At 46.0% G+C, this 288358-nt stretch overlaps 8 protein-coding genes and 2 long non-coding RNA genes across 22 annotated transcripts in view; 5 read left to right on the top strand and 5 right to left on the bottom strand.

The window, feature by feature from the left end:
• Positions 1 to 11258: 11258 nt before the first annotated feature.
• LOC138785096 (extracellular calcium-sensing receptor-like) lies at positions 11259 to 16603 on the top strand. Its single transcript, XM_069960683.1, has 6 exons — positions 11259 to 11275; positions 11540 to 11837; positions 12886 to 13452; positions 14675 to 14902; positions 15075 to 15198; positions 15699 to 16603. Exons 1-6 carry the CDS (start codon positions 11259 to 11261, stop codon positions 16601 to 16603), a joined length of 2139 nt encoding a protein of 712 aa, XP_069816784.1.
• A 779-nt stretch (positions 16604 to 17382) lies between these two features.
• Positions 17383 to 38864, top strand: LOC138785108 (extracellular calcium-sensing receptor-like). The gene is made up of 7 exons (XM_069960687.1): positions 17383 to 17515; positions 35145 to 35382; positions 35656 to 35950; positions 36038 to 36895; positions 36978 to 37205; positions 37305 to 37428; positions 37507 to 38864. The coding sequence occupies exons 1-7, from the start codon at positions 17383 to 17385 to the stop codon at positions 38463 to 38465; spliced, it is 2835 nt and encodes a 944-aa protein (XP_069816788.1). The 3' UTR covers positions 38466 to 38864.
• A 4834-nt stretch (positions 38865 to 43698) lies between these two features.
• On the top strand, positions 43699 to 48185 carry LOC138803036 (1-phosphatidylinositol phosphodiesterase-like). The gene is made up of 3 exons (XM_069942598.1): positions 43699 to 43882; positions 44375 to 44425; positions 47291 to 48185. The coding sequence occupies exons 2-3, from the start codon at positions 44390 to 44392 to the stop codon at positions 48149 to 48151; spliced, it is 897 nt and encodes a 298-aa protein (XP_069798699.1). The 5' UTR covers positions 43699 to 43882; positions 44375 to 44389; the 3' UTR covers positions 48152 to 48185.
• Positions 48186 to 50741: 2556 nt separating this feature from the next.
• CHD3 (chromodomain helicase DNA binding protein 3) lies at positions 50742 to 120081 on the bottom strand. 3 transcript variants are annotated; one of them, XM_069948872.1, is made up of 40 exons: positions 119314 to 120081; positions 98749 to 98879; positions 98052 to 98213; positions 97815 to 97936; positions 92066 to 92298; positions 91774 to 91898; positions 86547 to 86679; positions 85818 to 86002; positions 85463 to 85693; positions 82451 to 82654; positions 81667 to 81872; positions 80809 to 80940; positions 80595 to 80694; positions 80319 to 80510; positions 77649 to 77849; positions 77419 to 77556; positions 77203 to 77324; positions 73748 to 73921; positions 73349 to 73490; positions 71012 to 71143; positions 70360 to 70477; positions 69817 to 69941; positions 69342 to 69573; positions 66258 to 66424; positions 65853 to 66030; positions 65017 to 65082; positions 64245 to 64330; positions 63986 to 64119; positions 62242 to 62386; positions 61416 to 61581; positions 60377 to 60513; positions 60126 to 60264; positions 59717 to 59806; positions 57883 to 58035; positions 57461 to 57569; positions 56546 to 56678; positions 55816 to 56011; positions 54914 to 55077; positions 53955 to 54078; positions 50742 to 51417 (listed from the first exon to the last, which is right to left on the bottom strand). In XM_069948872.1, the coding sequence occupies exons 1-40, from the start codon at positions 119588 to 119590 to the stop codon at positions 51317 to 51319; spliced, it is 6105 nt and encodes a 2034-aa protein (XP_069804973.1). In that variant the 5' UTR covers positions 119591 to 120081; the 3' UTR covers positions 50742 to 51316. The 3 variants fall into 3 exon arrangements, with proteins under 3 accessions (XP_069804973.1, XP_069804965.1, XP_069804983.1); XM_069948864.1 differs by having other exon boundaries at positions 86532 to 86679; XM_069948882.1 differs by lacking the exons at positions 92066 to 92298; positions 98052 to 98213; positions 98749 to 98879; positions 119314 to 120081 and having other exon boundaries at positions 86532 to 86679; positions 97815 to 97896.
• LOC138770050 (uncharacterized) lies at positions 105184 to 119110 on the bottom strand. Its single transcript, XR_011359384.1, has 3 exons — positions 118922 to 119110; positions 109906 to 109953; positions 105184 to 105256 (listed from the first exon to the last, which is right to left on the bottom strand). It is a non-coding gene; the product is annotated as an uncharacterized lncRNA (long non-coding RNA).
• On the top strand, positions 119385 to 148054 carry NAA38 (N-alpha-acetyltransferase 38, NatC auxiliary subunit). Of its 3 annotated transcripts, XM_069948914.1 has the most exons (4): positions 119595 to 119645; positions 129169 to 129279; positions 147637 to 147808; positions 147887 to 148054. In XM_069948914.1, exons 2-4 carry the CDS (start codon positions 129277 to 129279, stop codon positions 147997 to 147999), a joined length of 288 nt encoding a protein of 95 aa, XP_069805015.1. In that variant the 5' UTR covers positions 119595 to 119645; positions 129169 to 129276; the 3' UTR covers positions 148000 to 148054. The 3 variants fall into 3 exon arrangements, with proteins under 3 accessions (XP_069805024.1, XP_069805015.1, XP_069805005.1); XM_069948923.1 differs by lacking the exon at positions 129169 to 129279 and having other exon boundaries at positions 119385 to 119645; XM_069948904.1 differs by lacking the exons at positions 119595 to 119645; positions 129169 to 129279 and adding an exon at positions 146007 to 146142.
• Positions 142417 to 145981, bottom strand: CYB5D1 (cytochrome b5 domain containing 1). Its single transcript, XM_069948894.1, has 4 exons — positions 145715 to 145981; positions 143821 to 143897; positions 142885 to 143103; positions 142417 to 142808 (listed from the first exon to the last, which is right to left on the bottom strand). The coding sequence occupies exons 1-4, from the start codon at positions 145839 to 145841 to the stop codon at positions 142578 to 142580; spliced, it is 654 nt and encodes a 217-aa protein (XP_069804995.1). The 5' UTR covers positions 145842 to 145981; the 3' UTR covers positions 142417 to 142577.
• Positions 148055 to 151047: 2993 nt separating the features above from the next.
• Positions 151048 to 153872, bottom strand: TMEM88 (transmembrane protein 88). Its single transcript, XM_069942713.1, has 2 exons — positions 153644 to 153872; positions 151048 to 151394 (listed from the first exon to the last, which is right to left on the bottom strand). Exons 1-2 carry the CDS (start codon positions 153854 to 153856, stop codon positions 151146 to 151148), a joined length of 462 nt encoding a protein of 153 aa, XP_069798814.1. The 5' UTR covers positions 153857 to 153872; the 3' UTR covers positions 151048 to 151145.
• Positions 153873 to 184935: 31063 nt separating this feature from the next.
• Positions 184936 to 279735, bottom strand: KDM6B (lysine demethylase 6B). 9 transcript variants are annotated; one of them, XM_069948996.1, is made up of 25 exons: positions 279173 to 279735; positions 266780 to 266848; positions 217198 to 217471; positions 216074 to 216130; positions 201993 to 202071; positions 201791 to 201908; positions 201535 to 201633; positions 201158 to 201371; positions 200008 to 200100; positions 199768 to 199920; positions 198592 to 198729; positions 198261 to 198485; positions 195536 to 198144; positions 194119 to 194245; positions 193932 to 194037; positions 192925 to 193130; positions 192735 to 192802; positions 192323 to 192394; positions 192063 to 192211; positions 190470 to 190584; positions 190199 to 190386; positions 189377 to 189518; positions 188064 to 188190; positions 187790 to 187960; positions 184936 to 186145 (listed from the first exon to the last, which is right to left on the bottom strand). In XM_069948996.1, exons 6-25 carry the CDS (start codon positions 201901 to 201903, stop codon positions 186122 to 186124), a joined length of 5139 nt encoding a protein of 1712 aa, XP_069805097.1. In that variant the 5' UTR covers positions 201904 to 201908; positions 201993 to 202071; positions 216074 to 216130; positions 217198 to 217471; positions 266780 to 266848; positions 279173 to 279735; the 3' UTR covers positions 184936 to 186121. The 9 variants fall into 9 exon arrangements, with proteins under 9 accessions (XP_069805097.1, XP_069805105.1, XP_069805084.1 ...); XM_069949004.1 differs by lacking the exon at positions 217198 to 217471; XM_069948983.1 differs by lacking the exon at positions 266780 to 266848 and having other exon boundaries at positions 216074 to 217471.
• The window catches only part of LOC138770118 (uncharacterized), a 69978-nt gene continuing 3664 nt past the window's right edge, over positions 222045 to 288358 (top strand). Inside the window, exons 1-3 of the long non-coding RNA XR_011359399.1 lie at positions 222045 to 222206; positions 266809 to 266891; positions 274236 to 274351. This is a non-coding gene — a long non-coding RNA (uncharacterized lncRNA). The remainder of the gene's footprint in view (positions 222207 to 266808; positions 266892 to 274235; positions 274352 to 288358) is intronic.

Genomic DNA, 288358 nt, shown 5'->3' on the forward strand with positions numbered 1-288358 from the left:
GACATAACATCTCTATGTTCCCCGATTTTTCGGCAGAGGTGCAGAAGAGGAGAGCCAAATATATGGATATTAAGAAAAGATTGAGAGCCTTGGAGATACAGTACTCAATGTTGTATCCTGCCCGTTTGCGTGTGGCTGCGCTGGGAAGCACGCATATTTTTGAGGAGCCTGCAGCAGCCCTTGCTTGGCTGGATGAAAACGAAAATAGACTCCGCGGCCCTAACAGGCGCAGGCCGGACAGAGACTGACACCGTGGCACGATGACATCAGGACGGTGATATGTTTTGTAGCTAACCTGGCATTCCCATTTTGAGTATACTTGGAAAGACAGAGCAGATCACCATTATTATTGCAGTGTACCTATGCAATTGGTTAAAGTTGTTCTACAAGTTACATAGCAAGTCTATAAGTCATTGTGCAGGAGGAACTATATGTGGTGACGTTTACTGCCTCCTAGTGGAGGGAAAGGTTACCAACATTCTATCTTTCCCTTTTTATATGTATTCTTTCAGCTATCCCTGTCTCCCCGATTCCCCTTGTACTGTTGGTCATAAATACAAGCCAGCATGTCAGCAGATCAAAGTATGTTTCATGACAGATGACTGATCTCTATAGCTGCTACGCAGGAGGGCAGATGCGCAGTGAAGCTCACTGTCCCTCTCTTGGGAGGGTGGATCTCTGCTGTCCGGTTGGATCGCTGGCACAAAGGAAACGGAATAAGATGAGAATATGTGAATGTTATTCTTTATACTGATATGCTGCAGGGGATATGTGTGGAGATGCTTAGTATCCCAGGAGGGGGGACTGGACTGAAGAAACTCTATCTCTTCTTTATATTTTCCTGGCTATCCCTATCTCCCCATATCCCTTTGTGTTATGTGCAACTTTCCTTTCTATATGTTATGGCAGGGCCCATGGTTTTTTTTCTTTTGGGAGCTCGGCATATGTTTGAGCATATATATGGAGTGGTTACTGAAACTGGTTTACGTACTGCTCCATTGTTGGGTGACATACTTTGACCCCAATTCCCGCAAATTGCGGAAATATCTACAGTTTTTTGTTGTCTCTGGCAGGCGGGGAGTCTCATGTATGAATGTGAGGAGTGATTGTTTGGGTATGAATGTGTGGCACTTTCGTGTGGGTAGAGTGGTTTCCGAGGGGCTAAAATGCATCTTTCTCTATTTCTACAATGGCGGTTGAACTAAACGTAGTGGCATGGAATGTGAGGGGACTGGGAGCTCCTGCCAAACGGCTGGCGGTGTTTGACTCTCTCAAGCACCTTCAACCTGCTATTATCTGTCTCTCTGAAACACACCTTGTTGAAGAAACTAAGAATGTGTTGAATAAATGGTGGGTGGGTACAGCGTATCATGCAACATTCTCAACGCATGCACGGGGTGTAAGTGTGCTCGTACACAAGAGTATAATATATAAAGAACTCAAGTCACTGATAGACCCGGAGGGGAGATACATTTGCCTCCACTGTGAGGTTTACCATATCAGATGTATTATTGTGGCAATATATGTCCCCCCGCCATATACACGCTGTGTTGTATAAGATACTCTCCTTTCTCTCCTCTTGCCCAGATTTACCAACACTAATTGTAAGGGATTTTAATAATACTATGGATTTACACCTAGACAGATTTGTGCAGGGGGCTGCGGCCTCTCCTGCTGCCCCGACGGGAATGTGTAAATTGCTAAGTGAGGCTAACCTCTTCGATTTGTGGAGACTGCGCAACCCTGCACAACACCAGTTCTCCTGCTACTCGGCCTCCCATGGTACCCTGTCCCGAATAGACCTAGCAATAGGAAATAGCCTTATGCGTGCTTTGGTGGTAGAGGTTGAATACCTGCATAGACGACTATCTGATCATTCTCCGGTAAGGGTCAAACTGTGCTGCGGGAGCCGCCCAGGCTCATTGCAGGCGCCTTGGCGTCTCAACCCGTTCTGGCTCCAGCTGGTTCAGCCTGTCCCTCCCAACTCGGACGAAATTGCCTTCTTTCTGGAGGTCAATAATGGTACTGCTGCCAAAACGATAGTCTGGGACTCTCTTAAAGCACATGTGCGGGGTGTGCTGATTAAAGCGATAAGTAAACGTAAGTCCAAATCTAGAGAAATTCACAATATGCTACAGCTTAGATTAGAAAGCACCGAACGAGGGTATGTGGACCATCCGTCTGAGGAGTCTAAAAAACAATGGTTGGAAGCTCAGGATATGTATAATGGTCATTTAGAGCATACTGCGGATGATAAGAGGTTCTTCCAGCAGCTTAGGTATTTTGAGAGTGGGGAGAGTACTAGGAGGCTTTTGGCGAGAGTTGCTTCGGCTCAGAGGGGACCCTTATTTATAGCACAGCTACAGGCGGCTACTGGTCAGATAGTGACAACAGATGAGGACATCTTGGCAGAAATGGTTTCTTTTTATAAGGACACATATACGTCTAAACTCAATTGTGGGGAGGATGAGCTAATTACCTATGTTTCTTCTATTCCGCTTCGTAGGTTAACAGAGGCACAAAGGGAGGAATTGGATCGGCCCCTGGTAGTGGAGGAGTTGGAGGAGGCGCTAAAAGATTTCCCGAATGAAAAGTCTCCTGGTGTAGATGGGCTGCCAGCTGAGTTCTTTAAACAATATGGTGAGAGCTTCTTGCCGGCGCTTCTGTCCACATTCAGTGCGGCATGTGATGAGGGCAGATTACCGGGGTCCATGGCGGAGGCTGTAGTAGTTCTTATTCCCAAACCGGGGCAGGATAACACGCAACGGGGATCGTATAGGCCTATTTCTTTGCTATGCACTGATATTAAACTGATAGCTAAAGTGCTTGCAAATAGGCTCCTCACGGTCATCTCTGACCTAATTCACCCCAACCAAACTGGGTTCATGCCTGGAAAATCTACAGCCGATAACATTAGGAGGTTGTATCTCAACCTACAGGCTCCCAGGGAGGGGGGAGAGGGGGATAGGGCTATCCTCTCACTCGATGCTGCCAAGGCTTTTGACAGCGTCGAGTGGAGGTACCTGTGGTGTGTGCTTTCAAGAATGGGGTTTGGCCCGAAATATCTGGGGTGGATACGTCTCCTGTACACCATGTCCACGGCCCGACTTCGGGTAAATGGCCTGTTGTCGGAGGCTTTTCCGCTGGCCAGGGGGACCAGACAGGGTTGCCCCCTGTCGCCCTTTTTGTTTGCCCTGGCCATCGAGCCATTAGCAGTGATGGTTAGGGCATCTCCTGATATAGTAGGATTTACACATGGGGCTATAGAAGATCGTATTGCATTATATGCGGACGACATGCTACTATTTGTCGGGAACGTAGAGACATCCCTGCCTGCTATAATGGATATGCTGGGGGGCTTTGGGAAATATTCCGGGCTCCTTATTAACTGGAATAAATCAGTGCTCCTGCCATTGGACCCCCTTCCTGATCTGCCTCTGCTACAGACGCATTGTATACCGGTAGTTCAGCAATTCAAGTATCTGGGTGTTCAGATACATCCCAATCTCTCTAAGTATTTGGCACTGAATATGACTCCTCTACTGGCCAGGGCACAAGCAAAGGTAAAGGTATGGAGAAAACTGCCACTCTCCTTGGTTGGCAGGGCAAACCTTGCCAAGATGATCCTCATGCCACAATTTTTATATATTCTTCATAATGCACCTGTATGGGTCCCCAAAATATATTTTAAGCAAATTCAATCGCTCTTTAGAGAGCTAATTTGGGATGGTCAGAGTGCAAGGATCGGATTGGATACGCTGCAGAGGGGGAAGGAGGATGGAGGACTGGCAGTTCCAAACCCGTATCTATATTATTTGGCAGCACAGCTTCAACAGATGAGGGGGTTGGATTCGCTGGACCGCCTGGGGCCGAACGGAAGATTACTTCAATGTATGTCAAGGGGAATGTTGCCCATTCATCTCCTGGAGATAGCGGCGCAGACTAGACCACCGGATGTCCCGGTTATTATTCCAATGCTGTGTAAAGTATGGGAACAGATCAAACTGCTTCTTGGTTGTAGGGGCTGTACTGAATATACGCCTCTGTGGAATAACCCAGACCTGCGGCACTTAACTCTGTTGGAGGGGAGAGGTGAATGGGAGAACAGAGGTGTGTGCAGAGTGACGCAGCTGTATCAGGAAGGTATCTTTAAGTCCTTTGCTATGTTACAGGAGGAATTTCAGATACCGCGAACAATGTTCTATAGATATTTACAGCTGCGACTGAATCTCAGTTTGAGGCGGCGCCGCTGATTGCGACTTGTGCCCCTCTCCGCTCGGTGTTTGCTGCAGAGGACTCAAGGGGTCTCATATCCTTTATTTATAAACATCTCCTATCTGCGTTTCATACTAACAAACCTCTAACAATAAAAGCTAAGTGGGAGGCAGATGTGGGACCTCTTACAGAGGAACAGTGGTCTGACATCCTGGCGCTAACACCTAAGTTGGCTTTGTCTGAAACTCATAGGAAATCACAGCTGTTCCTTCTTCATAGAGTTTACCGCACTCCAAAATTTCTATATGATATAGGCCTAAGGACTGATTCTAGGTGTCCGCGATGCCAGATGGAGGGAGCCCACATAATCCATATTATGTGGAGCTGTACAGAACTAGAGAGGTATTGGAAAGGAGTCCTTGCTCTAATTAAAAAGGTATATCGTATCACGATACCCCTTGAGCCTCTGCAGGTTATACTGGGTTTAATAAATGAGTCAGCTGAACCTACTGGAGCAGAGTTGGCAATATGCAGGATACTATACCAGGCCCGAAAATTGATAGCCCAGCATTGGTTACAGACCGCACCCCCTACTGTGGCTGAATTGACTGTTAAGCTAAATAATGTAATACAACTGGAAAAAGGGATATACAAAAAAAGGAAAGCAATGAAGAAGTATGAAAGTATTTGGGGCCCGTGGATAGACACTCCTGGTTTGCCGTGTCACTTTCTGAAGTGTAACCCTATGGAAGCCTATCTATTGTTGGCTGATCAAAACACTGAAGCTATACGGAATAGGCCTTAATAGATTTGAAACCCTTAGTGAAGCTATATAAGCTGTATTGCAATTGGTAGACATGCTGGAATGAATGATGGTGTGAATGGGGTGTGTGAGTGGGACTCCCTGCCTGTTGGATGTGGTTCTTGAAACACTGATTCTATAAAGGAACACACTGTTATGTTTACGTATGATATATTTTTGTGATACCTGTGTTTTCCTGTTTGATAATTGGGATGTTTGAAGGACATGTTGTCCTATGGGATGGGGGCGGGAACAGTTGGGGGAGGGACATGAGGGAGGGGGGGGGGAGGGGGTTCTTTTTCTTGTAAAATTGAAAAATGTTTAATAAAAATTATCTGATTAAAAAAAAAAAGAGTTCTGTGATTTTCCTTAACATAAAACTAAAATCGAAGTTTGACAATTTAAGCAGCTTTTATGCCTACTAGTTTGGTGCCTTATACGGCTGCCTACTCCGCCAAGCCTTTGTACCCTCACCCCACCCAGGTTTTATTTGGCAACCAAAAAACTTGCAGGCGATACATCCACCATTGCTTGTAGGCTTTTGTTCTTCAGTTTGCAATGTATAAATGGCCATATGAATAATTCTTTCATTTAGAATCCTCAATCGATGTGCAGTCCAAGTTGTCCTTTAGGATTCCGAAAGGCCACAATTCCAGGAAAGCCCATATGTTGCTTTGAGTGTGTCCAGTGCCCACTGGGCGAGATTACGAATGAGACAGGTAAGATGAACACAATCAGAAGACATTATGTATCATAGATACAGAATTCACTAAAATTTGACTGCCATGTTCTTCTCTAGATGCTGTGGAATGCCAAACATGTTCATGGGACACTTGGCCCAATATCAAGCAGGACATGTGCTTACCAAGAACCATTGAATTTCTCTCCTATGATGAAGGCATTGGTATAAACTTGGCAACCCTATCTATTATGTCTTCTCTTGTTCCCATTGGGATTCTAGCAGTCTTTATTCGGTACAAGATAACACCGATAGTCCGTGCCAATAACTGGTCTCTCAGCTGTCTTCTCCTCATCTCCTTATTTCTATGCTTCCTCAGTTCATTAGCTTTCATTGGATACCCACAACTTGAGAAGTGCCTGCTGCGTCAGGTGGCATTTGGCTTGTCTTTTACTTTATGCATCTCCTGCGTCTTGGCCAAAACCATAACAGTTGTTATTGCTTTCAAAGCCACCAAGCCTGGGACTAGTTTAAGACAATGGACTGGGGTAAAGGTCTCTTACTCAGTCATTGGGATTTGTCTACTCATTCAGATATCGGTCTGTGTGACTTGGCTTTCTTGTTCTCCTCCATTTCCGGAATATGAAACAAAAAAACAATCTGGGATCATCACACTTAACTGTAATGAGGGGTCTTCTTTTGCATTTTGGGTAATGTTGGGGTATCTGGGTCTCCTGGCTGCTATTAGCTTTATTGTGGCCTTCTTGGCCAGGAGACTTCCCGACAGCTTCAATGAGGCCAAGTACATTACATTTAGTATGTTAGCCTTTCTTTGTGTCTGGATATCCTTCATACCAGCAACTCTCAGCTCACACGGGAAGTACACGGTGGCCATGGAGATCTTCGCCATCTTGTCGTCTAGTTGGGCTGTCATCGTTTGTATATTCTTACCCAAATGTTTCATTATACTGTTTCGACCTCAAATGAATGTTAGAGAAAATCTAATAAGGAAAGAACATGGTCATCAATAGGTCATAAAATCCAAGCCCCATCCATGATCTCAACCATATGTGATCACTTTATATTTACCGTCAAACCTTACTAGATGTTTCTCATTGTTACGAGTTTATGTAAACTCTTTAAATCCTAGGTCTTGCAGTTCAGTCTGGTCATTGAGATGTTGTGCAGATTCAAGTCACCATCATCATCAATGTAGACCTCATGTAGACCTCATCAGATAGGATGTGGACAGTGATTTGGATCCATACAATGAGAAGGTTGCATGGCAGAACTCAGTACAGGAAGTGTTGACATTGAGATTCTGCGTTATAATCCATTTTGCTGGCTCTGATACCAATTTTATAAAACACATTTGCACATATAAGACCCACAAAAATATCTTAGCTTATATAGTGGACTAATAAAACTGACTGTGATCAACCTGTATACGTCTTATTTTGTCCTGTGTTGATAATCGCCAGTTATTGGATGTACAGTAAAACACTATCAGCAGCCATTACAGTGCCCATAGCAAGGTCATAGGTAGCAGTCCCGCTTGGGACCTAATGTTTGTAAAGTATCCTACTGTGTGTGTTGTTCATGTTGCCGGATGTGGTACCTCCATGTTTAGCACTTTTGTGTTGTATACCTCATTGTGCTTCCACAATGTATTTATTTGTATTGACAATGTATGGTTAATGTCTTTATGTGCTGGGTGTTCCTGCCGCCTAGTGGTTATTTTGTATAAGTAATAAGACCAGGAGCAAACAGCAGCTATAAGCTTGTATTAGTAGAACCCTTAGATGGTAAAAGGTCCTACTTAGAGATGAGCGAATCTCGAGTCCATCCGAACCTGAACTTTCGGCATTTGATTTGAACTTTCGGCATTTGCTATGTGGAAATCATGGATATAGTCATTGGCTGTATCCATGTTTTCCAGACAACCTTAGAGCTTTATCCAAGTTCAGCAGCCCCCGCTAATCAAATACCAAGCGTTCGGGTTCGGATCGTCTCGAACCCGAACCCGGTTTGCTCATCTCTAGTCCTAATCCTATCAAGCCTGATAGGTAACAGTCAAGTGTGAGGAGCAGCCAGAGCCAAGATCTGTAGACTCCTGGACATGCTTGGAGCTACATCCCCTGTGAAGCATACAGAACTACTCAGCTGAACCAGTCTAGTATCGAAGGGAGATCAAGAGAAAGAAAAATTAAGTCTAGTGAGAAGCTGAGAGGACTACATTTTTCTCTAAGGAGTGCCAGTAGTTGACAGCTTCATCCCAAGCCATCTTAAGATGTTCAAATGCTTCATTGCATTTCAGGACTTGTGGGCTTCAGGCCGGGCCTAGTCATCCACATAGCTAAAAAAAACTATACCTTAGGCTACATTCACATGTTCCGTACCGTGTCCGTATTTGCTGACCCGCTATTAGAGACAGCACTAAGGAGCCATTCATTTTAAACAGCCCTGGTCACTCATTCTGTACATGTTACAGAGCTGTGATCTATGTCACAAAAGATACAGGCAGGTCCTAGTATGGACCCAGAACTGCGGCACAGATCACTATTCTGTATGGGATAGGTCAGTGCATTGTGGACACCCTATGGCTTCCTATGGATGCACCTTCCTTGGGCTGTTCGTAACTACAGGTCCATGGCTACAGACAGCCTACGGAACATGTGAAGAAGGTCGTAACCTGGCCACACCCAACAGCTCTGGGCATTGCAGAATGTCAGTCAGTGCTGCAAGTGTTGGAACCCACCAAGTGCCAACTGGTGTGACAAAAACCCATGGTAGTAAGAACTGTATAGACTGTGACTATTTAACCCTATCCTGGACAGATCAAAGGAGTTGAGAGACCCCCACTACAGAGCTCCCCTGCTTTGGTCAGCTGCTACCAGAATATTGACACTGTTGGTTGCTTTGTGACTATGAACTGTGCATTGTCTTTATTAAGTGGAACAAGTAAATAGAGAGACATTGTTCATTTCAATCTTTATGTCCAGTGTTTCCTTCTACACGTTAACATCAAGGGCAACAGACCTTCCATCATACCGTGCCACAGTATGGCCTCTCAAGCAACCACCGACCCTCAGGAACATCTTCAACTGCAGAGACCCCTTGAGCCCACCTGGCCATGGCACTGTAAAGACCCAGCCAAGCCAAGTTCCTCCTGGACTGTGGCAAGGCATCTCAGGGAGACGAGACTTCACTCAATGCCACATAGGATCATAAATGATACGGGATAGGTGGAGAACTGTGTTAGATTCTGCATAGTGGCCCGGGACCTTTACGTTACTGCTCTGTTTATTGGGTTGTCAGCCAGCTATCCACGATCCCCCAGTCAAGATCCAAGATCAATATCTTAAAAGGAGACTACCTAGAATGTATACGAGCCAGAACTAACCCACTAACTGGATAGTAAAAGTGGGGTGGGGACCATTGCGCGGGCATGGGAGGGGCGCGAGTGTAATTGTAGTCAAATAAATTTTCAGTCATTGATTTATATGATTCTTGGAAAAATATGCGAGACTCAGGTTAATCGATTGAAACATCTAGCTACTGGTGCTGGAGATTAACGGGGCGACAATCCTGTTTGGTCAGTTAAACAATGCATTTGTCAGGGGTTTCCTTAGAGACCTTTCTATAGGGTATTAAAAGCATTCAAAATCAGAGCCCTTATGTCTTATATGGATGTTCTCTACCTGTTTGCATGGGATTCCATGCACATCCTTAAAGGGGTACTCCCGTGAAAAATTCTTTTAAATCAGCTGGTGTCAGAAAGTTATATAGATTTCCAATTTACTTCTATTAAAAAATCTCCAGTCTTCCAGTACTTGTGAGCTGCTGTATGTCCTGCAGGAAGTTGTTGAATCTCTCTGGTCTGACAGAGGACTCTCTGCTTCCACCTGCCACCTTAAATTGAATGCACAAGCAGATACATGGCTTTAAGATTTTTAAGAGGCCGTGGTCCTTTATTTGAACCGCAGCCCGTCTGTTCCCGGTTACCTGTATGTCCCCAGTGTGATGAAACATCTCCCCTCTGTGACGTGGCTCCATTGATTCTAATATAGTCGCATCACAGAGGGGAGGGCAGATCGTCACACTTGGGGCAGGTTGGCCCGCCTCCAGAGCTTCAGGCCTGGGCGGTAACGGAACAGACCGGCGCCGTGCGTGGGGACCAGGCTGCGGTTCAAGAAAAGGACTGCGCACCGGCATCCGCGCTCCAGTGCGGGTCTATTGATGTAAAAATCTTAAAGCGATGTACCTGCTGGTACATTCGTTTTAACTGTCCAAAACAATACCTATAGAAAACCTCTAACCTCTGACGCAGAGAGTACTGTGTCAGAATGAAAAGAAAAGACCACTTCCTGCAGGACATACAGCAGCTGATAAGTACTGGAAAACTTGAGATTTTTAAATAAAACAATTTACAAATCTACATAATTTTCTGACACCAGTTGATTTGAAAGGAAATATTTTCTGCCAGATTACCCCTCTAAGGCCCTCAACTGGTCAATTATCGTCTGAAGGATACACTCATTGCCGATGTAAAAGGGACAGCGATAAGACAAGAAATGAAAAAATGCTCACTCGTCGGCTGATCGCATTACTTGTGCAGTCGGTTCAATCATCGCTATTTGGCAGCAAATTTACCCATGTAAACAGGAATGAGTGGCTGGCTTAAATGGGCCACACGAACTATCCAGCTATTGTTTGTGTGACCTGGCTGCACATTTGGTGGAGTCTTGTAAAGGCTCTAAAAAGGAGCCCCAATCGATCTGACTGACGCTTGGGCCCATAAAAACATTGATTCGATTCTAACACCACTTACCCCACATTCATTTTCTCAATTGTTAATGACTGAAGGAAATCCCATCTGACGGCCATGTGATGGCTATAGTCCCGAGACATCTCCCGTCCCTTTGGTACTTGTTAACTAAGGACTCATGTGTAATTCATGTAACATTTTATCCCCCTGGGCAGCTCTTCATATAAAAAGAGAGAACACAACCTAACAATCACTAGTGGGGGCTGAGAGAGTGGAACACCGTGCTTCTTGCATTCATACTCCTTGAACCCCTCTTGCTGTCTTCTTCACTTTTGTTGTCAGTTTCTAATTTTCCTACAATTTTCTTTGTCTTCACTAAAGCTATCTTAAAGCATTAACGTCCCCTATCTATTCCCAGCCTCGGAAGGCTATGCTGGTTACTTTCCTCTTGAAACCAGTTGTGTTATTATGTGGTGCCCTTTTCTTCCAGAGGTTGACTCGAGGCTTGTTACTCTTAGCTTGTCTCCTTATTCTAAGTGCTGGAGGAGTTGCCATAGACCACAGGTGCAAGGTCCAGGGGTCCAATATTTCTGGCCTGTATCGAGATGGAGACATTATCATTGGTGGCATATTCCCTGTCCATGTGTATAGGACCTACCATGAGTTGACTTTCAAAAACCCACCACCCCCTGTGACCTGCAACACGTGAGTAGAGAGTCCTGTACTGTATGCTCAGATCTTTATTCATGTTCTGAAAATGTATCTTCTGTATGACCAGGAGCCCTTGTGCCAATATGGTAAAAGGCAAATGGTGGGTAGATGCCCAGATTTTTCATGGGGGAACAGTAACTTCAAAATGTAAAAATTTACACAAGCTTATGATTCCGTTCTATTTGGTTCCAGTTTTTCTCTAAAGCCCCACTTAGTGGTTCAAAGATTTTTGTATCTTCTACAATACCCCGTCTTAATGGCTACTTTCGGAACATGGCTCCACACTGTGTATGAATAGGTTGAAGCAGGACTAAGGTCCTTATGCCTGGCTTATTAATATTGCTTGCATTTATTTTTCCTGCAGGTTTGTACCTCTCACATTCCAATGGCTCCAGTCCCTGCTCCTGGCGGTCACAGAGATCAATAGATCTGACCATCTTCTCCCCAACCTGACCTTAGGGGTCCATCTATCAGACTCTTGTGCATCACCAGGCAGAGCTCTAGAAGGAGCTAACTGGCTTCTTACTGGAAGTGGTCACAGCTCTGTACCAAACTTCCAATGTCACAGCAAATATACAGCATTAGGTGGAGTGATCGGGGACTCAAGCTCTGCCAGTTCACTACCATTGGCCAGACTTCTCGGACTTTACCGTTACCCACAGGTGAATGTTGGATATTGTTTTTTATTCTTCCAATTTGCAATTTCACGCTGTCATAAGAACCATCAAGTACTGTGGTCGCGGTGGGGGTGGGACAGGTTTGGGTAGCTATTAGATTCTTCATCCCTTTGCATCCCACCACCACCTAGAGTACTGAACTGTGTGTGGGCCCCAGACTAAGGGCCCTATTACACAGAACTATAATCAGCCGAATCTACTCGATTCAGCCGATTATCGCTCCATGTAATAGACACAACAATCCTGTGCTCTGTATCCGTCCAGGCACCGCACGCTGCCGCTCAGCCAATCACTGACTGAGAAGGACCGGGCCCAGTAAACCGTTTTCAATATTGATCGGGCCTTGTATTAGGACCCTAATAGTGAACTACTGTTTATTAACTCTTTCAGGGCCTGCTGGCTTGAGGAGTAAATTAGGGTTCCTGCACTTTTTGAAAAGTACCTGTGATGGACTTCTTTTTGTACCTTTTTGTAAAAAGCCTAATAAAAAGTAAGATGTCAGCTTTAAATGGTCTCTTTGAATAAACGTTTAAACGTTTCTAGGCTCTATAAGGGGTTAGTCATTGACTAACTGGGTGCAGGAGAGACCATTTAATCCCTTCTGGATGGGAGGTATTTTACATACTTTTTCCCAGGGATCATTGCTCTTAAGACTCCCTACTCTTTAGGGCTCCCCAAAGAGAATCACTAATACCCCAGGTTGCATTATGTATTTAGTCTTGGACCATTTGACAAACCATCATCAAAACTCAAAAAAAAAAAAAATTACAAATTATATCTGTGACCAATAAGAAGCCAGTTCAAGCCTTGGGTATGGTAACCTGCATTGGCTCCATTAGATTACTATGCACCAGGTTTGGAGTACTTTTTTACTGCTTGTTGCTGGGTGTTAATATGGGTAGGAGCAAACAATCTGAGGTAAGGGTAAAGGTTTGGTACCCAACTTGGAGGTCTTATGTATCAGATTGAAAAACACCAAACATGTAGTCACGTCATTAATATGCAAGAATATTATCTCTCTATTTCCTTGCAGATAAGTTATTTTTCCACAAGCTCCATCCTAAGTGATAAGACACAGTTCCCGTCCTTCTTCAGGACTGTTCCTAGTGATACCTTTCAGTCACATGGGCTTGCACAGCTTGTGGCCTTTTTTGGCTGGACTTGGGTTGGACTGATGGCAGAGGACTCTGACTATGGACTTGAAGGTATTAGGGCCACCAAGAAAGAAATTATGAGGTCTGGGGCCTGTGTTGCCTTCACAGAATACATCCTGACTAGCAGACCTGATCGAAATGCTCCACACCTTTCAAAAGTAATTGCAGACTCGAATGCTGTTGCTGTTGTTGTCTTCTCTAGTGGGTCTAATCTTCTACCGGTAGTGGAGGAACTGCTGAGACGTAACATCACAGGGAAGATTTGGATAGCTAGTGAGTCGTGGTCAACATCAGGCCTGGTCTCCAAAGGTAAGTATTGGGAAATACTCCAGGGGACTCTCGGATTTGCGTTACACAGTGGACAAATTCCAGGATTCAAAGAATTCCTAAGTGCTTCTAACCCCTTGAAGACCCCAGATGATATCTACTTATTGGAATTTTGGGAAGTAAACTTTGGCTGCAGATGGGAAACACCAGGAGTTGTTTTGCCAAACGGCACCAGAAGATGTACAGGTCAGGAATCTCTTGCAGACACCTCCAACACTATCAGTGTCCTAAGAGTCACTTACAGTGTCTACATTGCAGTATATACTTTGGCATGGGCACTAAATGATATCATCACTAATAGACGAAAAGACTGCATAGTTTCACTGGAAACATGCATGGAGCTCCTATCTTATCATCCTTGGGAGGTATTTTCATCTCTTACGTTGTTATTATTATACTTTTATACTTTTATTGGTGATGGTTTATTTTAGCAGGATTGTACATAGATAAGACAGGTCCTCAGAGTAAATATCCAACTGACTAACACCAGCTCAGCACACCTTTCCCTTCCCCAATCCCAGTGTACCATAAGACATCCCACAAGCCTGTTTTCTATTGAGAGAACATCCTGTACAGTTGTATAACACCAAAGTCAAAGGGAATGGGATCCATTTATGACAAATCCACATAGTCCAAGACCTTGTTTTAGGCACCAAGACAGCAAGTTTTCTAGTTCAAGAGATAACCAGCTGGTACGCATACTAGACGTGTCAATGTCCAGGGACTATCACTAAACATCTCAAAAAGAGTTGTCAGCTGACTAAATGTGCTTCAAGTGCCATGGCCCATTCAAGTCCGACTTCCACTAATTTTATAACCGATTTGATGGTCTATTTAAAGGATAGACTCATCAATTTTGCAGTTCCAAAGAACTCCTTAAGAATGCATCGTATACATTACAGTCACCCCTTTATGCTATTAAAAAACAGGGTATGACGTATTACAGAGACATGGAAATATGACTCTTCATACACATCCTATGACATTGCTGCCACCACACTAGTGCTGTCAAACCAGCCAATTTTGGTGGTATCAGCCAATAATCTTTACAGTATACCTAAGACATCAGATTACCAGTAGGTGGCACCAAGATGTCAGGGTCAATAAATAACAATCCTACGTCTCTTGGCCCTACTAGGGAGCTTGGATATCCACTGAGACCAAACATTGACACTGTGATGGCCCTTTCATCATAAAGGGAGCTCCCAATCACAAAGACCAAATGTGGTCCTATTAAATTGACCCGAGAAAGAATGTGTTAACTCTCCCGGGACCTTGCCTTGATTTGTTCTCTCTTAGCAAGATCCCATATGATATAAGAAATGCTATGGATTTTTTTAGATCATCCGTTCTATGAGATCTGTTTACTTCACTACTTCTGATGACCGAGAGATTTACTTTGATTCCAATGGAGACTTTCCAGCAGTCTACGATATTGTGAACTGGAAACTTGAACCCCAGGGAAATGTTCAGCAGGTGAAGGTGGGCAGCTATGATGGAAGTGCCATTCAAGGGAAGAAATTTGTGGTGAACACCAGCGCCATTCAATGGACAAGAAGGCAAAAACAGGTATTGCTCATATGGTACTGATAAATTGGCATAATTCCTATAACTTTGCAGATAGTTTTCCTTACGTATTTCATACTGACCTTGAGTTCTACTGTGTGTTGTACATGATGAATTATATAGAATTTATTATTATTTCATATATTCTTACTTTTGCTGCTTTTATCCTTTCCAGGTCCCAGTCTCTACCTGCAGTCACAGTTGTCCACCAGGCTTCCGAAAAGCTGCAATACCTGGAAAGCCTGTGTGCTGCTTCCAATGTATTCAGTGTTCTTCAGGAGATATTTCTAATCAGACAGGTACTTCAATGGACCACTAACCCTTAGACTGAAGTCTTAATATACTTATAACTTATAAAGATGAATATGTATTCCCAACATTGTATTTCTAATGCAATGGCTGCATTCACACATCCGTAGCCCTCTCTGCAGCCATGAACCTAAAGCTACAAACTGGACTATGGATGTACACTATAATAATTATAGTTGATTTGTGCCAAAAATATGGGCCGCACAATGGCTTGCCCATTTTTTTTCTTTTTTTTTTTGGTCATGGTTTGCAGCCCGAATGTGGAACCTGTCACCACAACAGACTCTTTTTAGATTGAAGGATCTGTATGGTGTCCTACCGAAACTAACTTGTGGCAGCAGGGCTATGGAATAGGCCCAAAAAGCTTCACTTGTGAAGATATAGGATTTCCATCTTAATGGACAATATGTCATTGTAGGTCAATGTGCATAGATATAAATTCAATACGTGGCTCAGAATTCTTATGAATTATTCATCTCCCCTATTCTAGATTCCAATGACTGTTTCCGATGTCCATTGGACCAGTGGCCAAATGTTCTACAGAACCAATGCCTCCCAAAAGCGGTGGAGTTCCTTTCCTTTGAAGAGCCTTTAGGAGGAACTTTGATGGCCACCAGTATTACATCCTCTACAATCCCCATTGCCTTATTGGGACTTTTTATCCGTTATAAGACTACTCCAATTGTTAGAGCCAATAACTATTCCATAAGTTGTCTTCTCCTGTTGTCCATCTCTCTCTGCTTTTTGTGCTCATTAACATTTATTGGTTATCCACAACATGAGAAATGTCTTCTCCGGCAGGTGGCATTTGGCATGGTCTTTTCCTTATGTATTTCCTGTGTCCTGGCTAAAACCGTCATCGTTGTTATAGCCTTCAAAGCCACCAAGCCAGATAGCAGCTTAAAAAAATGGACTGGTGCAAAAACATCCTACATTGTCATAGGGTTGGGTGTTCTTACTCAGCTTTGTGTTTGCGTGATGTGGTTGTCCCTTTCTCCACCGTTCCTAGAGCATGACATGTTCAGCCTACCTGGAGTGATCATAGCTAATTGTAATGAAGGGTCTCCTATTGCTTTTTGGTGTATGCTTGGATACTTGGGATTTCTTGCTACCATCAGCTTCGTCCTTGCTTTCCTAGCCCGAAGACTTCCTGATTCCTTCAATGAGGCCAAATTCATTACTTTCAGCATGTTGGCCTTTCTAAGCGTTTGGGTGTCCTTTATACCAGCGTACCTTAGCGCTCGAGGTAAGTATACCTCAGCCATGGAGATATTTGCCATACTGTCATCAAGTTGGGCATTGGTCATATGTATCTTCATGCCCAAGGGCTATATTATCCTTTTTAGACCAGAGCTTAACACCAAAGACAATTTGATGGGGAAGGGTAAAAAATAAGACAAGAAGAGTAAAAAAGGAGTAACATAGCTAACATCATTGTGGACATGGAACAAAATTAACTACCCCTATATGACTAATATTAAATCTTCAACTTAAATTAAAAAGAAAATAGAGATATCCCAAGTCTCTGCCAATGGCAGGTGTCAGAAGAAGGACGTATCAGGCATGTTGGATTTCAATATCTGATCCGATCCCTTGTTCTTGTTCGACATAAGTTGTAAATAGAGGTGTACTGTATATGTATGGGAGTTGGGAGGATACACACAGCTATTTAAGGTCTTAAGACTACAATAATTAAATTTTAACAGTCTAATAAATGAACATGTATCAGTAAATAAAGTTATTTTACTATCTCTCTGTGGTCCTTCATGCTTTTCTTTTACTTTTGATGAAACTGTCTCCTGTCCTGTTGTCTACATTACCCCACTTCCTGCCTAGTGTACATTCTATAATACACTTCCTGTTCCTATTGTACACTCTGGCTGGTAATTCAGCCATCTCTATCTCCCTTACACTACATGTTCTTGACTATAACACCACTCACAGGAGCTTCCTGCATAGCAGAGATTAGTAAGAGTTGGATAAATCCTGAGTCTGTATCTGACCAGGTGTATAATCTACATGAAGCATGGAAGATAATAAAATATGAAAGATAATGTAATTACAAATTACAAAAAAAATACTTGGATACATTGGCCGCAGTATGTATCTGGACTTGTGAAATTAATCTATGAGCCTCATTATAGTACCTCTATATAAAAAAAATTATTACAGCAATGAGTAATCTAATCCTATGGAGGTTTGTGGGCTCAACTGAAGATCATGCTATCCTAAGACATATCCTCAAGTACACCCGGGAGAAAACATTCATCAATGAGACCTTTTATCTCCGCAGGGAGAAGGTTGGGTGTAGGTGGGCCAAGATGAAGGCTCATACTGGCCACTAGCAGGCAGCTCCATGTTACCAGAGTAGTATAGCCCTCAGAAGGCCGGTGACTCTTGCCCCCTATGTCTTTGGACAGAGGGTCCTCGGTCTGGATGAAATTTGCCCCCTTATGGATAGAGACTCTAAGGGTTTAGAGTACTGTTGATTGCATTACTTTTACTGCCCATTCTGTCTTTGTCATGCACACATTTAGGTTAGGAACCCTACTCGCCTGTGTTGATTTTCTTGGCAAGATTCCGATGGCTGTCTGAGGAGCACAAGAAGGAGGAGGGAAGGCAAGGCTTACCCCTAGTGTAGGCTTTCATCTTAGATAGTGACTAGGAGGTGGCAGGAGGACATAATCCATTAGTCAGGGGTACCTCGGCTTGGCACACCATTTTTACACAAAACTTTTCTTTTCTTTAGTAATAGAGGTTGTTGGGGGGGGGGGGCTCTTCCATAAAGCTACAAGGAGTAATCAGCACTGCAGAGAGGATGATTACCATAATCTGAGCATCATATTGTCTATATTTTCTATCAAGCCTGGTGCATGGGGCCTAGCTCTAAGGTACACAAAAAAAATCTGGTAAAGCAAAGCGGCAAAACAGAAAAAACTTCTTTCAAACAAGGTTTTCTCTACATTTGCTATAGACTGGAAGAAATAACCCTAATAACCCAGTTTTTGAGGCCTTTGTATAACCCCTTCAATAAAACATTGAAGTCCTTTAGCCCATGGACATGAACAGCTTCAGTCACTAGGTCCACCAGAACAAATTATTTTAAGGGCCCAACCTCGACCTTTGCAGAATTTGCCATGTTCAGTTATAACTTCATCTACAGCTCAAATTAACTACAAGATTTATGATGTTTGTATTAGACTCTAGTCATTTATTGCTAAAGGGGCCCCAATATTGGGAGTTGGTGTTTGAGAGAATAAAATGGTAAAGTGAAATTTAAGAGGCTATAAAGATGGCTACAGTGTGGAAGTCTAGTTCCTGGTGTGTTTAACCATTATATTACATCATTCCAAAAGTGAGCGTTCATTTTGAGAGTCTTACAGAGGTTAAAATGTCTTTGTGTTCTTCAAGTGGAACCAAACTTAACCAAACACACTGATATACGTCATAACTTAGTCTACTGCCCTAAACCTTGGATGTAGCTATTGGAGGTGAAAAGGTAGCATTGCTAGCCAGGCACTGTGGTCTAAGAGGACCAAGAGGCCCCTCTGCCAAAAAAAAGAAGAAACTAGTAGTATACTGTAAATATATGCTATGTAAGGCCTTGGTCAGAAGATGGTCCAAAAATTGGGGCACCAACCATGGACATCCCTCATGTAGCCAATAGCTCAGAGATTTTCATGTTTTGTAGCTCTACTATGGACTACACCATTGAATTCTCCCATTACCTGCAGACCGTGTGCTGTTTTGGCCCTGAACCACCAGGTTAGGGCAGTGCATGGCTAGAATTCCCCTTACGGAGTTCTCCTTACACCCATACTCTCATAAGGTGGCAGTACATCTTCAGTAGCATACAGTACATAGAAGAAAGGGGACTTCATAACAAACATCAAAATGGACCAGTAGAAGAACCAGAAGAACAAACCAGAACCCAGTAGCAGCACATGATCTGTCTCTATGGTTTTCCCACTTAACATACTATAAAATTATGGTGATGGTGGAAGCAGACCATTACCTATAGATGGCAGGAGTAACAGCCGGGGGTCAGAGGTAACCCATTTGTGGCCATTTAACACTTAACATTGTGATAGAAATAGATAGTGACCATTGAATCTGTTATATCAACAAGATCACAGGGGAGGTCAGTTGTTATCGCAGCCATGAACCTTACAAAGGCCCCTGCATGTGCCATCTGTATTTGGTAGTTGTGTCTGTCCAGGAAAAAGTTGTGTCTTAAAGGCCAATAGGCCACATGGTTTCTTACGAGCTGAATGGGCAGCAGAGTATCCCCTATTCTTCCAATAGATGGGAGACCCCCCCCCCCCCATTTATTTTATAGTATATGCTGTCCATATGCCAAAAATATCTCCTCTTTAAGTTTTATTGCACTTTATTACACCTTCTTACATTTCCCTTACTATGTTCTTCTATGGTATTGCTATCGTGTTGCATTGGCTCAATACATTTGATTTCTGACTATTTCATCATGAATTATCAATGGTTAATAGTCAAATGACACTGTGGGCTCTGCTACCCCTGCCTCAGCTGGGATACTGTAATCACGGTATACACTGGGAGGTAATTGTGTGTGAGATATCAGTTTATAGACAAGTCTCAGTGTTTAGCTCCTCGCACTCCCAGGAGGAGCCATCAGAGGAAGCAGATGTCTGGCAGAGGCTGTAATGACGGATAATTACCCCTCCTCCCCAGCTGCTGCGCATCACCTCACCAGGGGGACCCTGGGTAATAGGCCTGGGATAGTGCGCGAAATGACTGACGTGTATCCACCCTGGAGAGGAGCTCCCCATACATAGGCTGCACTTACTACAACTCTCCATACGATGCTCATTGCCACCAAATACACCGTCATTATATTCAATGAAACCTGCGCCCCGAGGGGCCCCCACAGGGAAGATTATTATTTTTCACAGGAAGATTGCTATTTTCATGATTATTATGTGAATAAAGAGACATCGTATATAGAAACATATAATTATTACATTTCTATTTTATGTATTCATCATGTATTATAGGATTATAGGTGTATTGTTATGTATTATAGGGTTATATGTGTATAATTATGTATTATAGGGTTATAGATGTATTATTTATTACATGAATATACGTGTATTACAGAATTATAGATGTATGCATTGCATGATTATGCTCAATGTATTTTGTATTACTTTATTTTATATGTGTTATAATTTATTATATATATATATATATATATATATATATATATATATATATATATCTGTATTATAGTATTAGATGTGTGATTATGTATTATAGGATTATATATGTATATTGTATTTTTTATTTTATACTATATATATCATAGAAGTATAATCATGTATTATAGGATTATAGATGTAATTTTATTATTACATTAATATATATACAGTGGTGCCTTGGATTACGAGCATAATTCGTTCCGGGACGGTGCTTGTAATCCAAATCCACTCTTAAACCAAAGCAAATTTTCCCATAACAAATCACAGAAATGCAGACAATTGGTTCCACACTCCAAAAATAATGATTTATTATTCTGAATAACATGTAAAATTAATGAAACAAACATTCAGAAACAGCAGAATCTGTGATATTATAAGTTACTGTACAGTAATGGAGAGGATGGGAAACACAAGGGCGGACAGAGACTGCAGGGAGCATGTAGGAATGAGCAGGGCAGATGTGGGCACATACATACAGCGCTCTCTGTCCGGGAAGAGAGGGGTTACAGTTATGGAGAGATTACCCCCACAGTCCTGTCCTCTGATGTAAGCCCCAGCCTGAAGTGGATCTGGTATGATTTGGAAGGTGAGAAAGACCTTCTGGGTCTGAGTACAGGGCTGTAGACCCTGCTATGCAGACCATTCCCCTCCTCCATGCGCGCTCCCACAGTACAGGGAGCTCTTAAACCAAAGCAATGCTCTTAAACCAAGTCATAATTTTGAAAAACTGTGAGCTCTTATATCAAATTGCTCTTAAACCAAGTTACTCTTAAACCAAGGTACCACTGTATTTATATATATAAAACATATACAGTATATGTATGTGTACATAAAAACTGTATTACAGAATTATAGATTGATTATGTATTATAGGGAAATATTTTTATTAAACATATTATTATTATTATTATTATTATTATTATTATTATTATTATTATTATTATTATTATTATTATTATGTTTTATAGGATATTGCCTTCATTATTGTCAGATACTACTATGTATGTATAAATCCCAATACACACCAGTTTGTAACACAGGACATTGGTCATTATCTGTAAAGCTATGCAGAATTACAACAGAATTACATAGATCCTACATAAACTTTCAAAACAACAACCTATAAACATCATGGGGTTACTTAAAATTATTATTTTTATTTTTATTTTTTTTGCTATAACAATATCTAAAAAATTCATAGAGATTAAGAAGACAACACTTATAATAGATAGAGAGGTGACATAGGACAATAGTAATTCATAACTGTGGGCAGTATATAGCACTTTAAGTAGAGAACACAAAATCTCATCTACACCTGCACTAATAACAGCCAAGAAAAATGTGGCTTCCTGAACCAATGATGCAAAAACATCTCTTATGTGATTATCCTGATCACCTGGTTAGACCATGTATGTGTGGTACCTATATACCAGTGAGGCCTAGTACCTGTGGTTACCTATATACCAGTAAGGCCTAGTACCTTGGGTGACCTGGATACCTTTAAGGCCTAGTACCTTGGGTGACCTGGATACCTGTAAGGCCTAGTACCTGTGGTGACCTAGATACCAGTGAGGCCTAGTACCTTGGGTGACCTGGATACCTTTAAGGCCTAGTACCTTGGGTAACCTGGATATCAGCGAGGCCTAGTACCTGTGGTGACCTAGATACCAGTGAGGCCTAGTACCTTGGGTGACCTGGATACCTCTAAGGCCTAGTACCTTGGGTGACCTAGATACCAGTGAGGCCTAGTACCTGTGGTGACCTAGATACCAGTGAGGCTTAGTACCTTGGGTGACCTGGATACCTTTAAGGCCTAGTACCTTGGGTGACCTGGATACCAGTGAGGCCTAGTACCTGTTGTGACCTAGATACCAGTGAGGCCTAGTACCTGTGGTGACCTAGATACCAGTGAGGCCTAGTACCTGTGGTGACCTAGATACCAGTGAGGCCTAGTACCTGTGGTGACCTAGATACCGGTGAGGCCTGGTATCTGTGGTGACCTAGATACCAGTGAGGCCTAGTACCTGTGGTGACCTGGATACCAGTGAGGCCTAGTACCTGTGGTGACCTAGATACCAGTGTGGCCTAGTACTTGTGGTTATTTGGATATTCATAAGGACTAGTAGCTGTGGTTACCTGGATATTTATAAGGCCTTGTACCTGTAGTTACCTGGCTATTCATAAGGACTAGTATGTGTGGTTACCTGGATATCCATAATAACTAGTATGTGTGGTTACCTGGATATTCATAAGGCCTAGTACCTGTGGTTTCCTGGATATTTATAAGGACTAGTATGTGTGGTCACCTGGTTATCCATAAGGCCTTATATCTGTGGATACCTGGATACAAGTGAGGCCTAGTACTTGTCGTCACCTGAGCACCAGTGAAGTCTAGAACCCCTGGTTGCCTAAATACCAATAAGGCATAGTAATGCTTGGAAACCATTAAAGCTTATTACTTCTAGTTACCTGCATACTAGTGAGGCCTGTTACCTCTGGTTATGAGACATAGTATCTGCTATTACCAGGTTACCAAAGAGGCCTAGTACCTGTTATTATATGGATACCACTAAGGTGTAATACGTGTGGTTACCTGGATGCCAGTGAGACCTTATACCCGTGGCTACTCAGATATTCATAAGGCCTGGTAATTGTTGTTATTTGAATACAAGTGAGGCCTAGTACCTATAGTTACCTACATACCACTGAGGCCTTATACATCTAGTTACCTGGATATACACAAAGCCTAGTACATAAAGTTACCTGGACATCTATAAGGCCCAGTACCTGTGGTTACCTGGATATCCATAAAGCCTAGTACCTGTGGTCACCTGGATATCCATAAAGCCCAGTACCTGTAGTCACCTGGATATCAATGAGGCCTAGTACCTGTGGTTACCTGGATACCAGTGAGGCCTAGTGCCTGTGATTTCTTAGATACCAGTAAGGCCTAGTGCCTGTGATTTCTTAGATACTAGTAAGGCCTAGTACCTATAGTTACCTACATACCACTGAGGCCTAGTACATCTAGTTACCTGGATGCCAATAATGCATTTTATCTGCTATTACCAGGTTACAAGTGCATAGTTGCCAACAGTTCCGGTTTTGCCGGAGACAGCTGAGGAGACAGCCCCAGCAAAACAATGTCCCGGGTATGTCCCGGGAAGCTCTGCCCCTGTCGCAAGAAGCCCTGCCCACTTCCAGTGCAAATTATGTCACTCATGCAGAGCAGGGAGAGGAGTCTCTGGGGGACTAGAGGAACCATACTGGTGAGGTAAGTATAGCTTTTTGGTGTTTTAAATACAGATAAAGGGACAAAAGGATGCTGAACGGGGTACTGGTATGATGATGAAGGTGGAAGTAGTATGATGATGGAGGGGCAGGAGGATGAGAGGGGTAATACTATGATGATGGAAGGGCAGGAGGATGAAGGGGGTAGTAGTATGATGATGGAGGGGGAAGGAGGAGTAGAGGGGTAGTACTATGATGATGGAAGGGCAGGAGGATGAAGGAGGTAGTATGATGATGGAGGGGCAGGAGGATGATGAAGGGGTAGTAATATGATGATGGAAGGGCAGGAGGATGAAGGAGGTAGTAGTATGATGATGGAGTGGCAGGAGGATGATGAAGGGGTAGTAATGTGATGCTGGAGCGGCAGTAGGATGAAGGGGGTAGTAGTATGATGATGGAGCAGCAGTAGGATGAAGGGGGTAGTAGTATGATGATATGGTGTGCAGCTGCATCATATGGGTACAAACTACCAGTATGTACAGTCAGTCAGTAGAATGCTATCTCTGAGTCTCAGCCTGCTCTGAGTGGGGTTTGTAATATACTGGGGACCTGAAACTGGGGTGCGTAATATACTGGGGACCTAATACTGGAAAGTGTTATATACTGGGGACCTAATACTGGAGTGTGTAATATACTGGGGACCTAATACTGGGGTGTGTAAGATACTGGGGACCTGATACTGGGGTGTGTAATATACTGGGGACCTAATACTGGGATGTGTAATGCTCCCTTTGTATTGTTCGGACTGTAAATTCTAACTGGAAAATTCTGAACCCACACCCATGATAGGCCACACCCCACCAAGACCACACCCACAATAAGTAACACCCCTTTTAAACCCTAAAGTGTCCCTGGAAAAACATTTTAAATGTTGGCAACTATGCCATTGAGACCTAGTAACTGTTAATATATGGATACCACCTGACCTGAATATCAGGGAGGCCCAGTACCTGTGGTTACCTAGATAGCCATAAGCATCTAATCGTCCCGGATCCAGCAGGACAGTCAAGATTTTGGGGTGAGATCCCACCATCCTGGGACAACCACCATTTGTCCCGCTCCCCAGCGCCGAAGTCAGCACCAGGTGTTGCTGCCGCCAAGTGCTGACAGGGGGGCTTACTACCAGAGGGACAGTACTTATATGGGGGGGGGGGCGCTTACTACCAGAGGGACAGTGCTTACATGGGGGAGCTTACTACTAGAGGGACAGTGCTTACATGGGGGACCTTACTACTAGAGGGACAGTGCTTACATGGGGGAGCTTACTACTAGAGGGACAGTGCTTACATGGGGGACCTTACTACTAGAGGGACAGTGCTTACATGGGGGAGCTTACTACTAGAGGGACAGTGCTTACATGGGGGAGCTTACTACTAGAGGGACAGTGCTTACATGGGGGACCTTACTACTAGAGGGACAGTGCTTACATGGGGGAGCTTACTACTAGAGGGACAGTGCTTACATGGGGGACCTTACTACTAGAGGGACAGTGCTTACATGGGGGAGCTTACTACTAGAGGGACAGTGCTTACATGGGGGAGCTTACTACTAGAGGGACAGTGCTTATGTGGGGGGCTTACTACTAGTGGGACAGTGCTTACTGAGGGAGGGGGGCTTACTACCAGAGGACATTGCTTACATAGGGGGCTTACTACCAGAGGACATTGCTTACATAGGGAGCTTACTACCAGAGGACATTGCTTACATAGGGAGCTTACTACCAGAGGACATTGCTTACATAGGGAGCTTACTACCAGAGGACATTGCTTACATGGGGAGCTTACTACCACAAGGACAGTGATTATATAGGGGGGCTTACTACCAGAGGGGCAGTGCTTACATGGGGGGGGATTACTATCAGAGGAACAGTGCTTACATGGGGGGTACTTACTACCAGAGGGACAGTGATTATATAGGGGGGCTTACTACCAGAGGGACAGTGCTTACATGGGGGGGGGCTTACTACCAGAGGGACAGCGATTAGAAAGGGGGGCTTACTACTAGAGGGACAGTGCTTACATGGGGGGGGCTTACTACCAGAGGGACAGCGATTAGAAAGGGGGGCTTACTACCAGAGGGACAGCGATTAGAAAGGGGGGCTTACTACCAGAGGGACAGCGATTAGAAAGGGGGGCTTACTACCAGAGGGACAGCGATTAGAAAGGGGGGCTTACTACCAGAGGGACAGTGCTTATATGGGGGGGAGGTACTTACTACAAGAGGGACAGTGCTTATATGGGGGGGAGGTACTTACTACAAGAGGGACAGTGCTTAAATGGAGGTGAGGCTTACTATCGAAGGACATTGCTTACATGTGCGTGTGTGTGTGGGGGGGGGTTACTACCAAAGGACATTGCTTACATGGGGGTGGGGCTTACTACCAAAGGGACAGTGCACTACCAGAGGGACAGTGCTTACAGGGGGGGGGGCTTACTACCAGAGGAAAAGTGCTTACATGAGGGGGGGATACTAGGGGATACCACCAGGGTACAGTGCTTATATCAGGGGCTTAATACCAGAGGGACAGTGCTTACTGAGGGGGGCTTACTACCAGAGGGACAGTGCTTATATGTTGAAAGGGAGGGGGGGGCGATTTCTACCAGAGTTCATTGCTTACATGGGGGGGGTTACTACCTAAAAGGGACAGTGCTTACATGGGGGGGGGTTACTACCAAAGGGACAGTGCTTACATGGGGGGGTTCTTACTACCAAAGAGACAGTGCTTACAGGGGGGGGGGGCTTACTACCAGGGAACAGTGCTTATATGGCGGCTTACTACCAGAGGACAGTGCTTACAGGGGGGGGGGCTTACTACCAAAAAGGGACAGTACTTACATGGGGAAGGGTGGTTCTTACTACCAAAGGGACAGTGCTTACATGGGGGGGGCTTACTACCAGGGGACAGTGCTTACATGGGGGCTTACTATCAAGGGACACTGCTTACATGGGGGGGCTTACTACCAGGGGATTCAAAATTAGTCCTTTAATAAATCTCCAACAACCTCCACCAAAAGTGATTTACTATTGCATTTAATATTACTACTGCACATGTCAGAATCCTTCATAGAATACATGAATGCATCATCTAGTAATGCAGAAGCACTGACAGTCTATTTCACTGATTAGTGGAATGAACGTGAATCTCACTCAAATTTATCTGAACCTGAGCATGTGGCATTTGATTAGTGGTGGCTGTTAAAGGGTAAATTTAGCAGTTTTCATATCTTATTTTATATCATACGTCATGGTGCTTGTTCCAGTAGAAAGTGATCTTTTATCATCTGCGGATTGTGCTATATGGGCGGGGCTTAATAGCCCACCCACAATGCCACAGTTAGCCCCGCCCCTGGTGACAGCATCTGCACATAGGCCCCCCCCCCTTACGCGACCTAGAGGGGGTGGGGCCTACACCTTTAGGCTGGCCTGTTCCAATGGCCATCGAGGGGCGGGGCCTATGCACTGATGGCGTAACGTGGGGCGGGGCCAACATTGACGTTGTGGGCGGGGCTAAGTAGCACTTCAGCAGTGAAGCCCCATCCAGATAGCACAATCCGCAGATGATAAAAGATCACTTTTTACTTGAACAAGCACCATGACGTATGATATAAAATATGAATATAAAACTGCTAGGTTTACCCTTGGCCTTTGGCCTTTGCACTTAGCTTAACTAGTGACTAGTACAATACCTCCAGTAAACTTGTGTAGCAATCAGAGGTAGAAGATCGGCAGCCCAGCATGGATAGGATTAGTCCCAGTTTTCACCACAGCCCCCTCTCACAGTGCTCTAGCCCAGTGCTTCTCAAACTTTTTCTACTGGAGCCTCACCCAACAGACCAAGGCAATGCCTGGGCCTCACCGGACTGACCAAGAGGATGCCTGGGCCTCACGATCTGTGGTGAAAGTCCATTTAAAAGCTTAAAACAATGCTAGAGCAACCTTTCACTCATCTCTCAATCTCTATATACTAATAAAGCAAGTACAAAATAAATTAATAATGTTGCTAAAATGGAGATTTTGGAGGATTGTGCAGATCATAGTTACTTTTGTAAAAACTGGCTCCCCAGCTGGGCCTCACCAACAACTAGGGGGCGCCTCACTGGTGAGGCCCGCCTCACAGTTTGAGAAGCACTGCTCTAGCCAGACATGGCTAGAGTATCAGTTATCAGGAGAAATAAACAGGAATCCCACAAGTGGGTCCTGGCCACTTGGCCAGGCCCTGGTGGAGCCATCTCAGCAGACTATGGACACGCACCTTTGCTCATATAATCTCTGACTAGATCTAATTCTGAACTATCTCCTAACTAGCAGCACCCCACTATATATATATATATATATGGCTCTTCAGGGGGGAATTTAATTGGCAAGGGGACAGAATAATCCTTGGTGGTAATCCTCTGAGGTAGTTGGCTCAGGGATTGGTCAAGGTGAGGAATCAACAGACAATGGCATGAGTCATACAATCAATAAAGCAATCAGTTAACCCTTTAGGGTGCCTTCACACGTACCGTATCGCTGCGTTTTTATCGCTGCGTTTTTGCTGCATTTTTTACATGCGCTTTTTGATTTTCACATGATTTTCATGTGAAAATCAAAATTCGCACCAAAAACGCAGCGTTAAAAACGCAGCGATACGGTACGTGTGAAGCTACCCTAAGACAGTTCTGACCTTCAGCTGTGCAAACAGTACAGTGACATACAGTGGCAAAACAATTGCTTGCGGTCACAAGACTGCAGTGCCAGTGGCGGGCCAGGTCGCAGCGGCGACCGCTGGGACCGTGGTAGCTACGCCAATGTTTGATGATATTTGTTTCTTAGATAATGGCAATAGGTGATGTGGATATGGGGTGTGGTTCTGGGTGGGGCATGGCTATAGAGTGTAGTTATAGGTGTACCTATGGGGCATGGCTATGTCCCTCCTTTCTCAGCAAAAGTTGGGAGGTATGCCATAAGGCCTTATGTCTGTAGTTATCTAGACATCCTGCAGTTACCTATATACATGCGAGGCTTAGTACCTGTTATTAGCAAGCTATCAGTGGGGCCTAGTGCCTGTTGTTATGTGGATACCACTCAGGTTTAATATATGTAATTACCTGGATACCAGTAAGGCCTTGTACCTGTGGCTACTTGGATATCCATGGGCCTAGTACCTGTTGTTGCTTGGATACTAGTGAGGCCTAGTACCTTTGGCTACTTGGATATCCATAGGCCTAGTACCTGTGGTTACCTGGATACCAGTGGGGCCCAGTACCTGTTGTTACCTGGATATCTATAAGGCATAGTACCTCTGGTTACCTGGATACCAGTAAGGCCTAGTACCTGTGATGACCTGGATATTAGTGAGACCTAGTACCTGTACTTGCCTGGATACCAGTAAAGCCTAGGACCTATCATTGCCTGAATATCAGTTAGGTCTAGTACCTGTTTTTCCTGGATGTCATTGAGGCCTAGTACCTGTGGTTAGTTAGATCATACCTCCTGCCTCAGATCTGGCGGAACTGCACTGTAATCACTTGTATGGTGTGCAGAGCCTGTGTGCTATTGGTATCTACCTCTATATGGGTCAGTGTATGGGCAGGGCCTGCGTTAGGGGGGGGCAAAGTGGGCACTTACCCAGGGCCCCCACCTCCCTGGGGCCCCCTAGCTCCTTCCTTGTTAGTGGAGCAGGAAGCAGACCAGCACAAGCAGCTCCCCTGCTCCACTAATGAACGAAGGAGCTGAGCTGTGAGGACGGAGCGCCCCTCCTTCAGGCTGCCTGTGCCCTACAGAGGAGGAGGAACGGCAAGTCCTGGTAAAGAAAAGGAGGCTGGGGGGGGGTAGAGGGTCACGGAGGCTGGGGGTGGGGCTTACGGTTGTGGGTGGGCGGAGCCTCGGGGGTCTTTATAAAGCAGTAACCCCCTCCCCATATACCTAGCGAACAGTATACAGGAAGGGGGCAGGGGATCTTGTATGATGCAGTCCCCCCCTTCCACCATATACTGTTCAGGGCCCTCCTCCCTCTGTATCTATGGGCACCAGGCCCTGAGCAGCACACAGTACATGATGGAGGTGGGTGCTGAATCACACAGGATCCCCTCCCCCATTCAGGGCCTAGTGAGCAGTATATGGGGAGGGGATTGTGTATGATACAGTACCCTCACATCCCTCCCCTGCTCTACTACTATCCCCAATACTACTCCTAATACTGCTCTACTACTACCCCCAATACTGCCCTACTACTACCCCCATACTGCCCTACTACTACCCCCAATACTACTAATACTGCTCTACTACTACCCCCAATACTGCCCTACTACTACCCCCAATACTACTAATACTGCCCTACTACTACCCCCAATACTACTAATACTGCTCTACTACTACCCCAAATACTGCCCTACTACCACCCCAAATACTACTAATTCTGCTCTACTACTATCCCCAATACTATTCTTAATATTGCTCTACTACTACCCCCAATACTGCCCTACTACTACCCCCATACTGCCCTACTACTACCCCCAATACTACTAATACTGCTCTACTACTACGCCCAATACTGCTCTACTACTACCCCCAATACTACTACTAATACTGCCCTACTACTACCCCCAATACTACTAATACTGCTCTACTACCCCCAATACTTACAAAAAAGAAAAAAGAAACGGTAGATTGAGATTCAGCTCACCTAGGTGTGGTTCTTTCTTGCAGCAAGCGTGTGTGGAGGAGGGTGCACGGTAGTCCGGTGCTGGCCAGGCACTGATTACAAGACGTGGGTGGAGAAAGAAGGTAGTGGATTCCGGCACTCCTGACGATAAACTAAAACTTAACTTTTAATAAATGCATTAAAAATAGATGTCACATAGCGGACCAATACTGCCCTACTACTACCCCATACTGCCCTACTACTACCCCCAATACTATTAATACTGCCCTAATACTACCCCCATACTGCCCTACTACTACCCCCAATACTACTCCTAATACTGCTCTACTACTACCCCTAATACTGCTCTACTACTACCCCCAATACTGCTCTACTACTACCCCTAATACTGCTCTACTACTACCCCCAATACTGCCCTACTACTACCCCCATACTGCCCTACTACTACCCCCAATACTACTCCTAATACTGCTCTACTACTACCCCCAATACTGCTCTACTACTACCCCTAATACTGCTCTACTACTACCCCCAATACTGCTCTACTACTACCCCCAATACTGCCCTACTACTACCCCCAATACTACTCCTAATACTGCTCTACTACTACCCCCAATACTGCCCTACTACTACCCCCAATACTGCTCCTAATACTGCTCTACTACCCCCAATGCTACTCCTAATACTGCTCTACTACTACCCCCAATAGTGCCCTACTACTACCCCCAATACTACTCCTAATACTGCCCTACTACTACCCCCAATAGTGCCCTACTATAACCCCCAATACTACTCCTAATACTGCTCTACTACTATCCCCAATAGTGCCCTACTACTACCCCCAATACTACTCCTAATACTGCTCTACTACTATCCCCAATACTACTCCTAATACTGCTCTACTACTACCCCCAATACTGCTCTACTACTACCCCCAATACTGCTCTACTACTACCCCCAATACTGCTCTACTACTACCCCCAATACTGCTCTACTACTACCCCTAATACTGCTCTACTACTACCCCCAATACTACTCCTAATACTGCTCTACTACTACCCCAATACTGCTCTACTACTACTCCTAATACTGCTCTACTACTACCCCCAATACTGCTCTACTACTACCCCTAATACTGCTCTACTACTACCCCTAATACTGCTCTCACTACCATTGCTATTATTACCCCCACTCCTGATACTACTACTCCCAAAACTGCTACTTCCCTTATCTACTACTACACCCCTCATCTTCTATGCTTCTACTATTACTACACCCCTTATCCACTATGCCTATACTACTACACCCATCAAAAAATAAATAAAAAAATCGAGAAAAGAAAAAACAAGATTTTATTTTTTGCCCACATCGCCCCAGGCTATCTGCTGAGGGGGCAACTATCAGTGGAGATGCTATGTGCTGGGGGGGGGGTAACTATCAGGGGGCTAGCTAACAAGTGTATAATCTACAGTGAGATGCCTCCTATATTGGTGGATACTACATACTGGGTGGTGGAGGTAACTACCAGAAGAATTACCTACAGAGGGATACCGGCTATATGTACTATGGAGGCACAGAGGGAACTATCTACTATATTGGGCACAGAGGGGTCTTATTTAAGGTCACAGAAGATCACCCCACCTCGAGCAGCGCGCCAACCGCTGACAAAAAAGTAAAGAGTATGGGGACCTTAAATTGCAGCTACAATGTTTTAGCATTTGGGGCCCCACCTTCAACTTTGCCCAGGGCCACATTTTGTCTAAAACCGGCCCTGTGTATGGGGGGTTACTGATCTTTGTATAGTGGGTTTTAGTTAGTATTGATATGGTGGTATTAATCACTATGTGGTGGTAATAGCTATATGTGGTAATGTGTTTTTATATACTGGTATTATTGGTCTTGGTTTACCGGATGTTAGTAATGGTATTGTGGTATTAGTCATTATAGTGGTAATGGTAGTGGTAAAGGTGCGGTTATAATATTAGTCCTTGTTTACTGGATTTGATCAGTAACAATGTGACGGTATGCTATGAATCCACTTCTGGCTTTTGCCACATTTTCTGCTGCAAATAAGCAGTGCATGATGCTACCCTATGATTGTGTGATCAGCAGTAAGAGTAGTGGCAGTAGGGATGTGCTATAGGGTGTGGTCTCTCCACACAATATAATGCCTCCTTTACTGTTCCCTCACAGTATCAAGTACCCAAACACATACATAGTTATCTTATAACTTTGTTGCCAATAAAGATTACTTATTGCCTCCATACTGCTACTGAGCAACTGAAAGATATCACCAATGATACCACTACATAATACCGCCACAACATGTCCACTATCACTACAGACCCTATAACAAAATGCAGTTACATCCAGTGACTCACAGGGGGTGTCTTCTCTTTGTTCACTTTTCTCTTTTCCTTCCATCCAGTCCGGGCCAGCTTAAAGTCTTCACCCGGCCATGAATCTTCTCTCCAGAATCTGCCAGAAAAACAGTTTAGACTTCTTGCTCCTGTACATATTGTAGTAAGGTCCCCATGCCCTGTGCGCTGTCAATCAGGGCGCACTATTCAACAATAAGCATGGCATTAGCCATGCTTACAGTTAAAAGGATCAGGGTAGTGGGGAGCGGGTGCTGTGATAACAGCAGAGATGGGGAGGTGAGTGATGGGGATGGGGAGGTGAGTATGTCTTATGTCTCTTGGCAAGAAACAATATGCAAATTAACTTTCACACCTCCTGGGCAAAGAGAATGGCCTGTAAGTCTCCACACGTCTTTATGATGGACTCTCCTTAAGGGAAACTAGTATCCCTTAGGTTCCTACAAAGCGTTTTTTTAACGATTAATGATCACAAACGAGATTGTCATTAGTTACTGCATCTGATCCCAGCAAAAGAATGGACTATGAATGAATGATTAGTGAACAAATTAGCGAACGATTAACGATAATTTAATGGTCAGATCTAAATGAACGATCAATGACACGCGAGCGATGTTTCGATTGTTGCCTGCAATTACACAGGACAAGTATTCGAACGTAATAACGATTTTCCGCACAATAATCGTCCTGTGTAATAGGGCCCTCAGACCCATGTTGATAGGCCTCTCACTAGCCAGCCAATACCCTGATCTGCACTGAAGAGGGGCAACAACTCTGAAACAGCTGTCTGCAGATGGGAAATCTTTCCTTTTGGAGAGATTGTTTGGCTTGTCATAAAATCCAGAGTTAATGTTCTAAGACTCCTAGATGGCGGGAGACACTGACTTGAAGGGACGTCTTTTTGCCTAAGTGGTGTAAGAACACCAGTTAGAGCATTTTGCTTATTCTTTCTTCCCAGAATTCCTAGTGGAGCAGGAATGGCTTGTAAGTCTCCACCTGTCTTTATGACAGACTCTCCTTATATTTTGGGGAAAGTTACAAAAAATCATTCTGTCTGGAAATCCCCTTTAAGATTGAAAAAAATTCTCAAGAATGGATAACCCTTTTAAGGACCTGTATTATCAGTGATTGCCTAATGTACATAGGTGCCATGTATAGAGTCAGGGTATAAGGTTAGAGTCGTGAACACAGGGACAAATTCTCTGTGATTTCTAATAAAGGAGAAGTCTGGGTCAGGACCCCGCTACAGCTGATCACTGGTGATGACCCGGGTCCCAGCTCAGACCAGGAAGTGGCCAGAGGACTAGAAACCAAAGTGGAGGTCAGTGGACCACATCACTGAAGCCGAGGAGGTTGGTGCATGTTGTTATGTTCAGCCACCTCCTCCCTGACTCTTTTGGGGGGATAAAAGTCAGAGCCTGGACTTCTTCCTTAAAGGACAACTGCGGCGCTGATATAAAAAAAATGAACTGAAGCTCCAGTTGGTGTCTTAATTTTATTTTTCTTTCAATTCCTGGTTTGGAGTTTCCCATGATGCACTTTGTCTCCAGTGATGTCTAAATGACTCTGTAAAACTGTTAGATGGCTTACAGCTTGATCAGCCAATTAGAGCTGAGCAGCCTGATTCATCTAACAAAGAGAGGCTGTCTTAACAGGGCTTAGACCCACCTCCCTCTTGATGATGTCATTGTCACAAAATGGCTGCCACAGAGCAGCCTGGGGTCAACAGTCATTAGGTAAGAATGACTTTACTTCCCTTTCTGGTGGGGAGTTGAGGGGGGAAAAGATAGGGAAGGGGGCAGATAGGTGATTTAAGCATAGGTGATAGGTGATTGAAGCATATAACCTTGTAATGTGTTTCAATTACTGGGAAAAGCTTTTCACCAGAGTTGTCCTTTAAGAGAGTACAGGTGCCATACTTGCTCTGTATTTGATGGTTATTGTTCTCTGTCATGAGCTATTTTAGCCTGTACTGTTGCTTTAAGAAGTGCATTGTAAAATGATGACTACTTTGTATGTCCAGTTTTGAAAAATAGTTATATCCATACACGTTACGGTTCCTTTCAGAGAGTTGAGAGTAATGAGCTAATTGTATCTCTATCTCTGTCACTTTCCTAATTGACGTGAGGTCCCTCGTGTCTTGAGAGTCCTCCAGGGTGATAATCTGAGATCACACAATCTATAAACACTAAGACATATATATATATATATATATATATACAGGCTTTACGTAGGGCTGGATAATTGCTTCTCAGGAGCCTGGCTCACCAGATGCTACGGCTGGACCCAGACTACTTTGGGTGGACTTCAACGCTACAGAACTTTAATTTTGGGCAATAAGTTGGTGTAACTTCTCACCTATTACTGACTGCTTCCTCTCGCAGGCAGTGAATATCTCATATACATGTACCGAAGGACCATGAGGATTGCTGCTATAATTCTGTGCCTGGTTCTCTCTCGACCTATGTCCTCGAAATCAGGCTGTGTCCTACAACACCAGACAGTGACCGGGTATATTCAGGAGGGAGATGTTCTCCTAGGTGGAATATTTCCCCTCCATCTCAGTCCAGGGACACAAGCAGAGAACTTCACAAAGCCACCGAGCTCCTATTCCTGCCAACGGTGAGAACAACCAGGTCCTTATACTGGATCCATAACACCGACTATAGTCATCACATTGTATGGTTCTCATTACTAGCTTGTTTGTGTCACTCTCACCTGTCTCCATATATTGTCCTGTTCATTCTCCTGTGCTCCAAGTGTCGGTGTGCCATTGATTTGACACCCAATGTGATGACCTTGATCTGTTGTAATCTAATTGGGAATATTCATGTTTCTTTATGTGTATAATATGCATCTATACATTGAATTTTTCTTGTGTTTATTCTACACCAGGTTTAGCTTTCGCTCTTTCCGCTGGATTCTCGCCTTTCTCTTTGCAGTGGAGGAGGTCAACAGAAGACCTGGATTGTTGCCAAATTTGACATTGGGGGCAGCAGTAATGGACTCATGTAGTGAGGCAAATGGAGCAATAGGGGGAACATCATGGCTCCTTTCTGGAAGTCCTGGAGGACCTTTGAATTATCGATGCCTGGATTCACCATCAAGACTGGCTGCAGTGCTGGGAGATGCAGGTGGAGAAGCTGCCGTGAGTGTAGCAAATATTTTGGGTCTCTACAATTACCCACAGGTGAGGAGATAAAGATTAAGGACTAACTTCAGGAACATAGTTGTGGCCATGATCGTGATCTAATATGTTTCCTCTCTTTCCTTGCAGATCAATTATTTCACACCTCCAGCCCAACTTGGTAATAGGCTCTTCTTCCCTTCATCTCTCAGTGTTGCCCCTACATTGTCTTCACAGATGAAAGGTATGGCTAGACTGCTCCAAGTATTTGCCTGGTCTTGGGTGGGCGTCTTATTCCAAGCAACAAGTTCCTCTTCATTGGGTCAAACTTTTCTTGAACAGATGCAGGCTTCAGACGCTTGCCTAGCCTTCTGGGAAAATCTTTCTTCTGAACCCTCACCAGAAGATGTGAAACAGGTGGCTGAAGTTATCAGACAGTCGACAGCCAATGTGGTGGTTGTCTTCTCACTTGAAGCCTATTTGAACCCTGTTTTGTTGGAGCTTGCCCATAATGGAGATACTAGAGATAGAGTCTGGCTGACCATTGATGCATGGTCTACATCTCCAAGTCTTGTGACTTTCCAACTATCCAAATTCTTAAGGGGATCACTTGGACTTGTTCTTCGCAATGGGGCCGCCCCTGGATTCAGAGAATTTGTTTTTGGATTACATCCTAGTGACTATAATAATCATACGTTTTTTGAGCAATTTTGGGAGGAAGCATTTAGTTGTCATTGGGTCATCAGAATGAACAACGCATCATCATCTCATATGTTCTTTCCTCCATCACCATCACCACCTTCAACACAGTCTTTGTGTACAGGACTAGAAAATCCTGCCACTCTACAGATATTTTCAGATATAGGGGACCTCCGAGTTACCTACAATGTCTACAAGGCTGTACTTATGGTAGCAAGAACTCTTAAAGATATGGCTGCTTGTACAAATATTGAAAGAACTTTGGTTGGAAGCCATTGTGCTGAAATGAACAAGTTTACCCCTTGGCAGGTAAGTGTAAGAAGACCATACACATTAGTGGAAAAGATAGATAAATAGATATCTGTATATTAACCCTGTCATGTTCCTACAGCTTTTTTATTACCTTCGTAGAGTGAGACTGAAAGGAAACATTGGGGACGACTTATATTTTGACTCTCTTGGAAATGCTCCGGCTGTTTACGACATAATAAACTGGCAAGAAGAACTATCAGGAGGTGCCCAATGGGTGAGAGTAGGGAGCTATGAAAGTGGTGCCCAGTTAGGACATGATCTACTCATCAACCTAAGTGCAATTCAATGGGGAGGGCAGTTTCAACAGGTAAGACATGCCACTATTCTTCTGAGTAGTCCTGACTGACTGAAAAGGATTTATTTTCCAAAAAGTTATGGTGACAAAGATATACATTTGTACATTTAGATACCCATTTCCTTTTGTTCTAAAGAATGTCCTCCTGGGTTTTGGAAGGCCCCACGTCTTGGCCAACCACATTGCTGCTTTAATTGCATTCTGTGTGCCGCAGGAGAAATTTCCAACCAGACTAGTAAGTAAGATCTTACTGAAGGTTAGATGTCACAAATATTCTTGGTGACAGTTTTTGACTGTAATGTTTTGTTTGCAGATGCTGTAGATTGCTTCCTTTGTCCCGAAGAAGAGTGGCCAAATTCTGCACACAACCAATGTCTTCCCCGTGAGGTGGAATTGCTCTCCCTGTCTGATCCTCTAGGAATGTCTCTAGGAAGCACTTCTATCTTGGGTTCCCTCCTGCCCGCCATTGTTCTTTTTCTTTTCATCAAGAACAGAGAGACACCTTTAGTCCGTGCCAACAACTGCACTCTTAGTTTCATCCTCCTTGTTGCCCTCACGTTCTCTTTTCTTTGCCCTCTCCTTCTTCTTGCTCCACCAGGGAACCAGACCTGCATTTTTCGACAAGCAGCCTTTGGTGTCTTATTCACCCTTTGTATTTCATGTCTATTAGCCAAGACTATTATTGTTGTCCTAGCTTTCCGGTCTAATCAACCAGGTGGTTTTCTCAAAGTGCCTATGGGCCCGTTTTGGCCTATCTTCTTTGCCATGTTTTGTACTTTTATCCAGTTTGCCCTTTGTTGCTCTTGGTTTTCAGTGGATCCACCATTTCCAGTACATGATGCTAAGACTCAGTTAGGAAAAATTGTTGTTCAATGTAACTACGGTCTTGGTTTCTGGTTCATGCTAGGTTACCTTGCACTTCTGTCTACCATCTGTTTTGTGGCTGCATTCTTGACCAGGAAGCTACCCGGGACCTTTAATGAGGCTACTCATATAACTTTTAGTATGTTAGTGTTCCTCACTGTTTGGATAAGTTTTGTCCCAGCCTACCTTAGCACCAAGGGAAAAATGGCGGTGGCTACAGAAATTTTTGCAATCTTGTCCTCCAGTGCCAGTCTATTATTTTGCATCTTCACACCCAAGATCTACATCATCCTCTTGAAGCCCCAGCTTAACACTCGAGCAATGGTTTCTGGTCAGAAAAGATTACAAACCAATGTGAACCAAAACATTCAGCCATCGTACCAAAGAAGATATCATGGCGGACACTAGATTTAATTGAACAGTCAACTTAAAGGGAATCTGTAAGCACTTGGACCTCACCCGAGGTGCTGACAGTGTGATACAGATGACAGTGCCCTAGCAGACAATGACCTTTTGTATAAGTGCACATGTATATAGACGAGATTCAGCACAATCTTCATTCTTCCTCTATATTTAAATGTTTTTATAAAATTTTCACATACAAACAGTAACAACGACAGTCAGTCAATGAGTATGTATGGAGGTTGCAGGCATGAACCAGCGAACAGAGCATGTAATATTCCTTAAGGCAGAAAAAAGAGAATCCCTGCCACTACAGAAGAGAACAGGAAAAACAAAAAAACAAGGTAAGCGCTCACCACTCTTCCTCCTTCCATCATTGCAGCTTGGCTTCTAGCAGACGTGTCTTGCATCCTTAACCTGCAGAGGTGCTGTAGCCGGGAAGAGCGGTGCATGTGTGCTGTGGGAATAGGCTTCAGCCACTCAGCACACATACATCGCTCTTCCCGGCTATGGTACCTGCGCAGGTTCAGGATGCAGGATGCAAGCACCCCTAGACATCAGTGCCACAGCGAAGGCCTAGCTGAATGTTTATTCATTGAGAAGATGAAGGAGGAGGAATGGTGAGGTGTGCCACAAACTGTGAGCTACCACTACTCTTTGACTCTTCTTTACAATAAGAAAATAAAGATTGTGCCGAATATCCTCCCCTTAGTAATGTGGGCAGACAACAAAAGCCATCAACCTATGCAGAACAGGCAAACCGGGTCACTCACACCTGAACAATCAAGCTGGAAACCTATGGGCTTCTGTGAGTCTCCGAGAGGCCACCCTCTACCACCCAGAATGCAACTGCAATTTTCCGGTTGTCCAGAGTCTGCTCCCCAGCAGTGGTGGCAGCTACTACTTTGCACTCTGATGACACATCTAGCACAGTTTTTTGTGCACATGGACTTACAAGCGCAGTTATTGGCTCTCACTCAAGACCAGTCCCATAGTTTACACTCCTGGCCCTAGCAGAATACTTCTTTGTATATAGACCCTCACTCCACGGCACAAGGCTTCTCTTTCCTCTGTCCCTCTCCTGTCATAGTCACTATGCAGCTTTCAGGGCCGGCAGACACTTTGTGGGCTCCCACTTTTCCTTACACTCTATGTCTCCTCAGCATACTCCATCTGCTCGTTCTGTCTCCCATCTGGCCGACTCCTTGATTTCCAGCCTCCATCTTTCTCCTGCGGAGCGGAGTGTGCAGTTGCCGGCATCCTGACGGAGTTCTAATGTGTCCTGCACAAACCTATTACATTTTTTGGTTCAAATTTTTTTCAAGCACCCCTATAAGGGACAAAATATACAAAAAACGGAATACAAAAATTAAATATTAAGTTATTGAATGACCATCTTTATCCAAGCATCCTAGTACCACGAGGTGGAGCAATAAGCTTAATCGAGCACCTCGATGCTCAACCAAGCATGCTTGGTCAACACTACTCTAGACAGTTCCTGACATGGACAGAGGTGGCAGCAGAGAGCACTGTGTCAGCCTGGAAAGAAAACACCACTTCCTGCAGGACATACAGCAGCTGATAAGTACTAGAATACATTTACATATCTGTATAACGTTCTAACACCAGCTGAAGTAATACTATTTCTGAAGGTACCCCTTTAAGCATGAGATCATTGGTAGATACAATCAAAATAACAAGGATCTACTGGCTACCAACCAAGACTATGGCTAGATTCTTCACCTAGAGGCTATGTTCACACGCACTATTTCCCTCAGTCTTTTTTTAACCAAAATCAGGAGTGGAAATGACAGGGCAAAAATAATGAAAAGATTTGCCCAGTTTTGTTTTTTTCAACCTACTTCTGGTTTTGCTTGAAAAAAATACTGATGGAAATTCCATGTCTGAACATGGCCCTAAGGCCGTTCACAGTTTTGCTGCATTTCTTTGTTTTCATAATTCGAGCTTTATTGATTCTGTTGCAGATTTTGTTACAAATACAATAAATATTATTATTACTATTATTATTACTACTATTAGGACTCTTATAAGACACATTCACCTGAATGGACTGTGTGGTCTTTGTCAGGAGATGCGTATAGTCTCTGGGCAGTGCGACTGATAGGACCCAGCAGCCATCATCCTGGATGGGATTCCTGCCAGCTGCGCGGCCTCTGATTACGCTTCCACTTTTAGCCCTGTACACAGGACGCTTGTTTGTTTTTCCATTTCTTATGCTATTCTAATAAAGAATCAAAAACATTACATTTTATCACAATTTTCTCCAGATTTCCGGCTGATCTGCATCCACACTTTTTTTTTTTGGGGGGGGGGGCACAAAAATTTATATTTTCTCATGTTGCTTCTGATCTTTCCCCTCAATATCCTCAAGTGTCCCCTTATTCTTGGTTCAGTTACTTCCCTCCTGAACTCTACTTACCCTATAACATAAAGGTTTCCATCATGTCCTGTCTTTCCCTCCTTCCCCCTGTAACATACATAAAGGTTTCCATCATGTCCCCTTTTCCCTTCTTCCTCATGTAACATACATAAAGGTTTCCATCATGTCCCCTTTTCCCTTCTTCCTCCTGTAACATATATAAAGGTTTCCATCATGTCCGCCCTTTCCCTTCTTCCTCCTGTAACATATATAAAGGTTTCCATCATGTCCTGTCTTTCCCTTCTTCCCCCTGTAACATATATAAAGGTTTCCATCATGTCCCCTTTTCCCTTCTTCGTCATGTAACATATATAAAGGTTTCCATCATGTCCTCCCTTTCCCTTCTTCCTCCTGTAACATATATAAAGGTATCCATCATGTCTCCCTTTCCCTTCTTCCTCCTGTAACATATATAAAGGTTTCCATCATGTCCTCCCTTTCCCTTCTTCCTCCTGTAACATATATAAAGGTTTCCATCATGTCCCTCCTTTCCCTTCTTCCTCCTGTAACATATATAAAGGTTTCCATCATGACCTCCCTTTCCCTTCTTCCTCCTGTAACATATATAAAGGTTTCCATCCAGGGGCGTAACTAGAAATGACTGGGCCCCATAGCAAACTTTTGATTGGGGCCCCCCTCCTCTGACCGACCACTACGCCATCAACACACCCAGCTCTACACAGGCTCTGTACACCATACAAATTACAGTGCAGCTACAACAGGTGACTCACAGGGGACGTTTTCTCTGATCAGAGTTCTTCCTTTTCATCTTCTTCTCCTTCTGCCCTGGGCCATTATGAGAACTTCTCCGAGTCACGAATCCACAGAATCTGCCAGAGAAACATATTAGGCTGCTCACTCTGTCACAATCTTCATCTCTCAGCTAACTGCACATCTGTATTGGCCCCTTTAAGCCCTCATTTAGTGGTCAACCCTGACTCTTTGTAGTGTATGTGTGTGTGTGTGTATATATATATATATATATATATATATACTGTAGCCTCCACTGTTGTTGTCCTTCCCCCATATAGCCCCCACTGTTGTTGTCCTCCCCCATATAGCCCCCACTGTTGTTGTCCTCCCCCATATAGCCCCCACTGTTGTTGTTCCTCCCCATATAGCCCCCACTGTTGTTGTCCTCCCCCATATAGCCCCCACTGTTGTTGTTCCTCCCCATATAGCACCCACTGTTGTTGTCCTCCCCTATATAGCCCCCACTGTTGTTGTCTTCCCCCATATAGCCCCCACTGTTGTTGTCCTCCCCCATATAGCCCCCACTGTTGTTGTCTTCCCCCATATAGCCCCCACTGTTGTTGTCCTCCCCCATATAGCCCCCACTGTTGTTGTCTTCCCCCATATAGCCCCCACTGTTGTTGTCCTTCCCCCATATAGCCCCCAGTGTTGTTGTCCTCCCCCATATAGCCCCCACTGTTGTTGTCCTTCCCCATATAGCCCCCAGTTTTGTTGTCCTCCCCCATATAGCCCCCACTGTTGTTCTCCTTCCACCATATAGCCCCCACTGTTGTTGTCCTTCCCCATATAGCCCCCAGTGTTCTTCTCCTTCCCCCATATAGCCCCCACTGTTGTTGTCCTCCCCCCATATAGCCCCCACTGTTGTTGTCCTCCCCCATATAGCCCCCACTGTTGTTGTCCTCCCCCATATAGCCCCCACTGTTGTTGTCCTCCCCCATATAGCCCCCACTGTTGTTGTCCTCCCCCATATAGCCCCCACTGTTGTTGTCCTCCCCCATATAGCCCCCACTGTGGTTGTCCTCCACCATATAGCCCCCACTGTTGTTCTCCTTCCCCATATAGCCCCCACTGTTGTTCTCCTTCCCCCATATAGCCCCCACTGTTGTTGTCCTCCCCCATATAGCCCCCACTGTGGTTGTCCTCCACCATATAGCCCCCACTGTTGTTCTCCTTCCCCCATATAGCCCCCACTGTTGTTCTCCTTCCCCCATATAGCCCCCAGTGTTCCCCTCTGATAAAAAGAAAAAAACAAAACAGAACTCACCAAACCACTCACCAGAACTCACCAGACCAGTGACCCCGTCGGTCACTGGTCTCTTCTTCTCTCTTCCCCGCAGGATGAGCAGCTCCCTGGTCGAGTCCCACACAGCTCCATCACTAAGCTCAGTGTGCGCCGCGGCGGCTGGGACTTCTGGTATAGAGAGTGACACGCTCCCTGTACCCGGAAGTCCCAGCCGCGGTGGTGCACACTGAGCTTAGTGATGACGCTGTGTGGGACTTGACCAGGGAGCTGCTCATCCGGCGGGGGCCGACACTCTTGTGATCGCAAGCAAAACGCTGCTTGCGGTCACAAGAGTGATTGACAGGGCGGGAAGCCTATGGCTTCTCGCGCTGACAATTAGAACACTTAACACCCGGGAGGTCCGGGAGGCCACCGGGTGCTGCAGGCGGTCAGCTTCGGGGGCCAAGGCCTTGGGCCCCCGGATGCCAGGGGCCCCCGTAGCGGCCGCTACGGCTTCTACTGCGGTAGTTCCGCCAGTGTTTCCATCATCTCCTCCCTTTCCCTTCTTCCTCCTGTAACATATATAAAGGTTTCCATCATGTCCCTACTTTCCCTTCTTCCCTCCTGTAACATATATAAAGGTTTATAACAAACACATGGCAGACCTGCAATAAAATCCACATGTAAGGTGTAAATGTTGCAGCCAGGTATACCCTGTGGTTTATTGATCAGAGGCTTCTAAATTGTCCATGTGATGAACATTTTGTTTGTTTTATTGGTTTTGTCTTGTGATCTGACTTTCTGTCTGTAACTTTTATAGCTTTAGACCTGTTCTATACGAACAAAAACTCCTCTGTTCTAAAATACCTCCACCTGTCAATCACTTTCTACATGACCGCCCCCATCCCCCCGCTCACTAACAGAGGACATAATGCTGATAACAGCGGGTTTAACTATAAAGAAGAGAAATGCTGATGGGTCCACAAGAGAGAAGACACCGGGCAGCAGGTAGGGACCATGACATGTACACAGAGCCCTGATCCTGTATATACACTACTACACCATGCCCTGTATATACACTACTACACCGTGACCTGTATATACACTACTACACCGTGACCTGTATATACACTGCTACACCATGACCTGTATACACACTACTACACCATGCCGTTTATATACACTACTACACCATGTCCTTTATATACACTACTACACCATGACATGTACACAAGGCCCTGATCCTATATATACACTACTACACCATGCCCTGTATATACACTACTACACCATGCCCTGTATATACACTACTACACCATGCCCTGTAAATACACTGCTACACCATGACCTGTATACACACTACTACACCATGACCTGGATATACACACTACTACACCATGACCTGTATACACACTACTACACCATGACCTGGATATACACACTACTACACCATGACCTGTATATACACTTTTGTTACAATTTCTCCCTTGCTAATTGCAGATACATTTTGCAGTCATGAATCGCACTGTGATATTGCTGCTTTATGTCCTGGTGAGTCATATTAAATGAATTCTTAAAATGTTATCAATGTTTGAAATACTATAGTTATAAAACAGAATACTACATGCTTTCATGGGTAACATGATGTACAGGACCAAACTTTCCTAAATAATGCCTCCTATATACAGGAATATAACTACTATAATACTGCTCCTATATACAGGAATATAACTACTATAATACTGCTCCTATATACAGGAATATAACTACTATAATACTGCTCCTATATACAGGAATATAACTACTATAATACTGCTCCTATATACAGGGATATAACTACTATAATACTGCCCCCTATATAGAAGAATATAACTACTATAATACTGCTCCTATATACAGGGATATAACTACTATAATACTGCTCCTATATACAGGAATATAACTACTATAATACTGCTCCTATATACAGGAATATAACTACTATAATACTGCTCCTATATACAGGAATATAACTACTATAATACTGCTCCTATATACAGGAATATAACTACTATAATACTGCTCCTATATACAGGAATATAACTACTATAATACTGCTCCTATATACAGGAATATAACTACTATAATACTGCTCCTATATACAAGAATATAACTACTATAATGCGGTTCAGGGAAGAAACAGAGTGCTGCACCTCACACCTATGGCTGATACTAGTGCCTCTAGGCTAAATAAAAAACACATCAGAATTTTGTGTATGAATTGATCAAGCCATACTGCCCCATGTACCTCGTGCCGGTATCTGATACACATGGGTCCCTACACTAAGTCCACACCGTGCCAGTCAGTGGCCACCAACCCCGCAGGCGTGCACAGCCAGGGAACGGGGGCCATGGGACGGCCCTGCGACCCCCATGCCACAGGACCAGACCTGTATTGCACTCCTCCTGGTGAGACCCACATGACCGCAATTAGCAGGAGACACCTGAGTGCACATGGTTTTAATCCCTCCTGTTTTTTCCCATTCTGTTTGCTGCAGCTATGGTGAGCGCAATACCTTATCCAGACTTGTGCTGCTTGGGGGCAACCTTCTCCGCCGGCGGTGCTGGCCGGGTTCTGGTGTGGTGTTTTTGGGTCTGGTCCTGTGGCATGGGGGTCGCAGGGCCGTCCCATGGCCCCCGTTCCCTGGCTGTGCACGCCTGCGGGGTTGGTGGCCACTGACTGGCACGGTGTGGACTTAGTGTAGGGACCCATGTGTATCAGATACCGGCACGAGGTACATGGGGCAGTATGGCTTGATCAATTCATACACAAAATTCTGATGTGTTTTTTATTTAGCCAAGCGGCACTAGTATCAGCCATAGGTGTGAGGTGCAGCACTCTGTTTCTTCCCTGAACCGCATTTTGTTTCTCTCTTTTCTCCGTGTATTGCACTCCTCCTGGTGAGACCCACATGACCGCAATTAGCAGGAGACACCTGAGTGCACATGGTTTTAATCCCTCCTGTTTTTTCCCATTCTGTTTGCTGCAGCTATGGTGAGCGCAATACCTTATCCAGACTTGTGCTGCTTGGGGGCGACCTTCTCCGCCGGCGGTGCTGGCCGGGTTCTGGTGTGGTGTTTTTGGGTCTGGTCCTGTGGCATGGGGGTCGCAGGGCCGTCCCATGGCCCCCGTTCCCTGGCTGTGCACGCCTGCGGGGTTGGTGGCCACTGACTGGCACGGTGTGGACTTAGTGTAGGGACCCATGTGTATCAGATACCGGCACGAGGTACATGGGGCAGTATGGCTTGATCAATTCATACACAAAATTCTGATGTGTTTTTTATTTAGCCAAGCGGCACTAGTATCAGCCATAGGTGTGAGGTGCAGCACTCTGTTTCTTCCCTGAACCGCATAACTACTATAATACTGCTCCTATATACAGGAATATAACTACTATAATACTGCTCCTATATACAGGAATATAACTACTATAATACTGCTCCTATATACAGGAATATAACTACTATAATACTGCTCCTATATACAGGAATATAACTACTATAATACTGCTCCTATATACAGGAATATAACTACTATAATACTGCTCCTATATACAAGAATATAACTACTGTAATACTGCTCCTATATACAAGAATATAACTACTTTAATACTGCTCCTATATACAAGAATATAACTACTATAATACTGCTCCCTATATACAGGAATATATCTACTATAATACTGCTCCTATATACAGGAATATAACTACTATAATACTGCTCCCTATATACAAGAATATAACTACTATAATACTGCTCCTATATACAAGAATATAACTACTATAATACTGCCTCCTATATACAGGAATATAACTACTATAATACTGCTCCTATATACAGGAATATAACTACTATAATACTGTTCCTATATACAGGAATATAACTACTATAATACTGCTCCTATATACAAGAATATAACTACTATAATACTGCTCCTATATACAGGAATATAACTACTATAATACTGTTCCTATATACAGGAATATAACTACTATAATACTGCTCCTATATACAAGAATATAACTACTATAATACTGCTCCCTATATACAGGAATATGACTACTATAATACTGCTCCTATATACAGGAATATAACTACTATAATACTGCGCCCTATATACAGGAATATAACTACTATAATACTGCTCCTATATACAGCAATATAACTACTATAATACTGCTCCTATATACAGGGATATAACTACTATAATACTGCCCCCTATATACAAGAATATAACTACTATAATACTGCTCCTATATACAGGAATATAACTACTATAATACTGCTCCTATATACAAGAATATAACTACTATAATACTGCACCTATATACAGGAATATAACTACTATAATACTGCTCCTATATATATTTGTTTAGGTTATTGAGGCATCAGGAGAGCAGACTCCAGCCTTTGACCGTACAGAAGTACCATCAGTCACCTGGCCAGACTGGATGTCCTACCTCCCTGACTACCTGCCACTCTCAGCCTTAGCTATACCAGGAACCCATGACACAATGGCTTTTTTTGGAGGTCCACTTGCTGAATGCCAAAGCTGGAGCCTAACGAACCAATACAATTCCGGAGTTAGATTCTTGGATATCCGTTGTCGCCATTACCAGAATCGGCTGCCCATTTTCCACGGCGTGTCCTACCAGCGTACCGATTTCTTCCAGGTCCTCAACGATACGGTGACGTTTCTAACAGAGCACCCAAGTGAGACCATTCTGATGAGGGTGAAGGAAGAGTACAAGCCATATCAGAACACCAGAACCTTTTACCAGAGTGTGACCGAAGTTCTGAACCAGATTGGGGAGCACTGGTTCCTCCGGTCAGAGAGTCTACCAACTTTAGGAGAAGCCAGGGGGAAAGTGGTCATCTTACAAGAATTCTCATCAGAGGGTGAAGGCCCAGATTTTGGTCCTCCATACCCTGGACCCATGAGTATATCAGATGCTTATCAAGTCACCGATGACTCTGTGAAATGGGCTGACGTTGAGAGGCATCTAACAGTTGCTCAAAACGGAGATCCCGAAAGAGCTTACTTGACATTCTGCTCTGGAGTCCACTGGCTTCTCTACACACCAGAATCTCTAGCTCGTAGGATCAACCCAAGAGTCCATGACTATCTTATCAATAAAACACCATTAAGGGGCAGGAGAAGATCGGTCGGTGTGGTGATTATGGACTTTCCGGGGGCAGAACTTGTGAAACAAATTGTTTTGGATAACTGGGTGTGAAGTGAGTTATAGGTCTGGATCATGGTTAACTGAATGAAGCTTAATAAAGATCTGTAATCCACCAATGGTTGTCTATCGAGAGACCCTTTGTTGTCCGTGCAATGTGTGAGGATATTATTGAGCATCAGTAGGTGACTGCAACTGGTTTTGTTGGTGTTTCTATTAATCTACAGCATAAATAGTATTACGCATATACACTCACCGGCCACTTTATTAGGTACACCATGCTAGTAACGGGTGGTCTTCTGCTGCTGTAGCCCGTCTGCCTCAAAGTTGGACGTACTGTGCGTTCAGAGATGCTCTTCTGCCTACCTTGGTTGTAACGGTTGGCTATTTGAGTCACTGTTGCCTTTCTATCAGCTCGAACCAGTCTGCCCATTCTCCTCTGACCTCAACAAGGCATTTCCGCCCACAGAACTGCCGCTCACTGGATGTTTTTTCTTTTTCGGACCATTCTCTGTAAACCCTAGAGATGGTTGTGCGTGAAAATCCCAGTATATCAGCAGTTTCTGAAATACTCAGACCAGCCCTTCTGGCACCAACAACCATGCCACGTTCAAAGGCACTCAAATCACCTTTCTTCCCCATACTGATGCTCGGTTTGAACTGCAGGAGATTGTCTTGACCATGTCTACATGCCTAAATGCACTGAGTTGCCGCCATGTGATTGGCTGATTAGAAATTAAGTGGTAACGTGCAGTTGGACAGATGTACCTAATAAAGTGGCCGTGAGTGTATATGTATATATCTCCAATGTGCACGATGAATTGGTCAGGTTCATCCTGGTTTAAAGCGACTCTGTACCCACAATCTGACTCCTGCAAACCACTTGTACCTTCGGATAGCTGCTTTTAATCCAAAATCTGTCCTGGAGTCCGTTCGGCAGGTGATGCAGTTATCGTCCTAAAAAACAATTTTTAAACTTGCAGCCCTGTGTCCAACGGCTGGGGCTTAGAATGTCTATGCATTAGGCTGGCACAACCTCTCTGTCCCTCCTCCCCGCTCTCCTCATCATTAGGAATGCTCCAGGCAGATTGTCTCCTTTTCCTCAGCTGTGTGAGCCCGGCACATGGGCCGGATCGTTAAGGCATCTCTGCAATGTTCAGACAGGAGAAAATGTTCCAGTGGCATTCCTAATGATGAAGAGGGTGGGGAGGAGGGAAAGAGGGGTGGTGCAAAGTAAGGGCACAGATACTCTAAGCCCCGGCCGTTGGGCACGGGGCTGCAAGTTTAAAAGTTGTTTTTTAGGACAATAACTGCATCACCTGCCGAACGGGCCCCAGGACAGATCTTGGTTTATAAGCAGCTATCCGAAGGTACAAGTGGTTTGGGGGGGGGCAGATTGTGGGTACAGAGTCGCTTTAATGCTATCCCTTTCTATAGTGTTAGTTTACACAGTACACAATTTTATTAACCCTTCCCCACTCACAGAAAGAAAATCTGCAGCTGCATCCTCCTTAACATATACTGCCCTTACGTGCAAATCTAAAAATACTGTAATACTGCCCTTATGTGCAAATCTAAAAATACTGTAATACTGCCCCTGTATACAATAATAAAATTACTATAATACTGCCCCTTATATACAAGAATATAACTACTATAATGCTGCTCCTATATACAGGAATATAACTACTATAATACTACTCCTATATACAGGAATATAACTACTATAATACTGCTCCTATATACAGGAATATAACTACTATAATGCTGCTCCTATATACAGGAATATAACTACTATAATAAAGTTCAAGAAAAGAAACACGTAGTAGCACTCACCCTTTTCTTCAGCTTAGCGGCTTTATTACATTCACAAGTTGCGGGGAGGGAAAGGGTTCAGGTGTGTGCGCGCACACACCTGAACCCTTTCCCTCCCCGCAACTTGTGAATGTAATAAAGCCGCTAAGCTGAAGAAAAGGGTGAGTGCTACTACGTGTTTCTCTTCTTGAACTTTCGTATACCTTGTCTCTGTAGTTTGCACCCCCATCCAGCAGCCACATTCACATTTATTGTCCGGCTCGAGACCGATCCACAGATCCCATCCACGCAGTGCATATCTGGAGCGGTGCAGGCTTCTGAATCTCACTATCTACAAGTATAACTACTATAATACTGCTCCTATATACAGGAATATAACTACTATAATACTGCCCCCTATATACAGGAATATAACTACTATAATACTGCCCCCTATATACAAGAATATAACTACTATAATACTGCTCCCTATATACAGGAATATAACTACTATAATACTGCTCCTATATACAGGGATATAACTACTATAATACTGCTCCTATATACAGGAATATAACTACTATAATACTGCTCCTATATACAGGAATATAACTGCTATAATACTGCTCCTATATACAGGAATATAACTACTATAATACTGCTCCTATATACAGGAATATAACTGCTATAATACTGCTCCTATATACAGGAATATAACTACTATAATACTGCTCCTATATACTGCTCCTATATACAGGAATATAACTGCTATTACCCTTATTCCATACATTCTTATCAAACACATACATTACATTCCAGAGAAATAAACACTCGGTGTACGCCACCAGGCTGAAATAAAAAGTATAATTTATATGTACATCAGGAGACAAAAGCGGACCATGAAATAAAAACAACCACGTGTGGCGTTGCAAGGCCAGGCAGAGGTATACTGAAAGCAATGTGTGTATGTTTGTATATATACATGGTATACATCATTAGCAAGAACAGAGGACACCAGAGGGCGATTGGCAAGAGGACACAGGGACAGAGAGACTGACGAGAGACTTGAAGTGCTATCGGAGGCCGCTGCTCGTTTTTTGCTTGGGTGGCCTGGAGAGCGGAGGGGGCGAGCTCACCGCTGGCCGGGTCACTCTCGGTGGGGCAGGATGGGGGGAGGGGACGCACATCCCATTTCACCTTGACTGGCGCTCATTGAAGGAGACCCGTCGTCCTTGCCACCCTGCCGGGATGGAGAAGGATTCATTGTAGGCTTCATTCCATTCCAGGCCAATATGGACGACAACCCTGCAGGGGCGCGACGGACGGCAGCAGAGACGTCACTCCTGGTCACATCTGTCACTGCTTCCCCTCAAGAGTTGCACAAGGCTTTCCCATTCAATAGCAAACACCGGGCGGGGGAAGCGGTCAGTCGTCGATGCAGATCACCTCACCAGCTCTGCCGTCTTTCCTTTCCATTAGATCCATCTCTCTCTCTTTCTTTACTAGAATTGGAGGACCATTAGAAGCTGGGGGAAACAAGAAGAGAAGAGTAATCGAGACGGGCGTGTTAAGGTGGAGAACCTCCGGCGATCATCTGTGATCTGTGCAGAGACCGGGCAGTAAGTGTTCGATTTCCTTGCAGCACCACCTTGAGGGGAGTTCAGGCATTACACTGTGCCCCTTCACATCAATAATGATCCTGCAGCGCCACCTTGAGGGGAGTTCAGGCATTACACTAATCCCATTCACATCAATAGTGATCCTGCAGCACCACCCTGAGGTGAGTTCAGGCATTACACAGATCCCAATCACATCAATAGTAATCCTGCAGCACCACCCTGAGGTGAGTTCAGGCATTACACAGATCCCAATCACATCAATAGTGATCCTGCAGCACCACCCTGAGGTGAGTTCAGGCATTACACAGATCCCAATCACATCAATAGTAATCCTGCAGCACCACCCTGAGGTGAGTTCAGGCATTACACAGATCCCATTCACATCAATTGTGATCCTGCAGCGCCACCCTGAGGGGAGTTCAGGTATTACACTGTGCCCGTTCACATCAAGTGTGATCCTGCAGAGAGGGAGATACGCACTCGGTGTAATCCTCTCCACTGAGGACTAGAGGATTCTATACACAAGACCTCCATCTAATAATTTAGGATTTTATTATAGGGTGTATGACAAGAACCCTTAAAAGGGGTTATTCAGGATTACAAAACATGGCCGCTTTTAGAAACAGCACCACCCTTGTCTTAAGGTTGGGTGAGGTATTGCAGCTTGGTTCTATACAAGTAAAAGGAGCTGGCTGTAATACCACACACAACCTGAAGACAGGGGTGGCGCTGGGTTGAGACGAAAGTGGCCATGTTTTTCTAATTGTGGATAATCTTTGAAGCCGTCTCTGAGGTGAATACACAACTCTCCTACTATAACATAAACTGACCCAGGGATATCACCCACCCCTTCCTGCAGCACCCTGTGCTGTGAAGTACATTAAAGGGGTATTCCAATCATAAATAACTTTTCATGTTGCTGCCCATAGTGAGACTAACAATTCCTTCCATACTTGTTATAATTTATTCAGTCTCCTTCCCCCAGTTCTGAGCTGCTGCTTTCTGCTGAAGACACAAAAATCTGTGTGTGAGCTTTTCTCTGTCTCCCCCTCTTCCCCCCTCCCTTCTGAGACGGCTGATGTAAACAAGTCCCTGGCAGGCTTTATCTGCAACTTTGTAGCTTCCTTGTAATGCTGGGAGGGTTAATCTGAGGTCACGTTGCTATCGAACTCACTGTGATCATCCCTACCGGCATTACAAAGTTGATACAAGGTTGCCGATAAAGCTTGCCAGGGACTTGTTTACATCAGCCGTCTCAGAAGGGAGGGGGGAGGAGGGGGAGACAAAGAGAAAAGCTCAAACAGGTTTCTTAAAGCTTGGAGGGTTAATCTGAGGACACATTGCTGATTGACTCGAATTAGTTGATACAAAGTTGCAGACAGGGACTTATTTACATCAGCAGTCTCAAAAGGGAGGGGGGAGAAGGAGGAGACGGAAAGAAAAGCTCACACACAGATTTTCGTGTCTTCAGCAGAAAGCAGCAGCTGAGAACTGGGGGAAGGAAACTGAATAGATAATAAGTATGGAAGTAACTGGTAGTCTCACCATGGGCAGCAGAATATGAAAAGTTATGTTTAAGTGGAATACCCCTTTAAATCTCAGGAGTCTGCCCTATTTTAAGATTTTTACAACCCAACAAAATTTAGCAATTTTTAGAATTCTCCGATTTAACTTTTTACTTTGGTTAATTTTTTATCTTATCATTTACTCACGTTGACATTTTAACCCCATCCGTACCACATCTTTTATTAATTTTTCCCTGTGCAGGGAGGGAAAACATGAAGCCCTGAGGGGGACTGGTAGTAACAGAATGGCACTGGTGGGGGACTGGCAGCAGGTCAGTATGTGTATTTTTTTTTTTATACGTTATACCACTATTGTAGGCACTTTTATAAGTAAAATGTATTCTCCCTTTAAAGGGGTACTCCGGACAAACTTAAAAAAACTGGGAGGGTATCAAATGATACTTACCTGTCCTGTGCCCCCACAGTGCAACGCCACAACTTGCGGTCACCCGTTGGTCTCCTGATCCTGTGACATGACAGCCCGCTCAGCCAATCAGTGACTGGGATGGAATACCTCTGTAGTCACTGACTGGTACAGCAGGTCGCTCCTGTGAGGTCATTACACAGGAAAGGGAGATACAGCTAGTGACCATCAGCAAGTGAGGGGGCACCGGGACTGGTAAGTATCATCTGATGGTTATATACCCACCACCCCCTGCCATACTAGGTTTTTTAGTTTGCCCGGAGAACCCCTTTAAGTAACGTAGAGATTGGCTAAACGCTAAAGTTTACAATGTAACAGTAAAAACACCACATCTACTATACAGATGAATACCACAGAACATACACCGCAGGATGAGGTATAACAAAGAGTGAAGGAATGGAAAGAAAAGAACGAGAAAGACTGAAAGGAGAGAACGAAGATCACTGTCTTCTTACCTGACAAGAACGACCCCAGGGGCATTTGATTATAATTTGTCCCAGTATGTGGTGCTGTGGGTGGGTTGCTTGGAAAATGCCCCCCGAAGAGAGGAGGCGTGGTATAAGGACCAGGGGGGAAAACCTGGGGGGGCAGAGAGAATTCAGTCTGAGAGTTTTACAAACACCCATCACGTCCTGCCCCGAGAACTATCCTGTATCCCAGTATCAGGTTCCCGGTATATTACACACCCCAGTATTAGGTCCCCAGTATATTACACACCCCAGTATTAGCTCCCCAGTATATTACACACCCCAGTATATTACACACCCCAGTATTAGCTCCCCAGTATATTACACACCCCAGTATTAGATGCCCAGTATATTACACACCCCAGTATTAGGTGCCCAGTATATTACAAACCATAGTATTAGGTGCCCAGTATATTACTTACCCCAGTTTCAGGTCCCCAGTATATTACACACCCTACTTCACTGACTGTACATGAAGGGGGAGATTTATCAAACATGGTGTAAAGTGAAACTGGCTCAGTTGCCCCTAGCAACCAATCAGATTCCAACTTCATTTTCCATGGAGACAGTTTCACTTTACACCATGTTGGATAGATCTCCCCCTTTATAACCCTATTACACATACTGTCCACCTACTTTTGGACCACCCTGTAATTTATATATATTATATATAACATACACACACACACACACACACACACACACGTATTTTACCTGAGCGGAATACCCCTTTAATCATTGACATCTAGTTTGTTCCTATAGGGAGTATGAGGTTCTATTAGGCATATGACAACCTATGACTCCCATGCTCCGGCATGTTGGGTGCTGCAGTATTTACAACAGTCTCTGCCACAAACTAAAGACCATGGAGGCTGAGAGACAAGATCCTATAACATCCACTCCACACACACCTACGGACCCCCCCGACCCCCGGCCGGGTCTCTCACCGGAGGGGCTGTGCTCTCGCTCCCTTTGCTTGCGAGTCGGCTCAGGATACTGCGCTCGGACATCTGCAGTCTGGCCGCGATGGGCGGGATGCGCGCGAGGGAGGCCGGCAGGCGCGTTACATCGGCCTTCATATCGCTCAACAGCTCCTCCAGCTGGTTCAACACTGAATAGAGGGAGAGCTCAGACACGGTACCAGACTACTACCCCCCACATCCCCAAGGAACCTCCAACCATCTCCGGCCTGCCCTTATAGCTGTCGGGCATGCTGGGAAATGTAGTCACTAAGGCTACTGCAGACCAGGAAGTTGGAGGCCAATGGTCTATAACAGGGGGTAAGGAACCTTGGCCCTCCAGCTGTTGCAAAACTGCAACTCCCATCATGAATGGACAGCCAAAGCTTTAGCTTTGGCTGTCCATTCATGATGGGAGTTGTAGTTTTGCAACAGCTGCAGGGCCAAGGTTCCCTACTAGTCCATGGTCGCTATAGATGTCTATAAACTCAGCACTTCAAGAACATTACTATTCATATTCTATATGTAAAGGGCTGATCATGTATTCCTCTCCAATCACATCCAAAGCTGCGCCCACGATTCACAGCCGCCCCCATGACATCTATCTGTGACCCTATAATTATGTAATACACACGGGAGAGCAAAGACCACATCTCCCACAATACACTGCAGCGGCGTCAATGAGATACGAGGTTTAACAGAAAAGCAACAACATTGTGACACAGCTCCGGATGTGACTGGAGTACAGGACCGGGACATCTCCCTCTCAAGCTGCAGACACAGTCCAGGCCTAGAGGTAATGTGATGTGTCTATGGGTACAGGGACCCTATCCCCCCCCCCTCCTCTTCCTTCTCTCCTTTCCTCTTTCTTCCTCTTACGTCCCGTTTACCTTTATGGAGGACGGCGTTGGCCGGCTTGTTCCCCGCCAGAGATTCCTTAGACAGGTGTTGGTGACTCTCTGCCAGACATTCAACCTCTGAGAAGCGGGCATTAAGGGCCATGGCGGGATGGGACGGGTCCTGTGTCATGTTGAGGTAGGCGGCACGGCGCAGCTGCTCCTCAATCACAAGGGCCTGTTCCAGCAGCTGTGAGAGGGGGAAAGAGGAGCAGTGATTGGGGTTCTCCACCAGTGTAATGTATTATATAAACATTGGGAGGCTGCAGCACTAGTGACAGAGACAGCTCTCCCCAGTATAATGTATATTCTAATAGTAATATGTATTATATAGACATCAGGGGAGGCTGCAGCACTAGTGACACAGACAGCTCCCCCCAGTGTAATGTCTATTCTAATAGTAACATGTGATATATAGACATCAGGGGAGGCTGCAGCACTAGTGACACAGACAGCTCCCCCCAGTGTAATGTCTTGTCTAATGGTGACATGTATTTTATTGACATCAGGGGAGGCTCAGTGATATGTAACTGCGCTAGGCTGAATAGTGAGTGAGTAACTGTCGTGTGTGTGTGTGTGTATATATATATATATATATATATATATATATATATATATATATATATATATATATATATATATATATATATATATGTGTGTGTGTGTTCTAGAATTATCCTACATCTTGTAAGGTGCATCATGGGGGATGCCTGCAGGGTTGTACCTTAAATCGTCTGGCCAAGAACTTGTTTTTCATCTCCAGGAAGTTTCCTTTGTTGGTTTCGGACTTGAATGGCTCATTTATAATAGCGAAGGGAGGGTCGTTCTGCAGGTCCTGCCACCGCGCATATCCATGTCTGACCAGGAGTTAAGGAAGCTTTTCTATTGGTAAGTCCAGGCCTGTAACCTCAGCCGCTCTCACCCGGTGTCTGATGTCACAATCTCGGTATTGCTGTTCATTAATTCTCCCAAATGGTTTAGAATAAACTTCTGACAATCACACAACAACAAACAACAACAACAACAACAACAACAGAGGACGTGCTATGTTCCTATAAGATGCTGAGAGGTCAGCCTGTTGCTGCTGCCTATGTTTAGACTAAGAATTCCTTCCATACTTATTATCTATCCAGTCTCCTTCCCCCAGTTCTGAGCCTTTGCTTTCTGCTGAAGACACAAAAATCTGTGAGCGCTTTTCTCCGTCTCCCCCTCCCTTCTGAGACATCTGATGTAAACAAGTCCCTGGCAGGCTTTATCTGCAACATTGTAGTTTCTTTGTAATGCTGGGAGGATTAATCACTAAGTTCATCAGCACCTTGACCTCAGATTAACCCTCCCAGCATTACAAAGAAGCTACAATGTTGCAGATCCAGCCTGCCAGGGACTTGTTTACATCAGCTGTCTTAGAAGGGAGGAGGGGGAGACAGAGAGAAAAGTTCACACACAGATTTATGTGTCTTCAGCAAAAAGCAAAAGCTCAGAACTGGGGGAAGGAGACTGGATAGATAATAAATATGGAAGGAATGGTTAGTCTCACCATGGGCAGAAACATATCAAAAGTTATTTTTGAGTGGAATACCCCTTTAAAAAGTGTACGAGTAAATACAAACTACCAATACATGTAAGAAAACAAGGATACATCACAACTCCGGCCAGTAACCAGTAATCATGGCGGCGATGCCAGATCTCGTTCAGCCTGCCCGAGCAGATGGCTGCCCGCTCCTCATTCTGCCACAAGGTGTGAAGTTCTGGGAGGGATAAACAGAGAACAAATTGTATGTTATCTTCAGGTATGTTTTCTTTTCCAGTTCCAGTGCATCAAGAATAAAAGCCTTGATTAAAAATCTGCCAAGCAAAGACATGTGTCTCCATGGTTACAGACTACAAACAAGCCCAGTGTAGTCAGGTTCAGCAGTAACACTCTAATACAATTGTCCCTACAGACAGGGGAGGAAGCAATAATGAGATATATGGGTCTGCATAGAAGCTGTATACACAAAACGACAAGAGCATTTGCAGATGGAAGTGGGCAGATCAATTAAATGTCTTCCCTTCCATTACCTGTGAAGCCGCCATCTGCGATATTAAACATGAAGCGTGGCCTCTCGGGCCGGCTCTCCTCCTTTCTCCCGTTGTTGTTTCTCGTCTCATCGCGGTGATTGTTGGTCTTCAGATCTTTCAGCGTTTCCCTCTCAAACTTGAGGTCCTCGGGTCCTGAGAGATAGCAGAACATGGATGCTGGTGTAATAGTCCATTCTGCTATTAGACTACCCCAGCAGTCTGCAACCTGTTGATACTACAAGTCCCAGAAAGTCTTTGCAGTGGTGCTGATACAACTCCCAGCATGTCCCTGTGAGGGCATTGAAAGGGAACCATTCACCCCGTGGCCCCCGTTAGAAACAGACAAACAGTTACATAAAGGTCAATATACTTACCATATCGCTCCCGGTCCCGTCCCGGATCTCGTTGTTGACACAGAGAAATCGCCGATTCTTCTTCTCGCGCCCATTATGGTAATGAGCGCCGCCGGCCTGAAAGTCCAGCCTTCTCCCCGCCTCCGACACTTGATTGACGCCGGGTCTTCTTCCTCCTCGTCTTCTTTCTTCTCGCCGGATCCCGCGCAGGCGCCGTGACGGTCGTTTTCGGCGCATGCGCAGTTCACAATTGAAGCCGCTCCACAGCTTCAATGTTTACTGCGCGTGCGCCGATTGTCAGAGCTGAAGTGACGTGTTGGACTTCGCGCATGCGCGGTACACAGGAACGTCACGAGCACGTATCCTGTTTACCGCGCAGGCGCAGAAGAGATGACGAGACCTTCGCAACGGCGCCTGCACGGGAATTCGTGAGGAGACTGAAGACTGAAGACGTCAATCAAGTTCCAGGAGGCGTGGATGGGCGGCGACGAGAAGAGGACCTCATGAATAAGTTGGACTCGTCCGTCGTTTCCTATGGACGTTGGACTCATCTCAGCTCATTACCATAATGGGCGGGAGAAGAAGAATCGGCGATTTCTCCGTGTCAACAACGAGATCCGGGACGGGACCGGGAGCGATATGGTAAGTATATTGACCTTTATGTAACTGTTTGTCTGTTTCTAACGGGGGCCACGGGGTGAATGGTTCCCTTGAAGTCATGCTGGGAGTTGTAGTTTTCCTGTATTCTAGCGGTCGGCAACCTTTAGCAGCTATGTTGATATAACTCTCAGCATGTCTTAGTCATGCAAGGAGTTGTAGTATCACCGCCTGGAGAGCTACATATTACATGGCACTAGAGTGTGAAGAATCTACAGCTAGCTGCCTAGCTACATCAATGTACACACACACACACACACTCATTACTGCTATAGTAGTGTCCCGGTACGGGTGGTCCACTAAGTTTTATTCCACCTGGGTGAAGTCCCTCTGTCAGGTATCACAAAACAGGGATGAAGATGCTTATTTGTATTTCCCCACTAGGTGTCGCACTGCTTCTATGTGTTTGTCTGAGCACAGCTGAACGTTATGGGATAGCCTCAGAATACTATTCTCCTGCATATTAGGAAAACGGCTGAGCAAAATGATGTAAGTAATACACCGATCTGTTCAGTGTTTCCGGTCACTAGTCTTCATTAAAGGCAGCATAAAGCTAGTCACAGATTCCCTTAAAGTGTTGGTCCTATTTTTGTGACCACTCCTGGCCACTGTGACAAGTTGACCCCAGCCCACCTTGCTGTACCACCACCTCACAGCACCCTGGGCCATGGCACTATGTCACCCAGGGAGGATGTAGACATTGATGTGTATGGCGATTGTGGATTCACACATCTCCCAATACAGATAAGACTATGACAAAGCCCTCAGGACTGGTCAGCAGATCGGCCTCAGGCCTTGGGCCCATAGAGTCCTTTAAGGCTCACCCCTTGGCATCTCTCCCTGTCCAGCGTCCGGTCTTTCTGCTGTTAGTTCCTTCTCGGCGGCGCCATCTTGAGGTTTCTCAGGCTGAGAAGCTAAAAGAATTTAAAAATAACATGAAATAATAAAAATGCTCTGTACATTTATGTCCGTCATACTCACGACTGCTGCAGCCGCCACTGTCAGAGGGGACGCAGCCGCGTGGTGCTGACACTACGGCGGAGATTTATCAAACATGGTGTAAAGTGAGACTGGCTTCGTTGCCCCTAGCAACCAATCAGATTCCTCCTTTCTTTCCTCACAGACTCTTTGGAAAATGAAAGGGGAATCTGATTGGTTGCTAGGGGCAACTGGGCCAGTTTCACGTTACACCATGTCTGATAAATCTCCCCCTATGTATACATGTATACTCACCATTCCGGTCCTCTGGGGTCTGAGATCCCAGCTCTTGTCTTCCTTGTGACTGATCGGAAGTTTCCGGCACTTGTCTCTCCTCGCTTTTCTCTGCGGCAATGCTGGAGGATGGACTCACCGTATCCTGAGGGGTGGGGGTCTACAATACAGAGATGGCGGCGTAAGGACTACCGTGTACATACGTTACTGATCCTGACAGCCGGCAATTCTGTAATGGAGGCCGCAGGTGTGACCCCTGGGGTGGATCTTACCCGCACAGTCACCGTCGCATCGCCTTCCATCTTCTCTGCCCCCTTCACATCCTTCTCTTTCTGTTCTTTGTTTTCAGTATCAACACTATCGACCGGGGTGCCTCCATTCTCTGCCCGCTCGCTGGGTGCTGGAGTGGCTACAAAAGTGTAAGAACTGTTCAGTATCTGTAGAGGATCACAGTGCGCTTTGTAATCTCCAGCCTTATAGGACATGATGACACAGGGGGCATGCTCTGCAGCCTCGTATGACCGCTCTTTTCTGCAGGTCCCATAGTTCGCTTAAAGGGGAACTCCAGCTAATTTTATTTTTTTCCCCCCGCAAATCAACAGGTACCAAAAAATCTTCAGTCTTCCGGTACTTATCAGCTGCTGTATGTCCTGCAGGAAGTGATGTAGTCTCTCCAGTCTGACACAGTGCTCTCTGCTGCCACCTCTGTCCATGTCAGGAACTGTCTAGAGCAGGAGAGGTTTTCTATGGGGATTTACTGCTGCTCTGGACAGTTCCTGACATGGACAGAGGTGGCAGCAGAGAGCACTGTGTCAGACTGGAGAGAATACACCACTTCCCGCAGGACATACAGAAGCTTATAAGTACTAAAGATTTTTTAAATATAAGCAAATCACAAATCTGTATAACTTTCTGGTGTCTGTTGATTTATAATTAAAAAAAAAAAAAAAAAAAAAGTTGGAGTTCCCCTTTAAGATAAGCAATTCCTAGTCGATTGATGACGTAATATAAGGGTCCATTTACACAGAAAGATTATCTGCCAAAGATTTGAAGCCAAAGCCAGAAATGTATTTGAAAATAGGAGAAATCTCAGGCTTTCCTTTATGACCTGATCTTTGTTTATAGTCTGTTTCTGGCTTTGGCTTCAAATCTTTGGCAGATAATCTGTGTAAATGCACCCTAAGCCTTGACATCAGTGTTTCCCAAAGTTTGCTAAACTACCACTCCCATCATGACCTGAGATCTGTAGTGTGTGCAATAGCTGCAGCGCTGCAGTTTGGGTGACCCTATTACTGTTTGCCCCCCATATACCTGGCTTAGAAGTGCAGGGGGTGTTGGTGAGGCTGGGATCTGGGGTGGTGGTGCTGGTCTTTATAGTGGGTGAGGAGGCTCGTGACGACAGCTTGGAGTCTAGGCTGGGGTCGGGCATCAGTTCGGGCATGCTCCAGCGCCCATTAATGTGTTCAAACTCCTGCACCTGCAAAGGCAAAGATAAAAAACATACAGATTACTGTGGTGTTACTGACTGTATTTTAAAGGGGCACCCGGTGAAAATCTTTCTTTCAAATCAGTGCCAGAGATTTGTAATTTACTTCTTCCAGTATTTATCAGCTGCTGTGTGTCCTGCAGGAAGTGCTGTATTCTTTCCAGTCTGACACAGTGCTCTCTGCTGCCACCTCTGTCCATGTCAGGAACTGTCCAGAGCAGGAGAGGTTTTCTATGGGAATTTGCTGCTGCTCTGGACAGAGGTGGCAGCAGAGAGCACTGTGTCAGACTGGAAACAACACACCACTCCCTGCAGGACATTCAGTAGATGATAAGTACTAAAAGTTGATACAGTTGATCTGAAAGGAAAAAATATATTTGCCGGAGTACCCCTTTAATCCAGTCTTTCACACTTGGTTATCATACAGATTGGCCATCAGTATTAGGTGGGTGGGGATCTGACCACCAATCAGCTGTCTGATCAGCCTCTATCAGCCTCCTCAATGTTCACTTCTGCTTGTCCATAGCCTTGCCGAATACTGTGCGGGGTCACATAGTACAGAGACAGACCGCAGCGATATAGTAAAGCCACTCTGTACAGTCAGGTTACCCCTTAAACTTCTATGATTTTAATTCTGGAAGTTGTACTCACCTTTTTCTTGACCAGAGACATGACACCGATACGGGTCAACACCTGCTGGCGGGACAGCCCTTCTCGGGGGACGCCATCGGCAAAGGTCTCCGAGCCGTCCGCCCCCGGCTCACACAGATGTCTCATGAACAGGGATACGTAGGCTCTTGGATACAAGAGAGATATACATGAGGAGGTTAGCCTAAATCCATCTATAACCCACTACCAGGGGGATTGCCCGCTACAATTATACAGTGATATTCCTTCAATCCAGCACCAGCAAGCTGCAATAAATTCTGCATAACCCTAAAAGTATACATTATATATTATATACACACATTTATTATACACACACAGTACATATTATACACACACAGTACATATTATACACACACAGTACATATAAGAGTAATACGGCAGCAGGATGGAAACCTCCCTTTCTGTATAAGGATCTTACATATAAGTGATGCAACACTGCCACCTGCTGGACATTCATGGAATAACTCAAACTTCTATTCAGTGTTTTAATATATTTTAAATATTAGTAAGCGAGGAACTTTTACGCCCCCCTCTATTCGGCGCGGAACCCATACGTCCCCCTCTATTCGGCGAGGAAGCCCCGCGGCCCCCTCTATTGGGCGAGGCCGGCCTCTGTTCAGTGAGCGGGCCCCTGGCTGCCACCACACAGAGCTGACAGACGTTCCCCATCAGACTTGCCCCAGCATCCTGCCCGGCTCGGCCTCTATGACCTATCAGGGTACGGAGACCTGTGAGACTTGTCCTGCACCAGGCTGTGGGTATAGAGACACCGCTCTGCTCTCTCCCCGGGGTCACCTGGCTGCAGACTATTGCACTGTGCGTCTGTGTGAGGGAGGAGGGACGGATCTTACTCACCACCTCCAGGAAACAGACAAAGGGTGGACCGAGCGGCGTCAGATGAGTAAGGACATCATCACGCGGGAAATGGCTGCACACGTGTGGCGGTATATGTAGGTGTATGCAGAGGGGACAGTTATGTGGCGGTATATGTAGGTGTATGCAGGGGGGACAGCTATGTGGCTGTATATGAAGGTGTATGAGGAGGGGACAGCTATGTGGCGGTATATGAAGGTGTATGAGGAGGGGACAGTTATGTGGCGGTATATGTAGGTGTATGAGGAGGGGACAGCTATGTGGCGGTATATGTAGGTGTATGAGGAGGGGACAGTTATGTGGCGGTATATGAAGGTGTATGCAGGGAGGGGACAGTTATGTGGCGGTATATGAAGGTGTATGCAGGGAGGGGACAGCTATGTGGCGGTATATGAAGGTGTATGCAGGGAGGGGACAGCTATGTGGCAGTATATGAAGGTGTATGCAGGGAGGGGACAGTTATGTGGCGGTATATGAAGGTGTATGCAGGGGGGACAGTTATGTGGCAGTATATGAAGGTGTATGCAGGGAGGGGACAGCCATGTAGCTGTATATGAAGGTGTATGCGGGGGGGACAGTTATGTGGCGGTATATGAAGGTGTATGAGGAGGGGACAGCCATGTAGCTGTGTATGAAGGTGTATGCGGGGGGGACAATTATGTGGCGGTATATGAAGGTGTATATGGAGGGGACAGTTATGTGGCAGTATATTAAGGTGTATGCGGGGGGACAGTTATGTGGCGGTATATGTATAATGTGTATATACATAGAGAGAACACAGTATATAAGATTTGCATGAGGCCTGTATATAGTGATAGTACCGGGAGAGGGGGGGGGGGGGGGGGTCACTTACTTAAACTCCTTCTCCGATTTCCCCCGCAGGTCTCTCACCAGCCAGTGTGTGCTGAAGGCGTCCTGAGGCGGCATCCCCCAGCGCATTACCGCATTCAGGAAGGCCTTACGCTGCCGCGTGTTGAACCCCAGAACCTGTGAGAAGAAACAGAGGAGATGGCCTGTAAGTATCTGACACATAGACTTATTATAGGAGCAGGACAGGTATACATTATAGGACAGGTATACAGAGCGTTAAGTTTCATCATATGACAACGTACCTCTATATTCCCACCGACCCGGGCCAGCAGCGGCGGCAGTGGTTTGTCCTTTTCATTGCGCAGCTGTCGGCGGGACTGCCTGCGACCTGTAACAGCGAGGAAAGCATCAACATGGTCTGTACATGGTCTATGGCCTGTATGTGTTATATGGTCCGCGTATGGTATAAGGTTAGTATACGGTCTGTACATGGTCTATATGTGTTATATGGTCCGCATTTGGTACATGGTCTGTATGTGTTATATAGCCTGTATATGGACAGTACATGGTCTATGGCCTGTATATGGTCTATATGTGTTATATAGCCTGTATATGGTCAGTACATGGTCTATGGTCTGTATACGGTACATTGTCTGGATGTGTTATATAGTCTGTATATGGTCAGTATACGGTCTATGGCCTGTATATGGTATACGGTCTATGGCCTGTATACGGTACACGGTCTGTATGTGTTATATAGCCTGTATATGGTCAGTATACGGTCTATGGCCTGTATATGGTGTATGGTCTATGGTCTGTATACGGTACACGGTCTGTGTGTGTTATATAGCCTGTATATGGTCAGTATACGGTCTATGGCCTGTATATGGTATACGGTCTATGGCCTGTATATGGTATACGGTCTATGGCCTGTATATGGTATACGGTCTATGGCCTGTATATGGTATACGGTCTATGGCCTGTATACGGTACACAGTTTGTATGTGTTATATAGCCTGTATATGGTCAGTATACGGTCTATGGCCTGTATACGGTACAGGGTCTCATCCTCACCTTCTGCTCTCTCATCAAAGTCCTCATCCTCTTCTTCAGAGCCCACAGAGTACTCAGACTGGTTATCTGCAAAGAGGGAGCGGAGATGGTGCTAATACAGTCCCATGAAGGTATTACTGAGCGGCATCTGCCCTGGTAGAGCGTGTACAATGGTGCATCACTACAAGGATGGGGGAACCTTCAGCCCTCCAGCTAAATCCAACTAATGCAGCTGGAGTCTTCGGGTTCGGCCAACGTCACCAAACCCGAAGATTTTGACAGGTTCTCTTAGCACTAATCACTATGGCTGCTGCATGCAGATACTAAGCCTCTCCCCTGATATCTATATAATACATGCAGTTACCAACACAGCCACTGGTGGCAGCAGAGGGAACACACACAAAAAAAAATAGGAGGCGTTTAATAAGACTGGTGCACGCCTCTAAGTGAATTTGGTGGGACCAGCGCTTAACACAGGAATTGCATTAAAATGTACACCTACTCCGGAGCAGTGTAGGTTTGTGCCTGGTTTGGGCCTTGATAAATGAGCCTCCTCCCAGCCGTGCAGCCCCTGCCTGCCCAACAGGTGAGCGGAGAATACGGCTGGCGTATGCTACAGAGAAGGGACAAATCTGCCTCTTTTCCATGGCATACACCGGGGGGGGGGGGCGCACTATACTAAATGTCCCCCCATGTGCCTGTTGGTTCACAGGGGCCACATCCCTCCCACTACACCCTGCCTACATTTCCCACCACTGTCAAAGTGACAAGAAGGACAAAATGGCAAAAAAGTCACAATTGTGTATAAATCTGAGGCCATGGGGATATAAGCGAGGTTGGATAATGGTTCTCCTTACCCTGGTCCTCCTGTGCGGCGTCATTGTAGTTGACCTGCTTCCGCACCCTCTTGCCCTTGCCCAGGTTACGTGCCAGGTCCTCCTGCTGCTGCTCGTAGTGATGGCGGAGCAGCTTCTCCCAGTAATCGGGATCCACGTTCTCTTCCTGTTTGATCACTTCCCGCTCCAGCTCCTCCAACTAAAACGCAAAAGAAAAAGGATGAGCGGGCTGGTTGGCAGTAGTACACATGCAGGTACTTCCTCCCTTACTTGTCTGGCCAATCACAGAGCAGCAACAACTCCTTCCTGCTATGCAATGACACGGTGCTGGTGACAGTGCATGGACTGAGCGGGCGGGCACTGCGGTGGGTGGTGATTCCCTGTAAACTACTACTACTATGGCAGCGGACAGAGGCGGGCGCTCACCTTCTCCTCCTCCCGCACCACGTACTGAGCCACCTTGAAGGAGCTGAGATACTCGTTCATGTTCTGGACCTCGGTGTCCTCCGTCTCATCCTGGTTACGATCCAGGAGCCGCGCGATGGCCCCGTTGTCGTAGTGGATGACGCTGCTGTCCTCCTCTTTGTTATCGCCTGGAAGGAAGAAAATGGATTAAGGAACCTTCCCGGTTAAAGGTTTTTATTAACCCTTTAGAGTAGTGACATTTATTAACCCTTTAGAGCAGTGAATGTCCTTGCAGCCCTTGTTTCACGATTATCGTGGCCGTGGAATAGGCCCAGTAAACGAGCGCCGATCTAGCAGATCGCTGCTCGTTTACATCGTTGCTCGGCCCGTGGAATAGGGCCCTTAGGGTACTATTGCGTGAAGCGATTTTTAACGATTAACAATAAACGACTGCAAATTAGATTGTTTATCGTTAACCTGAAATCGTTCACCATATTGCCCAGAACAATAGTCGTTAGTTACAATCGTTATTGCGATCGTTACTATGATCGTTTATTCCATCTGATCCCAGCAAGACAATGGACAATGTGCAATTACACTGAACGATTAGTGAACAAATGTGGAATTACAGCGAACGATTAATGATAATTTTAGGTTCAGATCTAAATCAACGACACACAAACGATTTTCCGATCGTTGCCTGCAGTTACACAGAAAGATTATAGTTTAAATTTGAACGATATAACGATTTTTCGCACGATAATCGTCCGGTGTAATAGGTACTATTACATGAAGCAATTTTTCGACGATGAACAACAAACAAAACTCAAACGACCGCTATGGCGAACGACCTGAAATCCATCACCCAATTACAAGGAACGATGATCGTTACTTATGATCGTTATTGTGTTCGTCCTGTCGTCGCACTGCGTTCGTTGCTACTGCGAACGACGTCTTATCACATGCGAACGGTTTGCGAACGATCAACAATAAAAATAGGTCCAAATTCTATTAAACGGCCAACGATTTCTTGGTTGGTCGTTTAATCGTTGTCTGCTATTACACTAAACAGTTATCCGAACAATTTAACGATTTTCAAACGATAATCGTTCCGTGTAATACATCCTTTAGTTCTGAGTTCCCAGTATTATCATTCATGATTACGCAAGGATCTTTGAAAATGTCAGTACAGTAGCGCGAAGATTTAAACAGCTTTTGAGCTCCCGGAATCAGTCGTATTTACGTACCGCGCACAGAACATGTGAACGTCCAATGTATCATGTATACACCCATATCAGAGAACAATCAAAGTTAGCATAAAAAAAAAATAAAAAAAGAGGAATCTGCAACCAAACAGGTATCTGGGGCACATGAGATGGGGTCCGGTGTGGATTCGCTAACGTTCCTACACTATGCACTAATACTAATCTGACCCATGGTGGGATCCTACCTGCGTCTCAGTCTGTGATGAGTATCTGGTGTCCATATTTGAGAGATGATCAGAGAGAAACCATTGCCGGATGTTATATATAGATAGTCGGGCTCTATTACTGAGCTCACAACAGGAAGGACCATGGCAGGAGGACCAGGTGTGCTGGGGGGAGGGGGGTGTATGCGAGTCACCTGTAATGGGGGTGGGTCAGGGGTGCGGACACTGACCCCCACATCAGCATACTGCTGTACTATTGTGCCTTTCCTTTCTTTATAGCTTGGACGTCTATACATATCTATGCTTTAGGATCGTATTAGACAATGCAAGCCTTTGTCCCTGCTGAACTTTCTGTATTGTAAATAACATCCAGGTACATATAAGCCTGACACAGAGAAGCAGGAAGGGGTGGATCTTTAAAGGTATACTCCAGCGAATATTTTTTTTTCTTTTTAATTAACTGATGTGAGAAATTTACTTCTCTAAAAAAAAAAAAAATCCAGTCTTCCAGTACTTATCAGCTGCTGTATGTCCCGCAGAAAGTGGTGTATTCTCTCCAGTCTGACACAGTGCTCTCTGCTGCCACCTCTGTCCATGTCAGGAAGTGTCCAGAGCGGCAGCAAATCCCCATAGAAAACCTCTCCTGCTCTCCAGACTGGAAAGAATACACCACTTCCTGCAGGACATACAGCGGCTGATATGTACTGGAACACTGGAGATATTTTTAAGTAGAAGTAAATAACTTCCACTTTCTGGTACCAGTTGGTTTGAAAGAATTTCCTTTTTGCTGGAGTCCCCCTTTAATCCCTTAATGACACAGGGTGTACATGTACACCCTTGTGTTGCTAGGGGAGTTTAGAGGGGGGGCAGCGCGAAGGCTATCTGCAGCCCAGGACCACGGCAATTAGCGGGCAGTTCATTATTGCAAGTGGACTAACCCTAACCCCAGGGGGACTTCTAGTTAGTGTGTAACAAAAAAAATTATATAAAAATCCCCTCCCCTAATAAAAGTCAGAATAAATAAAAATAAACAAACAAACATGTTTACTATCGCCACGTGCGTAATCGCCCAATCTATTAAATTATCACATTCCTGATCTCGCGCGGTAAACGGCGTAAGCGCAAAAAAAATCCCAAAGTGCAAAATTGCGCATTTTTAGTCGCATCTAATCCAGAAAAAATGTAATTACAAAAAGGATCAAAAAGTTGTATATGCGCAATCAAGGTACCGATAGAAAGTACAGATCATGGCGCAAAAAATGACACCTGACACAGCCCCATAGACCAAAGGATAAAAGCGCTATAAGCCTGGGAATAGAGCGATTTTAAGGAACATTAAAAATAAATAAATTAAAAAAACAAGGTTTTAATTTTTTACAAGCCATCAAATGAAATAAAAGTTATACAAGTTACATATCGCTGTAATTGTAACGACTTGAGGAACATATCTAACAAGTCAGTTTTACCATAGGCGAACGGCGCAAACACAAAATAAAAAAAAAGCGTGTTATTTTAAATTTCACCACACCTATAATTTCTTTCTGGTTTTGCAGCATATTTTATGCAAAAATTAAGTACAATTAGTGGCGCAAAAAATAACGGCTCACCCCCCCCCCCCCCATGGTAAGAAGCTCACCAGCAATGACTGTGAACACCAACCAGCCTGAGCTTCTTACCTTCTATTTCATCCTTGAACAGCTCTTCTGTCCCAAACTTGAGGATATCGTCGAGCTCCTGCTTGGACATGGATCCGGCCTTGGAGCCGAGCCCCGGTCTCACCACTAGATGGGTCAGCATCATCTTCCTCTTGGCCACCTGTGTTATACGCTCCTCGACGGACGCCCGCGTCACAAATCTATAGATCATCACTTTGTTGGCCTGGCCGATGCGGTGAGCTCTGCTGAAGGCCTGGAAGAGACGGGTGAAAAGTCACCGCATGTGGTCAGGGGGTATACTCCATTAACTTAAAGGGGGATTCCCCTCTAACATAAGCAAATTGAAGGGAGGGAAGGATCAGCCATGTTGGATTTCCACTGTGCAATCCTTCTGATCTTGGGGAAATAAGCCGGACTCCTCTGAACGTTCATGTGGAGAGATCGAGAGAGAACGCCAATGCTACGATGTGATTTTACGTCCCTCAGCCCTTCCTACCTGGATGTCATTGTGGGGGTTCCAGTCGGAGTCGTAGATAATGACGGTGTCTGCAGTCGCCAGGTTGATCCCCAGGCCCCCGGCACGGGTGGAGAGTAAGAAGCAGAACTGCTGAGCTCCGGGAGCTACGAACAAAGGAAGGACTGGTTATAATAGTTATACAGCACGAGGAAAAATATGGCCGCTTTCTTACAAAAAAAAAAACAGCAACACCCCTGTCCTCAGGTCATGTACAGTACTACAACTATTCTTCTTTAAATTCAATGAAACAGAGCAGCAATACCTCACACAAACTGAGGACAAGAGTGGCGCTGTTTCCGCTATTATTTTTTCTAATCTTGGATAATACACCAGACCCGCAATCCATTAGGTGCCAAAAGCATGGGTATCCACGAAGACAACCATATGCGGTCGGTAATGCGTGAGACCCCAATTGGATCTTAATCTGGGGTGTGGTCGCCTCCATGGATACCCGGTCGGGTCCAGTCTACTCTGTAAGATTAAATCTGACTAAACCTAATAATGTCCGTGTAACGTCCGTACCATTAAATCGGTCAATGGCTTCCTGTCTCAGCGAGCCGGTGATCCCTCCGTCTATTCGCTCGTACTTATAACCCTCAAAGTCCAGGAAGTCTTCCAGCAGGTCCAGCATCTTGGTCATCTGGAAAAGAGGGCGACAACATTGTGAGCGGCTGGGGATGACGTCAGGGGAAGCCAACATGGCTGAGCCGCAATACCAGGCACAGCGCATAGGCAAAGGAGGAGACGCTCCACAAGAATCACCATAGGAAACCTCTACTGCTCTGGACAGTTCCTGACATGGACAGAGGTGGCAGCAAATAGCACTGTGTCAGACTGGAGAGAATACACCACTTCCTGCAGGACATACAGCAGCTGATAAGTAGTGAAAGACTGGAGTTTTTTTTAAATAGAAGTAAATTACAAATCTGTATAACTTTCTGATACCAGTTGAAAGGCTAGAGTACCCCTTTAAGAGGTCATTAGGGATCCCCTAGGCTCTACTGAAGCCTTCGTCACCGTTTTTTATCTATGTAGTAAACCACAACAAACAGCCGGCTCTATTACACGGACAGCACCGCTGCCGACGGGACCCAAGGGGTGTTATTGGGTTCTGTGATTGTGAGGAGAGACCATTTACGCAGACATAATGGATGGCACTACATGGAGACGAGACCTGGGAGAAGATGAGCACTCGGTGTCCCTGCTCGTGCAGCTTCCGCAGCATCTTCTGGAGGAGGAGCAGCTTCCCGGAGGATTTGATGAGAGCGCCGCCCTCGTAGGCACCGGTCGGAAGTTTGGGAGACTCCTGAAGAATAGAAGAGGATGGATTATTATACTATGCGGCTAAGGGACAAATCCTGTTACTGACATTAGGCTTATGGTATATACAGGTTATAATATATACAGGACACCGGGGCTGCGCAGACCTCAATCTGGAGGATTCTGCATCTATTAGGGTGCCTTTACAAAGAGAGATTTATCTGGATTTATCTGGCAAATCTGTCAGATAAATCTGTCTGTGTAAAGGCACCCTTAGGGCCCTATTCCACGGGCCGAGCAACTATGTAAACGAGCGCCGATCTGCTAGATCGGCGCTCGTTTACTGGGCCTATTCCACGGCCCCGATGATCGTGAAACAAGGGCTGCAGGGATATCGTTACAGATGTCCTTGCAGCCCTTGCTTCATACATTACCTGTCCGGGCTGCAGGTCTTCTTCTCCCGATCCCACGCGGCAGCATCGGCTTCAGAGCGGAGCTGTCTGAACTGACAGACCGCTCAGCCAATCACTGGCCTCTGCGTTTCCGGCCAGTGATTGGCTGAGCGGTCTGTAAGTTCAGACAGCTCCACTCCGAAGCCGATGCTGCCGCGCGGGATCGGGAGAAGAAGACCAGCAGCCCGGACAGGTAATGTATGGTTCTGCTGAAATCGTCAGTTGCCGCCGCGCACCGCTATTCAACCGTAGCGATGCACTGGTGGCGAACAACGATTTTAGGTCTGAACCTAAATGAACGATCAGCCGATGACACGATCATCGGCTGATAGTTCTCTCTATTCCACGGAACGATAATCGGCCGAATGGGGCAGATTCGGACGATTCTTGCTCCTGTGGAATAGGGCCCTTAGATATTTATGTCAGATCATAGATCAGGGAATAACCCCTGACGCTGCCCATACACATCAGAGACGTCGTACTGAATCTATTTCAGCGAGAATGGCTGACCAGACAACGTATGGGGGTGGAAAGAAGGATCAGATTCCACTACCTGTTCTCTGGAGGATAAGCCACCACCAAAAGGAGTCTGGCAGCAGCTTTGGGCCCTATTACACGGGACAATTATCGTGAGAATTATCGTTTTATTGTTCGAATTTAAATGATAATCATTATATATAAATGCAGACAACCATCAAACCACCAATGAGAAATCGTTCATCGTTCGTTTGGTGCTGACACCAAAATCATTGTTAATCGTTTTATTAAATCCTTTTTATTTTTTGCAATTAATTATTAATAAAATGGGCCTATTGTGACGCTTATAACAGTTTTATTTTTTCACCTACGCAGCTGTATGGGGTGTGTATCTAGTTTTTATTAATACCATATTTGTGTAGATCGGATGTTTTGATCACTTTTATTATATATATATATATATATATATATATATATAATGTAACAAAAAATCTGTAAACCTGGCACTTTTTTCCCTCTTGCCGTTAGTGATGCCGCTTGTTATATTTGAATAGATCGGACAATCACGCACGCTACGGTATATTATATGTTTATTTATGTTTATAGGTTTTATTTATATAATGGGAAAGGGGGGTGATTTCAACTTTTATTGGGGGAGGGGCTTTGGGGGTTTTATAAAGACATTTTTACTTTACACATTTTAAGTCCCTTTGGGGGACTTTTACATTCAATTATTAGATTATACACACTAATCCTTGCTATGCCATAGGCATAGCATTGATTAGTGTGATAGGCGCTCTGCTGATTAAGCCTGCCTGTGGCCTCTGGCAGACTTAATCATCAGAGCGCCGATCATACCGCAGGAAGGAAGGTAAGAGACTTCTGGCGGTCCTTTAAAACAATTGGGACCCAATCAGTAAGTGACTGATTACAATAGTCGTTTATTATGATTGTTACTACTCCCGTTTACTCCATCAAATCCCGACAAACGAAGGAATGATGTGGAATTAGACTGAACGATTAGTGAACGAATGCAGAATTACATAGAACGATTAAGAATGATTTTGGTGTCAGCACCAAACGATGAATGATTTCTCGTCTGATCACTGTCTGCATTCACACGAAACGATTATCGCCGAAATTGGAATGATATAACGATAATTTCAATTTAACAATATAAATTCGATATAACGATATAAATTTGATAAAAAAATTTTATATAAATTCGATATAGTGATAAATTTTAACGATATAACAATAATTTGCACGACAACGGTCCGGTATAACAGGGCCCTTACTCCTGAGCAGACGCCGTCACTCACCATCGCAGCCACGGGAAAGAGATAGGGATGGTTGCAGCACTTCTTCAGGTCCATCATTATGTTCAGCAGTGACACTTGGTTCCCTCCTCCGCGCGAGTTCAGAGCCTCAAAGTTACGAGTCAGGATGAACTTATAATATTTCCTGTGAAAGACAGCGGAGACAACTCCCTGTATTAGGGGCAGACAATGTATGGAAGGCCGCACAGTGTGTTACTGATGGGTAGTGGTGAGTGAATTCCGCAACGTTCTCCGAACCTGTGGCCCATCGCTGGATCCATGTTTTCCAGGACTGCATAAGGCGGCATCCAAATGCAGAGTGTTCAGGTTTGGAGAACATTGCCGGAACCATGTGACAGGTCTGCTCCCCATTACTGACAGGTGACCCTGCACAGGACTTACTTCTGCATGGGGCTGAGCTCCACCCTGACGATGAGCTCCGTCTTGGCCGGCATGTTCTTGAACACGTCGGCTTTGAGTCGTCGCAGCAGGTGGGGACCCAGCAGGTCGTGCAACTTCTTGATTTGATCTTCTTTGGAAATATCTGCAAATTCTTCTAAGAACCCTTCTAGATTACTGCAAGTAAAAACACAATTAGGTTACTCAGAAATACAGCAAGGAGCGGGATCTCTGCAAGGGAAAGCAAAAGATTTTCGCCGGAGTACCCCTTTAGGCTAGGTTCACACTATGTAACTGTGCGGCTGTATTTTTTTATGCGGCTGTAAATGTGCGGATGAAACTCCGGCCGTGGGAAAAAATAGACATGCGGCTCAAAACATACGGTCATTTACTTGGAAATCTGGTTCAACTAAAAATAAGAAAGTGATGCAAACACCTCTGGATGCATCTGGGAAAGCAGGGAAACAGCTTACATGAATTGCTATTACCGGGGTTTGCGATCCTCTGCAGTATGCCGATGCCTCTCATGGTTAATCTATTAAAATAATAAAACACATTTTCGTTGTAATAAAGTCCCTTTCGTTGTTCACTAATTAAATTTAAACTAATCCATCATTTTGCAATTAAATATACTGTTAAAATAAATAGATATATAAATAAATGTATATTTATATATATATTTATTTTTTGACAGTATATTTAATTGCACAATGATGGATTTGTTAGAATTAAATTATTGAATAACGAAAATGAATTTATTTCATCGAAAATGTGTTTTATTAATTAAATATTAATTAGTACAGGAAGCTCCATAAGCCGTTAATTCATATTGCTGTCAATAGAGCTTTCTGTACTAATCATCACTTTAATTAAAACATCAAATGTTTCTTCTAATTATGTTGTGACAATAGCATTATTAGAAGAAACATTTAGAATTATATGTGCGCTCAGCTGATTGGCTGATCGGCTCAGCGCACATATAATAAGCCGGTCCGCAGCACAGTGACTTCATTGTGCTGCGGACCAGCGAAGAGGACACATCGGGGTGAGTATAGAGCTCTCCCCACCCCCTCCCCAGCACTGCACCCCTCCCAGCAAGGAAGGGGGGGTCAGTTAACCCCTTCCTTGCTGGGATGGGTGCAGTCTGACATCAGTCTGGCCCCCAAGGGGTTAAGGGGGATGCAATACATCCTCCCTTAACCCCTTGGGGGCCAGACTGTAAGCAGCGATCTGTAAAGATGCTGCATACTGTAAGGAGCACAACACCGCTCACAATGATGGGTGTTGTGCTCCTGTTTGTGTGTTTTTTGTGTGTTTCTCCCTTTTTGTTTTTCAGATATCGGTATCCTGGGGATTACGTCGGATTCCGTGGACTACGTCGATGACCAGCGTTTTTTTAATGTTTTTTTTTAATAAAATGGTCAATGAGGGGTGTGGGGGTGTTTTTATTTGAATAAAAATTTTTTTTAACTTGTGTCTTGTCTTTATTTCTTTACTTTATAGACTTAGTAGTGGAAGCCGTCTAATAGACGGAATCCATTACTAAGTTGGGGCCTAGTGTTAGACGGTATAAAATGGCTAACACTAACCCCCTATTATTACCCCAGTACCCAATGCCACCAGGGGTACTGGGAAGAGCCGGGTGCCAGTGGTCCCGGAGCGTCAAAATTGGCGCTCCTGGACCGGGCGGCAGCAGGCTGGTAAGATTTAGGCTGGGGAGGGCCTAAACCAATGGCTCTTCCCACCCTGGTGTTACCAGGCTGCTGTCGTTTGGTTTTTAACCCGGCTGGTTATAAAAATAGGGGGGACCCTATGCGGTTTTTTTTATTTATTTAAAAAAAAAAACGGCATAGGGTCCCCCCTATTTTTATAACCAGCCGGGTTAAAAACCAAACGACAGCAGCCTGGTAACACCAGGGTGGGAAGAGCCATTGGTTTAGGCCCTCCCCAGCCTAAATCTTACCAGCCTGCTGCCGCCCGGTCCAGGAGCGCCAATTTTGACGCTCCGAGACCACTGGCACCCGGCTCTTCCCAGTACCCCTGGTGGCATTGGGTACTGGGGTAATAATAGGGGGTTAGTGTTAGCCATTTTATACCGGCTAACACTAGGCCCCAACTTAGTAATGGATTCCGTCTATTAGACGGCTTTCACTACTAAGTCTATAAAGTAAAGAAATAAAGACAAGACACAAGTTAAAAAAAATTTTTATTCAAATAAAAACACCCCACACCCCTCATTGACCATTTTATTAAAAAAAAAACATAAAAAAAACGCTGGTCATCGACTTAGTCCACAGAATCCGACGGAATCCACAGGATACCGATATCTGAAAAACAAAAAGGGAGAAACACACAAAAAACACACAAACAGGAGCACAACACCCATCATTGTGAGCGGTGTTGTGCTCCTTACAGTATGCAGCATCTTTACAGATCGCTGCTTACAGTCTGGCCCCCAAGGGGTTAAGGGAGGATGTATTGCATCCCCCTTAACCCCTTGGGGGCCAGACTGATGTCAGACTGCACCCATCCCAGCAAGGAAGGGGTTAACTGACCCCCCCTTCCTTGCTGGGAGGGGTGCAGTGCTGGGGAGGGGGTGGGGAGAGCTCTATACTCACCCCGATGTGTCCTCATCGCTGGTCCGCAGCACAATGAAGTCACTGTGCTGCGGACCCGCTAATTATATGTGCGCTCAGCCGAACAGCCAATCAGCTGAGCGCACATATAATTCTAAGTGTTTCTTCTAATAATGCTATTGTGATAACATAATTAGAAGAAACATTTGATGTTTTCATTAAAGTAAAGTGATGATTAGTACAGAAAGCTCTATTGCCGGCAATATGAATTAACGGCTTATGGAGCTTCCTGTACTAATTAATATTTAATTAATAAAACACATTTTCGATTAAATAAATTCAGTTTCGTTGGTCAATAATTTAATTCTAACGAATCCATCATTGTGCAATTAAATATACTGTCAAAAAATAAATATATATATATATAAATATACATTTATTTATATATCTATTTATTTTAACAGAATATTTAATTGCCAAATGATGGATTCGTTAGAATGAAATTATTGACCAACGAAAGGGACTTTATTACAAAGTAAATGTGTTTTATTAATTTAATATATTAACTATTAGAGGCATCGGCATTCGGCATCATTGCCGGCTATTTTTGAAGTACATCGTACGGACCGCCTGTCAATCCACGGCCGCATTTCCAGCCGCAAACAATGGTCTTGTTCATTTTTTACGGGTCCGTTTACGATAGGGCCGTAGATTCATACATAGTGTGCACTGTGCAGCCGTATATCCTATACTTTCCAGCGTACGCATGAACCACCAAAAATACCGCCGCACAATTACAGCCGCAAATACAGCCGCACAGTTACATAGTCTGAACCTGGCCTTAAATTGTACTACTAGATAAGTATAGGAGAGGAGACGCACTTGAACCGTTGCGGAGTGAGGAAGTTGAGCAGATGGAACAGTTCCTCCAGGTTGTTCTGTAGCGGGGTTCCGGTGAGGAGCAGCTTGTAATCGATCTGGTATCCATTGAGCACCCTGAAAAACTGCAGGTAAAGAAGAATACAGTAGTATACACATAGGATATCTATAAACCCTTCCTACAAGTTATATAGCTATCCCAACTCCCATCATACGCACCTTGGATTGGTTGTTCTTGAGACGATGAGCCTCATCCACCACCAGACAGGCCCAACGTATGGATCCCAGCGCGGCCTGATCGATGGTGACCAGCTCGTACGAGGTGAGAAGGACGTGAAACTTCACCTGGGCCTGAGCCTTGCAGGGAAGGAGGAAGGAGAAGGATTGTTAGGTATGCTGGGCCTTCTCTGCCGCCATGATGGGTAAGTGGCGGCTTCTCTCATCCTCACCTTCATCTTGAAGGCCTTCTTCCCTCCCTTTATCACGTTGTCCTGGTAGGAGAACTCGTTCTCTCGGATGACGGCCCGGCTGTCCTTGTCCCCTGTATAAGTCACAACGTAGAAGTCTGGAGCCCACATCTGGAACTCGCGCTCCCAGTTGATGATTGTGGACAGCGGGGCGCTAACAAGGAACGGGCCCCTGGTGTGCCCCTGCGGAGAGAAGGAAGGCTTATGTCTCATACCACTCATATCAGAGAGAGGGCGCTATGTGGCTGGTACTGATACTGGTATATACTATGTAGCTGGTACTGATACTGATATATACTATGTAGCTGATACTGGTATATACTATGTGGCTGGTACTGATACTGGTATATACTATGTGGCTGGTACTGATACTGGTATATACTATGTAGCTGATACTGGTATATACTATGTGGCTGGTACTGATACTGGTATATACTATGTAGCTGATACTGGTATATACTATGTGGATGGTACTGATACTGGTATATACTATGTGGCTGGTACTGGTATATACTATGCGGCTGGTACTGATACTGGTATATACTATGTGGATGGTACTGATACTGGTATATACTATGTGGCTGGTACTGATACTGGTATATACTAAGTAGCTGGTACTGATACTGGCATATACTATATGGCTGGTACTGATACTGGTATATACTATGTGGCTGGTACTGATACTGGTATATACTATGTAGCTGGTACTGATACTGGTATATACTATGTGACTGGTACTGATACTGGTATATACTATGCGGCTGGTACTGATTCTGGTATATACTATGCGGATGGTACTGATACTGGTATATACTATGCAGCTGCCACTGATACTGGTATATACTATGTGGCTGGTACTGATACTGGTATATACTATGTAGCTGGTACTGATACTGGTATATACTTTGTAGCTGGTACTGATACTGGTATATACTATGCGGCTGGTACTGATACTGGTATATACTATGCGGCTGGTACTGATACTGGTATATACTATGTGGCTGGTACTGATACTGGTATATACTATGCGGCTGGTACTGATACTGGTATATACTATATGGCTGGTACTGATACTGGTATATACTATGCGGCTGGTACTGATACTGGTATATACTATGCGGATGGTACTGATACTGGTATATACTTTGTAGCTGGTACTGATACTGGTATATACTATGTAGCTGGTACTGATACTGGTATATACTATGCGGCTGGTACTGATACTGGTATATACTATGCGGATGGTACTGATACTGGTATATACTATGTGGCTGGTACTGATACTGGTATATACTATGTAGCTGGTACTGATACTGGTATATACTTTGTAGCTGGTACTGATACTGGTATATACTATGCGGCTGGTACTGATACTGGTATATACTATGTGGCTGGTACTGATACTGGTATACACTATGTGACTGGTACTGATTCTGGTATATACTTTGTAGCTGGTACTGATACTGGTATATACTATGTGGCTAGTACTGATACTGGTATATACTATGCAGCTGCCACTGATACTGGTATATACTATGTAGCTGATACTGGTATATACTATGTGGCTGGTACTGATACTGGTATATATTCTATGTAGTTGGTACTGATACTGGTATATACTATGTAGCTGGTACTGATACTGGTATATACTATGCAGCTGATACTGGTATATACTATGTGGCTGGTACTGATACTGGTATATATTCTATGTAGTTGGTACTGATACTGGTATATACTATGTAGCTGGTACTGATACTGGTATATACTATGCAGCTGGTACTGATACTGGTATATACTATGTGGCTGGTACTGATACTGGTATATATTCTATGTAGTTGGTACTGATACTGGTATATACTATGCAGCTGGTACTGATACTGGTATATACTATGTAGCTGGTACTGATACTGGTATATACTATATGGCTGGTACTGATACTGGTATATACTATGTAGCTGGTACTGATACTGGTATATACTATGTAGCTGGTACTGATACTGGTATATACTATGTGACTGGTACGGATACTGGTATATACTATGTGGCTGGTACTGATACTGGTATATACTATATGGCTGGTACTGATACTGGTATATACTATGTAGCTGGTACTGATACTGGTATATACTATGTAGCTGGTACTGATACTGGTATATACTATGTAGCTGGTACTGATACTGGTATATACTATGTAGCTGGTAGTGATACTGGTATATACTATGCGGCTGGTACTGATACTGGTATATACTATGTGGCTGTTCTTCTCGGGATCCCTGTATCCCACTCTGCACTAGTCGTGTGCATGGGTTATACCCGGAGTGCCCCTACAGGTCCATTCTCAGGTGGGTCCCCTGCCCCTGGCATGTGTGAGGGTGGCGCATGTACCAGCAGCATCTCCCTCCTCCTCCTCAGGACACAGATATATATACAGTAAACAGCTGGATGAGACTACACCCATGAGCCGTATCACTGTGGGCCACATAACCAGACACAGGAGCTGTGTACATAAAACGGGAGACTTGTAATCTGGTCTATTCACAGTATGTTCTCACAGAGATCCTGGATCCCACTCACACACACACTATCACATACTCTCACACACTCACACCCATACACACACACACACACACACACACACACTCATCCTCTTACCTCCTTATAGAGAGAATATAAAAACACTATGGTCTGAATGGTCTTCCCTAGGCCCATCTCATCGGCTAAGATGGTGTCTGTGCCTTGCGCCCAGGAGAACCGTAACCAGTTTAACCCCTCCAGCTGGTACATATGGAGCGTGCCCCCGGTGGAGGAGACGAATGGCGGCTGGTTCTCGTACTTCACTGTGGGCTGTGAGCAGAGGAGAGGAGGAATCACACATGATGGCTATGCGGAGGGTGCGGACGTCCAGCCCTACGTACTGTGCACACTCACGTCATTGGTGGGGGAGCGAGGCACGTCATCCATATACGACTCCTTGTGGTTCCTCTTGAATTTTGCCGGACAGGAGTTACTCTCGCCCATGATCCGCTCCCTGGATACAAAGACAGAGTTATAAGTCTGGACGTAATACAGAGACCACCGTGGGATGGATCAGGATGACCGGTCGTAGGCAAAGTCGCCATGCAGCCCCGGTTCCGTCTATTACCTGTGTCTCCAGTACATCTGCTTGTGGTACTCATAATCTGGTAACTTCATGCTGTCCTCTTCCCATGTCGACTGATCGTAAGAAAGATCTCTCCACTTCACCAGGTAACGGTAAGTTCCCTTCCTGTCCACGCTACAAAAAATAAATAAGAAATACATAGGTAACTGTAAGTATCACTTGCTGCAGTGCTGCAACACTAGGGGAGAGAGTGTGGGCTGCTGTGGCCAGAGGCATAATGCCACAAGAGTGATTGACAGGGCCGGGAGGCTCCTTGTCCTGTCAAACACTGTGCTCCATTTAACTGTATGTGCTCCCGATAAGGAGTGCGTACAGTTAAAGGGCCAGCGTCAACACCTGGCTTCACTTGTTCGGAGGGCTGGCATTGGCTGCCAGGCAGTTCATCCAGAATTCCAGAAAGTTTCCAGATTCGCATATGGATCTGGTCGGGATTCAAGCTGCCCACCCAAGGTTCTATGGGGCATCGGTGCCAGGCAATTATTGGCCATGCCTGTTTTCCAGCATGGACACCCTTCAGAATAAATCCTGAACAGTGTCTGTGCCCAAGAGGCCCCTATGGGTTAGGAAATCGATCTGGATCCGGATAGCTTTTCCTGACATGTGACAGAGGCCTTAGTTGAGAGAAGTGTGAGCCAAGTGTGTTCTCTCCCAGGTCTGTGTCACGTGACCGAGACAGACTACCAGTCTGAGACCACACAAAGAGCAGAGAGAGAAGCGCACAGCCCAGCTCGCTCTACTGATTGGTTGAATCACTCAGATCGGACCAATTCAAACTTTTCACGTCTCTCTAACATGTGGAAAGTGACAGTAACGCCTGACTCTGTCCTCCACCCCCCTCACCTGTGGTTGATGATCCTCTGTAGAGACATCCACTCAGGTTTGATCCCGTATCGGTAGAATCTCTCCTCCATGTGGGAGTACTCAGCATCTTTGCTCTTCTCGCTCTTGCCCTCGTCTTCTCCCGAGCCGTAATCAAAAGGCGGTGGCTCGTCCATATCGTTCTTCCGCTGAAAGTTGCGATACATGACGGTGTGGAATATTTCCAGCTGAAAGGAAAAAAAGCGATGAAGATGATGGAAAGAGCGGCTTGTAATAAACGCCAAGTGGCAACCATCATCCATCTGTAAGAACAGAGTCAAGACTAGATGGGGGACGGAGGGGGATGCAGCTGCAGGTTAACTGTTAGTGAGACAGCATGCCGTGAGAGAGGAGGAGTAATAGGGAGATATCTAAATGGTTCAGAGGACTGAGCCAGGCCCTATGGAATATATATACAGGGGGAAACAACAAAAAGTATTAGACCGGGGTGGATATTTTGAGAAACATGTCAGATCCAAATGAAGACACTGTGATCCATCTGAAATTCTGTATGCCCCGCTAGCCAGCCCAGACTAGTTTTAGCACCCAAGCAAGTACCGCCGGGTGCTGGCCCTTTCAGTGCATGCGCATACAGTCAAATGTGGTGCTGTGTCTGACAGGGCAAGGAGCCATTGGCTCCCTGCCCTGTCAATCACTCCTGTGGCCAGAGGCAGCATTATCCTTCCGGCTCTCCCTCCCCCATATATTGTATATGGATAGTAGGAAACAATTAAGAGTATAAAAGGATAAAAATGAGGACGCTGACCTGGAGCTCTGTGATCCAGCTGCAATGCCAGTAGGACATCCCGGCCCATTTGACAAAGAACTCTCTCTCCGACCTTCCCTGAAGGCTTCTGGGTGGATCCTGATCTGAAGCAGCATTGGGGATCTGAGGAAGGGGGACGCCTTCTGGAGGAACCCCCCAACGCCAGTGCAGGATCTTTTGGACACGACCTTTCAGCCTTGGACACTACAGAGCAATAAGACATCATAACAATAAATGTATTTTATTGGTGCATATCTAACATGTAATGTATGGTATACTGGAGGTCAGCCATGGAGGACCGTCACCCTCTACAATCACCATCGTACCAGAACAGAGAGTTTTTTTAACTCTGGTCACCCAGACATGATGGCACCACATGTCCCCATCTCTACTCTAGGTTATAGGATGACAATAGCGATCAGACACAGCACAGTTATAACATCCGGTACTTATCAGCTGCTGTATGTCCTACAGGAAGGGGTGTATTCTCTCCAGTCTTATATATCTGGGCATACCCTGTGACTTTATATATCTGGGCATACGCTGTGACCTTATATATCTAGGCATACGCTGTGACCTTATATATCTGGGCATACCCTGTGACCTTATATATCTAGGCATACGCTGTGACCTTATATATCTGGGCATACGCTGTGACCTTATATATCTTGGCATACGCTGTGACCTTATATATCTGGGCATACGCTGTGACCTCATATATCTGAGCATACACTGTGACCTTATATATCTGGGCATACTCTGTGACCTTATATATCTGGGCATACGCTGTGACCTCATATATCTGAGCATACGCTGTGACCTTATATATCTGGGCATACGCTGTGACCTTATATATCTGGGCATACGCTGTGACCTTATATATCTGGGCATACGCTGTGACCTTATATATCTGGGCATACGCTGTGACCTTATATATCTAGGCATACGCTGTGACCTTATATATCTTGGCATACGCTGTGACCTTATATATCTGGGCATACGCTGTGACCTTATATATCTTGGCATACGCTGTGACCTTATATATCTTGGCATACGCTGTGACCTTATATATCTGGGCATACGCTGTGACCTTATATCTGGCCATACGCTGTGACCTCATATATCTGGGCATACGCTGTGACCTCATATATCTGGGCATCCGCTGTGACCTTATATATCTGGGCATACACTGTGACCTTATATATCTGGGCATACCCTGTGACCTTATATATCTGGGCATACGCTGTGACCTTATATATCTGGGCATACCCTGTGACCTCATATATCTGGGCATACCCTGTGACCTTATATATCTGGGCATACACTGCGACCTCATATATCTGGGCATACACTGTGACCTTATATATCTTGGCATACACTGTGACCTCATATATCTGGGCATACCCTGTGACCTTATATATCTGGGCATACACTGTGACCTTATATATCTGGGCATACACTGTGACCTCATATATCTGGGCATAAGCTGTGACCTTATATATCTGGGCATATGCTGTGACCTCATATATCTGGGCATACCCTGTGACCTTATATATCTGGGCATACACTGTGACCTCATATATCTGGGCATAAGCTGTGACCTTATATATCTGGGCATACGCTGTGACCTCATATATCTGGGCATACGCTGTGACCTTATATATCTGGGCATACTCTGTGACCTTATATATCTGGGCATATGCTGTGACCTCATATATCTGGGCATACGCTGTGACCTTATATATCTGGGCATACCCTGTGACCTCATATATCTGGGCATACCCTGTGACCTTATATATCTGGGCATACGCTGTGACCTCATATATCTGGGCATACGCTCTGACCTTATATATCTGGGCATATATCTGGGCATACGCTGTGACCTTATATATCTGGGCATACGCTGTGACCTTATATATCTGGGCATATGCTGTGACCTCATATATCTGGGCATACGCTGTGACCTTATATATCTGGGCATACGCTGTGACCTTATATATCTGGGCATATGCTGTGACCTTATATATCTGGGCATACGCTGTGACCTTATATATCTGGGCATACGCTGTGACCTTATATATCTGGGCATACGCTGTGACCTCATATATCTGGGCATACACTGTGACCTTATATATCTGGGCATACGCTGTGACCTTATATATCTTGGCATACGCTGTGACCTTATATATCTGGGCATACACTGTGACCTTATATATCTGGGCATACACTGTGACCTTATATATCTGGGCATACGCTGTGACCTTATATATCTGGGCATACGCTGTGACCTTATATATCTGGGCATACGCTGTGACCTCATATATCTGGGCATACACTGTGACCTTATATATCTGGGCATACGCTGTGACCTTATATATCTTGGCATACGCTGTGACCTTATATATCTGGGCATACACTGTGACCTTATATATCTGGGCATACCCTGTGACCTTATATATCTGGGCATACGCTGTGATCTCATATACCTGGGCATACTCTGTGACCTTATATATCTGGGCATACGCTGCGACCTCATATATCTGGGCATACACTGTGACCTTATATATCTGGGCATACACTGTGACCTTATATATCTGGGCATACACTGTGACCTCATATATCTGGGCATACCCTGTGACCTTATATATCTGGGCATACACTGTGACCTCATATATCTGGGCATAAGCTGTGACCTTATATATCTGGGCATACGCTGTGACCTCATATATCTGGGCATACTCTGTGACCTTATATATCTGGGCATACGCTGTGACCTCATGTATCTGGGCATACGCTGTGACCTTATATATCTGGGCATACGCTGTGATCTTATATATCTGGGCATACGCTGTGACCTTATATACCTGGGCATACGGTGTGACCTCATATATCTGGGCATACGCTGTGACCTCATATATCTGGGCATACGCTGTGACCTCATATATCTGGGCATACGCTGTGACCTTATATATATAAATATCTGCTAAAAAAAGAACCCCACCCCATTCTCACCGTGCATCGAGGGCAAAGCCATTCCCCGTGTGGGATGTCAGGCAATGGCGGGTTGAGGCAGTGAATGTGATAGGAGGATACACAAGCATCACAGCACAGCAGCTCTCCGCCATCCTTACACACCCGACAGAACTCCATGTGGTCATCTTCTTCCTCCCGCCTATCCCGCGGACGTTCCTCCATCTCTTCCTCCTCCAGTTCCTTGGCTTCCCATTGGACTCCTTCTTTCTCCTATCACCCAGAATGGCACATATCAATAGACTGCACAAAGATGAATCTGTTATGGTGTCGTGACTATGGACTATACGGAGAGGCACTATCACAGGTGATGAGAACGGACGCCATCTTTACTTACACAATGGGGGCAGCTCCACTTGCCCTGAGGGGCTCGCTCTAGCTCCGGTTCTAGGCACACCAGGTGATAGGCCCGAGGACAGGTGTCACACAGGATGATCTCGCCCCCTTGCTGGCAGACCTCACAGTAGTCCTGGTGGTCGGTTTCATAGCCCTCACCTGCAGAAATGGCTTCCTCCATGACAACTAAACGGGAGAGACAGGCAGTGAGAGGTTTGTCCGCTGACTAAGCGATGGTCGCAGCTGCATCTGTTTTATCGCCTGTCAGTAGGTTTATGCTATCCTATGTACAGTGACAGAGAAGCTGAAGAGAATGATGTATCACTTACATTGTTCTGTGCAACTAATCCAGAGGTCTCCTCCTGCCTAACATTGACAATAAGTAGTCCTCTCCATTATGTACATGAGCCCAGCAGTCCTGGATATTCATGAGCAACAGCAAACTCCACCCACCAACTGCTGATTGGCTGTTATCTATCCTTGCTGTGTATAGGCAGTCAACTGTCAATCAGCAGCTGGAGGGTGGGGGAGGGGTGTGTCCAGAATCCTATTCTCATGCATATTTGGAGAACAACTAAACAGAATTATACAAGTAATACACCGATCTGTTCAGCGGCATAAACCTAGTGACAGATTCCCTTTAATAATCAGCTGTTATGGCGGCTTTGTTTTACTTATCACTGTCCACTGGCGGCTTTCTTTCGAGTTCTCTCACCTCTCCAGCCTTTACCTTTCTTCTTCTTTTTTCCGGCTGGTCTTCCTCTCTTTCTTTTTACTCTTCCTGAGCCGTCTGAAGGGGCGGAGGAGCTGTGGACGCTGGAGTCCTCCATGTCCGACATTTCGGGGTGCTCCATCTCCTCACTCTGCAGGAAAATGTTGACAGCTCTCATTATATTATATCAGTGACAATGGCAACCAAGGTAATGCGGCATCTCAATATGGAGGTCATGGCGGGTTATGGGGTTACACCATAGACCAACTATAGTTTTGCTGAGGAGTCAAATGCTGGACTATCCTGCTCATCCAACACTGGACTAATCTTTGGACTACAGTGCTAACTTAAAGGAGAAGTCCGGTGAAATTTTTTTTCCCCCATTTCCTCCCCACATAAAAAGTTATATAAGTTCCTAATGTACACTCATGTCAGATTATAGCCCCTTACCAGACTTTTCTCTGTGTCCCCAGCTGCCGGAAGTGGCTTACTTCCGCATTCTGGGCTGACGTCACGACGAGTGCAGGGTCCCTGCTGCAGCTTGGGTCGTGATGTAGGGCTGACCACGTCACTGTGCAGGCGTTCCTATGAGCTGCTGGCACGCCTCCCAGCCTCATACATATGCATACAGAAGCCTCCCTCCTGTGTAGAGGCACCCGTTCTGTGTAGAGCAATCAGAATGCTGATGAGGAGGGGGAGGAGCGAGCACGATGGAGGGCTGGAGCAGGCAGGCTGGGAGCTCCGTGTCAGCTGTGACCAGAACGCTGACAGGTGGGGGCTGCAGGGGGAAGGAGAGAGCATGGCAGGCTGGAGCAGGGTCACTGAGAGCTCGGTGCTCTGCTGCAGGGGGGGAGGATACAGCATGACTGGCTGGAGGAGGCTGGGAGCCTGTGTGTGCTGGGATGAGAAGGGATGGGGTGGGGGCTACTGGGGGGAAGGAGAGAGCATGGCAGGCTGGAGCAGGGTCACTGAGAGCTCCATGCTGTGCTCAGAACGGGAGGAGCTGTGCTGCAGGGGGGAGATACAGCATGACTGGCTGGAGGAGGCTGGGAGCCTGTGTGTGTGCTGGGATGAGAAGGGATGGGGTGGGGGCTGCTGGGGGGAAGGAGAGAGCATGGCAGGCTGGAGCAGGGTCACTGAGAGCTCCATGCTGTGCTCAGAACGGGAGGAGCTGTGCTGCAGGGGGGAGATACAGCATGACTGGCTGGAGGAGGCTGGGAGCCTGTGTGTGTGCTGGGATGAGAAGGGATGGGGGCTGCTGGGGGAACAACACATGACAGGCTGTGTAGGCACACTATAAAGACACTGTGTGCTGTGATCAGAAGAGGAGGAGAGGGGGGTTGTGTATAGTACCTGCTGAATTGTAAAGTGTACATTAGACACTACAAGTGATGCCACAGAGAATGCATGTGGCAGGACTACAGGCTAAGCATTAGGGGGGCTGGTAACATTCAGGGGGTGGGACACAGAGCAAGGCTTTACTGAGTGGGCTGGACAAGCAGCAGAGGGGAGTATACAGTGGGCGTGACAGGTACAGCAGCAAGGAAGAGGGGCTGGGACTTCTGACAGGAAGTGTGGAGAGACCAGCTGATAACCAGAACAGGCGATGTGGGGGTCCTAGAGTGGCGATTTGGGGCTCAAACTGTTACTATTCCAAAGGGGGAAAAGATCCCTTGTTTATTTGGTGATTGGTTTTTTTGAACAGACCCCGGAATTCTCCTTTAAAGGGGCACTCCGTCAAATATCATATCATATCAACCGGTCATAAAGTTATGCAGATTTGTAACTGCAGTATATAAGTGTAGATACGGGTATACAGCAGCAGTATACAAGTGTTGGTTCCAGTATACAGCAGCAGTATATGAAAGTGTAGATACGGGTATACAGCAGCAGTATATAAGTGTAGATACAGGTATACAGCAGCGGTATATAAGTGTAGATACGGGTATACAGCAGCGGTAAGTAAGTGTAGATACGGGTATACAGCAGCGGTATATAAGTGTAGACACAGGTATACAGCAGCAGTATATAAGTGTAGATACAGGTATACAGCAGCAGTATATAATTGTAGATACGGGTATACAGCAGCGGTATATAAGTTTAGATACGGGTATACAACAGCAGTATATAAGTGTAGATACGGGAACATCGGTATATAAGTGTAGATACAGGTATACAGCAACAGTATATAAGTGCAGATAAGGGTATACAGCAGTGGTATATAAGTGTAGATACAGGTATACAGCAGTGGTATATAAGTGTAGATACAGGTATATAGCAACAGTGCTAAATAAGTGTAGATACGGGTATACAGCAGCAGTATATAAGTGTAGATACAGGTATACAGCAGTGGTATATAAGTGTAGATACAGGTATATAGCAGCAGTGGTATATAAGTGTAGATACGGGTATACAGCAGCAGTATATAAGTGTAGATACAGGTATAAAACATCGGTATATAAGTGTAGATACAGGTATACAGCAGCATTATATAAGTGTAGATAGGGGTATACAGCAGCAGTATATAAGTGTAGATACAGGTATACAGCAGTGGTATATAAGTGTAGATACAGGTATACAGCAGTGGTATATAAGTGTAGATACAGGTATATAGCAGCAGTGGTATATAAGTGTAGATACGGGTATACAGCAGCGGTATATAAAAGCATGTGAGCAGTGAAGGTATAAAGCAGCGGTATAGGGCCCTATTTCACGTGACGATTAACGTTCGCATAATCGTTAACGATAAACGATCCAAACGACCGCTATTGCGAGAGACCCGAAAACGTTCACCCATTTACATGGAATGATAATCGTTACTTATGATCAGTCTTGCGGTCGTCTTGTCGTCGCTGTTGCGTTCGTCACTACTGCGAACGACCGAACAACGTCTTATTCAATGTGAACGATTTGCGAATGAGCAACGATAAAAATAGGTCCAGGTCTTATTAAACGATCACTCGTTCGGTCGTTAATCGTTAACTGCTATTCAACCGAATGATTATCGTTTAGATTCTAACGACTTAACGATAATCTGGACGATAATCGTCCGGTGGAATAGGGCCCTTAATGATGAAGCCCTGTGCACATTATACTTCCCTATTCTATAAATAAATGGAGGACACACAGTACTCCCCCCAGTGTGGAGCCGGAGGATGACAAATACCATTACCAGCAGGGTTTGGCAGGAGTCCTTCAGGTCATGTCCCCTAATTCATTTTCTACAAGACTAAAATCCCAATGGGCGTCTACTGGACAGCGTCCAAACCCCGGAGCTTAGAGTGTTTATGGATCTGCATACAAAACGGTATAGAGACGGAAACCTGCAGCCAAGTTCACCTGAACGGAGACGGTAAAATCCCCGTGGATGCATCAGGAAAATGTTCCAGAAGAGTCAAGTCAAAAAACCTGAATGCTACCCATAGCGGAGAAAATCCACTCTACTGCACTTAAAGGGAATCTGTCATTAGGTTTCTGCTGCCTTAAATGAGGGCAGAATAAACGAGTGACAGAAACGCTGAACAGATCGGTGTATTACTGACATCATTCTGTTCAGCCGTTCTCCTAATACGTAGGAGAATGGGCTTTGTGCTGCGCCACCCCCTCCACCCTCCAGCTGTCTGTCTATATACAGTATAGATGGGTAACTGCCAATCAGCAGACGGTGGGCTGAGTGTGCTGGTGCTCATGAATATCCAGCACTACTGAGCACACGCACATAATGGAGAAGACTAGTTTGCCCCACTCAGAGTACTTGTTATTCAGGAGGAGATCTCTGAATCAGCTGCACAGAACAATGTAAGTGATACACCATTCCGTTCAGCTTCTCGGTCACTGGTTTATACTATCTTTACATAGGGGAGTATAGACCTACTGACAGAGTCTCTTTAAATGGGTTATATAGGGTAAGAAAAAGTACAGCTACTTAATTGCAAAAACAGCACCACCCCTGCCTCGAGGTTTTGTGTGGTATAGCAAGTTGTATTTACTTCAATAGAACTGAGCTGCAAAACCTCATCCAAGCTGAGAAGAGGCGCTGTTTCTGGAAGAAAGCAGCCATGTTTTCCTAATCCTGGACAACCCCTTTAAGGAATCTCTGTTTTTGTGATTATTGGGGGTCCCAGTAGTTCTTTGGATAGATAAGTTTATACGGTCACTCCTTAGCATAGAAAAACGACTCCAAAGTACTGGCCACTAGGTGTCTCACTTCTGTGCAAACAGCTGTCCACTGCCTGTTGGTAGAGAAAAGTCAAAGCACAGGGAGTGGGGTTGGGTCTTACCCACACTATTCCTGAGAGGTAAATAAAGGCTCCTTATCCACACTATTCCTGAGAGGTAAATCAAGGCTCCTTATCCACACTATTCCTGAGAGGTAAATCAAGGCTCCTTATCCACACTATTCCTGAGAGGTAAATCAAGGCTCCTTATCCACACTATTCCTGAGAGGTAAATCAAGGCTCCTTATCCACACTATTCCTGCTGCTGCTCAGTATAGCCCCATACATGCTGCTTTTTTTTTATCTTCGCTCACCTATCACCCTGCATAGCCAAGGCATAAGTAACTCTTAATCTCTCAACATGCAAGGTATAGTACTGTACTGTGTAATTCAGCCTGTCCAGTCCAGCACTATGTAATAAAATAGCAAAGAGGAATATGAGATGTCCTGAGGTTGTCCACAGAATTAAAGGAGAACTCCAGATGTCTCTATATAACACATTACCAGTTCTGCAACACTGCTAGATTATTAACATCCAGAAAGTGAAAAAAAATTGGTCTCCCTCCAATCCACTCTGTCTCCTGCTGCCTCTGCTGGCCCCCTCCTCTCAGGAGACAAGGATCATGTGACCACTGTCTCACATTCAGTTTGTTTGTTAGAAACAAACAGAGGATGGAGACGGGACAGGTGTATGGGAAGACGGAGAGGTGGGGCATGGGTGGGAGAGCACGGTATGTGGCAGGGCATGGGTGGGAGGGGGCGGGGTTATGGGGGTGAGAGAAACAGGGTGTCCTGAGCGTGCACTACAAAGACTACTGGGAAATATAGTCCGATAGCAGTGCACGGGAAGAGGAACGACCAGAAAGACAGAGCAGGTCGAAAACTGCATCAGAGAAGAGGGACTAATGTACAACTACATGAAGAGTGTCAGGGGGAAACTTACATTGTCTGGAGTTCCCCTTTAAGGGAAAGGAAGACCCCCCCCCCCCCCCCCCCCCCCCACCTCCAACATGAGCTCCTCCACTCACCGAACTGCCAGCCTTGCGTTTTACTCCACCCAATTTAATCTTCAGTAGGGTCATTTTCTTCTTTCCGGGCTTCTTCTTAGGCTCCAACATTCGGGCGCTCTTGGTCGGCTTCTTGTGGCCCGGGCCTGACACAAAGAAACAATAGTAAGCAGAAGCTACAGACAGAGAGTAGGTGGGGATGAGGTGATAGTGCTCTGCAGAAATGGACAGGGCCAGTACATATTGATGCTGCAGAGCTGAAACAAGGGGCATGTCATGCTTTGCCAGGGAACAGTTGCTCCTCAGGGCTCACCCTTGCCCTCCTTGGTCTTGGCTCTACGGATTGGCACTGCCTGAGGAACGCTGGCAGGAGCAGGGAGGGTCACTTGTTCGGCCACTGCTGCCGCAGCTGCTGCCGCCGCCGCTGCCACTGCTGCGGGAGATGACTTGAAGGGATTGTTGGCACTGAATTCCCGCCACTTGGCACCCAGAATGGTCATCATCTTGGACATGGGGATTTTAGGGTTCTTCTTGGCAATGAGAGGCCTAAAGGTACACAGTGATAAAGAGCAATGGGTCCATCCCTTCAGTTATAGGGCGACACAATGCAGGGGGAAGAGAAGCTTATCCCATCCAGAGAGACAGAGAAAGACAGAAGCGACCATACAAGCTCCTGCTGCAACGTAACATAGAAGCAAGATGTCAGCCCGCCCCTCTCAGCGCAGACAAAGTGACAGACAGAATGGAAGCTCCTCCCACCGACAGGCAGAATGGAAGCTCCTCCCACCGACAGGCAGAATGGAAGCTCCTCCCACTGACAGGCAGAATGGAAGCTCCTCCCACTGACAGACAGAATGAAAGCTCCTCCCACTGACAGACAGAATGGAAGCTCCTCCAACTGACAGGCAGAATGGAAGCTCCTCCCACTGTCAGGCAGAATGAAAGCTCCTCCCACTGACAGGCAGAATGAAAGCTCCTCCCACTGACAGGCAGAATGAAAGCTCCTCCCACTGACAGACAGAATGGAAGCTCCTCCCACTGACAGACAGAATGGAAGCTCCTCCCACTGACAGGCAGAATGGAAGCTCCTCCCACTGACAGACAGAATGGAAGCTCCTCCCACTGGCAGAAAGAATGGAAGCTCCTCCCACTGACAGAAAGAATGGAAGCTCCTCCCACTGACAGGCAGAATGGAAGCTCCTCCCACTGACAGGATGAATGGAAGCTCCTCTTACTGACAGGCAGAATGGAAGCTCCTCCCATTAAAGGGTAACATATATATATATATATATATGGAGCTACGAGACACTTTCAACCCTTGTACGGTGATACACTGACACAGACATAGGCAGCCAATAACACAGCACCCCCATGCAGTGACACAGACAGGAGGAGCAAGGGATTTACACTACACCATGGATGATGATTCGAGACACACGAGGACAGCGATCCTAAACATGGCCACATACTAGAGATCAATGGTGGTCGAATCTACTGATTTCGGTAGGAGTGAGACAGCTGGACTAAAACATAACTGAGCCTAATAGGAGCCTCCTCCTCCTCCTCCTCCTCCTGCAGGGTGATACAGATAGAAGAAGCTATGAGTCTCCTCCTCCTCCTCCTCCTGCAGGATGATACAGATAGATGGAGCTATAAGTCTCCTCCTCCTCCTGCAGGGTGATACAGATAGAAGGAGCTATGAGTCTCCTCCTCCTGCAGGGTGATACAGATAAAAGGAGCTATGAGTCTCCTCCTCCTCCTCCTCCTCCTCCTCCTCCTCCTCCTCCTCCTGCAGGGTGATACAGATAGAAGGGGCTATGAGTCTCCTCCTCCTCCTCCTGCAGGGTGATACAGATAGAAGGAGCTATGAGTCTCCTCCTCCTCCTGCAGGGTGATACAGGTAGATGGGGTTATGAGTCTCCTCCTCCTCCCCCTGCGGGGTGATACAGATAAAAGGAGCTATGAGTCTCCTCCTCCTGCAGGGTGATACAGATAGAAGAAGCTATGAGTCTCCTCCTCCTCCTCCTGCAGGGTGATACAGATAGAAGGAGCTATGAGTCTCCTCCTCCTCCTGCAGGGTGATACAGATAGAAGGAGCTATGAGTCTCCTCCTTCTCCTCCTGCAGGGTGATACAGATAGAAGGAGCTATGTTTCTCCTCCTCCTGCAGGGTGATACAGATAGAAGGAGCTATGAGTCTCCTCCTCCTCCTCCTGCAGGGTGATACAGATAGAAGGAGCTATGTGTCTCCTCCTCCTGCAGGGTGATACAGATAGAAGGAGCTATGAGTCTCCTCCTCCTCCTCCTCCTCTTCCTCCTGCAGGATGATACAGATAGAAGGAGCTATGAGTCTCCTCCTCCTCACTCTGCAGGGTGATACAGATAGAAGGAGCTATGTGTCTCCTCCTCCTCCTTCTCCTGCAGGGTGATACAGATAGAAGGAGCTATGTGTCTCCTCCTCCTCCTTCTCCTGCAGGGTGATACAGATAGAAGAAGCTATGAGTCTCCTCCTGCAGGGTGATACAGATAGAAGGAGCTATGAGTCTCCTCCTCCTCCTGCAGGGTGATACAGATAGAAGGCGCTATGAGTCTCCTCCTCCTCCTGCAGGGTGATACAGATAGGAGCTATGAGTCTCCTCCTCCTACAGGGTGATACAGATAGAAGGAGCTATGAGTCTCCTCCTCCTCCTCCTCCTCCTGCAGGATGATACAGATAGAAGGAGCTATGAGTCTCCTCCTCCTCACTCTGCAGGGTGATACAGATAGAAGAAGCTATGTGTCTCCGCCTCCTCCTTCTCCTGCAGGGTGATACAGATAGAAGGAGCTATGAGTCTCCTCCTCCTCCTGCAGGGTGATACAGATAGAAGGAGCTATAAGTCTCCTCCTCCTGCAGGGTGATACAGATAGAAGGAGCTATGAGTCTCCTCCTCCTCCTGCAGGGTGATACAGATAGAAGGAGCTATGAGTCTCCTCCTCCTCCTGCAGGATGATACAGATAGAAGGAGCTATGAGTCTCCTCCTCCTGCAGGGTGATACAGATAGAAGGAGCTATGAGTCTCCTCCTCCTCCTGCAAGGTGATACAGAAAGAAGGCGCTATGTGTCTCCTCCTCCTCCTTCTCCTGCAGGGTGATACAGATAGAAGAAGCTATGAGTCTCCTCCTCCTCCTGCAGGGTGATACAGATAGAAGGAGCTATGAGTCTCCTCCTCCTCCTGCAGGGTGATACAGATAGAAGGAGCTATGAGTCTCCTCCTCCTCCTCCTGCAGGGTGATACAGATAGAAGGAGCTATGAGTCTCCTCCTCCTCCTGCAGGGTGATACAGATAGAAGGAGCTATGAGTCTCCACCTCCTCCTGCAGGGTGATACAGATAGAAAGAGCTATGAGTCTCCTCCTCCTCCTCCTGCAGGGTGATACAGATAGAAGAAGCTATGAGTCTCCTCCTCCTCCTCCTGGAGGGTGATACAGATAGAAGGAGCTATGAGTCTCCTCCTCCTCCTGCAGGGTGATACAGATAGAAGGAGCTATGCGTCTCCTCCTCCTCCTCCAGCAGGGTGATACAGATAGAAGGAGCTATGAGTCTCCTCCTCCTCCTGCAGGATGATACAGATAGAAGGAGCTATGAGTCTCCTCCTCCTGCAGGGTGATACAGATAGAAGGAGCTATGAGTCTCCTCCTCCTCCCTCTGCAGGGTGATACAGAAAGAAGGCGCTATGTGTCTCCTCCTCCTCCTTCTCCTGCAGGGTGATACAGATAGAAGAAGCTATGAGTCTCCTCCTACTCCTGCAGGGTGATACAGATAGAAGGAGCTATGAGTCTCCTCCTCCTCCTGCAGGGTGATACAGATAGAAGGAGCTATGAGTCTCCTCCTCCTCCTCCTGCAGGGTGATACAGATAGATGGAGCTATGAGTCTCCTCCTCCTCCTGCAGGGTGATACAGATAGAAGGAGCTATGAGTCTCCTCCTCCTCCTCCTGCAGGGTGATACAGATAGATGGAGCTATGAGTCTCCTCCTCCTCCTGCAGGGTGATACAGATAGAAGGAGCTATGAGTCTCCACCTCCTCCTGCAGGGTGATACAGATAGAAAGAGCTATGAGTCTCCTCCTCCTCCTCCTGCAGGGTGATACAGATAGAAGAAGCTATGAGTCTCCTCCTCCTCCTCCTGGAGGGTGATACAGATAGAAGGAGCTATGAGTCTCCTCCTCCTCCTGCAGGGTGATACAGATAGAAGGAGCTATGCGTCTCCTCCTCCTCCTCCAGCAGGGTGATACAGATAGAAGGAGCTATGAGTCTCCTCCTCCTCCTGCAGGGTGATACAGATAGATGGAGCTATGAGTCTCCTCCTCCTCCTCCAGGATGATACAGATAGAAGGAGCTATGTGTCTCCTCCTCCTCCTGCAGGATGATACGGATAGAAGGAGCTATGCGTCTCCTCCTCCTCCTCCTGCAGGGTGATACAGATAGAAGGAGCTATGAGTCTCCTCCTCCTCCTGCAGGGTGATACAGATAGAAGGAGCTATGAGTCTCCTCCTCCTCCTCCTCCTGCAGGGTGATACAGATAGAAGGAGCTATAAGTCTCCTCCTCCTGCAGGGTGATACAGATAGATGGAGCTATGAGTCTCCTCCTCCTCCTGCAGGGTGATACAGATAGATGGAGCTATGAGTCTCCTCCTCCTCCTCCTGCAGGGTGATACAGATAGAAGGAGCTATGAGTCTCCTCCTCCTCCTACAGGGTAATACAGATAGAAGGAGCTATGAGTCTCCTCCTACAGGGTGATACAGATAGAAGGAGCTATGAGTCTCCACCTCCTCCTGCAGGGTGATACAGATAGAAAGAGCTATGAGTCTCCTCCTCCTCCTCCTGCAGGGTGATACAGATAGAAGAAGCTATGAGTCTCCTCCTCCTCCTCCTGGAGGGTGATACAGATAGGAGCTATGAGTCTCCTCCTCCTCCTGCAGGGTGATACAGATAGAAGGAGCTATGCGTCTCCTCCTCCTCCTCCAGCAGGGTGATACAGATAGAAGGAGCTATGAGTCTCCTCCTCCTCCTGCAGGGTGATACAGATAGATGGAGCTATGAGTCTCCTCCTCCTCCTCCAGGATGATACAGATAGAAGGAGCTATGTGTCTCCTCCTCCTCCTGCAGGATGATACGGATAGAAGGAGCTATGCGTCTCCTCCTCCTCCTCCTGCAGGGTGATACAGATAGAAGGAGCTATGAGTCTCCTCCTCCTCCTTCAGGGTGATACAGATAGAAGGAGCTATGAGTCTCCTCCTCCTCCTCCTCCTGCAGGGTGATACAGATAGAAGGAGCTATAAGTCTCCTCCTCCTGCAGGGTGATACAGATAGAAGGAGCTATGAGTCTCCTCCTCCTCCTGCAGGGTGATACAGATAGAAGGAGCTATGAGTCTCCTCCTCCTCCTCCTGCAGGGTGATACAGATAGAGGGAGCTATGAGTCTCCTCCTCCTCCTGCAGGGTGATACAGATAGAAGGAGCTATGAGTCTCCTCCTCCTCCTGCAGGGTGATACAGATAGAAGGAGCTATGAGTCTCCTCCTCCTGCAGGGTGATACAGATAGAAGGAGCTATGCGTCTCCTCCTCCTCCTCCTGCAGGGTGATACAGATAGAAGGAGCTATGAGTCTCCTCCTCCTCCTCCTGCAGGGTGATACAGATAGAAGGAGCTATGAGTCTCCTCCTCCTGCAGGGTGATACAGATAGAAGGAGCTATGCGTCTCCTCCTCCACCTCCTGCAGGGTGATACAGATAGAAGGAGCTATGAGTCTCCTCCTCCTCCTGCAGGGTGATACAGATAGAAGGAGCTATGAGTCTCCTCCCCCTGCAGGGTGATACAGATAGAAGGATCTATGAGTCTCCTCCCCCTGCAGGGTGATACAGATAGAAGGAGCTATGAGTCTCCTCCCCCTGCAGGGTGATACAGATAGAAGGATCTATGAGTCTCCTCCCCCTGACAGTGACACAGACAAAAGGAAGTAGTGACACGTTTAGATGAGCCCCCTTATGCCACCAAAGCACACCACAAGTGAATCTCTCGGTACGTACCTCATGAACTGGCTGAAGGCTTTGTAGTTTGTTAATGTATGATAATCGTCATCTGTAAAAACGTGATCGACATCCTCCAACCCCCAGCTGGCCAGCAGCACTGCGGAGGACTTCTGCTCAACCTGAAAGAATAAACGCACACGGACAGTTATAAGGACACAGCACAGACAGAAAACAGCGCCCCCTCTCTTTCTATCTAGGACTATGAGCAATGACGGTAGAGCGTAGAGAACGGACCTTGCGCTCTTCCACCACTTCGTCTTTCTTCCTCTTCTTGGTTTTCTTCTCTTTCTTTTCTTTGTGTTTCTTCTTCCTCTTCTTTCCTCCGGCCTCGGTGTCGCTATCCTGGGAGACATGATCTCCGATCCCCTCGTCCCAGTTAAGGTCGTCATCACTTTCCTAGAGCGGCAGAAAAATAAAATAAATACATATGGGGGGGGGATACATAATTTCGCATATGGTCTACACAGTTCCATACGTGTCCCCCTCACTTTACCCTTTCACTGCACAAAAACCTACGTGATATGTCATGACTTTACAGGATAGTCAGACTGAATCGAAGGCCTCGCACATTACGGCAAAATAGGGACAATATCTGTGAGGTCCTGAAACCCATTGGACAGTCGGCTAGCCACATTAGACAGTAGACTCTCATGGCTTTTGGGTAATGTGTATGGAGATATAGGGGGAGATTTATCCAACATGGTGTAAAGTGAAACTAGCTCAGTTGCCCCTAGCAACCAATCAGATTCCACCTTTCATTCCTCACAGACTCTTTGGAAAATGAAAGGTGGAATCTGATTGGTTGCTAGGGGCAACTGAGCCAGTCTCACTTTACACCATGATAAATCTCCCCCATCGTTCCTCCTCACTCTGATACGCACATCACCTCGCTGAACAAAAACAGTAAAAAGGGAAGAATGAAATTCCTCACAGGCTTTTTGCGCTTTCGTTCTTTTACGACTCTCGGCGCTCTTTCTTTATCTCGGTCTTTCTTCTTGGGTCCCCTCTTCTTCTTGGTGACGATGATCTCAGGAGAAGGGACTGGAGACAACTCTTCCTCTTCTGTTGATAAATAGAAACAACGAAAGAGAATTACAACTGTGACAATGCAAATCGGAAAGCTAAAGTCAAATTTTTAAGTTGTCAAGGCGTTATCTGGGTTGCCTGTTCCCACAAAAGTTGTTATAAAAAGAAAAGAAAAAAGTAATACTTACCAGCCCTGATCCCCCACCAAGTCCATCCCGACAAAGCCCAATCCTAGCTGAGCAACACTCATCCAATCAGTGGTCAGGGCGTGTCACCGCTATGGCCAGTGATTGGCTGTGGAAGGATTACTTGCATCGCAGCTTAGACTGGAAAGGGCAGGAGAGGGGGACAGGTGAGTATCAGGTTTATTTTTCCTTACATTTTTATGCCAGCCATAGTTCATACACAATTTTTTTTTATGGAGATGGCAACCACTTTAAAACATGTATTATATCGCTTATGGCAAGCAACAGGTCTGCTATTACAGCTCTAATAGAGGTTGTCAACTTAAGATTCTCCTCCACTGCAGACTAATACTGGTGTAGGTGGATTTATTACTATATATCGAAGCAGATATGTCAGGAAAGAATCTCAGAATTTGGTGGCAACAGATAAAATAAAAAATAAAAAAACAAAAGTTTTAGTATAGGTGTCCAAAAACTGTCAAATAAGATATTGTGGAATAGAAGGGATCACTACTATCTAGCTACTATCACAAGGTTGATAAATCTTAAAATATATTACAGTATGTAGAGAAATGACCTGCTCTCATACGTAGCCCCTTCCCATAGAGGACCTTAAAGGGGAAGTTCAGCAAAAAATAAAATAAAATTTCAATTTTTCAATTCTGGTGTCAGAAAGTGCCAGAGATTTGTGATTTACTTCTAATAAAAAAAAATTTCAAGTATTCCGGTACTTATCAGCTGCTGTATGTCCTGCAGGAAGTGGTGTATTCTCTCCAGTCTGACACAGTGCTCTCTGCTGCCACCTCTGTCCATGTCAGGAACTGTCCAGAGCAGTACCGGAAGACTTGAGATTTTTTAACAGAAGTAAATTACAAATCTCTGGCACTTTCTGACACCAGTTGATTTGAAAGAAAAACTACGTACCTGTCCCTTCAAGAATGTCCAAATGTAGTCTTTTATATATATATAAGAGAAAAAAAATAATAATATATATATATATATATATATATATATATATATATATATATATATATATATATAAATATATAAATCGCCATGTCTGCTTGCCGGGCAGAAGGATTACCAGGAAGTATTATACTTACAAATGAAACAGCCACACACAGCTCATAACACCCGAGCTGAGACATTGGGATGTAAGCACTGGGGTGTCAGCCAAATGGGCTGTAAGTATTCTCCGAGCTCGGAGCGTTACAATTACATTTCCAATATGTGCCAGACAAGCCACTGATGCATATGTCAGAGATATCTATAGGTCCCCAAACACCGGACGGAGGTCAGAAGAGAGTAATTTTAGCCTCTATTGAGTAATACACATATGGCAGGATCGGGGGGATAGATACTGGCCAGGCCTCTATGTTATGTCTATGGCCAGCTTTACCATCACTAATTAGTAAATAAATATTTATACCACCTGAAGTCACCATCCATTCTTCAAAACGTTGCTGGGTTCCCGCTTTCTTTCCCTATTTCTGTGTATGCAAATGAGGTTGCTCGGTGCACTGGAGGCGGTGGGCCCAGCTCCCCCAGTGCACCGATATCTCCTCCCCCAGGGTGACACACTGAGGCAGAGCCAGGCCAGGGCCGGACTTCAGAAAGCGCACGTCACCCAGGGGAGGAGATATTGGTGTACTGGAGGGGGAGAGCTGGGCCAGTCGCCTCCAGTGCACCGAGCGACCTAATTTGCATACATAGAAAGGGGCACAGATCACAGGAACCAGGCAACGTTTTGAAAAACAGACAGCGCCATCGGAATCTGAGGTGCGGTGCCCATCAGGTCATATAAAAAGATTAATTTACAGATTAAGGCTGGGTTCACACTACGTATATTTTAGTCAGTATTGTGGTCCCCATAGCAACCAAAACCAGGAGTGGATTCAAAACACAGAAAGGCTCTGTCCACACAATGGTGAAATTGAGTAGATGGCCGCCATATAACAGTAAATAACTTCCATTATTTCAATATAACAGCCGTTGTTTTAAAATAACAGCACATATTTGCCATTAAATGGCGGCCATCCACTCAATTACAACATTATGTGAACAGATTCTTTCTGTGTTTTCAATCCACTCCTGGTTTTGGTTGCTATACAGCCTCAAACATACAGCCTCAAATATACGTAGTGTGAACATAGCCTAAGGCTATGTTCACACTACGTACAGTGTGGAACACTGCCTTCTCTGCTTTGGAATCTCGGCCGGAGCGTATACACATAGTATACGCTCCGGCCGGGATCCCATACAACGCCGCAAAGAACTGACATTTCTGTTTTCTGTGGCCGCAATTCAGTGAACTGCGGCCGCAGAAAGACCAGTCAGTTCACGCAATGAAGCGAGCGGCTCCGGCCGCAAGCTTCATTGTGTGCTGTGTGAAATTCTGATGCGGGCGCGCACTGATGCGCCCGCATCAGAACACTGCAGCCGGAAAGATCATCCGGCCAATACTGCAGTACCGGCCAGGATGATCTTTGCAGAGACCGGCCGTTCCGTGGCTATGTTCACACTACATAAGTTCAGCAGAAATCATGGCCATTGTTACAATGGCCGTGATTTCTGCAGTACTTAGGTAGTGCTGCAGGCTGAGGGGACCCCGGCTGGAGTGTATACACATAGTATACACTACAGCCAGGACCCCTAGCGGCGCCGTAGAAAACTGACATGTCAGTTTTCTGCTGCCGCTATTCAGTGAATAACGGCCGCAGAAAGCCCTGTCAGTTCACACAATAGAGCAAGCGGCCGCGTGCGCCATTATGTGCTGTGGGAAGTTCTGATGCAGGCGCGCTAAAGATCATTAGGCCGGTACTGCAGTACCGGCCGGGATGATCTTTTCTGAGACCCGGTCACAGAACGGCCGGTCTCATACGTGTGACCATAGCCTAAAGTGGTACATTTGCCTTAACACTAAGGACCCTATTACACAGGGCGACTATCGTGTGAATTATCGTTATAGCGTTCAAATTTAAACAATAATCGTATCGTGTAAATGCAGGCAACAATCAAACGGCCAATGAGAAATAGTTCACTGACACCAAAATCGTTAATCGTTCGCTGTAATTCCACATTCGTTCACTAATCGTTCAGTGTAATGGTGTGTTTACACGGAAAGATTATTGTTTGATTTTTCGCAATAACGATGGCATTTGAGAGATAATCGGCTCGTGTAAACACAGCGAACGCTCAAGCGACGAGAGGGAAATCGTTCATTGTGATCTTTCAACATGTTCTGAAATGACATGTTGTTGGTCGTTCGCTAAAAATTCGCAGATCGCTTCGTGTAAACAATCTTTCACCGATTCACCCTATGTGTGAGATAGGCTTCAGCGGTCTTAAAACGATCGCAATAACGATTTTTTTCAAACGAAATATCGTTCCGTCTAAACACTGAACGTTATAAAAACACATTGTTATTTCGAAATCGTTCCATTGGGCGAATTATCGCTCCCTGTAAACGCTACATAATTCCACATCGTTCCTCCATTTGCTGGGGACAGATGGAGTAAACGATCGTAGTAACGATTATAACTAACGACTATCGTTCTGTGTAATATGGTGAACGGTTTCCGGTTAACAATAAACTCGTTTGCGATCGGTAATCGTTAGAAATCGCTTAGTCTAATAGGACCCTAACCAGCCACCAATTATATGTGGAAGAGAAAAAATTACGCGTCACGAATGATAGGAACTGGGTGACCTAATAGTATTACAAAAGTCACCATGAGCTAGTCAGTCCTCCGTGCCCTCCTCTTCCTCATCCCTGCACTTAACGTTCTTAATTGATTGTCAACAAGCTCGGATAATGAAGAAAAATCAGCTAGAAGAGGAAGCTGCAGGGGGAAAAAAAAACCGAAGATTAAGATCCAATAAAAAACTCCACCAAGCGCTGCCGCCGCTTCCCTCCATCTGTCGGTATCATAATTGCTTTTTAATTTTAAAGGCAGCCCTGTAATGTATAAGGAATGTCTGAGAGCGATTTTCTTCTGGATAATGGCTGCCAATCAGCAAGAGCAGAACGAGTAACACACAAGTGAACGGACACCGAACGGCCACTTTATTACACACCTATACAGTAGTATGTTGGTACATTGGTACATTGTCCTACTAACAGTCCAATTTTGCCACAGGGGAAACCACTGCCATGAGGGGATGACCTTGGTTAGCCTCAAAACCATAAAGTACATACACAAGTACAAGAAGAGCCAAAGTGCACCAGGAACCCATTACATCTCTTCCACCAGTTTGAACTGTTTACACCTGACACAAAGGGCTCATCAATCAAGGCCGGTTGTGCCAAATTGTGACCCATGAGTATGGTGCCCCCAATATTTTATTCCATCTAACTAGACCATATTTCTCAACAGAGATCTAGATCCATCTGACCGGCCATGTTTCTCTACAGAGATCTGGATCCATCTGACCGGCCATGTTTCTCTACAGAGATCTGGATCCATCTGACCGGCCATGTTTCTCTACAGAGATCTGGATCCATCTGACCAACCATGTTTCTCTACAGGGATCTGGATCCATCTGACAGGCCACGTTTCTCCATAGAGATCTGGATCCATCTGATCGGTCATATTTTACCATAGATCGCTGGATCCATCTGACCGGCCTCATTTCTCCACAGAGATCTACACCCATCCGATCGGCCATGTTTCTCCACAGAGAACTGGATCCATCTGACCGGCCATGCTTCTCTACAGAGATCTGGATCTATCTGACCGGCCATGTTTCTCTAAAGAGAGCTGGATCCATCTGACCAGCCATGTTTCTCTACAGAGATCTGGATCCATCGGCCATGTTTTTCAATAGAGATCTGGACCCGTACAATCGGCCATGATTCTCCACAGAGATATGGATCCATATGACTGGCCATGTTTCTCCATAGAGATCTAAACTCATCTGACCGGCAAGGTTTTTCCACAGAGATCGTGAACTATCTGACCGGCTATGTTTTACTACAGTAAACTGGATCCATATGACTGGGCCATACTTCTCCACAGAGATCTGGATCAATATGACTGTGCCATACTTCTCCACAGAGATCTGGATCAATATGACTGGGCCATACTTCTCCACAGAGATCTGGATCCATATGACTGTGCCATACTTCTCCACAGAGATCTGGATCCATATGACTGTGCCATACTTCTCCACAGAGATCTGGATCAATATGACTGGGCCATACTTCTCCACAGAGATCTGGATCAATATGACTGTGCCATACTTCTCCACAGAGATCTGGATCAATATGACTGGGCCATACTTCTCCACAGAGATCTGGATCCATATGACCAGCCATGTTTCTCCACGGAGATCTAGAGCCATCAGATTGGGCCGTGTTTTCCACAGAGATCTGGATCCATAAGACCTTACTATGTTCCTCCAATGCTCAAGGATCCAATTTTTGCTTTTTTTGCCCACTGGTGCCTTGAATTTTTGTTTTCCTTAGACAGCAATGGCCCTGAAAGTGGTCAACTGCCCTTATGGATTATCCATGCTAAGGAACAACAATTTGTGAGCTTAAACACTCTAGCCTGACACAAACATTGTATTCGGCTGTATTTCTGACCTGTAAATCAGAGTAATTCTTGATATCCTCCTCCAACTCCTTTCATCATTGAGCTCTTTATGTCCACAGGAGCCGTTTTCACTGATCATACCATTGTTGGTATACCCTCCACACCACTGCAGGAGAAAAATGGATATCCTGGCCTCAGACAGTCTAGCAATAATTTGTATTAAGTCGCTTAGATCCCTTGTTTTTTCACCTAAAGCTTGGGTTACATGACGATTTCTGTTTTTGCAACCTGAAACCTCAACTCCACCACTCACGCAAGTGAATGAGGTTGCATTATGACCCATAAGTGGAGATAACCACAACTCAAAAACAGTCAAACACAATTTTTTTTTTTTTCGGACGAGTTTCTTCCAACTGTGTGGTCGCGGTCACAGCCACTTGTGGGCCGCAATGTGACCCCATGCCCTCACATAAGTGGTAGAGTAGCGAGATCAGACAGCTTCTGGTTCCGTGACCAGATATCATAGTGTAGCCCTAGCCTAATGTGGATTTACACTGAAACTAATTGACAAAAAATTAGCTTAAATGATCTTATCCTGCACAGCAGTCTAATCCATACGCGGGGAAGATCCAGTCGTGAACTGCAGAGGTCTCTAATAAAGTGTCCATTCAGTGTAGTCTCCCACTATGTCCTGTAAAAATCCTACATTTCAACCAATGTGCGAATAAAGTTTTGCACATTGGTCTTTGCTACAACTGCTACTTGTATTAAAAATTCTATATTACGCCGGGTTCACACTGCCTTTTTGCAATCCGTTTTTTTCTAAAAAAAGAAAAAACTGATGCATTTATGTACATCCGTTTTAATTCATTGTCTTTTGATTCTATTGTCTTCCATTATAAGGCTATGTTGATAGTACGTATGAGACCGGCCATTCCGTGACCTGGCCGGGTCACGGAACGGCCGGTCTCAGAAAAGATCATCCAGGCCGATACAGCAGTACCGTCCGGATGATCTTTAGCGCCACAGAGTTCTGATGAGGACGCATCCGTGCGCACCCGCATCCGAACTCTCCACTGCACACAACGGAGCAGGTGGCCGGAGCCGCTCGCTGCATTATGTGAACTGACAGGGTTTTCTGCGGCGCTATTTAATGAATAGTTGTCAGTTGTTAGCGGCGCCGTTAAAGTTCCCGGCCGGAGCGGATACTATGTGTTTATGCTCCGGCCGGGATTCCATAGACAGCAAGGTAACGTATAGTTTTGTTTTAATCACGGCCGTTGTTGCGATCGGCAACAACGGCCGTAGTTTTACGAAAATATACGTAGTGTGAACATAGCCTAAAAATTGATCAAATTATGAAACAAAGCACATCTTTTTTTTTTTTTTTTGCATACCATACGCATTTAAATACGTGTATTTAAAAAATTAAAAAAAAAACATGCATTTTGATCTGTTTTTTTTTTCATTATGGAAGTCAATGGAAAAACAGATTGCAAAAATGCAGTGTGAACACAGCCTAATGTTAATTAATGCTCAAACAATCAAGCAATTGGGCTGCACAAAATCAAGCCCCCGTTTCCGAGATTTTCAGCAACTATTGGGGGAGAAATGTGGAAACACATCATTGGGTTATGTTCCCGTGCAAATGCGTGCAGTGTTGCAGAAAGTCCTGTTACGGGCCCTTTTACACGGGCCAATTATCGCTAACGTTAATCAGAATGTGTGAGGGTCCTATTAGACAAAGCGATTTTTCGTTTTCTCCGATTAACGATTGCAAACTACTTGTCAGTTACAATCGCAACTGCAATCGTAATTACGATCATTTGTATACTGTATACCGACGATGGTAATAACAAAGGAACATACATACACTAAAAGATTTGTGATTAACAATGATTTTATGGTCAGCTCAAATGAGCGAATGTTTGTTAGCCGTTTGTTTCCTGCATACACACGCTAAGATTATCGCGTAAATTTGACCAATATAACGATTTTTTGCACTATAATCGTTTCTGTAATGTAGCCCTAAGATGGCCAGAGATCTTTCGTGCAGCCGTAAAATTATTGGTTTTCCGTGTTAGCAGACGTTCCCACTGAGGAATAGGCGAGGAATTGAAGAGGGAAGTTTTACGCTTGAAATTGCCCCGCCGTAGCCACTGATTGGCTGAGCGGGACGTTCAGACGCTGGGAGCCCCCTGAAGCAAGCTGGAACGTGGAGCAGGTACAGTATGCTCTGGCCAGCAGGGGGTTAACAGGCGGCATTTACATACTCGCATCAGGATGCCAATCCCGCTGCGAGTAGGTCTTCTCATTCAAAATGAATGACAAGGCATTCGCAGCGGATTTCACTGCGAATTCGCAGCGTAAGATCCGCTGTGGATCCGTTGTGTGTAAAGCTACCCTAAAAAGGAGATTTGCGGCCGAAAATAATGTATTTAAAAGGCTGCACAAATGATACACTGACCATTTGTGCGTCCCGGACCAACAATTGATCATGCCTTGTAAAAACACTGCAAACGAGAGTCAATCTCGTGCTGCTCTGCGGCCACAGACGAACTAATATTGGGCTGTGTAAAAAGACCCCAAGTTTTCCTCATAGGCACCACTGTACATGGTGATAAAATGGTGATGTCACTTCCTGGATGACATGGTGATGTCACTTCCTGGATAATATGGTGATGTCACTTCCTGGATAACATGGTGATGTCACTTCCTGGATTACATGGTGATGTCACTTGCTGGATGACATGGTGATGTCACTTCCTGGATGACATGGTCATGTCACTTCCTGGATAACATGGTCATGTCACTTCCTGGATAACATGGTCATGTCACTTCCTGGATAACATGGTGATGTCACTTGCTGGATAAAATGGTGATGTCACTTCCTGGATAACATGGTGATGTCAAGACCCGACCCCCAGAGCTGTGAGGGCTGTAGCTGCTGGAGAGAATGATGGCAGGGGGATGCTCAGTGTCCCTCCAGTGCCCTGTGTCCCTCAGTGTCCCCCTGCCACCATCCTCTCCAGCAGCCACAGCCCGCACAGCTCTGGGAGTCGGGTTATGCCATCACCATGTTATCCAGGAAGTGACATCACCATGTTATCCAGGAAGTGACATCACCATAATATCCAGGAAGTGAAGCCTTGATGCAGTAGTAAGTGCAGGGAAAAAAGCACTTTAGGGTGCCTTCACACATACCATATCGCTGCGTATTTATCGCACAAAACTCGCACGAATGTAGCTGCGTTTTTTGTGGTGTTAAACTCTCCTGTGAAAATCATGTACAAATCAAAACTCGCATGTAAAAATCGCACCAAATACCCAACAAAATCGCACCAAACACACAGCGAGAATACACATACATTGACTTTATAGCAATCAGTATAAGGGTATAAACCCACACACCGTATACGCAGCAAAAACGCAGCAAATACGCAGCAAATATGCAGCAGATTAGATCTAAATAACTGAACACAGCATCAAATCTAAACCATCAAATCTTCTGCGTATTTGTTGCGTATCTGCTGCGTATACGGTGTGTGGGTTTGTACCCTCAGGGTAGCTTCACACGTACCGACTCGCAGCGTTAATAACGATCCTAGTCGCTAGGTCCTGGCAGATCACTTTCACTACATACACACAGCGGTCTGATCGATACTGTACGCGTGAAGGCACCCTTATAAGCATTTCCTGTAATAAGTGTATATTGGTGATTTGTAAAACTTTTGGGGGGCAATACAATACTGTAATAAAAATTTTACTGGACTTTTCCTTGAAGAGACTTTCTAACCAGAAAAAATCTCTGCGCATTTCTGAATCCCTCCTATTTCAGGCAGGAATTAAACCCTCCAGGCAGAGAAGAAGGATCAGAGAGACACCTCACCCACCACAGGTGTTAATGTATCATCTAAATGGAAATTCTACGCTTTAGGCTATGTTCACACACTCTAAAAATGGACACTGTAAGCCATAAAATGCTGTTTCATGGTAAAAAAATAAATAAATCCCCATACAATTTATACTTCTCTTGGCTAAAACCACTGCTTGGGAATAAAGTGAATGGCGCTCTTTCCGTTACTCCAACGGCAGATGATGATGTCGGTGGAGATTGGGTCACGCATGATGAAAAATCACTGATGGAAAACCACGTTTTTGGATATGTACTTTGGGCCATTTCCAGCATCCACTTTTCTTTTTCTTTTAGGGTAGCTTCACACGTACTGGATCCGCAGCGGATTTCACGCTGCGGGTTTGTAGCGAAATCTGCTGCGAATCCTGGTAGTGTGAAGTTCAATGGGGTTAAATACGCGCAGCGGAATTTTCATTTATGTAACCCGAACCCTTTAACCCCCAGCAGCATTACCTGCTCAGCGCCGCGGCTGCATGTGAGGCTCCCGCTCAACCAATCAGTGACTGCGGCGGGGCCATGCACATATCGGCTGAGCGGGACCAACGGTAGCCAGGAGCCTCACATGCAGCCACGGCGCCGAGCAGGTAACGTTAGCTGTGGGCGGCGGGGGGTTAAAGGGGCCAGGTTACATACTCACAGCAAAATAAAAATTCTGCTGCGGGTATGTAACCCCATTGAACTTCACACTACCAGAATTCGCAGCGGATTTCACTGCAAACTCGCAGCTTTCCGTTGCGATAAGGTACGTATGAAGTCACCCTTACGGTAGCTTTACACACGCCCTATCGCAGAAGATTTGATCTAAATAACTGAACACAGCATCAAATCTGCACCATCAAATCTGCAGATCTGCTGTGGATCCTGTACATGTGAATGCACCCTTCGGCTATGTTCACATTTTGTAAGACACCGGCCTCTCTGTGACCCGGCCGGGTCACGGAACGGCCGGTGTCTGAGAAAATCACCCCAGCCGGTACTGCAGTCCCGGCTGGATTATCTTCACTGACGCAGAATTCAGATAAGGGCGCACCAGTGTGCGCCTGCATCCGAATTCCCCGCTGCACACAATGGAGCATGTGGCCTGAGCCGCACGCTCCATTGTGTGCATTGACAGGTTTTCTGCGGCCGCTATTCACTGAATAGGGGACGCAGAAAACTGAAACGTCAGTTTCTCGCGCCGCCGCCAGGGATCCCGGCAGGAGTGTATACTATGTGTATACACGCCGTCCGGGATTCCTCAGAAGGCAGCATTACGTAAGTACTACGGAACTTACGTAGTGTAAACATAGCCTTAAGGTTTAATATAAGACTTACGACCCTCAGTGGGAACACGGCCTAAATGTGACTCAAAGTTTATGAGTTGATCACATGATAATTTTGCAGGGACAATTATTCCTAGGACTTGTTTACACAGATATGTTTACCGTCAAAACTTCATCTGCATATTTCTTGCAAAAACAGGGTCAGATTTCCTAAGAGGGAAGTAGAAAAATCAAGAAATAAGCAAAATATTAAACTATCTATACAGCTGAAAACTATGGGATTGCGCGGCTTACTGTACCTACTTGGGTTATATGGGTAACACACAGAATCTCTGGGGTCTTATTAGACAGCCCGCCATCCGCTGTAAGCGAGGACGGCTCGATGATCGCATGGTTAGGACTGCACAGACATTGTAAGTGATGTCCGTGCAACCCCTTCTTTAAAGCTGTAAAATAATAAAGATGTATACTTACCTCTCCATGCCCCCGATGTCCTGCTGCCTTGTTCCACACTCACTGCTGACACTTCTAAGCCTGAATTGATATCCCGCTCACCCTATGACTAGCCGTCTCAGTTAGTGATTGGCTAAATGCTTGTCATTTCAGAGATGGGCTCAGAAGTGTCAGTGGTGGCTGCGGTGAGTGCGGAACGCAGGAACAAGTCAACAGGACACTGGGGAGTGTGGAGAGGTAAGTATACATCTTATTTATTAACACTTTCAATAGCCTTTGGTGGTGCATCTCTATTACACAGAGCGATATCTGCCCAATTCTGCCTGACTGGGCAGATAATCGCCCTGTATAATAGGGCAATTCATTCCATACTTATCTTATCTTTTCAGTCTCCTTCCCCCAGTTCTCAGCTGCTGCTTTCTGCTAAGAAAACAAAAATCTGTGTGTGACCATTTCTTTCCATCTCCCACTCCTCCCACCTCCCATCAGAGACGGCTGATGTAAACAAGTCCCTGGCTGGCTTTATCTGCAACTTTGTAGACTCTTTGTAATACTGGGAGGGTTATTCTGAGGTCAAGGTGCTGTGAACTCACTGTGATTAATCCTCCTGGAATTAAAAAGTTGCAGAAAGTTATTTATTTACATCAGCCATCTTGGAAGGTAGGGAGGGAGGAAGGGGTTGAGAGAAGAGACGGACTGAAGAGCTCAGGTACAGTTTTCTAGGTCTTTAGCAGAAAGCAGCAGGCTCAAAACTGAGGGAAGGAGATAAAAAAGTAATGACATGTATGGAATGAATTGTCCGTTTTTTCATCCAAAAACTGGATGAAAAACGAATGTATTTGTTTGCTTCAGTTTTGATCCCTTTTTCCAATGACTTCCATTATAAAGAAAAATGGGTCAAAACGTATCTTTTTTTTTTACGTACACGAAAATGTGGTCCACTATGTCTTTGTCTATGCTTAATCCCTAGGCGACCCTGGACGTACCTGCATGTCCAGGGCTGCCTCCATGTGTTCAGAGCGGGGCCGCGTGGCAGCCGCGCTCTGAACCACCGCCCAGTCCGATCGCCGTGCCCGCTGTTATCCGATTACTTGATGCAGCCGTTTCCTGGTGTCTAGTGGGGCAGATCGCTCCTATGGGACAATCCACACATCTTACCCCGTCCGGGGTCAGCACCATAAAGACATATCTATGCAGCATAGATCTGTATGAGAGATCAGTGCACTTATACTAGAAGCCCCCCAGGGGGAATAACCCTAACCCCAGGGGGAATAACCCTAACCCCAGGGGGAATAACCCTAACCCCAGGGGGGAATAACCCTAACCCCAGGGGGGAATAACCCTAACCCCAGGGGGGGATAACCCTAACCCCAGGGGGAATAACCCTAACCCCAGGGGGAATAACCCTAACCCCAGGGGGGTAAAAGTATAAATCACCCCCCTTTTCCCATGTTATAAATAAAAATAAATAAATAAACATGTTTGGTATCGCTGCGTGTGTAATCGCCCGAACTATTAATTAATCACATTCCTGATCTCGCACGGTAAACGCCGTCAGCGCAAAAAAATTCCAAAATTTTGGAAAAGTAGAAAATTGCGCATTTTTGGTCGCATCAAATCCAGAAAAATTGTAATAAAAAGCGATCAAAAAGTCACATATGCGCAATCAAGGTACCGATAGAAAGAACACATCATGGCGCAAAAAATGACACCTCACACAGACCCATAGACCAAAGGATAAAAGCGCTATAAGCCTGGGAATGGAGCGATTTTTAGGAACATATATTTGTTAACAATGGTTTGAATTTTTTACAGGCCATCAGATACGATATAAGTTATACATGTTATATATCGTTGTAATTGTAACGACTTGAGGAACATATATAACAAGTCAGTTTTACCCCAGGGCGAATGGCGTAAAAATGAAAAAGCCCCAAACAAAAGAAATGTGTGTGGGGGGGGGGGGGGGGGGTTTCAACTTCACCACACATTGAATTTTTTCCTGCTTTTGCAGTGTACTTTATAAAAAAATTCAGCCTGTCATTGCAAAGTACAATTAGTGATGTAAAAAATAAGGGCTCATGTGGGTTTCTAGGTGAAAAAAATGCAACTGCTATGGCCTTTTAAGCACAAGGAGGAAAAAACGAAAACGCAAAAATTTAAATTGGCCCGGTCCTCTAAGGGTTAAAAAACGATGCGTTTTGATCCGTGGGGGGCCTTTTTTTTTTTTTTTTTAGCAGGCCGAGCTTTATATGGGTTTTGCAAAATTTTTATGGTTATTGCTCAGAAATTAAAAATTATCATTAGACGCAAGTACCTTGATAAGTATTGCACAATTTTTTGCCTACGACAGCTTGGCTAAAAAAAACTATGCTTGTGTAGCAGAGGTTCCACTGCGCAATTTTTTGCGCAAAAATTAAAATAAAGAAATTGCACATGACAAAGCAGCCAAAAAAAAGTAATGGGTAATATAACGGAAGCGCTTATATGTCTCCTCACTTCCGGGTCCACTCCTGGCTTTGGCTCAAAATCCACAGTGTCAGTAAAAAAAAAAAAAAAAAAAAAAAAAAAAAAAACTGCCATGAAAAACACAATAGATATTTTTGGTGGGTCTCTATGTTTTTATTAAGATCAATAATCCAGTGTATGTAGAAGGGAACTATTTTCACTACACACCCCATCGGGCTTAGTTTCATAGGTGCAAAAAGAAAAAAAAACTGCAGATTCTCCACTGGGGGGAGCAGCTTAAATTATATATAGGCTTTATACACACAAGACTTTTTTTGTTGCTTTCTTTTTAGGGTGGAGACAATTATCCAATTGAATGAAGTACATACTTTTTGACTGTTGTTTTTTATTTTATTTTTTTCATGTAAGATGATGAAAAGGAGTCGGATACACGAGACCTTGGTCATGTGTCATAGAGATCCGCTGCGCTTACATGCTAATTAAATTGTTTAATCTATTATCTAAGGCGTCCTCTCATATGATCTTGTTTAAACACGTGATTTTCATTTTCAAGTCCATCAAAAAACAGGAATCAAAACGTGTTTTAATCATATCAATGGGATGTTTTACTGGAACCCAAGACTGTAGCATACTGTATTACTGCAATAATGGGACCCCCAGCTTAAAAAGGAGTTTTTTTTTCTTAGACTGGCTTAAGAATAAAAAAAATTGTTTTACTCACCTGCCCTGATCACCTACCGCTGCTCAATGCTTTCTGCTTTCCGCCCCTAACACGAAGAAACTGCCCAATCAGCCAACTACTGGCCGAGGTGGGTTGTTGTTACGACTAGTGACTGGCGGAGCTGAAATTTCCTGTGTGAAGATGAAAGCAGGAAACGCTGAGCAGCGGGAGCCATCCAGACGACAGCAGCGAGGGATCAGGGCAAGTGAGTATAGGCCTAGGACAAAAATATTTATTGTTTCTCAGCACAGGACAGCCACGATAATCTGTTTAGATATGTGTAGTAGGCTACATACTCACCTGCCCTGATCTCCTGCCACTGCTGTCCAGATAACAGCCTGCTTTCCTCTGCCCCAGAAATGCCCACTTAGCCAACCGCTGGGGAATTGCTACAGTCAGTGACCGACTGAGAGGAAAATAAGCCAGGAAACTAATGGCCCTATTCCACGGGTCGTTTTAGAGGAGCAAACGAGCGCTATTAGCGCTCGTTTGCTCCTCGTTCCCCGCTCGCTGCCGCCGCTATTCAACGCGGCTGCAGCGAGCGGGTGAGTGCGGGAGGGGCGGCGGGGAGCTGCGGGGGGGCTGCCCGGGGGATCGCTGATCGTCCGGGCAGCCCATAGGATATAGCAGCGTCTGCTGCCGATGCTCCTATTCAACGGAGCGACGGCAGCAGATCGCTGCTATATCAGTCGCTTGTTTTTCAACATGTTGAAAAACAAGCGACTGCAACGATCAGCCGACATGAACGATGTCGGCTGATCGTTGCACTCTATTCCACGGAACGACTATCGTCCGTAGCGGTCGATATCGTCCGAAAACGAACGATAATCGTTCCATGGAATAGGGCCATAAGCAGCGAGGACAATCCCGAGAGCTGCATAAAAGGATTGGGGAAGTGAGTATCGTTCACATAATCGTTAACGATTAACGATCTCAAACGACCGCTATTGCGAAAGACCTGAAAACTTCACTCATTTCCATGGAACGATAATCGTTACTTATGATCGTATTTGGATCGCTATTCCTTCGCTATTGCGTTCGTATCTACTGAGAAAGGCCGAACAATGTCTTATTCAATGCGAACGATTTGCGAACGTTTTGCGATCGAGCAACGGTAAAAATAGGTCCAGGTCTTATAAAGTGATCAACGATTTCTCGTTCGCTCGTTAATCGTTAACTGCATTTCAACCAAACAATTATCGATAATCTGAACGATAATCGTCCGGTGGAATAGGGCCCTAAGGCTAGGCCTTTCATTGTCACTTTAAAGAGATTGTCCAGACAAAATTTACTTGTCCTCTTGCCACAGGATAGGGGACATAAAAGAGATCACAGGTTCTTTGTTATGAATACAGACACAGATACAGCATGTGATCCATAGCTCTATTCATTCCTATGGGGCCGCCGGAAAAAGCCGAGTGCTAAACTCTGCTCCCTCCGGCAGCTCCATTGAGAATAAATCACTTATAAGTTAATTTTGGGTGGACGACCTCTTTAAGCTTAGTTTAAATCGGTGTAGGAGACATCAGAAGTCTTTTATTCACCTGCCCTGATCCCCTGCAGCTGTGGATAGGGGGACAAGTTAGTTCAGTTTCAGTTGGAATACCCCTTAAAGGCAGGTTATTGCTATGGCCAGTGACCAGCTGAGGGGGCATTGTCTGTGTAAAGCTGAAGAAAGGTAAATATGCTGAGCAACGAAGACCATCCGGACAGCAGAAATAAAGGATTGGGGCCGGTGAGAATAAGGTAGAAAACCGCTCAGGGTCCTATGCACATGACTGTCCGTAAATCCAGATGTGTAGCGTTCAGGATGTATTTAGGAAGTTATCAGTATATCCTGACCCCAGTGCACAATGCATTTATAGTGCATCAGTGTTTCCTGATCCGGTAATGTACTCACTCAAAATCTTGGGCTGAGCCTATTACGTGGTTTGATAATCGTTTAGCAAGGGCTGCACGGATATCTTTAGGGATGTCCATGCAGCCCTTGGCCTAAACTGTTACACATTACCTCTCCACACTCCCGGTCTTCTCCTGCCCTCTGCTTTCACTCCCGATGCCCCAGCTGCAGCTTCAGAGTGGCCTGTCTGAGCTGACCGGCCACGCAGCTAATCACTGACCACGGCGGTCTGGGCCAGAGATTTGCTGAGCGGAAGGTCAGCTCAGACAGGCTGCAGCTGCGGCACCGGGAGAGAAAGCAGAGGGCAGGAGAAGACTGGGAGCAGGGAGAGGTAATGTATAACAGTTTAATTGTTAGTCGTCAGCCGCTCATCACTACTACATGTAGCGATGCGCGGTTGGCGGCCAATAATTTTAGGTCCGGATCGTTGTCATCGGCTGATTGCTGCCTCTATTGCGCGGAGTCATAATCAGCCCGACTGGTCTGACTCAGTGTAATATGGACCTAACTCATCTTAGGAGTGACAGCCCGCTCAGCCAGTCACTGGCTGCTGGGCTGTCCTATCTCAGTTATTGGCTGGGCTGGCTGTCACTCCCGAGACGAGTTTGTCTCGCAAGTGGAGGCTCTACAGTCAGCGGGAACACCGTGGACACCAAAGGAGGACTAACGAACGTGCCATTGCTTTAGGGCCCTATTACATTGAGCCATAATCAGCCCGATTCGGCCAATTATCGCTCCGTGTAATAGAGGCAACGATCAGCCGACCTATTACTCGATGCGCGGCGGGCGGGCGACCGAAGATTTCATAAGCAGCATACTTTACCTAAACATGTTGCAGGTCTTCTCCTGGGCTCCTTCTTCCTCCCAGTACCATGCGCAGCAGCAGCTTCGGAGCAGCCTGTCTGAGCTGACAGACCGCTCAGCCAATCACTGGTCAGGACCGTCACGGCCAGGGAATGGCTGAGCGGTCTGTCAGCTCAGACAGGCCGATCCGAAGCTGCTGCTGCGCATGGTACTGGGAGGAAGAAGGAGCGCAGGAGAAGACCTGCAACATGCTAGGCAATGTATTGTGTTTAAACAAGGGCTGCAAGGACATCAATAACGATGTCCCTGCAGCCCTCACTAAACGATTATCGGGCCGTGTAATAGGCCCAGATTGGCACTTGTTTATATTATTGATCCGGCCCCCATCGGCCCATGGAATTGGACCCTAACAGTTGTTTTTTTTTTTACACTGGACAATAATCCAAGTTCGGAATGCATTTCAAACACTTATGTGGAAAAAACACATCTGCTTTGGACCTGTGACTATAAGACCCCCAACCCCACCCCCATTGCCCACTATAATTATCAAGTTTCTGTACAAGATCGGTCAAGCCACACGTTCAGTCTTGTGTCGCCTTATTTTAAATCTCCCGCCTATAATACTTTGCTCTGGAGTGCGCACATATAAATGTGAGGTCTGCAATGGAAAAGTCTGGCAGTGATTATGGTGGAACCCTAGGGAGAGGAATGAGCTAGACGGAAAATCTGTAATAAAATGGGGGGGGGGGGTATGGGCTGATAACCACATTGTGACACCATACCGAATATCCAAGAAAGCAATCTTTAAACCTGACAAGACTATTCCTGGACATGATCTAGAGATCTACAGATCACAAAAGGTTAACAACTTATGCTGTCGAGCCTATTCAAGGCCGATGACAAGTGTTGTCTACCGCCCTACAGTGCGATATGACTGAGCAGACTATGGAATAACATAAAAATACTGCAGTAATAATGTTCCAGGCTAAACGAAACCTGAAAGCCATTATAATACAAAGAAATCCTGTTCAATCTGTTGCCAGTACTGTAAAGACGGAACACACCCAAATATTTAGCAAAATGGATGCAGAAAAAAAAAAAAAAAAAAACTTAAAAAAAAAGCAACTTGATGCATTTGTTCAGGAGGCAGAGGACCTCAGGGAGTGTCAGTGCATTAAGAAAACAATTCCCTCTGGCTTAGGCTAGAATGGAAGAATTTTAAAACTGGCAAGAAAGGATTATAAAGCAAGAATGACTTTTTTTTCTATGCTTTTATTTTATATGTAATACTTTTAGAAGCCACCTCAATAAATAAAAAACGCATAGAAAAAAATTAAAAATACGGCTCGATCTGATGACTCGACGGGTCGGCTGTCAGTTCGGGTCATTGGGGCCACTTTCTTATTACGCTAGTGTGAAAGGAGCCTAAAGAATGATTACGGGTGGCATGATTACATCACGTCAATGACACCCGATGAACCCCATAAAAGTCACTGGGGTATATCGGGCACCATCGTGGTGTCCGGCCTGCATTAGATCAATTTTAAAAAGAACTACAAATTAAATTTTTTTTTTTAAAAAGCAGCAGCACTCATACCTTTCACTGGCCCCCAACAGAGGAATGTTACAACACAGCCTTAGGCCGCATTAGGACCTCCCACAGTCTACTGAGGCAACGTAAGCTCTCTCTCTCTCGTACTCCCCATACACGTGCACACTCAGATGGGACGAGCATGCTTGTATTTTGAATAAGAAGAAAACCGTGGATTACCTACTCGAGAACACATGCTGAAACCATTCATGACCAGACCCTTATAAAGTCATAAATAAGTTTATTTGTCGCAGAAATAGTGTGAAATTAACGGACAGACTCTATTAAGGTCAGTGTGGTCTGTCAGGCTCCGCACGTGTCTGTTAATGCAGCAGTCTCCTGAACGGTGGCTCTGACGGTGTGGACCGAACCCTACAATCTATATTGGGCCGGGTTCACACTGCGTTTTTGCAGTCCGTTTAACGTTTACGTTTTTGAATGGTTAACGTACACAAAAATGTGGCCATTACGTTTTCGTGCACGGTAATAAAAAGAAAAAATTACGCATACGTTTTGATCCTATATATATTATATATATATATATATATATATATATATATATATATATAATGGGAGTGAATGGAAAAAACGGATCCAAACGCATTGCACACAATTGCATGCGTTTTTTTTCCTGTATAAAACACAGTGTGAACCCAGCCTATATATATATATATATATATATATATATATATATATATATATATATATATACACACACACACAAACACAATCTGCATTTTACCACACGTTGGAGAAATACGTCCGTAGAGTTCCACTATACTTTATGGCTATACAGTGGCTTACGTCATGCACCGGGTACAACACAAAAGCGAATATTGTACATTATCATATATCTATGACAGCTCACAGTATAGAAAAGCGTAGACGTTCGCACTGTCCTAGGCCATAAAGCACCCCAAAAGAACACCCTTGTGGCCGCCGTCACAATAACGGGTGCCGACGGCTAGGTATGCACCGCCCATGTATACAAACAATAAAAATCCTTATCGGCGAATCGCCACGCAGTGCATCTTCCCTCACAAAACCGTATTCTGCTCATATATGACAATGGGGACGCAGTACATGCGCATTTCATGCCTCTGTGGACAGAATGCGGCCCCTCGTGAGGCAATTTGTCGCCGTTTCGCTCCACTTACAATAGGGTCACAAAACCATTACCCACACAGGTTGTACTGAACCACAGAGATAATACACCTCACAGACAACACCCTATTATTACCGAGGGACCACTTACTGTCACCCAGAAGCTATTAGGGTGGACAGCACACCATCGGGGCAGCTCAGAGACACATGTACATGTACAACATGCTAAGAAAATGGCGGGAACACACTGTGGTGTCACTCTATTTAAAGGTGAAGGGACAGACCACACCACTGAGAGGAGGAGGAGGGGGGGTTGAGGTGGACACAGGGGGGCTGCCGTCACCAAGTCAAACAATAGGGGGACACTAGACTCTAGTCCCCTCGCCCCCCCTCCCCTCCTTCTCTGTATGCAGTGAGACCGTCCAACGGTTAATGCGGTGGGTTTGCAAAGAGGGGGGACTTGAAGCCGCCCCCGCTTTCGAGTCCCTTACTCCCCCCCAGCCCCCCCGACAGTCGCTCCCTGTTTACCTGCGGCAGCGGCGACGGTTGGCGCGTCGTCGGTTTCAACACTCCCCGGCTCCCTGGAGGACGTTGGCGGGAAAAGAAGGTTGGGGCTATGGCGCCTCGGTGTCGCCTCAGGCTCGTCGTCTTCGTTGTCGTCTTCTCTTTCCTCCTCCTCTTCGTCCTCTTCTTCTTCATCATCATCATCCTCTTCCTCCTCCTTCTCGCCGTCCCCTTCTTCGGACACGGCCATCTCCTCTTCCTCCTCTTCTTCTTCTACGTCCCTCAGCGGGGAGGAGGACATCGGCCGTCCGCTCTCAGCTGCTCCGCTTGCCGGCTCGCCTCGCCTTCCCTTCACGGTAAAGTTTCCTGACAGGAAAAACTGCGTAAAATCCCCGAAATTTGCGAAAATAACCCCCAAGACGACTTCATCCACCGGAATTGGCGACAATTCTCCTCAGGAAAAAAAAAGAAAAATCCTAACAAATCATAAAAAAAAAAAAATCCAAAACATCAACACAGAAAAAGGGGGGAGGATCAAGAAAAAAAAAATCTGATTTTCTTTTTCCTTTCTTTGTCCAAAACCCCCCCTTGTTTTATTTGTGAACCGGCACAAAAAAAATGCCCCCTCCTCTTTAAGAAAAACTTAAAGGGGTTAAAAATATTCAGGAAGAAAAGTCTTGAGAGGGTGAAAAAAAATCTGTAGTAGAAAGAATCAGGGATTTATTTTTATTCAGATCAAATAGGAAAGTTGACAGGGAACCAAGATGGCCGCCCCTTCAATTATTATATGTAAAGTTAAAAAAAAAAATAATAAAATGAGGCTGTGTGAGATATTTATAAACCTTCCTCATCCCTCCCCCACCTGAATCACACAGCAGCTACTCCCCCTTTTTTATTAAGACCATTTCTATTATACACAGCAGCCTCTCTCTGGTGAAAGAGCTGCACAAAATGGCTGGGGGTGGGGGGGGGACAGCCAACACAAAAAAAGTATAAAGAAAAAAAAATATATATAGATATAGGATATGATAGGCATATAATAATACATGGGTGTGGCTATGTCAGGGTAAGGCCAGACGGATGGAAATGTGCAGTCAAATAGGAGCCAGCTACGAAGAAGAGGGGGGGGGTGTAAGAAGTGTGAGCAAAAAAAAAAAAAAACTATTACTAAAATACATAAAAACCTAGATTTTTTTCTGAAAAGGTGGAGCCTTCACAAAACTGATTCTTTTATGCATTATGTGTTTTCTTTTATATATGTACAGTACAGTATTATAATAATAATCTTTCTTTATATAGCACCAACATATTCCACAGTGCTTTACAATTCTGAGGGCAGGTATACAGAAGAATACAGGAGTGAAGGACACAAGAGCTTACAATCTATGAGGAAATAAATGGGGGGGATACAACTGGAGTGAGGGTCCTGCTCACAAGAGCTTGCAATCTGTAAGAAAATAGAGAGGAGCAAGGATCCTGATCACAAGAGCTTACAATCTATAAGGAAATAGAGAGGAAAAGAGGAGCAAGGATCCTGATCACAAGAGCTTACAATCTATAAGGAAATAGAGAGGAAAAGAGCAAGGATCCTGATCACAAGAGCTTACAATCTATAAGGAAATAGAGAGGAGCAAGGATCCCGATCACAAGAGCTTACAATCTATAAGGAAATAGAGAGGAAAAGAGAAAGGATCCTGATCACAAGAGCTTACTATCTATAAGGAAATAGAGAGGAAAAGAGCAAGGATCCTGATCACAAGAGCTTACAATCTATAAGGAAATAGAGAGGAAAAGAGAAAGGATCCTGATCACAAGAGCTTACAATCTATAAGGAAATAGGAAAAGAGGAGCAAGGATCCTAATCACAAGAGCTTACAATCTATAAGGAAATAGGAGAAGAGGAGCAAGGATCCTAATCACAAGAGCTTACAATCTAGAAACATAGAAGATTTTTGGCAGAACCCCGCACCCCCGGTGCATCTAGTCTACTCCTCTGCTCTTATTCTCTTTCTTATTATCTTAGGATAGATATATGTATATCTTTGCATTTGCCATGGACACAAGGACATGTCTTAGTGCAGACAGTAATTGCGGCAAGGACACACCAATAGAAGCTTATGGGATCCGTATTTTTACCTTCCTATATATGGGCAATTCTAATTAGTGTCATCATTCTGATTATTAATTCCCCCCCCCCCTTTTTTTGTTTTATAAGTACTCTACCCTTTTACAGATCCGCTAAAAAAAATATGGATGCCATACGGCCTGCAAAAAATATACTGACGTCTACTTACTGTAGATTTACCAACCACATCCACTGGAAGTTTGTTCCAAGTATCTGCTACTATTTAAGTTATGCGCAAATAGATGACGCAAGAGGAATGAGGACCCTGATCACAAGAGCTTAACAGGTAGCAGGACCAGGGCTGATTCTCCCGTTTATGCAACCTAAAGTGAAAACTGAAATGGTGCCCCCCTTTCCCAGCAAAATGTATATACATCAGGATTAAATATACCCGACACATACTGTATATATATATATATAAGGAACACCATCAGTTCATACTGCACAGTGAGTAACAGGTCTGTGTAACTTGACTAAAATGACAGGGCAGATTAAGCCAGGCCTGCCAGCACTGTCCTCGCGGGGACTGCTGCCTGAGGTGAGATGCTCATCTTGACTCATGACAGTTGTGACCCTAGGAAGGGCCCTGCATACAGTCTATGAGAAAGTAGGGAGGATACAAGAGTGATAAGGGATAGATGTTAGACTAACTCATATTAGGCCGACAGCTGTTTCTCGGGACTCCCTGTGTTCCCATTCGACATGGGGAGTAAAGCTGGCAGTATACTAATATGTGTCATCCAAACGTGCTGATTTTAGTCTGTCTAATGTGAATGGAAGTCTGCTGACTCTCCCTTGATGTAAGATGTCGGGAGAGAAGGATCGGGCATGTTGGATTTCAGTTACCAGCAGTGCCTTTCTCCCTATTTAGAACACTTGCATACTCTGCTAAACGTGTGGTAGGATCGGAGAAGATACCTGGAACCCCTTATAGGTCTGATGTGTGTGGCTGCTTAAAGGAGAAGTCCAAACTCAAAAAAGGGAAGAAGACAGGGAGGTGCAGGAAAATAATTAAACTCACGTCCCCATGCCTCCACAGCGCCGGGTCCCACTGATGGGCGCCAGATGTAATTTTCGTCTAGAATCCATGTAGGTCACGTACCCGGCTTTTCCAGCTGCAACGGCCCAGCTGAACGATTGGCCACTTGGTCAGTGATTGGCTGAGCGGGCAATCAGTAAGTGACATTATTTTTGGATGAGCTGCAGGACACCGGCTTCTGTAGGTTGGACCTGGGAGCGGCGCTACGGGGCACAAGGACGGGTAAGTTTACTTTGTTTATTACTTTCCTGCACTCACCTGCCTTCCTCTCTTTTTTGAATTTAGTAGAGTTCTCTTTTAAGGCGCTGCCAGACGCCTTTGTAGACTTATCTCCCAAGATAACGCAATGGCCGGTATGTTGAAATTCCACTGATAAATCCTTCTCATGTACGGCATCTACCACAATGGGATAGTTGGATAGTTGGAACTTCTCCATACACATTAGACAGTCAACCAGCCGGACGTGAAAAAAAATTTCAGGTTTGGCCAATTCTGTTGTGCAAGGCCGTCTTTTATAAATTAAACAAACCCTGTGCACATTAGGCGGTTGCCCAGCCCTGACAAAATTGTCGGGTTCAGCAAACTTTAATGTGTATGCCAGAGGGACCCAATGTGAATAAAATATTCACAAAGTCAGCGTTTGGTAATATATTTACGCAGATCGTGCCCATCTGCACCATAAGGCTAAGTTCACACTAACTTCACTGACACCGGACGTTCTGTGACATGGTGGTGTCACAGAATGGCCGCTGTCATACTGCGTGTGAACCCGGCCTAAAAAGGCATTTTAGCCTGATAATAAATATCCCCCTGTGTTTTTTCAGTAGTTTTCCACATGATCGATTACTTTCTCGAAATGTGATGTTTATAGCTGGTTGCCTAGGGTTACGACCTAGGCTGAATATCGCTCCGTGGAATAGAGAGAACGATCAGCCGATGATCAAACCTAAAATCATCTGTCGCCACCCGCGCATCGCTACGTGAAATAGCGGGCACGGAGGGCGACCGACGATTTCACAAACATCATACATTACCTGTCCAAGCGCAGGTCTTCTCCTTCTCCTGGCCTCGTGCGGCAGCATCAGCTTTGGAGCTGATCTCGCTAACGATTGTCGGGCCATGGAATAGGCCCAGTAAACGAGCGCCAATCTAGCAGATCAGCGCTCGTTTACATCTTGATCGGGCCCTGCTCGGCCCGTGGAATAGGACCCTTAGCATCGGCTTGCTGGTCGCACATGCTCAGTTGCAGCTGTAGGAATAATGGAGGGTGAGCAGTCATAAAATAACAGATGATGGGAACTAGGAACTAATTTGAGAGGTTCAGCATGGGGGAACCACAAGGGTCTGGACACATAGGGGGAGTTTTATCAAACATTGTGAAAAGTGAAACTGGCTCAGTTGCCCCTAGCAACCAATCAGATTCCACTTTTTCATTCCTCACAGACACTGGAAAATGAAAGGTGGAATCTGATTGGTTGCTAGGGGCAACAGCCTGTTTCACTTTACAGCATGTTTGATAAATCTCTCCCATAGGCCACACTGATCAAAACTCAAAAATAGAAACCAATCACAGTTCAACTTTCAATACCTAAACCTCTCTGGTAAAATGAAAGCTGAGCTCTGATTGGCTGCGATGGGCAGAAAAGACAGTATATAATTTCAGACAGTTTCGCTAAATGAGGTCCTGAGCCGCAGCCAGAGAACAGCCTGGAGTAAATGGCAGCAGTGCATGAAGGGAGCGCTAGTCTGGGGAGAAGTGTTGAGCTATATGACATCTGCATCAGAGCTCTGTAGATTCAATTTAAGCAGCAGGTCCTGACCAGACAAAAAAAAAACGCCGCAAGCAGTATAATTTTTTTTTTTGTCTGGTCAAATGTTGCCAAATGAACGAACACCAGACAGAACTCTAATGTGGACAAGGCCTTGTGGGTAATGACCCTGCGGCCTTTCTCATCTGAACTCTGGAATAGACCTTTAGGCTATGCTCACACACAGTATCTTTGGTCAGTATTTTTCAACCAAAACCAGGAGTGGATTGAAAACACAGAACGGCTCTGTTCACACACTGTTGAAATTTAGTGAATGGTCGTCATTTAATAATTTCCAATTTTTTAAAACAAAGGGCGCTGTTTGGAATAAAAGCCGTTATTTCTAATGTGCACGACCACGTTGAGACTCTGTTTACATCTACGTTGTGGTTCCCATCTAAAACGTGAACCACCCCCCTAATATAGGCGAATTGGTATAGTATTGACCCGTGACCACATTAACCCTCTGTTCACTCCTACACTTTGTTTTCTGTTCATGTGGTAAACCACAAAGCAGTGCGGGATCCATCGCCTGAAGGACACCCGTAAGTTATAACGTGGTCTGGTGTTTTTACAGGAAAAAAAGCAGCATTGCATGAATTGGCTTGCGAAAAAGTGCCCATTCCTGTTAGGGACACTTAGGTTATATCTTTTGTTAACCAGAGCAGAGGCTGCATAGTACACTTTACAGCTTTCTCCTCAAGGGTGGGTTAACACTGAGGAATCCACGCAGAGAAGTTCCCTCTCCGCCTGTGCCATAGACTCCATTCTATGCACAGGCGGATTCCGCCGTCCGACGAAAGATTTGACATGTCTTTCGGTGAATTTGCCCGACCATAGAATGGAGTCTATGGGATGGGCGGAAATGCGGGGACGAGCGACAAAATCTGCGGGAACTTCTTAACGCGGATTCCTCAGTGTGAACCCACCCTAAGGGTCTGTTCACACTACGTCCACACGGATAACCTCCAGCGGATTCCGTGCACTCAGCCCCCCACCACCACTTGAAGATCTGCCAGTCCCATGAGCTATATCCTATTCTGGCAGGTTCCACCGTCCTCCCAAAAAAGAATTGGGATGTATATTCATTGGGCGGACAGTGGAATCTGCCTGAGCATAGAATGAACCCTATGGGACGGCCAGATGTTCAAGCAGCAGCGCACTGAATCCAATAGAGGTTATCTGTGTGGATTCCATAGTGTGAACGTGCCCTCATATTGAAGGAGCCGTCTCAAGACAGGGATTTTAGGTGGTTGTTGGGAAGGTGTTTACCTCAATAAATCCAGCCTATAGAAATTAGCTGACAGAAACAATTTACGCCTGCGCTTCTGTGCCCATAGACCCGGCAAAAAGTTGCACATTGTTAGTGCAAAAAATTAAAACTTTTTGCCAGGTTTTTACAAGTCACAGAAATTGTCTCCATTATTGTGGACCTTATACCGCTGGTTTTGTTGGTCCTGTGAGTTGACTGGGCCACAATGATGTAGCATAGGACCATGTGTAAATATTGTAATCCTAATCCTCCCGTGCTCCTGCTTCATCAGTCTGCAGTGCGGTGGCCATATAATAGGCAGATTTGGCATCGCTACTGTACCTAGCGAATCTGTGTGGTTTGCCTTAAATCACTGGTAATTAGCTGTGGTGGATCAATGGCTCAGCACTGAAACATAACTCGGTATCCGCTGTAGAGAAGCACAAAGGAGCAGGGCTGAGCATAGCAGGCGAAGGGTCACAACAGAGGGCAGGGGGGAAACCAGGATGCAGGAGAGTATGTATGAGGCTATCCTAAGGTGGGGTGAAGCTGGCAGCACAGAGGGCAGGGGGGAAGCCAGGGTGCAGTAGAATCCTCTCTGTATGAGGCTATCCTAAGGTGGGGTGAAGCCGGCAGCACCGAGGGCAGGGGAAGCCAGGATGCCGGAAAGTCCTCTCTGTATGAGGCTACCCTAATGTGGGGTGAAGCTGGCAGCACAGAGGGCAGGGGGGAAACCAGGATGTAGGAGAGTATGTATAAGGCTATCCTAAGTTGGGGTGAAGCTAGGATGCCGGAGAGTTCTCTCTGCATGAGGCTATCCTAAGGTGGGGGGAAGCTAGGATGCCGGAGAGTCCTCTCTGCATGAGGCTATCCTAAGGTGGGGGGAAGCTAGGATGCCGGAGAGTCCTCTCTGTATGAGGCTATCCTAAGGTGGGGGGAAGCTAGAATGCCGGAGAGTCCTCTCTGTATGAGGCTATCCTAAGGTGGGGGGAAGCTAGGATGCCGGAGAGTCCTCTCTGTATGAGGCTATCCTAAGGTGGGGGGAAGCTGGGATGCCGGAGAGTGCTCTCTGTATGAGGCTATCCTAAGGTGGGGGGAAGCTGGGATGCCGGAGAGTGCTCTCTGTATGAGGCTATCCTAAGGTGGGGGGAAACTAGGATGCCGGAGAGTCCTCTCTGTATGAGGCTATCCTAAGGTGGGGTGAAGCCGGCAGCACAGATGGCAGAGGGAAGCCAGGATGCCGGAGAGTCCTTTCTGTATGAGGCTATCCTAAGGTAGGAGGAAGCTAGGATGCCGGAGAGTCCTCTCTGTATGAGGCTATCCTAAGGTGGGGTGAAGCCGGCAGCACAGATGGCAGAGGGAAGCCAGGATGCCGGAGAGTCCTTTCTGTATGAGGCTATCCTAAGGTAGGAGGAAGCTAGGATGCCGGAGAGTCCTCTCTGTATGAGGCTATCCTAAGGTAGGAGGAAGCTAGGATGCCGGAGAGTCCTCTCTGTATGAGGCTATCCTAAGGTGGGGTGAAGCCGGCAGCACAGAGGGCAGTGGTTAATGGCGGCAGGATTGTTACCAGAAGCAAATTGTTTGGGCTCTTTAGTGGAAGAGAAGCCTCGAACAATGTAATTATTTGTCATTAATGTGATATTACATTAGCAGTAATGCAACCCGATCTGTGGGCCTGATGCAGCTGTATCCTCAAGGTTGCCCGGAAGACCAGGTTCCCAAGTGATTTGCCAATGTTGTCTTATAAAAATTGAAAAATAATACCAAAGCTACTAGACTAAGGCTTCTTTCAGACATCTGTTAATTTATTTATGGACCCATTTATGTCTATGGCTCATATGTGTGTTGGGGCTGGGATCAGTGTTGTAAAAATTACTGGCGATATAATACGGCCCTCATTTTGTGGCACGGATCCCTTATTCTGAATCAGGAAGGTCTGTGCCATTGTAGCCAGGTTGCAGATGGTTGCGGGTGCACATCAGCAGTCCCATCATTAGCTGCAGGTCTACGGCCACGGCCAGAACAACGGATGTATGAATATGACCTAAGAGCAAACGAATAGCCAGTACTCCACTTACACCTGTTCACACTACGCAGTTTGCACGCCGCCGTGGCTAACATACAGACATAGAAAACTGCTGCAGCAAAGTGCAAGTGTTAGGACTCAACCCCATACACCACTTCCTGCAGGACATGCAGCAGCTGATAAGTATTGGTAGACTGGATATTTTTTTTTTAAATAAAAATAAATTACAAATATTTGCCACTTTCTGACTGCAGTTGACTTGAAATAATAATTTTTTTTGCTGGAGTACCCCTTTAATTATTAACCCAGGAAATCAATTATTTGAGCCAAATACGATCAGACATGTCCCATTTCCGGTTCTTGAGGGCCACTATTGATGTAAGCTTTGACTTAGTCTTTGTTATCCCTTGGAGAAAGGTATTAGTCGGCACTCACTTAAACCTAGCGATTGAGTTTATTTTGGTGGAGCATTGAAGAGGATTCTTATTTATTGGACAGGAGTCGCAAATCCATAATTGTGCCGGGTCTAGAAAACACTTAATTCCCTGCTAAATCACATTATACTTGTGGTCACAGACCCAATAACATGGAAGAAGACAGCCCTAAGGGTCACTACTCCATCACTCATAGGGTGAATAGGGTCACAAGCGACCATGACCACACAGTACAAGGTCGCAGTGGCTTGTGATTTGGAACATTGCCCAATTCACTTGTATGAGTGACATAGTCACACAAATAGGCGATGAAACCTGTGGGTTCCTGGTCACACAACCGGGAATTACTATGTAGCCCTAGCCATAAGTTTAGTGTGTCTTTCCAAAACATGCAGATACATGAACAGATGTCATAGTGACAATAGAACAAAGGGCCCTATTCCACCGGACGATTATCGTTTGCATAATCGTTAACAATTAACAATCTCAAACAACCTCTATTGCGAAAGACCTGAAAACGTTCACTCATTTCCATGGAACGATAATTGTTACTTATGATCGTAATTGCGATCGTTATCTCTTCGCTATTGCGTTCGTATCTATTGCGAACGACTGAACGATGTCTTATTCAGTGCGAACGTTTTGCGAACGAGCAACGATAAAAATAGGTCCAGGTCTTATAAAGCGATCAACGATTTCTCGTTCGGACGTTCATCGTTAACTCCATTTCAACCAAACGATTATTGTTTAGATTCGAACGATTTAACGATAATCGACCGGTGGAATAGGGCCCTTAGACTTCAGTTTGCAAGTGTTTCATCATGATCTGCAGTAGAGACGAATTTACATTAGAAACATTTGCTCGGCACTCGGCTTATACGGCAGCTGCCTGTGATCTCCGTGCCGCTCCACCCTGGGTGCCTGGAAAAGCTGGATCCAGTCCTGGAAAACTGGGAGAAGTTTCCCAGGACTGTAAACAGCTTTTCCAGCCACCCAGGTTGAGTGCCAAGGAAATCAAAGGCAGCTGCCGTATAAGCCGAGTGCCGAGCAAATGAATGGCTTCACTTTGTTTCTAATGTAACTTCGCTCATCTCTAATCTGCAGGCAATGTAATGATGTAGAGCGTAGTCCCCTGACATTTACGTTTCAGGAAAATCAAGATTTTTAACCTGCCCCACACTTTTGTTTCCCACAGGGAGCAGCAGCGGTGGTGTCTGGCAGCCACTTATTTCCCTGTGGGAGATGGAGAAGACAGCTGGTGGCTGAATAAGTCTTCCAGACGACAGCCGCTTGAGTCTGTGAGATGGTTAGCTGTTAATTTAGAGATTTAAAAGTACAATGACATGTTTTAGGATTTCATTGAAATTGGCATTAAGGGAGAAGTCCGTTTATTTTTTAAATCTGGCAGCCGGCTGGGGGAAATTTGATCAGGAGTATGAACTTGTCTCTCCCCGTGCCTGCGGTGAGAGGCGGGATCGGCCTCGGGACCCCTCCCAGGCTCCGGGAACTCCGGCGCTGATGTGTCACAATCTGGCTGAGGGACTGGCTGCTCAGTCAGTCAGTAACTGGGGCGGGATGCAGCTCCAATCACTGTTTGGCTGAGCGGCCAGTCCATCAGCCGGGACAGGCATTTTCCCGGGAACTTGGGGGGGAAAATGCTTTCCGTCGGGGGTTCCGAGGCCGGTCCCACCACTCACCATGGGCAATTTCATACTGCTGATTAAATTCTCCCCTGCCCGATTTTAAAAATGTCCGGACTTCAGTCAGTTAGGGGCGGAGGTGGAGGGAACATAATGTATTTGTACTTACCTGACCATATTTACCTGACATAATAAAGAAGCTGTACTTACCTGACCCTGTGCCGCCGCATCACTGGCTCAATGACCGCCACTGGAACTCATTTTCTCCCCTGATGTCACTGGAACAGGAGATTCAGGAAGCCCATGGCTGCCTGTGAATGGTAAGGCAGCACGGCGGGCGCACAGGGACGGGCAAGTAGAACTTCTTTATTATGTTCTCCCCTGCCTGCAGGTGATTCTTTATGTTGGCTGGAGTTTTCCTTTAAGGTTTTATCTGGGAGGACAAAGTAGCGTCATCTATCGGTGGTCATTTGGAGGAGCCCCATACACCTTATACCGACCTTTAGGGCCCTATTCCACCAGGCGATTATCGTTCGCATAATCGTTAACGATCTGAAACGACCACTATTGCGAAAGACCTGAAAACGTTCACTCATTTCCATGGAACGATAATCGTTACTTATGATCGTATTTGTGATAGTTTTTTCTTCGCTATTTCTCCGCTATTGCGTTCGTATGTACTGCGAACGACCGAACGACGTCTTATTCAATGCGAACGATTTGTGAACGAGCAATGATAAAATTAGGTCCAGGTCTTATAAAGCGATCATTGATTTCTCGTTCGGTCGTTAATCGTTAACTGCATTTCAACCAAACGATTATCGCTTAGATTCTAACGATTTAACGATAATCTGAACGATAATCGTCCGGTGGGATAGGGCCCTTAGTGCAAGCTCTGCAGGAAGCCAGTGCATGGGAAGCAGGTTAGGTTAATTGCCTCACACACAGACTGTCGGAAGCTTAGCGTAATAAGTCGATGGAAGCCATTGTTACGTCAGTCAATTGCAGAGGAATTTAAGCTGTGTTATTATGGACACATCATAAGAAAATGTGGCTTTCATGGTGAAGTGACAAAAAATAAGCAGGTAACAGTCGATCAGTCTGCAGTTTTAGGAAATTAGCGCTCTGTCTGACTGTAGACAGACGAGGTGTCTCAGCAGGGTTTCCAGCCTTCTTTTCTGTCACAGCAGGGTTTCCATCCTTCTCTTATATATGAAAAAAAGATATGTTATAACATGATAATCTGTTTTTTGGAGTCACCGGGACCTTCATAAAACATTGAAACAAAGTTGCAGCAGCTAATAAAGTGCAGCGGTCACCTAATAGTCTACCTGCAGCCTTTGGCTGATGGCGCCATCACCCCTCTCAGGGGGCTTGGCTGGATCTCCCGTTCATGTACACACTATGGGGGAACATTTATCAATGCGCCACAGGTGTACGCCATGGTCCCCCCTTTTTCTGTAGCGTACTCCAGCTGTATCCCCCGCTCACCAGATGGGCAGGCAGAGGAGCTGTGGCTTTCACCAAGCCTCATTTATCAAGGTTACGCCTGGAACGTGTGTCGAAGCAGGTGTAACATTTTGCGCAATTGTCCCAGGTCACACCAGATTCACTAATGGTCCTTTTACACGGAACGATTATCGTTCGTTTTTGCATGATAACGAACGCATTTGAGCGATAATCGTTCCGTGTAAACGCTGCGAACAATCAAGCGACGAGTGAGAAATCGTTCATTTTGATCTTTCAGCATGTTCTCAAATCGTCGTTGATCGTTCGCAAAAAATTCACAGATTGTTTCGTGCGATCGGGCGAATTATGGCTCCATGTAAAACCACCATAAGAGGCGTGCACTTGTTGGGGTAATTGGGGGCAAGGCCTAATTTAAGACCATTAGATTCTAGACCCTTTTGCCTGGATGGAAAGGGAATGGCTTGTAGGAGCCCATCTCTTCTAAAAGAGGGCATGCCTTGTGCACTTTTTGTGTGGCATGTTGCAGTTTTTACGCAAGTATCTTGGCTCTTAGGGAAACTTAGGGAAGAATTAAATGTGTTTACAGCATGCTGCCTTATGCTGAACACTGCCACAGGCAGAGGAGCAGGCTATGAATACAGTAGCTTTAGCAGACCTTTTTGCTGTGTGCAGCAATGTTCAGCAGTTCTGGGTGAGCGACTGGCATGAGTGAGCGGGGTGGGAGGGCTGTGATGAACAGCTGAGAGAAAGCAGAGCATTCTGGGAATTCTACTATCAATCAACAGTTTCAAAGCCCAGGTGGGGTACCTGTGGAAAACTACAATTCTCATCATTCCTAGACAACCAAAGGAAGTCAAGCTTTGGCTGTGCAACCATGATGGGAACTGTAGTATTGTAACAACCAGAGGTTTGACCAGGACTGGCTCCAGGCTTGTATGGGCCCTTGGGCAACCCAGCCTCAGGGGGCCCTTTTGTGGAGCCAGTCATGTGGCTAAGGTAAAACAGCAGGATCCTCTATAGATGGTCCCCCGTGTAGAGCCCCTTATAGATGGGCCGCCCTCTCTTTAGTCTCCCTTATAGATGGCCCCCCATTTATTCTCCCTTATAGATTGCCCCCCTTATTGACACCCCCCTTGTGTTGCCCCCCTTATTGATGATCCCCTTTGTGTAGTCCCCCTTATATATGGCCCTCCTCTGTCTGGTCTCCCTCACTGATGGCCCCCTCTGCGTAGTCCCCCTTAAAGATGACCCCTTATATACAAGCCAGTTTTTTTTTTTTTTAATTCTCATCTAACAACTCGCTCCCCCCGTTGCTGAAGCTCTCCTGTTGCATCTCTCTTCTCCTCTTTCTTCTGGTCAGGGACGCAACTGACTGGTGCACTCACTCACATACTTGTCCCGGATTCCCAGGATAGCCGCCTCCCCCCCCCCCTTTGTGGCGCCGTGGGCCCCGTTACTTGGCCGGGTGCTGACACCGGCCCTGGGTCTGACACCTGTGGTCTAATGTGTATGGGGGCATGCCGGAATTCATAGCAACAAACTGGAATACAAAAAACTAAAATTTTTAGGCAGGTGCACATTCAATGAAAACACCGCCATTCATATATTAGTCTTTATAGGCTATAGCTGGTTATACATGTTCAGTGACCCTGGGCGTAGAATAAAAGAGGGAAACATCACAGTCAAGGACTAGTGACTATCGAAAGAAAACGTAGAAACTAAAAACGATGGACCCTGAACATTTCATTGACCATAAATCCAGCAATATCTGGAGGTGAAAACCTAATGTCATCGCCCAATCGGGGACGTTATTTAATCTACATAGGAATTTTTTTTACAGATGATCCAGGAGTAAAATCTAAGAATTCCCACCTTCTTCATCAGTCTTTCATTTTTTATTTACAGTCATCTCTCCCCAATGCAGATGAACCGATTTCAGAAAATTTCATTTGTCTTTGTTCTCTAATAAGAAGGGGGGGGGGGTGGTTTAAAAAAATGCAGAACTCAAAATGGCTTCCTGCAGCATGCCTCTCATTTGTTTATTTTTTTTTTTCTTTCTTCCTTTCAGCTAAGAGAAGAAAGACAATAAATATATATTTCTTTTGTGAGGCGAGGGAGGGGTGAGGCATTCAGCAGTCATGCTCAGTCTGACATCAGACTCACATTAAGATTTAACTCTGCGTGCGATGCTGGATGCCTCGTCTGGAAACGTAGCATGAAAAACAATGCGAAAGGGAAAAAAAAACTGAAAAAATAATAATAAAGCGAAGGGATGAGTGTGTCACCCGGTCATCATGATGACATTATAGTCTTATATACTGTTATATATGTGCCTTCAGTCACAGAGAGTGTCATTCTAAGTCCGATTATACAGCAACATTCAGTGCGGGGGGGGGGGGGGGGGGGGTCGGCTCCAGATTTTCACATGTGCACCGAAAGAACATTTTGATCTTCTGTGCATAGCTACGTGAGCGATCAGTAAAACACGAGCTGCAGAACCCCCCCCCCCCCTCATCCATCCTTATTTATCGTCATAAATATTACAGTACCAAAGCGATAACGCACCTCGCGTGGCTTCGACGGACAGATGTATAATTTATGCTCAGAACCTCGATAATTTATGAAAAAACAAGAGATGGGCGAAACGCGGTGGCGCTCGGAAAAGTGAAAAGGGGGAAAGAAACAGGGAGACGGTAATCAGAAACAAGATGAATGGAGACAGATTCTGAAGGCGTAAGGTGGTGGGAGAAGAAATGATATAGTAATAGTAAATGGGCAGATGACCTTTATAATAACACGGGAAAGAAGGGAAATAGGGACTGGGTTATTGTTATGTGTTTGTAAAGGCCCCTGATTCCAGAGCGCTGCACAGACAGTATGATAAGGGGTTAATATACAGAATGTAATATAAACTGGGGGGGGGGGGGGGGCAACATGAATAAAGTAGATGACAGACTAGTACGTAGGGGGAGAGGACCCTGCAAGGGCTAACAAGGTGACGGAGGAGACAGGAGGTGAGGGCAGCAGATGGTGACAGTGCAGGGAGATGGCAGCAGGGTCACTGTACCAGATAAGCATCATGGTGGGTAGATAGATAGATAGATAAAAGATAGATAGATAGATGGATGGATAGATAGGAGATAGATAGATAAAAGATAGATAGATGATAGATAGATAGGAGATAGATAGATAAAAGATAGATAGATAGATAGATAGATAGATGGATAGGAGATAGATAGATAAAAGATAGATAGATGATAGATAGATAAGAGATAGATAGATGATAGATAGATAAGAGATAGATAGATGATAGATAGATAGATAGATAGATAGATAGATAGGAGATAGATAGATAGGAGATAGGTAGATGATAGATAGGAGATAGATAGATAGATAGATAGATAGGAGATAGATAGATATGAGATAGATAGATAGATAGATAGATAGATAGGAGATAGATGATAGATAGATAAGAGATAGATAGATGATAGATAGATAGATGATAGATAGATAAGAGATAGATAGATGATAGATAGAAGATATATTGGTGTATAGTATTTAATAATAATAATTACGACTCATTATGTATATTGTATTATCAGATACACCTCAGCATTAAAGGGTCCTCTACTTTGAATCATCATTTTTGTTAGAACACTCCCCCCCCCCCCCATGATAAACTGATCACAAGGTGTCTGGCTGCAGAAGCCCCCTACATACACTGGGGGAGGGAGCCATCACAATCACTATAACAGCAGCGCCCCTGCAGGGTAAGTGAGGAATTGCCTGTTACATATTACAATCAATAGTCTGCTCTCTGAAAAGATAAAGAAAAAAATATCTTTGTGCCGTAGGTAACCCAAGAGATAATAAATAGCAGGACTATGCTGGTGTCTCCAACAGGTAAAGGGGAACAATCTGGGATTAGTGGGGGGAACGATCAAAAGCAATGTCCGAAAATATTATCTGACTGAAAGAGTAGTAGATGCTTGGAAGAAAAGTTTATGATATGAAAAAAACAAAAAAGCATTTAGTATTTGTTATGTGTCCTGTTTTTGTCCTTTGTAGCATGGCACATTGTGCTCCAGAAACCAGGGCATAGCTAAAGGCATGTATGTCCTGTAAATTGTAAGTCCTCGCAGGCAGGGTCCTCTCTCCCTATGTAATCCCTAGCAGGCAGGGTCCTCTCTCACTATGTAATCCCTCGCAGGCAGGGTCCTCTCCCTATGTAATCCCTCGCAGGCAGGGTCCTCTCTCTCCCTATGTAAGCCCTCGCAGGCAGGGTCTTCTCTCCCTATGTAATCCCTCGCCGGCAGGGTCCTCTCTCCCTATGTAATCCCTCGCAGGCAGGGTCCTCTCTCCCTATGTAATCCCTCGCAGGCAGGGTCCCCTCTCCCTATGTAATCCCTCGCAGGCAGGGTCCTCTCTCCCTGTGTAATCCCTCGCAGGCAGGGCCCTCTCTCCCTATGTAATCCCTCGCAGGCAGGGTCCTCTCTCTTTATGTAAACCCTCGCAGGCAGGGTCTTCTCTCCCTATGTAATCCCTCGCAGGCAGGGTCCTCTCTCCCTATGTAATCCCTCGCAGGCAGGGTCCTCTCTCCCTATGTAATCCCACACAGGCAGGGTCCTCTCTCCCTATGTAATCCCTCGCAGGCAGGGTCCTCTCTCTCCCTGTGTAATCCCTCGCAGGCAGGGTCCTCTCTCCCTATGTAATCCCTCGCAGGCAGGGTCCTCTCTCCCTATGTAATCCCTCACAGGCAGGGTCTTCTCTCCCTATGTAATACCTCGCAGGCAGGGTCCTCTCTCTCCCTATGTAATCTCTAGCAGGCAGGGTCCTTTCTCCCTATGTAATCCCTCGCAGGCAGGGTCCTCTCTCCCTATGTAATCCCTCGCAGGCAGGGTCCTCTCCCTATGTAATCCCTCACAGGCAGGGTCCTCTCTCCCTATGTAATCCCTCACAGGCAGGGTCCTCTCCCTATGTAATCCCTCACAGGCAGGGTCCTCTCTCCCTATGTAATCCCTCACAGGCAGGGTCCTCTCCCTATGTAATCCCTCACAGGCAGGGTCCTCTCTCCCTGTGTAATCCCTCGCAGGCAGGGTCCTCTCCCTATGTAATCCCTCACAGGCAGGGTCCTCTCTCCCTATGTAATCCCTCGCAGGCAGGGTCCTCTCTCCCTATGTAATCCCTCGCAGGCAGGGTCCTCTCTCCCTATGTAATCCCTCGCAGGCAGGGTCCTCTCCCTATGTAATCCCTCACAGGCAGGGTCCTCTCCCTATGTAATCCCTCGCAGGCAGGGCCCTCTCTCCCTGTGTAATCCCTCGCAGGCAGGGTCCTCTCTCCCTATGTAATCCCTCGCAGGCAGGGTCCTCTCTCCCTATGTAATCCCTCGCAGGCAGGGTCCTCTCTCCCTGTGTAATCCCTTGCAGGCAGGGTCCTCTTTCCCTATGTAATCCCTCACAGGCAGGGTCTTCTCTCCCTATGTAATACCTCGCAGGCAGGGTCCTCTCTCTCCCTATGTAATCCCTCGCAGGCAGGGTCCTCTCTCCCTATGTAATCCCTCGCAGGCAGGGCCCTCTCTCCCTATGTAATCCCTCGCAGGCAGGGTTCTCTCTCCCTATGTAATCCCTCGCAGGCAGGGTCCTCTCTCTCCAAGTAATCCCTCGCAGGCAGGGTCCTCTCTCCCTATGTAATCCCTCGCAGGCAGCGTCCTCTCTCTCCCAATGTAAGCCCTCGCAGGCAGGGTCTTCTCTCCCTATTTAAACCCTTGCAGCCAGGGTCCTCTCTCTCTATGTAAATCCTCGCAGGCAGGGTCCTCTCTCCCTATGTAATCCCTCGCAGGCAGGGTCCTCTCTCCCTAAGTAATCCCTAGCAGGCAGGGTCCTCTCCCTATGTAATCCCTCGCAGGCAGGGTCCTCTCTCCCTATGTAATCCCTCGCAGGCAGGGTCCTCTCTCCCTAAGTAATCCCTCGCAGGCAGGGTCCTCTCTCTCCCTATGTAATCCCTCGCAGGCAGGGTCCTCTCTCCCTATGTAATCCCTCGCAGGCAGGGTCCTCTCTCCCTATATAATCCCTCGCAGGCAGGGTCCTCTCTCCCTATGTAATCCCTCGCAGGCAGGGTCCTCTCTCCCTATGTAATCCCTCGCAGGCAGGGTCCTCTCTCCCTATGTAATCCCTCGCAGGCAAAGTCCTCTCCCCCTATGTAATCCCTCGCAGGCACGGTCCTCTCTCCCTATGTAATCCCTCGCAGGCAGGGTCCTCTCTCCCTATGTAATCCCTCACAGACAGGGTCCTCTCTCCCTATGTAATCCCTCGCAGGCAGGGTCCTCTCTCCCTATGTAATCCCTCGCAGGCCGGGTCCTCTCTCTTTATGTAATCCCTCGCAGGCAGGGTCCTCTCTCCCTATGTAATCCCTCGCAGGCAGGGTCCTCTCCCCCTATGTAATCCCTCGCAGGCAGGGCCCTCTCTCCCTATGTAATCCCTCGCAGGCAAAGTCCTCTCCCCCTATGTAATCCCTCGCAGGCAGGGTCCTCTCTCTCCCTATGTAATCCCTCGCAGGCACGGTCCTCTCTCCCTATGTAATCCCTCGCAGGCAGGGTCCTCTCTCCCTATGTAATCCCTCACAGACAGGGTCCTCTCTCCCTATGTAGTCCTCTCTCCCTATGTAATCCCTCGCAGGCCGGGTCCTCTCTCTTTATGTAATCCCTCGCAGGCAGGGTCCTCTCTCCCTATGTAATCCCTCGCAGGCAGGGTCCTCTCCCCCTATGTAATCCCTCGCAGGCAGGGCCCTCTCTCCCTATGTAATCCCTCGCAGGCAGGGTCCTCTCTCTCCCTATGTAATCCCTCGCCGGCAGGGTCCTCTCTCCCTATGTAATCCCTCGCAGGCAGGGTCCTCTCTCCCTATGTAATCCCTTGGCAGGCAGGGTCCTCTCTCCCTATGTAATCCCTTGGCAGGCAGGGTCCTCTATCCCTATGTAATCCCTCACAGGCAGGGTCCTCTCTCCCTATGTAATCCCTCACAGGCAGGGTCCTCTCTCCCTATGTAATCCCTCACAGACAGGGTCCTCTCTCCCTATGTAATCCCTCGCAGGCAGGGTCCTCTCTCCCTATGTAATCCCTCGCAGGCCGGGTCCTCTCTCTTTATGTAATCCCTCGCAGGCAGGGTCCTCTCTCCCTATGTAATCCCTCGCAGGCAGGGTCCTCTCCCCCTATGTAATCCCTCGCAGGCAGGGCCCTCTCTCCCTATGTAATCCCTCGCAGGCAGGGTCCTTTCTCTCCCTATGTAATCCCTCGCCGGCAGGGTCCTCTCTCCCTATGTAATCCCTTGGCAGGCAGGGTCCTCTATCCCTATGTAATTCCTCGCAGGCAGGGTCCTCTCTCCCTATGTAATCCCTCGCAGGCAGGGTCCTCTCTCCCTATGTAATCCCTCGCAGGCAGGGTCCTCTCTCCCTATGTAATCCCTCGCAGGCAGGGTCCTCTCTCCCTATGTAATCCCTCGCAGGCAGGGTCCTCTCTCTTTATGTAATCCCTCGCAGGCAGGGTCCTCTCTCCCTATGTAATCCCTCGCAGGCAGGGCCCTCTCTCCCTATGTAATCCCTCGCAGGCAGGGTCCTCTCTCTCCCTATGTAATCCCTCGCCGGCAGGGTCCTCTCTCCCTATGTAATCCCTTGGCAGGCAGGGTCCTCTATCCCTATGTAATTCCTCGCAGGCAGGGTCCTCTCTCCCTATGTAATCCCTCGCAGGCAGGGTCCTCTCTCCCTATGTAATCCCTCGCAGGCAGGGTCCTCTCTCCCTATGTAATCCCTCGCAGGCAGGGTCCTCTCTCCCTATGTAATCCCTCGCAGGCAGGGTCCTCTCTCCCTATGTAATCCCTAGCAGGCAGGGTCCTCTCTCCCTATGTAAGCTCTCGAAGGCAAGGTCCTCAGTCCCTATGAAAGCTCTCACAGCACCAGGTTGTTTGTGGTATTACAAATAAGCTCCATTCACTTTAGTGGAACTGAGCTGCGAAACTCCACACACAAACTGAGGCCAGAGGTGGCGCTGTTTCTGGAAAAAAGCGTCCGGAATATCCTCTTTAATTGAAAGTCTATATACTGCAGCACCTTAATCTGTGTCATCCATGTTTGTGATACTGTAGGTGGTGTCTGTCAGGAAGTGTACTGACCACGTTCCACAATCTCACTCCGATCCGGCGCCATCTCCACTTGTTCCCCAGGTTGGCAGGGAAAGGAAGCGCATCAACATTGTGCCATTGGTCGTCATAGCATGGGGGTTATACATCCAGGATAAGGAATAGGACATTAGTAGGGAGCCCTTCAGGTCTGGCATATGCTTCCCCTGCTTTATCTCCTGCGGGCAGAGTATAATCACGCCACCTGCTGGCCACAGGATTCCATGACTGGTCTCTCCGGGACTCACTGGCATTCCTGTTTCCAGCTTTCCCAGTATCCCGGCTTCCAGCTTGTGTTTGATTCTATCTTTACCCCATGATTTGGACCTGAAATGACTTCAAGGTATTCGGCCAAGCCTGTCCGACCATTTTCTCCTCTTTGACTCGCTGGTTTTGACCACTTGTTTTTCCCTGTCTTACTGTTTTTGCAGTCATCATGTTCTATTTGGAAGATCTATTTCCCTCCTATTGAATTGATCATGACTAGAGACACAACAACTCTTTATCGTACAGGAGCCTTGGTGATCGGTAATATCCGAAAAATTAAGAGACTTTTCTCGAACAGGAAACATTGTACATAGGACGCCTCAGTCTCTTTTAACGTGGGACCTCACTGTCAGGACTCGGAGGTACGGATAAGACAAGAGAGTGGGCCCTAGGTCTGAACCCACCCACTGTCGCTACCTACTTGCCTCAATTGGCCCTAGGCAGCCGCGGACAACCACGAAGACGTTCCCTATATTGAGTATGTGGAACACAGAACAAGACAGACAGACAATCACAAAGTCAGCAAACCATCGGATAGTCAAAAGGTCAGGCAGGAGGTCAGATAACAAGTCGAGCAAGCAGAGGAATAGGAACGGGAATCGCAGGAATAGACAGGGAAGCAGGGATCAGGGGATTTACCTAATAGCCAGCGATCTGGAAGTGACCTCTGGCTCTTTAAATACAGGACCAGGAGCCTGGACCAGAACGTGATTGGTCCAGACTCCTGAGTCCTGATCACAACCACATGGGAGGCTGCAAGCTGGGTGGCAGCACTACTTTCCTCAGCTGAGCGGCCGCACGTCACTGGAGCCTGCGGCGCCGCTGGTAACCAGGGATGCCGTCGGGTCTCTGTGACGTCACACGGCCCCGGTCAGGAAGACGGCGATGCGGCCCGGAGGCTGTGAGCGGCGCTGGATCCCGGTCAGATAAGTTCCTGACACTCGCGCTTCTCCCAGCGTCTCCTCCCCTGTTCGAAACACTCTGCAAAATCCCAAGGGCCTATTCCACGGAACGATTATCGTCCGTTATGGCCGATAATCGGCCCGTGGAATAGGAGGCAAAGATCAGCCGACATTGTTAACACTTATTAACACTTTTTGGAATGGGATATCCACCGAGCTCATACAGGAGTGATATAGTACTCATATACCAGTCTTAAATAAAGCCCAGACCCCTTTTTTCCGGCCGTATTTACTAAGAGAGCAGGTGTAGATTTGTACTATGATGTATGCCTGCGAGCGGCCATATATAAATATGAATGAGGCACAGTAGGAGGGCAATCCTCCTTCCGGCCTTGCTCTTCCTCTCCCCCATCTGCGCCTTCTACCTAGCATACCCCGGAGGCACAAGTTTAATGAATCTCCCCCAGACTGTATGTCTGTAGGAATAAAGACACGGCCTAGTGTTCGGCTTTACTCTCCCATGTGTTCTCCATTGTAGCAGTGAACTATGGGTCATACAGAAGAGATCTGCAGTAAAGTCTAAAGTTAAAGGGGTTGGCCACTTTATAGTAAAACAATTCAGTGAACAGTATTAGTAAGTGTACTCACTGTATATACTGACAGCAGCTCCCTGTGTACTCACTGTATATACTGACAGCAGCTCCCTGTGTACTCACTGTATATACTGACAGCAGCTCCCTGTGTACTCACTGTATATACTGACAGCAGCTCCCTGTGTACCTCATAGAGCCCCCCGTCTCCAGACTGTGCTGCCCTGCTCTGTGGTGAGTCTGTCCATAAGATGGCTAATATGGAGGAGCATGTGACCATGCCCCGCCCCCAAGTGTCCACCACTGAGCCTGTATGTGTCTGTGGAGGTGTGGCATGGTCACATACTCCTCCATGTCTGCCATCTTATGGACAGCCTCACAACAGAGCTGGGCAGCACAGTCTGGAGGGGGGTGGCTGATGTTAGCTCTATGAGGTACACAGGGAGCTGCTGTCAGTATGTAATGTGAATACACTTATTTATACTACACACAAAAAAATTTACTATAAAGTGGCCAACCCCTTTAAGGAGGGCTGCCAAAACAACTCCAAAACAAAAATTTTGTTTTTGAACTTTCCTTTTTTGAAAATAGCTCTTTGGCCAAGTTTACATCAGGAGGCCCGACATCATTCTTTTAACAGAAACTGATAACAACTAATGCCACTAAGAGGCAGCATCTAAATGGTTAAATAGCCGGCAGGGGCAACTACTCTGTGCTGGCTGTTAGCAGCGCTCCCCAGCTCCTGATAGCCGCCAGGTATAAAGAGGGCTCACGCCATGAGTCCTCTCTATACGCCCTAACAATTCATGTCCATATGTCATGGTGCCTTAAGAGGTGAGATATATATAACTTGTAAATGGCATGTTCTCCAGTTTTCTAAGTGTCAGCTTTCCCTGAGCTCAGCATCATAATAGGTGGTGACTAGCTGCTAAAAGCTTTACAATTAACAGGATATTACATAAATAACAGGCATCTGCTTCACTACCGCTCTATAGCAAACCACCAGCATACAGGACACTATAGAGCAATACCAAGTAGTGTAAGCTGTGAATCCAGCAATGGGGTGGGACCTCCTCCTCCCCATAGACTTTTACGGCCAGTGTATCCGGGTCTCTCAGTAATATTAAAACTGACAGTGACAACCAAGTAAAGTAAAAAATAAAATAGTAGGTGGTGACTAGATAGAGCTTTACAATAAACAGGATATTACATAAACAACAGGTATCTGCTTCACTACTGCTCGATAGCAAACCCCCAGGAGCAGCAGCATACAGGACATTATAGAGCAGTACAAAGTAGTGTAAGCTGTAAATCCAGCATTGGGGTGGGACCTCCTCCTCCCCATAGACTTCTACGGCCAGTGTAACCTGGTTTCTCAGTAATACTAAAACTAAAAGTGACAACCAAGTAATATAAAAAAACAAATTTATTCGGCATATGAGAAGATGGCACGTGACCCGTCTGGAGCTGATAGTGTAGGCAGAGTAACTCATAGATTGGCCGCACATCACATGGACACGCATCATCATGGATATGAAGAGTTGCTGTTTTTTGGCGCCTCCCTGCAGGTCATAGTTCTGTCAGATCATCGTTGAAGTATAAGTGTAGGCTGGCTGTATAAGAATCAGAATCCATCTTCAGCTCCTCAAACTCCTGGTCCTCATCCTGTACCCCGTTCTCCTCCAGCGTCTGCTCCATGTTCAGAGGAACCCCGCAGTATTTCCATGTGTAGCTGGCAGCGTGAGCATTGTATGGCAAATATCGGGCCAGGATCTCCCATATAGTCTCCTCGGAGCAGACCTGTAACACCAGCACCATGTTATACGCAGAGACCCCTCTATCGCGGAGTGACACCGGGCTCCCATCGCACACTTACCTCTAGGAGTTGCTCTTGAGACGTTAATGTGTTGATGATTCGGATGATCCTGGTTTTAGAAGACAATATGCCGACTTCATAGGAGGAGTCTCGCCACCAGGGGCGGCCAAAATCTGTGTCCCAATCTGAAGAAGGGAAGGAGGGTGGCACGTGGAGGAAACGTCCCTGAGGTGTGTAGTATTTTAGGCAGCCAGTTTGTGGGTCTATGTAGGTCTTAATCTGCGGAGATGGATGCACGTTTTGGGGGATATTTAAAAAATTCTCCAGTCTTCCAGTACTTATAAGCTGCTGTGTGTCCTGCAGGAAGTGGTGTATTCTTTCCAGTCTGACACAGTGCTCTCTGCTGCCACCTCTGTCCATGTCAGGAACTGCCCAGAGCAGCAGCAAATCCACATAGAAAAACTCTCCAGGTCTGGACAGTTCCTGACATGGACAGAGGTGGAAGCAGAGAGCAGGGTGTCAGACTGGAGAGAATACACCACTTCCTGCAGGACATCCAGCAGCTGATAAGTACAGGACGATTTTTAAATAGAAGTAAATTACAAATCTGTTTAACTTTCTGACACAGAAAATCGCCCCGGAGTACCCCTTTAAGAGTAGCAGCCTTTTGTCTTCTCAGCTTTGTGCATCAAGATACTCTCCAGCCACAGTAATGAATGGGGATCTTACTGCATAGAGTTATAATAAATAGACATGCAGTGAGCTCCCCCTTGTGGTGGCACAGGATCATTGTCAGCTGTTAATTTACAGAGGTCTATCTAGACTGAATACAATTGTAACAAGCCCTCAGCTGGGTCAGGGTCTGGCTACTATGCACATTTCAGGTTCTGTAATTAAAAGAGAATGTTCCTGTTGACTAGCTGTATCCTCTCAGGTGCCCAGGCTGGTAGGTGTGTATGATAGTACCAGACAGGTACATATGTTGATGTCACTTACGTCTCCAGTCTTCACATTGAACCAGTGACTGATGTCCTTCCCCGCCGCCTCGATGATCGGCTTCAGTAATATGTCACCTGACAGAACACAAGGCAACAATAAGTATCAATAGAGAAGACGCAAGAGCTGAGAAGCCACTGCCTCACAACATATCCGGCATCAAGGAAAAGTGTGATATGTCAGTGCCGTATAACTGGGGAAGAGGGGGAAGGGAAACAAGATGGCAGGGGAAGGAGAGAAGGGAAGAGGGAGTAAAAATAATTGTGTAGGGATGGTGGGGCAAAAGGTTTAAGGGAGAAAAGAGACAATAGTGGAGAAGAAGAAGAGAGGTGCAAGGATGGTGGGGAGAGGAAGGGAGAGGGGATGGAGGGCGAGAAGAGAGGTGCAAGGATGGTGGGGAGAGGAAGGGAGAGGGGACGGAGGGGGAGAAGAAGAGAGGTGCAAGGATGGTGGGGAGAGGAAGAGAGGGGGAGAAGAAGAGAGGTTCAAGGATGGTGGGGAAAGGAAGGGAGAGGGGATGGAGGGGGAGAAGAAGAGAGGTGCAAGGATGGTGAAGAGAGGGGGAGAAGAAGAGAGGTTCAAGGATGGTGGGGAGAGGGGGAGAAGAAGAGAGGTTCAAGGATGGTGGGGAGAGGAAGAGAGGGGATAGAGGAGAGAGGAAGAGAGGTACAAGGATGGGGGGGGAAGAGAGAGGGGACAGAGGGGGAGAAGAAGAGAGGTGCAAGGATGGGGGGGAGAGAAAGAGAGGGGACAGGGGGAGAAGAAGAGAGGTACAAGAATGGTGGGGAGAGGAAGAGAGAGGGGATAGAGGAGAGAAGAAGAGAGGTGCAAGGATGGTGGGGAGAGAAAGGGAGAGGGGGAGAAGAAGAGAGGTGTAAGGATGGGGGGGAGAGAAAGGGAGAGGGGACGGGGAGAAGAAGAGAGGTACGAGGATGGGGGGGGGAAGAAAGGGAGAGGGGACAGAGGGGGAGAGAAGAAGAGAGGTGTAAGGATGGTGGGGAGAGGGGACGGAGGGGGAGAAGAAGAGAGGTGCAAGGATGGGGGGGGGAGAGAAAGGGAGAGGGGACAGAGGGGGAGAAGAAGAGAGGTACAAGGATGGTGGGGAGAGGGGACAGAGGGGGAGAAGAAGAGAGGTGACAGGGATGGAGGGGGAGAAGAAAAGAGGTGACAGGGACAGAAGGGGAGAAGAAGAGAGGTGACAGGGACAGAGGGGGAGAAAAAGAGGTGACAGGAACGGAGGGGGGAAAAAGAGAGGTGACAGGGGCGGGGGGGAGAAGAAGAGGAGAGGTGACAGGAACAGAGGAGAAGAAGAGAGGTGACAGGGACGGAGGGGGAGAAGAGAGGTGACAGGAACGGAGGGGGAGAAGAAGAGAGGTGACAGGGATGGAGGGGGAGAAGAAGAGAGGTGACAGGGATGGAGGGGGAGAAGAAGAGAGGTGACAGGGATGGAGAAGAAGAGAGGTGACAGGGAGGGGGAGAAGAAGAGAGGTGACAGGGATGGAGGGGGAGAAGAAGAGTGTGGGCAGGTGGATGAGAAGAAGGGGGGAGAACGGGCAGAGAAGAAAGGAAACAGGAAAGGGAGAAGAAGAGAGGTGAGAGGGAGAGAAGAAGAGGGAAGAGGAGAGGGGACAGGGAGGAGAGGAAGAGGAGGGGACAGGAGGAAAGAAGAGAGGGAATGGGGAGAGAGAAGAAGGGACTGGGGGAGAGAAGAAAGGAAACAGGAAGGAGAGAAGAAGAGAGGTGACAGAGAGGAGAAGAAGAGAGGTGACAGGGAGGGAAGGAGAGAAGAAGAGAGGTGATAGAGAAGAAGAGTGGGGACAAGGAGGAGAGGAGAAGGCACAGGGTGTGAGGGGGACACTGTGGGGCAGAGGGTCGGGTGAGGTCTCCGGGTCACCTCGGTGCTCCTTGGCCAGTGGGGTGAGATCGTACACCCGGCCCAGGTAGGACACCCACAGGTCATTGCTGGTGCAGTGCCGGGACACCTCCCGGGGGGTGTAGTACGGAGCTCTGGCCGGACCCATGCTTGGTGCTCAGCTGCGCCTTGGCGTTACCCTGGCAACGCGACGCTCCTATTGACACGCCCAGCATCTCTTACGTCACTTCAGTTAGTAAACCTTGTTTCTACGGTTCTGCGTTCCACCGATCCTCTGACGTAATTTCCTGTTCTGGTATGGCACATCATTTCCTTTCTACGTGCCCCCAGTGCATGCTGGGAGGTGTAGTTTTTCCTGTTTCTGGTCTTCCCATCAGCCTGTGCGCGGGCAGTGTTGTGTAGTCATGGCTGCTGTACTGGAGGAGAATGGCTGCAGCCCTCCAGCTGGGGTGAGTAGTGTATAAGCGGTCAGTGATGGCCTCCTGTCCCTCTCATTGTCATACATTGCCCCCTGTATAATGTCAGAGATCGGGGGCTCCTGTAAGGACTGGACTAATATCCCTGAGTGCACGAGGGTGGAATAGCTGCAGACTTGGCTCTCACCCACCTTCCCTTCACCCCTGAGTGACCCATATTCCTTTGGTGACCAGGGTGAGAGTCTGTTCAGGATCCCAGGAAAGCTGGGTGGTGATCCGTGTAGGGGCGACCTTGTTTCATGCCACCCAACTTTCTTAGATAGCCGAAAGGTAAGTCTATCCAGTATCTACCCAGTGATGGCCGCCTCGTGCCAGTGTGACTGACGTTCAGGGGCCTCAGAAAGATGTGTGACGACCAGTGCGGCCGCCATGACCCTGCTGAATGGCAGACTCGTATACAGCACCGACCTCTCCATCTCCATTCAGCTGATCGGTCCTATCCTCCTGCTTTCCCAGGATCCTGAATGTAAACACATTGTACTCTCCTGTCATAGCGGCACATAGGTTGTCACCCAGCTTTCCCAGGCTCCCAGTCCTTCACGACACGAGGCCCAGGAGCAGAGGAGGAGTTATCCAGCTTTTCCAGTCTCCCGAATGATAATTCTGCCTACTACAGCGACTTTACCGTTCAGGAGTCTGGAGAAGAAGCCGGGGATGTGTCACTGTATACCTAAGCAGCAGAGCCATTCAGGAGTCTGGGAAAGCTAGGTGGTATTGTGAATGCCCAGACACCCAACTTTCCTGACCTTAGTTATGTGATAATATGGTTTATCCTGTGTCATTGAGTAACTTTTAATGCAGAGGTCTGGGAAAGCTGAGTGATGGGATGGGCTCCTGCATCTAGTTACATAAGAGCAGGGGATTGTTTCACTGCATTATGGGGAAGCCATGCCATTCAGGAGCTTGGAAAAGTGTTGTGGCCATACGGACACCATGACACCCAGCTTTCTCAGACTCTGACTGCCTTAGTTATGCCTTCATTCATCTTCTGCTGTCGCTTTATTGAGGCTTGACATTCAGGGGTATGGGAAAGCTGGGTACTTGTCCCAATGATTGCAGCCGTATAGATTGTCCCCTATATTTCCTTTCCTTCTGAATGTCACTGTTACTCATTACAGTAGAGGAACCATTCAGAAGCCTAGAGAAGCTGAGTGGTATCCACCAGGGTAGATGTCATCCATCTTATCTGGCATCTGTTTCATTTAGGAGCCTAGGAAAGCTGGGTAGAAATCTATATGACACCCCCAGAGTTTCCACTGTTAGCTATACATTGGTACGTATACCCCTCACTGTCCAGAGCTGACATTGTGGGGTGCGGGAAAGCTGGGTGGAAGTCAATATAAATGCCATGACCCCTCACTATAAAGCCCTGACATTCTGGGGGCTGGGAAAGCTGTGTGACATGTAAGTGTAATTGATGCCTATGTGTGCTGTGATTGGGTCATGATGGTGTGATGTCCCCCCCAGGACTCGGACGTGGAGGCGGGGGACGGCGCCCGACACAAGCTGGAGTCTCTACTGAACCGGAACATGCGGATTGAGATGACGGACGGCCGCTCGCTCATCGGCTGCTTCCTGTGCACTGACCGGGACTGTAACGTCATCCTGGGCTCCGCACAGGAGTTCCTGCGACCCTCAGGTTGGCCCCTTTAAGACATAGGTGGTGCAGGGCCAAGCTCCGCCCCCACGTATTAACCCTCTCTTTTCCTCCCTGCAGACTCGTTTCCAGTCCGAGAGCCGCGTGTCCTGGGGCTGGCCATGGTTCCCGGTCATCACATTGTGTCCATACAGGTGGAGTTGGAGAGCGTCACCTCCCCCCAGTACCTGTGACCCCTACCCAGCACCCCCCCAACACTTTTCTATGATTAAATTATTTTTACCGCCAGTGAGTTTTGCCGCCATCTTTATTGAGTTGTGGTCATTTATCTCCAGCGCCGGAGGAGGTCACCTGATCAGCCGGAACAGCAGGGATACTGGATATGTCTGAAAAGCTGGGTGACATATATATGATTCTCAGGATTTGGGAAAGCTGGGTGACAATATAATGGTAGCCCATGGGATTCCCAGGAATCGGGAAAGCTGGGTGATAAGAGCTCCTGCAGGAATTGGACTAGTAGTCACCCAGACAATGAGGCTTAAAGGGGAACTCTGCACAAAGCTTGCACATTCAGAGATGACTCCAGGTAACCCCCTCAGGAAGCTGAGACAGAGGAGCTGTTTGCAGGGCGCTTACAGTATAGAGCTGCTTTATCTGTGATTGGACCACTAGATGGCGCAGTGCTCCAACACAATATACACAACCTGTAATGTTGCTGTATAGCTGCAGGTTTCTCTTGTGTGTTTTTGACGCATTATGTCAGATGGTAAAGTGCAGATGCGGGGGCCCCCTCCCTACACCACGCAGGGGCAGACCAGGGGCCCCCTTCCCTACACCACGCAGGGGCAGACAGGGGGCTCCCTCCCTACACCATGCGGGGGCCCCCTACCTACGCCACGCAGGGGCCCCCTACCTACACCACGCAGGGGCAGACACGGGGCCTCCCTCCCTACACACGGGCAAACGCAGGGCCCCCTACCTACAAACAAGCAAACATGGGTCCCACTCCTTACATACATGTGGAGCCCGCTGTGTCACATGGCTTCATACATACATGAGCTCCTTACAGACACATTTCTTACTCTGTTCAGAAAGTCTTCAGACCATTTTTTCCCATTATGTTCGGCCCTGTATTATAGTGAGGCCCCATTGGCCGTGATTCCACCTGGATTTGGGGATGTTCGGGCATTCTTCTCTGCAGATCCTCTCCCCTCTGTCAGGTTGGATGAGGGCTGGTGGTGGACGCCATTGTCAGCTCTCCAGAGATGTTCCATAAGTTTCAGGATTCTGGCCGCACCAGGACGTTCACACAGTTGTCCCTAAGTCGCTCCTGCGTGGTCCTGGCTGTGTGCTCGGAGTCATTGTCTTGTTGGGAGGAGAAGCCTTAGCCCAGTCTGAGGCCCAGAGCGCTCTGGATCAGCATTTCATAGAATATCAAAGAAACAAAACCCCCACCAGATCTATAATATTTAATACACTGCCCTTCTAGTAGTCCTGTACATTGCCCAGATACTGTCATGGAGACCCATATATATATATAATATATATATATATATATATACACACACACACACACTAAATAATGCCGCCACCACACCGTACTTACACTGTTACCTCCTGACAACTGGAGCTGTTATTTTATAATCAGCACAGGTTAGGGTTTAGGTGTAGATACAGGTGAGGGTGCAGGGTGGGTACTGGTTAGAGTTTAGGTGTAGGTACAGTTTATGGTAGGTACAGGTTAGGGTGTAGGATACAGGTTAGGCTTTAGGTATAGGTTAGGGTAGGTACAGCTGTGGGTGCAGGTTAGGGTGCAGGGTAGGTACAGGTTAGGGTGCAGGGTAGGTGCAGCTTAGGGTGCAGGGTAGGTACAGCTTAGGGTGCAGGGTAGGTGCAGCTTAGGGTGCAGGGTAGGTACAGGTTAGGGTGCAGGGTAGGTGCAGCTTAGGGTGCAGGGTAGGTACAGCTTAGGGTGCAGGGTAGGTACAGGTTAGGGTGCAGGGTAGGTACAGGTTAGGGTGCAGGGTAGGTGCAGCTTAGGGTGCAGGGTAGGTACAGGTTAGGGTGCAGGGTAGGTACAGGTTAGGGTGCAGGGTAGGTACAGCTTAGGGTGCAGGGTAGGTACAGCTTAGGGTGCAGGGTAGGTGCAGCTTAGGGTGCAGGGTAGGTACAGCTTAGGGTGCAGGGTGGGTACAGGTTAGGGTGCAGGGTAGGTACAGGTTAGGGTGTAGGGTAGGTACAGCTTAGGGTGCAGGGTGGGTACAGGGTAGGGTGGGTACAGCGTAGGGTGTACGGTAGGTACAGCGTAGGGTGCAGGGTAGGTACAGGTTAGGGTGTAGGGTGGGTGCAGCTTAGGGTGCAGGGTGGGTGCAGCTTAGGGTGCAGGGTAGGTACAGCTTAGGGTGCAGGGTAGGTACAGCTTAGGGTGTAGGGTAGGTACAGCTTAGGGTGCAGGGTGGGTGCAGCTTAGGGTGTAGGGTAGGTGCAGCTTAGGGTGTAGGGTAGGTACAGCTTAGGGTGCAGGGTGGGTACAGGTTAGGGTGCAGGGTGGGTACAGGTTAGGGTGCAGGGTAGGTACAGGGTAGGGTGGGTGCAGGGTAGGTACAGCTTAGGGTGTAGGGTAGGTACAGCTTAGGGTGCAGGGTAGGTACAGCTTAGGGTGCAGGGTAGGCAGCATATCACCTGAAGATGCAGTTAATGTCATAAAACGAGAACAGTGATTTATTCACTATATGGCAGTAGTACATGATTCACATTGGATGATAAGGACATTATACGAGTCACATAACACAATATGGAATGGATGAGCCCGGCCTGACTACAATACACAATAGTTGGATTCTCCTTGTTGCCATAGCAACCAATCACAGCTCAGCTTCCATTTCTCAAATTGCTCTGGTGAAGTGAAAGCTGAGCTGTGATTGGTTGCTATGGATAATGAAAGCTGAGCTGTAATTGGTTGCTATGGATAATGAAAGCTGAGCTGTAATTGGTTGGTATGGGCAACACAAAGACTCTTCCTATAGGACAACACCATCATTCTCCCCCAATGTCTGTAAAGTTAGCGCAACACCGTCATCTTAGACGCAATGCGTTGCGCCCAATAAGGGTAAATGGGGTCGCAATGGTGGTTGCAAAAAATGCAGTGAAAATCAGAATGCAAGCTATTTAACACGATTCCTGAGTTTATATCAAAATCCCCTCCCCCCCCCCCCAAAAGTAATGTAGACATGGGAACCTCCCCCCCCCCCCCTGTGTAATAGAACCATAAGTCCCAGCAAACAGTGGCAGCCATTTTCTACAATATATGGGATGCCTATAGGGTCACGTCCTTGAGGTCGTTCTTATACACACGGGAGGTGTTACAGTCCTCATGGGCTCACACCCAGGCCTTGCCATCTTTGGGGGGCTCCTTTGCCGGGCGTCTTTGGGGCGGCGTTCCCTGGTACATGGCACGGCTGTAGGGCAAGAAGCAGGAGCTGAGCTGGAAGCATCGTACGATCCGGGCATAGCCGGCCAGGCCAAGGATCAGGAAGGGTAAAACCAGCAGGACCCCGAAGACCAGCAGCGTCACGCAGGCCGCCGGGGTCAGCTGTGCCGGGCACAGCGTCTCCTTGGGTTTACGGAACTGTAAATGGAGAGAAAGGAAAGGGTTAATAATGTAAAGAGGGAGGTGATGGCGGAGAGCCGGGGAATGTGGAATGTATGAGGGAGGATCAGCCCCTATACACTAGAATCATATACACAAGGTATATACACCCCAGCTGATAACATAACTAAGGCTAGCTTCACATCTGCTTTATGTTCTGCTGAAAAACAAAAATATTGATGCACTGGATCTGGTGGCCAATGGGTGTCAATAGCGATCAACAGACCCTGGCCGATAATGGTTTCGTGAAATAGGGCCTTAAGTCAGACCATAAATAAACTAATAACACAGACAATTGTACTATTTGTGACTTTTATTGAGCACATTGTGTAAACACCCACAGAGCAGGGAGAAAGAAGTAAATGAACCACTTGTTAAAGGTAGGGATGGTCCGAACCGAGTTCGGTTCGGGTTCATACGAACCCGAACTCTCGGTAATGATTCCCTCTGTCTGTCCGCTCCGTGCAGCGGGCGGATCCAGCGGGAGGACCGCCTGGAAAACTGCGATACAGGCATAGCCATAGGCTGTATCCCAGTCTTCCAGGCGGTCCTACCGCTGTATCTGCCCGCTCCACGGAGCGGGCAGACAGCGGGAATCTGATGCCCAGCGTTCGGAGGGTTCAGACCATCCCTAGTTAAAGGGGTACTCCGGCGGGGGGGCTTTTTTCGATCTGGCCAGGGAGGAGGTGGCTAAGGGCAACGATGTCCACTCACCTCCCCGGTTCCAGTGTTGGGTCCCGTATCGTGGCACTCCGGTCCCCACTGCCCGGCCGCTTCCTGGTCTCTGACGCGGGCTTGAGACGTGACGTTTCAAGACGTCACGTCTCAAGCCCGCGTCAGAGACCAGGAAGCGTCCGGGAAGCGGGGACCGGAGCTCTGCGATACGGGACCCAACACTGGAACTGGGGAGGTGAGTGGACGTCGTTGCCCTCAGCCACCTCCTAGCCGGCCAGATCGGAAAAAAAAGCCCCCTCGCTTTCATGATAAATCTGGACCTAGATGTCTCAGCAGGGCCTGCCGGGCCAATCACTGGCCGATATAAGGAGCAGCAATCAGCGCTTTGGGGCACCAGGGAAGGCGCGCGCACACACACACACACACACACACCATATTAAAACAATCATATCAAATTTTATTAGCAATCAATACTTTTTATCTAAGCCTATCATGTGAGATACTACCTGATGGATCATTTTAGGCTGATTCTGTTTGTGTATCTAAGCCTATCATGTGAGATACTACCTGATGGATCATTTTAGGCTGATTCTGTTTGTGTATCTAAGGCTATCATGTGCGATACTACGCTGCTCATTTGGCCTAAGCCTATAGTGTGTGATACTGTCTAATAATGTCTGATAATCACTGATCACTGCTTTGCCAATGTATCTAAGCCTGTGGAGTGTGATACTGTCTGTTAGGCACTTGTATTTTGTGATACTGCTGGCTGAGATGCTGTATCTAACTCTTTCCTGTCTATTAGGTTGCTATATCTAAGTCCATCCTGTGTGATACGGCCTGCTGAACTTGTGTATATGAGCTACACTGTATACGATAACTCCTGGAGGTATAACAACAGCACTCAGTGCCAGTCTGCTGCATGGAAAGCTATAGACTATATGCTGGTACCCGATGCCAGTCTTCTGCATGGAAAGCTATAATCTAAATGCTGGATCTCAATGCCAGTCTGCAGCATGGAAAGCTATAGACTTAATGTTGACACTCAATGCCAGTCTGCTGCCTGGAAAGCTATACATTAAATGTTGACACTCAATGCCAGTCTGCTCCAAAAAAAGCTATAATCTAACTGCTGTCACTCAATGCCAGTCTGCTGCATGAAAAGCTATAGACTAAATGTTGGCACTCAATGACAATCTAAATGCTGACGCTCAATTCCATTCTGCTGCCTGGAAAGCTATAGACTATATGCTGGCACTCAGTGGCAGTAAATATATCAATAGAACAGCGCACCTAGTGGACTTAAGTGTCATAACTCCCAGCATGTGGTCCAAAGTGCCAGTCCTGGGATACAGCGGCACCATCTATAGAGACCGGGCCGAGTCTACGGGGTCACCACTTCTTAGGCAGCTTTTATGTAAACCATTGTCCTCCAACTGTGGTAGAACTACAAGTCTCAGCGTATCTGGGTATCTCACAGCTCATTAGTGTCACCATCCATCAGGTCGGAGGGAAAGATCAAATATCACAGAAAAGGAAGGAAACTCACTGACCCGCGGGTGGCACAGGAACCCATAGAGAAGCATGGCGGCCGATGGCACCAGGGCACCTCCACACATCACGATGAATATCCCCAGGTTGGCGGCTCCCACCAGCAGGTTGTGAGCGGTGATCAGCACGGCACAGGCCCAGCAGTCCAGGGGTTCCCGGGGCACTGGGGGTGCAGGGGTATACGGCGGGGGCAGAGTGGTGGTATCTTCACCCATCACGTCTGAGCGGGGCATGGACCTCTCTTTGTGTGTTCTCCTAATCTCCTAACAAGTCCTTATTACCAGCAGACCCCCCTCCCCATCTTGTCTCATCTCCACCCCCCTTATCTAGGAATGCAGCAGCTTCACTCCCCTAATACTCTGTATAACGTCTCAGGAATGTCAGGACTGTGCAGCCCCCAACTGAGTGCAAGCTCTGCGGCCCAGCCCCGAGGCACCGGACCAGTACCACTCCAATACCCTCCATAGAAACACCTAGAACTCATCGCTGATGGACACCTCTATCCCCTTATGATTATAGCAGGTGTTGTGGCATTGAAGCCCACCTATGGGTACAGGCCCCCTCCTATAGTAGTGACATCACAGGTGCCCATATACAGGGGGGCAGCACAGGGCATATCAATACATCCTGAAGGCAGCGAGCACCATAGTGTTATTGTCAGGTTGGCGTGGTTTGTGGGTTCACCTGTAGTGGGCGCACTCCTCCCCGCCGTACCTTTACATATCCATAAGGAATGCTGGGAGTCAGGATCATGGAGGGGGCATCAGGTTATAGTGACCCTAAGAGCATATAATAATGATGAATGGAGAGGTGGGGGAGGGGAGGAGTGACAGGTACCAGAGACCCCCGAGGTGATGGAGAACAGACGCCTAGAGGACCATGACCTGTGACCACCCCCAGGGGTGTAGAATAGAGAGGGGACTGGTACCGAGACTGCCCAGCGGGGGAATAAGTCCTCACCCTGAGAGACAAAGCCGCCGGCCTGCAGATGGGATTCCTAGTAATGGCGAATGAGAGTAAAGCAGTATGAAAATATATATATATACACCTCAGGCATATGACAGAACAGATATACACTCAGTGACAAAAATATCGCACCAGGAGGAGTTGTTGGAATTGAATGAAACTGTACCAGCAGGGGGCAGTGTGTCCTCCACATCATCACACCAGCAGGGGGCAGTGTGTCCTCCACATCATCACACCAGCAGGGGGCAGTGTGTCCTCCACATCATCACACCAGCAGGGGGCAGTGTGTCCTCCACATCATCACACCAGCAGGGGGCAGTGTGTCCTCCACATCATCACACCAGCAGGGGGCAGTGTGTCCTCCACATCATCACACCAGCAGGGGGTAGTGTATCCTCCACATCATCACACCAGCAGGGGGCAGTGTGTCCTCCACATCATCACACTAGCAGGGGGTAGTGTATCCTCCGCATCCTCCTCTCCACGCTCCGCTCTATCGGCCTCAAGGACTCTGCTCTTTCCTGGTTCTCCTCCTATCTCTCCGACCGCTCCTTTAGTGTATCACTTTCTGGCTCCACGTCATCTTCTCTCCCCCTTACAGTTGGGGTTCCTCAGGGATCAGTCCTGGGCCCTCTCCTTTTCTCACTTTACACTTTACCCATCGGACAAATCATCAGCAAGTTTGGTTTTCAGTACCATCTCTATGCTGATGATACCCAGCTATATACCATCTCTATTCTGATGATACCCAGCTATATACCATCTCTATGCTGATGATACCCAGCTATATACCATCTCTATGCTGATGATACCCAGCTGTATACCTCCTCCCGTGATATCACCCAGCTGTATACCTCCTCCCGTGATATCACCCAGCTATATACCATCTCTATGCTGATGATACCCAGCTATATACCTCCTCCCGTGATATCACCCCCGCACTTCTACAGAACACCAGTAACTGTCTGTCTGCCGTCTCTAACGCTATGTCCTCCCTATTCCTAAAACTAAATCTTGCTAAGACTGAGCTTCTTGTCTTCCCTCCCTCTGCTAACCACCCCCCACCTGACATTTCCATCTCTGTCTGTGGTGCGACCATAACCCCTACACAACAAGCCCGCTGCCTTGGGGTTATGTTTGACTCGGATCTGTCCTTCACTCCTCACATTAAATCTCTTTCACGTTCCTGTAATCTGCATCTAAAAAACATCTCTAAAATCCGTCCCTTCCTTCCTGTCGAATCTGCTAAAACTCTCATTGTCGCTCTTATTCATTCCCGTCTAGACTACTGCAATTCCTTACTAATCGGCCTTCCCTCCTCTAAACTCTCCTCTCTCCAGTCCATTCTCAATACAGCGGCCAGGCTCATCTCCCTGTCCAGCCGCTATACTGATGCCTCCCCCCTGTGCCAGTCACTACACTGGCTCCCTGTTAAACACAGGATACAATATAAAGTCCTCCTGCTCACCCATAAAGCTCTCCACAGTGCTGCACCTCCGTATATCTCCTCCCTCATCTCTGTCTACCGTCCTACCTGTGCCTTACACTCCTCTAATGACTTACGACTAACATCCACCTTGATCCGCACCTCTCACTCCCGTCTCCAGGACGTCACCCGAGCTGCACCAGTTCTATGGAATACATTACCCAAGACTGTCAGACTCACCCCCAATACCCAAAGCTTCAAACGTGCCCTCAAAACACATCTGTTCAAACAGGCTTACCAGGTTCCCTAATTTTGACTCAACCCTCAACCCCCCCTCCACACACACACACACACACACCTCCACCACGCACACAGACACATACATACACGCACACACACACACCTCCACACACACACACACACACACACACATACACACACCTCCACCACACACGCGAACACCTACACAGACACATACATACATACATACATGCACACACACCAAGCATTTAAGCACTTAGACCTGTGCATGCAGGCATTGGCTGGTGACAGGCTCACCCCCCCCTTACCCGCACTGCCTTATTCATAAAGATGGCTGGACCATAAGAACAACGATGCACTTTGCCCCTCTGCCATTTTGTCTCGCACCCCCTCCTGATAGTCTGTAAGCTCATGCATGCGAGCAGGGACCTCACTCCTCATGTATGGATAATTATATGTATCTCTGTAATGTCGATTTTTTTTTTTTTTTTTTTGTCTATGTATGTACCTCCAGAATTGTAAAGTGCTGCGGAATCTGTTGGCGCTATATAAATAAAAATTATTATTATTATTATTATTATCATCACACCAGCAGGGGGCAGTGTCCCCCCCACATCATCACACCAGCAGGGGGCAGTGTGTCCCCCGCATTATCACACCAGCCGGGGCTAGTGTATCCTCCACATCATCACACCAGCAGGGGGCAGTGTGTCCCCCACATTATCACACTAGCAGGGGGTAGTGTATCCTCCACATCATCACACCAGCACGCGGCAGTGTGTCCTCCCCACATCATTACACCAGCTAGGGGTATTGTGTCTTCCATACATCATCATAACAGCTGGGGGCAGTTTATCCTTCACACATCATCACACTAACAGGGGGCTGTGTGTCCTCCACATCATTACAAAAGTATGGGGCAGTGTGTCCTCCTTGCATCATCACACTAGCAGGGGGAAATGTGTCCTTCCTACATCATCATACCATCAGGGGACAGTGTGTCCTCCACACATCATCATACCAGCAGGGGACAGTGTGTCCTCCACACATCATCACACCAGCAGGGGGGCAGTGTGTCCTCCACACATCATCACACCAGCAGGGGGCAGTGTGTCCCCCACATTATCACACTAGCAGGGGGCAGTGTGTCCCCCACATTATCACACTAGCAGGGGGTAGTGTATCCTCCACATCATCACACCAGCACAGGGCAGTGTGTCCTCCCCACATCATTACACCAGCTAGGGGTATTGTGTTTTCCATTCATCATCATAACAGCTGGGGGCAGTACTGTATATCCTTCACACATCATCACACTAACAGGGGGCTGTGTGTCCTCCACATCATTACAAAAGCAGGGGGCAGTGTGTCCTGCTTGCATCATCACACCAGCAACGAGAAGTGTGTCCCCCACATCATCACGCCAGCAGGGGGCAGTGTGTCCCCCACATTATCACACTACCAGGGGGTAGTATATCCTCCACATCATCATACCAGCACAGGGCAGTGTATCCTCCACATCATCACACCAGCACGGGGCATTGTGTCCTCCCCATATCATCACACCAGCTAGGGGTATTGTGTCTTTAATACATCATCATAACAGCTGGGGGCAGTATATCCTTCACACATCATCACACTAACAGGGGGCTGTGTGTCCTCCACATCATTACAAAATCAGGGGGCTGTGTGTCCTCCTTGCATCATCACACCAGCAGAGGACAGTGTTTCCTCCACAGATCATCACACCAGCAGGGGGCAGTGTGTCCTCCCCACATAATCACACTAGCAGGGGGCAATGTGTCCTTTCCACATCATCATATCAGCAGGGGACAGTGTGTCCTCCACACCATCACACCAGCAGGGGGGAATGTGTCCTTCACAACAGCAGGGGGCAGTGTGTCCTTCCAAAGATCCTGGTAAGGGTCCACAACAGCTGGGTGCAGTGTATCCTCCACACATGATCACACTAACAGGGGGCAATGTGTCCTCTACACCATTACAAAAGCAGGGGCTGTGTGTCCTCCTTGCATCATCACACCAGCAGGGGGCAGTGCATCCTCCCCACATCATCATCACACCAGCAGAGGATAGTGTTTCCTCCACACATCACCCCGGCAGGCGGCAGTGTGTCCTCCACACAACATCCCACCAGCAGGGGGCAGTGTGTCTTCCCCACATCATCACACCAGCAGGGGGAGAATGTATCCTTCCCAACAGCAAGGGGCAGTGTGTCCTACCTAAGATCCTGGTAACGGTCCAAGCAGAGACATGGGGTATAAGAGAGGGGCTACCTAGGTCTGGAGTTGGTGTGAGCAGAGTCAGGGGTGTAAAGGAGGGCCTGCCTATGTTTGGAGATGGAGCTGGCAGAGACAGGGGTGTAATGGTGGGGCCACCTGTGCCTGGATGGTGGAAAACTATGGTGCTGCTCATGGTTGTTAGTGGATTACATGATCCTCTGTACTGGTGCCTGGGCCGACTGAAGCCTGTTCACCATGTGAGCCCTCATGTAGCCACTACTCCCAATGTCTCCTAGCAGCCTAGATGGTGGGAAGTCTACCAAAACAACCATGCTGCTTCTCTCTAGTGATGTCTCCTCTCATATCTGTCACCTCGACAACATGTCTTCTAGTTAGAAAGGACGTGTCCATGGACGTTATAGGAGAACAGGTTTTGCAGCTCCTTACTTTGCAGTCTCAGAGGGCAGTGAACTCCTTATCATGATGTAGCTGAGATTTGGGGGAGGGTGTGGGAATATTACTTCCAGATGTCATCCTAGTGTTGGAGGACTTGTAGTTTTCTCACAGTTTTCCTTAGTTCTAGTGTTGAGCGGACTTGAGGAAACTGTCCGGGTTTGGCAACATCTCTAAATCTGAAAGTTCGGCATTTGATTCCCGGTGTCTGTAGAAGTTGGATGGCGCCCTACGGAGTCCTGGGAGACATGGATACAACTTATGGCAACTAGGGTGACAACTAACTTCTAGAGATGATCTAACATCGGGAAATCCTAGGTTCGATCGAACTCGAACCTTCTTGAACCTTCCGCATTTGATTCCTGATGCCGTCCCGGTCCGTGGGGAAGGTGAACCTGGCCGAGTACTGCCTGGAAAACAGGGATACAGCCTAGATAATAGGTACTCGGGCAGTCTCCACCGTCCCCACGGAAAAGGAAGGCATCGGGAATCAAATGCGGAAAGTTCGAGTTCAATCGAACCTAAGATTCCAGATGTTCGATCATCTCTACTAACTTCTCCAGATTCTGGGAATCAAATGCTGACTGTTCAGGTTCTGAGAAGTTGCCAAAACCGGACAATTTTCTCAAGTCTGCTTAACACTACTTAGTACCTCTAGCTGAAGGCTGTAGATCACCACCAGTGGTATATATCATTGGTTCTACTGTTATTTGGGTAGTTGACGCCTGTGTCTCTTGGTGGCTCTAAGGGTTTGGTCATCGTTTGAGGTTGGGTGATAGCCCTGATACAAGAAATCTGCACCTATCTGCAGTGGCTCGAAGCTCCATCCAGCGGGGATTTCAGGCTCCCTGTATTCAAATAACGCAAGGTCCAACCCTTTACGACCGGTTAGTTATGACCTATCCCACCGATATTGTAGACAGGGCATAACTTGTCCCCATAGTAAATCTCTTGTAAGTTTATAATAGGATGAAATGTATTGAATCCCTTACTCAGAGTTATTTGAGATGATTAGGACCTCATCTACGGAGTGGAAGAAGGCCAAGGGTTTCATGGAGCAGGAGATGCCCGAAAGTCATTTCCCAGTTTTGCCATGAATACGCTTGTCGTTTTGCGGTGCCATCTTGGTGCCCATGGTTGTTCCAGTACATTGGAGATTTGCTTCTTTGCCAAAAGAAAAGTAATTGTGGGCAAGTATAAATTTGTTACCCCTGAACTACTCCTGGCAGTCAGTCCATCTTTGTGTAGGACGTTGAAATACAAGATTCACGGTGGAGAGGACGGCACTAGAGATGAGCGCAACTTGAACATGCGAGTCTGATCGTGCCGCATTTGATAACTTGTGGCTAAAGAAGTTGGATGCAGCCCTAGGGAGTCCTGGAAAACATGGATACGGCCATATGCCAAAGGCTGTCTTCATGTTTTCACAGACTCCCTAGGGCTGCATCCAACTTTTCCAGCCACTGGTAATCAAATGCTGTTTGAGTTACGTTCATCTCTAGGTGGCGCCATTGAGTAGGGGATGTATGGTAAATATTTTGTTCAGTAGATAGGCGTGTCCTTAATATATGGTCTTATGTTCCTTACCAATGGTTTCAGGAAACCTTTATATTTTTAAAGCGCTCGGTGTGACATCACTGCTATACTTTCTTTAGCCATTAAACGGCATCTTATCTGCGAGACTGCTGCTGCTCTGCTTCTTTCCAGCCCCAATAGGATATGCAAAGCAGCTCTCTAATGCCACCTTTTGGAAGTAGCTTTCCCGTCCAGATAGGTGAGAGTTGCTTTGCATATCCATCTTCCCTACCTACATCTTTATGTTGCTCTACTCAAGGAAAGTCAGGGTTTCACTGCAACTATATAAGGAGCGAGCATGCTGGTCCGAGCTTGGTACTCGATCGAGTATTAGGGTACTCGATGGAACTTGATACTCGGAGGAGCATCTCGCGATACTCAAGAAAATCTCATCATCCGTTTCCTGTCAGTTTGGGCGCTATTTCTCAGCCAATAAACATGCAGGAGATTCTTTGGTACGTCCTGCGATGATGTGGGACCCATACATGTCGATAGCAGTGATTGGTTGGCCAGATCAGATGACCCTGCCATATAAAACTCGGCGCCGGCAGTGCTCGCTTCAGACGCATGCTGTGAGAGATCAGGGACAGAGCTGCTGCTGGTCAGGGAGAGTGTCAGTGTAGGATATAGCGTCCCAGTAGGCAGGGTATATACTAGCAATACAAACACACAGACCTTTTCAGGGCTAAAAGGCTTTTATTAATAGTATTACTACAGACTGCTGGCTGGGAGTTGCAGTGCTGCTACCGCGATTTAACCAGCACACTGTGGTGACCGGCTGCTGGCAGAAAGGGGGCATTAGGTGTTACATACACACCCCTAAGAAGTGCTCAGTGTACTCTTTTTTTATTTTGGGGCTGGTGGTCCTGCTGTACTAAATTGTATTGCTGGGATTTGTAGTACACCTGCATAGAACTTCACTGCTCATTGGACGGGGGTGTCAGAGAGTGTGTCTAGGTCCAGTCACTACCAGACTGTACCGTACAGCCCCCCCAAAACTAGTGTGTACTTCACTGTATTGCTGGGATTTGTAGTACACCTGCATAGAACTTCAATAGAATGTTAACCCAACTGCTACAGTCAAATTGAAAATCGAAAGGGTGCTGGGGGTAGAAGGCTACTTGTTGGCTACTGCTGGGCATCCATGTTGACTACTGCTGTGCCTGCCCTTACATTCCTTGTCTTGTCCATTTCAAACCATATTATCTGTGGATGTCATCTTATCTTACGGGTGTCCTATGCCATTCTTTCACCAGAACCTTCTACCTTTTTGTCAGTCTTGTAGCCGTTTTGAAGGCAGGATTGACCAGGCCTTTTACCAGTAGCTTCTTTCCTTCCTTGGATGTAGTAGCCTTTTTGAAGGCAGGATTGACCAGGTCTTTTTAATACACAGGCTACCGCACGTGCCGTCTCTTAGAGACTCTTTAAAGGATTGAAAGTGTATTCGTTCAAATTCCGGGGCCTCTTAAGAAGACTGTATTGTTTGCTGTGTCCTCACTGCCATGCTCGGACGTCACACTACGTCTGCCGAGGAGCGGGACTGGTTACCGGGGGCCAGCCAATCGCGCCCTCGCCAACCAGCCAGCTGTTTTATTTTTTTGGTCTAGCCGTGGCCTCACCACCCCCGGTCGAGAGGCATCAGGTGTACCCTTGATGGTGACTGACAGCTGGCCTAGCCAGTTAGCTGTCAGCACCAGGGTTTGTGTCCACTAAATATCCCAGCCCCTGGACTCACTCCAATTTTTGGGTGGGCTCACTTGCTTCCTCACTCACTTTTAATGGTTCCCTGTGTTCTCACTGCCATGCTGTATCAGGCTGAGTTTTTGGGTGGTCCATATGCCTACCTCTGTTTTAACCAGGCTGTTGCACAGAATTAAGCATAATGATGCCATTAGGCAGCCTCAGAGTCATGCATACATGCTGCCCCTGCTGTTTCCTGTCCATTTGCGTGGTGTTTCCATCATTTTCTGAGGGTGACAGATTTTCACACGACCTTCTCCCTACCGAACTTGGGTCCCCTGCAAAAATGCTTGAGTCTCCCATTGACTTCAATGGGGTTCATTTCTCGAAACGAGCACTCAAGTATCGGCAGATATTCGTCTCGAGTAACGAGCACCCGAGCATTTTAGTACTCGCTTATCACTAATAAGGAGCAGTATTATAGTAGTTATATTCTTGTATATAGGGGGCAGTATTATAGTAGTTATATTCCTGTATATAGGAGCAGTATTATAGTAGTTATATTCCTGTATATAGGGGCAGTATTATAGTAGTTATATTTCTGTATATAGGAGCAGTATTATAGTAGTTATATTCCTGTATATAGGGAGCAGTATTATAGTAGTTATATTCTTGTATATAGGAGCAGTATTATAGTAGTTATATTCCTGTATATAGGAGCAGTATTATAGTAGTTATATTCCTGTATATAGGGAGCAGTATTATAGTAGTTATGGTTCAGGTAAGAAAAAGAGTGCTGCACCTCACACCCATGGCTGACACCAATACCTCTCGGCTGCATAAAAAACATCAGAATTCTGTGTATGAATTGATCAAGCCACACTGCCCCATGCACCTCGTGCAGGTATCTGATACACATGGGTCCCTACACTAAGTCCACACTGTGCCGGTCAGTGACCACCACCCCCGCAGGCGTGCACAGTCAGGGAAGGGAGGCCATGGAACGGCCCTGCAACCCGTATGCCACAGGACCAGACCCAAAAATGCCACACCAAAACCCAGCCAGCACCGCCGGCGGAGGAAGCTGCCCCCAAACAGCACAAGTCTGGATAAGGTATTGCACTCACCATAGCTATCACAGATAGAATGGGACAGACAGGAGGGAATAAAACCATGAGCACTCAGGTGTATCCTGCTAATTGCGGTCATGTGGGTCTTACCAAAAGGAGTGCAAAACACGGAGAAAAGAGAGAAACAAAATACGGTTCAGGTAAGAAAAAGAGTGCTGCACCTCACACCCATGGCTGACACCAATACCTCTCGGCTGCATAAAAAACATCAGAATTCTGTATGTGAATTGACCAAGCCACACTGCCCCATGCACCTCGTGCAGGTATCTGATACACATGGGTCCCTACACTAAGTCCACACTGTGCCGGTCAGTGACCACCACCCCCGCAGGCGTGCACAGTCAGGGAAGGGAGGCCATGGAACGGCCCTGCAACCCCCATGCCACAAGACCAGACCCAAAAATTAGTATTAGTATTAGTATTAGTATTATAGTAGTTATATTCCTGTATATAGGAGCAGTATTATAGTAGTTATATTCTTGTATATAGGAGCAGTATTATAGTAGTTATATCCCTGTATATAGGAGCAGTATTATAGTAGTTATATTCTTGTATATAGGAGCAGTATTGTAGTAGTTATATTCCTGTATATAGGGAGCAGTATTATAGTAGTTATATTCTTGTATATAGGAGCAGTATTATAGTAGTTATATCCCTGTATATAGTAGCAGTATTATAGTAGTTATATTCTTGTATATAGGAGCAGTATTGTAGTAGTTATATTCCTGTATATAGGGAGCAGTATTATAGTAGTTATATTCTTGTATATAGGAGCAGTATTATAGTAGTTATATTCTTGTATATAGGGGCAGTATTATAGTAGTTATGTAGAGGGAGAGTAAATATATCCAGCACTCACCGATAGCTTAGTCGTAGGCTTGCTTCTTTATTTCACATAACAGTGCAGGCAGGGGGGAGGAGGGTGCGTGGCGTGTCTCTAATGGCGACGGCCGTTTCTGGCCTCTCGGGCCTGTCGTCTAGCCAGGAGCATGCGCCGTGTAACAAGGGGGAGTGTAAAATAGACACAGGTAGCACACGTGATGAGTGATACTAAAACATCTCAAAGCAGTAAAAAAGTTACAAAAACACTGTAAGATCGTTTCTTTCGTTAAGGCCAAGTGGGCCCGTGGCTTCCAGACCAGCGATCCATAAAGATTCTCTTCTTAATAGAGTTTGGTGCTGGTCTGTGCCATTACCTTTGGGGTTAACCCTTTCCAGACCTAAAAACTTTAAGCACTTGGTATCGCCCCCGTGCTCTTTGCGAATGTGATCTATCAGGCGCGGCACCCCTTTCCCTGTGCGAACAGAGTATACATGCTCTTTATATCTGTTCCAAAGGGGCCGTTTCGTTTTGCCTATATAGAATTTTTTGCATGGGCATATCAGGGCATATACCGTGTATGTGGTTCTGCAGGTAATAAAATGTAGCAATCTTTTCCCCCCAGATGAACATATGCCGTACTGAGCATTTGTGAGCAGTAATTACATTGGCCGCATTTATGGTTTCCTTCCGGAAGGGATGAATTTAGCCAATGCGTTTTTTTCCTTTTATCTAGGTCTGAATTGGTGCTGAGCATATCCCCTATCGTTCTGTTTTTTCTATGTGTAATACATGGTTTGCGGCTGGCTATCTCACATAGGTCGGGGTCGCTTTCTAGAAGGAATCAGTGGCGATTTATAGCTTGTCTGATGGTGTCGTTTAGCGGCGAATTCTGGAATACGAACATGAATCTTTTTTCTACAGCTTGTCTGTGGATGGGAGGATCTAAGAGCTTTACCCTATCTTGACTAGCGGCACGATTGTAGGCATTCTGTATTATACCTTTAGGGCAGGGCCGCTTTAACCAGAGGGCACATGGTGCACGTGCATCGGGCCCACTGGTTAAAGGGGCCTCCCCCGAGCAGGCCGGCCGTTGCTATGTGCGACCAATGCGGTCGCACAGGGCTCCGGCCACCAGCCTGTCAGGGGGGAGCGCCATGGATGGGTAATCTACTTACCCCTCCATGGCGCCCCCTGCAGGGCCCCCCCGTCCGCCGCTTCCCCCGTCCGCTGCTGCTGTGGCGCTTCAGCGCTGCAGCAGCAGCGACACTGACAGAGAGAGAGCCATTGGCTCCCTCCCTGTCAGTCACTCTTGTGGCCGCACTTCCTGCGGTCACAAGAGGCCGCACTCTCCCTCTAGCGCCCGACGTCACTGGAGCGTCGGCGCGAGGGTAAGGGGAGCGCAGCCTCTTGTGACTGCAGGAAGTGTGGCCACAAGAGGGAAGAGAAGAGGAACGCGTGGACCTAGGTGAGTAAGTGTTTGTTTTTTTCAATGTTATATAGCAGCTATATACTATTGGGGAGCACAGGGGGCTATATACTATGGGGGAGAACAGGGGGCTATATACTATGGGGGAGCACAGGGGGCTATATACTATGGGGGAGCACAGGGGAGCTATATACTATGGGGGAGCACAGGGGGCTATATACAATGGGGGAGCACAGGGGAGCTATATACTATGGGGGAGCACAGGGGAGCTATATACTATGGGGGAGCACAGGGGGCTATATACTATGGGGGAGCACAGGGGAGCTATATACTATGGGGAGCACAGGGGGCTATATACTATGGGGGAGAGCACAGAGGGGCTATATACTACTGGGGAGAGTGCACAGGGGTCTATATACTATGGGGAAGCACAGGGGGCTATATACTATTGGGGAGCACAGGGGAGCTATATACTATGGGGGAGCACAGGGGGCTATATACTATGGGGGAGCACAGGGGGTTATATACTATTGGGGAACACAGGTTAGCTATATACTATTGGGGAGCACAGGGGGCTATATACTATTGGGGAACACAGGGGAGCTATATACTATTGGGGAGCACAGGGGTCTATATACTATGGGGGAGAGCACAGGGGGCTATATATTATGGAGAGCACAGGGGGGCTATTTACTATTGGGGAGAGCACAGGGGGGCTATATACTATTGAGGGGGAGCACAGGGGGGCTATATACTATTGTGGGAGAGCACAGGGGGGCTCTATACTATTGTGGGAGAGCACAGGGGGGCTATATACTATTGTGGGAGAGCACAGGGGGGCTATATACTATTGTGGGAGAGCATAGGGGTCTATATACTATTGGAGAGCACAGGGGGGCTATATACTATTGTGGGAGAGCACAGGGGGGCTATATACTATTGTGGGAGAGCACAGGGGGGCTATATACTACTGGGGAGAGTGCACAGGGGGGCTATATACTAATGGGGGAGCGCACAGGAGGGCTGTATATAACTGGAGGAGCACATGAGGGTCTATATACTACAGGGACACCTTAAAACTATGGAGGCACAGAGGGGTGTAACTATGTAGGAGTACAGAGGGGTGTAACTACTGTATAGGGGTACAAGGGACCTAACTACTGTATGTGTTGGAGCCTAAAATATTTGTCTGGCAGATTCTGGAGAGAAGATTCACAGCCAGGAGAAGACTCCAAGGTGGCTCAGGCTGGATGGAGAGAAAAAGAAAAGGTGACAGACTCTGATCGGAGAAGACGCCCCCGGTGAGTCACTGGATGTAACTGCACTCTGTTATAGGGTTGTAGTGTTAGGGGTCATGGTGTGGCGGTATTATGTAATGGTATCATTGGTGATATCTTTCTGTTTTGTTTAGTGCAGTTTTTATGTAATATGTAATCACTGGATGGTGGAAATAGTGTTATAAGGTAACTACTGTATGTATTGGGGCTCTTGATGCAGTGTGGGGGCAAATTCAGTACATTATACAATGTGCAGAAAGGTAAGGGGGGGCCCACTCTTGAGGGCTGTGCACTGGGCCCACCAATGTATTAAAACGGCCCTGCTTTAGGGTAGACCCTGCATGTAAGTCTCCTCTCCAGATCACCAGCCTGGGCCCTAAAACTATCGTCATGACTATTAACCCTCCGCAGGCGCAACATTTGCCCATACGGTATAGCTTTTTTAACAACGGTAGGGTGAGAGCTGGTGAAGTGGAGAAGGGAGTTACACGCAGTGGGTTTTCTGTATACAGAAGTTTTTATACCATTTTCTACTACCTCGACCAGCACGTCCAGGAATTTAAGTGTGGGGCCTCCATACTTAAATGTGAAGAACATATTCCTGTCATTATGATAATTGAGGTATTTAACAAAATCGCAGAAATTCTCATAAGTGCCCCCCCCACGCAATAAAGATATCATCGACAAACCGATGGTATCCCCTAATGCATGTAATGAAGGGGTTGTGAGCCGTATACACCAAGTCATGTTCGAGCTTAGCTAAGAACAGATTGGCATACGTGCAGGAGACCGGCGTGCCCATTGCGGTGCCGATCTCCTGCCGATGCCATATGCCCTCAAACTGAAAAACGTTGTTTCTCAAAATAAATAAAAGAGCCTCCTTGACAAAGTTTCGTAAGGCTATGGGGTTACCTCCTTTTTCTAGAAACCAGTCCACTGCCTCCACACCCGCATCATGAGGGATGCGGGTGTAGAGGCTTTCCACGTCTATGGAGGGAAGTGCCATTCCTGCCTCCCAGTGAATGTTGTTGATGACCCCCAGAAATTCCCCTGAATCTTTGACATATGATGGAGTATGCTCGAGGATAGGTCTCAGAATCCATTCAATATATTGGGATAGTCCCTCTGTTACGGAATTAATAGCCGAGACTATGGGGCGCCCAGGTGGTTTCTCCAGAGATTTATGGATCTTTGGGAGAAAATACCACCTGGGCGCTCTGGGGGAGTCAGGTATGAGTCTCTCTGCCGTTTTCCTATCAAGGGCCCCTGCAGCTACATGTTTATTTAGAAGTGATCTAAGATCCTCTTTAATTTTACCCATGGGATCCTTGGTAAGGGTAAAGTATGTCCCTCTATCATTAAGCTGTCTTTGGGCTTCCATTGTATAGTAGGCTTTCGACATCACTACTGCGGCCGCCCCTTTTGTCTGCCCTTTTGACCACTAGGTCAGGTCTAGATTTAAGCCAGTTAAGGGCACTGCTTTCTTTCAGTGTAAGATTTTTTTACTGGTTGAGGGTATGTTAGAGCTTTCACATCCCGGGTCACTAATTTGTGGAAGAGATCCAGGGCACTCCCTGGATTGTTTGCCACCTCTAAAATAAGTATGTTGTGTGTCATGTGGGGTATCACTAGGCATTTGATTCTGCATCATAAATTGGAGGCAGGCAATTTCTTGCTCATTACAACCTTCTGGTGGTATGAACCCTAGTGGTCCAATAGAACCTCTAGGGGTAGGAGCTTTTTGCTGCGAGTGAAATTTATTTATAGCAAAATGCTTAGTCAGATTAATTTTTCTAATAGCCTTGAATAAGTCAATGTCAAATTCGGAGGCTGAGAAGCTCTCTGTGAGGCCATAATTCAGTCCCTTCGCCAGGAGTGACTCCACGTCCTGATCGATAGGTACCCCAGATATGTTGATTACATTTGGGGGATAGGACGTTTCCTCCATGTGACTTGCTTGCGTTTCCTGGGAGCTCTTCCTCCTTGACCGGTGCTTTCTGCCCCCTCTCCGACAGTTCCTCCTAAAGGGCGAGGATTATGGTCCGAGGATCCTGATGGTCTTCCTACTGCCCCCCTTAGTGAATCATCGGATGTGCTGATATCTGATTCGGTTGTTCCGGTCTCATATGTACTTCTGTATCCGCTTTTTTGTTTCCCTTTTCCAAAGCCTTTTTTCTTTCGGCTCCAATCAAAGATAAGGTTGTTCTCATAATCCAGTTTATCACGCATGTATTTATCTCTTTTATGCTCTTTGACTTCCATTTGCAGAGTAATTAATTTTTTCTCCAGTTTAGTAAGGAAGACTTGCGCTTGAGTTTCAGGCAGCCTTGTTTTGTATTCCAGCTTAGCCCGACATAGATCGGTAAGTATCAGTTCATACTCTTTGCGATTGCGTTGCAGCGTGAGTGTCAATAAATTCATAGCATGAGTTAAATGCGCATCGCTCCATTGTGTAACGAACTCTGTATCTTCCTGGTATTGGGTAGGTGATTTATAGGTCCTGAACCCTCTTGGGACCCTGCCACTATCTTTATAGGCCATCATAAAGTTGATGGTCCAGAACAAACGGGTTTCTTTTTCTGCCAAAGTAGTGATCTTGTGTTCCAATGTTTTATTGCTTATGACCTGTACAGAGTCTTTCATGTTACAGGAAAAACACGTCCGCACCCTCTCTCCCTGCAAGGAGAGCCTCCTCTGCCTGTATATTCACCTCCATGTGAGTCTCCATGGTGGATTCTCCAGGGGAATTTCTGGGGGTCATCAACAACATTCACTGGGAGGCAGGAATGGCACTTCCCTCCATAGACGTGGAAAGCCTCTACACCCGCATCCCTCATGATGCGGGTGTAGAGGCAGTGGACTGGTTTCTAGAAAAAGGAGGTAACCCTATAGCCTTACGAAACTTTGTCAAGGAGGCTCTTTTATTTATTTTGAGAAACAACGTTTTTCAGTTTGAGGGCATATGGCATCGGCAGGAGATCGGCACCGCAATGGGCACGCCGGTCTCCTGCACGTATGCCAATCTGTTCTTAGCTAAGCTCGAACATGACTTGGTGTATACGGCTCACAACCCCTTCATTACATGCATTAGGGGATACCATCGGTTTGTCGATGATATCTTTATTGTGTGGGGGGGCACTTATGAGAATTTCTGCGATTTTGTTAAATACCTCAATTATCATAATGACAGGAATATGTTCTTCACATTTAAGTACGGAGGCCCCACACTTGAATTCCTGGACGTGCTGGTCGAAGTAGTAGATAATGGTATAAAAACTTCTGTATACAGAAAACCCACTGCGTGTAACTCCCTTCTCCACTTCGCCAGCTCTCACCATACCGTTGTTAAAAAAGCTATACCGTATGGGCAAATGTTGCGCCTGCGGAGGGTTAATAGTCATGACGATAGTTTTAGGGCCCAGGCTGGTGATTTGGAGAGGAGACTTACACGCAGGGTCTACCCTAAAGGTATAATACAGAATGCCTACAATCGTGCCGCTAGTCAAGATAGGGTAAAGCTCTTAGATCCTCCCATCCACAGACAAGCTGTAGAAAAAAGATTCATGTTCGTATTCCAGAATTCGCCGCTAAACGACACCATCAGACAAGCTATAAATCGCCACTGGTTCCTTCTAGAAAGCGACCCCGACCTATGTGAGATAGCCAGCCGCAAACCATGTATTACACATAGAAAAAACAGAACGATAGGGGATATGCTCAGCACCAATTCAGACCTAGATAAAAAGGAAAAAACGCATTGGCTGAATTCATCCCTTCCGGAAGGAAACCATAAATGCGGCCAATGTAATTACTGCTCACAAATGCTTAATACGGCATATGTTCATCTGGGGGGAAAAGATTGCTACATTAAAGATTTTATTACCTGCAGAACCACATACACGGTATATGCCCTGATATGCCCATGCAAAAAATTCTATATAGGCAAAACGAAACGGCCCCTTTGGAACAGATATAAAGAGCATGTATACTCTGTTCGCACAGGGAAAGGGGTGCCGCGCCTGATAGATCACATTCGCAAAGAGCATGGGGGCGATACCAAGTGCTTAAAGTTTTTAGGTCTGGAAAGGGTTAACCCCAAAGGTAATGGCACAGACCAGCACCAAACTCTATTAAGAAGAGAATCCTTATGGATCGCTGGTCTGGAAGCCACGGGCCCACTTGGCCTTAACGAAAGAAACGATCTTACAGTGTTTTTGTAACGTTTTTACTGCTTTGAGATGTTTTAGTATCACTTATCACATGTGCTACCTGTGTCTATTTTACACTCCCCCTTGTTACACGGCGCATGCTCCTGGCTAGACGACAGGCCCGAGTGGCCAGAAACGGCCGTCGCCATTAGAGACACGCCACGCACCCTCCTCCCCCCTGCCTGCACTGTTATGTGAAATAAAGAAGCAAGCCTACGACTAAGCTATCGGTGAGTGCTGGATATATTTACTCTCCCTCTACATTTGTATTACACTATTATCGGCATCCGTGCACCGCTGTTATAGGCTATCTTTATTGGAGGGACGCTCCTACTGCCCGCACCTGTGTTCCATATTTGCTGGTTATGGTTGTTACCTTACGGTTGTGCTGAGGTCTCTAACTCTCTACGTATTATAGTAGTTTTATTCTTGTATATAGGAGCAGTATTATAGTAGTTATATTCCTGTATATAGGAGCAGTATTATAGCAGTTATATTCTTGTATATAGGAGCAGTATTATAGTAGTTATATTATTGTATATAGCAGGCAGTATTATAGTAGTTTTATTCTTGTATATAGGAGCAGTATTATAGTAGTTATATTCCTGTATATAGGAGCAGTATTATAGTAGTTATATTCCTGTATATAGGAGCAGTATTATAGTAGTTATATTCCTGTATATAGGAGCAGTATTATAGTAGTTATATCCCTGTATATAGGAGCAGTATTATAGTAGTATATTCCTGTATATAGGAGCAGTATTATAGTAGTTATATCCCTGTATATAGGAGCAGTATTATAGTAGTTATATCCCTGTATATAGGAGCAGTATTATAGCAGTTATATTCCTGTATATAGGGGCAGTATTATAGTAGTTATATTCCTGTATATAGGAGCAGTATTATAGTAGTTATATTCTTGTATATAGGAGCAGTATTATAGTAGTTATATTCTTGTATATAGGAGCAGTATTATAGTAGTTATATTCCTGTATATAGGAGCAGTATTATAGTAGTTATATTCTTGTATATAGGAGCAGTATTATAGTAGTTATATTCCTGTATATAGGAGCAGTATTATAGTTGTTATATTCCTGTATATAGGAGCAGTATTATAGTAGTTATATCCCTGTATATAGGAGCAGTATTATAGTAGTTATATTCCTGTATATAGGAGGCAGTATTATAGTAGTTATATTCTTGTATATAGGGGGCAGTACTATAGTAGTTATATTCCTGTATATAGGGGGCAGTATTATAGTAGTTATATTCCTGTATATAGGAGCAGTATTATAGTAGTTATATTCCTGTATATAGGGAGCAGTATTATAGTAGTTATATTCCTGTATATAGGAGCAGTATTATAGTAGTTATATTCTTGTATATAGGGGGCAGTATTATAGTAGTTATATTCTTGTATATAGGGGGCAGTATTATAGTAGTTATATCCCTCTATATAGGAGCAGTATTATAGTAGTTATATTCCTGTATATAGAAGCAGTATTATAGTAGGTATATTCTTGTATATAGGAGCAGTATTATAGTAGTTAAATCCCTGTATATAGGAGCAGTATTGTAGTAGTTATGCAATGGCGAGAGAAAATAGAAACTGGGGCACTCACCGATGCTTCCAAGCTGGTAACTTTATTACCGATATTTACAAGTCCATGGTGGAGGGAAGACAGATGGAGTAGCGGGCGCCTATACCCCGGAACGACGTTTCACGCCCACTCGGCGCTTCTTCCTGCCGGGAAGGTCACCTGACCTCAGAAGGGGGTGTGTTAAATACCATCACCAAAACCAATAACAAATTGCAAAATAAAATGTGATAAACAATAAACAAAGTATCACAGGCAGTTGTTATAATCATTGCGCTCATTTAGTCCTAGCGGGCCAGTGGCATTGAGCTTAGATATCCAGTACACTTCTCTAGACAACAATTGCTTATGCCAGTCTCTACCGTCCGTGGGAGGTTTAACTCTTTCAAGGCCCATATATCTCATACAGCCAGTGTCTCCCTTGTGTACGGTGCGGACATGTTCAATAAGGCGTGGTACGCCTTTGCCAGTTCTTACTGAGTACATGTGTTCCTTGTAGCGAATCCACATTTTCCTCTTGGTTTTACCCACGTAAAAGAACATACAAGGACAAAAAATAACATAAACCACAAAAGTGCTTTGACATGTAATAAAATCCGTGATGATGACGTCAGAACCGTTGAGCTTAACAAAGGATCTATCCTGCATGAAATTACAGTAGCCACACTGCCTGCACTTTTTATTCCCCTCCGGTAAGGCTTGCCTTAGCCAGTTCGGATCTTGGGGTTTACTTCTATGTGCTGTGTTCAGTACATCCCCGATGGTCCTATTCTTTTTAAATGTAATGACTGGGGGGTGGTTGACTTTTGGGCATAGATCGGAGTCAGCCTCAAGTATTTTCCAATTTTTTCTTTTTTTTTGTAAATAGATTTTATTTGATTTTCCAATGTATGAATACAGAAAGGAAGAAAAGTCAAATGGTCACAACATAACCAAAATTGAAAACAGTAAGATACTACTACATTACATTTCAACGGATCACACTTGTAGCACATGAATACAGTTATCAAAGGTAATACAGACAATCCAGTTAGATGGTGGTTATCCCCCTCTGTCGTTCTCTAACTGTGGTAGTATCCTAATAAGGCATTTGGGAATCCATGTGGCAAAGACAATGCGCGTTACAACATGGATTGAGTCACTTTCAACCGTCCCAGGGATTGAGCTAAATCCGCCCTGCAATACCACTCCGTCATCATGAAGGGACGCATAATGTCAGCTATTTCTTGTGTGCTGTAGTGCGTTACAATAAATGTCTTCCATTTTTGAAAGAATTTCTTAGTTGCTTTATTTTTGCGACGTTCGGCATCCAGCCTGTCTACCCCAAAGAATATTTTTAATTGCGACACTATCATTGCAAGATCCGGGGGAGAGGTGGACAACCAATTAAATAGAAGGCATCTAAGCGCTACCAACAGAACTACACTAACTAGCTGTGGGGGCCTGCGCGTTTCTTGTTCACATTCCGGTGGTCGCAACTGGTGGAACAGCATCGTCTGAGGGGTCAGGGTCAAGTCAATTTTCCAGTGTGTGTTTATATAGGCAGCCACCTCTTGCCAATACCGTACGGTGTATAGACAAGTCCATACCCCGTGCCACAGATTAGTTAAAGGAGTCTGGCACTTAGGACAAGAAGTAATTCTGTCAGGGAAGGTTGGGGTAGGGAGGATGTTGAAACCATAGATGGCACAGTGGGCCAGTCTGAAGTATGTTTCCCTCCAACGCTCATTTATTACACAGCTCCGGACTCTCTGCCAACCTGACAGAATTACCTCGACTATATTTTGATCCTGAGTCCAGTGCAGCCAGGGTTTGAACAGGGTGAGTTTGTCCTGCCACAATATATATTTCCTGAGCGCCATATAAAGAAGAGAGATAGAGGGTTTGCTAGTACCAGTGGAAATGAGGTTGTCAAAGGGGTTGTTAGGGGCCTCTCTAGCCAAGTTGGTCAATCTGGTGGAGCAGAAGGCATGCAATTGGTGTACATAAAGGGCGTGGGAGGGGGGCAGGTGATACTTATTCATTACATCGTGCGGTGTATACCACTGAAGATGCTCCCCGTCCATGAGGTCCCCCACTCTTGTCAATCCAAGCCCTGCCCAGTGAGCAAGCCATGGTGCCGGCAAACCTTGAAAAAGTTCAGGATGCCTGGATAGGGGCATATGTTTGGAAAGAGTAAATGGTAACCCGTGTGCTTTTCTGACCTCCTTCCAAGACACTATGGTGTCACGAAGCAAGATCGAGCTTTTGACGTCTATAGGGAGTTTAGCGTAGGTAGTGTGTAACAAACATCGTAGATCCCACGGGTGAGCCAAGTCTCTTTCCAACCCTACATTGGAATGATAAGAAGAACCATTGAGCCAGTCCAAGACATGTCTAAATATACATGCTATGTTATATCCTCGTATGCTGGGGAAGTTGACACCCCCCTCGAGCTTGCTTAACATCAATTTTTGTAGGGAGATTCTAGGGCGTTTTCCTCGCCAGATAAAAAGTGTGAAGGCTTTATGCAATTTCTGTATGTCTTTATGTTTTATTAGGATAGGGAGTGTTTGAAGAGGATATAAAAGGCGAGGGAAGCTGATCATCTTAACTAGATGACATCGGCCTGTGAACGTTAACGGTAGATTAGCCCAATTATGTAATTCTGTGGTTATCTTTGTGATAATAGGGGTATAGTTAAGAGAGTATAGTGTGTCAGGGGTTTTCCCTATCTTAATGCCCAAATATGTGATATAAGAGGAAGCCAGAGGGATTCCCATGGGGGTGAGGACCGAGGCCCACTGCGGTTTGGAGTTGCCCAAGGGGAGGATTACACTTTTCGATACATTAATTTTATAGCCCGAAAAACTTCCATAAAAATGTAAAAAGTCCACTATCTTAGTAATGCTGTCAGCTGGGTTATGTAGGAACAAAAGGATATCGTCAGCAAACATCGCTGCTTTCACTGACTGGGAACCTATCCGTATACCTTCATATAAATTGGAGTCAGCTAAGTGTCGAGCTAATGGCCAAGTCAAATAGGAGCGGCGATAGGGGGCATCCTTGTCTAGTTCCCTTTGCCAATTTTAGTGGGGGAGACAAAACACCTGGAGTATGGACTCTGGCCCATAAATCCCTGTATAACCCTGACAAAAAAAAATTCGAAAAGGACCCTCAATCCCAAATTTATCCAGCACCGACTCCAGCCAGTCCCACCTCACATTATCGAAAGCCTTTTCAGCGTCTAGCGTTAGTAGCGCTGGCTGTTCCCCTGGCTGGCGTCGGTGCTGTACCCTATCTAAGACCAATAGCACCTTACGGATGTTTGTGACTGCGGCTCTGTTGCGTATAAATCCCACTTGGTGCGACCCGATGAGATCTGGTAAGAAGGATGATAATCTATTGGCCATGATTTTGGAAATAATTTTAAGGTCCTGATTTATGAGGGAAATGGGGCGGTATGATCCAGGATTCATCAGGTCTTTACCAGGCTTAGGTAACACTTTTATGAAAGCTAATTTGGCTGATTGTGATATATTCCCCGTATGAAGGATAAAATTAAAATAATTGGATAGGGGTAAAGAGAGTTGCTGGACTAGAATTTTATAGAACTCCCCTGGGTACCCATCCGGTCCAGGTGATTTGCCATTATGGAGTCCCTTGATGACCGATGCCACTTCCTCCTCAGTCACATCCGAGTTAAGAAGTTCAAGCTGTTCAGGTGAGACTGCAGGAAGAGACAAGGACCGTAGGAACTCCTTCCCCTCTGATTGGTCTACTGGGCTAGAACTATATAGGGATGTATAGAACTGGCTCAATTGGTCATTAATGGCATGGGGCTGTGTGTGAGAAATCCCTTGTCATCTTTAAGGGTTTGTATGTGAGAGGTGGTATATCGACCCTTGGCGAGGCGAGCTAGGAGTCTGCCAGCCTTATTGCCCTGTCTGAACAGATCATTATCAAATTGCGCCCTGAACATCTGCTCACGTTTTTCTATCCATAACTCAAAGGCTGCTCGGGCTTTTTGCCATTCGTCTTTATGATCGGGAGTGGGAGAGCTCAAAAACAGGGAATAAGCGTCCCTCAGCTTGGTACTCGCTGCCCGATACGCTAGATGAATTTTCTTTTTTATGGCACTGTGATGCGCCATGAGGCGCCCCCTCAAGACCACCTTCGCCGTTTCCCAGTAAAGGGTGGGGTTATTTCTATGTTCACTATTGTGGTGGTCGAATTCCACCCACCATCCCTGTAGAAGTTCTTGGAATGAGTCCTCCCGCGCCAAATAGCCAGGGAACCTCCAGATAAAATCATGGAGTTTTGGGGATGATGTTTGGAACTCAACAGTGACGGGAGCATGGTCAGAAATTATTAAGTCTTCTATCTGGGCATCTATTAAGAGGCCGGCTAAACGTGGACTCAGGAGCAATAGATCTATTCTGGACCAGGATTGGTGCACGTGTGAAAAGTGTGTGAAATCATGACCGTCCGGGTGTAATGTTCGCCAGCTATCTTGCAAGCCCGTTGTCTCCATCAATAATGATAGTACCTTATCTCGTACTCGTGGCTGTGGAGCTACTAAGGAAGCACTCTTCCTATCTATACCGGGGTCTATGACTGTGTTTAGGTCCCCCCCCAAAATGATGTGTGGTGTAGGATCCAAGTGCAGTTTAGTAGTGACATCCTCGAAATAGGGTTTGTTCTCACCATTTGGAGCATAGAGGTTATAAACGCTATAAGATACTCCATTATGTTCCAACAGCAAATGGGAGAACCTACCCTTTTCATCTGTATCATGGCCTAGGACGGAGTGCGAAAATGATTTGTGTATGAGCGTGACCACACCTGCTTTGTTATCTACCGCTGAGGAACCAAAAACAGAACCGACCCAAAATTTTTTAAGTCTGAAAAAATCAGATGTCACTAAGTGCGTTTCCTGAAGCAATACCACGTCAGGACGCAGTTTCTTTAAGTGGCGGAGTAATTTGACTCGTTTCTGTGGCGAACGAAGCCCCTTAACATTCCATGAAACTATTTTGATGGTGTCTACCATGAAAATAATTTAATACGGAAAAAGAGCCACCGGCAAATAGGTAAGGAGTCAGTAGCTCTAGAGTAGTTGTAAAGAATCGGTTCTGTTTCCCCGGGTGTGTACCGGACATATTCAATGCAATCATATGTTGTAGCAGTCAAAAGGTGTGCCATTAAACGAACACAATAACAAAAGCAAACAATAAACAAACGGGGCCCGATAAATCGGGTTACCAACCAATAACCCATAACAAGTGTGGAGATGGCCCAAGCAATCACTCCCGTCACGTGGGTAGAGGACTTCCTTTTTTCGGCTACGTGATACATCGGAGCCCCTCCCCCAGCCCTGACTATCAGATCAAGGGTGCTAGTCCCACTAGCGGAGAATCGGGAAAATAGACTATAATAAGCTCAGTCTCCATGAATGTATGGCTAGCGAGGTATGGTAGGAGGCTGAGCTAGTAAATATCAGATTAGGTACCTTTAAGTTAAAGGGAAGTAGGCACTAGCACCCTACAGGAGCATCATACAACCCAAAATACAACAATAATGGAGAGGGGGAATAACCTGTAAAGAAAGGCAATAACAGACCTTAGAACTAAACATCGGTAGTCAGGGGCGGATTAACTTTACCATAGGCCCCGGGCTGTTCACCAAGCCTGGGCCCCCCCGCCCCACTGTAACTATGGCAACACTAGCCTGGCGTTCATAGTACAGGACAGATAATGTCATGATGTCCTGAAAATTGCCATAAAAAAACAGATTTTTTGCAAATCATGGCGGAAGTGTAGCCAGGAGAAAGTACACCACTGAAAGTATAAGTCTTTTTGGGTGGTCATGGGCCCCCCAGGAGCTCAGGGCCCCGGGCTGCCGCCCAAAACACCCCTATTATAGTCCACTACTGTCGGTAGTGCCCTGCTAGGTTGGTTCTGAAACCACTTCTGTCTGTGGTCCCTATTAACATAAGGAACACAGAGGTGCTGCGCACACATTGACCAGCCGTACCAAGGCTGTCAGACAAGAGTCTACGTTACGTGTCCAGTGAGAAGACAGTTCAGTTCTCAATCCGGTATGGGAGATCGAGCTCCATCAGCGAATCGACCAGAAGATCGTCGTCGTCTCTTGCGCTCTGCATGCTTCCCCTGTGAAGATCTGTTACGGTGGGCGGGGGAACTGTGTCTTGCTTCCATTGGTGATGAGGAGCGATTTCTCCCTCCATGACGACCACTGGTAGGTTCGGATTGCGATTGGGTCTTTGGCAGGTTCAGTGCCTCAGCTGCTGCTTCGGTGAGGTATATGACGAATAGGAACCGTCACTGTGAAATATCCTCAGAATGGCTGGATACTGTAACTGGAAACGTCTACTAGCTTTGTAGAGTGAAGAACAAATAGCGCTGAAGGCCCGTCTTTTTTTTGTGACCTCCGCAGAGAAATCCTCAAACAATAGAATCCTTGCGCGGTGGAACGTGAGCGGCTCCTTGCGTTTGCGAAATGCCCGCAAAAGTTCAAGCTTGTCATTGTAGTCGAGAAGTTTAAAGATAACTTGGCGCGGTCTCTGAGGAAGATTGGATGACTCTGATTGGTTACGTGTATCAAGTGGGGGGCCCAACCTGTGCGCTCTCTCGACTCTACAGAGATGTTGCAGTCCCAGAGCTTTGGGGAGGTCTTTTTCGCAAAAAGTCTGCAATTCAGAAGTTAGGACCCTCTCGCTCACCCCTACCAGTCGCAAGTTGTTGCGTCGCGACCTATTTTCCAAATCCTCAAGTTTGTCATTGACTCTGGATAACTCGTCTTCTGCTAGCTGCAAGCGATCCTGAGTCTCCTTATTTTCGTCTTCTAGGAAGGACACTCTGGATTCTAATGAGGTAATTTGCGTGGCATGGTCTGTAAGCTCAGACTGGAGCTGCTGTATTGTGGATCTGATGGTCTGTTCCACTGATTTCTGCACCTCAGGGGACATTAGCTTCATCATTTCAGCAGCCATTAGCTTGTAGTCAAATGCTGGCCCAGCTGAGGTGGATGATGGGGGAGTAGTGGTTAGGGGCTGCTGTGGTGGAGACTGGGACCCGTGAGGTTCATGGTGCCTGACCTGGTGCTGCTGCTGCTGTGTCTGTGCAGAGCCCGTCTCCATGTCAGCTGCCTCTCCTCCTCCCTCTCCTGTTGCGGGCGCCATTTTGGACTCGGCATGCTGCGGTTCAGAGGCATGCGGTGCCGGCGCCGTACCCGACTGTCTCGGGGCCCCTTTCTGGATGAACTTGTCCATGGTGACTCCCGGGGGCTCCCTAGGGCTAGTGGGCGTGTGGTCGGTCGTCCGACGGACAGTTGTGGAGCGGTACAGGCTGGGACCGGGCGGGAGCTCCGACTCTCTCCTGCTCACATAGCCGCACCGGAACCGGAAGTCTTCCCAATTTTTTCTAATGGCGGCTGAGATCACATTATTGATTGGTGTGTTTTGAAAGACAAAAGCTAATCTCTCTGGGCTGGTATCTTTATGTTTATGGTAGAGAAGGGTGTTCCTGTCTAACTCTGCAGCTCGTTTGACACTTTCGGACACAATTTTATCAGGATATCCTCTATGTTGAAGCCTTGACTGCACTCTCCAGCTCTATTACACACACCTGTTCTCCGGTCTGAGCACGCCAGTTAGCAGCATGGACATACAAATGGATTCCGTGAGGCCTGACACCGATCAAACTCTCCAACAAGGGAGGGAGGACGCGGGCGCCTATTTCACTGCCTGTAACCTTAAAGAAGAGGTACAAGTTTTAGGCACCAAAGCGCTGGAACGTAGAGTCCAACATCTAGCAGAGCGGGAGATACGCTTGTAAATATCGGTAATAAAGTTACCAGCTTGGAAGCATCGGTGAGTGCCCCAGTTTCTATTTTCTCTCGCCATTGCATCACATATCTCTGATTTGCCTTTTGTCTGGGAGCACCACTAGTACAAGCATTTCAGGCCGATCCATCCTATCACACGTCCTCTATTGCTAGCGTTGCCGGCAGTGCCGACTGCACTCTCCAGCTCTATTGTAGTAGTTATATTCTTGTATATAGGAGCAGTATTGTAGTAGTTATATTCTTCTATATAGGGGGCAGTATTATAGAAATTATACCTATGTCTAGATAGGTAGTATTACAGTAGTTTTTTTTTCTCTTAAAACATCCAGTACAATATTTATGTTTCATTTATTCAAATATTCAGTAAATTCTTTACCTTATCTACACTCATTGTCTTTGGACACGGTCCAGATCCGCCCAGGTTTCTTTACTGTACTGTAATGTAACTAAAGGTCACAACGTTTTATTTCTATAACACAACTTCAATGAACGAGGCAACTTTTATATTTTTTAATTTTTTTTTTTATCAAAATCTTTATTTTTTTCAGATTTATTAATATCACAAATTCACAAAAAAAGGCAAAAAATCGCTGGCTCAGTTAAAAATAATAAGTCTTGAGTTTGAGTGATGTTCTTGAGTAGAAGGAAGGGGTTACAGACAGGAAGGGAAAACCCTATGATTTATGGGGAGGGGGCTCTCATGGTTGCGCTGCTCTCTGGTGGGGTGCAAGTACATTGCCTGCAGAACGGACATTAGAGTGGAGGAGGAGGAGGAAATGGTGTTTCTGATGAGTGTAAAGGCCGACTGGACCCCGATCTAGTTATGCTGTGCTTTAGAAGTGGTGTCACGCAAAGATTGAAGTGTCACATATAAAAAGGGGTGAAGGGCGCAATGCACCAACAGCCCCACTGGGCATCAGAACAGAGAGGCCCCCGACCCCCAATAACACACACAAATAGTAAATCAACTTTAAGAAAAATGAACACACAGGATAAGTATTTAGCACCAGGTGAAAACACAAAGGAGAGAGGGAAGTGCAATGCTCTGCAGTCTTGGGGTAAAACATAAGGGGGGGTTCATTAGCACCAAAGACCTGCAAAGCACTTACACATTAACCCTCCTCCTGCCAGACAGCTGTCATTTATCCACTGACCCCTTCCATGGCCACAGTGCTGTGGTTTGACATTTTTAACCCCTCTCCAAATCTAACAAATGTCATATCTGAAAACAAAAACATTTTTCCCAATGTGGCCGCAGAGCCCCAATCCCACCGCCAAAATGCAGAACCTCACTGTTTCAGACCCTCCCCCCCGCCAGCACCTCCCCTCCTCCCCACACTTTATTTCAATAAGAGGAGGAAAGGGAGTAAAAAAAAATAATCCAAAAGCCAAAACTGCTCTTAATCAGTTACCCCGCCACCGAGTAAAATAAAATGTACAATAACCCATAGCACCATTGGTAGAAGGTAATTTAAACAGACAATAAAAAGCACCAAGAAAATCGGTCAAAGCTTATCCAACATGAAGGAGGTGGAAACAGCTGCAAGGGTTAATAAATAAAGCGGAAGGAAAGCAAAATATAATGCATCCCCCTGTTTGGGCACCGCCCCTTTGGAACCGTGGTGAGATACTCATGGCTTCCACATACTTATAGACTGTGGTAGAGCAGGTGTGTAACAGTGGACATATTGCATGCGAACGCTTCGACCATTGACTTTGTCCTCTACACTCTATAAACGGGTGGTAGTAGGACAGGTGGTGTAATAGTGGACATATTGCATGTAAAAGCTTCGACCATTGACTGTGTCCTCTACACTCTATAAGTAGGTGGTGTAATGGTGGATGTACATGTTACGATTATGGAGAGTGTCCCTTATACTCTACAGATGGGTGGTGGTAGGACAGGAGGTCTAATAGTGGATACATGTTTCGGCCATCGACTGTGTCTTCTACACTCTATAAGTAGGTGGTGTAATGATGGATGTACATATTCCACGTACATGTTTCGATTTTGGAGAGTGTCCTCTACACTCTATAGACGAGTGGTAGTAGGACAGGAGGTGTAATAGTGGATCCATGTTTTGACCATTGAGGGTGCCCCTTACACTCTATAGCCTGGTGGTAGGACAGGAGGTGTAATAGTGGACTTATATTTTTCACATACATGTTTGACCTTTAAAGGGGTCTTCAAACACTATAAAAAGATTACGGTAGGCCAGGTGGTGTAGTGGTGGACTTCAATGTTTTACATGACTCTCACCCTTTAAAAACATGGCAGAGTTAAGAATTAGCCCCTTGTGTCCTCTGCACCTTGCTGAATGTAGGTCACAGTATGACGATCATACTCATCTTATACACGACGAGTAGCGGTGGAGAGCGTATGAGATGTCCCATTTTTTAATCTCACCCAGGGTGGCCGTACTATGGAAGTAACACTATATCATGACACGTCTGTGATCAGTGGATGACTGATGTCTAAACAGTCGCTTTTGGCGATCGTAACACTGCTATAAGTGAAATAAAAGAAGGATCCAGTGTCTTGAGCCGTCGGCTCTTATTAACGGAATGGAAAATGTCTAGATATCAGACGGCCGCACAGGAACACGAGACCTGGCTTAGTTCAGACCCGTGCCCGGCCGACTACTAAAGTGTTCATCAATTTTTATTCCTCTCAAACTTACCATGAATACTACTGTGGTGACAATCTTCCACTGGAAGACCATCCCCACTGAGCCTAACGTTGTGCAAAGTCTCATTGGCTGAGGGACATCTACTCTGTATCTTTGGTCTTCTCTAGATCTAGTTGGGTACGAAATATGACACAGTCTCCTGAGACTCTCAAAGAGTTCACCTAGTACCTAACATTATAGGGAGTTAATAATTCTATCATTCATGACTACACAACTGAAGCATTAAAACAGGGATGGGGAAACTTCGGCTCTCCAGCTGTTGCAAAACTACAATTCCCATAATGCCTAGACAGCCAAAGCTGTTTAGCAACATCTGGAGGGCCGAAGGTTGCATTAAAAGGACCCCAGGCTGTAACCTGAAGAGTCAAATCTGGTCAAGACAATATGCATGGAAAATTGATTTGACCCATGAATGGAAATAAGGGTATTTTTGGCGATCACAATCCTTTATCTCAGGGAAAAAGAAAGGTTCACTGGGAAGAACCTGAGAATGTGAAGATGCCCACTAACTCAGGAGACATCTGCCCCTAGTAAGGCCAACCGCAATGCTTCTCAGTACTAGATGTGTAGGCATCGTTCCTTTTCCATATTTTTGGCCTTTAAAAAGGAACAGATTATCATAAAGGAGATTCCATAGACTAGTAATATAAATAAGAGCCATCGGTCAAACCTTCAACCGACTGCTATTACTCCCGACCCCCAACATTGCATAGGTTCTCAATAAGGAGAGGGGAATAAGCTGCAGACTAGATTCAGTGATGGATTATCTCCAGGGAACACAAAATCCAACCAGCCGGTGCTCTCGAAAAACCAAACTTTTATAGCAAATATTTTATTTTATTTTTTAACCAAAAATAAAAAGATATAAAAATTTAAAAAAATGTTCTTATTTTTCCCCACCCTGGATATCTTTCATCTCCACCTGCACCTCATTCCCTGACTCCAGGCTTATAGTAACATTAACACCATCATACTTTTTGGTTGCACGGCCACTCGTAAGGTTTCTTAACCTACAAATACTTTTTCTTTTAATGCTAGAGCTAAAATATCAGTGACGTGTCCTAACACTGGACCCTTCAATTTATTGTGTGTCCATTATATAAGGAGCGGAGGCAGCGGATATGTGGCCACAGACCACGAGAGGTTTAGTCAGTGAACCTATTGCCGCCAAAAGCAACTGATTAGACACCATTGTAACCACTAATATTTACATAGGTCTCAGTCCTGACGTCAACCAGGAGAAAACCTAGAGCTGGTGTTCATTTTAGACCCATTGGTTGGTGGGAGGGTAAGCCTTACATGGTATCTTGTGCAAAATGGCCTAACTTTGCCATTGGAGGTAATGCATCAATAAATACAGTGCTTTTTAGCTTGTGAGTGTGCATGAAGGACAACAATAACCTCAGAAGCTTTGAGGGTGGGGGTGGCGTGGCCTGATGTGGTGGTGGAAGGGGGTGGGGGGCCTTGAAGAGCTAGAGACTGGCCTGTGGTTTTGTGATGCGAGAGGTATAAAAGATTTACATGGGGGGGGGGATGAAAGCATTCAACAAATACATAATAAAATATTCAAGAAAAACAGGAATTAAAAACAAAAACACAACAACAAATTAAAAACCAGACGCTACAAGCAAAATAAAGGGAAAGTAACCAGCGGATGGGAAACGTTCCATAGGTAAGTTAAACCAAATCTCTCTCTATATATATATTTATTTATAAATTTCTATATTACAGAGAACAGGAAAACGGGTGAAAAATCCAAGGTAATGGTTAAAAGGGGAGGAGTCCGCACTGAATAGATATTTATCTCTCTATATATATATTTATAAAAACCCGTATCTCTTGCTCGTCAAACACAACCCGGAGAGAGGTTAATTCATTCGCAGTGGTAAGGGTGCCATCTTTTTTTAACCCATTAAAGGAGGGCTCCTTTTTTTTAGACCTCAGCACAGTCCATGTTCCCCCACCCAGATTCTTCTTTCATCCATCCCAGATGACGGAAACTTTAATAGGTGAACTGCGCCATTTCTCTTCCAAAACAGTGTTATGTCTTGTTACCCTCAAACCCGCCTCCAATGCTATCCCCTCCCCCCATGGACTCATAAGTGATGCCCCCGTCCTTACCCAAGGTGCCTCGTTTTACTGGGGCACCCAGTCCAAGCATTTACCACAGCTTTTAATGAAGACTTTACGTTCAAGAATCACAATCACTTGCATGAGGTTCTCCCTCCCTCCCGAGCCCCTCCCCCACCCCCACAGATACTTTCCAACATACCCATTCAATAATACAGCATTAGCCTGGTCAGTGCCTCTGTCACACAGAGAGCACCCACACACACTATTTTCAATAGCAGAGAACCACTCTGAACTTAATTTAAGAAGAAAAAAAAAAATTAAAATGCACTCAGTGCCCCACCTGCAAAGAAAAAAAAAATCCCCACAAATTAATACCAACCCCCCCACCCTCAAAAGTCACAAATTCAAGATTTCAGAATAAATATTCCTGATAAAATTACAAAAAACAAACAAAAACGAGGAGGGGAAAAAAAAAAAAAAGGTATCAACAAAATTAACAAAGACATGTAGAATCCTGCATCCTGATTGGCTGTTCCCACGAAAGGGGGAACGGGATCTGTGTAAACAAGGCCTGTGATTGGCTGGAGAGAGTGAAATATGAGCTGCCGATCCATAACTGGCTTGTCTCCCTCCTACCCTCCATCTCTCGTTTCGTGGCTCTCTCTCAGTTGCGATTGGCTGGTAAAGTAGCACCGCCCCTCTTGTCCCTGGTCCTGGGAAGAGGGGAGAGTTTTTGATTGGCTGGCTCGGCAGAGTAGGAGGAGGGGGGAGGAGACTGTTGCAGGAACAGAAGAAGGAGCGAGGGCTCACCGTGTGCTTGGAGGTGGGGCCTAAAGGAAAAACAAACCAAAAAAAAGTTACTCCAAAAAGTTTAATCCTTAAAAGAGGTTATCTCCAAGCTTGGCCACTTTCTTCCAGAAAAGGTGCTGCTCTTATCCTCAGTTTGGACGCAGTTTTGTAGCTCAGTTTCATTGTAGTGAATGAAGCTGAACTGTAATACCAGACACAACCTGTGTGCAGGGGTGGAGCTTTTTCTGCAAGAAAGTAGCCATGCTTTTCTAATCCGCTGTAATCTATGGGGGGCAATCTAGCAACAAGTGTTCAACTACCCTGCAGTGCCCCCGCAGGTAAAGTTAGGTATTATATTATAGAGAACCACCATATATAAACACTTAAGGTGTAGTGTCCTTTAGGATATATATTTTCTAATAGACAAAAATGACTTAAAACGGGTTAGTGGCCACTTTCTTGCAGAGACAGCATCACTTGTTTTTAGTTTGGGCGAGGTTTTGCACTACATTCCATTGAAGTGAATAGAGTTTAACGGCAAACCACACCCGAACTTAAGACATTAGCCAAAATTAGCCAACATATGTTCCTATCAGGCCCGCTTCTGCCATGAGGCGGAATGAGCCTTCCGCCTCAGGCGGCAGATTTTGCGGTCTGGCAGGTGGGCGGCATTATGTCCCCCCTGCTGTCATTTTTGTTAAGTATCACTTAACAAAAATGACAGCGGCCGCTCACCTGTCCCGTCGCCCGCGCTCTCCACATCCCGTCAGATCCTGCGATGTCACCCTGCAGCTGTCACGGACCTCCAGGCTGTGGTGAGTGCCCGGGGTCGGTGGGGGACGCGCTGGGGTGATCGGGTCGCACGAGACCCGATCACCCCACTCACTCACCACAGCATGGAGGTCAGTGACAGCTGCAGGGTGACGTCGTGGGACCTGACGGGATGTAGAGACAGCGGAGAGCGCGGGCCGGCTGCGGTGTGGGACAGGTAAGCGGCTGGCTGCGGGGCAGGGGAGATGCCGGCCATCACTCGGGGCGGCCGCCTGAGGTTTGCCTCAGGCGGCAGGAACCGCAGAATCGGCCCTGGTTCCTATATAGATCTGTGTGTCTCCGTGGTAACAGACTACAAACAAAACTGCAGTCTCTGTCTTGGCGTTCCTCTTGGAGCCTCGAGAGCCGCCGTCCTTCAGCCACAAGTCACTCAGTTGACCAGAGAGTTTACCTTGCAGCCCATCACCACTGTGCGTATGAAGAACCAGAAGAAAAATTCTCTGGACAGTGGCTCTCAAGTCTCCAAGAAGGAGCGCCTAGACAGAGACTGCAGTTTTGTTTGTAGTCTGAGGTCAGCTGTGTGTCTCTGCGGTAACAATCTCGAGATATTGAACCTGCATCTATCAAACCCCCAGGTTGGATCCACTAGATGGAATAATCCCTTTATAGAATAGAGGAGGGAGAGAACACTGCTGGCTGTAATAATAATGGCTGCTATCTGGTGACAGTAACCATCAGGGTAATATATGGAACTAACTTCTAGCAGTTGATATAATGTTGGGGACATGCTGCTGGGACTGGATAGTAACCGGAGCACGGTGTAAGGAGCCTGACTGTCACTATATAGAGGGAAGTGTGATCAGAACGGTTTGTGGTGTGGTAGGTCTTTGCCATCTCTGGCCCCGGATCCTCACCAGGTGAAAGCTGTCGTACATCTGCATAAGTTCCTCTATTCTGTACTGCTCCAGAATGACCACGTTGCTTGTGGAGATGCTGGCTGAGCGAGCGCAGGACTCACAGTGCACCAGGTAAGTGTTCTTACCCCCGCTCTCACTGGTGACAAACAGGATGTTAAAAACTTCCACCTAATGGAGAAAGAAAAGTGAGGGTGAGAACCTGGGAGGTAACACAACATCCCCCCACCCCCACCCACCCGTGTGCCCGTATCTCCCCGGAGCGGCCACTTACGTCACACTCATTGCAGTAGTAGGCTGGTTCATCTTTGACTCTTGGTTGATAGGCGATCTTCTTCCCGCTGCGGATGAGGCTGTCTCGCTGGATCTGACAACGCTTCATGGATTGTAAAAGACAATATCTACGAGGAAAGAGGATCGGGGTAAGTAATAGGTAACAAACATAACAATGAGGAGATGAGAGACAGGGAGGTGTAAAGAGACGGGGCAGGTGGGCCGATGCAGCGCCGCAAATGAGAGCCCATCAGAGTGACAACACTCACAATGGAGCGGAATATGAAAAACACATAAGGTGTGGGGTCTGATTCAGGGACATGAAGACTACAAGGCTGCATTGTGGCCACGCATATTAGGATTGCCAATGCGGTAAAGATATTATGTCACCGGGACACGTCCATTACAACTGGTGGATTTTTGGTCGCAGGTAGTAAGTTGCATGAAATTTTGTCAACAATTACCTCAATGCAATTTGGCTACTTTTTTTTTTTTTGTATTACAGCCACATGGCAAGTGAAACATAGTGGCATGACAGCAAGTGGCCGAGAAAGTCCCACAGATTACACAAAATGTCCGTGCAAGCCGTACGAATATCAGACGAACGGTCCTATTACATGAAGTGATTTTTAACGATTAATGATCCCAAACGAGATTGTGAAATCGTTCACCTGAAATCGTTCCATATTACACAGAAGGAAGGTCGTTAAGTTACGATTGTTACTACAATCGTTTATTCCTTCTGATCCCAGCAAAACAATGAACAATGTGCAATTACACTGAATGTATAGTGAAAAAATGCGGAACTTGAGCGAATGGATGTGGAATTACAGCGAACGATTAACGATAGTTTTAGGTTCACATCTAAATCAACGATCAACGACATACGAACAATTTTTCGATCGTTGCCTGCAATTACACAGAACGATTATCACTTAAATTCGAAAGATATAAAGATTTTTCGCACGATAATCGTCCCGTGTAATAGGACCCAAAGATGGAATAAGTAAGGGCCCTATTCCACAGTAACGATAATCGGCCGGATCGGCCCCATTTGGCCCGATTCGGCCAATTATCGTTCGGTGAAATAGAGAGAACGATCGGTAACGGTATCGGTAACGATGTCCCTGCAGCCCTCGCTCAACGATCATCGGGCCGTGAAATAGGCCCAGTAAACGAGCGGCGATTTAGCCGATCGTTTACATCGTTGATTGGGCCCTCCTCGGCCCATGGAATAGGACCCTTATACATGTAAAAGATAAAAGGTGGAAGAGACTGGTGATGAGTGGATAGAAGGGGATGATGGGGTCTCACTTTATCATGCGGTACAGGTCCGGGTCTGTGATTTTCACTGTTCTGGCCACGTTCCAGGATACATGGATCATGGGCACGATGGATTTCACATTCTTGACCTCATTCCACTCAAAACGCTCCAGAGCCAGCTGGTACTGGTAAGCTGCAAGAGTACAGTAGACGTCACGTTAAGAGGCCTGCTATCAGCATGTCACCACCTTAGAGGTACTCCAGGGAAGTTTTTTTTTTTTTCTTCAAATCAACTGGTTTTAAAAGTAGCTTTCTATTTGAAAATCTGAAGTCTTCCAGTACTTATCCTCTGCTGTATGTCCTGCAGGAAGTGGTGTATTCTCTCCAGTCTGACACAGTGCTCTCTGCTGCCACCTCTGTCCATTTCAGGAACTGTCTAGAGCAGGAGAGGTTTTTTATGGGGATTTCTGCTGCTCTGGACAGTTCCTGACATGGACAGAGGTGGCAGCAGAGAGCACTGTGTCAGACTGGAGAGAATAAACCACTTCCTGCAGGATAAGTACTAGAAGACTTCAGATTGATTTTCAAATAGAAATGAATTACACATCTACATAACTTTCTGACATTAGTTGATTTGAAAGATTTTTTTTTTTACTGGAGTACCCCTTTAAGGTGGTCTTCTAACAAATCAGAAAACCTTGTAAAAGCTCCAGTCCATCTACATAGGCAGTTGGGAAGAACCAAAGAAGAAGAATAAAAGGTATATTAATATTCTCCCAATCAATCCACTTCCAAAGTCTGAATTATTAATTGTATTGACCGCTTTGGTTTATTGTACAGACCCCAAATATCACATAGATACAGATGACTTACGTGTCAGGGGCCCGACATTCCAGGCGATGTTGTTACACCATCCTGTGGCCTGCACCCAATGAACAGTCCCTGCGTTTATCCAGACCAGATCTCCGGGCCTCTGTACAAACCGATACACCGGGATATCAGCTCGGTAAAGATCCTCCAAGACCGGCCACCAGGAGCCCGTCAGGTAATCCAGGTTATGCCTGAGAACAGAGGCCACATTTAGAACCACTATTATACAGCTGGGTACCTCTAGTGGCCGTGTGTGGGAGCGCTGGTGTCTCACCTGTCACAGAAGGCACTGATGTTCTCCCAGTAATTTTCATGAACAGCGAACCACTCACAGTCTCCAGGTCCGATGTTAATATTCACTGAGCAGAAGTTGTTGTTTTCCTGATGTCCTGGATAAAAGAGATATACAGTCAGTAAATGGAGACAACCGGGCATGTAAGATAGATTACTGAAAGGGGGAGAGTGTAGGTCTAAGGCCTCATTCACACCTCCACAGAATTTGTCCAAAATTGCTGTTCCACAATTACGGACAAAATTAGGTGTCACTGTCATTTAATTTTTTTTTTTTTTTTTTTTTTTAGAAATCAATAGTACAGACGATTTTAAGAAACTTTGTAATTGGGTTTAATAGCCGAAAAATGCATTTTTATCATGAAAAAGCAGTTTGTAGCTCTCCCCCGTCTTCATGGTTCTCTATGGAGAGGGGAGGGGTGGAGGGAGGAGATGAGGCACCAAAACAGGACAACAAATAGTTAATTTACAGCTACCTCCTCTGAAATCAGCACTGACCTCTCTGACCTCCGAATACCAGTTTTTACACAGTTCCCACTGTGTAATCCTTTGTTCTCTGCTGCAGACTAATCTCCCTCCTCCCCCTCTCCATAGGTTACACAGAGCCCACTGTAAGGGTGGGTTCACATTGATGAATTCTCGCGGATAAACCCCGCGGAATTCCGCCGACTGTACGCGCGCCTTTCCGCCAGCTACATAGACACCATTCTATGGGCCAGCTGATTCTGCATTCCACCGAAAGAATTGACATGTCCGTTCTTTCGGCAAAATGCAGAATCAGACGGCCCATAGAATGGTGTCTATGGAGCCGGCGGAAAGGCGCGCGGCCGTGAGCGTGTACAGCTGGCGGAATTCTGCGAGTTTATCTGCGAGAATTTCTCAATGTGAACCCACCCTAAAAGAGTGGAGATTTCCTGATAATGAGCAGTGAATGAGAGAGGAGGGGGGGGGGGACCTGGCAAAAGTCTTTTTGAATGCAGATAATGGCATATATAATCACCTGAACTATTGATTTCTGCAATAATCACTTAGCAAGGTGTGTGTGTGTGTATACATAATATATATATATATTATATATTTAGCAGTGTCCATGCAGCCCTTGCCCTAAACCATTATACATTACTTCTCTGTGGTCTCGACTTTCTTCTGCCTTCTACTTGCTTCCCAGGACCACAACTGTAGGTTCGAAGCAGTGTCTGAGCCAACAAGCCGCTCAGCCAATCACTGGCTGGGACCACCACCACAGACAGACACTGCTCTGAAGCTGCTGCTACGGCGCGGGGAAGCAAGCAGAGAGCAGAAGACGACCAGGGGAATGGAGAGGTAAAGTACAAACAGCTTATTCGATCGTCAGTCGTCCATCACCATCAGTGGTTGTCAGCCGGTGATTTTGGTGTCTGACCATTTGACACAATCAGCCAATGATGGTTGTCATCAGCAGCTGACCGATGTCTCTATTACATGGAGCGATAATCGAATGAATCCATGTAACAGGGCCCTAAGAGCCAGGGAGAGAGGAAGAGAAGGACTACAAGTCGCAGCCACAGAGAGACTGAGGCCGGTGTACTGCCAGTACCTGGTGTGCGACTTCCTGGCACCTTCATGTACAGCTGCACTGTGTTCATCCCCAGGATTGTGTGGCCGACATGGCTTAACATGTTGGCATTAGATGTCACACGCATGAAGGACGGCAACTTCAGCAGCTCCTGCAACTGAGGCTTCCACCTGCAGAGAAAGAGAGCGGATGTAAGAGGAGGAAGAACATTGCCCATAGTGTCCAGCCCCAAGGCTCTACACATTCTGAGCAGAGATGTAGACCCCACCTTCCAGTCTCACCTTTTAGGATCTGAGAGGTCAATGTTGGTTCCAAATTTTATAATGTGTGGGGTCTTGTGCTCCGGGTTTGTGCTGAAAGAGATGGATAATTATTACCAATGACATACAGTGCATATAACAGGGGCTAAAGGGTTGCCATTCATTTCAATGGAAATAAGCCCATATTAAGCAGGTGGTTCAAGCAGATGGATCCCCAGTGAACATTGTGTGTTATAAAACCCAATGCTACAATGCAGATATTATACACCAGCAGCAGAGGGCAGCAGTGAGCTATGAGGTTCAGCCTTTTTACAAATAAAGGGGTCTTCAAGCTTCCACCCAGTAGGTCAATAAGTCAAGGCAAGAACCCCTTTACCCCTTCTCACACACCTATCCTCAGGTGACACACTGTCTCCCTCTCACAGCCTCTTACCTGGGGGGTGGGGGGGTTTCTGTGGTACTATCAGGTTCATTGCTCTCATCGTCACTGTCCTTTTCTTCCTGTAAAGAACAGAAAGACGTAACGTCAGATACCGGAGAAGCCTGGAGCATCATGGTTATAAAATCTGGATGATTCTATAGATGCTGTAGTGACGGCTGCAGCACATTTCACCCAGTCTTACCTGCAGAGACTCTTGGAAAGAGGAGGCCTGGTACTGGGCATATTTGGCGATGGTGGTATGGGATCGGCTGCTCTCGCAGTGCCAGACTTGGCGGGTCCCGGAAGGATCCCAGTTTTCGTCAGACGGCTGCTGCACTTGAGTCCGGACCTCAACGGTGTGGTCCGCGTTGGCATCCACCAGGGTCTTTGTAGAGAAGAGGCCGAGGTCTGGGGAAGAAGAGGAGAGTGTGAGATGATGGCAGTATCATTTATATTATATTGATAATTATCCTTACAATGCAAGGCAGAACATCAACCACACAAGCATTTTATGTATGGCCCAGTCTCATGACAACTTAAAGGGGGGAGTTCACAAAAAAAAAAAAAATTCTTTCAGATCAACTGATGTGAGAAAAAGTTATACAGATCTGTAATTTACTTCTATTAAAAATCTCAAGCCTTCCAGTACTTATCAGCTGCTGTATGTCCTGCGGGAAGTGGTGTATTCTCTCCAGTCTGTCACAGTGCTCTCTGCTGCCATCTCTGTCCATTTCAGGAACTGTCCAGAGCAGCAGCAAATACTCATAGAAAACCTTTCCTGCTCTCCAGACTGGAAGGAATACACTACTTCCTACGGGACATCAGCTGCTGTATAAGTGATGGAAAACTTGAGATTTTTTTAATAGAAGTAAATTACAAATCTCTGGCACTTTCTTTTTGGCGAACTACCCCTTAAAAGAGTTGCTGTCATCAAAAATAACATCAACATGTCATCAGGCATGTCAAAAATAATTGATCTCAGCAGAGACACCCTCCCTGTGATTGGGAGGTATAGCTGGGGAGTGAGCGCGGCAGTAGCACCATCCACTAGACACTAATTCCGACAAGTAGCCAGCGAGTCACTCTCTCTCCAGCTATATCTCCTGATCACGGTGGGTCTCAGCAGTGATAACCTTTGACCTGTCAGAAAGTATTTTTGACATCAGGTGCCCCTACCAAGGTTTATACAATATCACCCAGGAAACTCACTCAGTCTCAGGGATCCAGCCAGCCCACGAATCACCGTGATCGGGTTCTTCGGGTCGGTGCAGAACTGAAGCAGAACCGGGGAAAAAGCGTCTCTTTTACTCTCCAGCTGTAAATACAGAAGAACATGGTCACTATAAATCCCATATACAGGACTAAGTACAGGGGTGACCTTCATAGTATAACTCACATAGATGCTTGGGGTAGGAGGGTTCAGCTTCTCTCTAGGAAGGTTCCTCTCCGTTCCCATGGGAGGCTTCACAGACATAGAGGGAAGGACGTAAGACTCTTTGTATTTTCCTTTCAGCACCATATTCCTGTAGAGGGATAAAGGAGAATTTAAGATAAATCACTGATGTGAAACTATGTGAAAAAAATAAATAAAAATAATTTCATGCTCATTTTCTATTCAGTCTCCTTCCCCCAGTTATGAGCTTCTGCTTTGAGCTGAAAAAAAGCTGTGTGTGAACTTCCCTCTCTGTCTCCCCCTCCCTTTTGAGACAGAAGATGTAAACAAGTCACTGGCAGGCTGTATCTGCAACATTGTAGCTTCTTTGTAATGATGGGAAGGTTATTCTGAGGTCAAGCTGCTGATTATCTCACTGTAATTAACAAAGAAACTAAAATGTTGCAGATAAAGCCTTCCAAAAGCTGTCTCAGAAGGGAGGGGGAGGAAGGGAAGACTGAGAGAAAAGCTTAGGCTACGCTCACTCGTAGCAAAAGTAGCGGAATTCTGCGGCGGGATTCTCCACCACGGAATGCCGCCAGCCACCCTGTCATAATGACACTCTATGGGAGGCTTGCGCAGCTCCTCTCTCCACGCTGAAGAATGAACATGTTCATTCTTCAGCGCCGGCATTCCGCCACTTTTGCTACATGTGAACACAGCCTTACACACATTTTTGTGTCTTTAGCCGAAAGCAGCAGCTCAGAACTGGGGAAAGCAGACTGAATAGATAATAACAAGTATGAAATGAATTGCTAGTCTCACCATGGGCAGCAACATATCAGAAGTTATGTTTGAGTGATATACCCCTTTAAAGGAATAACTTTTTAAATCAAACCAGCTTCAAGAAGCGGCTATAGATAAATACATCACGCAACGACAAAACAAAGCCTGGCTTTTCTGAGCTACTGGTTACTCTAATGGATCCTGAAGTGGCCAAGGCCGGAGAACAGAATGTTCGTGCCTCTAGACAGTAAATTCAGGGTCATTGATGCTGGTGAGGAAGGGGCTGTCTGAATTGGAGGCATAATTCGTATCTGCCTGCCTAGCAACCATTGTAGATGTTTACAAACATCAAGGATAGCAGGTTGAATACTCCAGTGATATCTAGAGATGAATCTACAATTTACCTGAGTGCCACTTACAATTCCTCTATGCTGTAGGACGCCCACCCCCCAAATAAAGAAAACATTAGCTGTGCTTCTAAAATCCAAGAATGAGATGCTACCACCCCTTCACTACAGAACCAGACCCAACCACACGTGCACGGACAGGTGCTAGGTACTGCGGTGAAGAAGCCTTCTTTCTGGTAAGACCCCCACCATTCACATGTTCATGCTATATCCATTACTTTCATGGACCCTCTCTGCTAAGCACTCACTTGGTGGCTTTGATGATTTCAGCAGCGGTGTGGTTAACAGTGAGTTCACTAGCTTGCAACCTCTTCTCTTCTACCTCCGATGCAATGAAGGTCTCGCGGTCTCCGCTCTCCACCTTTATCAGCCTTATCTTCAGTTCCTTGGGCGGTCCTTCGGTGAAGGGTCTCATCTTCAGCAGATCAGCGCTTGGTGTTACATGGGAAGCAGGGGCTTGAGCAGAGACAGGAGTGGCAGGTGAGGAGGACTGGTTGTGGTGGCCATCCTCCGCGCACCTTCTGACACTTTCTGCCTTTCTTCGGTCTCCTCCAGATCCCTGCTTTGAAGACTTGGGGGCATCTCTGCACTGGCTCTGTAGGTCTAAGTTGCCCAAGATTTGCCTTTCCTTGTCCTTCTGAGAGCGCCTTTCTTTCGATCGCCTACTTTTGTCCCTCTTAGGTTTCCGATGCCTTCTGTCTTTCTTTCGGCTCTCATCTTTGCTTCGGGTAGGGGCAGGAAGAGAAAGCATTATCCTTTCCTGGGGTCTCTCAGCTTCCACAGCTTTCACGATCTCGCCTTGCGGTTCCGGTACAGCCGGGGGTAAATCTCCTGGTGATAGCCTGCCTTCGCTTTCCACCCTTGCCAGTTCAGAAGGGGTACTTTCATAGGTTTTGGAGCTTTCTGTACATTTTTTGGGCGAGTCCCATTCAGCACCTCTATGGTGTTTCTCAAGAGGCGCATCAGTCTTTGCAAACTCCTTTACATACGATGTCTGCACTTTCAAGATACATTCTCCAATTGATGCAGCCGGAATCACTTCGGTCTTTGCAGCGGGAGCCTTTATTTTAAATATCTTTCTTAATTCTCCATCAAGTGCCTTGCTATGTCTTGGTGCTGGGTCTATCACATCTTCTACCCAAGAAGTCTCCTTCTTACTTTCCTCTTTTGCTTCTTTCGTCTCAATCTCCCACTGTGGTTCTGGACTCTTCTTGGCCATGCTTTCAGATTCCTCCACCACACTGGAGGGTTCAAGTTTTATCGTAGTCACGCCATCTGCCTTTTCGGCACCCCAAACAATTTCAGCTTTAGTAGTGGAGTCTTGTTTTTCAGCACCCCAAATGTGGTCAAGTTTATTTTCAACTTCTGTATCGGGTCTTTGTGCTGCTTTTTCCTCCTCTTCCTCCTCCTCCTCCACCTCCCTGGAACAACTATTCCCAGACCCCTTTGTGCCTTCCACCAATGTTTCACAAGCACGTGCTATATCCTCCAAAATGTCTGTCTCAGTGCGGAATCCCGGCCTTGTTGCTATCACCCTTTCGCGTGACACATCTGAGGTAGGGGTGGCTCCTATCTTAGAGTCCCAGGTCCGGTGTGAGGTAGATTGCGCAGTGTATGGGTCAACATTACGCTTGCTCACCATAGTAGCACCAGTAAAATAGGATGAACCCCCTACAGTTTTGAGGCTGTGTCCTCCACGGTAGGAATACTTCTGTCCTTCCAGAACACTTGCCAGGGATTTGAGCACACTATTGCCTCCATGCTGAGCAGGCTTAACTTCGCTAACAGCTTCTTGCCCCAGTATTGCTTTTTTAGGTCCATAATAGGTATTCATTTCCCCAGATTTGGGTTCTGGCGGCTTAGCATCAGATCCAGGACTGCTCGAGATCTGGGTCTGAGTTGGACCGTTGAGGTGGGGTGTTGCTCTGGTCTCTGCTGGTGGGCAGGCGGGAGGGGGAGGAGAATTAAAGTCTTCGTTGCTAGAACTGCCGCTCACCTCCTCCTTTTCTATAGACTCGTCCAGCATCTTCATAATGTCATCCAAGCCATCGGGTAAAATCTTTGCAAACTCCGTGGCTTCCTCAAAAGGTTCGGCTAGCTGTCCCGAAGGAAAGTCAAAGAGTTGCTTGCATCCGGAGGGCTGTTCTTTCACTTCCTCCTGTTCATTGCTCTCTGACAATGCTGGATTCGGACTTAAAGACTTCTGAGACAAGACTGAAGAGGGTGCTGTGGGTGGAGAAGCTAAACCCAGCACCTGAAGGTTTCCTGAGGTATCTTTGTGATAGGTTGTAGAGGAGGAACAGAACGAGGCATTGTCCTCTTGAGCTGGTGACCTCTTTCCTCCTGAATAGCTGCCCTCGGACATAGAGAGTCCATGGCTTAAGTGTTTGCCTTTGATGTCCAGCTCTGGAGTCGGAGGGCTTTTCTTAATTTCTTGTTCTAGTACCTCCTCTTTCTTTGGGGCAAATAACCCAGATTCATCAATTTTTTGCAGGCTTTTGAGTACATGATCCAGGTTGGCATCCTGGAAGGCCTCAGACCTAGGCCTGACTTTGCTGGTGGTGATGCCCTGAGTTCGATGATCAAAGACGTTGCCCGCCACTGGTGTATCGCAAGGTGAATAGTAACCCTCCTGTTTCACGGTTTCTTGACCCTCCCTAAACAGGATCTGCTCCAGTTCCTCTTCGCTCTTTGTCTCCTCCTTGACTGGGGTTGGCAACCAGGTTTGCTGGAGTGAGGGGGTGGAAGGGGGCTTGGGTTGGAGTGGTGGGCATATTGTTTTCGGTGGGTCTTGCTCTTCTGGTGTTGGACAGATACTGACTGTGGTGTCCACTGGGGTCGGATAGCGATCAGAGGGCTAAAAAAATAAAATAAAAAATTAAAGAAAAGCAAAAATTAGTTTTCAAGTGAACAAAATATGAAAATAATTGACTAGACAACGTAAGAAGTGAAGATATTGTAGAGAGTTCTTACAGGGGGCACATCAGTCCTGGAGGTCTTCTGTGTTGGTATGCGGGGTCTTCTCTGGTCGTAAGGCACGTGGAGAGGAGGTGGTGCTGGAATGACCTCCGCAGATGACCTCTGACACCGAGCCTCACTAAGGTCACTTGGAGGGCGGGGCTGCTGGTGTAGTGGTGGTGGTGGACGTGAGGGGCAGTATGAAGAATAGGAAGGGGCATGGGGTGGAATGCGGGGATCCTGCAGGAAAAAACAAAACAAAAAACCAAGGATGAAATTGTTTACTTTGATAGAGGTCGATAAGGTCTTCTTCACGACCAAGCGTCCACCCTTCATTACAGCGTACCTGTCTCTCCCGGCGCTCCCCCCAGGGTTCATGGTTCAGTGGGTTCCAGACATTTGGTTTTGCTGGGGCTTGATGATAAACGTTCCCAGGACCCACTGGCACCGGAGGAGAATGCAGACCAGGGTTACCTCTTCTTTGCTGAAATAGAGAAGAAAATGACAGTCAAACGTCTCGGTGAGAAGTTTATATACTTATAGGTGGTGAGCTCTGAGATATATAGGGAGTATATAAATCTAATTCTCATACATGTTGACAAGTATAGCTCCACCTCTGAGTATCGTTTGTGAACATGAATGGCAACGTGTTATGAAAGTCTTCAATTCTTCACTTTGCCTATCTTGTGCCGATCACGAGTTGTACCATGTGTTAGAATGGATTCCCAGCCAGATGTGCAGTCACATTTCTGTCAGCACTCCTAACACATTAGCTGAGCTTCCATATAGCATTGCCTTCTGTTGTAGTGCCTTGTGGGAGATGTGGTGCTCTTTATATCAGACATAGAGACATAGAAGATTGTCGGCAGAAAAAGACCACTGGGTCCATCTAGTCCGCCCTTTTAGTATTAGAGTAACCTAACTCTCACAATGCACCACACAAGTGTTTGCAAAGTACGGACCTTGGACACACATGGATGAGAAATACAAAATCCCATCTACATGCTGTGTGTGAAAGTGTTACGGATTATACTTGGTATAAAAGTCCATAAGCAACGCCAACCATAGTGCGGCCTCAAAACACTTGGGAGACCATGGATACTTAAAAGGGTAGTTCGCAAATTTTTTTTTTTTACTTGCAAATAAACTGGTGCCAGAAAGTGCCAGAGATTTGTAATTTACTTCTATTAATATAAAGTCAAGTCTTCCAGTACTTATCAGACACTGTATGTCCTGCAGTAAGTGGTGTATTCTTTCCAGTCTGGAAAGCAGGAGAGGTTTTCTATGGGCATTTGCTGCTGCTCTGGACAGTTCCTGACATGGACAGAGGAGGCATCAGAGAGCACTGTGTCAGACAGAAAAGAATACACCACTTCCAGCAGGACATACAGCAGCTAAGTAATGGAAGAATCAAGAAGTAAATCACAAATCTGTTTGTTCAACAACCTTTTTAACGTCTTCTCATAACTCCATACCATTGTAACATCAGGAAAATAATGTGCATAATGTAACCGCGTCTCACCTGTTCAGGGCTTCCACTCCTTCGCCGTTTCATAGGCTGCTCATCTCCTCCAAGCTGACTGTGCGGTGGTGACTGGAGCGGTGGTACATCAACACTGGGGACAGGACGCTTCAATGGCGGGGGTCCTCTCTTTCCTACGAAGTGTCTCTTTTGCTGAGAATGATACAAGCGAGAAATGTTACTAAAACCCCCCAGAAAACAAACATTGGTGTAAAAAACGGCAATTCTCCCGCAGCTCACCTCGTGCTGCATCAGGTCCCATACTTGCTGTAAGCGAGGCAGAGATTTGGGGCGATGGTGTGGAGGCGAGGAGTGGAGGTTCCATAGGTGAGTCTGAAAAATAGAGATGGGGGTCAATAAAAGAGAAAGCTGAGAAGGAAACAGGTTGGCAGCATAAGAGGATGGTAGGAGAACAATAAACAATAGTGAGCGAACAAGTCAAAATGTTTCAGTCTGACGACAATATCTGAACGCAAACACTCAGGGTTTCATTCTCCGTGGCTGCAGAAGTCAGATGCTACCACTAGGGTGGCATCTAACTTCTGGAGCCGCAGGGGAATCACCCACTGAGCCCTAGCGGCGGCATCCGACTTCTGCAACCACGGGGAATCAAACGCTGAGCATTTGGGTTCGGATACTTGAAAGGAGTAATTTGCCCCCAAAAAATTCTTTCAGATCAACTGGTGCCAGAAAGTGCCAGTGATTTGTAATTTACTTCTATTAAAAAATATCAAGTCTTCCGGTACTTATGAGCTGCCGTATGTCCTGCAGGAAGTGGTGTATTTTTTCCCGTCTGACACAGTGTTCTCTGCTGCCCCCTCTGTCCAGGTCAGAAAGAGTACAGAGCAGCCGCAAATCCCCACAAAAAAAAGTCTCCCGCTTTCTACACTGGAAAGAACACACCACTTCCTTCAGGACCTACGGCAGCTGATGTGTACTGATAGGCTTGATATTTTTTTTATCAGCTGCTGTAGGTCCTGCAGGAAGTGGTGTATTCTTTCCAGTCTAGAGAGCGGGAGACGTTTTCTGTGGGGATTTGTGACTGCTCTTTACAGTTCCTGACATGGACAGAGGTGGCAGCAGAGAGCACTGTGTTAGATGGGAAAAAAATACACCTGCAGGACATCCAGCAACTGATAAGTACTGGATTTACAAATCTCTGGCACTTTTCTACAGCAGTTGATTTGTAAGACAAAGTTTTGGGTAAACTACCCCTTTAACCTGTGGCTTGTCAGAACTACAACTCCCATCATGCCCCGAGAGCAAATGGTTAGGGAACACTGCCCTAGAGGCATAGGATTGTAAATTTAAAGAAAAAAAAAAAATACTGGACTTAACAAGTACAATGAGTTCCCATCACTACATGAGGTAAGTGGAGACACCGCCATACCTGCTGCAGCCGGGAGATGTGAGCGTTCAGCTCGTAGCCTCCATGGTAGCGTGCGGCAGCCTGGTAGCAGCGCACGGCGTCCTCCAGTTCCTGCTCCGACTCATAGATCTGACCCAGCTGCTCCCAGATCTGCGGCTGCTGCTCATCGCGCAGGAGGAGCTGGACGCAAGAGTGTACCCGTTCTAATTTCCCAAAGCGATGGCCCGGAGGAGAGCTGATATAAAGAGGGTCAATAAGAGTCACAAGTACACTTTCCATGGACACCCTCACAAAGGGGGGGGGGAGGGGGGGCGGGGGATTGTAAAGGTTGTAAGGAAACAGCATGAGAATACAATAGAACACACCCCAAGAGTATCAGCCCAAACCCAGACACTTACCCGAGAGGGTAATAGGGTTTGCTGGGGTGGCCCATGTTTGTCACATGATTAGACGACAGGTGTGGGGGCAGCTGAGGTTGGTTAAGGTTGGTGGAGCATCTGAGAGCGAGACAGAAGGAGAGAGAGAGGGGAAAGCAATGACAGCGCGTAAGGTACAATGCACCCGGCAATCACATGGACAGAACAAGCGACTGTACTGAAGCAGATGGCTCCAAAACCAAGTGACTATTACTAGGACGAGAAAATCCTTCCCCACCTGCCAGAAGGGACCCATGGCCTGGGGTGAGCAGGGTTCCATGACGAGTTGATTCCACTGATGAAGGGGTCACGGGGAAAGCGGGATCCAAACTGTTCCTGTGAGCGATACATCCAGACTGCAGGAAGACCAAAGCCATTATAAGCTACAAGTGGAGACAAACAACAGGTAAAACTAAAGAAGGAAACAAACAAAAAAATACCGTTTCAATTCGTGGGGTTTCACAGGTCGAGGTGCAGGAGCACAGGGGGGAGCATGTTTTCCTCAATCACCAAGAAAGTCTATGGAAAAGAGAGAGTAGGTAAGTGACATGTATTCTCACAATCAAACACTAGGTGGCAGCTGGAAACACTCATGATTGCAGTGAGTTTCCAAGACACTAGGAGGCGCCACACAGATATTCTTGTGTCAGCCAGTTATTTCTATGATGCAACGTAAACATAAACTGCAAAGACAATGCAGCATTTCAGAGATCTGTGACATTTACCAGACAATGTAATAACTGTACTGAGCCGGCGGTGTTACCACATAGTATATCCCTCTAATACACCAACCAGAGGCCGGAATACCACACAGGGGGACATGGAGTATACATATACAGGGGAGTCTCCTCCTGCAGGGTGATACAGATAGGAGCTATGCGTCTCCTCCTCCTCCTCCTGCAGGGTGATACAGATAGAAGGAGCTATGCGTCTCCTCCTCCTCCTGCAGGGTGATACAGATAGATGGAGCTATGAGTCTCCTCCTCCTCCTGCAGGGTGATACAGATAGAAGGAGCTATGCGTCTCCTCCTCCTCCTGCAGGGTGATACAGATAGAAGGAGCTATGCGTCTCCTCCTCCTGCAGGGTGATACAGATAGAAGGAGCTATGTGTCTCCTCCTCCTCCTCCTGCAGGGTGATACAGATAGAAGGAGCTATGTGTCTCCTCCTCCTCCTCCTGCAGGGTGATACAGATAGAAGGAGCTATGAGTCTCCTCCTCCTCCTGCAGGGTGATACAGATAGAAGGAGCTATGAGTCTCCTCCTCCTCCTGCAGGGTGATACAGATAGAAGGAGCTATGAGTCTCCTCCTCCTCCTCCTGCAGGGTGATACAGATAGATGGAGCTATGAGTCTCCTCCTCCTCCTGCAGGGTGACACAGATAGAGGGAGCTATGCGTCTCCTCCTCCTCCTGCAGGGTGATACAGATAGAGGGAGCTATGCGTCTCCTCCTCCTCCTGCAGGGTGATACAGATAGAAGGAGCTATGCGTCTCCTCCTCCTCCTCCTGCAGGGTGATACAGATAGAAGGAGCTATGAGTCTCCTCCTCCTCCTCCTGCAGGGTGATACAGATAGAAGGAGCTATGAGTCTCCTCCTCCTCCTCCTCCACCTCCTGCAGGGTGATACAGATAGAAGGAGCTATGCGTCTCCTCCTCCTCCGGCAGGGTGATACAGATAGAAGGAGCTATGCGTCTCCTCCTCCTCCTGCAGGGTGATACAGATAGAAGGAGCTATGAGTCTCCTCCTCCTCCTCCTGCAGGGTGATACAGATAGAAGGAGCTATGAGTCTCCTCCTCCTGCAGGGTGATACAGATAGAAGGAGCTATGAGTCTCCTCCTCCTCCTGCAGGGTGATACAGATAGAAGGAGCTATGAGTCTCCTCCTCCTGCAGGGTGATACAGATAGAAGGAGCTATGAGTCTCCTCCTCCTGCAGGGTGATACAGATAGAAGGAGCTATGAGTCTCCTCCTCCTCCTGCAGGGTGATACAGATAGAAGGAGCTATGAGTCTCCTCCTCCTGCAGGGTGATACAGATAGAAGGAGCTATGAGTCTCCTCCTCCTCCTCCTCCTGCAGGGTGATACAGATAGAAGAAGCTATGAGTCTCCTCCTCCTCCTCCTCCTGCAGGGTGATACAGATAGAAGGAGCTATGCGTCTCCTCCTCCTCCTCCTGCAGGGTGATACAGATAGAAGGAGCTATGAGTCTCCTCCTCCTCCTGCAGGGTGATACAGATAGAAGGAGCTATGCGTCTCCTCCTCCTCCTGCAGGGTGATACAGATAGAAGGAGCTATGAGTCTCCTCCTCCTGAAGGGTGATACAGATAGAAGGAGCTATGAGTCTCCTCCTGCAGGGTGATACAGATAGAAGGAGCTATGCGTCTCCTCCTCCTCCTGCAGGGTGATACAGATAGAAGGAGCTATGAGTCTCCTCCTCCTCCTCCTGCAGGGTGATACAGATAGAAGGGGCTATGAGTCTCCTCCTCCTCCTGCAGGGTGATACAGATAGAAGAAGCTATGAGTCTCCTCCTCCTCCTCCTCCTGCAGGGTGATACAGATAGAAGAAGCTATGAGTCTCCTCCTCCTCCTCCTCCTGCAGGGTGATACAGATAGAAGGAGCTATGCGTCTCCTCCTCCTCCTCCTGCAGGGTGATACAGATAGAAGGAGCTATGAGTCTCCTCCTCCTCCTGCAGGGTGATACAGATAGAAGGAGCTATGAGTCTCCTCCTCCTGAAGGGTGATACAGATAGAAGGAGCTATGAGTCTCCTCCTCCTCCTCCTGCAGGGTGATACAGATAGAAGGAGCTATGCGTCTCCTCCTCCTCCTGCAGGGTGATACAGATAGAAGGAGCTATGAGTCTCCTCCTCCTCCTGCAGGGTGATACAGATAGAAGGAGCTATGAGTCTCCTCCTCCTCCTCCTCCTCCTGCAGGGTGATACAGATAGAAGGAGCTATGAGTCTCCTCCTCCTCCTCCTCCTCCTGCAGGGTGATACAGATAGATGGAGCTATGAGTCTCCTCCCCCTGCAGGGTGATACAGATAGAAGGAGCTATGAGTCTCCTCCTCCTGCAGGGTGATACAGATAGAAGGAGCTATGAGTCTCCTCCTCCTCCTCCTGCAGGGTGATACAGATAGAAGGAGCTATGCGTCTCCTCCTCCTCCTGCAGGGTGATACAGATAGAAGGAGCTATGAGTCTCCTCCTCCTCCTCCTGCAGGGTGATACACAGAGGGGGCTATGCGTCGTCTCCTCCTCCTCCTCCTCCTGCAGGGTGATACAGATAGATGGAGCTATAAGTCTCCTCCTCCTCCTCTTCCTGCAGGGTGATACAGATAGAAGGAGCTATGAGTCTCCTCCTCCTCCTCCTGCAGGGTGATACAGATAGAGGGAGCTATGAGTCTCCTCCTCCTCCTCCTGCAGGGTGATACAGATAGAAGGAGCTATGTGTCTCCTCCTCCTCCTGCAGGGTGATACAGATAGAAGGAGCTATGCGTCTCCTCCTCCTGCAGGGTGATACAGATAGAAGGAACTATGAGTCTCCTCCTCCTCCTGCAGGGTGATACAGATAGAAGGAGCTATGCGTCTCCTCCTCCTGCAGGGTGATACAGATAGAAGGAGCTATGAGTCTCCTCCTCCTCCTGCAGGGTGATACACAGAGGGGGCTATGCGTCTCCTCCTCCTGCAGGGTTATACACAGAGGGGGCTATGACTCGCCCCACATGGTGACACGGTTCCGGATGGGGGGGTGTATCTGATGCATGATGACATTTCTCTCGGCCTACACATGGCTGAGTCAGCTCCCCCTCGGTCACACAGAGTAGTGTTACTCAGCAGACCATGTACAGACACACCTCCCATGTGTCACCCACCACTCACATACTACACATAAACGTGTGAGCACATTAACCCTTCCCAAAACTGGGGGGAGGGGGGGGGGGTAAAGAAACAACAGAGGTGAAGGAGAGACAACTTGTTGTTTGTCAGTGGCTGGACCTCTTCCTTCCCCCCATGTCTCCGGGGACAGACGGATGATGACTAGTGCCTGACAGGCACAACCAGACCAGACACCATAATGAGTACATAATGCAGAGGAAATGGACCATAGAGTAAAAGAAAGGCGGCACTCCCTCCCTATCCCCCAAGGAGACACCCCGGGGCCTGCCAGGTGACTCGCCCTAATAGGGTTCCCTGTTTTTCCTTTGACAATAAACGGTTTACATTCACATTACCTATTGTGTCCCCTGGGATCTGGCCGTAAGGTTTCCCTACAGCGCCACCACAGGGGAAATACGGCATTACACCATATAATACAGCACAGGTCCTCCGCAGGGGGAGACTCTCTCTGTCACCAGAGAAGTGAGGATCCTAAACAGACACCCCCCGCATTGTGTCAGATCGAGGGGGTCTGACCACTGGGACCCCTGCTGTCTGAAGAAGGGGACCCCAACTTTTGTCACAGTCTATAGAGCCACCAAGGGAGCCAGTTGCTGTGCTGCTAGGTTGCTGTAAGTTGGAATACCCCTTTAACAAGACATCTTTACTCTTGGCTTCACTTTCAGCTTGGACCTTCACGCGACCAAAAGGGCGAGATAAGCACAACTAACATTACTATAATACCATATACTACTAACATTACTATAATACCATATACTACTAACATTACTGTAATACCATATACTACTAACATTACTATAATACCATATACTACTAACATTACTATAATACCATATACTACTAACATTACTATAATACTATATACTACTAACATTACTATATTACCGGCATACAACAGTCTATACACCGGGTGTAATCTATAACCATGAAGACACATCAGCATAGAAGCGGGATATACCTGTATATACACTACTACACCATCACCTGTATATACACACAGCCCAGACCCTGTATATACACTACTACACCATTACCTGTATATACATACTACGATACCATGTCCTGTATATACTACTACACCATATCCTGTATATATACACACACACACACACACACACACTACTACACCATCACCTGTATATACACCGCTACACCATGACCTGTATATATACACACCACTCCACCATGACCTGTATATACACTACTACACCATGCCCTATATATACACCGCTCCACCATGACCTGTATATACACCGCTCCACCATGACCTGTATATATACCGCTCCACCATGACCTGTATATATACACCGCTCCACCATGACCTGTATATACACTACTACACCATGCCCTATATATACACCTCTCCACCATGACCTGTATATACACCGCTCCACCATGACCTGTATATATACACACCACTCCACCATGACCTGTATATACACCACTCCACCATGACCTGTATATACACTACTACACCATGCCCTATATATACACCGCTCAACCATGACCTGTATATACACCGCTCCACCATGACCTGTATATATACCGCTCCACCATGACCTGTATATATACACCGCTCCACCATGCCCTGTATATACACCGCTCCACCATGACCTGTATATATACACACACACACTACTACACCATGACATACATACAACCGCATAAATTTATAGATTGCGATATGAAAAGAAATAATCAACATTCCCCTTAATTTCCCCGTATTATTCCCTCCGCCCCCGCCAGATGTTTTCTGGGGCTTCCCCAGTGCGTCACCACCGGACGGTTGTGTTACAGGAGGGTTCAGTAAGTCTGAAGGGGAAACAGTTAAAGTCGGCAGAAGCCGGAACAGGCATGAATGGGTCTCGGCGAACAAGGGGTGAGGAAAAAGTGAGAGGAGATCACATGACCACACAACGACACAGAGAGGCGACAGTGTATGTGTGTGCGAGAGAGCGTGCTCAGTACAAAGGGGGGAGAGAGAGAGAGAGAAGAGAGAAAAGAGAACAAAGGGTGGAGAGAAGGAGAGATAGAGAGACCGTGTATGTGTGTGCGCGAGGGAGACAGTGTATGTATAAGCGATAGAGCATGCTCAGTACCAAGGGGGCGAGAGAGAGAGAGAGAGAGAGAGAGAGAGAGAGAGAGAGAGAGAGAGAGAGAGAGAGAGAGAGAGAGAGAGAGGGAGACACAGCTAATGTGTGTGCACGAGAGAGTGAGAAAGAGAGACAGATAACAGAGACCAAACTGGTTGAGGAGGAAAGACAAGAGATGTAAGAGGAGGAGACGGGCGTCGTGAGTCTCAGTCTATTGTCCCTAAACTTTACAAGAAGCTGTACAAAGGAAGAGATAAAAGAGACCGAACAAGTGCGAGACAGTCAGGCAAGGAAAAAGACATAACAGAAGAATCAGACAGGTCAAAGCGGTGAGAGGACAGTGAGAACCCCACCATAGAAGTGCACTGTGTGAACATAGTCAAGAACGCAGCTGTCACTCACCTCCGGGACAAAGAGACAGCTGCCATGGGATGGTGTTCACAGCAGTCCTGTCCTCCCTCCCCACACTCCACCCAGACCAGTTCTATGCCTGAGACAGCTCCTGTTCTATATATGAGACAGTTCCAGTCCTATGTGATGGACAGCTCCGGTTCAATGTGAGAGAGATAGCTTCTGTTGTATATGAGAGACAGCTCCGCTTCGACAGCTCAGTTTGCGTGCGAAATAGCTCCTGTTGTATATGAGAGACAGCTCCGCTTGGACGTGAGAGACGGCTCCTGTTCTATGTTAAGAGACAGCTCTGGATCTACGTAAGGGACTGCTTCATCGATACTTGACGAGGACTTCAGAGACACATGGCCATGTTCCAGCACAGCCCGTCCGTTCCTGACTGTCTCTTGTGTGAGTTTATCGGATGTTCTCTCTCACGCTCCTCTTCTTCCCCCACCAGACTCCTCCCTCCCTCACCTCCGCCATCTCTACCGGAGCCAAGTTTAAAGGGACACTGATGACGTCACCGCAAACTCAAAGCACACCCACCCCGGGATTCCCTGACCACACACACACCACTCCCACACCCAGCCCACCGCTCATTTAAGGTGGAACTGACTGTGCTTTTCAAACTTAAGGTAGACTGAGTCAACGTGTTACATAAAAGAGTATAGACTTCATTCGAGCATGTGTGCTACAGTCATCTGATGTTCCTCCAGAGAAGATGTGTCACCGCTCGAACCATTGCAAAAAAATCACGCCGACAGCATCAACGACTGGTGGGAAGATTGTACCGCTTCAGTGTTATTGCGTCGGTATTTCTGAGATGAACGACCACCTATAAGGTTGGTAAAGTCACGGCATTGACTTCTATAGGAAAATCTCGTTAAACTGCTATACTATTGTTTCCGTCAAGTGACAATCAGCAAGAGATTCACCGGAGAATCAGACACACGCGACTGACGGTCTAACGTCTTCCTGATTTAGAGGGTATTCTACCACGTTATGGGTTAAATCTTTAATTGTAATGCTGTCCGTAGTCATGTGACATTGTACAGGACACTTGAGGACACGCCAGGAGGGGCACTGGTAGAGAGGACTGGTGTCGGTTTTTGGCCGAGGAGGATCCCGCGATCTTCTAAGACACAGGGGGGCGTACAGCAGCCTTGGCACCAGTGTGGGCAGGTGTCTGAGGGAACGATGATGACGATGGTGGTGGTGACACGGGAAGGATGTCGCCTCCATAAATACAGTGTGACAACAGAAGACTCGGGAGTTAGGAGAGGGGGAAGGAAGTGACATCAGAGAAACACAGAGGAGGGGGGGAGAGAGAGACACAAAGGAGTACGAGGAGAGGAGAAAGAATGGAGGGAGAAAGCGCTGAAAGAGACGGACGTGGGAAGACAGACAGCGACAGAAAAGTTTTTAAGATAGGGGGTGAGAGGCTGGGGATGGGGAGGAGACGGGGCGAGTCCGGAAAGAGGGGGGGACGGGAGGGATAGGACTATGGGGGGGGGGGGGGGGGGTATAGACAAAGATACAAAGACTGACAGAGGATTGGAGAAGGGAAACATGAAGGCATAGATAGGAGAGGGGGATAAAGGTTGTGGGGGCCAGTAAGACAAAGGGGGCTCTGGGGTGTGTGTCACATGTAGATAACCCCGAGACAGACCTAACGCACGGCTCCTGCAGATGTGCGAGACAGATGAGGTCACTGTATATCGTACGCCCCGTAAAGAGCGAGACATTCTGTTCCCCCCTCGGGGCACCATCATCATGCCGCTACACAACGTCACGACTTTAACCCATCGCCAACGACCCGCATGGAGAGAGCTAGTCCTAAATTATAACATGGCTTGAGCAGGAATAGCTGCGACTATAAATAGTCCAAGAAGCTCATCGGACGTAAAAATATCCGAGGGAAAACCGTGACTAAGTGGGGAGTTTTGGTAACCCCCCCATGTGACCATATTAATACACGTTATAGTAGTCAGGGCTACAAAACATCGCTAATAAAAGTGCTGACGCTTCATATTCCTAGTACGATCATCCTACGATTTTCTGAAAAATGTTTTGGCTTTTCTTCCAAGAAACCTGTCGAGCACCGGCCCCCTTCCCATAACAGCGGTGCACTTCTATTTTCTCAGAAACCAAATCTTACAAAACACTTCTCCTTTACATTAAAACTTTCACAAGTCTCCGCAAACAGTCATGTGACATAGTGTGTACGTGAAAAGCTCAGATGTTAAGGTGGAAGCACAAGTCTTTCTGGGAGCGGCAAAAATATCAAATAGACTATACTCCCCCTTCCCTGACCCCCCCCCCCCCCTCCTCTGCCTTCCTTACAGCTCCAGGTCCCCAACACTCTATGTTTCTTTCTGTGCTTTATGATGTCCCGTTCATGCAGCTGCTGCCAGGATCTACATGAAGAGGACATCATCATTGGAAATGGAAAGCACCAGGGACCAAGGGGAACAAAGCAGGGGAGTATGCTTTAATTTTTTTTTTTTTTTTTTTAAAGTAAAACCCCTTAAAAGGTGGACATACACATTATATAAAAGTTGGTTAATGGTTGATCAAATGTTACATGATGCAGCCATACAGATTTCCCCACCTATTTGATCTGTTATCGGCTGAGTATATTGAACATGTGGGTAAGGTCACGAGTGGTTGAGAAGCAGCTGTCGGTGGCCACATGACTTTCCCACAAAAAAATTTTAAAAAACACAAAAAACAGCACCACCACAGGTCAACAGGTTGTGTGTGGTATTGCAATTATTGTTGAGTAAACTTGAGAAACCTGTCCAGGTTTGGCAACTTTTCCAAACCCGAACACACAGCATTTTATTGCTAGCGTCTGGAGAAGGTGGATGCCACCCTAGGGAGCCCTGGAAAATATAGACACAGCCTACAGCCTATGGCTGTACCCGTGTTTTCCTGGCAGTCCTAAGGCGGCCTCTAACTTCTTCAGATGTCAGGAATAAAATGCTGAGTGTCCAGGTTTGGCGAAGTTTCCAAATCTGGACAGGTTTCTCGAGTCTGCTCAACACCGATTAACATTTAGCTCTATTCACTTCAATGTAATTGAGTTGCAAAACCACACCCAACCTGAAGACAGGAGTGGCGCTGTTTCTGGAGGAAAGCAGACATGTTTTTCTAAGCCTGGACAGCACAGTATGGCCACCTTTAGAACCTCTCAATCCCAATTAGAGAGGCTATTCTGGGATTATTAGATTATTCCACAGGATCACTAAGATCAGTGGAGGTGCATCCTTCAAGTAATGAAGCAGCATCGCACACGCTCGATCACCTTCTTATTTACATGGGGGACAAAGGATGCCCAGTTTTGTGGCTGGTGGGGGTCATCAAGGTTAAACCCTCACCAATCAGATCCCTCATCACCTATTCTGTGAATAAAGTTATAATATTTGGATAACCCCCTCTAAAATAACACTGTCGCTCCCTGATGGCCTACTAAGCAGGCGGCACTGCTATGCCTTAGGGCCCTATTCCACGGGATGATTATAGTTTAAAAAAACAAAAACGTTTTGTGTAATAGCAGACCACGTTTAAAGATCAAAGAGAAATCATTGGTCACTTGATAGAATTGGGACCCATTTTTAACGTTGATCGTTTGTGCATCGTTCGATGTAATAAGACGTCATTTGTTGAAAGTAGCGACCAACGCAATAGCGATGACCGGAAGAACAATCTTAAGTAACGATCGTCGTTCTGTGTAATTGGGTGAATGATTTCAGGTCGTTCGCCATAGTGGTCGTTTGAGATTATCGTTAAAAAAAAGAAATCGCTTTGTGGAATAGGACCCTTAGGGTGGGTTCACATTGAGGAAGCCACGGGGAGAAGTTCCGGAGGATTCTGTTGCTCGTCTCCGCACATCTCTGCCCGTTCCACAGACTCATTTCTATGGGTGGGCGAATTCCGCGGTTCGCAGAAAGAATTGACATGTCAATAGAGATAAGCGAACCTCGAGCATGCTCGATTCGATCCTAACCAGAACTTTAGGCATTAGATTAGCGGTGGCTGCTGAAGTTGGATAAAGCTCTAAGGCTATGTGGAAAACATGGATATAGTCATTGGCTGTATCCATGTTTTCCAGACAACCTTAGAGCTTTATCAAAGTTCAGCAGCCCCCGCTAATCAAATGCCGATCGTTCGGGTTCGGATCGACTCGAACCCGGTTCGCTCATCTTTACATGTCAATTCTTTCGGCGAACGGCGGAATCCATCAGTGCAAAGAATTGAGTCTATGGCACAGGCGGACATGCGCGTGGCCACAAGCGGGGACAAGTGACGGAATGCGCTGGATCTTCTCTGCGCAGATTCTTCAATGTCAACCTACCCTAAGGGCCCTTTTTCCACAAAGCAATTTTTTCTTTCCACTGATTAACTATGAATGATTACAAACAAGCACTTTCAGGAACAACCTGAAATCAATTACTATATCATATGAAACGATGGTCCTTAGTTGCGATCGTTCCTATACTCTAGTCTACGAATGAACGATGTGTATGTACACCGAAAGATTTGCGAGCGATTAGCGAACGATTAAGTATAATGTTATGGTCCACTCAAAAAAATGCGATTGTTTGCTGGCTTTAATTCAAACCATTTAACAATTTCCCGCCTGATAATCTTTCAGTGTAATAGAGTCCACTGTGTGAGGTGCAATAACATTAAACACTTTACAAACAGCATTCTTCTGTTCTTAAAGGGAACCAATGTTAAGGGCCAATCTCAGACGCCCAAACACCACTGAACAAAAATGTAAAAAGGCCCCCACTAAATGACCTTCCAAACTACCAAATCAGAGGGCTGGAAAATAGCCTGCAAGAACCCCCCCCCCCCCCCCTCCTTATTGTAAACTCTCAAGACATTCAGAAGAGCCAGGGCAAGTCATGTGACACTTCCATTAAATGTTTCCGGAAGTGCGGGGCAAACCAAAGATAGTCGAACCCTATGACTGCATTTTTTTTTTAGGAATCAATAGTGCGATGTTCCCTGTTGCTATACAACACTGCACAGATGGACCAATCTCAAAGACGCTTGTTCTGGTGACAATCCACCACCGGGCCTCTATATCGAAGTGCTGTTGGACTTAGATGCCAATGAGGTGGAAGTGTGATACAAGGTCCAACCATAACTATTCCCGATTCCCCCATTACCCTACACCTGAACATCAGTCCCATACCAACAATAAGGTGTCAATATTTAAAGGGCTTGTCCACTTTCATAATATGGAGGTAGAGGGTCTTAAATGTGGATGGAGGACTTCTGTCTTCTCCTTGGTAAGCAAACCCAATGTGCTGTAAACTCCACTCATGTTACCAATAACCCCTACTGTATGTAAAGAGGTGGGGATCCACTCAAAGAATCACCTACAACCCAGCAAATTGGAAACTCTTATTAATAGCAGTGCATATGGCAGATGACACCAGTCCTGTCCCTGTGAACCATGCCCAGAGAAGAGAATTTATCAGCATGCTGGAGGAGAGCCTGGAATCACACAGGTAAATGGGTTACGGCCAGGACGCTGAAGCAATGCCTTGGTTATGCAAGCACTTACATAGTGGAAATGTACCACAGGATCAACAAGTCTGGCAGCAGGGAAGAGATGGATGGAGATCATTGTCTTTCATTTAAATAAATCCTATATTGATGTATCTAAAGCTGGCAGTTAGCTTCGTTTTGCTCAAGAGGGTCCATGGCATCACCCTTTTAGCGGGAATGCACACCAGACTGTTTTGTTGCAGATCACAGTACCACCATGGCCATCACTGTGTATGTGTTAGAGATACGGCACTGCTCAACAAACTTTAATTCACTTTTCATAGGATAGACCAAAGTTAAAAGGGGTTATCCGGGATAAGAAAAACACGGCTGCTTTCTTTCAGGAACAGCACCACACCTGTTCTCAGTTTGGGCGTAGTTTTCGTCAATATAGTGCTTGGATACATCAAAGTAGAATGTGTATAAAGAAAAAGAAATGACCAAACCGCTCCCAACATCTCAGCTTCCTACTGAAGTTATACAGACAATAATAATAAAGCTATTCTTACCTTACTACACTCCCCTAGTGTCCTCTTGTGGCATCTTCGGTTCCCCTTCTGAACAATCCCACCACCACTTCCGAGACAATGAAAACCTGCTTGGCCAATCAATAGCTAGGTTGCTGTCCCATCTCAAAGGGAACCTGTCACCCCCCCGTGCCGGGGCAGAGCCCAGCCGACACCCCCCCACCCCCCGGTGGAGACCCTTATACTTACCCTGCGCAAGAAGTCCCACTCCAGTACCCGCTCCCGTTGCCAAGATATCTCCGTCGGTAGCCATCATTCTCTATGAGCATCGGACTCATCTCTGATGAGCGCGCGCTGGGCTTCCGACAGCGATATCTCGGCAACAGGAGTGGGTCCAGAAGCGGGACTTCGTGCACAGAGTAAGTATAAGGGTCTACAACGGTGGGGGGGGGGGGGGGAGGTAAAATCGGCCAGGCTCTGCCCCAGCACGGAGGGTGACAGGTTTCCTTTAAGGCCCTATTACATGGCCCGATCTGGAGGAGCAAGCGAGTGCCGACCTGTCATATCAGTGCTCACCTGCTCCTTGTTCCCCGCTCGCTGACGGTGCTATTACACGCCAACAGCGAGCAGGATCCCAGGTCAAGCCCAGAGGAGATAGCGGTGGTCTGCTGCCGCCGCGCCTTGTACAAGAAGAGACGGCCAGCAGACTGTCGCTATCATTTTTACTTTATTTCTAACATGTTGAAAGACATGGATCAGCTCACATTGTGTATGTCTGCTGATCGTTGCTTTTTAACAGGAGCTATTACACCAAGAGAGTGTCAGCCGTAACGGCCGATAATCGCTTGGAGCAATAGGGCCTTTAGTTAGGGATTGGCTGAACTGACAAGTTCGTCTTGGAAGGGGTGGTAGATCGTTCAGCAAGAGACCTGGAGATTCCACAAGAGAACACCAGGGGAGCCCAGTAAGTTAAGAATAGGCTCTATTATTTTCTATATAACTACAGCAATATTTTTTTTAAATCCCAACGCTGAAGTACCTTTTAAAAGGGAAAGAGTATCTAACCTTATGATAAGTTCCTATAGGGCACAGGGTGCTGAGGATGAAAGCATGTTTCTTATTTTCATCTTCGGCTAAGTTTCCCAGATATTCTGAGTTTTCCTTTTTTCTCTTATGCCAATAGGTTGTTTGGTGCACTGGGGGTGGAGCTGCATATCAGCAGATCGGTGAGGATATTCAACCCCTCCCCCAGTGCACCAAAACAACTGATTTGCATATTGAAAAATCTGAATATCTTGAAGTCTGCACTGAGGATAAGGGTAACAAACATACCTTTATCCTCAGCGTCCCGTATCAACAGGTTAAATACTTCTAACCTGCTGATAGTTTCCCTTTAAGGCTTTGTGTGCACTGAGTATTTTGACATGGAATCAATGTGGATTTTGAGTCCTCTTACCATTTATTTTAATAGGAAATCCTCATTAGAGTTCACTGTGAATAGGACTTGATTAGATCCATGTCAAAAGTGGTAAAGAGGAATTATCAGCAGGTTAGACGAATCTAACCTGCTGAATTGTCCCTACTGCACAGGAGACTCCGAGGAGGAAGCTATGTCTCTTACCTTCCTCCTCTGCGCCATTCCAGTGTCATTAGTAGTTTGCTTCAGGGTCCAGTGACACTGTTAGGAGCACCACCTGCCCCCATATCGGTGATTCGGCCTGCTCCATTTAATATCATTAGAAAGGGGTGCTATGGGGGCGGGCAGTGCTTCTAACAGCACTCCAGTGCTCCTAACGGTCTCACTGGACCGTTGAGCAAAAATCTAACTGCACAGGAATGACGCCGAGGAGGAAGGTAAGACACATACCTTCTTCCTCAGCGTCTCCAGTATAATAGGGACATATCAGCAGGTTAGACTCGGCTAACCTGCAGACAGTTCCCCTTTAAAAAGCCATCTCATACCAAAAATACACATCCGTAAACCCTTAAGTTTCCACAAGGACTTTAGATGTGGATTTTCTTGCCAAAATTTAACTCCGTGTGAACATGCGGTAATCGTAACATATTTTATCAAATAAAACAGGATCCAACATAAAATTGCATGAAACTCACCGTGTCATCGAAGGCGAAGGGCCAATTCAGATATCAAAGTGGATTGCACAACGGACCCTGAAACAATACAAACAATTAGTGGAGGAAAGGACGTAAGCGTAGTGAGTGCAAGTGAGAACAAAAAGTAGTGATGGTGGCTGTGCATGGGGGGTCAGCGGTAAACAACCAGAAAATAGAACCAAGTAATAGAAGCAGAAAACAATAGACACAAAGTATACGACACGGGCAGACATCTTGGGGCTTCCAGCTGATGCTGTGACTAGTAGTTCCACTACAACAGAAAGCCACAAGGGCCAGTGTAAATAAGATACCCAAGTCATATCTTCCAAGACTTCTCTTCTGCTAGAAATGAGACAAGAACAAAACATTAACAGTTTCAACATGGCGGACAAACTCGGCCTTGCTCGGCGAAGCTTCGACTATTCTCAATCTAGAACAGCTATTTTCCCATAAATCTACCAAAAAGAAATAAAAAAAGAAGTTTGTCCACCGTGTTGAAAGATTAAAAAAAAAAAAGTTAACTGTTCCCATAATATTGTTAATCAAGAAGGGTGTTCTCTGAGACGGTTTCTATAAAGTTTGTTGAAGAGACCACAGTGGGCGACAGGAAAATTGGCTTTGTTGCCTCAGAGTTCAATTGCTGTTGGTAACAAGGTCACTTTCTCTTCTAGGTAAGGTATACGAGAAGCCCACTTTGTCCTTTTGAATAAACTTTATTTACACAAACTCTGAGTCCCTTTAAATTTTGGAAACTTACAAAACCATTACATTAATGATCACCCCCGACAAGACCAACCAACAACCAACCAATCAGTCCGACCTTGTTGGATGTTATTGATTGTCGATCAGTGATAACCAATAACCATACAATGCCAAATGCAAAACACAGTCTGACATGTTCTTGTGGTCTTCAGTTGACCGAAAAGTTGCCCATGGACCAGCAGATTTTCAGTGTCTATGGGCAGCTTATTGCAATTTGGTATCGAGTCCTTCTTATGTTTGCTGTAAACCCTTATAAATAACCAAGTTACCCATTTACCCCTCTACAAAAGATTTGCCCCCTCTAGTATTTCCACCCCCTCTAAAACCCCAGCACAACCTCTTTTGAATTCTAAAAACATTACCTACGAAGATATTCAACAGCACAATTTTTTGCCTAAACAAACAACTTAGTGTTACTCGGGCCCGTTGACTGCACACGCGGTTGAGCGGCGTAAGACCACAGGCAGGGGAGAAGCAGGAGCATGCGCAGGGAGTAGTAACATAAAGTTCTCAGCTCAGGTGAGGATGATGGCTGCTGCCAGGTCCCAGCAAGAGACCTGCAGACGGTCTGGTCTTTTCCTCAGGGCTGGGTTGAAATGCTGCACGGAGTGCTTGCCCTTTTCCGGAAAAAGGAACCTGTTGAGCGATACTACGTTAAAACGGAACACCAGAAATGGCAATTCAAGAACCCCCATCTGTCAAGAAGATGACGTCCACTTTACTTTATCAGCTCCTTTTATGCAAGGAAAAAAAAAATTTAAAAAATCGCATGCGGACAAATTGAAAGAATCTTTTTCGAGAATTTGGCTGCCATTGATAACCGTCTGTCCATCTTCTAAGGGTACAAAATACCTAAACAGGGCAGGGGCACAACATCATATTTCCCAAAAAATTCCAGGGTCAATTTTCCTGAGGGCATAAAAAGTTTAGGCGGTCCGAGCACATCTGTAAACAAGCGTTTACAACTTCAATGTTCGGCACTCGTTCACAAAGCCTTAACAAGGCCAGATGAGTCATGTAGCTGGGCCACAAAAACAATCTCTGGATCATTTGGGAGCCCCTTTTTGGCTGATGAGTTTGCCTATTACTTGGGCCCATTTAAGTCTGTTTGGCCAATAATCACCCAGTGTAGGCCCTAAGAATATGTTCATACATATTCGAAATACTGTGGATTTTTTGGTCGAAAAGTTTAAGTGGAGAGAGATGAAAATGGTGACTACTCTGGAGGTGGCTTGTCCACCTGGCAGCAAAAGGGATTGGTCAGTTAAAAACTGAACATGCCTAATCCTTTTCTACCCTGACACCTGACAATAGGGAGAGTCAGAAGGCCACCGTACACACTGGATAGTTTTTCTGACTTTGTCTTTAGACTGGTCCACACCACTTCTATGCTGTCCATCACAAATATCTGTTGGTATCCAGACGAGAACAGATATAGCAGTAAGTGCCCCTCAATTCAATGGTCCAAACAAAGTCAACTGGTTTGGGCTGTATTCTGCCGGTATAGGTTATAAGGACTCAACAGTCCCATTAAATTAGTGAAAAGCCACCTGAATCTCCGGAGTAACAAGGTGACTTATTCAGGTCGCCGAAAATAATGGCGCTTGCTGCAGTACACAAAAGTATATGTCAACATCCCATTCTCTGTGACAGATACCAGTGACGTAGACCATAAACATGGTGTTAATCCAGCCTTATCTAATGTGTATGGCCACCTTCAGGAGGGATGCTGAATGAGCTTACTTAAGTTTCTGAACATGCATGGTATGGTTTTAAAGGGGTTGTTCAAAATAATGTTTTTTTCTTTTTTTTCCCCATAAATGTGCCCAGGCCATTGATTGGTTGAGCAGCAATGTTCTGTGCCAAGCCCAGCACCCAGAAGAGAAGCACAGCAGAGGCTGGGCACTTAGGTAGTAGAGGCTGCAGGGGAGGCTAGGAAGGTAAATAAAGGCCTTCTGTCTCAGTTTATGCATCCTGAGTGCATTTACAGGAAATCATTTTTTCCTGGACAAACCCTTTAAGTGCCACAATCTGTTACAAGGAAGCAGCCTGGACAGCTAGAACGGGATAAGGGCATATCTTTTGCTCCCAGAGCGCAAGTATCCTGTCAAAAAGATATAGCAACATATACCACCAACTTATGCCAGGTGGGCATATTAAGGTTAATGGACCAAACATATGCTGGGTTTACACGACACGATTATGTGCGAATTTGCATGATAACGATCGAATTCGAACGATAATCATACGTGTAAACGCAGCGAACGATCTAACGACGAGCGAGAAATCGTTCATTTTGATCTTTTAACTTGTTCTTAAATCGTCGTTCGCAAAAAATTCGCTGATCGTTCCGTGTAAACAGTCGTTCACTGATTTTACCTTTGTGCGAGATAGGCTTAAGCGATCGCAAAACGAATTTTCGGTACGATATATCGTTCCATCTAAACGCTGATCGTTATAAAAGAAAAATCGTTACTTAGAAATCGTTAATCGTACGATTGGGCGAATTATCGCTCTGTGTAAACCCAGCAATAGTCTACTTTGGTCTGTTTCCCAAAGGTATACTAGGTGGGACCAAATGCAGTCAACTATTGTCCATTTGGGTCATCTCTTAAATATATACTGTTTCTGTGGGGCATTTTAAAAGGGTTGTCTGTGAAGCAGAAGACAGCTGAAGCTTTCGACTCCCTGGAGCTTGCTTTGTGTGAAAGCCTTCTTTTGAGACGTGGAAGTGGAGGCATATACCCCAATCATTGCATGCGGGCATACCCACGCATGCACGCAAAGGCCACAACATTGCCAATGTTATTGGACATTGTGCGCGGGACTGATTATGCCCGCATGCAATATTTGGGATAGTCCTTCACAAGGAGCGAGTTCCAGGGAGCAGAAGGCTTCAGCCATCCTACGCAGAACGAATAAGTCGCCTCACAGAAACAGTACACATTTAGGAGATGAACCAAACAGACAATAGTTGACTATGTTTTGCCCATAGAACTTGTAAAGAGTAAAGAGAGGGCCAAGGTATAAGGCCATATTTAAATCCTTTTTAAAAGTGTGGTCCTCTGCTCGGTGGAGTCCTGCCTGTACACCTTTGGGAAAGAGACCAAATGTAGTCACTAGTAGACTAGAACAGTTGACTACGCTTGGTCCATAGAACTTACACATGCCACAGTATAAGGCCACATTCACGTTTTTTTTTTTTTTTTGTGTGGACGGTACAATTGGACCACCCACGAGCTGCAAAAAAAAAAATCCACAATGTTGATCTACAAAAAGTAAACTTTATAAAAAATAAAAAAAAGGAGGGGGGGGGGGCATAATTTGCGAAATGTCTGCAAATTACATATGCTCCCATTGACCCTGGCTAAATCACGAATGCGTAAAATTACGGGCTTGTGAACAGGCCCTATAGAAATCAATGGGAACGTAATTTGCAGGTGTGTGAGCGTGGCTTAAGTGCTGATAACTTTTCCACAGGATACTAGAGTATGCCGGCAACAAATCATCAAAACGTGATGCAAATGAGCCAAATTGAACGATGCTGCCGCCTAGCCCATCCTTAAGCATTAAAGTTCCTTTAATCTGTCATTTGTTAGATCGGAGAATAAAACGTCTTTTCTTCAGATTTATCACCTGCACAATTGTTTCCTATAATGTTCAATAACTTTGTAATCGATCCTCTGGAACATTTGATAATCTGTGAAGTCTCGTTGATGCCAGATTAAAGGAATTACATAATCCACATTGAGCGCGTTATAGACGATTATAATAAAAGGAGCGTGACATTTACAGAAAACCTTTATGCGTCACCTTCTTGTCAGATGGAGGTTATGAATTTTAACAGTATACGTTCGGCCAATTATGTATTTTTACGCTTGACCTTTATCATGACATACGGCCGCTTAAAGCGATCACATTTCCGTCCGGAATTTAATTTAAATTTTTTTAAAAAATTAGATGTTAGTAACAATACAGATTGAGGGGGAAAAATATCACAATAAAAATGCTATATTCGTAGTCGGCCATTTTACAAGCAATTCATCGCCGTTCCGCAAGATGCATTTGTAAAGACCACCCTGGATAGAAACATTCGATCCTATCCGCATGGGCCCTTTCCTGGACACCTGTGGCCGCAATACAGTTACGCTTTTTTTTATTTAGTTTTATTTGTTCGTCAGCCAAAATCAAGGCAGCTGGTAAACTGAGGGGGAGGAGGGAGGCGAAGGGAGCACGACTAACGCCGACTAGAAGACAACAAGACACCTGTGGGTGTCATCTGTCTAGGACGGGAAACGGGCCCAGTGTCCGCATGTAGCAGGCCGGCTCAGGACGGCCACAGTAGTCCTACATTAAAATGTAAATTGTGATTTAAAAAAAAATAAAAAAAAATTGGCAAAAATTTACAAAATTCTAGCCATCGCTTATGAACAGAGCTCGTTTTACCACAGAAATGGATTTTGGTGGGAAATTTTACCTCAGGAATACAAAGTACTATGGCAAATGGTTTCTCCTATCTTTTACACAGGTTAAAATTGTAAATTACAAAATAAAATATTTCAGCGCCACCTATAGGTTATGATCGGCACACGTTTTACCACACAACACCTGTCTGACTGGATATTTTACCTCAGTACTAACGCAATAGGCTCTATCTGGTGGGAGCGCCACAGTATTTGCTCACCTGGGATGTACCAACACGCCACACACAGGGAGGTGAATTAATAAAGCCATTTCACATGAAGAGTGGTTTTACCCATATCATCCAATGAGATTCGAAGACACAACTTGCCTCCTAACAGGTTGCTATGGGTTACCAATAGAGGCAGGACCATACCAGAATGGCAAGCAGAGTTCCCCCATACTGACCAATCAGGTCACAGCTTCCTCGTTGCTGAGGATGACAAGACTAACCCTGCAGTTTGATTGGTCAGTATGAGCAGGAGCAGCACCAATCAGATTTTAGGTTTAGTATTTCAGCCAGCCTAGGCAACCAGGAGTCTGTAATGTGATTGGTCAGTGCGGGACGCCAGATAAAAGCTCCCTCGTTGCTGAGGCCGACTGGAATACTAAGCCCGCAGTATGATTGGTCAATATGTCCATGGACAACAGCCTCGGCGGAGAGGGAGATGCGATCGGATTGGCCAGTTTCAGCACGGGCTCTGCCAATTAGATCACTGCTCCCTGGTTGCTAAGGCTTGCTGGAAGATTAAACTCACAACTTGATTGGTTCTTCCGTTCAGCTCCTCCCACTATTGGTCTCGGTATCGTGCCGTTATAATTTACCTCACAGACTCCAGTCCCCCTCACAGAGGCGGCTGTGTGGCAGATGTCGGGCAGAACCAGAACAGCTAACACTACATGAAGGAAGGTAGCCATCTTTACTTGTTTATATCGTATATTGTATGGAGTTCTCCATTTTTAGGACATAGCCTTGAGGTAATATGAGTAAGCCATCTTGCTCAGGGCTCCAGTGTCAGCTGACCATGTTCCGCACAATTTGGGTTAAAGAGAGTGATTCCATTCACTGACAGCAAGAGGAGAGCTGCAAATAGTGAGTTGGGTTTCACATTTTTCACCATTTTCAAGATCTCTGTGTGCAGTCAGTGATTGGGGCATTCTTCAAACCCCTCTTGATCCTGGCCAGCTGACATTAGCTGGTTACACTCTACATGTGTCAGTGAATGGGGCCATTTTGCTTTAAAACCACTGATACATGTACAGTGTAACCAGCCATGCACTAATGTCAGCTGGCCAGGATCAAGAGGTCCTTGGTGTTAACAAGAATGCCTCCATTCACTGACTGCACACAGTGTTCTTGAAAAATGTGAAACCCAAGATGACTTGGAAGGTTAAAACAATGACAGGAGTCCTATTGTGTTGGTCCTGGTGGTCACCCTAGTCTGTTTCACACTATTTCCAGCTCTCCTCTTGCTGTCAGTGAATGGAATTACTCCCTTTAACCCACATTATGTATGGAATATGGTCAGCTGACATCAGATGGTAGGGGGCACCACTAAACCAGTGCAGCTCTTTATTTCAGATCTCTGCTTGCTGTCAGTGAATGGAGCAATTTTGCTCTGAAACCACTCAGAGCAAGCAGAGATCTAAAATAAAGAGCTGCACTGGTTTAGTGGCGCCCCCTACCATCTGATGTCAGCTGACCATGTTCCATACAATGTGGGTTAAAGGGAGTGATTCCATTCACTGACAGCAAGAGGAGAGCTGGAAATAGTGTGAAACAGACAAGGGTGACCACCAGGACCAACACAATAGGACTCCTGTCATTGTTTTAACCTTCCAAGTCATCTTGGGTTTCACATTTGTCACAATTTTCAAGAACACTGTGTGCAGTCAGTGAATGGAGGCACTCTTGTTAAAATGACTGTACCACCAGGCCCAGGCTAAAGCACTGGAGGCGGGCCGACCCACCCTTAGTGGGAGGAAACCCTAGCCCCTCTATGATAGGGTTCCATTGATTCTAATGGAGGGGCTGGAGTTTCTTCCCACTAAGGGTGGGTCGGCCCACCTCCAGTGCTTCAGCCTGGGCCTGGTGGTACAGTCACTTTAACACCAAGCCCCTCTTGATCCTGGCCAGCTGACATTAGTGCATGGCTGGTTACACCATACATGTATCAGAGTTGTTTTAAAGCAAAATGGCCCCATTCACTGACAGCAAGCGGACATCTGAAATAAAGAGCTACACTGGTTTAGTGGTGCCCCCTACCTCCTGATGTGAAGGGACCTGGCCCATACAAATTGCCAGGAGCTGATTGCAGTTCCTTGCACATCCAAGGGGGTAGGGGGGCACCACAGTGCAAGAAAAACTCAGAGCAAGCAGTGTTGGTGTGGAGTCCATTCTGTTCTATGTTTGTACAGAAAAAAATGGCATTGAATTTAAGGGTCATCTTTTTTACTTTCCATATTTCAGATACATGACAAAAAAATCTGGCAAAGTTGATTTCTTACATTGATATCAATGGGAAGATTTCACAGATTTCATTGAGGAACACCTGCCTACACCCATGTGAAATTAACTGTGTGAATAAAGCCTGAGATTTGTGGAAGTTGCAGAGGTCGAATCCCTGCAATTCATAAAATGATGGCATATCCCAGCAATAAAAGTACATTTATACTATTACAACCATCACCTGGACTGGGATCCTTTCAGAAACTTGTGGGGAATGATCTTTTAAGCATCACAGTCGTTACAAAGACAAAAAAGTTGTTACCATAGAGCTCCATTATAAGTCCAACACTTTTTTTCTGACACAGGCTGCGTTCACACGTAACGCATCTGAAGCGGGTTTCTAGCTGCAAATTAGCAGCGAGACCTGCTGAGCATCCCTGCCCTTTACACCCTATGGGCAGACAAACTCGCAGCAGGATGGACATTCCGCTGTGAGTATGTTCGCAGCCCGCCCCGTTAACCCCTATACTTCACCTGGTCCCCGCTCCAGCTTGCTTCGGGGCTCCCGGTGTCTTCACGACCCGCTCAGCCAATCAGTGCGCCGCGGCAGGGCAGCGCACCGATTGGCTGTGCGGGACATGCTGGGAACCCCTGAAGCAAGCGGGAGAGGGGACAAGGTGAAGTATACGCTCCCGCGGCCAGGGGGTTAACGGGGCGGGCTGCAGACATACTCACAGCAGAATGTCCATCCTGCTGCAAGTTTGTCCACCCATAGGGTGTACAGGGCAGGGATCCACAGCGGGTCTTGCTGCAAATTCGCAGCGAGAAACCTGCTGTGGATCAGTTATGTGTGAACTCAGCCTCAGAATGGAGAGTGGACCGCATTGCAGCAGTCTTCTCCCTGCTCTTTCTCCCAATTGGTACAGGTGTGAACACTCAGACCCAGACTGATCAAAACTTTTGACATGTCAAAGGTTTTTAGTGACACTTTAAGGCTGTATTACATAGCACAATAATCAGGGGGAAGCGAGGGCTGCTTCCCCCTTGTTCCCCCTTCACTGCCTGTGCTATTACACAGGCAACTACGATCTAAGGATCGTTCGGGCTGCCCATTGAAGTCAGTGGCGTTCTGCTGCTGTCGGTCCTATTACATGGAGCAACATGCAGCAGACCGTGTCTGACATGATCATGATGGCTCAACATGTTGGAAGACCTCAATCAGCCGTCATCATGCGTGTTGGCCGATCGTAGCCTTTTAACATGTCCTGTTTCACGAAAACGATTATCGACTTAAATTACCCATAATTGGGTAAGTAAGGCTGATAATAGTTTAGTGTAATAGGGCGTTTAAGAACAATTTCATAAGGTTGAACACTAAACCATTACTGCACTATATCTAAGCACATTGTATACTAAGCATATGTTATAACTAGAGATGAGTGAACCTGGAGCATGCTCGAGTCCATCCGAACCCAAACTTTCGGCATTTGATTAGCGGTGGCTGCTGAACTTGGATAAAGCCCTAAGGCTATGTGGAAAACATGGATATAGTCATTGGCTGTATCCATGTTTTCCAGACAACCTTAGGGCTTTATCCAACTTCAGCAGCCCCCGCTACTCAAATGCCGAAAGTTTGCGTTCGGATGGACTCGAACCCGTACCCGGTTCGCTCATCTCTAGTTATAACGCCATGTTTGCACAAGTGCAGTACACATCAGCCCAACATATTATACTAGTGACTGCCTTTACTCTATTTCATTGTCTATACTGTGGTTTTGCAGGACTGCCTTTTTTGCCAGTATGCCCATGCACTTTTAGGCCGGGTTCACACAACGTATAACACTGGTTATATACTACGGGTCACAGAACGACCAGTGTTAATGAAGATCATCCCGACCGGTACCGCATCAGAGTTCATCGCTGCACACAATGGAGCGTGCACACTCCATTGTGTGAACTGACAGGTTCTCTGCTGCCGCTATTCAATGAATAGCGGCCACAGAAAACGGACATGTCAGTTTTTTTGTGCGGCCGGATGGAATCCCAGACGGAGCAAATACTATGTGTATACGCTCCAGCCGGGATTCCATTTATTCAAATGCAACATATGTTTTGCATAAATCACGGCCGTTGTTGCAAATTGCAGCAACGACCTTGATTTAAGTAAAACATAGCCGTAAGCTTTGTTAACACGTTTAGTAGTTTTTCAGGAACGTATAATATGTCCACAATTTGCAAAAAAATTGTCCTTGGTGCATCTGTAATTAGCAGATCAACAAAAAAATGGGAAGCTGATACTTAAGCAAATGTACCACCGGATTTACATTCTTCTGTCTGCATTTTCCTTTGGCGCAAACGGACAGTTTAAAGTGTCACTGTCGTTATAACATTAAAAATCTAAATAAACAGTAGATGTGATACAAAGCAAGTTTGCAATTTACATTCATTTTTTTTTTTTATTATCCTGTTTTCTGACTGTTTGCTGTTTTTTTGAGGCCCCATTCACACGTCCGTGTCAGTTTTTACTGTCAGGAAATCCTGATCAGGAGGCCTTAAATGTCATCAGGAAAGTATTAGGATTTCCTGACAGTAATCAGTTTTTACCTTCAGGAAACCATCAGGAAAAACCTTCAGGATTTCCTGATGAGAAGAAAAATAGGACATGTATTTCTGCAAACTGGATGGTCACAGCTTGCAGAATTACAACTCCCATCATGCTTGGCTGACAGGTCATGATGGAAGTTGTACTTCTGCAGTCTGTGGTCACCCAGGTTGCAGTACATGATGGGAGTTGTACTTCTGCAACCTGGATGGCCACAGGCTGCAGAAGTACAACTCCAATCATGACCTGTCAGCAAGGCATGGTGGGAGTTGTACTTCTGCAACCTGGATGGCCACAGGCTGCAGAACTACAACTCCCATCATGGCCTGTCAGCAGGGGCATGGTGGGAGTTGTACTTCTGCAACCTGGATGGCCACAGGCTGCAGAGGTACAACTCCCATCAGGGCATGATGGGAGTTTTAATCTCACCTGTCCTGGTCTCCTGGCCGCCGGGGGGGTGCGGGGGTGCCGCCAGTGGCCGCCGGGGGTACCTGCAGACAAGGATGCGGACGAAAAGGCAGCAGGAGGCCGGGGCAGAGGCGGAAGGTGAGTGGAACTCCGGACGCTTTCCTGATGTGCATCAGGAAAGCGTCCGGGGCCCGGGCGCTCCCATAGACTCCTATGGGGCGTCCGGGCCGGATTTCCGGACAAAAATAGGACCGGTTCTAAAAAATCCGGTCCTATTTTCCGGAACGGACACCCTTCCGGAAAATTCCGGAAGGGTGTCCGTGTCCAATGAAAGTCTATGCGTCCGGATTTCCTGATAGGAAATCCGGGTGGTTTTTCCGGACGTGTGAAGGGGGCCTGAGAGAAAAAAAAAAAGTCAGAAAACATGAAGTCCTGTGTATCCCAGGCTATCTTAGCGCTCACAGAGAGAAGGCGGTCATTGATTGACAGACACACTGAGCCGTGACTCTATATTGGCCGGAATTCCTGTGTTTAGTCTGTTTTTTTTACAACCTGCACAAGTCAGAAAATCTGCCTTCAGGAGCGTGGACCTTGATTTCTGGTAAGTTCAGCTTTGTTTTTCAGCATGATAAAAAAAAAAAAAAATAATAATAATGAATGTATATTGCAAACTTGCTTCATTTCACATCTACTGTTTTGATTTTAAAAGCTATAACGACAGAGACACTTTAAAGCAGCCAGTGTGTTAATAGTGCCGCCGGATCATTGAACACGCTGTACATCAGAATGCTTGCTGTTTAACGTAAAAAAAAAAAAAAAAAAGGACAGGACAAGTGATACATTTCTGCCATCAGTTGTGTCATGAGTTGTCACAAAAGGAGGATGCCGGACACATCTAAACTCAGATGTTTTGTAGGCGCCAGTGTGTACATCCCATTGGCGCAGTCCATTTTTTAAACCACCACTGGGTTCACGCCATCTGCACCAGTTTCTGATATGAAAATCAGGCATTGGACTCGCCCGGTGCCCCTAGGGTACAAATATTAACTCTCCTCTGTGATGCGCCCCCATCAGAATCCAGACTGTCTGCGTCACAGAGGAGGGGGATATTTGTAATCTGGAGGTGCCAAGCCCACTCCAGTGCATAGAGAGGCCCATCTTGCAGAAACCGTCAGTGATGATGGAAATTTGACAGCGGCTTAAAAAAAATGGGTCGCGCCACTGCGATGTGCACACCGGCGCCAACAAAGTAGTAAAAAAAATAAATAAATTTCAAATCTTCTAGGTGGTACATTGACTTTAAATTAAGGTGATCCAAATACTGCGCCACTGATCATTGCATACTAAACAGAGTCAGCAAGCAAATCCCCATAGAAAACCTCTTGGGCTCTGGACAGTTCCTGACATGGACAGAGGTCGCAGCAGAGAGCACTGTGTCAGACTGGAGAGAATATACCACTTCCTGCAGGACTTACAGCAGCTGATAAGTACTGGAAGACTGGAGAATTTTAAATAGAAGTAAATTACAAATTTTTTTAACTTTATGGCGCCAGTTGGTTTAAAAACCCATTTTTGTTCTGGAGTACACCTTTAATGCCTGGTCTGTAATGACCTCCCTCCCATGACCTATCCAGGGAGTTTAGCGGCCAGTTTTATGTCTGTCCTTGTCCTGTCTCATTTTTCAGAGTCTCATCTTTGTGCCACTATTTATCTTCTCTGCATCCCTGGACTCGGAGCCTTCCCGCTCTGATCTTTGCCATCTGTTTTATTGGACCAAGGATGATTCATTGACGCTGGATACAGCCAGATGACATGTCTATTTCTTGTCCAGTGATTCTTGTGTTACCTTGAAAATTCCATTCTTATTTACAATGTGATTGATGACCGCCATGTCTGACCCTCAGTCTCATCATGCATAATAAAAGTACAATATAAATGCTGCAACACAAACACCTGCATCTATTACCCACAAAACTGCCACAAATTAGAATATTCTGGTCTCTGGTCACTAGTCACTGTGAGCAGTCTCATCTTCAGACAAGGTGTCCAAATCCCCCGGGCACCGACTAGCAGCTGGGGAGTAATGCAGCAGCCAACGTCAATGGTCACGCCTGCCCGAGAGAGTCCCAGGTAACAACATTTACTACAATTACCACAGAGGGAGACACGCCTGTAACATACATACCGCCTAAACTTGCCGCTACACACACATACTGTTTGTGATGCAACACCCCGCAACCTGCCCACTGCCATGATGTAACTATCCCAGCGGGCATAAGACAGGTGTGAGGGGATGTTTATCATTAATGTGTCTCCAGGGACAAGATACATGTTGTTATAGCAAGGATCACTGAGAAAAGGTGGGGTATATAGCTGCTATCCATATCACCCTGCAGGAAGAGGAGGAGGAGACTCATAGCTCCTTCTATCTGTATCACCCTGCAGGAGGAGGAGGAGGAGACTCATAGCTCCATCTATCTGTATCACCCTGCAGGAGGAGGAGGAGGAGACTCATAGCTCCTTCTATCTGTATCACCCTGCAGGAGGAGGAGGAGGAGACTCATAGCTCCTTCTATCTGTATCACCCTGCAGGAGGAGGAGGAGGAGACTCATAGCTCCTTCTATCTGTATCACCCTGCAGGAGGAGGAGGAGGAGACTCATAGCTCCTTCTATCTGTATCACCCTGCAGGAGGAGGAGGAGGAGACTCATAGCTCCTTCTATCTGTATCACCCTGCAGGAGGAGGAGGAGGAGACTCATAGCTCCTTCTATCTGTATCACCCTGCAGGAGGAGGAGGAGGAGACTCATAGCTCCTTCTATCTGTATCACCCTGCAGGAGGAGGAGGAGGAGACTCATAGCTCCTTCTATCTGTATCACCCTGCAGGAGGAGGAGGAGGAGACTCATAGCTCCTTCTATCTGTATCACCCTGCAGGAGGAGGAGGAGGAGACTCATAGCTCCTTCTATCTATCACCCTGCAGGAGGAGGAGGAGGAGACTCATAGCTCCTTCTATCTGTATCACCCTGCAGGAGGAGGAGGAGGAAACTCATAGCTCCTTCTATCTGTATCACCCTGCAGGAGGAGGAGGAGGAGACTCATAGCTCCTTCTATCTGTATCACCCTGCAGGAGGAGGAGGAGGAGACTCATAGCTCCTTCTATCTGTATCACCCTGCAGGAGGAGGAGGAGGAGACTCATAGCTCCTTCTATCTGTATCACCCTGCAGGAGGAGGAGGAGGAGACTCATAGCTCCTTCTATCTGTATCACCCTGCAGGAGGAGGAGACTCATAGCTCCTTCTATCTGTATCACCCTGCAGGAGGAGGAGACTCATAGCTCCTTCTATCTGTATCACCCTGCAGGAGGAGGAGGAGGAGACTCATAGCTCCTTCTATCTGTATCACCCTGCAGGAGGAGGAGGAGGAGACTCATAGCTCCTTCTATCTGTATCACCCTGCAGGAGGAGGAGGAGGAGACTCATAGCTCCTTCTATCTGTATCACCCTGCAGGAGGAGGAGGAGACTCATAGCTCCTTCTATCTCTATCACCCTGCAGGAGGAGGAGGAGACCCATAGCTCCTTCTATCTCTATCACCCTGCAGGAGGAGGAGGAGACCCATAGCTCCTATCTGTATCACCCTGCAGGAGGAGGAGGAGGAGGAGACTCATAGCTCCTTCTATCTGTATCACCCTGCAGGAGGAGGAGACTCATAGCTCCTTCTATCTGTATCACCCTGCAGGAGGAGGAGGAGGAGACTCATAGCTCCTTCTATCTGTATCACCCTGCAGGAGGAGGAGGAGACTCATAGCTCCTTCTATCTGTATCACCCTGCAGGAGGAGGAGGAGACCCATAGCTCCTTCTATCTGTATCACCCTGCAGGAGGAGAAGGAGGAGACCCATAGCTCCTTCTATCTGTATCACCCTGCAGGAGGAGGAGGAGACTCATAGCTCCATCTATCTGTATCACCCTGCAGGAGGAGGAGGAGACTCATAGCTCCTTCTATCTGTATCACCCTGCAGGAGGAGGAGGAGACTCATAGCTCCTTCTATCTGTATCACCCTGCAGGAGGAGGAGACTCATAGCTCCTTCTATCTGTATCACCCTGCAGGAGGAGGAGACTCATAGCTCCTTCTATCTGTATCACCCTGCAGGAGGAGGAGGAGACTCATAGCTCTTTCTATCTGTATCACCCTGCAGGAGGAGGAGACCCATAGCTCCTTCTATCTGTATCACCCTGCAGGAGGAGGAGGAGACACATAGCTCCATCTATCTGTATCACCCGGTAGGAGGAGGAGGAGACACATAGGAGCTCCTTTATGTCTATGACATTATGAATTCTGCAGAGGATTGGAGAGAAAAAAAAAAGCAGAAACAGTTGTCTCTCTGCACAGCGGGCTACAGACTCATTTCTCTTCTGTCTATATCACCGCTACATGGGGAAGGAAGTCACCAGATCAGGAATAAATCCCTCTATTTTGTGAGCCTGACATAAAACCAGCAAGTTAAATATTCACAAGATACAATAGTGACAGCCGCGTGCCGGTTAAAGGGCCAGCAGCCTGGATGCTAGCCAGCATGTATGAATGATTTATGAACAGCTGATGGAAGGAGGGGAGAGGGGAGGAGCAGGAGGGGGGAGGCGAGGACTCCGTGTCAGCTGGGGTAAGGGCGAGGAGACAAAGAAAACCACTAAGGGAGTGTTGAGAAAAAGCAGCTACAATCTCTGTACACAGAGGATGCAGATGTTCACATCACCCACACTCTCACTGAACCGCACGCCGACAACTCTCCCATCTGCCGGCCACTGTGCCTCGCCCTATGGTCTGTCAGGAGAGGCCCTTACCGTGGATTCTGGCAATTCCCATGGCTTCCTACAAACCTTACTCCTGCACACCCAATATTACCACGCATGCACCCTATTGTATGCAATAACTAGAGACAAGAACTCGATAACCAGTGACTCCAGCCTCATTCACAAGGTTATTACTAATGAATGGTGACATCACCACTATTGTATAATGTATTACAAAGGCTGGCAGGTCAGCTCAGTACAACAAGCACAACGTAAAGACTGGCATGAAAAAAGCCTAGAGATTAAGTTACCCCTGTGTAAGGTCTAGACATATATCATTCCTGTATATGGACACTAAGCTCCAGATACACTACATTATCCCTGTATACAGACAACTAGCTACGGATGTGCTGTATACAGACACCGGGTTTCAGATACACATTATCCCCGTATACAACCAGCTAGGGATGTGCTATATTGACCCTGTACACAGACACTAGGCTCCAAATCTACCTGTATACCTTATGATTTCTTGGGGTATATAGCAGTACCATATTCTGGGCCCTATTACACAAACAGATTATCTGACAGATTTTTTTTTAATTTTTTCTTTTAAGCCAAAGGCCGGAATGGATTTGAAAAGAGGAGAAATCTCAGTCTTTCCTTTGTTACCTGTTTATAGTCCATTCCTGGCTTTGGCTCCAAAGAATATGTCAGATAATCTGTTGGTGTAATGGGGCCCATACATGTGATGATACATTTACTACGTGCTGTATATTGTACATGATGGTACATTTACATTGAATAGCCATAGCAAGCTTTACCTATCCTGACATCAAGCTCCAGAGACAAACCCAACAAATAAAAAGAAACTGTGGATAAATCAGCGAACGTGAAGGGTGCACCGCTCCCAGGAAGTACACAAACTCATTGCCCAGAAGTGGAAGTTTATTTATCCTTCTGTTTTAAGCATTTCAAAATGCATTGAACAAAAGTGAAAAAACCACGGCAGGTTATTACTTCTGTGCCATTGAAGGCCCGGAAACATTTACTTCTGTATAGAAAGCCAATCTGGCTGTACATTACAACTAAAAGGGTAAAAAAGCCACAGAACCTAAAGAGGAGCAGGAAGCCAGACAGGAAGAGGAGCATGTGAAGTCTGACAGGAAGGAAAGCTAAAGGAAGTCAAGAGAGGAAGAGCGTGGGAAGTAGTAAAGAAAGAAAAGTATACGGGAGGAAAGTAGTGAGTATGAAGTGCGGAGTAGGGGGAAAAAAAGCAAAGGATACAAAGGCAAGGAGGAAACACTTAAGATAGGCGACCAAGGAAAGCCGAAAGGAGTGCAGGAACTATTAAAAAAAAAGAAGGGGAAGCATTGGAGGATGCAAAAAAGGAGAGTACAGAGTGACATAATGAGCACAGAGGTCCACAAAGAGTGACAGAAAGAAGAGCATGTCTGGCTACGAAAGTGACAGCATGAAGAGTGCACAGGGGACCACCAAAGCGACATAATAAAGAGCGCACAGGGGGCCACAAGAACGACTGAAAAAAAGAGCATACAGTGCCACAAGAGCGTCAAAATGAAGGACGTAAGGGGCCACAAGAGCGACAGAATGAAGAGTACACAGGTTCACAAGAACTACAAAATGAAGCGCAAACTCGGCCACGAGAGTGGCAGAATAAAGAGTGCACAGGGGGCCACCAGAGTGACAGTATGAAGACCACACAGGAAAGATCGGAGCGACAATAAAGAGCACAAAAGAGGCCACGAGAGCGACAGAAAGACAGCACACTGGGCCACAAGAGTGACAGAATGAACAGCGCAGAAAAGGCCACAAGAGTGACAGAATGAAGAGTGCATAGGGGGTCCACAAGAGTGATTGAAGAGCACACAGCAAAGACCACCAGCGCAACAAAATGAAGAGGACACACAAGGACATGAGAGCACCAGAATGAAGGGCATGCAGAAGGTCACGAAAACGACTTAACGAAGGAAAGACCACCAGAGGGACTGAATAAAGTGTCTGCGCAGAAGGCCACAAGAGCAAAAGACACAGAATGAAGAACACACAGAAGTAAAAACGCAACAGAATGAAGAGCACACAGAAGAGCAACCGATGAGCGCATAGGGAGGACCACCAGAGGAACAGATGGCCACAAGAGCAACAGAAATAAAAATACACAGAAGGCCACAAGATAGAAACAGAATCAAGAGCACACCAAAAAAACCCACTGAAGAGTGCAAAGAGAAGACCACAAGAGTGACATCATGAAAAGTGCACAGGGGAGCCACGAGAGTATCAGAATAAAAAAAACTCAGGGCCACTACATTGACCGAATGAAGGGCAACAAAATGAATGAAATAAGGAGCACATTGAAGGCAACAAGAGCAACACAATAGAAACTAGTGATAGATTTAAGCACACAAGAGGCAAAAAGAGCAAGAGAAGCAAACATGAGACAGAGGAGCACTGGAAGCTGAGAATCATAGAAAACCAAATAGGAAAAAAAAAAAAAAAGACTGAAGAGCAAAGGAAGCCTGAAGAGGAACAGGATGAAGATTTATAAAAAGAGTATGAGCCTGAAGAGCGGGAGGAAGAGCTTAGAGACCTTTTAGGTGGATTCATACTGGGAGAGCAGTGTAAGCCTACTTCAACGTGAGAGATACTAAGGGTATGTTCACACTACAGAATCGGTGAAGAATTTCAAGTGGAGTTCACAACACAGACTCCGCTTGAAATTCTGTCTGTCCCATTTATTCAATGGGATTCCTCAAGCGAAATCCACCCAAAGAACTGACATGTTGTATGGCAGATTGCGCTTGAATAAATGGGAGAGGCAGCATTCTGTGGAACAAACTCCGCTTGAAATTCTTTTCCGATTCCGTGGTGTGAACATACCCTAACTGTGGACCTGTAGACTTTATTTCCTTTAGACAACATAAAAGAATGACATGCAGGAAAGAGAGAAGGTGAAGGTCAGGAGGAAAAGGTGAGTGCAGGAAACAGAATGGAAAGTGCAGAGCAAGGGAGGAATGAAGGCTGAAAAACTATTAAATCATGAACAAAAGGGAAGTATGGAAAAATCCAATAATAGCCAGGTGGGGTATGTAGGTAGAAGCCTGGACTCTACATCTGCAACTAGTGGCGAGTGAAGCGGGAAGATTCAGTTCCACCGCGCCAATGTTTGGAGCACTATGGAGTATCTGTATCACGGCACCGCGGACAGTTGGCACAGATGTCAGCCATGGACCAGGCAGAGGGTTTCAAGGTATTGCGTTAACCCTTTGTAGACCTACTCACTATATTTGGCATACAGACCAGTAACAATCCATGTCGATTAGGTGATCCATGAACCGGAAATAGTTATCCCGACCAGGCGCTCCACCACTGGCTGCCGGCGCTTTATTAATTATTACATAGTATTAGGCGGCCTACTAAATCTTAACCCTTTCATGTCTCCACTACAGCGCAATGCCAAATGTTATCCCTGTAAGTACACAAGTGGAGGCTTAAGATTAAAGGGTGAAAAAAAACAACTCAAGGTTGTGGACTCCATGATGTTTAATAACTCTGTGCCGCTTTCCTTCAACTTTATTATTACACAGTCGTACTCCAAGAATTGCATATACTTATTTTAACCCTTTAAATACAAAATTACATATCATATGCAGGCAAACATACAGGATTGTGAGCAGGTTCCTCTGAGAGACAACTAGATGTTAGCACGAAAAATACCCAAATCTGATTAGCACTTTAATCCTATAATACTACAGCGCACCCACCTTCCACTTTAAATACAACTGCAACCTATCCCTAAAAATAACCTGCCCCTACACCCTGCCTATTAACCCTTCATAACACCTAGAAATAACCAACACACCTGTCATACTGTGTACTCTCTTCAAATGACCCGTCACCCCGCGTATTAACCCTTTACAATACCCAGGAATGCTCACGCTGTATATTCACTCTTTATAGTACCTGTGTGACCTCTCACCCTTCATAGCATATACCCTGTTATATGCCACTTATATCATTCCATTTGCCCATTATATAGAGTTTTAACCCTTCATACTCCCACCTAATTCTCATTGTACCCTGTCAACTTTGTGTAGTAACCCTTAAACATAACACTGTGTGTGTGTCACATCTGTGCTCACCAGCCAGCTCCAGCACTAAGTGCCAGGCTTCACTGACTGTAATAGTAACACTGCATATTAAACTTTTATAGTAGTGCGCAATTCCTACTCCGCCTGTCACACTGTATATTAACTCTTTATAGTACAACACAGTCAGCGGCAGCCATCATACTGTATATTAACCCTTCACAGAATATCACACTGTTCACTGCATGTTAACCCTTCATAGTACAACATATCACACTGCATATTAACCTTACATAGTACAACATATCACACTGCATGTTAACCCTTCATAGTACAACATCACACTGCATATTAACCTTTCATATTACAACATATCACACTGCATGTTAACCCTTCATAGTACAACATATCACACTGCATATCAACCCTTCATAGTACAACATAACTCACACTGCATATTAACCCTTCATAGTACAACATAACTCACACGGCATATTAACCCTTCATAGTACAACATAACTCACACTGCATATTAACCCTTCATAGTACAACATAACTCACACTGCATATTAACCCTTCATAGTACAACATAACTCACACTGCATATTAACCCTTCATAGTACAACATAACTCACACTGCATATTAACCCTTCATAGTACAACATAACTCACACTGCATATTAACCCTTCATAGTACAACATATCACACTGCATATTAACCCTTCATAGTACAACATAACTCACACTGCATATTAACCCTTCATAGTACAACATAACTCACACTGCATATTAACCCTTCATAGTACAACATAACTCTCACTGCATATTAACCCTTCATAGTACACCATATCACACTGCATATTAACCCTTCATAGTACACCATATCACACTGCATATTAACCCTTCATAGTACACCATATCACACTGCATATTAACCCTTCATAGTACAACATAACTCACACTGCATATTAACCCTTCATAGTTTAACAAAGTCCTCTTGCACATTAACCCTTCATAGTAGAACACAATGTCTACTGCACATTGTATAGTAATGTTTAGCACACTGTGCTTTGGTGCAGTAGATCAATATAACCCCCCACACTGTAACCCTTTCCACTCTCACTGCACAAGATATACAGGTTGTCTAACCCTCTAACATATGTTCATAATCAGAGCAGGAACAGGATGGATACAAGCTGGCACCAGCACAGTACAAAAGTCACAGTAGCTGTCACTCTGCACATTAACCCTTTACAGCAGCCAGTGAGGTGAATGACCTGCAGTACTATAACACAAGAAAACGACTGTCACTAACAGGCATGTGTGAACAAGCCTGAGATCCTGCCTAGCATAAACCCCCATGCCCCTCTGCTGAGCACACACAGCCAGGGGCTAGTCTCACAGTCCACACTGCACCTCCTGCTGCTGCACATGCCCTTGGGTGCCCTGGCTAATGCAATCATTGCACAGCCTCCCCCATGGGGCCCTGCTGCAGCTCATCCTCTCTGCACTGCCTCTACCGTCCCTGCTCCTGACCACTGCACAGCGCATAGCCATGGAGCCTGCCCCTCACCCTGTCCACACTGCATGATAGCGGCCGGGACTGCAGGGGTGCACTGCACCAGGTCACCACCTACAATGCATGTCACCCTGTCCCTGCAGACTGCACCAAGTCATGGCAGACCCCCCCTGCCCCGGGTCACTACACAGTGACTGTCCTCTGCAGACGGTCCCTCCATCCCCCCTCCCTATATACAGCGCATCCATCTGTATGTATAGCTATCCGCACGCCGGGCTGTGTGAACAGCAGTAGATTAACCCCTGCAGTGCATGCACCCCCTCCCCTCCTGGTTAACCCTGTGTGCACTGGCAGCTCAGCAGCGCTCCCCGGTCCCTTTAAACCCCGGCATTTAAATCCCCGTCCGTGAGTGTGAAGTTGCAGCCGGCGCCGGTGTGTGGCCTCAGCTGCCCCTGCCTCCTCTTACCTGCATGTATCCTCCTCTAGCGATCAGCCCTCATTCTTCCTTCCATCCAGCAGCCTCAGCAATAATCCCCCACAGTCCGGCGGCGGAGAGCGGCGTCCTCTCCCGGGCGGCTGCACAGCCACTTATAATGCACAGCTGTATAATAACACAGGATTACAATGACCATGCCCCGGCTGTCTCTATCTCCTTCTCTCTCTCTCTTCTCTTTCACACTCTCTGTCTCTTTCTCTCTCTCTTTTTCCAGTCTGTATTCAAACAAAGAAAGCTCCCCTCCCCCCCAGCCTGTGTCTCCCCTCCTCCTCCTCCCCCCTCCGGAACACCAGCCTCGCTTTCACCGCCCCATCCCTCCTCCTCTCCCATCACAGCCCCCCTCCCCTCCAGCCTGTCCTCCCTGCTTCCCTGACATCCTGTGCCATATACTTCCTGCCCAGACCCAGGGACAGCAAAACTGGCCACTCCCTCTGCTGGGTGACATAGACTGAAGTTACCTGCCCTCCCCCCTGCAGGCTCACACACACAGGTACCAGGCTGCCTCTCTATTACAGGTTGACCTTCATATAAAGGAACTGTGTGCCAGCTCCTCCTCCTGCAGGATTATAAATAGATGGGGATATGAGCCTCCTCCTCCTGCAGGGTGATACAGATAGAAGGAGCTATGAGCCTCCTCCTCCTGCAGGGTGATACAGATAGAAGGAGCTATGAGCCTCCTCCTCCTGCAGGGTGATACAGATAGAAGGAGCTATGAGTCTCCTCCTCCTCCTCCTGCAGGGTGATAGATAGAAGGAGCTATGTGTCTCCTCCTCCTGCAGGGTGATACAGATAGATGGAGCTATGAGTCTCCTCCTGCAGGGTGATACAGATAGATGGAGCTATGAGTCTCCTCCTCCTCCTGCAGGGTGATACAGATAGATGGAGCTATGAGTCTCCTCCTCCTCCTCCTGCAGGGTGATACAGATAGAAGGAGCTATGAGTCTCCTCCTCCTCCTGCAGGGTGATAGAGATAGAAGGAGCTGTGCGTCTCCTCCTCCTGCAGGGTGATACAGATAGAAGGAGCTATGAGTCTCCTCCTCCTCCTGCAGGGTGATACAGATAGAAGGAGCTATGAGTCTCCTCCTCCTCCTCCTGCAGGGTGATACAGATAGAAGGAGCTATGAGTCTCCTCCTCCTCCTGCAGGGTGATACAGATAAAAGGAGCTATGAGTCTCCTCTTCCTGCAGGGTGATACAGATAGAAGGAGCTATGAGTCTCCTCCTCCTCCTCCAGGGTGATACAGATAGATGGAGCTATGTGTCTCCTCCTCCTCCTGCAGGGTGATACAGATAGAAGGAGCTATGAGTCTCCTCCTCCTCCTCCTGCAGGGTGATACAGATAGAAGGAGCTATGAGTCTCCTCCTCCTCCTCCTCCTCCTGCAGGGTGATACAGATAGAAGGAGCTATGAGTCTCCTCCTCCTGCAGGGTGATACAGATAGAAGGAGCTATGAGTCTCCTCCTCCTCCTGCAGGGTGATACAGATAGAAGGAGCTATGGGTCTCCTCCTCCTCCTCCTGCAGGGTGATACAGATAGAAGGAGCTATGAGTCTCCTCCTCCTGCAGGGTGATACAGATAGAAGGAGCTATGAGTCTCCTCCTCCTCCTGCAGGGTGATACAGATAGAAGGAGCTATGAGTCTCCTCCTCCTGCAGGGTGATACAGATAGAAGGAGCTATGAGTCTCCTCCTCCTCCTGCAGGGTGATACAGATAGAAGGAGCTATGAGTCTCCTCCTCCTGCAGGGTGATACAGATAGAAGGAGCTATGAGTCCCCTCCTCCTCCTCCTGCAGGGTGATACAGATAGATGGAGCTATGAGTCTCCTCCTGCAGGGTGATACAGATAGATGGAGCTATGAGTCTCCTCCTCCTCCTGCAGGGTGATACAGATAGATGGAGCTATGAGTCTCCTCCTCCTCCTCCTGCAGGGTGATACAGATAGAAGGAGCTATGAGTCTCCTCCTCCTCCTGCAGGGTGATAGAGATAGAAGGAGCTGTGCGTCTCCTCCTCCTGCAGGGTGATACAGATAGAAGGAGCTATGAGTCTCCTCCTCCTCCTGCAGGGTGATACAGATAGAAGGAGCTATGAGTCTCCTCCTCCTCCTCCTGCAGGGTGATACAGATAGAAGGAGCTATGAGTCTCCTCCTCCTCCTGCAGGGTGATACAGATAAAAGGAGCTATGAGTCTCCTCTTCCTGCAGGGTGATACAGATAGAAGGAGCTATGAGTCTCCTCCTCCTCCTCCAGGGTGATACAGATAGATGGAGCTATGTGTCTCCTCCTCCTCCTGCAGGGTGATACAGATAGAAGGAGCTATGAGTCTCCTCCTCCTCCTCCTGCAGGGTGATACAGATAGAAGGAGCTATGAGTCTCCTCCTCCTCCTCCTCCTCCTGCAGGGTGATACAGATAGAAGGAGCTATGAGTCTCCTCCTCCTGCAGGGTGATACAGATAGAAGGAGCTATGAGTCTCCTCCTCCTCCTGCAGGGTGATACAGATAGAAGGAGCTATGGGTCTCCTCCTCCTCCTCCTGCAGGGTGATACAGATAGAAGGAGCTATGAGTCTCCTCCTCCTGCAGGGTGATACAGATAGAAGGAGCTATGAGTCTCCTCCTCCTCCTGCAGGGTGATACAGATAGAAGGAGCTATGAGTCTCCTCCTCCTCCAGGGTGATACAGATAGAAGGAGCTATGAGTCTCCTCCTCCTCCTGCAGGGTGATACAGATAGAAGGAGCTATGAGTCTCCTCCTCCTGCAGGGTGATACAGATAGAAGGAGCTATGAGTCCCCTCCTCCTCCTCCTGCAGGGTGATACAGATAGATGGAGCTATGAGTCTCCTCCTCCTCCTGCAGGGTGATACAGATAGAAGGAGCTATGAGTCTCCTCCTTCTGCAGGGTGATACAGATAGAAGGAGCTATGGGTCTCCTCCTGCAGGGTGATACAGATAGAAGGAGCTATGTGTCTCCTCCTCCTCCTGCAGGGTGATACAGATAGAAGGAGCTATGAGTCTCCTCCTCCTCCTGCAGGGTGATACAGAAAGGAGCTATGAGTCTCCTCCTCCTGCAGGGTGATACAGATAGAAGGAGCTATGCGTCTCCTCCTCCTCCTGCAGGGTGATACAGATAGAAGGGGCTATGAGTCTCCTCCTCCTGCAGGGTGATACAGATAGATGGAGCTATGAGTCTCCTCCTCCTCCTCCTGCAGGGTGATACAGATAGAAGGAGCTATGAGTCTCCTCCTCCTTCTGCAGGGTGATACAGATAGAAGGAGCTATGAGTCTCCTCCTCCTTCTGCAGGGTGATACAGATAGAAGGAGCTATGAGTCTCCTCCTCCTTCTGCAGGGTGATACAGATAGAAGGAGCTATGAGTCTCCTCCTTCTGCAGGGTGATACAGATAGAAGGAGCTATGAGTCTCCTCCTCCTCCTTCTGCAGGGTGATACAGATAGAAGGAGCTATGAGTCTCCTCCTCCTTCTGCAGGGTGATACAGATAGAAGGAGCTATGAGTCTCCTCCTTCTGCAGGGTGACACAGTGACCCAATAGGTTTGAGCTGTCATGATTTCTTTGCCCTCTCTGTTACGTTGCCCTGTGGCTTGTGTAATGTAGTGTGTGACACACATAACCTGTCTGATGTGTAACACGCCTGTGTTTGGAGGGTGTAACCAGTCCGGGATGGGAGGTGACGCGTTCAGGATCAGCACAGTTGATTACAGAGTTCACAGTGACAATAGAGAGGCTGCAGGTACAGGGTATACACATGGGCGTGTTCTCCCTCCGGCTGGCTGTATATTTATTCTGCCCAGCGTACATACACACATATACGGGGGATGGCGCACAGCTGTGTACAGGTTCTGGCACACGGCCCAGTCCCCTCTCTCCTGCTTATTACATAACATCTGGAATGTGTCCTCACCTCACCCCTCACACCGCACGTCCCTCCCCAGCCCTGACCTCCCCTCCTGAGCAGCCAGAGGTGTGAGGGAAGGGGGAGTCAGAGGTGTGTGAGGAGGAGGGGGGAGTGCAGATGTGAGGACTTGGGGGGGGGGGGGGGGGCATACGCCCGCTCTGCGCTTATACTAAAGGTTTTTTCTATAAGAAATAAGTGGAGATTTTCTGGAATTACCAGGACAGCTGGCGTTCTCTCCCTCATACACGCACTGAAGTGTATACACTCAGATACAGCACACAGATATGCAAGGCTCAAAGTCACACAATAGATGTTACTCCTCATTCCCCTTCGTAGCTGCAGAGAGTTTCTTAGTAGGGCCCGAATGGGGTATAATAGTCTCTGTAGCCTAAGTTGCACTCGTGTAGATTGCTGCATGGCGCTAGTGTTGCACTTTCCTTACTTATGGAAGTGTGGGTTGTATAGACATGGTGTACTCAATGTTGTAATGTGGATCTACCTGGTGTTCTTTAGATACTTCTTCACATAGTACAATCTCAAAGAAAGAAAGCCAGGAGATGAAAAGAATATGTAATGGCCAACTGCAGAGATCAAAGCAATAAGGAGTCATAGGAGACTCATAAAAAGTTTGGACCAACCCATTTTATTTGTCAGGTCACCCTCCCAGATACTTGGTGAGATATTTTGCTCTGTGGACCCTCTATGCAACTGTTTATGGTGGGGAAGCAGTCTACCCCCCCCCCCCCACACACACACACACACACACTATTTACAGTGGGCAACTTTATTGTCTTGCAGTATCAAGTATTGGTTGAAGTATTGGTTATCTGGTGAATTCCCAGTATTTAACATACCCTTAGAGGGTATTTAAAAGTAGCCATCAAACGTAGACGAGGGCCGTAGACATTAGGTTGTTGTCAGCACATTCCGCCTCTGGGGGCTGTCAGAGAAATATTCTACGGGCAGCTGTGGTTTATCAGACACAAAGCATCCAGCGATATATAAAAGACTACAAAAACCCTATTCGTGAGCTCTGTACCTTTACTGTACCTCAAGTCAACTCTGTGCGAGAGAAATCCATCACCAGGAGTTGTCACAGGTTGGCCAGTGGTGGTGTTTTTTTTCCTCATGTGCAGGGCAGATGTTTTTCCACCTTGCTGAGCTCTGAGCTTTCAGCATGAAAACATTTTATGTTCTCCAAGGGTGGCAGAGATGACAAGGAAGGAGTTAGACTGAAGACAAAAATGGTCCATTCTGTAGGACGTTTGTCTTGAGCATATATATATATATATATATTTTTTTTTTTTTTTTTTGTGAAAAATTTTGTAGACTACAAATTGGTAGTTTTGGTGGCACGGGAAGCAATAATTGTTGACCAAATATTGTTAAGTGTGAAGAACTCTCACGTCTGTGGGTGCCTTCGATATTTAGACATTCACAAAGGCTGCACAGATTCATTCCTTCTCCCTGGCATACGCCTGCCATTCACCTGATGCGCAGAGAAGGAGAGGAGGCGTGATCTCCTTCCGCACCTGATTTATCATGATTTTCTGTTCGCATTAAACAATTGTACACATGCTGGAAGTAGGTGTAGATTTGTTGCGCAGGGCCGTCTGGGTTTCCTAAGAGGCGGACGACTCTTAGGAAACCCAGCCCGCCCTGCGCAACAATCCGGACAGGAAAAAGGGGACGGGGCTTTATTTCAGACTGGTGTATTCGTACGCCTGTCTTAATTGTCCCCCTTAAAGAGGACCAATCACCTAAATGTAACTGTCCCTATTATGAAAGTATATCTCTCCCTAACTCTATTCATGAAGATACAGACTGCATTTGCAGTCTGTATCTTTATACTTTACCTGATCCTCTGTTCCCTGGCTGTTCCGGTGGGCGCCGCCATCTTGATGACGTCACTTGCGTTCCAGCGGTGCGTTCCAGCGTGACGTCATCAAGATGGCGCCGCCGCCGGAACAGCCAGGGAACAGAGAATCGGGTAAAGTATAAAGATACAGACTGCAAAGGCAGTCTGTATCTTCATAGATAGACTTTATGAAGATACAGACTGTATTTGCAGTCTGTATCTTTATACTTTACCTATCCTCTGCTTCAGTGCCGCACGGCCGGGCGCCGCCATCTTGATTACGGGCCTTGCGTTCCACCGCTGGAACGCAAGTGACGTAATCAAGATGGCGGCGCCGGCCTTGCTGCACCGAAGAAGAGGATAGGTAAAGTATAAAGATACAGACTGCAGAGGCAGTCTGTATCTTCATAAATAGATTAGAGAAGAGGGACTAGAAAATACACAGCGATCTTGCGCTGTATAGCGCGAGATCACTGTGTATTAACGGAGCGGCGGGCAAAGGATCATGGGAACCTTTCCTGCCGCTCTGCATGACGGGAGTTTCCTGTCTCGCGCCGGCTCTTTTGAAAAGAGCCGGCTCGAGACAGGAAAATAAAAAGTGAATAATTAAAAAACGTGACAATAAAAATAATGAATTATATTTACAAATGTTAATAAAATGATGATTTACATCTAATTAGGGAATAAAAAATTTTTAACTTTCGTCCATGATTGGTTCTCTTTAATGTTACTTTTGGATCTAGACATAAACGTGGGCCATCCCTAGCTGTTGGCCAAGTTAGCTCCTGCCCTCCCAATGAAGAAACTCACTTGATTTGGCTAAATGTGAATGAGTTTTCAATAGGGGGGGGGGGGGGGGAGAAGAAAGAATTAAGGGTTTAAATAGGCACTGCTGTTTTAGCCCACATTGCCTAGATAAATAGTATAAAAAAGGGGATGTGCTCAGCTGCATGCTGTCCAGTCTGGTAAATTGCCAATTTACAGTAAACAATGAGCCATACAGAAAATGGAAGTACACCTGTAAGCAGTATACTACATATTCCAGACTGTTTCTTGCAGATGGACGTGTCTGCATCAGGAAGAGCTGCATACAGACCTAGATGTGACCTTGTAACACTGAAATGCTTTGCTTTATTTCTGGTAAAAGGGGGCTGGCTGGGATATGATTATTTAGGAGAGTTGTTTGATGCTGGTTTGGAAGCGTGCGGTGGAACTAAGAGACTATGCTGTGGCCTGTGACTTGCCTGCCGAGGAGCCATCAGTGGGTTGGAAGCTGTGAAGTGACATATCTAAGTAGCAGATGTGTGTGGGTCGGCTAAAGGGACCCAGAGCTGGAGAAGTGCCAGAGTAGTATGGCGCAGCAAGGCCTGAGTATCGTCACAGAGCTGTCAGGAAGCTGGAGGAAGAAAGTGTCCTGGGTAGTGCAGGGCTGTGTGAAACCAGCTTTGAAGGACCGTGTGGGCTGTGTGATTCCTTTAGGCCTTTAGGAAGCCATAGTGAGGCCTGCATGGGGTTTGTGAACCACTCCTGAACGTGTGTTAGCTTGTACTTGGTGGTACATTGGCTAAAATGTGGTCTGTAAATAGGCCAGAGTGGAAACTGGTGCTGGAAGCCAGTGGACTGCTGAGAAACCAGTAAGAATCTGTTGAGGGACGCCTCCATTCACATTAGTCAGTAGGCCAGTCTTACTGAAATTGGTGGTTTAGGCCAACTTTTTTTTATAGTTTATATGAGGCCATTTAAGTGACATTCATAAGGACTTCTGCTGACACAACAACCATACATAAAAATACTACTGTTGTTCTGTGAAGGTTGTTGATGAAACAACAAATCCCCAACTGATCGATATAACTTGGGCTTCTACTTATGGGTGGCACATCTGATGCATGGAGTGAGTAACGTCCAAGAATTAACAAGGACTGCGACCAACAACAGGCAAAGATCATGTTTTTCAGCACCTTGGTGTCCGACATGTTTTTTGTGTCATGTAAAAAGGCATCTCAACAGCAATACGTGACTGAAAACAGTTTTTGTGGATCTTGAAAATCACTAGTATATGGCCAGCTTTAGAGAGCCACCTCTGCACAACTTGTCCTTCCAGTGGATCTGTAGTACGAAGATCTGGTAATAGACTTGTCAGACACTAGAGAGCTAAACTGCTCCTTTATGTTGGGAATTAGTGAGGGTCGTATAGCATCTAGTGATGTGTCTCACTGTAACATGTCAGTTTATTATACTGTAATATTAGCGGAGCCATGGGCACAGAGATTGCAGGGCAGCGCATAACTTCATTAGGGTCGTTCATCGGGGCGGGGGGGTCGTTCATCGGAGTAATACCTTTGCATACAACTAGTTTCTTTTACTTCCCCTCTCCTAAGGTGCCCATACACCTCGTACTAAAGTCAGCAGAACCAGCCACAACCGTTGTTTAGCCGATAATTTAAGGTGTATAAAGGCGGCCTCCTGACTTTCTACAGACTGATGATGTCAGAGAAGGTTTGGGTCTGATGGATTTTTAATGGCCAACCTTAATGTTCTCAGAGGGATAAGCCAGCACCAGAGTGGTCTTGCTGCGGTTTACCCCTTTCCTTAGGGAACATATGAAGGGAAAGGCCGGAAGAGATAATTGTCAGACGAACTATAGTTATTGAAAATGTATATACTGTACATCTTTATAGAGAGGCACATGAGCTTGACGGTTACACACTAAGCAGGGAACAGTAAAGCCATTGATTACATTTGCTCTCAATTGCTGTTTTCTAATACCAAGGACTTGGTGATACACCACAGGCCCTCACTGGTTAATTTCATTTCCATTACTTGGATGCAAATGGGATATTATTCCCAGTCCAATACATGTCTGAATCAGTCCAAGTCCAAACTCTTTGGGGGAGATTTATAAATGCTGCGGCAGCAGCATATGCAGAATCTCCCCTTATCCCTGGCATACGCCTGCCGTATGCCCCGCTCGCCTAATGGGTGGACAGGAGGGGGAGGGGGGTCAAAGGCGAAGAGGAAGTGTATGAGTACCCCGGTCTTCATAAATGTCCCCCTTTATGTTGAGTGACACTTTGGCATAGCTTGATAAATAAGCTGTTGCTTTTTATTGTAAAAAAATAAGTTAAAGTTTTATCCCAGACTGATGCTGTCCCCCTCCGTTCTTTTATTTTGGCTTTTGTCATTCACATGAAACCTGGATCGCTGGGCCGTGCATTCATATGGCACTTCTACTTGAGAGACGTGCAGTCATAAAGGTTCTTCTAGGTGGAAAAGTACAAATTATTTTTAGAAAAATAAATTGTGAAGAAAACTCTTCACCTCCAGTGCTCGAGGCTCCATAAGAGGAGCCACCAGGATGTGAACATATTTATATGGCAGCTTTCCTTCATGCTGAAGTTTTATAGCTCAGCAAAACATCATTAGTAGATCTCACCTCTAAGATCAGATTTCTAATGATTCATACTCGCTCATTGTCTCTTACTATGTCTATTTCATCATCTCCACCACAATGTGTGGTCTGGTTTCTTTGTTGTCAACGAAAAGTGAAAATGTGAGAAAAACTCACATTTAGAGCAAACGTGTGACTAGTGCAGGTAATTTTACCAATTTATAAAGTATATAGACAAAACACTTAGCTGAGTGCCTATAATGTAGAAGGGCACGTAGTTTATTATACATTGGATTAGCAAACAATATCTGGAGTAAGAATTACTTTCAGTAATGCAAATTGTCAGATATTGAACAAGAAATCACTCCATTGGCGCCATTCCTGGGCTGTTAACAGTGTAATCCACGGCCTGGTGCAATGTTAGGAGCACGGCCCCACCCTATTGCCCAAGCCAACCCATTATCTAATGATAATCAATGGAGCGGACGGGCCAGATCGGCGCTCTGGGGGCAGGGCAGTGCTCCAGACTGAGGATTACACTGCTAACTGCAAGGAAACGGTGCAGAGATGGAAGGTAACAGTGGATCGGTTCATATGCGCTAAACAGAGGAAGCCAGTTTACTCAGTTGGGAAGTTGGGACACTTAATGTATGCGCCTTCTGCTTTGGTTAGGGCACCAGCATGGATTGAGAAGGCAGGAAGCGCATGGCCCTTGACATCAGTGGCGCATGCTGTAACTCGGAAGATGCAGGAGGCTGAGCAGCAATGATTATGCATAGAGAAAAGGGAGGAGGAAGCAGTAGTGAGACATGCCAGAGAGCAGCACGAACCCTGAGCCACAACTCCTCTTTGACTCTTCCTTACAGTTAATCGAGTCGAGAATGCAAGGAATCGCCACCAAGGACACTGTCAACTTCAGTACACTGTAAGCACTTTCGGTTGAGTCAAAGTGCTGACAGATTCCCTTTAAGGGCTTTTTGGTAACACATTCCATGTTCCATAAACTGATCAATCAATCCCACTCAAACAAAACCTTTTCACCACCAGCTGCAACCCCAAGGTTTGTTTCTTGACACTAAGACCAAATGCAATACTTTTGGTAGGGAAATATGGCACGCTGACCCTTTTCTTGCTATATATTCTAAAAAATGTAAACATTTTTTTAAATTGCTACAGAAGACTTGGTACGCGTATTTAATAAGAGCTCAAAGCTATTGCATTACAACAGTGTAAGATCTTTGGTAACCCTATTAACAGAATGATAGTGTGTATTTAGCAGAGCCCTTTGGTTACCTCTTATTGAGGAGATAGGTCATTGCCACGTCCCTCCCAGCCGGCGATGGGCTTCCTGCAGTAGCAGAAATAATGGCTTCTTGAACCTCTGGACACACCAAATTATCACCCCAGTGAGTCCCCCCTCGCTATACATCAGTCAACCTCAAACAATAGTGTGATTTTACATTTCTAAGGCTTAGCTGCCTTGACGTCAAATCAGCAAAAAGAAGCTTGTTAACATATTTAGTTTGCTAGGACACACAAAGGGCGCATTGAAAAGTTTCATCCTAGGAACACGCTACGTTATTGTCGTTCTGCATATACATTGATGCTTGACTACAAACACTTTTTTTGCAAAAATAAGGCCTTAAAAAGGGCTTCATGTTTAATGATGAGTCTACAAAACCAAACACTGACCCAGCCAGACATTGTTTTTTTTCTTCTTGCACCTTTATGGATGTGAAAGCTATACAATAAAGAAGCTGGGGGGAAAAAAGTGTTGACGCTTTCAAGAATTGATGCTGGTAAAGACTTTTGAGAAGGCAACCTGTTCAGCCTCCTAATAATATAGGGTTTTCCTGAAACAATGGCTGCAAGGACCAAAAAATTGAGGACCCCAAAAAAGGAAGGACCAAAAACAAGTCAGCCTGAAAGAGCCTCACATTCTATGGAATGAATGAGGATTCATGGGGGGAGGTGCATACAGTATGTAGAGACAAGCAAATACTAAATCACTGTGATTGTCCTTATAGGCATTTGAATATATGCAAAAAAAAAAGCTGCTGTAAAACCAATACAGTAATACCTCGGTTTTCGAACGCTTTGGAACTCGAACTGCTTGGTATTCGAACGAAAATTTACCCAGAAGTAGTGCTTGGAATTCGAACTTTGCTCGATTTTTGAACGTTTTTCGAACGTTTTTGCGAGCGTGGATGGTGGGTTGTACCTGGCGAGTTAAGCAGTGGTGAGGCTTCACATACAGTACAGTGCTGTATAAGACTGCTGGAGTGCATATACAGTGCAGTAGTAGTACAGGCAGTGCACCACCATCTCCCATACATTACAGTGCTTGGATGGGGGGGAACCTATACAGTAAAGGATGGGTGAGGAGCTGGTGACTACTGTACTATAATTGCTGGTTCTGATGAACATTTCTTATGTTTAATGTCCTGTACAGTATAGTGCTGTCCTGTACTGTCCTGTAGTGATTATACTGAGCACTTATCAGTGTAATAAATGAGTATTGTTGGTAATTATTGGCGGCTGCTGGAAACAATTAATCACATTTACATTATTTCCTATGGGAAGACACTGCTCGGTTTTCAAACTACCTTCCGGAACCAATTAAGTTCGAGAACCAAGGTACCACTGTATATAGAAATATACAGGGAACAAGGCACAATGTTAACCCCTGTGTGATCAGCTTTTATCTATATGTTATTAATAAGAGTATTGGTCAGGAGGCCTAAATTCATAATACATGGAATAAAGTCTCACAGCCTGGTGATCCAGGCAAATACATGGAGCATTGTCCAGAGCATGCTCATGTGCATTTCTCCATACCATGGATCTGATACTGTGCGCGATGGTGTGCAAAAGGCCATAGTGATTCTTGACAGTGAACCTCAAGCTAAAGCTTAACTTGTGTTGCCCTTTGGTCGCCTAACTATATCTGACAGTGAGATAGAATGTTTTCTGTGTTACAGACAGCTACAACAAACAGATGACATACTCCCTTGTGTCCAGTTGGTCAGTGGCACTTGGAGATGAGTGTGAGAGCTAAAAGCAGAAGTGCAGGTTCAAGGGTCAGTAAAACACTCTGTATATATTGCAGTTGTACTAGAGATGAGTGAACCTCAGTACCTGAGCATGCTGCATTTTATTACCAGCAGCTGAAGAAGTTAGATTTAGCCCTAAGGCCTAAGTTGGATACATCCATGGATATTTTGCCCTTCAAATAAAGGCACAAATGAAATTACTAATAAATCTGTTCTGCTTGTGTGAACCATGACTCCTTGCTTTCAGAAGACCTCACAGATCATGCTATAGGAGCACAGGAAACTGGAGAAAGCAACTAAAGCATCACTAAAGACCTGGTTATACATTAATCGACAGCTAGACAAATCGCCTACAAATGGAGAATACTCAGAACAGTTTCTCCTCCCCTAGGATTGTGAGTCCTGTACTCCTGTACCACGAGAGTAAGGGTGTTATTACACAAGCCAATGGGGGCCCGATAATAACTGTAAACTGCTAGATCGGCGCTCATTTACTGGGCCTATTACACAGCCCGATAATCGTTTAGTCGTTGCTTAAACTTTATATGTTATCTGTCCATCCTGCAGGGCTCTTCTTGCGGTCCGCTTCTCACCGGGTCCCGCACGCTGCAGCTCCAGAGCGGCTTGTCTAAGATGACAGCCTGCTCAGCCAAGCCTATCCGGCCGATTATCGCTCCGTGTAATAGACACAACGATCAGCCAATGACAACGCTCATCGGCTGATCGTTGATAAAGGTTTGGACCTATAATTGTCGGGCGCTGACCGCACATCGCTACGTGTAATAGCGGTGTGCGGCCGCTGGCTGATGATTTCCAAACTCTATACATTACCTATCCATGCTCCTCTTGCGGTCCGCTTCTCACCAGGTCCCGCGCGCTGCAGCTCCAGAGCGGCCTGTCTGAGCTGATAGCCCGCACAGCCAATCACTGTCCGCAGCGGTCCCGGCCAGTGATTGGCTGAGCGGCCTGTCGGCTCAGACAGGACCCGGGGAGAAGCAGAGCGCAAGGGGATCCCTGCAGCATGGATAGGTAATGTATAGAGTTTGGAAATCATCAGCCAACGGCCACACACTGCTACTTCACGTAGCGATGCGCGGTCAGCGCCCGACAATTATAGGTCCAAACCTTTATCAACGATCAACCGATGATCGTTGTCATTGGCTGATCGTTGTGTCTATTACACGGAGCGATAATTGGCCGGATAGGGCCGATTCGGACGATTATCTTTCCATGTGATCTCATAAATCACCCACATAGAATTGAGATAGCTCTTGGTAGGGTCAGTTACGTTTATAATTCCTTGGTTATTGATGTTGATTTGTTGGTTATAACATGATTTGTCAATTGTACCTCATGTACTACAAATATACCTACGACCAACTACCATAGTTATTGTACGATTTATGATATGTTTAATGATTTATGATATGCTTACTATGTATGTTTATATAAAAAAAAAAACACTAGTGAATATTTTGAAAAAGAGAAATTTCCAAAGATAGGCAAGCATTGTACTATTTCCACCCCAAAGAGAGTGAATGGAGAGGAGGCTGAACATGTGCACTGCTGGTCCATTCACTTGAGGGATGCAAGACCACTGTTTGTGTGATCAGTGGAGGTCCCAGCATATCCTAGTAATGTGTCATGAGATGGAAGTAGTTCAGAAACTCCAGTCAAAACAAGAATATCTTGTGATACTTAGCAGCCAGACACCTAGTAGTCACATAGACCGTTAGTAGGGTGTCATATAAGATCACCAAAATAGGTGAGCTAAATGGACGGATATCATAGATAGAATTAGTTTTTTAAGGTCACCACTGGTATGTTCAGTCATCAATATCAAGAACATAAGATGTAGAACATGGGTAAGATCAGCAACGTAGAGCATTTCCCCTTCAGTGTGGTTTCTATCTTGCCCGAAGTGGGAGACCACAACTTGATAGACAGATGGCAACGGTGCACAGGTGGGAGTTGGGGCAGGAAGACACCACAGCGCATATATACGTCAGCAGATGGAGGATGGTTGGCATAGAAAATATATAAGAAAGGGGTGAGGTGGAAACATCGGCCTGTGTAGTGATGTGGAGGGGAGGGGGTATAAAACTTTTTATTGTTGCTTGTTCTCTATTTTTCAGTTACCAAAGGTAACATGGTGAAATATCGAATACCAAGTCCTGCCATAACACAATACAAACATACACAATGAGACAGGGTCTTACAAAGGGTCATAACTTTCTATTTTCCATATGGTAATGACCTATCTATTGCTTAGACACATTCTGGCAGAGTGAATCCAACTAAAAACCTTAGGATCCAGTTTTTGCCATAGTTCCGATTGTCTTCAATCTGTCGCTATCTAGCTGATGCAAAAGTACAACTCTCAGCATGCACTCAGCAGATGCATCCAAGGATCCTTTTACACAGTCTAAAATGGGGCCATGCAAGGACGCAAACAAGTGCAAGATTGGTGTTCGCTGGCAGTGCCTTTACAAGGCACAATCAATTGCGCGGCTCAGGCGATTGCTGCATTAAAATTCATTGTTTTCGGCCGCACATCTTCTGTTTACACAGAGAAATGTGCGGTCGATAATGATATTTTTTACTGCCACAGAAAACATCACTGGTTGATCACTGGCACTTTTACATGGGCCAATTATTGGGGGAATGAGCATTCCTAGAAATGCTTATTGCTGTTAATCGGCCTCTATAAAAGGGCCTTACCATGTATAATACTATCCGCTAAGTCACTGTAAAACTGCTAAACCTGTCCTGTGTGACACTGTCTATTGAGATGGAATATTGTAAGTTGTTTTCTTATTTTGATTTTATTGTTTTTTTCCCACTAGATTTACTAATTTGACACACGTCATACAATTGGAAAAAAAATGTTGTGTATTGCTTTAATCAGGTTTAAACAACTATTATGCTGTAAAACCAACAGTAATTTGCCCATCCTCCACCATTCTGTTGGATTTTCTGCCCATTTTAAGACCTGTGAAAGAATTTATTTTTGTGTATTGTCTGTTAAATAAATCAGGGTTTTGAGAAAAAGCATTGGACACACCAATTTTATCAGGTGTTGTTTGGGTTTCGTCTTGTTCATCTTTGCTAACATTTTGGTGCACAGATTTGTGTCACTGAGCGTCATCTGAGCCTATCCCAAGTGATACCATCATGAGACTTTGTTGCCATGCCAGTGTATCTAATTTTTTTACCGTGTGTACCCCATTACATTTAAAGCAAATGTACCATCAGGTACATCACTTTGGGTTTTTTACCTTAACGGATCGGCGGTGGGGTGGTTCTTTTTTTTTAACCACCACCTTCCCAGACACAGCGCTGATCTTTTCCCAAACACCAGTCCGGCAGGGAGCACTGGGGGCAGGTCCACTGACCCCAGTGTAACCCCCTCCCCTCTGTGACGTGGCTCCATTGATTCTAATAGAGCCACGTTACAGAGGGGAGGGGAGATCTCGCGGCCAGTGCATAGAGCCAGGCCGGTGCTCAGGAATAGACCGTTACCGTGTACAGGAACCAGGTAGCAGTTCATAAAAAGGACTGTCACTGTCACTGCCACTGTCATCTGTGCGTTGGTGCCGATCCGTTAAGGTAAAAGAGCCAAAGCTATGTACCAGATGGTACATTCGTTTTAAGAATACGTTGATAAAGTCGTGTACCCAAACCTATTATGGTTCATACTGTGTGGAGATGATTTCACAACATTTGTTTTGGCTCTGATTCGGTGAATGTGAATTGTTTTAGATTCATTCCAGTTTTAGAAGTGCCCGGATTGCCCGTCAATTTTCCATACAAGGTTTGTACTGGAGTAGGGACTGTTATCACAAACAGGAGTCCCTGCTTTATAGGAGCATAGAGGTGGGCCCAATGAATGTAGTGAGTGGAGGTCACGTGACTGGGAGAGAACATGCTGTGTGCAGACTTCTGCTCTTGATCAGTAGTGGTGTGAAAAAGTTTTTCCTAATGCTGTGCTAACATTGGTTCTGGTTTTGCTTTCATTGGTTATGGTTTTATTCCTCGGTCACAACTGTCTGGTCATCCTGGTGTTTGTAAGCCTAGACAGTGACCAACTGGGGTAAAGTATCTGAAGGATTTTGTGCCTGTACCATGTGTGCTTAATACAAGGATCCACATAAAGCCCTGGAGCCCTCCTTCTATCTATACATATTCCTGATTGTCCATGGAGCCAAGTTACTATCGACCAATCTGCCCTGTTTGAAATATGTTCTTTAACCTTACTGTCTTTCCTTCACAGGCGAGTTGGTTGTTACCTCTATAATTTTCCTTTTGGCAGACTGGCCTAGTTAATTTATTGTCGTGGGCAGGATTTTTCATTGGCATAAATAAAAGTGGAGTAATGCTTCTCCTTTTTTCACATTATTTGGTCAACATCCTGACTTGCCACTTCCTATGTATCGTCTGCTGAAGCTGAGTCACATGATAAACTATCAAAGTTTTCTTCAATGTTGAGTCCCACTGTAAGACTCAAGGTGACAAAAAAACCATGTCCTACACCACAGCTCCATCCCAGGGGTAAGCTCAGGTTATCTACTGAGATGAATCCATTTTAAGGCTTGGTATAGGTTGACATCTCACATCTTTGGTCCTTATCCTTATACTATCATAAGGAAACTTAATCTAGTCTGTTATAAATTATTCACAATTTCTTCCATGTGTCCTTCCTTGAGCCTTAGGTCCTTAACTAAGCCTCCAAGAAACCATCCATATCTTCTTCTGCATCTACTTCTGGGCATAATTCTTGACTCTAACTGCTCTAAGGCTCTTTCATTTTGGACAAGAAGGGTTTCGGTCCAGGGGAGAAAGCCTGGGAACATGCTGAGAATATTAATGTTCCGCTTTCTTGTGTGCAAATTCTATTATATTTATGTAGTGTCCCACTGGGTCCTCTACAGAAAGACTGGGTAGAAGTCTCCATGTGCCTTTATATTGCTTATGCTGTTTAATATGGTAAAATGTTTAACACTGTGCCTTTAATATGTACCCAAGCTAAGCTATAGCTGTGAAAGGCTTAGACCTCATTCATAAGAATTTAGTGCTGCCCGTAATTGTGGACCTGCAATTGTGGACCGTACTCCAAGGGCCTTCTAGAAGGAAGGTGGAACCTAAGGCTTGAGTGTGTTTGTGTCTTAAAGGGGTTATCCAGCTCTACAAAAACATGGCCATGTTCCCCCTACTGTTGTCTCCAGTTTGGGTGGGGTTTTGAAACTCAGTTCCATTGAAGTAAATGGAGCTTAATTGCAAACCGCACCTGAACTAGAGACAACAGTAGGGGGAAAAGTGGCCATGTTTTTGTAGCGCTGGATAACCCCTTTAAGGTTGGGAAAGGGAACCTGCGACCCTCTAGCTATTGAAAAACTACAGATCCCATCATTTCTGGACAGTCAAAGTGTATGATGGACAAGCAAAGGAAATGTTTGAGGAACTCAGAAGAATTGTTGATGCTCATCATGCTGTAAGGCTACAAAGCCATTTCTAAAGAGAATGAGCTCCACTAATCTACAGTCAGACAGATTTTGTATAAATAGAAACAATTCAGAACCATTATTACCTGCCTCAGGAGTGTCTCACCACAAGCAAGATATATAATAGTCCAAACAAAGAAAGGTAACAAAGAAACCCAAGCTAACCTCTAAGCAATTAAGGGTCCTTTTACCCGTACACATAAATCGCTTAAGTAATTGTTTAGCGAACGACAAGCGATGATTTTTTTTTTAAACGATAGGCAGATACATTGCTACGGAAAGTCGTTAAGATGATTGTAAATACGATCATAATAATGTTAGGAATACATACTTATCCCTGCAAATGACTAAACGATGGGTGTTTAAACTGAAAGACTTGCGAACGATTAACGATGACTTTGAGGTTAGCCCAAACGTTCCGATAAATGACATACCAACAAATTTTCGTTCATTTTTTGATTGTTACCACGCTTCCTCCACAAGATTATCGCTTAGATTTGAACAATTTAACAATTCTTGCACTAAATTGGGCCTAAAGGGCATTATTAAAGTCTATGGGAGTTATTCAAATTGTGCATCTCCTGCTTTTTGGCGGCCACAAACATGCAGGAAGTGGCTGGAAAGCCATCGTTACGAGATGAAGATATCCCTTTTATCGTTAATCAGTGCACCATGAGGAGGACGGTGAACAGTGGTGTGCATGGCAGAATCACATGGAGAAAGACACTACTCTCCAAAAAGAGTTTGCTAAAGATCAACTGGATAAGCCAGAAGGCTATGGGATTCTTTTGCGGACCAAAATTTTTTTTTTACTTAAAGGAAAAAAACAACAACTTTTGACATGTCAGAAGTTTTGATTGGTTGGGTCTGAGAGTTCAGAATGTAAGATTGTGAAAAGAGCCGGAAAAAGCTGCGCCAAGTGCGTTCCTCCCCTGGTTCTGTGTCGGGTAATAAGACGGCCTTATAATGTAAGTCTATAGAAATCTACGACAACTCGAAGCACATAAGACAATCTACTATAGAATGGTTAAAGAAGAATAAAGATGTTGTTTTAGAATGACCAAGTCACAGTCCTGACCTCAGTCCAATAGTCATGCTGTATTAGGACCTGAAGTGAGCAACTCATGGGAGGAAACCACCAACACAGCAGAAATGAGGCTGTTTTATATGGAGGAACGGACTATAATTTCACCAAGATGATGTTCAGGAATAACCAACAATTACCAGAAATGCTTACATGCAGTTATTGCTACACAAGGCGATCATACCAGATACTGAAAGGTTCACATACTTACTCCACCACATACTTATGCCACTCACAGATCATTTCCCTGAATAAATAAATTACCAAATCTAATAATTTTCACTCGATTTGTTTTTATATCTACTTATAGGACTTCTAAAGCTCATTTATGTCAAATTTAAGCAGAAATCTAGAAAATTCAGAATTCAAGCATCACCGTATTTTGTCATACTGCCTAGAGATCGAGCTAGAATCGCTCGTCTAAACTTCTCCCAGGTTCCCAGGACTGGATCCAGCTTTTCCCGACAAACGTGCCATAACGTCTGCTCAGCTACAGTATCTAATTCTATCACGAATAATACAGTCTATGTATCTAAGCCTATGATTTGTGACACTGTATGCTGAGTTGGTATATCTAAGCTTATCATTCGCGATACCGTAAGCTGAGCCACCGTGTCTAATCTATTGCATGTGATATCGCCGTCTATTTTACATGGTTGTGTTCAGTCTTTGCAGTGAATGAGGAGTTTGCTGGTGCAGAAAATTCCTTAGATACGTGAGAGAACATATGGCCGCAGCTCCCCCCCCCCATTCCCCCCCCCTGCATGCTCTTTATACACACACGCCTGCCCCTCCCTGTGCTATCAGGAAGTCTGCAGACATGCCAGGGCAGGGCTTCCATGGGGCACATGCATTGGCTAAGGTCTGCTCAGCTTACACAGAGATAAATATATCTCTATATACATCCAGTCAGGGAGCCAATCCTTCCTAGCAACAGTCTCCCTGGATCCGCCGCCATTGGGCGCTCTATCGGTGACGTCGGCTAGCCGGCGATTGGTGATCCGGCTAGATTCCAGAACCCGAGTAGCCACGGTAACAAGGAGAAGCGTTGCCAGGACTACAAAGGAATCCGCCCTGATTGGAAGCAGCCAATCGGCATGCAGGGCTTAACCGCTGCCGTGCTGGACAAAACCTGCCGGGCAATCACCGTGGGGTTAGGATAGGGCTGTATGAAGACTCGTGTCCTACATTGGGTTGCATAATAAATTTGCTAAGATGGCAACGTTAACAGAGGAGCACGGTGCACCACAAAGAAAGTGAAATAGCATCATGTGATGGAACACTTACTACATCCTACGAGCACATATCCCCCAGCATAACACCAGTAGTATATATACAGAGATCATAGTATATACTCCGATATCACCCAGCATAACTCCAGGTGTATATACACAGAGAATATAGTATATACTATGATATCACCCAGCATAACATCAGACGTATATACACAGAGATTATAGTATACACTCCGATATCACCCAGCATAACACCAGGCGTATATACAGAGATTATAGTATATACTCTAATATCACCCAGCATAACACCAGGTGTATATACACAGAGATTATAGTATATACTCTAATATCACCCAGCATAACTCCAGACGTATATACACAGAGATTATAGTATATACTTTAATATCACCCAGCCTAACACCAGGCGAGTATACACAGAAATTATAGTATATACTCCAATATCACCCAGCATAAAACTAGGCGTATATACAGAGATTTTAGAATATACTCCGATATCACCCAGCATAACAGCAGACGTATATACACAGAGATTATAGTATATACTCCGATAACACCAGACTTGTATATACACAGAGATTATATCATATACTCTAATATCACCCAGCATAACACCAGACGTATATACACAGAGATTATAGTATACACTCCGATATCACCCAGTATAACAACAGGCGTATATACACAGAGATTATAGTATATACTTTAATATCACCCAGCCTAACACCAGACGTATATACACGGAGAATATAGTATATACTTTAATATCACCCAGCCTAACACCAGACGTATATACACGGAGAATATAGTATACACTCCGATATCACCCAGCATAACTCCAGGCGTATATACACAGAGATTATAGTATATACTCCGATATTACCCAGCCTAACACCAGGTGTATATACACAGAGATTATAGTATATACTCTAATAGTACCCAGCCTAACACCAGTTGTATATACACAGAGATTATAGTATATACTCCGATATTACCCATCCTAACACCAGGTGTATATACACAGAGATTATAGTATATACTCTAATATCACCCAGCCTAACACCAGGTGTATATACAGAGATTTTAGTATATACTACGATATCACCCAGCATAACACCAGGCGTATATACACAGAGATTATAGTATATACTCCGATATCACCCAGCCTAACACCAGACGTATATACACAGATTATAGTATATACTCTAATATCTCCAAGCCTAACACCAGGCGAGTATACACAGAGATTATAGTATATACTCCGATATCACCCAGCATAACACCAGGATTATATACACAGAGATTATAGTATATACTCTGATATCACCCAGCCTAACACCTGGTGTATATACACAGAGATTATACCATATACTCCGATATCACCCAGCCTAACACCAGGCGTATATACACAAAGATTATAGTATTCACTCCGATATCACCCAGCCTAACACCTGGTGTATATACACAAAGATTATAGTATTCACTCCGATATCACCCAGCCTAACACCTGGTGTATATACTCTGATATCACCCAGCCTAACACCAGACGTGTATATAAACAGATTTTAGTATACACTCCGATATCATCCAGTCTAACAACAGGCATGTATATACTCTAATTTCATCCAGCCTAACACCAGATGTGTATATACACAGAGATTATAGTATACACTCCCATATCACCCAGAATAACACCAGGCATATATACAGAGATTATAGTATATACTCTAATATCATCCAGCCTAACACCAGGCGTATATACACAGATATTATAGTATATACTCCGATATCACCCAGCCTAACACCAGGCGTATATACACAGAGATTATAGAATATACTCCGATATCACCCAGCCTAACACCTGGTGTATATACTCCGATATCACCCAGACTAACACCAGACGTGTAAATAAAAAGAGATTATAGTATATACTCTAATATCATCCATCATAACACTAGGCGTATATACAGAGATTATAGTATATACTCCTATATCACCCAGCCTAACACAAGGCGTATATACACAGGGATTACAGTATATACTCCGATACCATCCAGCCTAACACCAGGCATATATACACAGAGATTATAGTAAATACTCCGATATCACCCAGCCTAACACCAGGCGTGTATATACACAGAGATTATAGTATATACTCCGATATCACCCAGCATAACACCAGGTGTATATACACAGAGATTATAGTATATACTATGATATCACCCAGCATAACACCAGGCGTGTATATACACAGAGATTATAGTATACACTCCGATATCACCCAGCATAAAACTAGGCGTATATACAGAGATTTTAGAATATACTCCGATATCACCCAGCATAACAGCAGACGTATATACACAGAGATTATAGTATACACTCCGATATCACCCAGCATAACAACAGGCGTATATACACAGAGATTATAGTATATACTTTAATATCACCCAGCCTAACACCAGACGTATATACACAGAGAATATAGTATACACTCCGATATCACCCAGCATAACTCCAGGCGTATATACACAGAGATTATAGTATACACTTCGATATCACCCAGCATAACACCAGGTTTATATACACAGTGATTATAGTATATACTCCGATATCATCCAGCATAACACCAGGTTTATATACACAGTGATTATAGTATACACTCCGATATCACCTAGCATAACACCAGGTGTATATACACAGAGACTATAGGATATACTCCGATATTACCCAGCCTAACACCAGGTGTATATACACAGAGATTATAGTATATACTCTAATAGTACCCAGCCTAACACCAGTTGTATATACACAGAGATTATAGTATATACTCCGATATTACCCAGCCTAACACCAGGTGTATATACACAGAGATTATAGTATATACTCTAATATCACCCAGCCTAACACCAGGTGTATATACAGAGATTTTAGTATATACTATGATATCACCCAGCATAACACCAGGCGTATATACATAGAGATTATAGTATATACTCTGATATCACCCAGCATAACACCTGGTGTATATACACAGAGATTATAGTATATACTCCGATATCACCCAGCCTAACACCAGACGTATATACACAGATTATAGTATATACTCTAATATCTCCCAGCCTAACACCAGGCGAGTATACACAGAGATTATAGTATATACTCCGATATCACCCAGTATAACACCAGGATTATATACACAGAGATTATAGTATATACTCTGATATCACCCAGCCTAACACCTGGTGTATATACACAGAGATTATACCATATACTCCGATATCACCCAGCCTAACACCAGGCGTATATACACAAAGATTATAGTATTCACTCCGATATCACCCAGCCTAACACCTGGTGTATATACTCTGATATCACCCAGCCTAACACCAGACGTGTATATAAACAGATTTTAGTATACACTCCGATATCATCCAGTCTAACAACAGGCATGTATATACTCTAATTTCATCCAGCCTAACACCAGATGTGTATATACACAGAGATTATAGTATACACTCCCATATCACCCAGAATAACACCAGGCATATATACAGAGATTATAGTATATACTCTAATATCATCCAGCCTAACACCAGGCGTATATACACAGATATTATAGTATATACTCCGATATCACCCAGCCTAACACCAGGCGTATATACACAGAGATTATAGAATATACTCCGATATCACCCAGCCTAACACCTGGTGTATATACTCCGATATCACCCAGACTAACACCAGACGTGTAAATAAAAAGAGATTATAGTATATACTCTAATATCATCCATCATAACACTAGGCGTATATACAGAGATTATAGTATATACTCCTATATCACCCAGCCTAACACAAGGCGTATATACACAGGGATTACAGTATATACTCCGATACCATCCAGCCTAACACCAGGCATATATACACAGAGATTATAGTAAATACTCCGATATCACCCAGCCTAACACCAGGCGTGTATATACACAGAGATTATAGTATATACTCCGATATCACCCAGCATAACACTAGGTTTATATACACAGAGATTATAAAATACACTCCGATATCATCCAGCCTAACACCAGGCGTGTATATACACAGAGATTATAGTATATAGTCTGATATCACCCAGCCTAACACCAGGTATATATACAGAGAAATTATAGTATATACTCTGATATCATCCAGCCTAACACCAGACGTGTATATACAGAGATTATAGTAAATACTCCAATATCACCCACCCTAACACCAGGCGTATATACACAGAGATTATAGAATATACTCCGATATCACCCAGCCTAACACCAGGCGTGTATATACACAGAGATTATAGAATATACTCCGATATCACCCAGCCTAACACCAGGTGTATATACACAGAGATTATAGTATATACTCTAATATCACCCAGCCTAACACCAGGCGAGTATACACAGAGATTATAGAATATACTCCGATATCACCCAGCCTAACACCTGGTGTATATACTCCAATTTCACCCAGCCTAACATCAGACGTGTATATAAACAGAGATTATAGTATATACTCTAATATCATCCATCATAACACCAGGCGTATATACAGAGATTAAAGTATATACTCCGATATCACCCAGCCTAATGCCAGACGTATATATACAGAGAATATAGTAAATACTCCAATATCACCCAGCCTTACACCAGGTGTATATTCACAGAGATTATACTATATACTGCAATATCACCCAGCCTAACACCAGGCGTGTATATACACAGAGATTATAGTATATACTTCGATGTCATCCAGCATAACACCAGGCGTATATACAGAGAGAGAGAGATTATAGTATATACTCCAGTGTTTGCCTTACAAGCACCTTACATGCCTATAATAAATCTTTGCCTTAGAAGCCCTTATAAGTCTCTGCCTCAGATGCCACCATAAGCACCTGCCTTAAATTCTCCCTTAAGTCGCCGCTTTAGATGTCTACAAAGCTGCCCATACCCCTTCACTCAGCTATTCCTGCCAATCGTTCCTGTGTCCTCAATATTCCAAGGGAAAGAAGCTATTGCGAGTCTCCTTTAGGCTTCTCTGTTCCCTTCAAACACCTGTGTCTACTCCAGAAGACATCTCTGTCTCGGTTTACACACCCTCCTTGAATCTCTGTCCTCTTTCAAACACTTCTATCCTGTCAAGACTCTGTTCTCTCCAGATACCTCTGCCATCTCCATGATGCCTCTGTCCCCCTACAGATTACTTTTTCCCCTCTAGATACCACTGTCCTCTCCAGACACTTTTGTCCCCTCTTAACATATCTCTCCCTCTTCAGACAACTGACCCCTCCAAATTTTTGTGTTCCTTTCAAACACCCCTGCCCTCTTTAAAAGGAAAGTCCGTCGAAAATTTTTATGTAAGTATTGTATTGCCCCCCAAAAGTTATACAAATCCCCAATGGTGATGTCACTTCCTGGATAACATGGTGATGTCATTTTCTGGATAAAATGGTGATGTCACTTCTTGGATAACATGGTGATGTCACTTCCTGGATAAAAATGGTGATGTCACTTCCTGGATAAAATGGTGATGTCACGACCCGATTCCCAGAGCTGTGCGGGCTGTGGCTGCTGGAGAGGATGATGGCAGGGGGATGCTCAGTGTCCCTCCAGTGCCCTGTATCCCTCAGTGTCCCCCTGCCACCATCCTCTCCAGCAACCACAGCCCGCACAGCTCTGGAAGTCGGGTCATGACATCACCATATTATCCAGGAAGTGACATCACCATGTTATCCAGGAAGTGACATCACCATGTTATCCAGGAAGTGAAGCCTTGATGCAGTAGTAAGTGCAGGAAAAAATCACTTTATAAGCATTTCCTGTAATAAGTGTATATTGGGGATTACTTTTGGGGGGCAATACAATACTTTATAAAAAATTTTGCCGGACTTCTCCTAAGTCCTTCTATAAGTGCCTATCTAATATGTCTCCATAAATGTCTACCTCAGATTTTTCCAAAGTGCCCTGCCTTACCTTAGAAGCTCCCAAGTTTCCAATTCTCTGATAATTCCCTGCCCTACAAGCCCCTATAAGTTCCTGCCTCAGATACCTTCATAAATCATTGCACAGGGTGGCACAACCAGCAATGTCCCATCATGTGTGACTTCTCTATCGAGCCTCCATCATCACCATATCTTACCCATACTTAGACAGCTACACAATATACACTGCTCAAAATAAAAGGGGACACTAAAAGACCACATCCTAGACCTTGATGAATGAAATATTCCAGTTGCAAATCTTTATTGATTACATAGTGGAATGCATTGAGGACAATAAAACATTAAAATGATCAATGTAAATCAGAATTAATATGGACGCCTGGAAAATCAAAGTGAACAATCAAGACAAGGAAATGAGGTTCAGTAGTGTGTTTGGCCTCCCGTGCCTGTATGACCTGGTTGCTATAAAGGAGCGTAGTTCTGTAGGTGGTGACCACAGACTGTTTCTCTGGTCTTGTCCTTTTTGGTTGTTGTTTTGGTCACTTTTGCATGTTGTCATTGCTCTCACCCCAGGACGTAGCATGAGGCGCTGTCTACAACCTACACAAGTGGCTAAGGTAGTGCAGCTCATCCAGGATGGCACTTCAATGCAAGTTGTGTCAAGAAGGTGTGCTGTGGATGTCAGCGTAATGTCCGGAACATAGAGCAGATACCAGGAGACAGTCCAGTACATCGGGAGATGTAGAGGGCTTCAACCCAGCAGCAGGATCACTACCTCTTGCTCTATGCAAGGAGAACACTAAGGGTCCTATTAGACAAAGCAATTTTTAACAATTAAGGAAATGAGGTTCGATAGTTTGTGGCCTCCCGTGCCTGTATGACCTCCCTACAACGCCCGGGCATTAGGCGGCAGATGTTCTCCTGAGGAAAGCATCAGTCAACTCCTGGCCAGTCTCTGCTGTAACGTGATGGTGACTCTGTCACGTCTGTCACATGTGCTCAGTGTGAGCCTTCATCTCATTGTGCAAATGTTTGTTATGTCGTTCAATAATCGTTTCGTGTAAAAATGAGCAACGATCGAACGATGAGCGAGAAATCGCTCATCGTTCGTTTGGTAAATAATTGTTAATTGTTCGCTGTAAGTCCGGAGATGGAGTAACTGTAACTAAGGACTATCGTTGTGTGTAATATGGTGAACGATTTCAGGTCATCTCATTTGCGATCGTTAAAAATCACTTTGTGTAATAGGACCCTTAGTGTTCTTCTTGCACAAAGCAAGAGGTAGTGTAGCCCTCCATGTCTCTTGGTGTACTGGCCTGTCTCCTGGTATCTGCTCCATGCTCTGGACACTACGCTGACAGACACAGCAAACTTTTTTGCCACAACTCGCTACCCCAACACATCCGGCTCTCATCCACCATCAAGTCATTCAAAAGTAACCTGAAAACCCATCTCTTCAAACTAGGCTACAACCTATAACTCTGCATCACACTTGACTGGCTGCACTTTACCTCCTGTACCTCTCTCCCCGTACCTTATAGATTGTAAGCTCTCGTGGGCAGGGTCCTCTTCCCCATGTACCAGTCTGCCATTTTTGATCTTGTATTGTTCCTGTTTGTTACCACTATCGCTTGTATAGTGCTCTGGAATTAAGGGTAGAGATGAGCGAACCTGGAGCATGCTCGAGTCGATCCGAACCCGAGCATTCGGCATTTGATTAGTGGTGGCTGCTGAAGTTGGATAAAGCCCTAAGGCTATGTGGAAATCATGGATATAGTCATTGGCTGTATCCATGTTTTCCAGACAACCTTAGAGTAGGGATGGTCCGAACCTGCCGAGGTTCGGGTTCGTATGAACCCGAACGCTCGGCAGCAGATTCCCGCTGTCTGCCCGCTCCGTGGAGCGGGCGGATCCAGCGGGAGTAACGCCTGGAAAACTGGGATACAGCCTATGGCTATGGCTGTATGCCAGTTTTCCAGGTGGTCCTCCCGCTGGATCCAGCTGGATCCAGACAGCGGGAATCATTACCGAGGGTTCGGGTTTGTACGAACCCGAACCGAACTCGGTTCCGACCATCCCTACCTTAGAGCTTTATCCAAGTTCAGCAGCCCCAGCTAATCAAATGCCGAACGTTTGGGTTTGGATCGACTCGAACCCGTACCCGGTTCGCTCATCTCTAATTAAGGGTGCTCTATAAATAAATAATAATAATGTACCATCCTGGATGAGCTGCGCTACCTGAGCCACTTGTGTGGAATGTAGACACCGCCTCATGTTACCTCTAGGGGTGAGAGCAATGTCAACATGCAGAAGTGACCAAAACAACATCGGATGAGACCAGAGAAACGGTCTGTGGTCACCACCCACAGAACCACGTTCCTTTATAGCAATTGTCTCGATTATTGACGATCATTTCTACCTGTTGCACAACGGCAGGAGAGACTGATTCACAATCAATGTTGCTTCCTAACCAGACAGGTTGACGTCACACAAGTGTCATTGACTTGGAGTTATGTTGTGTGGTTTAGGTGTACTCTTTATTTATGTGAGCAGTGTACACTGTATACTGGGAATGATCTATAGTTCTCTATCCTCTCTCTTCAAAGGGGTACTCCAGGGAAGATCTTTTTCTTTCAAATCAACTGGTTTTAGAGAGTTATATAGATTTGTAATTTACTTTTATTTAAAAATCTGTCCTGCAGGTAGTGGTGTATTCTTTCCATTGTGACATCTGTGTCCATGTCAGGAACTGTCCAGAGCAGTAGCAAATCTTCTCCTGCTCTGGACAGTTCCTGACATGTACACAGGTGGCAGCAGAGAGTACTGTGTCAGACTGGAAAGAATTCACCACTTTCTGCAGGACATACAGCAGTTGATGGGTACTGGAAGACTGGAGATTTTTAAATAGAAGTAATTTACAAACCTGTATAACTTTCTGGCACCAGTTGATTTAGAAAAAAAAAAAAATTGCTGGAGTTCGCCTTTAATGCCGGATTAGAATTGTCCCTTCTATTTGCACATTGCGTAACACATAAATACAGACAAAAAAATTGATTGATCATTTGCGTTTTATTCTAATCTGTCATACTTACAGTCACGTTGTTTCCTGTTATCCACACAGGCCGAGGATGAGGCTTCACAACTTTCTTCTGGTCCAGAATCTACAACAGGAAAACAAGGAGACGAATCAGCAGCCGTGCAGGGGTAGGTGTTAGGCCTTATTCACGCGTTCCGCTGTGTCAGTACAGTAGCGCAAACATTTAAAGGGGTTGTTCACCTTAAAAAATTTTTCTTTCAAATCAACTGGTGACAGAAAGTGCCAGAGATTCGTAATTTACTTCTATTAAAAAATCTCCAGTCTTTCAGTACTTATCAGCTGCTGTATGTCCTGCAGGAAGTGGTGTATTCTCTCCAGTCTGGAGAGCCTTAGGCTGTCCAGGCATGATGGGAGTTGTAGTTTTACGACAGCTGGAGGGGCTGAAAGCACCCCATCCCTGATATAGACGATAGCTTGTAATGAGTATGATCTTTATTAGCGGCCAGGGCCGCCGATAGGGCAGTACAACTGGTAGTGCCGTATGGGGCCCGGACCCTAAGAGACATGGGGGGGGGGCCCGCCGGGCCGCCGCCCCCCGTCCGCTCTGCTAGGGGGGCCCGCACGTCCCCCCTTGCCACCTGTTTTTGAGCATCCCGAGAAGCTGCGGCTGCGCAGCTTCTCAGGATGCACTGATCGCTTTGATGTTCCGCCCGCTCAATGTGCGGGCGGAACATCAAAGCGATCAGAATACAGCAGCAAGACCTGTCAGCGTCCTCCTCCTGTATTCTCTCCCATAGGCTGCCGGTACTTCATACCAGCAGCCTATGGGAGGCCGGGCCGTGACCTCTCCGGCAGGCGTGATCATGTGACGTCATCACGCCTGCCGGAAGTCCCGTCCCTGCGGCTCGCAAGATGGAGCCCGAAGAGGAGGAAGAGCTGCTGCCTGCACAGCGCGGATTAGGTGAGTAGGATGTTTGTTTTTTTAGGGGCACCTCTGGGGGCATTATTAGTATATGGGGGCACCTCTGGGGGCATTATTAGTTCATGGGGGCACCTCTGGGGGCATTATTAGTATATGGGGGCACCTCTGGGGGCATTATTAGTGTATGGGGGCACCTCTGAGGGCATTTTAAGTGTATGGGGGCACCTCTGGGGACATTATTAGTATATGGGGGCACCTCTGGGGGCATTATTAGTGTATGGGGGCACCTCTGGGGGCATTATTAGTGTATGGGCGCACCTCTGGGGGCATTATTAGTATATGGGGGCACCTCTGGGGGCATTATTAGTTCATGGGGGCACCTCTGGGGGCATTATTAGTATATGGGGGCACCTCTGGGGGCATTATTAGTGTATGGGGGCACCTCTGGGGGCATTTTAAGTGTATGGGGGCACCTCTGGGGGCATTATTAGTTCATGGGGGGCACCTCTGGGGGCATTATTATCTCATGGGGCACTTCTGGGGGCATTATTAGTTCATGGGGGGCATTATTAGTTCATGGGGGCACCTCTGGGGGCATTATTAGTTCATGAGGACACCTCCGGGGGCATTATTAGTATATGGGGGCACCTCTGGGGGCATTATTAGTTCATGGGGGCACCTATGGGGGCACCTCTGGGGGCATTATTAGTTCATGGGGGCACCTCTGGGGGCATTATTAGTATATGGGGGCACCTCTGGGGGCATTATTAGCTCATGGGGGCACCTCTGGGGGCATTATTAGTATATGGGGTACCTCTGGGGGCATTATTAGTATATGGGGGCACCTCTGTGGGCATTATTAGTATATGGGGGCACCTCTGGGGGCATTATTAATATATGGGGGCACCTCTGGGGGCATTATTAGTATATGGGGGCACCTCTGGGGGCATTATTAGTATATGGGGGCACCTCTGGGGGCATTATTAGCTCATGGGGGCACCTCTGGGGGCATTATTAGTATATGGGGGCACCTCTGGGGGCATTATTAGTATCTGGGGGCACCTTTGGGGGCATTATTAGCTCATGGGGGCACCTCTGGGGGCATTATTAGTATATGGGGGCACCTCTGGGGGCATTATTAGCTCATGGGGGCATTATTAGTATATGGGGGCACCTCTGGGGGCATTATTAGTTCATGGGGGCACCTCTGGGGGCATTATTAACTCATGGGGGCATCTCTGGTGGCATTATTAGTGTATGGGGGCACCTCTGGGGGCATTATTAGTATATGGGGGCACCTCTGGGGGCATTATTAGTATATGGGGGCACCTTTGGGGGCATTATTAGCTCATGGGGGCACCTCTGGGGGCATTATTAGTATATGGGGGCACCTCTGGGGGCATTATTAGCTCATGGGGGCATTATTAGTATATGGGGGCACCTCTGGGGGCATTATTAACTCATGGGGGCATCTCTGGGGGCATTATTAGTGTATGGGGGTACCTCTAGGCATTATTAGTTCATGGGGGCACCTCTAGGGGCATTATTAGCTCATGGGGGCACAGCAGGGGATCCTACATACAGGGGGCACAGCAGGGGATCCTACATAGAGGGGGCATCCCACATTCCTACTCGCTTTACTGCACATAACACCAAACAGCGCAGTTACTATGGGAGCCGACAGGAGGGAGAAAGGAAAGGAAGTTGCTAGAAATGTGCGGAGCCTAAATTGTTTGTCTCGCAGGTTCTGAAAAGATTAAACATATCTGGAAGGAATCATCATGGCGGACTGGGCCGGATGGAGAGGAAAAGGGAAAGTGACGCCTCAGATGAAAGAAGACGTCACCTGTGAGTCACTGTATGACACTTTTCTTATTTTGTAGAACATCATTTAGTAGGGGTGCCCCGAGGTGACAGCTACTACATTATCTGTACTCAGAGATACCACTGTGTTATGTGGTGTTACATAGGACTGCAGGTGATATCAGGTGATTTCTCCAGGTTGCAGAAGTTCAAACTTCATCGTGCCCTGGTGTGCTGGTGTCTGTATACATGTGTGCTGGTGTCTGTATGTGTCTATACATGTGTGCTGGTGTCTGTATACATGTGTGCTGGTGTCTGTATACATGTGTGCTGGTGTCTGTATGTGTGTATACATGTGTGCTGGTGTCTGTGTGTGAGATCAATTCTAGAGAACTGGCTCATATACCCCATTTTCCCCAGTGGCTTAAAATGTAACCTCTGTTATACAGTTATAAAATTGTAGAACCTAAATGTGAACAAGGTGCAATTCAAATAGACACTTACTTGTATAGCTGCCTCTTGTGCTCTGTATGCAGTGCATTATATTCACCCCTGAAACGTACAATTTATAGCGTGTCTACAAGCCCAGCGGGGCTCATTATGATGGAGACTAAAACTTATACAAGAGTGGGGTAGGGGTTCCCCTGTATTCAGAATGCTGGTGAGTGCTCGGCAATGCCCCGTCTGGGATTATTGAATTTCGAGGGTCTATGCAGAGAAGGATAAAGACACCTCTGCTGCACAAACAGGATCTCCTAGAAAGCGTTCTCACCGCCATGTATTCGCTATCACTGGCTTGGGTGAGCTAAACTAGTCTGCCTGGGGGGGGGTGATTTGTATATGCTCACTAACATGGAACAGCCTCATTATATTAGCCTTATCAACATATTCTATGTTAGTGAGCATACCGGGGGGGGGGGGGGATATTGGTGAACATATACAAATCAAACAGCCCCCCAGACCCTCGAAATTCAATAACCCCAAACGGGGCATTGCCTAGTACTCACCAGCATTCTGAATACAGGGGAACCCCTACCCCACTCTTGTATAAGTTTTAGTCTCCATCATAATGAGCCCCGCTGGGCTTGTAGACACGCTATAAATTGTACGTTGCAGGGGTGAATATAATGCACTGCATACAGAGCACAAGAGGCAGCTATACAAGTAAGTGTCTGTATGGTGACATTTAAATTGCACCTTGTTCACATTTAGTTTCTACAATTTTATAACTGTATAACAGAGGTTACATTTTAAGCCACTGGGGAAAATGGGGTATATGAGCCAGTTCTCTAGAATTGATCGGAACCAAATTATACCTCCCAGCAAGGCGTGGGGCGAACACACAATTTTTTTTTTTTATTAATGTGGGGGGCCCAGAATTGTATTGTATGGGGCCCCGAAATTCCTGATGGCGGCCCTGTTAGTGGCTATCGATCTAACCACGAGGAGCTGCGGGGGGGGGCTGCCCTGGTGATCGCTAGATAGTCCGGGCAGCCCATAAGATCGTTGCTATATGAGTCGTTTGTCTTTTAACATGTTGAAACACAAAGGACAGCAACGATCAGCCGACATCGTTCATGTCGGCTAATCGTTGCCTTCTATTACAGGGAACGATTACCGGCGGTAACGGCCAATATCAGCTGATTGCGGCCGATAATCGTTGCGTGTAATAGGGCCTTTAGATTCAGCAGCCATTCATGAAAGACTTGAATACTGGAGCTCAGCGTACAGTATCACATATGTCAGGCTGGGTTCACACTTTGGGTGCGTTTACACAGACAGATTATCTGACAGATTATTGAAGCCAGGAACAGACTATAAACAGGGAGCAGGTAATAAAGGAAAGACTGATTTCTCCTCTTCCCACATTCATTCCTGGCTTTGGCTTAAAAAATCTGTCAGATAAATCTGTCTGTGTAAACGCACCATTAGGCCCAAATCTACACTTTGTTTGTTTTTTAAGCTAAAACCAGGAAAAAAGCTGTAACTTTTTCCATTATAGTTCTCCTCTATGTCGTTTCCATTCCTGGTTTACGTTACAGATGCTGACCGAAATGTCAGGTGTGACTCCAGCCTCAGGGTATAGTCACACATAGCGTATCTCCCGCTGATCTGATGATCAATCAGTATAAAGGAAGAGGATCAGATCGGCAGCACATCCGCTACGTGTGAACATACCCTTAGGCTTAGATACTTCAGCTCACCATGAAGTATCACACATGATAGGCTTAGGCTCCTTTCACGCTGTGTTAAAGTGTCACCGATTTTAAAGGAATCAACAGGGGTTGTGATGGCAGGCAGTTCTGCAATATACTCACTTTACTTTATTTTTTTATGTGTTTCCTATGTTTAATGTTATACACACGCCCACTAGGTGTCCCCCTTCCTGCCAAACTGTGCTCCATGCTGCCTCCATCTTTTCTCTGTTCAAAAGAGACCAAACACAGGAAGTCCCCGTCCTCCGCTCGCTCACACAAGGACAGACGTCTGTACATCATGCAGGTTGTAGATCAGCCGAGAGCAATTACCTTTGTAGACTAATTATATTATTAACTTTTACTAATTGTATTATCAGCTCTGCAGCTTACCAGGAGACAATGCTCTGTGTTATACAACTATTCAGTCAGTATGATGTCACTGTGTGGTTACAGAGGATTTGGTGCTGTGTGACAGGAGAGCTGACCGTACAATGCGAGCACCTCCAGGCTTCTCTGCTACTGAATTTGGACGAGCAGCAGCTGTATACATGGCCGGGGAGAGGGTGAATGAAAGCAACAATGTCCTCTAACCTTCCCGGTTCCAGCGCTGGATCCCCCATTGCGCTGCTCCCGTCTCCAGTCCCCGGCCGCTTCCTGGTCTATGACGCAGCTTCGGACGTGACGTTTGAAGCCCACTCAGCCATTCAGCTGCAGAGGTGGGACCCTAGCGCTGGAACCAGGGAGGAAAAGGGACGTCGTTGCTTTCATCCACTCCCTCCCCGGCCACAAGGTCCCATAGTAATAAAACATATGCTGTACAGTAAAGGAATAATGGAGAGGTCATTGGCCCATAGACTAGAATGGTGCCATACTGTGTACGGATCCTGAATTACGGCTGTACACATGGCTTCAAACTACGGTATACAGTATATACGTACACATGGGATGCAGACATATACACGCACGGACAGATGGTGACTACATCTGTGTCATCTCCCTGACATCTACGTCTTTCATCTCAGGAAATAACCCGACTGGCTATATACTCCAGTCATTGATCTCAGCGTGGCCTGGGCTTGTATATGTGACAGGTCACCCACGTACTGTATATAAACCACAGATGTCGTAGTCTGAACCCGGCCTGATACAGGTTATACCCCTCTCCCACTATACATGGTATATATAGTCCATATAGGACTGCACGGGGCGCACGTACTCCACCACAGGCCTGCTGGCAGTAGTGATCACACACACAGGGCACACACATCACCATTGTGCTGCTCTCCTTTGTCTCTGCAGGCCTGGAGGCAATGTCATATGTCCGTTCATCGCCATCTTGTGGCCGACTCGTGGCATTACTGTCATGAATAATTTCTGCTATATTTAGATGGTGCTATGAATATGTATATAATGTCCACACCAGACAGAAGCATGAGCATGGCCTTCCAGATAGATCCCACACACAGCAGCATTATCCGTCCACCCCACCACCATCATATCTCCATCAATGAGACGGCCATGATGTCATCTATAACACGTCATGTGTCTCATCCGTACACCATAAACACAGGAATAATACGGCTCAGATCGGCCAGGAAGATCTTGTATTATATTTGGCAGAATTTATCAACACTATTCTTGGTTTCAGGACAAATCATCCCCCATATGGCGCAAATCATCCCCCATATGGTGTTATTACAATATATACAGGTATTACTTATGTATATATATATATATATATATATATATATATATATATATATACAGGTTTATAGATAGTACTATATGGTGGAATGTAGGTATACAGACATTGTAGAGCGTGTTATTACAATATATACAGGTATTACAGATGTATCCACCATATGGCGTTATGCCAGATACTGATATATATAGTACTATATGGCGGTATGTAGGTATACAGACATTGTAGTTTTACAATATATACAGGTGTTACAGATGGTTCCACCATATGGCGCTATGTCAGATACTGTTATATATATAGTACTATATGGTGGAATGTAGGTATACACATATCAGCTGGAGCTATAGAAAACATTATATAGGCTTAATGTCTGGTAGTGCTATATAGGCATTATAGTTGGTACTACCATATGGCACTATGTCAGATACTATTATATAGGTACTATGGCTGGTCACTACTACCATGTGACACTACACAGGTGTTAGGGTATGTGCACACTGAGGAATCAGGGCGGATCACCCGCCGCTCACGCACCCCTCCGTCTGTGCCATAGACTCCATTCTATGCACAGGCGGATTCCGCCGTCCCTCCAAAGAATGAACCTGTTCATTCTTTGGGCGGATGGTAGAATCCACCCGACTATAGAACGGAGTCTGACGCAGACAGAGGGGTGCGCGAGTGGCGGGTTATAAAGGATGGGGTCAGTTAGTTATAAGGGGCGGGGTCAGTTATTTATAAGGGGCGGGGGGACAGTTATTTATAATGGGTGGGGGGGTCAGTTATTTATAAGGGGCGGGGGGACAGTTATTTATAATGGGTGGGGGGGTCAGTTATTTATAATCGGTTCCTGGTTAGAATAATATTCCATCCATTCTATCACTTGCAGTGCCACTTTTCACCTCTCGGAGGACTTTCCATAGACAACAGTGCAACAGCGCCCCCCAGCTGTGATCTACTGTACCTAATAAGAGAACCAAAATAGGAACAATGCTTATGTCTGAGGTAATAAGTATGGGTGTTAAAGGTGTCAGGGGCAGGTAGACTAAGGCACAGGAGATTAGAAAAAAAAACACTGCTACCTTCTTGCAAAAACAGCACCAACCCAGATTGTGCGCGGTATCACAATTCAGCTCCATTCATTTCAATGGAACTGAGCAACAAAACCCAAACTAAGGACAAGAGGTGTACTTGTGTGCCAATCCTAAGTAAAGCTCCGCCCCTATTTACCTGGCCAAGTGTAGATGTGTGTCATGATCTACCCCCCCCCCCAAAAAAAAAAAAGAGGTAAATCGCTGATTCATTCAAAACAAGAGATCCCAGCCCAAACATGGACCCGTAACATGGACAGAAGTGCACATGGGGCCATAGAATGAGATTTTTATCCTTTTGACTGTGAAAGCGGACAGAATAATCAGATGTGTGAAAGGGGCCTAAGATGGAGAAAGTATATATATATATATATATATATATATGGTGCTCTAAGTCATATAGGTATTGGGAGTCATTGATGGATAATTTGAACACATCTTTTGAAGTAGATCTGTTATTCCAGGCAATAAGAAATGATTTCTCCCAATGGCTTTTTCTAGTCAACTGGTGTCACAAAGTTATATAGATTTGTACTTTACTTCTATTGTAAAATCACCCGTCTTCCAGTACTTATCAGCTGCTGTATGTCCTGCAGGAAGTGGTGTTTTCTCTCCAGTCTGACACAGTGCTCTCTGCTGCCACCCCTGTCCTTGATAGGAACTGTCTAGAGCAGCAGCAAGTCCTCATAGAGCCTATTGCTCAGTGTGAACATACCCTGAGTGTGCAGATAGAGAAGAGTGTAAGAGATAATGGATAGTGGAAGGGTGCAGATACCATAACGGAAGAGAGTGGAAGGGACCTTATACATCACCCATCTTCATCTGTCCACCGATCAGTAAGATAAACAATTGTTTGCAATGCTTTTACACAGAGCAAACAATCAAGTTTGACAGGTCGCAAAAGTGGTCCCTGTATCGTTGGTGTGGCCAATAACATTTATTGTTATTGGCCAATTGTCTCCTGTTTATTCAGAGAGATGTGCAGCTGATAACAATACATTTTACCGTTGCACAAAAGTTGCTATCAGCTGACCAGCCGGGTTTTCCTGCTCCTTGGCCGATGGCTGACACTTTTACACTGACTGATTATCAGCATTCCCGGGAACCTGTTAGGGCCCTATTCCACCGGACGATTATCGTTTGCATAATCGTTAATGATCTCAAACGACCGGTATTGCGAAAGACCTGAAAACGTTCACTCATTTCCATGGAACGATAAGCGTTACTTATGATCGTAATTGCGATCGTTTTTTCTTCGCTATTTCTTCGCTATTGCGTTCATATCTATTGCGAACGACCGAACGATGTCTTGTTCAATGCAAACGATTTGCGAACAAGCAACGATAAAAATAGGTCCAGGTCTTTTAAAGCGATCAACGATTTCTCGTTCGGTCGTTAATCGTTAACTGCATTTCAACCGAACGATTAAACGATAATCTGAACGATAATCGTCAGGTGGAATAGGGCCCTTAGGGTGGGTGCACACTGAGGAAATCTGAGGAAAGTTTTCTGCTTGAAATTCCTCGCCTATTCAGCTCTGGCAGAATAGGAGAAGAATTCAAGCGGAATTTAAGCCCCCATTGACTTCTATAGGATTCCTCCAGCAAACATGTCAATTCTTTGAGTGGAGAGGCGTGCGAGCCCTCCCATAGACAGCCTGTATGACACGGAGGCTGGTGGGATTACACGGTGGAGAGTACCTTTACACCGTAAGGCTGCGTGCACACTACGGAATTGCCGCGTATAACCCGCGGCGTATTCCGTCGCTCGTCTCCGCACGCGGCGGCGCGCATTTCCGCCGGTGCCATAGACACTATTCTATGCACGGGCGGATTACGACATAATCCGCCCGTGCACAGAACAGTGTCTATGGCACCGGCGGAAAAGCGCGCCGCCGCGTGCGGGGACGAGCGACGGAATACGCCGCGGGTTATACGCGGCAATTCCATAGTGTGCACGCAGCCTAATAGGGCCTAAGGGCCCTATTACACAAGACGATTATCGTGTGGAAAAATCGTTATATCAATCGAATTTAAGCGATAATCATCCTGTGTAATTGCAGGCAACAATCGAAAAATCGTTCGTATGTCCTCAATCGTTGATTTAGATCTGAACCTAAAATTATTGTTAATTGTTCGCTGTAATTCCACATTCGTTCGCTCAAGTTCCGCGTTTGTTTACCAATCGTTCAGTGTAATTGCACATTGTTCATTGTTTTGCTGGGATCAGAAGGAACAAACAATCATAGTAACGATCGCAATAACAATCATAATAACGATCGTAACTAACAACCATTGTTCTGTGTAATATGGAGATCGATTTTAGGTTAATGAAAAATAATCTCGTTTGCGATTGTTTATTGTTAAAAATCGCTCTGTGTAATAGGACCCTAAGAGAGCAGATACGCGGGGGATACGGCAGGTGTATGCCAGGGAGAAGGGGCGAATCTGCGCTTCTCCCCGGCAAATGCCCTGGCCGTAGGTTTCATGAATGTCTCCCAGCACTTGTTTGAAATCGTTTATCAGTAATTGGATAATAGGAGTGCAGATAGTGTAAGGGTACGTTTACACATACCGGATCCGCAGCGGATTTCCTGCTGCGGATCCACAGCAGATCTAAATTACTGTGCACAGCATCAAATCTGCTGCAGATCTGTTGCGGATCCTTTACGTGTGAACGCACCCTAAATGTTGTGAGTAGTGTTAAGGGCCTATTACACTAAATGATTATTGGCCTCACTTTGCCGGTTACCAACCGCTCAGGCCATAATCATTTGGTGTAGTAGTGCATGTTGAACGGCAACGATTAGCCAACCTGCACAACAACATGCCGACTGATTATCAGGCCAATAAATATGGCCTTAAAGCTACGTGCACACTACGGAGATTCCGCTGAGACTTCAAGCAGATTCCACTGCGCAGCTTCTGCTTGAATTTCTGCCCATTCCTTAGACTCAATGATGTTTGCCGGCGGATTCCACCGTCCAACGGCAGAATTCGCTGGTAAATATCAAGTCTATGGAACGGGCTGTACAGAGGAATTCACCTGAAATCTCCGCTGATATTCCGTAATGTGCATGTACCCTATGGGTAGGTTCACACTACAGAACCCGAACTGAGAATTTCCGACGAATTCCGTAGTTCATATCCGTTTACGACTGTGCGCCTCTCCACCCGTGCCATTGACACCATTCTATGCACAGGTGGATTCCGCATTCTGCCGAAAGACTTGACATGTCAATTCTTTCAGCTGATAGCGGAACCTGGCCGCCCATAGAATGATATCTATGGAGCCAGCGAAAAAGGCGTGCGGCCGTGAACGGGTACGAGCTACTGAATCCGTTGGAAATTCTCAGTTCGGGTTCTGTAGTGTGACCCTAACCTATGAGTGCAGATAGTGGAAAAGTTGTGAGTGACGGAAGAGTGCATTTGATATATAGGGGATTGTGAATGAAACATGTTTGTATAGTGTAAATATTGTGGAGAGTAGAAAACAACAGATAGTGGTTGTGGATAGTGGACGTTGTTTGTACAGGGTGCAGAGTGCACAGAGTTGTGCAGAGTGAAAGGTGTTCGCATACTGCAAATGTTTTTAATAAAGGAAGAGAGGCTGTGGATAGTGACGGGAGCGTGTAGACAGTGTTACTTTTATGTACAATGGAAAATGTTTGTGTTGTGCAAAAGTTATGGAGAAAGAAGTAGTGTAAATATTGTGGATAGTAAAATAGTGCAGACAATGTAAAGGTTGTTAATAGTGAAAGTGTGCAAATAGAGTAATCCTTGTAGAAGTGTGCAGATAGTGTAAAGATTGTGATTAGTGTAAAGATTGTCAATAGAGTAAAGGCCCTATCACACGAAACGATTATCGGCCGTTACGGACGATAATCGTCTAGTTTAACAGAAGACAACGATCAGCCGTCATGTCGGCTGATCGTTGCAGTTGTTTGTCTTTCAACCTGTTGAAGGACAAACGACTATGATAGCAGCGATGTGCTGCCATTGCTCTGTGGAATAAGAGCGGCAGCAGCAGAACGCCGCTATCTGCTATGGGCTGCCCGGACGATCAAGTCATCACCCGGGCAGCCCCCTCGCAGCTCCTGGCGGCCCCCTTGTACTCACCCACTGGCTGCGTAATAGCGCTGGCAGCGAGCGGGGAAGGAGGAGCAAGCACGTGCTGAGAGCGCCCCTCTCCGTCGCCCCTAGTACTAGAGGCTTAAAGGTGCAGATAGTGTAAAGATTGTGATTAGTGTAGAGGTGCAGATAGTGTAAATGGTTCGCATAGTGAAAGGGGACAGGTTGTCGAACACTTGTTATTACTGTAATAGTGAAGTGTGCAAATAGAGGAGGTAGAAGGGGATAGTGTAAAGGTGCTAGATATCTCTTTTCCATGTTTGTTTTTTTATGGTGTCTCCCCCTAGCAGACAAAAGGCGAACTACATACAATTTATAGTCACTGTCAGTAAAATCCCCCTAGTGATAATTATTCACTATTATTCACCAATTACCACCCACAATACACTAAGATCACAGAAACATTTCTCTGCAGCCCCCTGCATGGTGGCGCCCTAGACAAATGCATACATGGCGAAAATATCTCTAATTGTCTAAAGACGACACACACGTGTACAATAACAGTTCCGTAACCTCACACACTCATATATAACATCAACACAAGAGGAGCAAGTGGACCACAAGTTACATGCCCTGCCCCCGGACCCTACCCCGGGCGTACACACCTGTGTATCTGCCCTTCCTCCGAGTCCCGCGTGGCACCTCCAGGTAGGTGTGATTGTATACGGATATGTATGTATATATCTGAGTGTGCAAAGACGAAGAAAGACAGGGTGGTAGAGGAGAGGCTGGAGAGAACATCCTGAGAGTGGAAGGTGCAGCATGGAGGGGGTGTGAGGGGTGAAGGGTGGATGATGGGGGAAGAAGGTGGAAGGATGGGAATAGAGGGTGGTGGTAGCAACCAAACAAGACATAGGGCCTGAGGAATAGACAAAAGTTATACAAGACAGAGAAAGGTGGGAGATTATTGTGAAGACTTCAGGAAGACAGTGGGGTAAGTTATAGGGGGATGTGTCAGCAAGGGCAATGACATCATAGAGGGGGTCTGAAGAAGAAGGATGAACAGACAGACAGAAAGGTGCAATGAGGGTGGTGGATGCAGATGGGATGAGGAGACAATGGTGGGGGGTAATAGTAAGTATGAAACATACAGCGTGGGGTTAGACGGAGCACAGGAAAGTAGGAGTGTGGATGGAGAGAGCAGGATTCCTCTGGAAATTTCGCTGCTTTATTTGAAGTGCGTAGTGTGGCTGACGTCATTCCCCACCTCATCCTCCTCCTCCTCCTCCTCTCTTCTCCTCCTCCCCGGCCTCCTTCTCCCCAGCAGCCTATCACCTCCTCCTGGTCTGAGCCTCCTCCTTGTCATTCTAGCTGTTGTTCTTCCCAGCTCTGCATTGTGTATGTGCTCTACCCCCTGCACACCTCACTATGCTAGTACTAGGACTGCTCTAGATCTATATGAGCTGCTTCGTACCACCCTCATATTCACACTGACAGCTATATGGAGTGTAGTTCTCTATGGTGTTACATACACTGGGTTGGGTTCCTGCATTGCAGATTGGGCCTAAGCAGCGTTGTGTCTTCTGATCTGTTTTATTTATCCGCTGTATAATTGTGATCATCATCACATCGGGGAGGGGGGAGAAGCTTATGGAATAACAATAGTCATATCATCCCCTCCCCATCTCAGTCCACACCCCACTGTATCACCTTAACAACAGTCTCTTTACACTCTACCCCCGCTTATTGCTTATCCATCTCCGCCTGCCTCCTCTATCAGTTTCTTTTCACTCTACCCCCCCTCTTTCTTCATCCCATTTCCTCTGGGCCCCTTTCTCTCTGTATCCGTACGTGTCTCTTCTCTATTGCCTTCTTTTCTCTCCCCCCCCCCCCCCCCCCGTTCACCGCCGCACTGCCTGCTCCCAACGTCCCCAGCTTTCCCTCTTTTTTTGCTCTTCTTTTTCCCACTACACCCTGTTTTTGCTTCTCATAAGCTGCCATAGACACGGATATTTCTCTGCTGACCATTGACAGATTGGGATAAATTCATGAGATACAGGGCATTTAGAACCGTCCACTTTTTCACATTTTATTACATTGCACCTTTGTGCTAAAATAGAAAGAAAAATCTGGTTTTCCCGCATCTTTCTGCGGTTTATATACCATAATTCACTGAAAAACTAAACTCTTCCATCACCATGAGTATGCAGAGTACTATTATTTATTTTTAAAGCACCTATGATTCCAGAGTGATAGGGTATGACAAACAGAGCATACATAGAAAATCAAAAACATGTTACATGAATAAGGCAAATGGCAGACTGGTACATGGGGAGAGAGGACCCTGCCTGCGAGGGCTTACAATCTATAGGGTACAGGGAGAGAAACAGAAGGTAAAGGGCAGCTAGCAAGTGTGATGCAGAATTGTTATAGGTTGTAGTCTAGTTTGAAGAGATGGGTTTTCAGGTTATTTTCGATAGTGATTGAGAGCCGGATACAGAGGTCTGAGTATAGGGGAGGCTCGGGCAAAATCTTGGAGGCCAAAAGGAGGTAATTGGAAGATTGGAGGTTGTGTGAGGGACGGTAGCAAGATATCAGGTCAGATATACAGAGGGGACAAGTTGTGGATGGCCTCGTACGTCATGGTCAACAATTTATAGTGAATTTGTTGGGCAATGGGGAACAAGTGATGGGACTGGCAAAGGGGAGAGGCAGAGCGAGGGGAGAGGTGGATTAGTCGGGCAGCAGAGTTAAGGATAGACTGGAGGGGAGCGAGGGAGTTAGATGGAAGGCCAGAGAGGAGGATATTACAGTAGTCCAAGCAGGAAATAATGAGAGTATGTACCTGCAGTCAGGATTAAGGGTATAAACCCACACACCGTATACGCAGCAAATACGCAGCAGATTTGATGGTTTAGATTTGATGCTGTGTTCAGTTATTTAGATCTAATCTGCTGCGTATTTGCTGCGTATCGCAGCAGTAAATACGCTGCATATACGGTGTGTGGGTTTGTACCCTAAGGGTATAAACCCACCAGGGCCGGACTGGGACTGAAAATCAGCCCTGGCACTCACACCCCTCCAGCCCACATACCATATCACACATAGGTCGTGTTGTTGTGTTGTTTTGCAACTCTGTTCCATTGACGGGAATGGTGCCAAGTCTATCTATCTATCTATCTATCTATCTCCTATCTGTCTATCTATCTATCTATCTATCAATCATGCAACAACAGGCTACAGCAGTCATAATATATATAAGTAGGGTCCTAGGGAAATTTTTAGGATATGTAAAATAATATTAAACATATCCTGTATAATGTTAGCACTGGTAAGACAATTTTCTATGCATGATAATACTGTATATCTCTGAATAGCTGTCATAGTTACCAAATAACACTAGTATACAGAAAGCGAATATTATCATTATACATATTACCGCCATACTGTTACTGACCAATCTTTTATAAAGAGACTGATACTACCATTATTACAGTATACAAGTAACAGATATTATCTCAACTACCATCATCACAACATGACTAATACCACTATGCTGTCACTGAATAAAATCCACTACGTGAACACAAGTATTACCAATAAAATGAGTATACACAGGACAAATAATACTGACATACAATGACCACTGCCATCATACAGTGACTAGATAATACTGCTGTACTGTCTATAAATAATATTTTATCCTCTCTAGCAGTGACCAAATAGAGGTAGAGATCCAGCTATACAAAGGATCTACAGACCTTAAGAGTGTGTTCACACATACAGGATCTGCAGCAGATTTGATGCTGCAGATAGCTTTGTTACTCAATGACGGAACCCAGCATCAAATCTGCTGCAGATCCTGTACGTGTGAATGCACCCAAAAAGTGATTATGCATGATTGTGCAGTTACATCCAGTGACTTACAGGAGGCGTCTTCCTACATGAATCATAAGTGACCTTTTGGTAGTCAAAGCTGTCTGTTTTTTCTTTTCTTTCCATCTGGCTCAGCCCATCATGAAGATTTCTCCAGCCATTACTCGGCTCCCCAGAATCTGCGAGACAAACACTTTAGGCTCCACGCTCCAGCATCATCCTAACCTTATACCTCATCATAACCTTATATTCCCCATTGCTTTACACAGTAACAGTGCCCCCTCTGTGCTCCCACATAAGCAGTCAGGCCCAATATGTGCCTCCAAATAGTAGTCAAGCAGCTCCGTGTGCCTATATAGTATTAGACCCTCTGTGTGTATTGTCATTATATAGGCGGCTTCCATGCTCCCCTATAGTAAGCTCCCCTGTGCAGCAGTCCCCATATACCATAGGTCCCACTGAGCAGCAGAGCTTATATAGCACAGGTCCCCATGTACAGCCCCTGAATGATATAGCCCCCCAAACATAATGTAGATGCCCTGTGCAGTCCCACATAATATCTGCCCCCCCCACATAGTATAGCCCTTTCCCCTGTATAGCCCCCATAGTATATGCCCCCTTTGTAGCCCCCACATAGTATAGCCACAACATATTATTCCCCCCCCTTCTTGTATCCCCCACATAGTATAGTTCTCTATGTAGCCAGCCCCCACATAGTATAGTCACAACATATTACCCCCCCAGTGTAGCCCCCCACATAGTATAGGTCCCTGTGTAGCCTACCCCCACATAGTGTAGGTCCCTGTGTAGCCAGCCCCCACATAGTATAGCCACAACATACAGGGATGTCACTCAGTATATGCACAGTATACCGGGATGTCACTCAGTATATGCACAGTATACCGGGATGTCACTCAGTATATGCACAGTATACCGGGATGTCACTCAGTATATGCACAGTATACAGGGATGTCACTCAGTATATGCGCAGTATACAGGGATATCACTCAGTATATGCACAGTATACAGGGATATCACTCAGTATATGCGCAGTATACAGGGATGTCACTCAGTATATGCACAGTATACAGGGATGTCACTCACTCTATGCACTGTATACAGGGATGTCACTCACTCTATGCACTGTATACAGGGATGTCACTCACTCTATGCACTGTATACAGGGATGTCACTCAGTATATGCACAGTATACAGGGATGTCACTCAGTATATACACAGTATACAGGGATGTCACTCAGTATATACACAGTATACAGGGATGTCACTCAGTATATACACAGTATACAGGGATGTCACTCAGTATATACACAGTATACAGGGATGTCACTCAGTATATGCACAGTATACAGGGATGTCACTCAGTATATGCACAGTATACAGGGATGTCACTCAGTATATGCACAGTATACAGGGATGTCACTCAGTATATGCACAGTATACAGGGATGCCACTCAGTATATGCACAGTATACAGGGATGTCACTCAGTATATGCACAGTATACAGGGATGTCACTCAGTATATGCACAGTATACAGGGATGTCACTCAGTATATGCACAGTGTACAGGGATGTCACTCAGTATATGCACAGTATACGGGGATGTCACTCAGTATATGCAAAGTATACGGGGATGTCACTCAGTATATACACAGTATACAGGGATGCCACTCAGTATATGCACAGTATACAGGGATGTCACTCAGTATATGCACAGTATACAGGGATGTCACTCAGTATATGCACAGTATACAGGGATGTCACTCAGTATATGCACAGTATACAGGGATGTCACTCAGTATATGCACAGTGTACAGGGATGTCACTCACTCTATGCACTGTATACAGGGATGTCACTCAGTATATACACAGTATACAGGGATGTCACTCAGTATATGCACAGTATACAGGGATGTCACCCACTATATACACAGTATACAGGGATGTCACTCAGTATATGCACAGTATGCGGGGATCTCGCTCACTATATACACAGAATACAGGGATGTCACTCAGTATATGCACAGTGTACAGGGATGTCACTCAGTATATGCACAGTATACAGGGATGTCACTCACTATATGCACAGTATAGGGGGATGTCACTCAGTATATGCACAGTATACAGGGATGTCACTCACTATATGCACAGTATACAGGGATGTCACTCAGTATATACACAGTATACAGGGATGTCACTCAGTATATGCACAGTATACAGGGATGTCACCCACTATATACACAGTATACAGGGATGTCACTCAGTATATGCACAGTATGCGGGGATCTCGCTCACTATATACACAGAATACAGGGATGTCACTCAGTATATGCACAGTGTACAGGGATGTCACTCAGTATATGCACAGTATACGGGGATGTCACTCAGTATATGCACAGTATACGGGGATGTCACTCAGTATATGCACAGTATACGGGGATGTCACTCAGTATATGCATAGTATACGGGGATGTCACTCAGTATATGCACAGTATACAGGGATGTCACTCAGTATATGCACAGTGTACAGGGATGTCACTCAGTATATGCACAGTATACGGGGATGTCACTCAGTATATGCACAGTATACGGGGATGTCACTCAGTATATGCACAGTATACAGGGATGTCACTCACTATATGCACAGTATACAGGGATGTCACTCACTATATGCACAGTATACAGGGATGTCACTCAGTATATGCATAGTATACAGGGATGTCACTCAGTAATATCCCCCCCCCCCATGTAACATCCCCATATAGAGGAGTTCTCCCCTTTGTGACACTGCGATATATAACATATATAACCTTTATATGGGGTATAAAGGTCCCCCCGGGTAACATTCCCATAAAGATTTGGTACCCCTTTTGTAATATCCCATAAAGAATATGCACCCCTGCTGTGCAGCCCCCATATGAAACATAAAAAAACTGCATGCTCACCTGTCACATCGTTCCCCGTAGCTGTTCATTCGGCTCTTGTCAGCAGCTATTCGGCTCTCCTGTCTTCTCCTGTGCGGCGCGTCCGGAAGTGACGTCAGCCGCCAGGGGTGGGTTGTAGCAGACGTGCCTGCGCGTGGCACGTCTGCTACACAGAGTGGTAAGGAGATTCGGCGTGGGCTTCGGCGCGGGGGCTGGGGGCCGTGGGAATATGCCACCCATCCCATCCCTGGCACAGGGGCTAAGTGCATAGAATGGAGGCCGGCCGCACTGTTCTCACCTGCTGCAGAGGGCCGCCGGTACCGATGCATAATTACACCTGCGGCCGCGGCCCTATGCGGCGTTCGAGAACAGTGCGGCCGGCCTCCATGCTATGCACTTAGCCCTTGTGCCAGGGATAAGAATGGGCGGCATATTCCCAGGTCAGAGCGGCAAGTGAATAGCGCGGCGGCCGGCCGCACTGTTCTCGAACGCCGCATAGGGCCGCGGCCGCAGGTGTAATTATGCATCGGTACCGGCGGCCCATGGGCTGGTAATCTTGGCGGCCCAGAGGGCATTTGCCCGGTCCGCCAGATTACCAATCCGGGCCTGAAACCCACACACCGTATACGCAGCGTATTTACTGCTGCGATACGCAGCAAATACGCAACAAATACGCAGCAGATTAGATCTAAATAACTGAACACAGCATCAAATCTGCACCATCAAATCTGCTGCGTATTTGTTGCGTATCTGCTGCATATACGGTGTGTGGGTTTGTACCCTAAGGAAATGCTTTTGAGGTGAAGGCAGCAGGAGGTGGTCAGGGTCTGAATGTTCAGTTTAAATGACGGTACAATCAAAGGTGACCCCGAGGCAACGGACTTGAGGGACGGGGAACAGAGTGCAGCCATTGAGTGTGATTGACAGATTAGACGGCGGGGTGGAGCGAGATGGGGGGAAAGATGATTAGTTTGGTTTTGTCCATGTTGAGTTTTAGAAAGTGGGAGAAAAAGGAAGATATGGCCGATAGACACTCTGGGATCCTGGATAGCAGAGAGGTGACATCCGGACCAGAGAGGTAGATCTGAGTATCATCGACATAAAGGTGGTACTTGTGGGATTCTATGATGTGTCCACGGCCAGAGGTATAGATGGAGAAGAAGAGAGACCCACGGAAAACGGAAGAAGGGATATTAGAGAGATAATCTAGATGAATACCTGCCATTTTTCACTCACCTCATTTACATATCTTGATCTATGACAAAGGACGCCAGTGACGGGACAGATAAACAAAACCCGAGAACAGGGTCAGTCCCTCCTCGTATATTTTAAGGACGCCTAAAAACAGGGGGTCCCATCCTAGTAATAGGCAGGGTGAGACAGGGAAGACATATTTCTTACCCTTGTCCAAAACATTTGAAGTTTGTTAACTACATGTCTGTGTTTAATGTATGTTTAGAAGCCTAGGACTGTGGGAATACTACACCCACAAGCAACCTATTGGTTTCCTGACCCAATAGTAGAGCTAAATGACAGGGTAGAATCAGGGGCGTAGCTAGGATTCATAGGGCCCCATAGCAAAAACTGTATGGGGCCCCCTGAATCCTGTACGTCCTTACCCCCCATAGATAGCCAACTCTCAAACACACACAATGACGCACATATATACACACACAAAGGCACCATTTACATATATACAAATACACCGCCGACATATACACATTTTCACTGGAATGTGATTACACTAGTGATGACATATACACCATGAATAGACCATATACAGGGAAATCATCTCCCAAGTGTAATAAGAACCAGAAATATTATCTGCAGCATTTTCTTTTAGTGGTGGGTTCTTTTATTAGAGCTCAGCATTAAAGGGGTAGTGCGGCGGTAAACAATTATTCACAGAATAACACACATTACAAAGTTATACAACTTTGTAATGTATGTTATGTCTGTGAATGGCCCCCTTCCCCGTGTCCCACCACCCCCACCCATGTACCCGGAAGTGTGGTGCGCTATACATACCTGTCAGGTGGCGACTCGTCTCCAATCTTCAGTCTGCGATGTCGTCTTCGGACGGCCCGGCCGAATCCCTCCGAGCGTCCTGAGTGCCGGCCGCCCTCTTCAGCGTCATCGGCTCTTTAGCCGCGATTGGCTGAGCATAACTGTGCTCAGCCAATCGCGGCTGAGCAGCCGATGACGCGGCCGCATCATCAGCTGCTCAGCCGTCCGAAGACGACATCGCAGACTGAAGATCGGAGACGAGTCGGCACGTGACAGGTATGTATAGCGCACCACACTTCCGGGTACACAGGTGGGGGTGGTGGGACACGGGGAAGGGGGCCATTCACAGACATAACATACAATACAAAGTTGTATAACTTTGTAATGTGTGTTATTCTGTGAATAATTGTTTACCGCCGCACTACCCCTTTAATAGAAACTGCTGCAGAACATCTTTGGGAGCAAACCTGTCAATCACTTGAGATACTGCTGACATACACCGACACACACACACACACTAGTGTTACAAACACTACAATATATACACATATAGCCACAGATACATGCACACACTTACATATACATATACCCACAGATACATACATACACTCTCTGACATATACATATATACACAGATACTTATGTACACACACTGACACATACATATATACACAGATACATATGTACACACACTGACACATACATATATACACAGACACATATGTATGCACACTGGCACACATACACAGCACTTACAGCTCCCAGGGTAGAAACTAGAATGGAGTGTCCAGAAGGAGGTGTAAAGGAACTTTGATGACGTCATGCCCATCCTTAAACAGAAGTATTGAGGACCTTTGAGTCATGTGATAAGGTCCTTCATCCCTCTCCTTCTGTGCGTACAGGACCTGACAGGTCCTGCTCCTCTGTCCTTCTCCTGTCCCTCGGGCTGAAGAGTACAGTGGCGGGTCCTTCTTCCTCTGCGGGAGGGGGGATGCGGTGGTCGGCTGTCAGTGGCATACCTAACAT

This window comes from Dendropsophus ebraccatus, chromosome 1 (genome assembly GCF_027789765.1).
Source record: "Dendropsophus ebraccatus isolate aDenEbr1 chromosome 1, aDenEbr1.pat, whole genome shotgun sequence".
Lineage (NCBI taxonomy): Eukaryota > Metazoa > Chordata > Amphibia > Anura > Hylidae > Dendropsophus > Dendropsophus ebraccatus.

Bases quoted from the DNA above. Each gene is read 5' to 3' on its own strand.
- NAA38 (XM_069948904.1), top strand. From the start codon at position 146,098: ATGGCTGCTGTACTGGAGGAGAATGGCTGCAGCCCTCCAGCTGGG. The intron at 146,143-147,636 runs GTGAGTAGTGTA...TGTCCCCCCCAG, and splicing joins GCTGCAGCCCTCCAGCTGGG to GACTCGGACGTGGAGGCGGG. The intron at 147,809-147,886 runs GTTGGCCCCTTT...TCCTCCCTGCAG, and splicing joins GGAGTTCCTGCGACCCTCAG to ACTCGTTTCCAGTCCGAGAG.
- LOC138785108 (XM_069960687.1), top strand. From the start codon at position 17,383: ATGAGTAATCTAATCCTATGGAGGTTTGTGGGCTCAACTGAAGATCAT. The intron at 35,951-36,037 runs GTGAGGAGATAA...CTTTCCTTGCAG, and splicing joins GTCTCTACAATTACCCACAG to ATCAATTATTTCACACCTCC. The intron at 37,206-37,304 runs GTAAGACATGCC...TTGTACATTTAG, and splicing joins GGGGAGGGCAGTTTCAACAG to ATACCCATTTCCTTTTGTTC.
- KDM6B (XM_069948983.1), bottom strand. From the start codon at position 201,903: ATGTATCGCTCACAGGAACAGTTTGGATCCCGCTTTCCCCGTGACCCC. The intron at 194,246-195,535 runs GTGAGTGCTTAG...ATCCCTCTACAG, and splicing joins GAAATCATCAAAGCCACCAA to GAATATGGTGCTGAAAGGAA. The intron at 189,519-190,198 runs GTAAGTCATCTG...GTACTCTTGCAG, and splicing joins GAATGTCGGGCCCCTGACAC to CTTACCAGTACCAGCTGGCT.
- CYB5D1 (XM_069948894.1), bottom strand. From the start codon at position 145,841: ATGGGTCCGGCCAGAGCTCCGTACTACACCCCCCGGGAGGTGTCCCGG. The intron at 143,898-145,714 runs GTGACCCGGAGA...GTGTTCTGTCAG, and splicing joins ACTGGCCAAGGAGCACCGAG to GTGACATATTACTGAAGCCG. The intron at 143,104-143,820 runs GTAAGTGACATC...CCATCTCCGCAG, and splicing joins TCAATGTGAAGACTGGAGAC to ATTAAGACCTACATAGACCC.
- LOC138803036 (XM_069942598.1), top strand. From the start codon at position 44,390: ATGAATCGCACTGTGATATTGCTGCTTTATGTCCTG. The intron at 44,426-47,290 runs GTGAGTCATATT...ATATTTGTTTAG, and splicing joins TATTGCTGCTTTATGTCCTG to GTTATTGAGGCATCAGGAGA.
- TMEM88 (XM_069942713.1), bottom strand. From the start codon at position 153,856: ATGGGTGAAGATACCACCACTCTGCCCCCGCCGTATACCCCTGCACCC. The intron at 151,395-153,643 runs GTCAGTGAGTTT...CTCCATTTACAG, and splicing joins GGTTCCTGTGCCACCCGCGG to TTCCGTAAACCCAAGGAGAC.
- CHD3 (XM_069948864.1), bottom strand. From the start codon at position 119,590: ATGTCCTCCTCCCCGCTGAGGGACGTAGAAGAAGAAGAGGAGGAAGAG. The intron at 66,031-66,257 runs GTGAGCGCCCGC...TTTGCGTTTTAG, and splicing joins TGGTGCGGGAGGAGGAGAAG to TTGGAGGAGCTGGAGCGGGA. The intron at 60,514-61,415 runs GTATATGGGGGG...ACACTTTTGTAG, and splicing joins CCCCTGCACTTCTAAGCCAG to CCACTCCAGCACCCAGCGAG.
- LOC138785096 (XM_069960683.1), top strand. The intron at 14,903-15,074 runs GTATTGCTCATA...TATCCTTTCCAG, and splicing joins GGACAAGAAGGCAAAAACAG to GTCCCAGTCTCTACCTGCAG. The intron at 15,199-15,698 runs GTACTTCAATGG...CCCCTATTCTAG, and splicing joins AGATATTTCTAATCAGACAG to ATTCCAATGACTGTTTCCGA.